Here is a 229,141-nt window from a genome sequence, read left to right on the forward strand (position 1 = left end):
TCCTCATAATTCCTAGACTCATCTATGGACAATGCCGAATACGCTTGCTGAGCCTTCCCCCTGAGTACGCTCTGTACCAGAACAGCCCATTTTCTCTCAGGCCAGTTCTGATTCACAGCCACTTTCTCAAACTGGAGGAAGAACTTATCGACATCCATCTCCTCGAATGGAGGTACCAACTGGATCTCCCGACTAATCTTGAACCCCTCATTTGGGTCTGCCGCCTGGCTGTACCTTTAACTTCTCTGTTTCCAGCACATGCTGCCTCTCTTTCTCCCTTTCCTCCATCTGCCTTTCAGCTTCCTCTTTCCTCCTTTCAGCTTTCCTTTCTTCCTCCTCTCTCCTCCTTTCTTTCTCCTCCTTTCTTCTTCCTTTTCTTCCTCCTCTCTCCTCCTTTCTTCTTTCCTTTCTTCCTCTCTTCGCCCAGCAGCTTCTTTCTCTGCTTCCAGCTGCCTTATCCGAAGTTCCTGCTGCCTCTTCTCCTTTTCCTCGGCCAACCTTAGTTTTTCCATCTCTAACTGAACCTCCCTCTCGGTTGGTTTCCTCTCAGGGAACAGGTCCAATACATCTGGTGTGAACACACCCTTGCATACATTATGCATAGCTATTTCTCTCTGTATATCCACCTTTCTCATCAATGATTTCACCTCTGGGAGATCTAATCGTTTCGCAACATTCCCCAATTCAGCCTTCCTGGCAACCTCTAATGCCCCTGCAATCGGGTCTTTTAAAAATTTGACAATGTCCATCTCTGCTGGTTTCCCGTCTGGTTAATCTCACAACCAGATCAGATAAGGGACTTTTATCCCGATTCGCTGGCCCCCTAATGGGGAATCAAATCCCGGATGAGCCCCCAATTGGTTACGTACCCCGTAACTGGGTGTCTAACCAGCAGAGAAAGAAGAATCCGTTGGAGTCTGGTGGCACCAAACTAAAGGTGCTTATTAATAAAAATAGGTAAGCACCATATCAATAATGCAAATATACATATAAAACAAGTTAGCAGTAATAAACCTAAAAGTGTAGGAATAGTAATAAGCAACAATAAATAAGCTCTATCGATGCCTAGGGGTAAATAAATTGTCATAGAAAAGTATAAAGTTCAGTTCAGTTCATAAGTGCTGATGTAGTTATGGTTGTTGTAATTGTTGGAGAGAGAGAGAGAGAGAGCGAACGAGATGTAACAGCTACAGTCAGGCAAACCTTCCTTTGCTTTCTTAATCTGTCGTATCTTTGTGGTCATTCAGTTATGACCCCTCTGGTCTTTAGCCAGACCATTCTTCTGTGGTGGACTTGTCACTCTGGCATGAGTGGACACACACACACACACACACACACACACACACACGCACACTCAAGACCCCAGCGGCCCTGCTTTAACACTGTGAGCTTTACTGACGGATCTGCTGGTTCGGTCTCTGAAGCCCCCACCTTTCTTGTGGGTTCCAACACTCAATGTGTCCACTGGAGGGTGTCACTCCAAACCTCTCTTTTTATCCCTACTCACGGGGACTCAGCTATCCATCACTCCTGAATGACTGTGTATATCAAATAAGGCCACTCCTTCAGTCCACTGAGGAATGTTTATGAGCAAACTATTGTCCTTGCAGCGAAACAGTAAATAATTCAAAAAGGAGTCACAATACGGTTAACCAGCGATTAATTTCTGAAGTAAGTACATGTTTGGCACGGCATTGTGGGCCAAAGGGCCTGTATTGTTCTGTAGGTTTTCTATGTTTCTAATCTTTGGAACTTGTAGGATTATGCTCTGAGATTAGGAAGCTACTATAAATTGCTTCTTCATAATTTAGCCCGCTGACAAATAGCACATTCCACATAAAGAAACTCATTTTTGTTCTGATTATTAAAGTATAGTGTTCTAGTTAAAATTTTTACTGCTGTGCTGAGAGGTATTTTACTTTAGCAGCTTTCTGTAAAGTCATTTCACGATTTGTCTTGTTTTATCTCCTTTTCATTATTTTTGTAACCCTCTTATCAGAGCTTGTATACAAACTTAGCTCATTAGCAAACTCTGCTAATAGCCAGGTGACTCAGTGATGGGAAGCCCACTTTTCATAAGCAACACACGTTTTCGGATTCGTATGATTTGGGGTACAACCAAATAGGATAGTTCGGATGTTCATAATTAAGGGGCATAGGTTGTCGTGAATGCTGTGTTAAATACTGCCCAGACACAAATTTTGGTAGCCAAGAAATGTCAGATCATGGACATCATAAAATTAGAAATAAAGTATATTTACCACATTGTCAACATTAACAAACAGTTACTGAAAGAATTAAAAGAAAAATAAAAGGGCACATTACAATTAAACCAGTCCAATGTGCACTTAAGCGTTGGACCTCATTTCTGGAGTAGTCAGAGTTGTCTCAGTTTACAAATGCACTGGGCCCATGGTCTGCATCAAAAGCCCCTTCCACATTCTGAAAGTGCTTCAAAGACTATTTTCCAGATATGGAGACCGAGAGATCGAGAAAGGGGAGAGAAGTGTCCGAGATGGACCAAGTGAATTTAAGGGCTGGGTGAAAGTTAGAAGCAAAGTTGATGAAATTGACGAGCTCAGCAAAGGTGCAGGAAGCAGCACCAATGTAGTCGTCGATGTAGCGGAGGAAATGTTGGGGAGTGGTGCCAGTATAGATTTGGAGCATAGACTGTTCCACATAACCCACAAAGAGGCAGGCATAGCTGGGGCCCATGCGAGTGCCCATGGCTACACCCTTGATGTGGAGAAAGTGGGAAGAACCAAAGGAGAAGTTATTGAGAGTTAGAACAAGCTCCGCCAACCGGAGGAGTGTGGTGGTGCTGGGGAACTGGTGGGGTCTGTTATCCAAAAAGTAGCGGAGGACCTTGAGGCCTTCTTGATGGGGGATGGAGGTGTTATAAGGATTGAACATCCATGGTAAAAATGAACGGTTGGGGCCGGGGAAGTGGAAGTTATTGAAGAGGTGAAGGGCATGGGATGTATCCTGGATGTAGGTGGGGAGAGTCTGAACTGTGGGGGATAAAATGGAGTCCAGGTAGGCAGACACAAGTTCGGTGGGGCAGGAGCAGGCTGAAACTATGGGTCTGCGGGACAGTCAGGCTTGTGGATCTTGGGGAGGAGGTAAAACCGAGCTGTGCCCGGTGTGGGAATTATGAGTTTTTTGGCTGAGAGAGGAAGGTGTCCGGAGTTGATGACGGTGGAGATGGTGCGGGAGACAGTGGATTGATGTTTTTTGGTGGGGTCCTGTGTATTGGTAAGGGTGTTGGGAAAGATACCAGTAATGTTGGGGGGAGATATTTAGTATTGGTGGCGGGAGAGTTATCCAATAATAATGGCGGGAAAGATATCTGGAAATGATGATAGGAGAAGAGCTGAGTTGGAAGGAAAGGAGGGAGTAAGAGAGAGAGGCTGTGGGGTGGAGATTGAAGATAGACACAGGAGATAAGGGTTCCTTGAAAGTGGAAAAAGTCAACTTTCACACCATTACTCGGGCAGAAGATGAAGTATTATTTTTCTAGTTTGATGTTCCTGGGTGTCAAGATCTCTAAGGACCTCCCAACATATTGATACTGTTATAAAGAAGGCAAGACAATGTCTATACTTCACTAGAAGTTTGAAGAGATTTGGTATGCCAACAAATACACTCAAAGACTTCTATAGATGTACAGTGGAGATGATTCTGACAGGCTGCATCACTGTTATTGGGGGGTGGGATAGGGGCTACTGCACAGGACCGAAAGAAGGTACCCTTGTCATGTGTCTGGGGTTGAAGCTATACTGGACTTGAGGTAATGGTCTTGTGATGATGGAGTGACGTCATTTCATTTGTCCATCTCCGTAAATTGTTCGTGGGAAAAGTTTGATTTGGGAACCGAAGCAACACGACGTGAAAGAGAATTTAAATCGTCTTAAAAAGTTTCTCCCTTAAATGGACTGTGAGCATTTTAAACTTTTGCAATACTACTTTGAAGAACTGTTTTTGCAACATCGCTTTAAGAACTGTTTAAGCTTCATTGCATTAAGAACTATTTAAGCTGCCACACAGCAGCGAATTTCCAGTTACGTTAGTGATTTGAGTACCTTTGGGGGGTTTGTTTTTCAGTGTTTAATACACGTGTTATTGGTTATAAAAACCCCTGCCTAACTCATATATTTCTTGTTGCTTGAATCCGTAACATGAATATGGGGGCTCGTCCGGGATTGGATCATTTGAGTTTAAATGCTTGTTAAAATTTGAATCGGTGTTTTGGAAAAGGGGAATACTTGATTCTTTTGTTTGATTGGCTTGTGAGTGGTATTCAGCAACAATGAATATTGATGAGATTCTGGCTTCGCCAGATGCGGAAGTGTCTCAGATAGATAGTAGATTGCAACTTAAAGGTATTTTGAAGACTACATCAAAGGCTGTACTACAGAGAAAAATTGTGTCACACTATGTGGATTCGGGTGATTTTGATGAATCGATTTTAGAGTCGTTTCCAATAAGTAATATAGTGATGTAGTTGCAAATCGAACAAATGAAGTTGGTACAAAGTAAAGCAGAGTTGGAGCATTGTAGGTTAGAAGCTGATCAGAAAAAAAGGGATTTTGAATATGGAATGACGGAATTAAGGTCTGGGAATCAGTCTTCTGGTTCTAGAAAACCGTTTATTGCTAGTCAAGAAATTAAATTGGTCCCACCATTTAGTGAAACAGAAGTGGAAAGATATTTCCAACACTTTGAAATGATTGCTCAGATTTCAAAGTGGCAGAAAGATAAATGGTCAGTGTTGTTACAGAGTGTAATTAAAGGCAAAGCACAGCAAGTTTATACAGCTTTAACTGCTGCGCAAGCACTTGATTATGATATTGTGAAAAAGCATATTTTAAAAGCATACGAATTAGTCCCAGAAGCGTATAGAGAAATATTCAGAAGTTTGAAGAAGTCTGTGGAAAAACCTTAGGTGGAATTTGCCTATGATAAAGCTGTGTGTTTTGAGAGATGGGTTTCTTCTAAAAATGTAAATGAGGATTATGATACATTGAAAGAGCTGATTTTAATGGAGGAATTTAAAAGAAGCATCCTTGTTGAAGTAAGGACCTACTTAAATGAGAGGGATACTGATAAATTGCAGGACTGTGCTAGATTAGCTGATGAGTATGTTTTAATCCATAAGAATAAATTTCCTCAGGGCAGAATTTTTAAAAGGAAAAATAACACGGAGACTCAATCTAAATCAGAAATTAAATCAGAAGTTAATGAGAAAGTTAAGGAGGAAGGAAAACCTGTGAAGGAAAGACAATTTGGTCTTATTTGTAACTATTGTAGGAAGCCTGGCCATGTAATAGCTAACTGTTTCAGATTGAAAAAGAAAGAGAAGGAAGCAGTTCCAGATGCTTGAGTGCAACATACTGAAGCACCTGTAAAATTACAAGGTTTGATAAACACAAATGAGGTTTTGTTAGAGTCTGAAAAGGGATGTGATCATTTTATAACTGAAGGGTTTGTATCCTTGAAGGAAGGATCTACTCTGGTGCCAATAAAAATCCTTAGGGATACTGGAGCTTCTCAATCACTGATATTAGACAGTGTATTGAAGTTTAATGAAGAGTCTGATGCTGGTGAGGTAAATTATAAAAGAGGTGTTGGGAGTGATTTTATGCCTGTAAATTTGCATAAAGTAAATTTAAAGTCAGGGTTAGTTACAGGATTCGTTAAAGTAGGATTACTGCCTAGCTTACCTGTGAAGGATATTTCTTTATTGTTAGGTAATGACTTGGCAGGTGGACAAGTTTTTCCTGAAGTGCATTTGACAATGGAGTCAGAGGAACCAGAGATGAATTCTAACACAGATTCTTCCTGTGTTGTGACTAGAGCTATGGCTAAAAAGATTGATGCGCAGAATGAGGTTGTTACTCATGACTGTTTAACTCAGGATTTGAGTTTTGAGGATGTGTCAGAGACTTTCTTACCTTCGTTGTTTGAACAAGATTCTTGGAGTAAGTCTGACTATGAAGATTTATCTCTGTCTCGGAAGGAGATGATAGCAGAGCAGAATAGAGACCCTGAGATTATAAAATTAAGAGAACAAGCTCTACTAGATAGTGAAATTGGGAAGGTGCCAGTAGGATATTACTTGGAAAAAGGAGTGTTGATGAGGAAGTGGAGATCACCTCCAATTCCTGCAAGTGAGGAATGGAATATTGTTTACCAGGTAGTTGTCCCTAAAGTTTATCAAAATGAGATGTTGACTTTAGCTCATAGTGTGCCTTTAGGTGGACATCAAGGGGTAAGGAAAACTGTGGACAAGATTTTAAAACATTTTTACTGGCCTGGTCTAAGAAAAGATGTGGCAATGTTTTGTAAAACGTACCATACTTGTCAAATTGTGGGTAAACCAAATCAAGTTACACCAGTGGCTCCGTTACAACCTATTCCAGCATTTGGTGAACCGTTTTCTAAAGTTATTGTAGATTGTGTTGGTCCATTACCAAAGACAAAAACTGGTTATCAGTACTTGTTGACTATCATGTGTACTTCATCTAGGTTTCCAGAGGCAGTACCACTTAGGAATATAAAAGCTAAAACTGTGACAAAGGCTCTTATAAAATTCTTTACTTATTTTGGATTACCTAAGGAAATACAAACTGATCAAGGCAGTAATTTTATGTCTGGATTGTTTCAACAGATAGTTTATAAATTGGGAGCTAAGCAAATCACTTCATCTGCATACCACCCAGAATCGCAAAGTGCCTTGGAGAGGTTTCATTCTACCCTCAAGAATATGATTAGGACATATTGTGTGGAAAATGAAAGTGATTGGGATGAGGGTATAAACTTACTTTTATTTGCAGTAAGGGAAATGGTACAAGAATCATTAGGTTTTAGTCCATTTGAACTTGTATTTGGGCCTAGAGTTAGAGGACCTTTAGCTTTATTAAAAGAACAGTGGATTAGTAAGGAAATACACACTAATTTGTTGGACTATGTGTTGAAATTTAAGGACAGGTTACATAAAGCTTGTAGCTTAGCCAAGGAAAATTTAAAATTGGTTCAGGAGAAAATGAAAATTTGGTATGATAAAGAAGCTAGGATGAGGATGTTTAAGCCTGGAGATAAGGTGTTGGTTCTTTTCCCAGTGCAAACGAATCCATTACAAGCTAGATTTCATGGTCCTTATGAAATTGTGTCTAAAATCAATTATGTGGATTACGTGATTAAAAACTCCAGATCGTAGAAGGTCAACACAACTTTGCCATATAAATAGGATTAAACCATATTTTGGGAAACAATCTGATACTGTGACTGTTGTGGTTAGTTAGAATGAGTTTGATTTAACTAGGAATATGATAGACGATTCATCTGAATTTCGTTCTAAATCCAACATTGTTTCTTTTAGGTTACCAAATTCAACCATTCTGGAAAATATTGATGAGAAACTAGCACATTTACAGCTAGAGCAGAAGCAGCAGATGAAGGAATTAATTTTTAAATATAAGGATTTGTTTCCAGATGTTCTGAGAAGGACTATTATAGCTTCACATGATGTAGATGTTGGAGATGCCAAACCTATCAAACAACACCCATATAGGATGAACATAGAAAAATGTGAACTTGCTGAGAAAGAAATTAAATATATGTTAGAGAATAATATTATTAGGCATCCGAACTCAAATTGGAGTTCACCCTGTGTTATGGTGCCAAAACCAGATGGTAGTATTAGGTTTTGTACGGACTATAGGAAGGTGAATGCTGTAACGAAAACAGATGCATATCCAATTCCTAGAGTAGATGATTGTGTAGATAAAGTTGGAAAAGCAAAGTTCCTTACAAAGATTGATTTATTGAAAGGGTATTGGTGTTTTCCATTAATGGCAGAGGTAGAGAGATTTCTGCATTTGTAACCCCATCTGGGTTGTATGAATATAATGTTCTTCCATTTGGGATGAAGAATGCCCCAGGTACTTTCCAGAGGATGATTAACTCTGTGATTCAGGGATTGAAGGATACTGATGCTTATATTGATGATTTTAGTGACAGGAAATGATACTTGGGAAGCACACATTATTGTGGTGGAGAAATTGTTTGAAAGGCTTTCAAAAGCTAACTTAACTATTAATTTAGCTAAGAGTGAATTTGGACATGCCACTTTGACTTACCTTGGTTATGTTGTGGGTCAGCGTAAGGTAGCTCCTGTTCAGGCAAAAGTTCGGGCAATTTTAGAGATTCCCACTCCAATGGGGAAAAAACTCTCAGAAGATTCTTGGGAATGGTAGGATATTATCGAAAATTTTGTAAGAATTTTGCTAATGTTGCCCTTCCATTAACTAACCTTTTACAGAAGAATGTGAAGTTTGTGTGGACAGTGCCTTGTCAAGAAGCATTTGAAAAATTGAAAACAATGATATGTCAACAACCTGTGCTTAAGGCACCTGACTTTGAAAAACCTCTTTCATTAGCTGTGGATGCTAGTGATGAGGCTGCAGAAGCAGTATTAATGCAAAGGAATGAGGGTGATGAGGTTGATCATCCAGTAGCTTACTTTTCTAAGAAATTTAATAAGCATCAAAGAAACTATTTGACAATAGAGAAGGAATGTTATCTCTTGTTTTAGCTTTAGAATATTTTGAGATATATGTTGGTACAACTCAAAAACCACTTATTGTTTACACTGATCATAATCCGTTAGTTTTTCTGAGTAAGATGAAAAACAAAAACAGAAGGTTATTAAATTGGAGTTTGATGTTACAAGAGAACAATATTGTGATAACTAATATTAAAGGTAAAGATAATGTGGTTGCTGATTGTCTATCTCGTTGTTGAATGTAGAATGTAATGTTTTTATGGAGTGCTTTTTTTACAATTGTAACACTCCTACTGTATTGTAAAATGTTATATGATGATACTGTGTTGTATATTGTGTATGTTATAAAATTTATACATTTGTTTTTCCTGTAAATAATTGTTAAAATTTTTGTTCTTGACAGACAATTTTTTTTGGAGGGAGGTGTTACATACCCGTGACATGTGACAGTGGTACCCTTGTCATGTGACTGGGGTTGAAGCTATACTGGACTTGAGGTAATGGTCTTGTGATGGTGGAGTGACGTCATTTTCCTGCCAGTAGAGGTTATGTGACAGGGTTTTTTTACAGGATATAAAAGAAGAACCCCTCCCTGTGAGGAGGGGCAGTTTGTGGCTGGATTTGCCATGTTGACTTCATGCCACTGCGTGATTTAATGTTGTGACACAGTTTAGTTGAAAGATAAAGTTTTATCTAATGCCTAAAGTTTAAAAGGTATTTGCCAGCAGTTTCTTTACAATACTGCTAGTTGAGAATCAGTGGACAGTGAAGATCGGAGTTCGGGAGTTAAAAGATCGAGGAGAATCGATTTTGATGGTGCAACAGGTTTGACCTTGTTTGATCCTTATTCGGAAGGAATTCGTTGACTGTTCTCGTGTTAATCCCTGTGAAATAGCAGAAAGGATTGGGAACAGTTCCGTAAAGGAAAGGTCAGTGCCTTTAAGCCGTTTCATTTGTCCATCTCTGTAAATTGTTCGTGGGAAAAGTTTGATTTGGGAGCCGAAGCAACACGATGTGAAAGAGAATTTAGGTCATCTTAAAAAGTCTCTCCCTTAAATGGACTGTGAGCATTTTGAACGTTTGCAATACTACTTTCAAGAACTGTTTTTGCAACATCGCTTTAAGAACTGTTTAAACTGCCACACAGCAGCGAATTTCCGGTTACGTTAGTGATTTGTTTACTTTTGGGGGGTTTGTTTTCAGTGTTTAATAAACGTGTTATTGGTTATAAAAACCCCTGCCTAACTCATATATTTATTGTTGCTTGAATCCGTAACATTCTACAGAACTAGTTTGCCATTGCCTTCTTCTGGGCAGTGTCTTTACAAGATGTTTGACCCCAGCTATTATCAATACTCTTCAGGGACTGTCTGTCTGGCGTCAGTGATCACATAACCAGGACGTGATATTTACCAGCTGCTCATATGACCATCCACCACCTGCTCCCGTGGCTTCACATGCCCCTGATCAGAGGCTGGGCAGGTGCTACGTTTTGCCCAAGGTTGATCTGTAAGCTAACAGTGGGATGAAGCACTTTACATCTCCTTTGGTAGAGGCGTATCTCCACCCTGCCACCATTTCACTCTTGCGCCTGCCATAACGTTGGCATGTTATTTGTAATTAATTTAACTGCAACAAATGTGAGTCATTAATTATTCAACATTTGCAGATGAACTTTTAATAGATTATTTATTGTGATATGTTTCAGTATATTTTAACCTGGTCAGCACGGGCATCATACAGTGAAATGCCTGCTTCTGTGTATCCAACTGGGCAGGGGTTAGTGCATCCCACCTGTCACCTCCCAGGCTCTGTCATTATTCCACCCTTCCCTTCTCCACCTGATTCCATTTGCCAATCAGCTCCTTCTCACCTGGAGTCAGGTGTGGATCCAGGTGCAGCTCTTGCCCCACCCCACCCCTCTCACCTGCCCTCTATGCTTCCAGTGCAAATGAAGGGTTTCAACCTGAATCACTGTACATCCCCCTCACCCACAGGTGCTGTCTGACCTTTTGAGCTCCTCTCGCTGTTTAAACCATAAGACCATAAGACCTGGAAGCAGACCTAGGCCAATTGGCCCGTCGTCTGCTCCACCATTCTATCATGGCTGACTCATTCTCGCTCTCAACTCCATTCTCCTTCTTTCTTCACGTAACCTTTGACACCCTGACTAATCAATACTCTATCAACCTCCACTTTAAATATATCCAATGAGTTGGCTTCCACAGCTGTCTATGGCAATCAATTTTGGAGATTCACTACCTCCCCACCCCTTCTGGTTGAAGAGATTTGCCTCATCTCTGTTCTAACGGGATGCCCTTTTATTCTGAGGCTGTGCCCTTTGATCCTAGACTCCCCCACTACTGGAAACATCTTATCTATATCCACTTTGCACAAGATTTTTGCACACACTGGTCATTACAAATCAGAAGGAATATATTTATGACTGTGCTCTGGTGTGAGTTTATGTTTTGTATCACTTACATGCAATGGATAATTTTAAAAATTGAATCAAATTATATCATCAAATTATCCCATGCAATCCTACTTAACCTAAAGACTACAAGGGGCACTCATCAGTATCATTTAATGCCTAGTGTAAAACAGTGTGTACTTCCTGGCATTGAAAGATACCGGACATGTACAGAATCTTTCTTATTTCTGGTAAGTTTATTGACATTCCAGCTGTGTTAACATAGAAAAAGCTTTCAGTTTTAGATATAGGATTAAAAGACCTGATAATCCTGTAATTATTTGATTTTAAAGAACATGTTTTTATTTGTGCTTTTAGTCAGGTGCCCAATATGTGTGAAATCATCCAAGTTTCTACATCCATGAAAGATCTGATAAATCACTCATAGCTAACAGCAAGTATTCTCTGTTACTTTACTTATTGATAACCAGCCAACCTAACCACAGTTGGGTATCGTTCTCGGTGTTTCAGGCATTTCTCACTGTCAATAAATATACTGTTTGCTTTTATTGCGATTTCCTTCTCGAGGGTCATCCGCGTATTCTCCATGTTCTCCAGTGACATCTGGGCTTCCTTGAGTTTCTCCTGAAGAAGTGCAATGGACTCCGAGATTTCCCCGACTTCACATATCAGGCTGTTGAAAATTGGAAAATCAAAGGAGTGGATGGTGAGACATTAGGTAATGATGTTTGATAGAAGAGGGATGGTAAAGAATTGAACGTAAAGTGTCAGCTCACACTCCACCATCTCTCAAACAGTCTGGGAACTTACTTCATTTGAGCAGGGTCCCTAGTGAGCTCCACATTCAGCCTGTAGGTCCTCTCATACAGTCTAGTTTGAGCCACTTTGAGTGGAGCTTCCTTGTCCTTTATGGCCTGTTTCAGATTGGCAATGCTTCTCTCCTGAGCTGCAATCTGCTCGAGTATCTGCTCAAGGCAAGTAAAACACAAGGTATTGATGTGCACCTTAACAAATTATTCACTCATTTATCTGACCGCAGTCTCCACAAATCTACGGGGGTGGGGGCGCGGTAAGAAATACTCTACAGAGTTTCCGTCCGCCACAAAAGTCAGGATTTTGCTGACCCATTTCAATTTGAATCCACATTGCACATTCCCAGTCCTAGGCCTCCTCTGCCGTCACAATGAGACCTCCCTCAGGCTGGAGGAGCAACTCCTCATATTCTGTCTGTGCATGAACAAGGTAACTTAAATGCTGTTTGAGTTGGAGTTGAGACATCATGTTGCAGTTGTTTAAGTCATTGGTGAGGCCGAACTTGTAGTGCTGTTAAACAACAAAGCAGGCTATTTGGTCCATCAACTCAGTGCTAGTTCCATGTAGAGCGATCCCTTCAGTCCCATTTTCCTACTCTTTCTGCATATCAGTGACCTAATCACTCAGGGCATTGAGTATGGGCATTGGGATATTGTATTGCAGTTGCATAACTCGTTGGTGAGGCTGCACTTGGAGAATTGCCCACAGTTTTGGTCACTCTATTGTAGAAAAGGTATGTTTCAACTGGAAAGAGTGTAGACGACATTTATGAGGATAGTCCCAGGATGAGAAGCCCTGAGTTTTAGGGAGAGGTTCACCAGACTAGGTCTATATTCCTTGGAGCACATTCTATACAGTCGGTGAATCTCACCAGCACCTCTACTCTCTGAGGACGCTGAAGGGATTTTTACTATGAACATCTACGTTTATATCATTCTACAGATGTGCAGTGAAGAGCATCCTAACATGCTGCATCACAGCTTTGTATGGAAGCTGCACTGTGGGAGACTGGAAGGCTCTACAATGGGTAATCAAAATTGCCAACACATCACTGGGATGTGGGCCAAATGCAAGAAATTGTGACCCAGTTGGGTCAGCATGGACTGGTTGGGTGGAAAGTCCTATATCTATGCTGTATTACCCCGTGACTCTAAGGCACATAACAACAAAACTACACTCAGTGGCCATTTTGTTAGCTACAACTGCATACTCACATTTTAAAGCAAATATCTAATCAGCTAATCATGTGACATCAACACAATGCATAAAAGCATGCAGACATGGTCAAGAGATTCAGTTGTTGTACAGACTAAGCATCAGAATGGGAAGAAATGTGATTGACGTGACTTTGACCATGGAATGATTGTTGGTGCCAGATGGGGTGATTGGAGTATCTCAGAAACTTCTGGGTTGTTCACGCACAACAGCCTCCAGAGTTTACAGAAAATAGTGTGGAAAACAAAACTCCTCCAGTGAATAGTATTTCTGCGGGAAAAAGATCTTGTAAGTAGGAGAGGTCAGAGAAGAATGGCCAGACTGGATCCAGCTGACAGAAGGGTGACACTAACTCAAATAATCACACATTACAACAATGATGTTCAGAAGAGTATCTCTGAGTGCGCAACATGTCAAACTTTGAAATACATGGACTACTGCAGCAGAAGACCACAAACGTACACTCAGTGGTCACTTTATTAGATAAAGGAGGTACCTAATGAAGTGGCCACTGAGTGTATAGTTATGTAGTTATATACAATGTAACCCTTTCATTCAACTATTTTAATTTGTTATTTCTGCTTGAGACTGTGCCAAAAAGATGATTCACATTTTCATTTACCTACATTGAGTTGAGCACACATTTAGGTTATCTCTTCCTCTATTTTTAGCAATTTGTGAAAAAGTGAAATTGAACCAATTTCTTGAGATAATAACCTTTCTCAGATGATGGTCTAACTTGGCCTTTGCATCAAAGAGCTCCTCCAAGCGCTTGTTAAAGACAGCGTTAACTCTGTCATACTGTTCATGCAGATCTTTGGAAGTCTCCTCCAACACGTTGTCAACCAGAGCACGGAGGTTAATAGAATTCATTCGCTCCTGTTCAGCTTTGTAGATGTTACAGTGGGTGAACTGGGCCCAGGACTCTGGTGTAGAAGAACTGAGAGATTGAAAAGAAACATCAGTATCAATAGTCAGCAGTACCACCATTAGTAGTATCTACAGAAGGCAACATCCATCATCAATAATCCCCACCATCGGCACCATGCCATCACCTCTCAGCTCCTCTGAGCAAGAGGTACAGAACATAGAACATAAATCAGTGCAGGCCCTTCAGCCCACAATGTTGTACCAACCCTTTAATCTATGCCAAGATCAATCTAACCATTCCCTCTCCCCTAGCCATCCATTTTCCTTTCTTTGATGTGCCTATCTAAGAGCCTCTTAAATGTCCCTAATGCTTCTGTCTCTACCAACACCCCTGGCAGCTCATTCCATGCACCATACACTCTCTGTTTAAAACACTTACCTCTGATATCCCACCCCCCCCCCCATATTTTCATCCAATCACCTTATGCCCTCTGGTATTAGTCATTGCCAGTCTGGGAAAAAGTCTCTGGCTATCCACTCCTTATCTATACCTCTTATCATCTTATACACTGCTATCAACTCACCTCTCCTCCTTTGCTCTAAAGCAGTGGTCCCCAACACCGGGCCACAGTCCGGTATCGGTCCGGAGCCCAGTGGTTGGGGACCAATGCTGTGAAGAGAAAAACCCCATCTCGTTCAAGATTTTCTCCTAAGTCATATTCTTCAAGCCATTTCCATAGATGCTGTGTAACCTGTTGAGAATTTCCAGCACTTCATTGCTTTGGATTTTCAGCATCTGCAGATTATCTTGGCTTCTCCAATCCAGGCAACATCCTGGTAAATCTCTTCTGCCCCCTCTCCAGAGATTCCAGATCCTTCCTTTAATGAGGTGACCAGAACTGAACACAATACTCCCAGTGTAGTCCAGCCTGAAATCCCACACTATCAAGATCAAGATCAGCTACTTCCCTTCCACTATTTGGTTCTCGATTCAACTGGGAAAAAACCTAATTGCTACAATACTGTGACCAGTTTTATCACTTTGAATTAATAATTGACTTGGTGTTTCCATTTATTATTATTGTGTCCTTTCATGTAAAAAAGTAGAAATAAACATTGCATCTGTGCATACATGCACTTGTACATATAGAAGAAAAATAGCTTTATTTGTCATGTGTACTTATATATATCATATTTATTCATCATATTTGTCATATATCAGATCATTGAGTATAAGAGTTAGGATGTAATGTTAAAATTGTACAAGACATTGGTAAGGCCAAATTTGGAGTATTGTGTACAGTTCTGGTCACCGAATTATAGGGAAGATGTCAACAAAATAGAGAGATTACAGAGGAGATTTACTAGAATGTTACCCTAGGTTTCAGCACCTAAGTTACAGGGAAAGGTTGAACAAGTTAGGCCTTTATTCTTTGGAGCGTAGAAGGTTGAGGGGGAACTTAATAGAGGTATCTAAGATTATGAGGGGGATAGATAGAGTTGATGTGAATAGGCTTTTTCCATTGAGAGTAGGGGAGATTTAAACAAGAGTACATGAGTTGAGAGTTAGGTTTTCAAAAGTTAGGGGTAACATGAGGGGGTATTTCTTTACTCAGAGAGTGGTAGCTCTGTGGAACGAGCTTCCAGTAGAAGTGGTAGAGGCAGGTTCGGTATTGTCATTTAAAGTAAAATTGGATAGGTATATGGGCAGTAAAGGAATGGAGGGTTATGGGCTGAGTGCCGGTCAGTGGGACAAGGCGAGAGTAAGCATTTGGCAGGGACTAGAAGGGCCAAGATGGCCTGTTTCCGTGCTGTAATTGTTATATGGTTACATGGTATTGTATACCAAAACATCAAAACATTCAGTGAAATGCATTGATTGCATCAACAACCAATGCAGTCCCAGGATGTGTGGGGGCCAACCCACAAGTGTCACCACACTTCTAATACCAAAGGTTTAAATGTTCAAAGGTCAAATGTAACATCAGAGAAATGTGTACAATATACATCCTGAAATGCTTTTTCTTCGCAAACATCCACAAAAACAGAGTAGTGCCCCAAAGAATGAACGACTGTTAAACATGAGAATACCAAAGTCCCCCCGCAGCTCCCCCCTCCCGCATGTAAGCAGCAGCGAGAAACAATCCCCCTCCCCCCACCAGCAAAAAAACACAGATCAATACTATCAGCAAGCCCAAGCATGTTTTTAAGCAATAGCAAAGACACAGACCAAAGTTAGCATCTTAGCATTCCCCACAACCGACCCTAAGCCCTACATCTTTTGAATGTGGGAGGAAGCCAGAGCACCAGGAGGAAACCTATGAAGGTCACAGGGTGAATGTACGGACAGCAGCGGGAATTAAACCCTGATCACTGACACGGTAAAGGATTATGCTAACTACTACACTGCTGTGCCACCCATTTCTGGCAAGGACCGGATGTTGTGACAAAGGATCTGTTTCCGTGTTGTAGAACTCATGACTCTACCACTTCCAGTTAAAACTTTCTTTTTATTTAGAGTTAATTAGAACCCAATTACCGCCCTATCAGCCTGCTCTCAATCACCAGCAACGTAATGGAACAGTGCTATCATGCAGCTCCTACTTGGCTTACGGATGCCCAGTTTGGTTTCCATCAAGGCCACAGCTCCTGACTTCATCACCTCCTTGGACTAAACATGGACCAAAGAGCTAAATACCAGAGGTGAGGTGAGAGTGAAAGCCCTCGACATCAAGGCAGCATTTAACCGAGTATGGCATCCAGGTGCCCTAGCTAAAATGGAGTCAATGGAAAGTAGGGGGAAAAACTCTCCACTGTTTGGAATCATACCTGATGCAAAGGAGGTTGGTTGGAGGTCAATCATCTCATCTTCAGTACATCACTACAGGAGTTCCCTAAGGAAGTGCCCTAGGACCAATCATCTTCAGATGCTTCATCAATGGCCTTTCTTCTGTCATAAGGTCAGAAGTGGGGATGTTCGCAGATGACTACACAATGTTGTACACCATTCGTGACTCCTCAGATAGTGAAGCAGCTCATACCCAAATGCAGCAGGCCCTGGACAATATCCAGGCTTGGAGTGACAACAGGCCAGTAAAATTTGAGCCACACAAGTGCCAGGCAATGACCATCTCCAACAAGACAGCTCTAACCATCGTCCCTTGACATTCAGTTGCATCACCATCACTACTATCAACATCCTGGGGGTTACCATTGACAGGAAACTGAACTGGTCTAGCCATATGAACACCGTGGCTACCAGAGCAGGTCAAAGGCTAGGAATCCTGTGGCGTGTAACTCACCTCCTAACTCCCCAAAGTCCATCCACAATCTACAAGGCTCAGGTCAGGAGTATACTGGAATACTCGCCACTTACCTGGATGAGTGCAGCTCCATCAACACTCAAGAAGCTTGACATCATCCCGTACAAAGCAGCCCATTTGACTGGTACCCCTTCCACCATCATCCAATCCCTCCACCATTGATGAACAGTGGCAACAGTGTGTACTATCTACAAGATGTACTGCAACAATACACCACAGTTTCTAAGGCAGCACTTTCCAGACCCATGATCACTACCATCTAGAAGGACAAGAAGAGCAGATACCTGGGAACACCACCATCCTGACTTGGAAACATATTCCTTCATTGTCGCTGGGTCAAAATCATGGCATTCCCTCCCTAATAGCACTGTGGGTGTACCTACACCTCAGGGACTGCAGCAGTTCAAGAAAGTATCACCTTCTCAAGGGCAACTAGGGATGGGCAATAAATGCTGGCTTAGCTTGCAATGTCCACATCCCATAAGTAAAAAAAAAGTTGCAATACTGTAACAGGTTCTTCCGAGCCAATGAGCCTGATTAACCTACTAACCAGTATGCCTTTGGAACCGGAGCATCGAGAGTTAACCCATGAGTTCATGGAGCGAAAATAGTAACTCCTTACAGACAGCAACTGGAATTGAATCCCAATTGTTGGCACTGTGAAACTTACTCTATGACAATAAACTCAACTGACTGTATAGTGTGAAAGTACCTGCTTTTTCATTTACTGAGCAATACACACTAAAAGGTTAAAAAAATAATAATATATATATATATATATTTATAATAGAGATCAATAGGAGTGGCATGAACAACTATCTATGTCTGTGTATCTTCTCATTCACTGGAATGTCAGCCGTGATTCAGTTATGAAAGGACACTGTTATTGCTTGGTGTGGAAGGGTGTGTTGCAATTATGACGGGGTCCTGAATCACCCCTATGAACTGTGTTTTTGAAAAGAGAGAGGGAGTTGTTGTTCAACACTGGACACCTTGTTATTAAGGGAGAGAGAGAGGCAAAGACTGCTTGGAGATGGTATTATGGTTTCTCTGCAAGCTTGTTTTGAATATACAAGGACACTGCCTGCTTGTGAGTTCTTACAGAGAGAGAGCAATGAGCATTTCGTGGGCCGCCATGGTGACCAAGGGCAGCGTTATTTGATGGACGGCTGGTGTTCAACATACTGAGATAAATAATGGGTCAGCTGATTGACCTATAGACACAGACACATGGTTTTGGACACTGAATGAGCTTTGCTGTGCCCACAGAAAAGGTGGGTTTTGGAGGATCGATCAATAGCTCTCGCAGTGTGAAAAGGGTGTGACCAGTGGGGAGTTACTCATGTGTCCAACCCTGGCCTGGGTTAATAATTGCACCACAGAAGAACGATCCCCTTTATTATGGTCAGAGTCGGTGACTTCCAAAGGATTTCAGAGGACAACAGGTTGATCGACGGCGTCAGCTTACCTGAAGACTCAAAACTCTCTCTCTCTCTCCAGCACTACTTGACTCAATACCACAAACTGAACTGAACTTCACTCATCATCGTAAGACTGATTTACCCCTAGGCTTGAAGAAGCTTGGTTTTTCTATTTATATATATATATAAAATCATTGCTGACCTATTTGATATATCTGCATTTATTTTACTGTATTGTGTAGTTACTAATGGATAGCATTAGTTTATGGCAATACCAGGCTCCAAAGTGTTTTCTATTTCTGCTGGTTCTTTAACCCATCACGGGGTACGTGACGCAATCCAGAGATGTTTTTCTATATACCAAAGTTCAAAGTAATTTTTAATTATCAAAGTACATATGTCACCAAATATTACCCTGACATTCAATTTTACATTAGAAGTACAGTAAAATCAAAGAAAAAGCAGTAACAGGATCAGTCCGAGTCAGCATGGATTTATGAAGGGAAAATCATGCTTGACTAATCTGGAGTTTTTTGAGGATGTAACTATGAAAATGGACAAGGGAGAGCCAGTGGATGTTGTGTACCTGGACTTCCAGAAAGCTTTTGATAAAGTCCCACATAGGAGATTAGTGGGCAAAATTAGGGCACATTGTATTGGGGGCAGAATACTGATATGGATTGAAAATTGGCTGGCTGACAGGAAACAAAGAGTAGTGATTAACGGGTCCCTTTTGGAATGGCAGGCTGTGACCAGTGGGGTACCGCAAGGTTTGGTGCTGGGACCGCAGCTTTTTACAATATGATTTAGATGAAGGGATTAAAAGTAACATTGGCAAATTTGCTGATGCCACAAAGCTGGGTGGCAATGTGAAATGTCAGGAGGATGTTATGAGAATGCAGGGTGACTTGGACAGGTTGGGTGAGTGGGCAAATGTATGGCAGATGCTGTTTAATGTGGATAAATGTGAGGTTATCCACTTTGGTGGCAAGAACAGGAAGGCAGATTACTATCTAAATGGAGTCAAGTTAGGAAAAGGGGAAGTACAACGAGATCTAGGTGTTCTTGTACATCAGTCGATGAAAGCAAGCATGCAGGTACAGCAGGCAGTGAAGAAAGCTAATAGCATGCTGGCTTTTATAACAAGAGGAATTGAGTATAGGAGTAAAGAGGTCCTTCTGCAGCTGTACAGGGCCCTGGTGAGACCCCACCTGTATTGTGTGCAGTATTGGTCTCCAAATTTGAGGAAGGACACTCTTGCTATTGAGGAAGTGCAGCGTAGGTTCACAAGGTTAATTCCCGGAATGGCAGGACTGTCATATGTTGAAAGATTGGAGTGACTGGGCTTGTATACACTGGAATTTAGAAGGATGAGAGGGTATCTGATTGAAACATATAAGATTATTAAGGGATTGGACACACTGGAGGCAGGAAGCATGTTCCAGCTGATGGGTAAGTCCAGAACTAGAGGCCACTGTTTAAGAATAAGGGGTAGGCCATTTAGAACAGAGATGCGGAAAAACTTTTTCACCCAGAGAGTGGTGGATATGTGGAATGTTCTGCCCCAGAAGGCAGTGGAGGCCAAGTCTCTGGATGCATTCAAGAGAGAGTTAGATAGAGCTCTTATAGATAGTGGGGTCAAGGGATATGGGGAGAGGGCAGGAACGGGGTACTGATCGTGTATGATCAGCCATGATCACAGTGAATGGCGGTGCTGGCTAGAAGGGCCGAATGGCCTACTCCTGCACCTACTGTCTATTGTCTATAAAAACCACTCGCAAAGACTAACAAATTGTGCAAATATACAAAGAAATAAATAATAATAATAATGATAAATAAATATTATTAAATTTAAGTAAGAGACCGTTGGGACAAGCAATTTATTGATATCAGCTCTGATAGTTTCCTGAGTAAACATGGCAAGTGATGTTAAGGCTCCATCTAGTGGAGATTAAAACACCATTTGTCATATTGTTTGTTACCATGGACCTAGGAACTACAGACAACGCTCACAAGAGGAACTCAGCAATTCAGGCTGCAAGTATGAATGACATTTCCGCCCGGTACCCCTCACCATACGAGCAAGCGTTTGAGAGATCGGCGGCTTAAATGGGGGCGTTTCTGCCTGCTTTCTCACCCCGACCTGCGGCATTCAGGGGCTGGTTGGAGCCGAGCAGAGCCGGAAGCGCTGAACGGACTCACTGAAACCGGTTGACTACTCCGGTCACGCCCGTTGATCATCGCCCACACGCTGTTGCTGTTTGTTTTCGGGGAAAAAAATCCGGAAAAGTTCTCAGCTGCGGATCTGAAACATACGAGATTCTGCGGATGCTGGAAAACCGGAGTCTCCACAGACACTATGTGGCCTGCTGACTTCTTCCAGTATTCTGTGTGTGTTTCTCAGGAACAGAATCCCTTTGTAAAATTCTTCTCCGTCTTTCAAAGTTTTCTCCATGCTAAGCTATTTCCTGAACAGCATGCCATTTAATTGCAAAACGAAGTATTTCACGTCGTGTTTTGATATTTCGATGTAAATGTGTCAAATAAAGGTAATCTTTTCATCTTATCTTTTAAGATTGGACAATGATTCGGAACAAGAAGGCAGTGGGAGAGTACCTAAGGATTTCCAGTGAGAAGACATTTTGAGTTCTCGGGATAAAAGAGAGGCCAGACTGCGTAGGCGCGTGTCGTCAGCCAGTTGAGCGCGAACGGTTTGAAAAGAAGGCCACGTTGGGAGCGGGCAGCGGAGTGAGAGGCATTGGTTCAACGGGCTTCGGCGGTAACAGGACGAGGCGAGGCAGTTGTTGATTGCAAAAGGAAGTAGTATGTGTGTGAGGCCGGTTTTCTGTGGTCGGTGTCAGATGTGGGAGGTCCTGGAGTCTCCCGGCATCCCAGATGGCCACATCTGCACCCGGTGCATCAAGATGCACCTCCTAAGGGAACTGGAGATGCAGCTTGATGACCTTCGTCTGGTCAGGGAGAGGGAGGAGGTGATAGAGAGGAGTTACAGGCAAGTGGTCACTCCGGAGCCACGGGGAGGGGGGGGGGACAGAGAAATGGGTCACAGTCAGGAGAGGGAAGGGGAAGAGTCAGGTACTGGAGAGTACCCCTGTGGCTGTACCCCTTGACAATAAGTACTCCTGTTTGAGTACTGTTGTGGGGGGACAGCCTACCTGGGGGGAGGGACAGTGGACAGAGTCTGGCCCTGTGGCTCAGAAGGGTAGGGAAAGGAAGAGGAAGGCCGTAGCGATAGGGGGCTCTATAGTCAGGGGGTCTGACAGGCAATTCTGTGGATGCAGGAAAGAAACTCGGATGGTAGTTTGCCTCCCAGGTGCCAAGGTCCAGGATGTTTCTGATCGCGTCCAAGATATCCTGCAGTGGGAGGGAGAACAGCCAGAGGTCGTGGTACATACTGGTACCAATGACATAGGTAGGAAAAGGGAAGAGGTCCTGAAAGAAGACTACAGGGAGTGAGGGAGGAAGTTGAAAAGCAGGACCTCAGAGGTAGTAATCTCCAGATTACTGCCTGTGGAATACGACACTGAGAATAGGAATAGAATGAGGTGGAGGATAAATGTGTGGCTGAGGGAATGGAGCAGAGGGCAGGGATTCAGATTTCTGGATCATTGGGACCTCTTTTGGGGCGGTTGTGACCTGTACAAAAAGGACAGGTTGCACTTGAATCGCAGGGGGACCAATATCCTGGCGGGCAGGTTTGATAGAGCTGTTGGGGAGGGTTTTAACTAGTTTGGCAGGGGGGTGGAAATCAGAATGTGAATGCAGGGATTAAGGTAGAAGGACAAGGGCATGATGCTAAGAGTTCTGAGTTGATGAGGAAGGACAGGCAGGGGACAGAACATAATTGTAGCCCGCTAAAGGGGTTGAAATATGTCTATTTCAATGCCAGGAATATTAGGAACAAGGAGGATGAACTTAAAGCGTGGATTAGTACGTGGAACTACGATGTTGTGGCTATTACTGAAACTTGGTTGGAGGAAGGGCAGAATTGGATGATGCAGGTCCCAGGGTTCAGGTGTTTTAAAAGGAATAGGATAGGAGGTAGAAAAGGGGGGGAGTGCCATTGCTGGTCAGGGATGGTATCATGGCTATAGAAAGGGAGAGCGCTGCAGAGGGAGTGTCCACTGAGTCGGTCTGGGTGGAAGTCAGAAATAGGAAGGGATCAATCACTGTGCTGGGAGTAGTCTATAGGCTCCCAAATAGCCCTTGGGACACTGAAGAGCAGTTAAGTTTTTTTGATCCAAGATGGCGGCACGACACAATTTGCAGCGGCCACTCCAGAGATGATTATCTGTTATTTGTGAAGCGGGGTGCTGTGCACAATCCTAATCTGATGAAAAATGGATGTGGGAGCACGAAGGAACACCTGGAAATCTCCAGAAAGGCTTTCTTCATTGCTGCTGCTGCTGCTGTGAGGTCCGGGTCTCTGCTGAGAAGAACAGGCCCCCAGTCCTCAGGGTCGCGTTACCGGTGGCCGTTGGCAGGGGCGTCCTAGTGCACTCGGCAGAGGATGGTGCTCAGAGAGGCTGTGCCGGAGGGGATAGTCGGAGACTTGGAGGTTCGACGGGCTCAGAGTCTACTGTGGTTGGGGTGTTTTCACTGTGTGCTGCATCTGCGAGGCTGGTTTCGACGGAGCTTCCATTGTGTGCTGCGTCTGTGAGGCTGAGTCCGGAGGCGCCTTGGAAATCCATAGCGGAGGTATTCCCTTCTGCCGCCAGCATGGGATGATGAGTCTATCGGGACCCTGAGGACTTGTGGAAACTGTGTGGTGGCTTCTTTCGAACTTACAGTCTTTTAACATCTTTGGACTATTTTTTACTGTGACCATGGTCTGAGATTTACTAGGATGTTGCCTGGTTTGGAGAACAAGTCATATGAAGCAAGGTTAGCAGAGCTGGGACTTTTCTCTTTGGAGCGTAGAAGAATGAAAAGGGACTTGATAAAGGTCTACAAGATTATGAGAGGCATAGATAGTCAGTATCTGTTTCCCAGGGCACCAATAGCAAACACCAGAGGGCATATGTACAAAATTAAGGGAGGGAAGTTTAGGGGAGACATCAGGGGTAAATGTTTTACACAGAGGGTTGTGAGTGCCTGCAATGACTTGCCAGGGATAGTGGTGGAGGCGAAAACATTAGGGGTCAGGCACAGGCACATGGAGAAGTGTGGAGAAGTTACACCATAAAAGTTGTTACCCCTCAGGCACCAGGCTCTTGAACCAGAGGAACTAACTTCTCTCAATTTCACTTGCCCCATTACTGAAATGTTCTGACAACCTATGGACTCACTTTCAATGACTCGGTTCATCTCATATTCTTGATATCTATTGGTTTATTATTATTATTTCTTCTTTCTCTTTGCATTTGCCTTCAGAGGATGTTTCTGAATAAGAAGAACACTATAGCACAGTTTGGATCAGTTACTCAAGAGTCCCAGGAATAAACGAAGATGGGCCTCTCAAGTTGACTTCCACGGATGGTTTGAAACAAGATATAACCATATAACAATTGCAGCACAGAAACAGGCCATCTCGGCCCTTCTAGTCTGTGCCGAACGCTTACTCTCTCCTAGTCCCACCTACCTGCACTCAGCACATAACTCTCCATTCCTTTCCTGTCCATATACCTATCCAATTTTTTATGACAAAATCAAATCTGCCTCTACCACTTCTACTGGAATCTCGTTCCACAGATACCACTCTCTGAGTAAAGATGTTCCCCCTCCTGTTACCCCTAAACTCTTGCCCCTTAACTAATGTCCTCTTGTTTGAATCTCCCCTATTCTCAATGGAAAAAGCCTAGCCACATCAACTCTATCTATCCCCCTCATAATTTAAATACCTCTATCAAGTCCCCCCTCAACCTTCTATGCTCCAAAGAATAAAGACCTAACTTGTTCAACCTTTCCCTGTAAATTAGGTGCTGAAACCCAGGTAACATTCTAGTAAATCTCCTCTGTACTCTTTCTATCTTGTTGACATATTTCCTATAATTCAGTGACCAGAACTGTACACAATACTCCAAATTTGGCCTCACCAATGCCTTGTACAATTTTAACATTACATCCCAACTCCTATACTCAATGCTCTGATTTATAAGGGCCAGCATACCAAAAGCTTTCTTCACCGCCCTATCCACGTGAGATTCCACCTTCAGGGAACTATGCACCATTATTCCTAGATCACTCTGTTCTACTGCATTCCTCAATGCCCTACCATTTACCATGTACATCCTATTTTGATTATTCCTACCAAAGTGTAGCACCTCACACTTATCAGCATTAAACTCCATCTGCCATCTTTCAGCCCACTCTTCTAACTGGCCTAAATCTCTCTGCAAGCTTTGAAAACCTACTTCATTATCCACAACACCACCTACCTTAGTATCATCTGCTTACTTACTAATCCAATTTACCACCCCATCATCCAGATCATTAAGGTATATGACATACAACATTGGACCCAGTACAGACCCCTGAGACACACCACTAGTCACTGGCCTCCAACCTGACAAACAGTTATCCACCACTACTCTCTGGCATCTCCCATCCAGCCATTGTTGAATCCATTTCACTACTTCAATATTAATACCTAACGATTGAACCTTCCTAACTAACCTTCCGTGTGGAAACTTGTCAAAGGCCTTACTGAAGTCCATATAGACAACATCCACTGCTTCACCCTCGTCAACTTTCCTCGTAACCTCTTCAAAAAATTCAATAAGATTTGTCAAACATGATCTTCCATGCACAAATACATGTTGACTGCTTCTAATCAGACCCTGTCTATCCAGATAATTATATATACCATCTCTAAGAATACTTTCCATTAATTTACCCACCACTAACATCAAACTTACGGGCCAATAATTGCTAGGTTTACTCTTAGAACCCTTACTCTTAGATGTTGTCAAAATGGTGAAACTAACAAGAGCAAATTAGAGTGAAGATGACATTGGGCTAGATCTTGATGGCATAAGAAAACAACTTCACCACAAGGTCAACAACAACCTCAACAGCAAGCTCAACACCATACCTCTCAATGGAGGGAAAACATTGATTGAACAGCACAACTTCAGGCTGCAATTACATATGTAATGGAGACAGTGTCAACGTTGCAAAAATGACTAGGCTTGGTCTGGCAGCTTTTATCTACAGTGGTAGAGCAAAATTCGGATGGCTTGACTACACTGTGGACCTGGAAGACCATGATGATGACTGTGCAAGAACAATAACATGCCAAGAAGTTGCAAATTATCATAAAGTAGTGCCTTTATTGAACCCAGACAGGCTCTGTACACTGTCTCCTCAACTACTGAGGAAGGAACTCGAATGGTTGGTTGGGCTGTTGTCACAGAAAATGGAGTGATAGCCACAGGAAGCATGGCTCCTGGTACCTCTGCACAACAGGCAGAAATGAAAGCAAGCAGAAGCAAGATCAGCTAATATCTACTTGGATTCTTGATATACCTTCAGAGCTGTTCATGACTTTATGGAGACAGAGTGTTTCTTACAATGGAACTCCAATCAAGAATGATGAACTATTATACGAACTTATGGAAGTCATGCAACTATCATCAGAAGTTGCAGTATAAAAATGGAAAGATAATCCAAAATGAACACAGTTGAAAGCTGTTGAATTGATTTTGTAGATGAAGCTGCAAAAAGGGCAGCAAGAGAAGGAATAAAGAAAGTCAAAGAAATGGATGAAAACCCAGTAACAGAAACAAAGTTAAACACCATGTCACAGATGAACATGCTAGATATTCAAGAAATCCAAGATCAGTTTTCAGATGAATAAACATAGTACTGGATGGAAAATGATGGGTTATTAAATGACAATGGAGTACAGCAATATGGCGCTAGTCTTAGACTGGTAGGGTCAGCTGAGCTGCTTCCCTACCTGGCACAGCAGATACAATCCTTAGGACACATTCAAGTGCAACTTTGCTCAACATAATCTCCCAATGGTGGTGGAATCTAAAGTACAGGATACAAGCTCAACAAATGGTTGAAAGATGCATGACATGCTAGAAAACAAACTCTGGATCAATGGAGAAGCTATGCACCTCAACTAAGTATTCCTGCCCCACCTAGTCTGTTTTTACATCTACAAGTGGACTACATTACTTCATCAAAGTGCCAAGGATACTTAGATGTGTTAGTAATAGTGAAAAATTTTCAAGATAGGTGGAAGCCATTCCAGCAAGAGAAGCTACTACATCATTCACAGTAAGAACTCTGGTTAAGGACTATATTGCTAGATGTGGACTGCCATGCCACATTGACTCTGACCAGGGAACACATTTCGCTGGAAATGTTTGTCAAGAATTATGTTGACTGATGAACATGTCTTTTCGTTGCCCACCACCCAGAGTCATCAGGATAAACTGAAACAATGAACAACATTATCAATCAGCTAACTAAGTATCATGGCCTACAGCTCTTTGGTTTTATGCAGCATCAGGGCAACCCCAAACATAACAACAAAATAGAGTTCACTTGAAGTGATGACGGGGCAACCTGTGTCACTTCCAGGAACTCTCAATCTCAGAAGCTGGCATACATGCTATGTCAGATAGCTTACTTCAGTGTATCTGTGGAATTCATTGCAATGGATGCTGTGGCGGCCAATTTACAGGGTATATTTAAAGCAGAGATTGATTGGTTCTTAGTATTAGTCAGGGTGTCAAAAGTTATGGGGAGAAGGAAGGAGAATGGTGTTGAGAGGGAAAAGAAATCAGCCATGATGGAAAGGGGGAGCAGATTCATTGGGCTAAATAGCCTAATTCTATTCCTATATCTTATGGTCCCAAGGGGGCAGTAGGGAAATAGAAGTCGTTGGGGGCATTCAAGATTCTTGGTGGGGGGGGGCAGTAAGCAGCACCCTAACTTGACGCATGAGACTTGACTGACCTTTAGTAGATCAGGCACTTACAAAAAACAATCTGAGGCTGGAACACAGGAAGAACAACGGCTGTGCAGGCAGTCAGCACTGTCGTCACAAAGCATCTGAAACTTAGCAATCTCATCCAACCTTACTGTGGTGAACTATGTATACCTGTCTGGACACGCACCCCCCCCCCTCCCCCCCCCGCTGACTGCTCCTGTGGCTCCTCTCACGGATCCCGGTATAAAAGCAATTGGAGACACAGCCCCGGTCTCAGTCTCCAGGATGTTGTGTGGTGGTCAATTGCTGCTTGTTCTTTCTTCCAGCCAATAAAAGCCTATATCTCACCTCACGTCTCCAAGAGTTATTGATGGTGCATCACTTACCAACCAAACACACCTTATTGGGGATGCATAAATCAGCAACCAGGGTGCCCAACAGTTCCCCCTTCAGCTATGACAGGTTGCTGAGCTGGTTCACTGGGACTTATGAGAAAAGAAAGTCCAAATCTGTTTGCAATCCATTGTGTATTTCATTGTCAAGATCTCACAGCCGAAAACCTCACCAGTGACATTTTTTTTCAAGCTTGACTCTTCTAATATCTGCTATCAACAAAACTAAAGCTCCTCCATTAAATAGCAGAATATTTTGACAGCTATGCCAAGATAACAATGAAAAGTTTGGACACTTGCTTCTTCACGCCGAAGTTCATTGGCTGCCAGAAGGCTGCTGTTGAAAATGTTTCTTTGATCTTTTTGACACTGTGATTGAGTTTTTGGTCAAAGTCAACAAGAGTTTGGGAAACAAGATTGAACTTCTATGTGGAGATGTGGCATACCTCGTCGATCTGTATGACAAAATGAACATTCTAAATAAGAAATTGCAGGGTGAGAATTTCAATTTAATCCAGGCAAAAAGTGCAGTGTTCACTTTTAACAGAAAATTGGAAGTATATAAGCAAAACATTGGGAGAAGAATGTTCTCACAGTTTCCCTGCATGGAAGGTATGGCACTCTCTTTCACAGATGGTCATTTGCAAGAGTACTGCTTACACCTGAAGTCACTGAAGAAAGATTTACAGAATCGATTCAATGATTTGAACAATCTGGAAATTCTGGACTGGGTAATTGACCCATTTCTTTGTAAGAAGAAATTCTCGAAATTCAGAATGATGAAGAATCAAAAATGCTTTTCAAAAATATTTGTCATGGTCCGGATTGGGTTCCCTTTAAATTTACCTAGTTTGTGTTACAATCCGGACCATTGACTCTTTGTTTCCCTTTAATTCCCTGCTTTCCCATGTCCCTCGGGCTTGGTGATTAAAGACAATTTACTCTCGACTGAACAGGCAGTTTATAAGTCTCCGGCTTCAGCCGTTTGGGGGAAGAGCGTTATGAGCATTAACACAGTCACCGAAGCTAGTGCAAACCAAAGTCATCTAGCCGGAACCAACTAAGTTTCTTGCTGGACCAAGCCAAGTCTACTCCAGAAGCAAGTGCTAGCAAGCCGCCTTCCCTTTCCAGAGTTTGTCCGTCAAAGTTAAACCACCAGGGTGAGTCAAGAGCTCACTGACGCTTGGAGCGAAATTGTGCCCAGTTATAGTACTGTCTATCATTATGTGGTCTCCATATCCATGTTGTGTGTCTAAAAGGGGTCCTGGCCCTTTACCCTGGAAGGGTCCTAACCCTGTGTCAAAAAGAGTCCCGACTCCGTCCTGTGTCTAAGGAGGATTCCTGGCTCAGTGTTTCATGTCCTGTGTCTGAGTCTGTCCCATGAAGAAGAAGAGACCCGGCTCCAAGCCCTGTGTCAAAGGAGGAGTCCCAGCTCAGTGTTCTATGTCCAGTGTTTGAGTTTCAATTCCTGGCTCTGGTGTTCCAAGTATCAATTCCTGGCTCTGGTGTTCCAAGTATCAAGTCCACATTCCGGGGTTCAAGTATCAAGTCCAAGCTCCAAGGTCCATGTTCCAAGTCTAGGCTCTGATCCCCGAGCTCCAAGTCCTAGCCCCCAGACCCTGAGTCCCAGCCTAGTCCTGGGCCTGAGTCCTCATCCATTACGCCTGTTCCCACTTCCTCTTTGCTCTCCTTGATTTCTCTCTGTTTTATCCTTGCGTCACGGCTCTCCTTGTAAATAGTAATAAAGTCTATTTAGTTAACCTTACAAAACGTGTTTGTGTCCTGCATATGGGTCCTCCCCCAGCACCCTTGCCCCCCTCCCACCTTGTGACAATGTTGGCTTGTGTGGTATGTGGCTACACTGCCCTTCAAAATTTCCTGGTCTTTGGAGAAGAGCCAAACTGCTCTTCATTGCATTTCCATCCTCCCACCTTGTTGAAAGAGGCTTCAGTGCAGTGAACCACATACTCACAAAAAACAGAAACAGCATGGACATTGTGCCTGGGGACTTAAGGCTTGGAGCAGATATCTCAACTTTTCCTAAAAACCATCAAACTCAAGGATCATATTGACATCAAAGCACATAGGCAATGTGTAAGCTAGTTTTAAAGACAAATAAAAATTTTATGCAGAATCATTGTTCTCCTGTTAGCATATGGTAGATATGTTTTTACACTATGGGGGTGCGAGAAAGTATACTGTGCCTAAGGGGGGCACTGGAAAGTATGAAGATGCTTGGGAAGGATGTTGGCAAGTGTGAAAGTGCTTTAGAGGGGGGTGTTGGACTAAAAAATGTTGGGAAACATTGGATTAGTTAATTATTGTGTAAAGCTAACACAAGCTGTTCAGTCTGCTTCTCAACAGATTTCTGATGCTTGGAGTGGTCCATTAAAAGGAGGACACAGCTTGACTCCTGGCAAGTGGGTCCAGGTCAAGAAGTCACATAAAGAGTCTTGGGAGCTTGGTGGGAATATCCGTACCATTAATTACAGATTCAGCAGTTAACATAGAGGGTAAAAGTAAGTGAATAAACACTAGCCACTGCAAGTGAGCAAAAGCAACTTTAGATTAAGACAAGTAATGCAGGAAGACTTCAAGCATGAATATAATTATTGGACATTATTTTCATAATCTGCACTTTTTGTGTTTGATTAAAAGTGAATACTCTGAATTTTCAAAAGCAAACACGAGGAAATCTGCAGATGCTGGAAATTCAAGTAACACACACAAAATGCTGGTGGAACGCAGCAGGCCAGGCAGCATCTATATGGAGAAGCGCTGTCGACATCGGGTCTCAGCCCGAAACATTGATAGTGCTTCTCCTTACAGATGCTGCCTGGCCTGCTGTGTTTTTTCAGATGTGATTCTTCCAGGGTCCCTTTTAGAACCAAAAGGGTGGACTGTTAGAAGCCACCGCTTTTTTAAAAAAACTTTTAATAAGATTTGTACTTTTTAACAAACTGAAGTATTTTTCAAACTCACTGGCAAAAAGTGGTATAGCACCTAAACTAACGGTTTATCACCTTTTTCTTTTTCCATTGGCTAAGTATTAGCGCATTAACTATATGATATAATTGTTTGAATTAGGTAGCCTCTTAACTAATTTATCAGTATCTAAGTAATGTCCTATCTATAAAAGCGACAGATTTTTCGAAGGTGCTATCTTGGCTTATTTTATTCCTTTGCATCCATCACTGTGTGGTTTGGAGCCGCCACCAAGCAGGATAGAACCAGACTACAGCGCACAGTGAGGACTGCCGAGCGCATCATTGGAGCCTCCCTGCCCTCTATTGTGGACCTGTACTCTTCCAGGTTGAAGAAGAGGGCGGGGAACATCATAAAGGACTCCTTCCATCCTGCGCATGGACTGTTTGAACTGCTTCCGTCTGGTAGGCGCTTCAGATCCCTCCAGACTAAGACTAATAGGCACTGGAGAAGTTTTTTCCCTACTGCGGTCACTTTGCTGAACAGTTAACTGCCAGTTAACTGTCAGCTAACTATTACTTGGATTGCACTACTTGTATGTATAATCTATATCTTAATTTATATTTATCATTATTATTGTTATGAGCAGAGAGACAACATCTGCCGGAAGTAAATTCCTTGTATGTGCACAGGTACTTGGCGATTAAAGTCTGATTCTGATTCTGATACATCTCTTACTATCGATTCTCAGCTCTTTGTTTAGTTTGTTTCATATTTCTCTGTTTGTTTGTACTGTAAAATAAGCTGAAATCTGGGAATGAAGAACCCTGAGGATCAGAAATTAAACAGAGATCCAACAACTTCTAAAGCTGAACTTGAATTTGACTTACTTGTCCTCGAACTTGGAAGAGTTTGGATGCATCTGAACGTTGGTGCTCCGGTTATTGAGACCACCGGCCTTCACGTCAATTTTGTAGGCTTCATATTTGTCAGACCAGTCCATCTCCAGGAGTTCCTTGATATCTCTGTTCTTCCTGAAACACACCAAATGAAGCCTATTTCAACTAAGAGTTATCTTTATTAAATACAGGTGGCAAAAGATAATATGCAGCAACCTTCCCTGGTGACAACCCTTGGACAGCAATGACAAACACACTTCCAATCACTGTCTATAGTCACTAGGTCTCTGGTCACTAGAGCAAACAGTGTATTGGCTGTGCATTGTGCTGCCCTGGTTGTGACTTAATCAATACAAACAGGACAAAATGAATCCACAACATAATTGGGATTGGTTTATTATTGTCATATGGATCAAGATACATTTAAAATCTTCTCTTGCATACTGTTCATAAAGATCAAATCATTACACAGTGCATTGAGGTAGGGCAAGGTAACGCAGGCTGTGTGGTAACATGGTAGTTAGCACAATCATTTCACAGTGCTAGCAATTGGGTGTGATTTCTGCCAATGCCCGTAACAAGTTTGTATATTCTTTCCATGAACACATGGGTTTCCTCCCCGTGCTCTGGTTTCCTCCCACATTCCAGGGTTAGTAAATTGTGCGCATGCGGCGTTGATACTGGAAGCATGACATCACATGTGGGCTAGCCCCGGCATACTCTCAGACCGTGTTGGTATTTGACGCAAACAGCACATTTCACTGTAAGTTTTGATATTTTGATGTACATGTGGCAAAGAAAGGTAATCTTATTTTATCTGATCTTTTGAAAAAAGTGTAACAGTTCCAGAGAACATACAGTACAGATAAATAATAAGATGAAAAATCATGGCATAAATTTTCCCTCCCCTCCACCCTTCTATTGTTTCCCACTCTGGCCTCTTAACTCTTCTCACCTCACCCTGGATCTCCTTCTCCTTCCCTTTCTGCTATTGTCCACTCTCCTCTCCCATCGGATTCCTTCTTCTCCAGTTGTTTACCTTTCCTACCCACCTGGCTTCACATATCACCTTCTAGCTATTCTGCTTCCGCCTTCCTCCACCCTTTCATTCTGGTATATTTCCACCTTTCTTTCCAGTTCTAATGAAGGGTTTCAGCAGGAAACTTCAACTGTTTGTTCACTTTCGTGGCCTGCTGAGTCCCTCCAGTACTTTGTGTGCATCGATAGGTAGAAATTGCTTGCCAGGCACCACTAAAGCCTTGATCATGTCGAATAATTGTAGGGTGAGTAAATATGTAAATAATCCAAATGATGGGAGAATAATGAACAACTGATAATTCAGTGAGACTTCATCTCATTTGCTTACCTGATTTGAGTAATGACTTGATCCAAAGTTCGCTTCAAAACACCTCGTACATTCTGAATTAGATCAGCCTCCTAAAATAAAAAAAACAGAAGCCATTTGGTAACTTAGTTCCATATTGATGGACCTGCCATTGAGATATGGAGTCCTCCCCACCACTGAGCACATCTACTAAGAGCAATGCCATGAGAAAGCAGCATCCATCAACAAAACCCTTCACCATCCAGGCCAGACTCTCTTCTCACTGCTGCCATTAGGAAGGAGGTACAGGAGCTTTAGATCCCACACCAGCAGGTTCAGGAACACTTATTACCCTTCAACCATTAGACTCCTGAACCATTGCAACTAACTTCACTCATCTCAACACAGAACTAATTGTACAACCTATGGACTCACTTTCAAGGACTGTACAACTCATATTCTCAGTATTTATTTACTTTTTTTTTGTATTTACAGTTTGTCTTCTTTACACAGTCATTGTTTTGGTGTGTAGTTTTTCATTGATTCTATTATGTTTCTTTGTTTCACTGTGAATGAATCTCCGGGTAGTTCAAGAGCCTTAGATTGCACATCAACAGTTTCAGGGACAGCTATTACCCTGTAACCATCCGGCTCCTGAACCAGAATGAATAACTTCATTCACTTTAACACTGAACAGGTTCCACAAGCAGTGGACTCACTTTCAAGGACTCTACAACTCATGTTCTTGGTATTATTTTTTACTGTTATTATTATTATCATTTTGTATTTACAGACTTTGCCTTTTTTGCACATTGGTTGTTAGTGTGTAGTATTTCATTGATTCTATAGTATTTCTTTGCTTTACTGTGAATGCCCTCAAGAAAATGAATTTCAATGGGGTATGAGATAACATACACGTACTTTGATAATGAATTAACTTTGAACTTTGGACTTTTTGAACTTTGAGTATACTGGCCATTGCCAGGCCACACATACAAGGAACCAATCAAAGTGCTGTGTTCTGGAGGGTCCAGCTTCCTACCTGTCTCATTCATCTGCAGTACATTCTCTGTTTGCTGTGCAGTTGACACATTGGGCCAAGATCCTGATGGAGGCTCTCAGCATGAAACGTCGACTGTCTATTCTTCTCCCTGGAATGCTTCCTCATCTTTTGAGTTCTTCCAGCATTGTGTGTGTGTAGCTCAAGATTTCCAGCATCTGCGGAATCACCTAGGCATAGCAGTGTGCGCAAGACCCTTCATCAGGACTGGGAAGGAGTGGGAAAGAAGCGAGAATAAAAGTGGGGAGAGAGGAGAAGGATAACAATCTGGTAGGTGATAGGTGAAGCCAAGGGAGGGGGAAAGTGGAATTTAATTTTCGGGTGCTCTTTGTCTGCATTAAAATATGCCCTCTTGACAAACATAATGTTGGATGAATGGAACACATGGTACTAGTGATAAATGTACAACACAGTACATAATGACATTGTCGCTCATTGTGACATACAGAGAATGAAGGAACAGGAGCAGTATTTCAAGCTTACCATCAGCTGAAAAAAAATTGCTGTGAAAACCCAGCAAAAGGCAGTGAGGCAGAATGTCAAAAACCAGATGTACCTGTCATTTTAGTTATTGTCTTGAACTAAACGGGATAATTTGCCTCATCATTAAGAGTCCTGACGAAGGGTCTCGGCCCGAAACGTCGACAGCGCTTTTCCCTATAGATGCTGCGTGGCCTGCTGTGTTCCACCAGCATTTTGTGTGTCTTGTTTGAATTTCCAGCACCTGCAGATTTCCTCGTGTTTGATCAAGAATTAAATGGAACTAACCAGACCCTGAGCGCGAAGCCCGGCACCCAAAGACACCCCATAATTGTGCCATTCCATTATGGCTGATTATTTTCCTTCTCAAGAGCACGCACCGTGTCCCAAAATCAGAAGGGGAATAGATGATTCAGCTCCCGTGGGACCTCGTGCTGAATCTAACTGTGAGATGGGTGCTAACCCCGGGGATGGCTGGGACGGGCACAGTCCCCGTCACCTCACCTTGAGGAGCTCGTCCTCCACGGCATCCTTGACCAGGTCGGGACCCTGCCTCCTTTCCCTGTTCTGCAGGTTGTCGGTGGAGATAAACATTGCTATCTCGGTGGCATCCAGGGCGACCTCCAGGCGCCTCTGTTTCTCCAACAGCAGCTCAGTTTCGGCCAGGAGGTCCTCGATCTCCCTCTTGAGCTCCGATTTCCAAAAGAAGATATCTTGCAGCCTCTCGCCCAGCCTCTTGGTGGAATTCGCCTGGGTATCTTGGGTCAGCTTCTCCCTCTCCGAGATCAGAGACTTGGCCTCGTTGCGCACGTTCTCCGCCGTGTCCCGGTCGGCAAAGGACTGGTAGTACTTGGAATAGTTGTTCTGCATCCATTCCTCGGGGATGTACTTGGCTGTGCGGAACCCGGCTGTGGCCAGACCTGACGACGAGTGCAGCCCCGTGTTCTTGACCATGCAATAGGGTTTGCAGGGCAGTTCCTCCTCGGGAATACACTGCGCAACCTGCGGATGGGTCACCAAAACTTCTGTGGCAGACATGGCTTCTTGGCCTTCTCTCTCTCTCCCCTTCTTGTAGTTTTTTTTTACCAAAAAGTATTATATTGGAGTATAAATGTATTGGAGTGCACCAAGTTGGGTTCGAACCCTTGCCACGTCGAGCCCGCAGCTTCTCGGGCAAGTTGCGCGGCTTCCCCAACGTGCTTGGGTTTGTTGTGGACGTTGCTAGGTGACTCGAAGCTGTTACCATGGGGAGAACGCGTTGCTACGAGGCGCACGGAGCTGGCGAATCTGTTCGCCTTTTGTAAGTCTCTCCCCCTTGCGTTTCAGCGCGGCCTGTCAAGTTATTGCAAAAAATCACCACCCCAGGACGGCTCAGGTTGGCGGGCAAAAGAAACGAGTGGCCCTGAGAACAACTTATCTTTGCAGAGGGTTTAAAAGGATGTTGGAAAATGGGTCAACTTGGATCTGGATAGACATTAAGACATTAATCAGGAGATTATTTGTACTACACCACCCCGGAAGGGCCACGTGAGTGGCGGCCGTTCTATTGATGTTTGGGAATGTAATAGTACTGAAAGAATTGATCGTAAATGTAAAAGATGTATAATTTATTCTTGAAAATCAGAAACGCAAGAGATTCTGCCGATGCTGGAAATCCAGAGTAACACACACAAAATGCTGGAGGAACTCGGCAGGTCGATACCCTCTAAAGGAAGGTCTTGGCCCAGAACGTCAACTGTTTACTCATTTCCTGAATTGCTGAGTTCAAACGATTCAAAGTACATTTATTTTCAAAGCATGCATGCAGTATACACCCCTGAGGTTCATCTTACACACAGACAGCCATGAAACGAAGAAAACCATGGAACTCGTTCAAAGAAAAACGTCAAAAACCCCCAGCGCAAAAAAAATAGTGGAAGTGGCAACAAGAAAGAACAAGCGAAAGCACATAATGTAAAACACAAAATTGAAAGAGTCCATATTCACTTCGGCTTAGTAACACGGACAACACACTGGAGGAACTCGGCAGGTCGGGCAGCACCCGTGGAAACGAGCAGTCAACGTTTCGGGCCGAGGCCCTTCATCAGGACTGAAGAGGGAGGGAGCAGGGGCCCTATAAAGAGGGTGGGAAGGAGAAGGCTGGTAGGTGCCAGGTTAAAAATCAATCAGAGGAAAGATCAAGCGGTGGGGGAGGGGATAGGCAGGAAAGGTGAAGAAGGAATGTAAGGGGTAAGCACCGTGTAGCAGAAAAAGGCAGAATCATAAGAGAGGTGATAAGCAGCTGGAAGAGGAGGCAGAGTGAAATTGCCTATCACCTCTCTTATGATTCTGCCTTCTACTACACGGTGCTTTCCCCTTATATTCCTTCTTCACCTTTCCTGCCTATCCCCCCCCCCCCGCTTCCCCTCCCCCACCCCTTGATCCCCCTCGTTTCCACGGATGCTGCCTGACCTGCTGAGTTCCTCCAGCGTGTTGTACGTGTTGCTTTGACCCCAGCATCTGCAGTTTACAGTTCAGCTTAGCGGTCGTTATCTGCAGCCCGCCCCCAATTCAAAGTCGCCCAAAACAGCAACGGAACAAGGAGTGACTGGGAACACGTCTTTATGCGAACAGAAAGTCCACAACCCACAGGCCGAGAACTTCACCACCATCCTCTGACAACATCGAGGGAGAGACAAGCGGGACGCAGGAGCGAGCGAGAGGGAGAGAGAGACATCTGGCGCAGACATCTTCCTCTGAGGCCAGCCGACGGCACTGAGCACTTGTCGTTCTTCTGCATTCACCTCGAAGATCTCAGTCTTCCTCGATGCTTTAATCGGTGAGAAATTGTGTCAGTCGTGGTAGTTTCTCGGCCTCGAGGCCGCTCACCGCTTGGAACCCTCTCAGAGAGAGAGCAAACCAGCAGATCACTCAACTGCCTGAAAAAAAACACCACCACACCGTAGATCACCATTCCACCAGAAATTTGTGTGTGTTATTCTTGTAAGTATTTTGTTATGAATAAAGCTTATTTATTTTGATAAAAAGAGATACCATTTAGCCAATTGTGGCGGTGCCATGGAGTCATAAACTCATAAACAGGTCCCTCAGTCCAACCAGTCCACATGGACCAAGCTGTCCATGTAAGTCAGTCCCATTTGTCTGCATTTGGTCAAAATCCCTCTATATTGTTTCCTATCTTTGTAACTGCCTAAATGCCTATTAGATGTTAACGTTCCTGCCTTGACTACTTCCTCTGGCAGTTCTTCCCATATACAGAGCACCGTCCAGGTGAAAAGGCTGCCCCTCAGGTTCTGATCAAATCTCTCACCTCTAACTTATACCTATACCCTCCAGATCTTGGTTCCACAACTCATTACCCCATGATGGCATGAACATCGATTTCTCAAACTTCCGGTAATGCCCACCAACTCCCTCCCCCAGCTTCTCCATTTCCCATCCCCTTTTCCCTCTCTCACCTCATCTCACCAATCAGCTTCCCAGCTATTTACTTCAACCGCCCCCCCCCTCCAGGTTTCACCTATCACCTGGCTGTTCTCTCTCCCCTCCCCCCACTGTTACTCCTCGGGGGTTTCTCCAGTCCTGCTGATGGGTTTCGGCCTGAAATGTCGACTGCACTTTCCCCCATAGACGCTGCCTGGCCTGCTGAGTTCCTCCAGCATTTTGTGTGTCAAGATCATGTTGAATGGAATTGCTGTGTCTTCTGCAAACCTGTAGATGGACCTAGAGCAGAATTTAGGGAAAAAGTTGTGTAGAGGGAGCAATGAATCTGAATCCAAAGCTACTTAATTATCACTGACATATGTTGTGATGTTTTAAATTTTGCGGCAGCAGTACAGTGCAATCCATAATAGGAACTATAAGTAACAATACACAATATTAAAAAAATAAATACCGAAAATAGAGAACAAAATAGTGAGGAAATGTTGAAAAGCAAACAGCATTGTGAAGGACCACACGCACCCTCATATAAACTCTTCTCCCTCCTGCCGTCTGGGAAAAGGCACCAAAGCATTCGGGCTCTCACGACCAGGCTATGTAACAGTTTCTTCCCCCAAGTCATCAGACTCCTCGATACCTAGAGCCTGGACTGACACCAACTTACTGCCCTCTGCTGTGCCTATTGTCTTGTTTATTATTTATTGTAATGCCTGCACTGTTCTGTGTACTTTATGCAGTCCTGGGTAGGTCTAATACTAGTGTAGTTTTTGTGTTGTTTTACATAGTTCGGTGTAGATTTGTATTGTTTCATGTAGCACCATGGTCCTGAAAAATGTCTCGTTTTTACTGTGTAATGCCTGCACTGTTTTGTGTACTTTATGCAGTCCTGGGTAGGTCTGTAGTCCAGTGTAGTTTTTTTTTCTGTGTTGTTTTTATGTAGTTCAGTGTAGTTTTAGTACCGTTTCATGTAGCACCATGGTCCTGAAAAACATTGTCTCATTTTTACTGTGTACTGTACCAGCAGTTATGGTCAAAATGACAATAAAAAGTGACTTGACTTGACTTGATTGACCATTCAGAAATATGATAACGATGAAGCTGTGTATCTCCTCCCTGATAGTAGTAAAGAGAAGGGGGTATGCCCTGGACACCTTTTGAAGGTATTCTTGATGGTGAGGAGGCTAGTGCTCATGATGGAGCTGGCTGAGTTTACGTACCTCTACAGATTTCTACGATCCCGTGCACTGGTGCCTCCATACCAGACGACAATGCAACCTGTCAGGATTCTCTCCATAGAACATCTGTAGAAATTTGCTAGTCTTTGATGGCATACCAAATCTCCTCAAACTCATAACAATTTCCCACTCAGGATCAATTTTTTTATTATTAATGAAATATAGCTGCAGGCATGCCATCTTCACCATTGCACCAATAAACTGGGCTCAAGATAGATCTTCAGAGATGCTGATGCACATGGATTTGAAACTGCTCACTCTTTCCATTGCTGACTCCCTCAATGAAGACTGTTGTGTGTTTTTCCAATTTCAAAGGAAAAGTACATATATGTACTGTACAACCCTGAGATTCATTTTCTTTCCGGCATACTCAGTAAATATATAGAATAATAACCATAACAGAATGAAAGGTTGCCCAACTTGCATGTTCAATCAGAGTGCAGAAGGCAAAAAAAAAACTGCACTCATAAAAAAAGAAAGAAATAGTGGTTGAATGGTTAAATTTAATATCAGAAAATGTATACAGTATCCAACCTGAAATTCTTACACTTTGCAGACATCCACAAAGCAGAAGAAAAATACCAAAGAACAAATGACAGAAGATCAAGACATACAAAAAAACTGGATGAACTCAGCAGGTTGGGCAGCATCCGTGGAAAGAAGCAGTCAATGTTTCGGGTCGAAACCCTTTGTCAGGACTAAAGAAAGAGGGGGCAGGGGCCCTATAAAGAAGGTGGGGGGAACGTGGAAAACCAATCAAAGGATAGACCAAGGGGTGGGGGAGGGGAAGCAGGGAGGGGATAGGCCGGAGAGGTGAAGAAGGAATCTAAGGGGAAATCACTATGGGTAGTAGAAGAAGGCAGAGTCGTGAGAGAGGTGATAGGCAGCTGGAAGAGGAGACAGGGTGAAACTGGGATGGGGAAGGGAGAGGGAGGGAATTACCAGAAGTTGGAGAATTCGATGTTCATACCAAGGGACTGGAGACTACCCAGATGGTATATGAGATGTAGTTCCTCCAACTGAAGTTTGGCCTCATCATAGCAGTAGAGGGGGCCATGTATGGACATATCCGAATGGGAATGAGAGGGAGAGTTGAAGTGAGTGGCAACTGGGAGATCCTGTCTGTTGTGGTGGTTGGAGTGTAGGTGCTCGACGAAGCGGTCCCCCAATCTGCGTCGGGTCTCGCCGATGTAGAGGAGGCCACACCGGGAGCACCGGATGCAATAGATTACCCCAACAGACTCACAAGTGAAGTGTTGCCTCACCAGGAAGGACTGTTTGGGGCCCTGAATGGTGGTACGAAATGAGGTGTGGGGACAGGTGTAGCACTTACGCCTGCAGGGATCAGTGCCAGGTGGGAGTTCTGTGGGGAGGGACGTGTGGACCAGGCAGTTGCGGAGGGAATGATCCCTGCGAAAAGCAGAGAAGGGAAGATGTCCTTAGTGGTGGGGTCCTGTTGAAGGTGGCAGAAGTTGCGGAGGATAATATGCTGGATCTGGAGGCTGGTGGGGTGATAGGTGAGGACAAATGACAGAAGATGTTAGAACCCCAAAGCCCCCTCCCCCTCCCATGCACAAGCAGCAACAAAAAGCGTCAACCCTCCCTTCGCCCCCAATTGCTTACTAAATAGTAATAATAAATAAGTAAGCAATGGGTATTGTGAACATGAAGGGGAGGTGGGGTAGTAACTATTCCTGAATTGGTGGTGTGAGTCCTGAGGCTCCTGGACCTTTGCCAGGCAGGATATGAATGTTGAGGGATTCCCACTGCCCTTTTGCAAAACGTGGATATTCCTGAGGTAGAAGGAGACACATTACTGATAGTGAGGTGGTGAGGAATTGACAATCAGATCAACCAACATCATACTGAAAGGAAGTTTATGATGGAGATGTTCTCCAGCAGGGGCAGTGCAAGCTCAAGAAAGGGTTCCTCTTGCACGTTCTGAAATGAGGACTACTTCCTGTGTTTAAAGAACAAATCCCAACTCAGAAATGTGCTTCAGTATTTCATAAACAGAACTATGATAATTTTTTTCAGATGGTCATTCAAACAATAAATGGAAGAATTAGGAAACTGGCTAGAGAAACGGCAAAATAAATTATTTAAATCCTACTTCCCATTCCAATGTGTCAGTCCATGGTCTCCTCTTCTCCACAATGAGGCCACTCTCAGTTTGGAGAAGCAACACCTCATATTCAGTCTGGATAGCCACCAACTTGATGGCACATATATTGATTTCTCTAACTTTAAGTAATTCCTCTCCCCTCCTCCCGCTCTCTTTTTCCATTCCCAATTCAGATTCCCCTCACCCGTCCATCACCTCCCTCAGCTGCCTTTCTTCCTTCCCTTTCTCCCATAGTATATGTAGTAAACTATGTTTACCTGTCTGGACATGCCCCTCTGCTGACTGCTGCTGTGCCTCCTCCCACAGACCCCTGTATAAAGGCAATTGGGGCACTGCTCCTCCCTCAGTCTTCGACATGTCGTGCTCCCTTTTCACTGTTAATAAAAGCCTATCATTCACTTCCAGTCTCCTAGAGCTATTGATGGTGCATCAATACTATCAAATTCCTTCTTCTTCAGACCTTTACCTTTTGCAGCTATCACCTCACAGCTTCTCACTTGATTCCCCTCCCCCATTCACCCACCTTTTCCCTCACCTGGTCTCACCGATCACCCTCTAGTTTGTACCCGCCCCCACCCTCTTATTCTGGCTTCTTGCCCACTCCTTTCCAGTCCTGATAAGGGGTCTTGGCACAAAATGTTGATTGTTTATTCCACTTTGACCTGCTGAATTCTTCCAGCATTCTGGATGTGTTGCTCTGGATTTTCAGCATTGCAGCATCTCTTGTGCTTAAAAGAAAAGATTTTTGTATTTTGTTGCAAAAACAAACAGAAATTAAAATCTGAAGAATTAAGACTCTACATTGTATTAGTTAATCAACAAGGCCTTGAAAATTAAGTAATGAAAAGTGAATACAATTTCTAAAACAGCACACAAAAAATGCTGGAGGGACTCAGTAGGTCAGGTAGCATCCACTGAGAGAAGCAAACAGCCGATGCTTCAGGCCAAGCTGACTTTAAGTATCAGTTCTGTCAGATGGAGGAGGGTGATGGTGGAAGGGAACTGGTTAGATATGTTTTCAAGAACAAAGCAGAGAGCTTTAAGGACTTCTTGATAGCTGATGGTATTATGTTTCGTAACTCCAAAGCATACAAATAGTTCAAAGAAAAACACAGAGCCAGGAATAACGTGTCTACTTCATTCTTATTTCAGTGCGGCGTGCACTTATGATGTGGTGCTGTAATGGCATATGCCATTCACATACTTTTACATATGTTCCGTAAGAAATAATGTAAGCAACAAAGAATGCTTAATCAAACAATGTGTTTATAATATTACTCAAATATTATTGAAATATTAAATACACAACAGTTAACAAATACATAACAGTTAACAAAGTGCACGTCACACGCCGGTGATAATAAACCTGATTCTGAGATGCAAGTGTACAGGGACTGGACATCCATAGGTTGTTGAGCCGATGGAGAGACTAAAGATGGGTTAGAGGTCTGGGTCAAAGCCTGAAGGCAGAGTGTAAGTCCAGTCGAAGCCCAACAGTCACAGCCCCAAATCCATGAATCTTAATTATTTATAATTTATTTAGAGAAGCAGTGCAGGACAGGCCCTTCCTTCCCAACAAGCTGCACAGCCCAGCAACCAACCCATTTAAATTTGCAAGTCCTCCAGGAAGTCGAGGCCCAGAGTCAAAAGTTCAAAGTTTAAAATTAAATATATTGTCTAAGTAAGTATACATTTCCACATACTACCCTGAAATTCATATTACTGCAGGCACTTCACAGGAAAATGTGGAAATACAAAATAATTTATGAATACCTATATGAGGGGTGATTGATAAGTTCTGAGGTAGAAGATGATTTACGCAGCTCTCGTTACATGCACATGTAAGTCAACTCTTTGAGTGATTATGCAGCAAGTTTGAAGTTAATAACACATCAGGGGTGATTGATAAGTTTATGGCCTAAGGGAGAAGGAGATGAGTTATTAACTTCAAACTTGCTGCCTAATCACTCAAAGAGTTGAACTGCACGTGCATGTAACGAGAGCTGTATAACTCATCTCCGTTTACCTTAGGCCACAAACTTATCAATCACTCCTGATGAGTAATTAATTTCAAACTTCCTGCTTAATCACTCAAAGAGCTGAACTGCACGTGCATGTAACGAGAGCTGTATAACTCATCTCCTTCTACCTTAGGCCATGAACTTATCAATCACCCCTGCTGTGGACACTTTCTGGAAGTCCAAGGTCCGTATGCTCCACGACTGCTGGACTAAGTGTGTAAATGTAGGAGGGGACTATGTTGAAAAACAAATGTGCTAAGTTTTTTTAAATTGACTCCTTCTACCTTAGGCCACAAACTATCAGTCACCCCTCGTATAATAAAAAAAATTCACAACATATGCCATTTATACTAAACCTGATTCTGATTCTGATGTACTTGTGAGAAGTAAATCTGTAGAACTAATAACTGAGCATGTGAAGTTTCATGGTTGTAGGTGGGAAGGGACTGAACCAAGAGGGAGAAACTGGAGTTGAGATATACGGACACAAGTTCTGTGTGGAACACTTGAACATCTTGCAAACTTTTGGAAAAATAATGAAAGAAAAAGTATCATATCTGTCCCAATGAATTAATACTGGTGCCATTATTAATCACCAATCAGGTTGAGTCCAAGGCCCTTTTTATTCCAATGATGTCAAAATATTATGTCACTTCCTAATAAGATCAAAGAAGGAATCAATGTAATCTTTAGTTCACTGTGGAATAGAATGCTCCTTGCATTGGGTTTGTGGTTTCAAAGTATTACACAATGCAAGTCATTAAAATTGTAATTGCAACAACAAGCCAGGAGAAATTGAATTCGGGTAGTCATTCATAGATCAAATTTTCAATATGCCAGGCATTATAACAATTTTGTCCCACAGATTAAATATTAATATGTCTTGGGAAATTTGAGTACATTGACATAAATAATACAGTGGCTAGAATATTACATCATGTGCTTTATTAAATATTCTTCATATCACGTTGCTACAACTTACACACACAGCAGAATTCAAAGTGAAAGCCTAGGACTCTTTTTGTGTTAAGTTAGGATCCCTGAAATCCTCATTTACAAAGTGAAAAGTCGCTTACTGATTGTCTTTTAAATGTAGATGATTCAATAACAATTGCACATTCTCAAAGATTTATTCCATCAGTGAATCATATAACATGTAACAATTACAGCATGGAAACAGGCCATTTCGGCCCTTCTAGTCTGTGCCAAAAGCATCCTGTATTAATTGTTGGTCTGTGCACTTCTCAACAAAGAGGGTGTTGGATGTAAAGAAACCTATTACAGAGGAGGCTACTTAGCCGACTGTGTCCAAGAATGATCTCTGTCGCTGCGAATGACTAAACTAGAGGTTTCATCCTTTGGCCAGAAGCATCTGTGGAAAAGAGTACAGTTCATGTCTCGGGCTGAGACCCTTTATCATGACCGGAGAAAAAGAGATGAGGAGTGAGGGGAGAAGAAGGTGAGGGGAGAGGAGGGGAGGAAGAAAGATAAGGTGATAGGAGAAACCAGGAATTGGGGAAGGGGAGAAGTAAAGAGCTGGGAAGTTGATTTGTAAAAGAGATACAGGGCTGAAGAAGAGGGAATTTGATAGGAGAGGACAGAGGACATGGAAGAAAGAGAAAGGGGAGGAGCACCAGAGGTAAGGAGATAGCATGAGAGAGGGTAACAGTAATGGGGAATGGTGAAGGGGGGGGGGGGCAATACAAGAAGATTAAGAAATCGATATTCATGCTGTCAGGTTGGAGGCTACCCAGAGGGAATATAAGGTGTTGTTTCTCCAACCTGAGTGTGGCCTCAATGTGACTGACATGTTGGAGTGGGAATAGGAAGTGGAATTAAAATGGGTGGCCAATAGGAGATCCCACTTCCTCTGGCAGAAGAAGCATAGGTGCTTGGTAAAGTGGTCTCCCAATCTACGTCAGTTCTCACCGATATGCAGCGGGCCATACCAGGAGCTCCTGATACAGCAGATGACCCCAACAGACACACAGGTGAGGTGTCGCCTCACCTAGAAGGACTGTTCGGGGCCCTGAATGGTAGTGATGGAGGAGGCATAAGGACAGGTGTAGCACTTGCAAGGATAAGTGCCAGGAGGGAGATCAGTAGGGATGGACGAATGCACAAGGAAGTCGCGTAGGGAGTGATCCCTGCGGAAAGCAGAAAGTGGGGGGGAAGGGAAAGATGTGCTTGTTGGTGGGATCCCACTGGAGATGGTGGAAGTTCCCAAGAATTATGAGCTGGACACGGAGGCTGGTGGCTAGGTAGGTGAGAACAAGAGGAACCCTATCCCTGATGGGGTGGCAGGAGGATGGGGTGAGGACAGACGGGCACAAAATGTTGGGGGAGCAACACCTTAAACTCCATTTGGGTAGCCTCCAACCTGATGGCATGAACATTGATTACTCCAACTTCTGGTCATGCCCACCCCACCCTTCACCATTCCCCATTCCCTTTTCCCTCTCTTAACTTATCTCCTTACCCACCCATCAGCTCCCTCTGGTTCTCCTCCCTCTTTTCTTTCTTCCATGGTCTTTTGTCCTTTCCTGTAAGATTGCCTCTTCTCCAGCCCCGTAACTCTTTCTCGATCAACTTCCCAGCTCTTTACTTTGCCCTCCCCCACCTCTCCTGGTTTCACCAGCACTTTGTGTTTCTTCCTCACCTTCTTACTCTGACTCCTCATCTTTTTTTCCTCCAGTCCTGCTGAAGGGTCTCGGCTGGAAACATCGAATGTACTCTTTTCCATAGATGCTGCCTGGCCTGCTGAGTTCCTCCCGCATTTTGTGTGTATTGCTACTAGTATTGCCTAATTTGCTAAACTACCCCAGCACTGTGTGTTGCTCAAGATTTCCAGCACCTGCAGAATCTCTTGTGTTAATACAGTTTAATGGCTATAATCTCCTACTTAACTTTAACATTTGAATATAGTCAACTAATTTGCAGAATTACAACACTTTGCAACTTGCAGAATATCTGTGGTATCTCTTCTGAAAGCACCTGAGCACAAATTCCTAACACCCAAATACTTTACAGTGTTGAGAGATGACTCCTTGAATATGCAATTAGCCAGAGTATTAAGCGCCAAGCTTCGTAAATTTCTGCACATGTACCGCAGGGAGCATTCTGAATGGGGTTGTATCACTGTCTGATATGGTGGCACCAATGCACAGGAACAGAAAAGGCTGTGGAGGATTGTAAACTCAGCTCCATCATGGGCACTGGCCTCCCTACCGCAGCACAGCATCAGTAGGTGATATCTCAAAATGGCTTTATGCATCACTAATTTATTTATTTATTGAGATAAAGCACAGACTAGGTCCTTCGAGCCACACTGCCCAGCAACTCCTGATCTAAGCGCAGCATAATCACAGGACAACTTACAGTGATCAATTAACCTACCATCTGGTTCATCTTTGCACTGTGGGAGGAAACCAGAGCACCTGGAGGAAATCCGTGGGGTCGTGGGGAGAATGTACACACTCCTTACAGAAATGCCTTCTTCCCATTGCTACTTGATGATGGGTGTTGGGGTGGGCTTTTCGTGTGATGGCCACTACTTTTTGTAGGATTTTCTGTTCAAGAACATTGGTGTTTCCATACCAGGCTGTGATGCAACCAGTCAATGTGCTCTCCCTACAGAAGATTGTCTCCCTACACCTACAGAAGATTGTCAAAGTTTTAGATGTCATGCTGAATGTTCACAAACTTCTAAGGAAGCAGAGATCCTGACGTGCATTTTCATAATTGCGCTTATGTGCTGGTCCAGGACAAGTTCACTGAAATGATAATGGTGAGGAATTTAAAGTTGCTGACCCTCTGATCCCCCGATGAGGACTGGCTCATGGACCTTCAGTTTTCTCCTCCTGAAGTCAATAATCAACTCTTGTTGGCAGTGAGTGAGAGGTTGTTGTTGTGGCACCACTCAGCCAGATTTTAAATCTCCCTCCTATATGCTGATTTGTCACCACCTTTGAGTTGACAAACCACAGTGGTGTCGTCAGCAGACTTACGTGGGATTGGAGCTGTGCTTTTCCTCATGGTTATGTATAAAGCGAGTTGAGTGGGGGTGTACAGTCTCGTAGTGCACCTGTGCTGATGGAGATTGTGGAGGAGATGCTTTGCAAATCTGAACTGATCAGGGTCTGCAAATGAGGAAATCAGGGAACCAATTGCACAAGGAGATATTGAGGCCAAGGCCTTGAAGTTTATGGATTAGCTTTGAGGGGATGATATTATTGAATGCAGAGCTATAGTTGATAACAAGCATCCTGATGTATGCACATTTGCTGTTCAGATACTCCAGGGTTGAGAGAGGTGCCAATTAAATGGCATTTGCTGTGGACCTGTCTTGTGGGAAGGCAAAGTGGAGATTGTACCTGGACTTCTTGTAGCTTACTTGGTTGCAGTACTGAATACCACTGATCATGCCAGCAGCACATAGCAGATCTCCAGGGCTTTTGGTTGGAGACGACTCGGTGATTTTGTGGGGAGCACACACATCCATGTCTGTTTTTATAAAGTCTGTGACAAATGTGATGTACTGAGAAGGAACTTCTTCACCTGAGGGTGTTGTATGGGTGGACCGAACTGTCTGTTGAAGTGGTGGATGTGGGCTTGATTTCAACATTTAAAAAAAGTTCAGATAAGTATATGGATGGGAGGGTACAGTACTATGATCCAGGCTTGGGTTGACGGGACGAGGCAGAGTAACAGGTTGGCATGGACTAGATGGGCTGAAGGGTCTGTTTCTATTGTAGTGATCTGTGAAGTTAAATTGCAAGCAGATTTTATTTCCTGAAGACTGGCTTATTCTCCTCCATTCATGATACCTGACTTGCTGCGTTCCACCAGCTTTGTGTATGTATTGATTTCTGTTTGAATCAATGTCTGCTATATTTACATAATTCCAAAACTCCCGAATCCCTAACCTTCATTCTGGAAATTTAAACCATCACTCTGTACAGCACTTTTCCTACAGCCCTTCCTTGTAATCTGCTTCACTGATTACCCGACCAGCCTCTCTCATTCTGCACCAAATGGATCTCCATTGTTCATGTCTTAACCGTGTTACCACTATTGCATCTATCATCAGCTTTGAGAGCCCCAAACTCTAACAGTAATGTACCTCCTCCCGGATAATCCCAATGTACCTCCTCCCCGATGGTCCCAATGTACCTCCCCGATGATCCCAATGTACCTCCTCCCCGATGGTCCCACTGTACCTCCTCCCCGATCTCCTCCGCAATGGTCCCAATGTACCTCCCTGATGATCCCAATGTATCTCCTCCAAGATGGTCCCAATGTACTTCCTCCCCAATGGTCCCAATGTACCTCCTCCCCGACGGTCGTAATGTGCCTCCTCCCCGACAGTGCCAATGTGCCTCCTCCCCAATGGTCGTAATGTGCCTCCTCCCCGACAGTGCCAATGTGCCTCCTCCCCAATGGTCGTAATGTGCCTCCTCCCCGACAGTGCCAATGTGCCTCCTCCCCGATGGTCCCAATGTACCTCCTCCCCGATGGTCCCAATGTGCCTCCTCCACAATAGTCCCGATGTACCTCCTCTATGATTGTCCCAATGTACCTCCTCTGTGATGGTGTTGTTGGATCTCTGCTTAATTTCTGATCCTTAGGGTTCCTCGGGGAGTCAAAATGGCAAGCAGTCTTAATTGTTTATTTTAGAGTACAAACAAATAGATGAATACTAACAAGCTAAATAAAGAGAAGTGATGCTAAGAGGGGAGCTAATGCTGAGGGGGTAGGTAAGACAAATAAATAAAAGATGGGGCTTCTGAAAAATCTGTCACTTTTATAGATAAAATAAAGAAAATTACATACATAGGGTTAATAAGCTATTCAAACAATTACATCAAATGGGTAATGTGCTAATACTTAGCCATTGAAAAATGAGGAAGGTGAATAATCATTGGTTTAGCTGCTATACTGCTTTCTGCCAGTGAGTGTGAAAAATACCTGAATTTGTTAAGAAGTACAAATCTTATAAAATGTATTACTTTAAAAAAAACTGGTTTCCAACAGTGTTCGCTGCTCTCTACAGTCTCCTGTAATCGTGCGCAGAGTAGTTGCTGTACCAAACCATTATGCAAGTTGTTGCTATGTGGTTACCAGTGTCTTTTTTATTTTATACTTTATGGACAAAATCAACTTGAGGATATCTGTAAAAGTGAAATCCTTTAATTACCTGAGTGAGGCCTGGCCTGCTCATACAAAAATGTCTTCCTTCCATTAGATTTAACTGATGTATAATTATTACAAGCACTGGAAATTCTGCTGATGCTGGAAATCCAGAGAAATACACACAAAATAGGAAGAGCTGATGAAGGGTCTCGGCCTGAAACAACAACACTTTATTCCTTTCAATAGATGCAGCCGACATGCTGAGTTCCTCCAGTATTTTGTAAGTGCAATTATTTGCTTCTTTAGAATGATGACCAGCTTAGAATGTGAATGCAAAGCTCTTATTTTTTTTGAAAAAGATGTTTGTTCTTCAAGTGCTCACAGTTGGATGACAATCAATGCACTGAGAAACATAAAAACAAAGTGGTAATGATTTAAGGAGATATACAGAGATATAATGATTTAAAAATCATTCCAAACAATATAAATGCTTCCCTGTGAATTACCACAAGATGATTGCATCATTTTATTTAATTCAATGCATGATTAAATGCTTCAATGTTGTCAGATATTTGAGTATTCCCGAGAGGTTTCTAAAACAATGGTCGTGCTATATAAAACCCAGCCTGCTGTTAAATATGGAGGACAGCCCAGGGCATTTTTCTCAGTTTCCTGACCTATCTTCTAGGCTAGAGATTAAATCATTAAATCTGTGCCACACTTTCCTCCTCCCATTGTCTCTCATGCTGTCACTGCTGCTCTTGGTTCCGACGCAGGCTTGGTTAAAGCATTCAGCCAAAGCCCAGTATTATTCAGTAGGATGTGCCTCTGGAATCCCACTGGGCATCCACTGATCACCGTACACAAGACAAGGTCCATCTGACATTCATCTGCCTGAACTTGCTGTACCATCACATTGGGGGCAGATTGGTCTCTCCAGAATCATAGTCCATTAAATTAGAAGGGATCAACATCGAAGAATTGAGAATTCAGGATGACCTACAGTATCAAGAGTTGGAAAGCATAGTGAGGAACGATTAAATATTTATTTTTTTTATTTATTAATGTACTGTGTGGAATAGGCCTGTCCGGACCTTTGTGACACATGCACTCAGCAATCCCTGGATTTAATGACAACTTAAGCTCGGGACAATTTACAACCACCAATTAACCTACCAACCGGTACATATTTGGACTGTGGGAAGAAACCGGAGGACCCAGAGGAAACCCACATGATCACAGGGAAAATGTACCAACTCCCTACAGACAGTGGTGGGAACTGAATCTGGGTAACCTGTACTGTAAAGTGTTGTGCTAACCACTACACTAGTGTTCTGCCCTCAATACTTGAATGACAGTGCCATTTCCTTTATTTGCGGGGGATGATCTCAAATGGAATCCTTTTCAGGACTGCTAAATTAATACTTTGCAAATTAAAATATAGGTGGCTGTTCAGCCCTTTGGACTAGTGCTAGCTCTTGGAAAGAGCCAACAAACATTTTCAATCCTATATGCTCTCTGTGTAACAAGGAGATGCATGGATGGGATTTATTAATTATTTATTAAGAGATCCAGCGCAGTAACCAGCATAAACTGACACCGTCCAATTACACCCAGATAAGTAATTCACCAACTAATGCAACACACTAAATGCTGGAAGAACCTAGCAGATCAGGCAGCATCAATGGAAATGAATGAACAGTCTGAGACCCTTCCTTCTTCAGGATTGGAAAGGAAGGGGGAAGATGCCTGAATAAAATGGTAGGGGGAATGGAAGGAGGATAGCTGGAAAGTGATAGGTGAAGCAAGTGTGGGTGGGAAAGGTAAAGGGCTGGAGAAGAAGGAACCTGATAGGAGAGTGGACCACAGGAGAAAGGGGAGGAGGAGAGGCAGCAAGGGGAGGTAATAGGCAGGTGAGGAGTGGTAAATGGCCAGACTGGTCAATAAAAGAGGAGGGGAAAGGAAGGGAAATACCTCCTAACCCATATCATTGGACTGTGAGAGGAAACCCATGCTGTCACAGGAAGAACATACAAATTCCTTGCAGTCCATGCCAGAATTGAACCTGGATCGCTATGTTACCGCACTGCCCCTAACTGTTAAGCATCTTAAGGGCACATGCAAGCAGGCATCTGCAAGTTGTATATGGGGCCCTCAAAAGCAGTCACGTCTAAATGTTTGCAAATCCCATTTTCTCCTGCCTGCAGCACCATCAGATTTCATTGTTCAAGGATCTGTGCAATCCTCTTATGAAAATCACTTTTATATCTGGTTCAGCCGCCTTTCCTGGCAACGTATTACAGGTACTAACAACTCACTCTGTAAAAATAGAACACCTTATCCCTGCTTGGCATGTTAATTATCAATAAATTGATAACAATAAATCAAAAATGATTTACCTTCTAGCTAGTCCTCCTTCCCCTCATTCCACATTTTATTCAGATGTCATTCTCCTTCTTTTCCAGTCCTGAAGAAAGGTCTTAGCCCAAAACTTTATATCGTTTCCACAGATGCTGCCTCAACCCCTCCAGCGTTTTGTGTGTTGCTCTTGTGTTTAAAATTAAAGAATATAAACCTGTAATACTAGCAAGCTCCCAAATTGATCACAATTTAAAATGACTTACGTAGAGTACTGAACATCACAGCACAGTACAGGCCCTTTGGCCCACAATGTTGTGCCAAGCCTATAACCTATTGTAAGATCAGTCTAACCCTTCGCACCCACTTAGACCTCCATTTTTCTTTTATCTATGTGAATTACAGTTTATTAAATGCCTCTAATGTATCTGCTTGTGTACTGTCAGGGACAGTATCTACCAATGTCCCTGGCAGCACATTCCACATACCCAACACTCACCGTGTAAAAAACCCAACTCTAGCATCCCCCTATACTTTCCAGCAAACATCTTAAAGTTATGCCCCCTCATATTAGACGTTTCCACCCTGGGAAAGGTCTCCTGCTTTTCTACCGCCAGAAAGAGCAGGATGTCCCAGTGGCCACCAATTCAATTCCCATTCCCATTCCAACATGTCATTCCATGGCCTCTACTACCGTGATGAGACCACCCTCAGTTTGAGGAGCAACACCTTATATCGCATCAGGGTAGCCTCCAACTTGATGGCATTAACATCGACTTCTCAAGTTTCCGGTATTTGCTTCCTCCACCCTTTCACCATTCCCCTATTCCATTTTCCCTCTCTCAACCTGCCCATCCGGCTTCCATTTCTTCCATGGTCTTCTACGCTCTCCTATCAGATTCCCCCTCCTCCAGCCCTTTATCTCTTTCACCAATTAACTTACCAGCTCTTTACTTCAACTTTCCCCCTCTCGCGGTTTCACCTATCACCTACCACCTATCACCTTGTACTTCTTCCTCCCTCCCCCCACCTTCTTGCTCTAGCTTCTCATCTTTTTCCCAGTCCTGATGAAGGGTCTCAGCCAGAAACATTGACTGTTCACTCTTTTCCATAGATGCTGCCTTGCCTGCTGAGTTCCTCCAGCATTTTGTGTGTGTGATGCTTACAAAAGTAAATCTTCAAGGATACTTTCACAAGGGAGTTTCAGTGACTTGTTCAAATTTCTGTTACAGCAAGAGTCCATTCAGTCCAGAAAGCCAGATCTTGTCTCATCTGTATTCTTAATATTTATTTACTCACCTTAGCTGTATAACACTTAATCCTTCTAAACTAGGCCATTATTCATATTGAATAACTGTAGACGCCACTGCTTTTAATGTAGGGACAATGGGATGTTCATGTGATCTGTGTGTTTATGCGATATAACACTGTGCTGGTTGCTGCCTGCACATAATACTCTTCTGCATATTTCAATCGGTTTATTATTGTCACACTCAAAGTTCACAGTAAGCTTATTAACAAAGTACACATATGTCACCACGTACAAACCTCAGATCCATTTTCTTGTAGACATTCACATTAAATACAAAGAAACACCATAAAATCAGTGAAAACCCACACAAAATATGGACCCAAAAAAAAGCAATCTGCAAAAGGCAACAAATGGTGCAAATAAAAAAAGAGAACAAAAATAAATAAGCAATAAATATTGAGAACATGAGTTGAAGAGCCCTTAAGAATGAGTCGATAGATTGGGCAATCAGTGTTGGGGCAAGTGAAGTTGAGTGAATTTCCCCCCTCTAGTTCAAGAGCTTGATGGTTGAGGGGGAACGTGTACTGAGTTATAGTGCAAAATTTTGTTTTGCGTTTCATCTGTACAGATCATTTAATCAAATCAGCATTGTTTTTAGGTAGTACAAGGGAAAACAGTAACAGAATGCAGAATAAAGTGTTTCAGTTACAGAAAAAATGCAGTGCAAAGTTCGATTAAAATTTAGATTTATTTATCACATGGACAGTACTGTGCAAAAGTCTTTGCCATATATGTATATACACACACATACACACAGCTAGGGCGCCTAAGACTTTTGCACAGTACTGTATTTGTCGATGTGGAGCGGGTGCGAGTTTATAAATCTGGTGGGAGCTGAGGATGTTGGCAAAGGCAAGGGTGGAGTGCCGTGGGAGCAGTGTGGGACAGCTGGTAGCGAAGGAGTGCCAGAGGGGGGGTAGGGGGTGGGTGGTGTGGATGCAGACATACCCTGCCCTGAGACATCAGGCAAGATAATTTGATTATAAGCAATTGGTTTATTGCTCATTCCGGAATGTCTCTCTCGTGCTTCCCGCCCCCTCCGCTCTCCCTTCATCTTTTCCCAGCAGTTATTCCCCTTTCCCTGCCCAGTCCACAAGAGAGACCCATATCAGAATCATGTACATCATCATTCACATATGTCATGAAATTTATCTTTTCTTGCAGCAGCAGTACAGTACATAAAATCACTACAGTACTGTACAAAATTCATAGGCACCTTATCTATAAAATGTGCCTAAGACTGTTACACAGTACAGTATAGTGAAATGCATCAAATTGGTTAACAGCTAGCACAACCTAAAAATGTGCTGGGCACAGACTGCAAGTGTTGCCTCATATTCAGGGATCAACACAGTATTCCCACAGTGCTCAGAAAAATAACAACAAGCAACAAAACAACAACATCAAAACAAGCCCCCTTCCACTCCCAATACACCCACGCTAGGACAGCCCTCCAGGCTTTGGCCATTAGGCTGTGAATTCCGATCAACTTTCAGGCTATCAACCCCAGGACTAGCCGATCATGGGACCCATTGGCTTGGGAGTTGGGGAGGGTCAACATACAATAAGGTGCAATGCCATAACGAGCTCAAGAGTCCATTTTATTGTAGTAGAGGATGATTTAATAGTCTTATAACAGTGGGGGTAGAATCTGTTCCGGAGCCTGTGATTGGTGGTTTCGGGCTTTTGTATCCACTACCCAATGGGAGAGGAAGATGTCATGCCCTTGATTATGTTGCTTCTTTACCCAGGCAGCAAGAAATGTAGACAAGATATACAATGCAACACACACAAAATTGCTGGAAGATCTCAGCAGGTCAGGCAGCAGCTGTGAAATGAATAAACAGTCAGTGTTTAAGGCCAAGACCCTTACTCAAGACTGAGAAGGAAGGGGGAAGATGCCAGAGTAAAAAGGTGGGGGGAAGGGAAGGAGACGTGATAGTTGAAGTGAGGTGGGTGGGGAAGGTCAAGAATCTGAGAGGACAGGAAAGTGGACCACAGGAGAAAGGGAAGGGGGAGGGGACACAGGGGGAAGTAACAAGCAGGTGAGAAGAGGTAAAAGGTCAGAGGGTAACGAGGGGGGGGTGGAATTTGTTTACTGGAAGGAGAAATCAATATTCATACCATCAGGTTGGAGGCTACCCAGACAGAATATATGTAGCCAATGACACATTTAGCCCAATGTTTCATGTTTTTTGTTATGGTATGTCATACACATGGTAAATTGATTACTTAAGTTGATTACTTAAATCATCAACTGCAAGAGCACACAAGAGATACATTTTAGGACCAAACACAAAGTAAATTTGTTACCCAAGTACATATACACTCAGTGGCCACTTTATTAGGCCTACCTGCTTGTTAATGCAAACATCTAATCAATCAATCAAGAGGCAGCGATTCAATGCATAATAACATGCAGACATGGTCAATTGTTCAGACCAGACATCAGAGCAGGGACAAAATGTGATCTAAGTGATTTTGACTGTGGAATGATTGTTGGTGCCAGATGGGGTGGTTTGAGTATCTCAGAAACTACTGATCTCCTGGGATTTTCAGAGAATGGTGCGAGAAGCAGAGAAAAAGCATCCAGTGAACAACAGTTCTGTGGCTGAAAACACCTTGTTAATGGAAGAGGTCAGAGGAGAACGGCCAGACTGGTTCAAACTGACAGGAAGGCAACAGTAACTCAAATAATCACACATTACAACAGTGCTGTGCAGAAGAGAATCTCTGAACACAAAACACTTCAAACTTTGAAGTGGATGGGCCACAGCAGCAGAACATCACAAGCATAATGGTCACTTTATTAGGTACCTAATAAAGTGATCACTGAATATATCATGTGAATTTCAATATGCCATTCTTGTGTTTAGCTCATTTACATCTACTAAATAATGCATGTACTACTAATTGAATTGGCTTGGCTGGGGAGGAGGGAAACCTGTTGCTGTTATATTTGGTCTATGGTAACCACGAGAGAGGAGACTGGTAACTTCATTACAATTTAGATTGAAGGTTCAGTAACAAGAAAAGTGTTGAGGTTTTACAAATGAAATTAATGTATTGACAAAGTTATTCAATAGATTGTTGAGAAATCTCATTCCTATTCAATATTGCGGGTCTAAACAAAATACTTATTACATTTGTAGATTTTCAGTAGTAAATTAACACAAGCCTTTCAGATTAACACTCAGCAGGAGGATGATCTAGTCAGACTGAGCCAGTCTGACTAGAACAGATTATGTATTATAAATCTACAGTACTGAGCAAAATTCTTAGGCACATATAGATAGCCAGGGTGCCTAAGACTTTTGCACAGTACTGTAGTAATTTTATGTATTGCACTGTACAGCTTACGCAAAAAAAACAAATTTCATGACATATGTGAATGATGATAAACCTGATTCTGATATGGCTTTCTATTGTGGACTGAGAGTAGGAAAGGGGCAGGGAGAGGGGAATCAAGGTTGGGAAAAGGGGACGGGAGAGGGGAGAGAGCGGAGAGAGCGGGAAGCACCAAAGACATATCTTGTAATGATCAATAAACCAATTGTTTGGAATTAATTTACCTTGCCTGGTGTCTCAGGGATGGGTGTGGCTGCACCCAGACCTCCCACCACCCCCTTGCCCCAGCACTCCTACTCTGTCACCCATCCTACACCCCTCCTGCGACACTTCAATCTTGTCACTCCCAATATCCTTTGCTCTTGCCAGATTTACAAACTTGCTCTCTGATCCTCATTGACTAATACAGTGCTGTGCAAAAGTTGTGATTATATATTGTACAGGCCAGGATGCCTAAGACTTTTGCACAGTACAGTACAATCACTGGCCACTTTGCCACTTTATTAGATACATAATGCACCTAGTAATCCCAGGAGATCAGCAGTTTTTGAAATAATCAAACCACCTTTTCTGGCATCAACAATCATTCCACAGTCAAAGTCACTTGGATCTCCAAAGAGTAGGGGTTCCCAACTGGGGGTCCATGGACCTCTTGCTTAATGGTATTGGTCCATGGCATAAAAATGGTTGGAAATTCTTGTCATAGAAGCTGCCTGTTGTACTAGGTTTCTCCAGCATTTTGTTTGTGTTATAAACCCTCAATTGGGCTTGGCTTTTCAGAAACACTCCAATTTCCAGTCCTAGTGTAGAATCTAGTCACCTAACCTGATATAGAAGGACCCTATTGGGTGTACCAGGTTCAGGTCAGGTATATTCACGAGCTGGCGTTTTGGACTTGCCACAATTTTACATCCAAGCAAATAATACTTCAAAGTTCAAAATTCAAAGTCAATTTACAATCAAAGTACATATACGTCACCATGTACAACCCTGATACTCACTTTCATGCACTAATGCTCAGTAAGTCCATTAATCATAACAGAAGCAATGAAAGACCCCATCCAACAGAGCGGACAACCAATGTGCAAAAGACAACAACCTGTGGAAGTACAAAAAGAAAAATAATAATAATGAATAAATAAGCAATAAATATTGAGAGCATGAGATGAAGAGTCATTGAAAGGAAGTCCATAGTTTGTAGGAACCATTCAGAGATTTGGCGAGTGAAGTTTACCCCTCTGGTTCAAGAGTCTGATGGTTGGGGGGTATTGATTGTTCCCAAACCTGATGGTGTGGGTCCTGAGGCTCCGGTACCTTCTTCCTGATGGCAGCAGTGGGAAGAGAGCATGACCTGTGTGTTGAGGGTCTCCGTTGATGGATGGTGCTTTCCTGCAACAATGCTCTGTGTAGATATGGTCAATGGTGAGGAGGGCTTTGCCCATAATGGACTGTGTCATAACCACTACTTCTTGTAGGATTTTCCATTCAAGGGCACTGGTGTTTCTACACTGGGATATAATGCAGCCAGTCAATATGTTCTCTACCCCACATCTATAGAAGTTTCTCAAAGTTTCAAATGCCAGGCCAAATCTTCACAGACTTCTGAGGAAATAGAAGTGCTGCCGTGCTTTCTTTGTAATTGCACTTATGTGCTGGGCCCAGGACAGATCCTCTGAAATGATAATACAGAACAATTTAAAGCTGATGACCCTGTCCACCTCTGATCCCCTGATGAGGACTGGCTTATGGACATCCGGTTTCTTCTGCCTGAAGTCAACAATCAGCCCCTTGGTTTTGCTGACGTTGAGTAAGAGATTGTTGGGGCACCACTCAGCTAGAATTTCAATCTCTTTCCTAAATGTTGATTCGTCACCACCTTTGATTCAGCCAATGCCAGTGGTGTCATCAGCAAACTTAAATATGGCCTTGGAGCTGTGCTTAGACACAAAGTCATACGTGTAAAGCGAGCAGAGCAGGAAGCAATGCACACAGCCTTGTGGTGCACCCGTGCTGATGGAGATTGTGGAGGGGATGCTATTGCTAATCCGAACTGACTGGGGTCTGCAAGTTAGGAAACCGAGGATCAAGTTGCACGAGGAGGTCCAAGTCTTCCTTGCAGCAGATGGCAGCACTGAGCAAACTTTGCAATCATTTGAATCACTTTTTTTCTTTAAAATGAAATATAATTCTGTCACAATTGATGCTTGGGTTTGACTCTTGGCAGAAAAGAACGTTAAAGAAAAAAAACTAGCTTCATTTCTCACACCTGCTTTGAAACCTATAGTGAAACGCATCATTTTACTTCAACGACCAGCACAGTCCGAGGATGTGCTGGGGGCAGCCCACAAGTATCACCACACTTCCAGCACCAACATCGCATGCCCACAACTAACTAATCCTAACCTTTAAGCCTTTGGAATATAGGACGAAACCCGTGGTCATGAGGAGAGCGCACAGGGAACCTATCCGTGATTGCTGGCACTGTAAAGTGATTGCACTAACCACTATGCTACTGTGCACTGCACAGTTAACCAAGGTTTCTTAAAACAAAAATTCCCCATGGAAAATGGACTAGAATTCTTTTTTGAAAAGCAATTAAGATGGCCTTATTTTTCATTATTCCTGTTGATTACAAATGAGAAATTGGATATGTCAACAGAATCCACCTTAAGCCATTGGATACATGTTATGTAGCTACTTTTAAAATGAGGCATACTTCATGCAAGACACTGTTTCCCTTGAATATTAAAATAAATTACAACGGTCCTGCAGTTCTCTTAACAACAGGGTTCAAATTGCACAATAGTTGTTAGCATTTATAAGACCATAAGACATAGGAGGAAATTAGGCCATTCAGCCCATCGAGTTTTCTCTGGTGTTCCTTCATGGCTGGTTTATTATCCCTCTCAACCCCATTCGCCAACCTTCTGCCTGTAAACCTGTAAACCTATTAACTTCTGCTTTAAATATACATACAGACTTGGCCTCCACAGCCATCAGTAGCAATGAATTCCACAGATTCACCATCCTCTGGCTAAAGAAATTCCTCTTCATCTCTGTTCTAGACGAGTGGCCTTCTATTCTGAGGCTATGCCCTCTGCTCCTAGACTCCCCTACTAAAGGGAACATCCTATCCACATCTACTTTATCTAGGCCTTTCAATATTCGATAGGTTACAATGAGATTTCCACCCCCCCCCATTCTTATAAACTCCAATGAGTACAGGCCCAGAACCATCAAAAGCTGCTCATAAGTGAACCCTTTCTTTAACTCTTGTAAACCTCCTCTGGACCCTTTCCGTATCGACCTGCGATTTATAACAGCAGATCACAGTTTGATAACACTGTGGAAGGTATGCCTACAAACAAATCCAAAATGCAGACATTGCTGCTTAGAACAATCATCCTGTTAAATGCATTTCTATTTTATATTGATTTTTCCTGTTTAGATATTGGCAAAACGCATATATTTGCAACCAATGTAGTCAGCCTGGCAGCAATGACTGTGTTTTAATTAAACACAACTGCAAAATGATATACTGAAAAATATGTAGTCCCCACCCTTGAGTTAAGAACAATTAACTTGTTATAGTCCATCCATCAGATCATAGAACATTACAGCACAGCACAAGTCCCTTCGGCCTACATTGTTGTGTCGACTTTCTGACCTACCCCAAGATCAATCTAACCCTTCCATGTTACATAGCTATCACTATGATTGGATCTCCCCAGTTCTCATGAGGAATAGAACCTAGAATGCTACAGCATTAAGACACACCTTTCAGCCCACAATTATGTGCCAGCCTTTTAACAGACCCTATGATCAATCTAACCTGTCCCTCCTACAGTACATAAAATATCACTATGATTGGATCTCCCCAATTCTCATGAGGAATAGAACATAGAACATTACTGCATTAAAAACAGGCCTTTCGGCCCACAATTTTATGCCAACCTTTTAATTAAAATGTTGGCACCTTTCCTCCTACACAATCCCCTTTGCTTCTATCATATGTGTACCTATCTAAGAGTTTCTTGAATACCCTTAATATATCTGCCTCTACCACCACCCCTGACATGGCATTCCATGCACCCACCACTCTCTGTGTAAAGAACTTACCTCTGAAACCTTTAAGATTTAGGAATATCCCCTGCTTTACACACACAGGCAGGGTAGCCAAATCCTGCACCATGCTTTTAGAGTCTTTGTTCCTCTTGTGAAATTGGCTTGCAAATAGTATCTACAGTCATGAGGTTTAGATTCACTTGAAGGCAACTGTCTCAAAGTTTAAGAGCAGAATTGGTGAACCAGTCATCTGGTCCTGCCTGTGTTTGCTGCAGGGGATGACAGAAGGGCCATTACCTTTAATGAGTTTGATTGAAAGGTAAGTGGATAAGAATTGGCTGACACTGCCCTGTACTTAAACAGGTCCAATTTCACAGCTCCTGGCTACCAGAGGAACTACAGAGCACATATGCTGGATGTGACCTGTGCTGGCTCATTAGAAAGAAAGCCGTGAGTTTCTGTGGTGACTTTCATGTCTACGGATTTCCCAGACAATGAAATAATTTTACAAAGAGTAGTTGCTCTGGTAATGTGATAAGGAACCAGAAAATTGCAGGGCCCATCGGAATGAAGAGACTAGTCGGAGGTATTTTTCCTTCAAACTATATTTTTATTTAGAGTAACAGGCCCTTCTGGCCCACATGCCTTTGCTATCCAGTTACACCCAGGTGACCAATTCACTCACAGAGCACTCAGAGGAAACCCATGCTGTCACAGGGATCTTCCCGCCATTGAGGACATCCTCAAAAGGCAGTGTCTAGTAAAGAAAGCATCAATCACTAAGGAAACTCACCGTTTAGGATCTGCCTTCTTCTCATTACTACCATCAGGGAGGAGCTACAGGAGCCTGGAGATGCACACTCAAAATTTTAAGAACAGCTTCTTCTTTTCCTCCACCATCAGGTTTCTGAATGGCCCATGAACACTACCTCACTATTTTGCTCTCTTCTAGCACTATTTACTTCTGACTATAACTTATAATATTCTTTTTATGTATTACACTGTTGCTAAACAACAAATTTCATGACATACTGTATGTCAGTGACAGTAAACCTGATACTGTACATGCAACAAGCTACCAGAGGGGGCAGTAGAATTGAGCACAATTACAAGGTTTAAAAGATACTTATTTTATTGAGATGCAGCGTGGAATAAGCCCTTCCAGCCCTTTGAGCCATGCCTCCCCAGGAACCTTATTTAACCTTAGCCTAATCATAGGGCAATTTATGATAACCAATTAACCTACCAACTGGTACATCTTTGGAATGTGGGAGGAAACCCACAAGGTCACACAGAGGGTGCTTCCTTTGCTGAGAACCAGGGAATAACAGTCACAGAGTTCGAGACAAGCCAATTAAAGTTCAAAGTTAAGAAATAAATGTACTCTTAAAGAATGCATGGTGATGTAATAGGCCTCCATCTGTCAGGGTCAACAATGCATATTGTGTGCCAGCTCTCTAGATACACAGGCCAGGGCAGTACAATATGGAGAGCAAGTTGCTGGCCATGTAGCATGCCCCCCTCCCCATGCATCTGATGAACCCAAAGGAACGGCAGAGGCCGATAATACAGTTTGGCATCAGCAATGTCACAGAAGTTGTCAGTCTGCATTGAACCAATCGTAAGATTGCCTTAAGGACTCCAACTCCAAATCTTCCCATCGCGATTTACTCCCAAAGCCTTCCCCATGAGTGGGTATAGCCACAAAGTGGCGGAAATTTGGAACCACAGTTTTCCTTCTCCTTGATGAACTTTCAACCATGTCTGATGAGTCCCGTCTGCCCAAAACGACTGGTTTTAAGGTGCCAGTAACCCATCTTAGTAGCTATGCCACAAGTGAAGGCCAGGAGTTGGACTTGGTAGCCAGAGACTATTTGAAGTGTATGTCATTGGGAGCATTTAATAGGTAGTGAGAGCTTATCCCATTACCATCCCTGATAAAACTATTTCAATGAACCAATCAAAGTATGTGTATGTCACCATATATTACCTTAAAATTTGTTTTCTTTCAGACATCTACAGGAAAATAAAGAAATGCAATGGAATCAATGAAAACTATACACAAACACATAGACTGATGAACAACCAATGTACAAAAGAAGACAAGTCAGGCAAATGATAAGAAAAGTAAATAAATAATGCTGAGCTGTAGAGTCTTTGAAAATGAATCTATTGGCTGTGGAGTCAGCTCAGTGTTGAGCTGAGTGATGTTGTCCACGCTGGTTTGGGAGCCTGATGGTTGTAGGATAATAATTGTTCCTGAATCTGGTGGTATGAAGGAGATGAGATAAATTTCATCAAGTCTTGGAATTTCTCTAGCCCAGTGGGCTGAGGAGACTTTGGGACTGACTGTACTCAAAACAGTGATCAATTAATGGGTCCTTGTCCATTCGTCCCTCCCCAATAATCTCCTTCCTGGCACTTATCCCACAAGTGGTATCTGCCCATTCACCTCCTCCCTCACCTTCACTGGGGGCTGCAAACAGTCGTTCCAGGTGAGATCGCACCTCACCTGCAAACCTTTTGGGATCGTCCGCTGTATCTGGTGCTCCCAGTGCAGCTTCCTCTACATTGGTTAGACCCAACGTAAATTGTCGAGCACCTTTGCTCCATCCACAGAAAGCAGGATTTCCCAGTGGCCACCCATTTTAATTCCAATTCCAAATCCCATTCTGACATGTCAGTCCATGGGCTGCTCTACTGTTGTGATGAGGCCATTCTCAGGTTGTGGGAGCAACACTTCACATTCCATTTGGGTAACCTCCAACCTGATGCATAAACATCAATTTCTCTAACTTCCAGTAATTTTTCTCCCTCCACCTTCCCTCTTTGTCCATCCCCTTGTCTTCTATCCTCCTCACTTGCCTTTCCCCTCTCCTGGTGCCCCTACTCTTTCCCTCTCTTTCTCCTCCAGCCCTTTGTATCTTCTACCTATCACCTCCCTGCTAATTACTTCCTCCCCCACCCACCTGGCTTCACCTATCATCTGCCAGCTTTTACTCCCTTCCCTCCCCCCACCTTCTTACTGAGTCATCTTCCCCCTTCCTTTCCAGTCCTGGTAAGGACCTTGGCTCAAATAGTCACCTGTTCATTCATTTCCACAGATGCTGCCTGACCTGCTGAGTTCCTCCAGTATTTTGTGTGAACACGAGGAGATCTGCAGATACTGGAAATTCAAGCATCTGCTGGTGGAACGCAGCAGGCCAGGCAGCATCTCTAGGAAGAAGCACTGTTGACGTTTCGGGTCGAGACCCTTTGTCAGGACTAACTGAATGTAGTCCAGTTAGTCCTGACGAAGGGTCTCAGCCAGAAACGTCGACAGTGCTTCTTCCTAGAGTATTTTGTGTGAGTTGCCTTGGATTTTCAGTATCTGCAGAGTCTCTTGTGTAGGTGATAGGCAAAGCCAGAGGTGGGTGGGGGTGGCGGAGGGGGGAAGTGAAGTGAGAAGCTGGGAATCTATAGGTGGAAAAAGTGAAGGCCTGAAGAAGAAGGAATCTGATAAGTGAGGAGGGTGGACCAGTGGAGTTCTGGATTTCCAGCATATGCTAAATGTCTGGTATTTATGAAGTGTTTTGTTGTGATGCTTATAATCAGCACCCTCACATTTAAACCACCTAAAAGTCAAAGTAAACTAATTATCAGCATATTTGAACTTGTATGTGTCATTTTGAGATTCATCTTCTTACTAGAAAATAAATAAATATAATAGAACTTACAAAAATCTATACATGCAAATAAAAATAAGTACTAAGAATGTGGGATTGTAAGGAGTCCCTGAACTGAAATGTCTTCCACAAGAGCGGGCAGGGCGAGGCTGCAGCAGAAGGAACATTTCGCGGATTCACTTCAGCGATACACAGACGAGGTGGGCCGAGTGGCCTGCTGGACAGCTCTAACAAGTCCAGCCGGAAAAGGGGGGGGGGAAGCTGGCGAATCTGATGCATACACTGGGCGTTCGGTAGGTGGCAGTCAACTAAAGCCCAGGGGCTTAATAACAAAACTTGCACCAGAGACCAGTGTCATTGTTTATAGCGTCGGCCTCAATGCTCTCAGTACGTGCGAGTTAGTCTTATAGAACAGATGAACTTACTTTAAATCTTTTTTTTTGAGTATATATTTGGAAGGACAGAAGACTGGTTTCTACGGATTGGTTTGATTCTACTTGTCTGGAAGTGGAAGTTTCAAGGAAATTTAAACGAATTGTGCTTCGGTACGACGCCAGCGATGGGAATTTAACTCCGGGTTTTGGTGGGCGCAGTACAGGCGCACAGACTCGCCCCCGGCGCCAGTGCAGACACAACCAAAGTTTAACTCGTCCGGACGCACGGAGGCAATAATTTGCCCCGAGTGCAATTCGCCAGAGGTAGCGAGAGATCAGAGCCGCGGGGATGGCAAAGGATCACTTGAAACCACGCCTGTGCCATATGATAAAAGAGGAAAGCGGTTATGGTTTTCACCTGCACGGGGAGAGGGGGAAACCCGGACAGTACATCCGCAAAGTGGAGCCTGGCTCTCCGGCAGAGGCTGCGGGTCTGTCTGCTGGAGACCGGGTCATTGAAGTTAACGGGCACAATGTGGAGAAGGAAACTCACCATCAGGTAATACAGCCACGTCTCTTCGGTCATAAAGTTTGGTGTATTGGATGGGAAAGAGCGAGAGAAAGAGGAGGTGACAGGCGATTGATAGAGAAATGGAGGGGTAGAGAAAAAAAAACGGAAAGAGGAATGGAAACAGGGAGAGAAAGCGGGGATCGAAAGTGTAGGCATAAGTCTTGAATAATCGATTCTCTCTCCCTGTGAACTCAATACAGCTTAATGCAAATCAGATGTGTGTAAGGCTATCAGTGTCTTAAACCCTAGCAGCTATTAACTTTACTGTTGCTCAATAACAACAAGACGTTTGTTTAGGTACAGAGATAGGAAGGGTTTATGGGGAGGAATATGGGCAAATAAATCTAGTTTAACGGGCTTTTACCCTCTTCCGTTCCAGCCCTGATGAAGGGTCTCGCCTGAAGCAACTCTTCAGTCGCCTTCATAGATGCTGCCCGGCCTGCTGGGTTCGCTCAGCATTTTGTGTGTGGCTCGCTCAAGATTTCCAACATCTGTTGAATCCCTTGTGTCTCAATTTGGCCTGTTTGCACACTGTATTGCTTAGTAACAGACATGCATTGCTGTAGCCTCTTTCCCATCCTTACAGGGTTCCAGATGTACAGGGCGGGCTATTGCATTGTGGTCAGTAATCTAACGCTGATCAGAGGGTCAGTCTGTGTTATGTATGGTGCTTCACAGAAACATTTTATGGAGCTTCTAAGCTCTGTGCACCACAACATGCAAGATTTTCTGGTGACCACCCATGTCAAGTTGACTTCCCATTCCCATTCTGACATATAGGTCCATGCCTCCTCTACTGCCACAATGAGGCCACTCTCAGGTTGGAGGAGCAACACCTCATATTCCACACGGACCACCTCCAACCTGACAGCATTAACATCAATTTCTTCAGCCTCTGGTATTTTCTCTTCCCCCACTCCCTTTTTCTTCCTTTCCACATTCTGGTTGCCTTCCCACCTCTCCTCTCTTCCTGCTTGCCTGCCCAAGAGGATAACTTCCCTCTGGCTACCCTCCTTCCCTTTCTGTTCACTGTCAAATTCCTTCAGACCTTTACATTTTCCACCTATCACTTCCCAGTTTCCTACTTCGTCCTCCCTCCCCCACCCACACCTACCTATCTTCCCTCTCACCTGGCTTCACCTGGCCCTTGCCCTCTTATACTCCTTAACTATCCCTCCTTATACTGGCTTCTGGCCCTTCCCTTTTTGTTCTTGATGAAGAGTCTCTGCCTAAAACATCACATTGACATTTTATTACCCCCCCCCCAATAGATCCTGCCTGACCTGCTGAGTTCCTCCAGCATTTTTTCTGTGTGGTACTCAGGATTTCCAGCATCTGCGGAATCTCTTGTGTTTATCAATAGTGGTTTATTGCAGTAGGGTTTTGAGTACAGCTGTAGGAGGTCTTGGGGCACATCCTGTAGAGTGTTGGTGAGATCCATGTGGAGCAGTTTGGTTTCTGTTCCGACAGTGAATACGATCATCCCTCAGCTTCCCTTGCTCCAGGGAAAAATAAACCCCAGTCTTTCCAGTCTCTCCGTAGAGTTCAAGCCTTCCCAGTCCCAGTAATTTTCTGGCAAAACTTGAGCAAAAGTTCATTGCTGATAACAACTTTTGTCTTCAAAATGATCCTTTATTAACCTAGGAGATTTAGCCGAAGAAAATTGCCATTCCAATGTAATCTTATTACTGCCCTTTAAACAGAATGTCACTATTTTTAAATCTGGATGTGAACCCAGAGTGTGATTTAGAAAGATACAAGAGAAGGATTAGTATCGCTCACAAAATGCTGGAGGAACGCAGCAGGCCAGGCAGCGTCATATGGAGAGGATTAATGCGTTGACAGCTTGCTCTTAGACCCTTTTGAGTCCCGGTGAAGGGTCTCAGCTTGAACCTGGGAAACTTCTTCACTCAGAGGGTCATGGAAGTGTGGAACGAGCTGCCAGGCCAAGTTCTGCATGTGAGCTCGATTTCAATATTTAAGAGAAGTTTGGATACATGGATGGTAGGGGTCTGGAGGGCTATGGTCCAGGTGCAGGTCGATGGGAGTAGGCATTTTAAATTGTCCAGCATGGACTATATGGGCTGAAAGGCCTGTTTCTGTGCTGTACTTTCCTATGACTCTATGCCTCTAAATCAAATGAAGTATTTTGACTATATATTAGAATTAAATTCCTCCATGTCAAAAATACTCTGTAGTCGTATCATGAGTCCCAAATGATCAAGACATCTTTCTCCATACTAAGTTTATCGCAATGCAGTAAGATTTCTCTTGGAATTGATGCAATTTTTGGATTCGTACTGTGAAATGTATTGAAATACAGTGTACTGCAGTAAATCCCTAGGACTGGTGTTTCTTAGTACATTTTAGTTTCGTTCATAGGACTGCCCAGTTGTCTGAACTTTTAGCCCTGTCATCAGGGCTTTTAACATGCTGTGATTTAGTGTAGAGGTGGTTGAGTAGGTAGGATTAGGATTGTCTTTATATTCAATCATATTTTCTTAAAACAAAATGTGTTCTACAATAACATAGTGGGCTGTCTGCTGAAAAGAGTCTTTGGGAGGTTTGGTGAATTAGAGCATGAGATGCTTTGTCGTGTGATTCCCATATACAAGGATTCTCTCAAGATATTTTTCAATTCCATTTTATTTAAACTTTTAACCACATGAAAGTACAATAGCATAAATAACCTACAGATTGCTTGCTGATGTTAGAAAGGCACTTCTGGGCCCACATGTTCAGATACATTTATTTATCAAAGTTTCAAAATATATTTATTATCAAAGTATGTATGCAGTATACAGCCCTGAGATTTGTCTTCCCACAGACAGCCAGGAAGCAAAGAAATACCATGGAACCTGTTCAAAGAAAATATCAAATGCCCAGCATGCAAAAAAAAGAACAAACTGTGTGAACAGGGAAAAAAATTAAGACTTTATCCACTGAGGCTAGGGGAGAAAAAAAACAAGAGGACACGGGTTAAGGGTGAAGGGGGAAAAATTTAAAGGGAACATTTTTGTGGGAGTGTGGAATGAGCTGCCAGATGAAGTGGTAAATGCGGGCTCACTTTTAACATTTAAGAAAAACTTGGACAGGTACATGGATGAGAGGTGTCTGGAGGGATATGGGCCAGGTGCAGGTCAGTGACACTAGGCAGAAAAATCGTTCGGCACAGCCAAGAAGGCCTGTTTCTGTGCTGTAATGTTCTATGGAATAACACACAGAATATTAACCATCAACCTGCTGCGTCCTTGAAACAGTCTAGCAATGTTTAGCTTAGTTCAGTTCAATTTAGTGTTGTTCATTGACTGCAGGCCACAGAGCCAGTACTCCCTGATCAATATCGCACTAAATAATAATAAAGGAGTATCACATGTACGTTGCAAATTACGGTAAAATACATGCATTAATGACCAAAGCACCCTAAGGATGAGCTGAGGGCAGCATGCAACTGCTGCCACACATTCCAGCACCAACTTAGCATGTCCGTAGTGCTTGCCAGACCAACACAGAACACAACAAGCAAAAGAACAACATCAAAATAAGCCCCATTCCTTCCTCCCACCCACCCACGTACACTCTTACATAGTTCTCCAACCCTGGGACCTGCTGCTTTGGGCCTCCAGCTGACTCCCGAAAGGTTAACATCCAGGTTGAATCAGTGGTATGGAAGGCAAATGCAGTGTTAGAATTCATTTTGAGAAGACTAGAATATTAGAGCAAGGCTGTGATGCGGAGGCTTTTTAGGCATTAGTCAGACTGCGGTCGGCGTACTGTGAGCAGTTTTGGGCCCATTATTTAAAAGATGTGCTGGTATTGGAGAGCTGTTCAGAGGAGGTTTGCCAGAATGATCCCAGGAATGAAAGAGTTAACATATTAGGTGCATTTGATGAATCTGGATCTGTACTCGCTAGAGGGGCAATCTCATTGAATTATTGAAAGGCCTTGATGGAGTGGAGATGGAGAGGATGTTGCGTACAGTGGGAGAGTCGAGCCTCAGAATAGAGGAGTGCCCATTTACAGCAGAGATGAGGCGGGATTTCTTCACCCAGAGTATGGTGAATCTGTAGCATTCATTGCCACAGATGCTGTGGAGGCCAGGACATTTAAAGCAGAGGTTGATAGGTTCTTGATTAGTCAGGGCATCAAAGGTTATGGTGGTGGGATTAGGCAGGTGAATGGGGTTGAGAGGAATAATCAGCCATGATGGAATGGCAGAGCAGACTCAATAGGCAGAAGTGCCTAATTCTGCTCCTATGTCTTATGGAGAGCCTACTGACTACCTGCCAATGTTAAAAGGATCTTTCTGGACCCAAGTGTTCAGATTCAGATTCATTTAATTATCACATACTTAGAAATGCATTGTTTATGTTAACAACCCACACAATGTAACAGTACGATGGGGCAGCCCGCAAATGCCATCACACATTCCAGTGCCAATGTGCTGTAGCTTGTCTACCATGCTCAGCAGAGTAACACAGAGCAACCGCAACAACCTCAGATCTCAAATCACATCCACACCCTCCAACCTGAGGACAGGCTGCTCTTGGCCTCCAGTAGACTCACAGAGACCGCAGGGTTCTGCAGGTTTATAACTAGAAACTGTTGCAGTTCTATTGGTACCAACCTCTGAGTCTGGGTGATACAGTTGGTCAGTGTCACTAAGTCACTATGTGAGAAGAAGCATTGGTTATAGGTGCAACAATCCTAATCTTGATTCTGTTTAATCTGCTGACTACTTCCCTCCCATTTTGAGAGTCAATAATTCTTCTCCATTAGCCTGTTGGAATGTTCAGTTCTGGTCTCATCATTATGGGAACAATATGGCTGCCTTAGAGATGGTGCAGAGGAGATTTACCAGGATGCTGCCTGTATTAGAGAGCACTTCTAATGATGAAAATTTGACTGAACTAGGGATTTTTCCTTTGGAGTGAAGGATGATGAGAGGTAACTTGATAGCGGTAAACAAGATGATAAAAGGAATAGACTGAGTGGATAGCCAGATAAATTTTTCCCAGGGCGGAAGTTATTAATACCAGGAGATGTAATTTTAAGATGATTGGAGGAAAGTACAGGGGAGATGTCAGAGGTAGTTTTTATTTTACAGAGTGGTGAGTGTCTCAAACACTGTACCGGGGTGATGGTACAAGCATATATATTAGGGGCATTTAAGAACTCTTCCATAGGCACGTGGATGATTGAAAAATTGAGCGCAAATATAGGAATAAAGGGATAGTTTGATCTTAGAGTAGGTTAAAAAGTTGGCACAGCATCATGGGCCAAAGGGCCTGTACTGTGCTCTAGTGTTCTGTGTTCTATTACTCAGGAGAATTGGGAAGAGCTGATCACAGTGATGACCCACACCTCTGAAATAATTCTGTACGTTCACCCAAGAGATTCAATGTCTTCAAAAACTTATTGTCTCACATGCCGTGCAGTGATCCGTCATTACTGCTGCTCTAGTTGTCCATTCTAGTCCTGGTGGCGATGAACCTTCCAGTTCTGGAACCTTCTGCCGTGCCTTGTCACAGCTAATATTGAGCGTTTATTGCATTCACCTTCACCAGGTCGTGCAGCGGATCAAAGCGATGGAGCACGAGACGCGGCTGCTGGTGGTGGACAAGGAGACGGATGAGTATTTGCGCAGTCAGCAACTTGCTGGTACAGGGGGCTACGACCAGAATCTCGCTCCAGAAAACTCCAAGGACAACGGGCAGGTGTGGAAGCTGCAAGAAGTGATAAGCTGTGGAGAGCCCACTAGGTTATCCAACAGGTCCATCGATGGAAACAAGAAGGTAGGGCATTCACTGAAAAATCACTGTGATACTGTGTAATTATGGTTATTGTGTTTATCAATACCCTGGTGATGTTGAACCTCTGGTTGGCTTTGGGATATATTTAAAGAAATTTTTCATTATTAAATGCTCATGCTGTAAATGTGATGTCAAAAACCCAAGGACTAACGAAACAAGTGTTATTGTACTGTATTGATGCAATGAATGCTGGGTAGAAAGGGGTGCCCTGGTAACGTGGTGACACGATTGCAACTTGGGGCACTCCAGAGCTTTGAGTTCAATCCTGGCTCCCTCTATAAGAAGTTTGTGTGTTCTCCCTGTGACCATTCGGGTTTACAGTTTTCTTCTACGATCCAAAGACTTTGTTTGTAGGGTTAATTGATAATTGTACATTGGCTAGGGTTAAAGGGGTGGGTTGCTGAGCAATGTGGCTCCCTGGGGTAGGAGGGCCGGTCCAGCACTCTGTCCCTATATAAATAAATTGCAGCTATCAAAGTGAATGGTTTGCATTGTGTAGTCAAAGTAAAATGGGGCAATTTTCATGACTGTGATCTAAGTTGCTGGAGAGACACTGATGCTGGCGATATAAAGGTCTTTAATCATCACGCTAAGCAGTCATTCTCAAGAAGACACTCTTGGTAGAGGCTCACAAACCCAAATGTACATCACATTTTAAAACCAGAAGACCCAATGCAATTTCAGTAATTACAGTGACATCATTTACTTCCAATATTTTGGGTTGATAATGCTTCCTATGAATTACACATTGACAGAGGGAGACTTCTTTGTGTGTTGCTGAGACAAAGTAATTCATGGAGATAGGCTAAATGTTTCTGGGGACAGAGATCCCAGATACCCAACATGAATGTTGTTGAGGCTGACTGAATACACAAATATTCCAAGTATTATCATTCCTAGTATATATTGTTTATTACTTTTTAATTTTATGCATGATTTGTCTTTTGTACATTGGTTGTCAGTCTTTGTTATTTATAGTTGTTCATAAAGTTGATTGTAGTTCTGTATTTTCCTGTAAATGCCTGCAAGAAAATGAATCTCAGTGTTGTATATGGTGACATATATGTACTTTGATAATAAATTTACTTTGAATTTTGACCTATATACCTGCCCATGCTTGATTGCTAAATAAGAAAATCAGACTGGTCTGCAAGCTTCCTTGAACTCATTCACAATGGTGCAAATCACTTAGCTTTGATGCAGGCCTCTCAATTCTGCCCCTTCTCCTGCTGATCACTAAAGGAAGTAATCCTGTATGTTAGGGTGGATTCCCTTAATGGAGAGCAGCTGGTGAACAGGGAGTCAGTTTCACCAATGAGTTCTTGGTTAAGTTGCTATTTGTCTGGAACCTCCCCCTTGACCTTATCATCATGGGTGACCAGTCCAGGAGCTAAGCACAGGCAGCTACGCTTCTGACAACATTGCTCTCAGGATCTTAGCAGCTCACAAGCCCCGCCACTGCGGCAAGGTGATGATGCACAGAGAAGCTAAGGGTGAAAAGTGAAAAGTGGAACGTGAGAGGGATTTCCTTCACTCAGAGGGTGGAATGAGCTGCCAGTGGAAATGGTGGACGTGGGTTCTATCTCAACATTTAAGAGAAGCTTGGATGAGTTAATGGAAGAGAGGGGTTAGAAGGGTTACAGTCCAGCTGCGGGTTGGTGGGACTAGGCAGAATAATAATTTGGCATGGACTAGAAAGGCCTCAGAAGTAATTTCTCCAAATATAGAGCAAGTTGGAGTGAAAAGGGCAGTCTTATCAGGGAGAGCATCTATGCAACGAGAGAAATGCATGTACTATATAATTAATCCTTGCTTTTGTAAAATCGATGCCCAGAGTCAATAATCCACCGGTGTACTTCCTTGGTGATATAATGTGAGCTCCTTTCACTGATTTGTAGCTCTAGGTGACTGAGGTATGTTCAGAACAACAGTGACCTTGAGTTGCAGGTGTCATGTGGCACAAGTGCAAGAATTTGTTAAGTTTGTGCCATGTTGACAGCCAGACAAGCCTAGAGAGCAGTGAGGTGTGTGCCTACATGTACCTGTCTCTTGTACGGATACCATGATATCTACCTTCAGGAACCCGGGTGGGTGTGCAACCACTGTTGGTGCCATCCATGGCCGTACTGTTTATAATATAAAGGGTGAACTTGAAGATGTCCTTATCTTATGAAATTTATACTTCAATTGAGAAAAATAGGGTGTGCCCCCATGATGGATACATAATTGACACAAGCTGTTTTACCAGATTTTCAATGGACATGGAAAGTGGGTGAGGGATCTGGTATAATAGATAAGAAGCTTTGGCAAGGAAGGATAAGTTACAAACCAGACATGACTTGCACATCCCCCTACTTTTGGCATTGCCCCTTTTGAAACGGAACATCTTGTGTTTTAAGACCGTAACACTCAGGAGTAGAATTAAGCCATTGAGCCTATCAAATCTGCTATGCCATAAATCATGACTGATTTATTATCCCTCTCAACCCCATTCTCTTGCCTTCAACCCTGTTCCTTTTGACATTCTTATTAATAAAGAACCTATCAACTTCTGTTTGAAATGTATCCTTTGATTTGGCCTCCAAAGCAGTCCGTGATAATAAATTTCACAGGTTCACCACTCCTTGCCTGTAGAAATTTCTCCTCATGTCAGTTCTAAAGGGATGTCCTTGTATCCTGAGTCTGTGCCCTTTGGTCTAAGACTTCCCCTCCCCACACTATATGAAATATCCTCTTCACATCCATTCTGTCTAGGTGTTTCAATAACGAATAGGTTTCAGTGAGACCCCGCCCCCCACCCCCATTGTTCTAAACTCCACCAAGTACAGACCCAGAGTCATCAAACGCTCTTCGTACGTTAACATAACACTTTCAGTCTTGGAATCATTCTCGTGAACTTCTTCTGGACCCTCTCCAATGCCAGCACGTCCTTTCCTAGATAAGCAGCCATAATCTTCTGTTTTTCATTTATGAATGTTGGAACTGGACTTCATATTTTAATTACATTTTTATCATGACATACAGTGAAGTAAGAATCACATTCTCTGGCACATTCACAAGACTGGAATTTAAAGATTCTAAGTGCTTTCAAGTTCCTTCAGCCTTAACCCCACAAAGTCTGGCTCAGTAGAAAAATGGAGGGCTTTGTAGGAGGGGAAGGGTTAGATTGAACTTGGAATAGGTTAGAAAATTGGCACACTATCGTGGACTGAAGGGTCAGCTCTGTCCTGTAATATTCTATGTTCAATCACCCTGGAAGTTAATTGCATTAATTGTTAATTTTCATCTGCCCAAGGACCAGTCTCTGGAATTCACCAATTCTACATTCTACCTTTCTTCGTTAAGATAGAGCCAACATTTTGGGCTTCCACTCTTTCCTAGAACTCCCTGATCTTTTAGATAAAAACATGGATGTAGAGGGATATAGATCATGTACAGGCAGGAGAGTTTTAGTTTAGTTTGGCCTAATGTATGGCAGGGATATTATGGGCCGAAGGGTTTGTAGCTGTGTTATCCTGTACTACTTTCTATGTAACCAGCTCTCTACTGTGGATGGCACAGAGGGATAGCGGGTAATGTGGCACTATTACAGCTTTGGGCACCAGAGTTCAAGAGTTTAATCCAGGCGTCCTCTGTAAGGAGTCTACACATCCTCCCCGTGGAGTGCATTAGTTTTCCCCTCTGTGCTCCGGTTTCCTTCCACAGTCCAAAGGTGACCCAGGTAGGTTAATTGGTCATTGTAAATTGCCCCGTGATTAATTTGGGGTGAAATCAGGGTTGTTGGGGGTTATGGGGTGGGGGGGAAGGCCATGGCTCGAAGCCCCTACTCTGCGCTGTATCAGTAACTAAAGGGTTAACTGTTTCTGCCCAGCTCTGAACATTTTCAGCTATTTTATTTAATATTCAAGTGTCAGCTGTTTTTTTTCCCCCCTCCATGTTCATTCTTTACCCAAGTTATTGAAGGTAAATAATAGCTTCATTAGTCACATATATACCGAAACATTAATTGAGAAGCGTTGCTTAGCATCTACGGCTGAAACGGTCAACGGGGCAGCCCACAATTGTCACCATGCTTCCAGCGCAAACGCAGAATATCCACAACTCCCTAAGCCTAAACGTGTGTCTTTGGAATGTAGGAGGAAACCAGAGCATCCAGAGGAAAGCCAAGTAATCTTGAGGAGAACGTACAAACTCCTTACAGACCGTGCCAGGAGTCAAACCTCAGTCCGTGATTACTGACACTGTGGAGATTGCACGAACCTGCGCCAGCAAGCATCTGTTCTAAAATTAGTCAGTGACCGATATTAAGGGTGCCGTCCCCTGTCCTGGGATAATAAGTATCGGCTTAAAAATTCACAGCGTGCAAATCTCAAGGTTTTTGTTCTTCTTAAACCCATTGGCCCTACTGAGGCATAGGCTGCCAAAAGCAGATCACCAGCATCCTCTGTCCTGGGCTGATTAGAAGGCTAACCAGTCCTGTGGCTTCTGCTTTCACCACACGACTACACACATCTTCTAGGTGAAGATCCTTTCTTTCCCTCTGGGATGAAGTCTTTGGAGCTTCTGTTGGCATTTCTGTAGCTGTGGATTTTTTGCAGGATGGGGTTGCTAGCCCATGCTCAACCCTCCTCCTCTCTCAGCCAGGCTTGGGGGCTGTGCATGGCAGAATTAACTCTCAAGGTTATTTCTATTTAATTTTCCTTTGCACAGACGTATGGTAAGCATCACTGTTACTAATCATTCTGGCAGTGTCTTCAGGACATTGCAAATCTGGGACTGAAGGCTTTTTTTTGTGGAATTCTGAATTTTAGTTGGAGCAGGCCCAGAGGAAATTTACGCTTTCCAAGTTTCCAGTACTGTGTGTTTTGATCCATTTGCGTTTGTATTGTGTTTCACAAGCCGATTATTGTTAAAGAAAGTTGTCACGTGGTCTCTGAGCTTCTGAAACACATTTACAAAAGAGAGAGAGAGGACCGAGACGTTATCGGTAACAAGAGGATTTTTGCATTGTGGATCTTTAATCTTGTATAATTGCAACATAATGGCTTTTAAACATCCAGAAGAGAACCGAGCTGGCTTCTTCGCTTGGTATTTTTAAAAGTTTTTCTGCATTTATTCATTGTTCTGCTGTGCACCATTTATGTTGTCAAGGGCGGCATGGTAGTGTTGTGGTTAGCACGATGCTTTACAGTACCAACGACCCAGGTTCAATGCCTCTGCTGCCTGTAAGGAGTTTGTACGTTCTCCCCATGACCATGTGGATTTCCTCCGGGTGCTTGGTTTTCTCCCACAGATGTACTGGTTGGTAGGCTAATTGGTCATTGCAAATTGTCCCCATGATTAGGCAAGGGTTAAGTTGGTGGTTGCTGGGTGGCGGGGCTAGAAGAGTGCTATATCTCAATAAAAGAAAAAGGACAAACTGTTGGAGAAACTCAGTGGGTCAGGCAGCATCTGTGGAGTGAAGTTTTGTTCCTCTCCATAGATACTGCCTGATCTGCTGAGTTCTTGCAACACACACAAAATGCTGGTGGAACGCAGCAGGCCAGGCAGCATCTTTAGGGAGAAGCTCTGTCGACGTTTTGGGCCGAGACCCTTCGTCAGGACTAACTGAAAGAAATGATAGTAAGAGATTTGAAAGTAGGAAGGGGAGGGGGAAATGCGAAATGATAGGAGAAGACCGGAGGGGGTGGGGTGAAGCCAAGAGCTGGAAAGGTGATTGGCAAAAGAGATACAGAGCTGGAGAAGGGAAAGGATCATGGGACGGGAGGCCTAGGGAGAAAGAAAGGAGGAGGAGAAAGGAGTCTTTGTGGGAGAAGCCAGAGAGTGGTAGTAGAGGTTTGCCTTTCTGACTGGAGTGCTGCAGGGTTTGTTGTTCTTTGCCATCTATATTAATGATTTGGATAATAATGCAGTAAACTGGATCAGCAAACTTGTGGATGAGACCAAAACTGGTGGTGGGGGTGACGTGGTTCGAAGTGGACAAGGAGGAAGGCTATTAAAGCTTCCAGTGAGGTCAAGTCACTTTTTATGTCATTTCGACCATATCTGCTGGTATAACAAGATGTTTTTCAGGACCATGGTGGTACATGAAACAATACAGAAACTACACTGAACTACGTAAAGCAACACTGGACTACAGTGCAGGCATTACAATAAATAATAAACAAGACAATAGGCACAGTAGAGGGCAATAAGTTGGTTTCAGTCTAGACTCTGGGTATTGAGGAGTCTGATGGCTTGGGGGAAGAAACTGTTACATATTCTGATATGGACAAACTGGGAAAAATGGGCTAAAAAATAGCAGATAGAATTTAATGTAGCCACGTGTAAGGTGATGCACTTTGGGAAGGTACACCAGGGTTAGATATAGGGCATGGAGGGGTGGGGTAGAACAGAGGGATCTGGGATCTCCTTCGAAGTGGCGTCACAGGTAGATAAGGTCACAAAGAGAAATTTTGGCATATTGGCTTTCATAAGTTAGAATATTGAGTATGGGGGCTGGGATGTTATTTGTTATCGTATAAGACATTGGTGAGGCCAAGTTTGGAGAGAGATCACCAAGATTGAAAAAGTACATGGAACATTTCTAAGAGTGCTACAACAACTTGAGGACCTGAGTTATAGGGAAAGATTGAATAGATTAGGACTGTATTCACTGGAGTATAGGAAAATGCAAAATTTGAGAGAGGCAGACAATATTATGAGGGGCGTAGATGGAATAAACGCAAGCAGGCTTTTTCCACTGAGGTCGGGTGAGTTGTCAGTGGGAGTGGTGGTTGCAGGTTTGATTGCAACATTTAAGGGAGTTGGATAGGAGCAGTGTGGAGGGCTATGGCCCAGGTCTACATGGGACTAGACAGAATAATAGCTTGGCACTTTGGGCCATAGGACCTGCTTTTGTGCTCTTATGACTCTAAGTAAGTCACGGAGCGCAAAGTAAAGATTATGATGAATTTATTGAAATAGAGTTTAATTTTCACAACCCCACCTGGTTTACTAATATCCTACAGGGAAGGAAGTCCGTTGTCCTTGCCCAGTCTGGTCTCTGTGTGGCATGTGTGTTGGCTCCTCGCTGTCTTCTCAGCCCAGTGGTCATGAGGGAGGGGCAGTAAATTTTCAACAATGCTGATGATGACAGCATCCTGTGAGAGAACCCTTTTTAAAACAATCTACTTAAAAGCAGTCACTATACTTCAGCATCCTCCCATGGCAGAGGAGTGCTTTGGGGTGAACGACATTGTCGAAATGCGCGTCCTTTCGGTAAGTCATATCTTTTGATTTGTTAATGTTTTGTTGAGTCCAGCAATGTTCTGACCTACTAACTGGTGTTTGGGTTCCTGAAGAGTGAGGAATGCTCTGCTCCTATGTCTCATCTTCAACTTGGATAATTTCTATAAGATTGGAACAAGCTGGGGATTAGCTTGCTTCTCATCTACTCAACTGAATTATTTGACTTGCTGTCTATCACGTTCAAAGTTCAAAGTAAATTTATTATCATAGTACATATATAACACCATATGCAACCTTAAGATTTGTTTTCTTGTGGCGTACTGAATAAGTCCAATCAACTTAATAGATTTTATGGAAAGACCACATCAACAGGTTGGACAACCACTGTGCAACGAAACCTTGAAGGGAAATTAGACGCTGCAGATTATAGTGAGAGTAGTTCAAAAGAGGTATATTTGGAAGTATTGTATGTAACCTGCAGAACGTCACCATGGTTCACAGGTGCCATCTTTGTTGCAATGATCAAATGTGTTGTTATGTCATAGCATAATCATTTCAGTCTCCCCCATGTGACTTGTCCATGATGTGACGTCAAGGACCACTGTGATTTTGATTCGAAAGAGACTAGTCAAGTGCTCTACTTTTTCGGGCACGTTTCCTTATCTGTGGCATTGGTGCAACAAACACAAGGAAATTTGCAGATGCTGGAAGTCCAAGCAACACACACAAAATGCTGGAGGGACTGACCAGGCCAGGCAGAATCTATGGAGAAGAGTAAACAGTTGATGTTTTGGGCCGAGACTCCTCATTGATGATGGGTCATGACTGTTCACTCTTTTCCACTGGCCTGCTCAGTCCCTCCAGCATCACATCCAACAATTTGTTTTCCACCTCAATATAATTTGCCAATTCTCCAATAATGAGCCCAGCCATTGTGAATCAAATCAAGTAGCTCTGTGGTGTGTGATTCTCCCTGAAACACGGAACCATCCTTATGGGACTAGAATCCTTTTTGTATTTTTGCATATTGATACTGTATGTGTGTACCATGCTGAAACAGCTCATGACCTAATTGTTTGCAATGTTACGGTAGAATTCCAAACTAGCGTTTGCTGTTTGAAATGAAATCTGGGTAGCCTCCAACCTGATGGCATGAATATCAATGTCTCCTTATGGTAAAAAAATCCCTCCCCCTCCCCCTCCCCCTTCTTTCATTCCCCAGTCTGGCCTCTTATCTCCTCATCTGGCTGGGTCCCATCCTCCTTCCCTTTCTCACTCTCCTGTCCTATCAGATTCCCTCCTCTGCATCCCTTTATCTTTCCTACCCATCTGGTTTCACCTATCACCTTCTAGCTAGCCTCCTTTCCCTTCCCCCTTCCTTTCTAGTTCTGAAGAACGGTCTCAGCTCGAAACGTCGACTGTTCATTCACTTCCAGAGGTGCTGCCTGACCTGCTGAGCTCCTCCAGTATTTTGAGTCTGCAGAATTTCTCATGTTTATCATTTCCTGGTTATGGTCTACACCCAGAAGGCAGCATGAAGCGGTTAGTGCTTTGCGGCACCAGTGATCAGACTTTAATCCCTGCCCTGTCTGAAAGGAGTTTGTATGCTCTTCTTGTGACTGTATGGCTTTCGATTGTGCGTTCTGATTTCCTCCCACATTCCAAAGACGTATGAATCAGTAAGGGTCAGTGAGTTGTGGGCACTAGTATTGGCGCCAGAGGCATGGCGACACTCACAGGTTGCCCCCAGCACATGTCAGACTGTCGATTGCTGACGCAAATTAACAAATCATTTCAGTGTATGTTTCAGATAAAGACAATCTTTTTAAAAGCTTGTTTTGCATACTGTTCACAGCTCAAGTTACAACAATGCAGTGTAGGTTAATACTTAAATGAACCTTGTTTCTTTTATTTTAGTATTTATTCAGGTGCAACACATAACAGGCCTTCCCAGCCCTTTGAGCCAATCCGGCCCCCCCCCACACCCCCAGTTTAACCCACGCCTTACAATGACCAGTTAACCTCCTAACTGGTACATCTTTGGACTGTGGGAGGAAACTGGAGCACTTGCAGGAGATCTACATGGTCACAGGGAGAATGTTCAAACTCCTGACAGGCAGCAGCGGGAATTAAACCCAGGTCGCTGGTTCTGTAAAGCGTTGTGTTAACCATTACGCCACCATGCTGCCCCTTGTGCTCATTATGTTCTTTCTTGTAAAATTGCATATAATTTATGCTTACTGCTAGTGGTTTACTATTATCACATGTACCAAGATACAGTGAGAAGCTTGCATAAATATTGTTCATACAGATCAATTCATCACACAGTGCATCGAGCTAGGATAAAGTAAAATAATAACCATGCGGAAGAAAATGTAAAAGCTATCGAAAGTGTGTAGTGCAGGTAAATGATAAAAGTGGAAGATTATAACGAGGTAGATTTTGAGGCTGAGTCCATCTTATCGTACAAGAATCTGATAACAGTGGGATAGAAACTGCCCTTGAGCCTGGTACCTTTTTGTATCTCTGCCGCAGAGCAATTCCACTGCCTCTCTCAATTTCACTGAACCCTTGCAAGCTTGCTCTCCTCCCTCATTTCTCCATAGTGTGGATGTTGAAGGAGGTGGAGATGGGGGCTTGACTCTGTACACAGAAAGGATCTGTTTCTCTCAGTGGAACATAGTGGGGTAGGGAGGCTGCAGAGGCTGGAACTTTTAGAGACATGTAAGAGACTCTTAGAGGGCTTTGTGGGAGGGAAGTGTTAGATTGATCTTGGAGTAGTTAAAAGGTCAGCACAACATTGTGGGCCGAAGGGCCTGTACTCTGCTGTATTGTTCCGTGGAATGGCAGAGAATACTCAGTGGGCCAAATGGCATAATTCTGCTCCTGTCTTCTGCACTGCAGGCGGTAATTGAGATGAGCTCTCACCCTTGCCTTATCTAAATGGGAATAGCATTCCCACTTTTGCCTCCAATTCCATGATAACACTTTGTCAGCTTTCCTAATTACTTGCTGTACGTCTGTACTGGCCTTTATTGAGTGAAGAAGAAGGGGGCTGTCTCTGATACCATAAGCTGATAACCATACCTTATTCCAGACCACAGGGATATTTGCCACAATGATGTACTGTACATGGCAGCTTTCTGCACACACGAGTGCTGCATTTTCCATTTTACTACGGTGATTGCATTTCTGAAGTGCTCCATTGGCACTAAAGTGTTGTGTGTGGAGTAAGACTTGCTATGTAAACGCAGGTCTCTTATTCTGTCTCGTTATCATGTCTGAGGTCTGGAGGCCCAGAGACGACCTCCGCTGGGATTGAAGGGCCTGCCTGTGTGTGAGAGTGGTTCGGAAGGTGGGGGACAGGGTTGGGATAGGGGCTCGTTTTGCTGCTGTTTACTCTTTTCCGTCGATGCTGTCTGGCCTGCTGAGCTGCTCCAGCATTTCTTGTGTGTTGCTTGGATTTCCAGCATCTGTAGATTTTATCACTTGGGTGAAGATGAGAACTGTGTAGCAACCTTGACCTTGTTTGCTCCCTGCTATTCTCTACACGGATATGATAGGCCTGATCATCACTTGCCTCTGGTTTCCTTCCTCCTTCCCTGTCTCCCGTGGTTCTTTCTCCTATCCTATCAGATTCCTCCTCCTTCAGCCCTTTACCTTTTCTGCCTACCAACTCCCAGCTTCTCACTTCGTCCCTTGGCACCCACCCACCCATCTTCCCCTTTACCTGGCTTCACCAATCACCTTCCAGCTTGTATTTCTTCCACTGCCTTCACCTTATTCTGGCTTCTACCCCCTTCCTTTCCAGTCCTGATGATGTATCTCAGCCCAAAGCTCTTTTATCCTTTCCAAGGATGCTACCTGAACTGCTGTGTTCCTACAACATTTTTGGACTTCCAGCATCTGTAGAATTTCTTGTGTTGCAGATGCAATGGGCCCTGGCTCTGGCCCCAACCCAGCTGTGGTTCCAACTATCTCATGGCCCAGGCTACTGTCCTTTCTCTATCCTCGTTACATCCTGCCTGTACTAACATCAATCGCCCCTGGTCTGACCCAGCTAAAGGGCCAGGTTTTGTTTTTTCCCCAACACGTACATGCACACACAGCCAGTCTTACTTCATCCATCATTATCTGGGACATGTCCACTTCTCAATACTCCCACTGTGGAGGAGGTACAGAAGCCTGAGGACCCACACTCAATGATTCAGGAACAGCTGCTTCCCTCCCACCATCAGGTTTTTGAACAATCAATGAACACGACTTTACTATTCACCTTTTGTGCTATTGTAAATTTTTTGGAAGATGTTAATTTTTGTCTTGCACTGGGCAGTGCAGGCTCATTATGCTGGTAGGGCCTGTTGCTGCTGTAACTCTAAATAAAACTAATTGATTAATTTAAATAAAATATATAAAACAACTTTAAAAAAAAGTTAAAGTTAGTTAAGTGCTGTGTCGTGTGACGTAGGCAATTATGGTCTTTCCATGACTATGATTGTTCTTGGCAAATTATTCTGCAGAGGTGGCTTGCCATTGCCTTCTAGTCAGTGTCTTTACAAGCTGGGTGAGCCCAGTTATTATCAATACTCTTCAGAGATTGTCTGCCTGGCATCAGTGGTCGCATTACCTGGACTTGTGATATGCACCAGCTGCTCGTATGGCCACCCACTACCTGTTCCCACGGCTTCATGTGACCCTGACTGGTGCTTAGGGTGAACTACAGACTAGTGGAGCGAAGGAGTGCCTTACACCTCCTTTAATAGAGATATATTTCAACATACCCCCTCCAAAAAAATTAAATATTATGTGTATATACCCATTCACTCACTCACTCAACCTTTGCCAGTGATTTTAAAAACTTTATCTGATTCTCAGATGTGGAGCTCTTTCAGATGGTTAAGGTTGAAGATTGATCATCTCTGCCATAGAGTATGAATTATTTGGGGTATGGTGTGGTGGGGAGGAGAAGAGGCAGATCATGCAACAACTTTATTCCATGTATTAGGAATTTGCTGTGGTGTGTTGGTCAGGGCACGGCATGGAGCAAAAAGCAACATTCAACAATTATAAAGAATTAAAAATAATAAGAAGCTCAAAGTTTGAGGTTAAAGGATGGATAGGGAATAAAATGTATATAAATAATTTGAAATCATAAATATAAAATATAAATCATTTGAAAAAGTACATTAAAGTGATGGTGTTTGGTCAAAAGTAGTCAATGCTATGTTTCCTGGTGCACAATACCAGTTAAGAGATTTACAGGGGTATACCAAGAAGAAATTTGTGTGCAGAATGTTTTTCAAGATAAACCAAGTATAGTTTATGGAAGAGACCAGTCTTTTAGTGAGGTAATTAGCTTTAGGTAATAATGAGCCAATTGGGATAAATGGCCTTTTCTCCCACGCTTGTGTTTACAATGCTTATTGTGTTCACATGCATCTGCTTCTAAATGCAGATGTTTCTGTGCAAGTTATGTAATTTTTTGGTCTAAAGGGCATTTTCACAGATGTAGCTTCTGCTTGGCCTTTGATTGAGTGATCTGTTTTCCATAATGTTGTTGGACAAGATTTTTTTGTTTTAAATGATTCCTTCATGGGATGTGGGTGTTGTTGGCAAGGCTGACATTTTTTTCTTATGGAGCATTTGGAGTCATTTGTAGGGCAGACTGGCTTAAGGTAATATTTTTATTAGTTGGACATTAGGTAAGTCATTGATATTAGCTTTTTAATTTCCTGTTCAATTAATGATTGAAATTCTACAATTGCCTTGGGAGGATTGAACTCCTGGAGCAACTTTATTAAGACTGTCATTCAAGGGAGCAGAATTAGGCCATTCAGTTCATCTGGCTGTTGAACCAAAGGGGATAACTTCTCTCACCTCATCATTAAAATGTTTCCACAGCCAGTGGACTCGCTTTCAAGGACTCTTCATCTCATGTTCTCAATATTTTTTGTATACCTAATTATTAGTTATTATTACAGCACAGTTTGTTGTCTTCTGCACTCTGGTTGAACAGCCTGGTCGGACGGTCTTTCATGATTCTGTTATGGTTGTTATTCTATAGATTTGAATATGTCCACAAGAAAATGAACCTCAGGATTGTACAGGGTGATAATAAATTTACTTAGAACTTTGACGTTTTGAGCTTTGAGCCCACTCTGTCATTCTATCATAGCTGATTTATTAGCTGAATTCTACAGCTGCCTTGGTAGGATTAAACTCGTAGAATGACCTTACAAGGGTTTATAGAATAATAGTTTTTATTGATGGCCCATCTCTAATTCCCTCAGTCCAAATTTTTACTATTGGTTATTACATTTGTCGTGTGTGTGTGTGTGTGTGTGTGTGTGTGTGTGTGTGTGTGTGTGTGTGCGCGTGCACTCAAAGGAAATGCCTTTAAGCATTTCCATCAGGGAGAAGGCTCCGTAGTGTTGATGCCAGGACTACTAGACTCAAAAACCATTACTTTCCCCAAGCAGTAAGGTTGATCAACACCTCCACCCACTTATCTCCCCACCACCATTACTTCATCATTTCATGCCAGTTACCTTATGTTCAGACTCTCCTGTGCTCAGCATCACATTCACCATTATCATCATTATGTGCTGTGTCTTTTGGTCTTCACGAGCATGATTGTTCTCGGCAAATGTTTTTACAGAAGAGGTTTGCCATTGCTTTCTTCTGGACAGTGTCTTTACAAGCTGGGTGACCCCAGCCATTATCAATACTCTTCAGAGATTGCCTGGCGTCACTGGCTGCATAACTAGGACTTGTGATAGGCACCACCTGCACGTATGACCATCCACCACCGGTTCCCGTAGCTTCACGTGACTCTGATTGGGTGGGGGGGGAGGGGAAGGTGGCTAAGCAGGGGCTTCACATTGCCCAAGGGCGACCTGCAGCCTGCTTGTATTTACCCTATCTACACCCCTCAATTTTGAGTACTTCTATCAAATTTCCCGTCATTCTCCTCTGCTCCATTTTCTATCCTTGCATAGTCAAGCCTCTGGTGTAACTAAAGGCCCATTGATATGGCGTCAGAGAGAGCTGCTGAATAGAAATGGGCCCTTTGGCTCATAAAGACCATGATGATCATCAAAAACCCACTTACACTCGTCCCAGTATACTCTCGCTACATTCCCATGAACACCCTCAGGCAGTGCCACTCTTCTGCACTCCAGCGGCCAATTAACCTACCAACCTACACATATTTGGGTTGTGGGGAAGCAACCAGAGCACCAGGGGGAAAAAAACCACAACGTCACAGGGGGAACACGCAAACTCGACATGGATGTCACCCAAAGTTGGGATTGAACCCCGATCTGTGGAGCCGGGAGGCAGTGGTATACATCCTTTTGATGTTGGATCTGACCACTGTTCCTTAGGATCTTCAAATGCCAAAGCGTGAGTGGTTGGCCAAGCCAACCAATGACTTGAGTCTTCACTGGCATGTGAACGGATTACTTTGGATGCAGGAGCAAGGCTGAGAAAGATAAGCTACAGCAGGTTTGCATTTGGGTAATGAAATAGAATCACAGGGCTTGGAGATTGGGAATAAAGCTTCACTCCACTGGAAACCTTTGCTGCCATCTGCACAGGAAATGGGACTCATTTGAGCGATTAATACAGAAATCGTTCCAGATTCTCTTGTGAGAGTGCGAAACATGTTCAATTTTTTTCTCTTGCCAAATGTGCTTCTTGTCTCTTCATAATAAAATACTTTAAAGTCTTATTTGTAAATGAACATTCTTATTGGCCAACAGTGTTTGCAAACAATCTATTTATTTTCCTTGTTTAAAAAATGCTTGGTATTTCTATCTAATTTCTGTCCATTTCTGTGATCTTGTCAGTGTTTTCCTTACTGTGCGCTTGGAATATTTAATTTGTAGTTCAGAGGGGGTGGGGGGAGTGTAACAATTGTCTTTTTGCTGGGAAAGGTCAGTTGAGTGGGGGGGGATTGTTTTTTTTTGGTGTGGGGGTTAAACTGTGTGGCTGAGCTGTGAGAGTATTGCTTTGTGGTTCTGTCTGAAATTCCCATTTGTTGCTTCAGATAAATAGGTTTAATACCTCCTTCTGACATAACTACTCTGACACTGGGGCTTCAAAATCTGGTTCATCTTTGTTTCCTTACAGACTAACCTGTCTTCATTTATTCTTCCTTTTGAGTTGGCGAAAGGCTTGTTTGTGTACAAGGCTATAAGTAATGTTTTGCATTTTGCTTTTTAAAAAAAAACCATTATGGGATGATGTCATCTCTGGTGATAGCAGCGAGATGATCCTAGAAACTGCATAGAAACAGGCCCTTTGGCCCATCTAGTCCATGCTGAACTGTTATTCTGCCAAGTCACATCGGCCTGTAGCTAGAACATAGCCCTCAGAATTTCACCCTTCACCCTTAACCTGTGACCTCTAGTTCTAGGCTCACCCAACCTCAGTGGAAAAAGCCTGTTTGCATTTACCCTGTCTAACAATCTATCAACATTATTTGCCTTGTCATATGATGTAGATGATCATGGTTCCATGCGCATGATTATTCTTGGCAAATTTTTCTGCAGAAGTCGTTTGCCATTGCTTTTTTCTGGGCAGTGTCTTTCCAAGACAAATGACCCCAGCCACTATCAATCAGAGATTGTCTGCCTGGCGTCAGTGGTCGCATAACCAGGACGTGATATGCACCTGCTGCTCACACGACCATTCACCTCGTGCGCCCGTGGCTTCATGTGACCACCCCCCCCAACCCCCCCGATCCAGTGGGGGGGAGGGGCGGGGCTTGGCAGGTGCTACGGGGTGACCTGCAGGCTTGTGAAGGGAAGGATTGCCTTACACCTCCTTTGCAGAGATGAATCTGTTCCCCACCATCCGAACCCTATATATACCCCTCATAATTTTGGAAACATAGGAGAAAGAGGGGAGGTTGCATAGAAGTATACACAATTGAGGGCATAGAAATGGTTAACGAATCTCTGCCGCCCAACTACACCCACAAAACCAGTCAACTCACCCGTACATCTTTGGAGTGTGAGAGGAAACTGGAGCACCCAGAGGAACCCCCTGCCTTCACGGGGAAAACGCACCAACTCCGATCCTACAGGTGGCTGACGTGAAGCATTGTGCTAACTGCTACACTTGGAATTCGCCAGGCAAAATTTGACCCCAGAATGGATTGTCTTAAACACCTAAGATGTGGAATTGAGGGTAGCTTGTCCTGGGACTGAAGTGTAGCCCAAGTGGATGATCAAGAGGTTAGTTCTGGCTAGTATCCCGAAGGAGAAGAGTGTGTCAGCTGGAGGGGTTAGTGGGAGCTTGGCATCTGAGAGTAAGGTTGCTAAGGCAGAGGAAATATATTGGAAGTTTGTAGGGTATAAAGGTCTCGGATACTTGTCAGACAGAAGTAAGAATATAAACAGGAAATTTTGCTGATGCTGGAAATCCAGAGTAACATACAAAATGCTGGAGGAGCTCAGCAGGTTATGCCGTATTCATGGAGCAGAATAAACTGTCGACATTTCAGGCTGAGACATTCAGGACTGGAAAGGAAGGGGGAAGAAACCGGAATAAGAAGGTAGGGAGAGGGGAAGGAGTACAAGGTGAAGCGGGGCGGAGAGGAAGGAATGAAGTGAGAGGCTGGGAGGTGATAACTGGAAAAGGGTTGAAGAAGGAAGAATTTGATAGGAGAGGAGAGTGGAAGGGAATTTTAATTTATAGATACTTGATCTTCTTCCTTCTGGGTTGAAGATCCACTTTCTGCTGTCACGTTTTTTAAATCTTGTGGAATGTGTTGGGATGTAATCTAGTGTAGAGCGAAGAAAGGCAGTGGTTAAGGGAGGCAGGGTGGCATCGTGGTCAGCATAATGTTTTACAGGAAACACACATAAAAAATGCTGGTGGAACGCAGCAGGCCAGGCAGCATCTATAGGGTGAAGCACTGTCGACGTTTCAGGCCAAGACCCTTCATCAGGAGTCCTGACGACTGGAGAAGAGGAGGGCATTACTGGAAGTTCGAGAAATCAATGGTCGTGCCATCAGGTTGGAGGCTACCAGGCAGAATGTAAGGTGTTGTTCCTCCAACCTGAGTGTGGCCTCGTTGTGACAGTAGATGAGGCCATGGATTGACTTATCGGAATGGGAATGGGAAGTGGAATTAAAATGGATGGCCATTGGGAGATCCTGCTTCTTCAGGCGGACTGAGTGTAGGTGGTCAGTGAAACGGTCTCCAGGTCTATTCAGAGCCCCACCGATATACAGGAGGCCACACTACCATCCTCCCTCACTACCATTCAGGACCCCAAACAGTCCTCCAAGGTGAGGCAACACTTCACCTATGTATCTTTTGGGGCCATATACTGTGTCCGGTGCTCCTAGTGTGGCCTGTACATCGGTGAGACCCGACATAGATTGGGAGACCATTTCGCCAAGCACCTATGCTCCATCCACCAGAAGAAGTTGGATCTCCTAGCAGCCACCCATTTTAATTCCGCTTCCCATTCTCATTCTGATATTATCAATCCATGGCCTCCGCTACTTTCACGATGAGGCCACAATTTCAGTAATGCCCTCCCCTTCACCATTTCCCATCCCCTTTTCCCTCTCTCATCTTATCTCCTTGCCTACCTATAATTTTCCTCCGGTGCTCCTCCCCCCTTTTCTTTCTTTCATGGGCTTCTGTTCTGTTCAATCAGACTCCCCCTTTTCCAACCCTGTATCTCTTTCACCAATCAACTTTCCAGCTCTTTACTTCATTCCTCCCCCTCCCAGTTTCACCTATCACCTTGTGTTTCTCTCTCCCCTCCCCCATCTTTCAAATCTACCCCTTATCTTTTTTCTCACCTGTCCTGTACTTTTTTTCCAGTGGTGCTGCCTGGCCTGCTGAGTTCCTCCAGCATTTTGTGTGTGTTTCTCAGCTTTCATATATCTTTTGTACTGCTGTTATAAAGAGCTGTACTATCTGGGAAAAGGGGAACTGGAAGATGGAGAGCTACAAGCAGTTCATTGTGGCCTTCTGAAGGAAAGTGGGTGTGCACAGTTGTGTTGAGAATAACCCGTCATTGTCATCGCTTGAATTTTCTATTCAAACACTTCAGAAGGCAGCACAGAGAAAACCCGCTGAAACTACAGGGACGGGGGTGGAAGAGATGTGATCTGTGTAAGAGACGGAGTTTAGTTACTGCAGCACTATGAATTAAACCAACGTCAGAGTGGTTCTGACTTGACTGTTATATTAGAGTTGCTGCGCCTGTATTTAAAACCATAAAACATGGGAACAGCATTAATCCATTCAGTCCATTGAGTCTGCACCGCCATTTGATCATGGCTGATTTATCATCCTTCTTCCTTCCTTCTCCTCATAGCCTTTGACATCCTTACTAATCAAGAATCTGTCAACCTCTGCTTTAAACATACCCGGAGATTTGTCCTCCATGGCCGTCTGTGACAATGAATTCCGCAGGCTCACCGCTCGCTGGCTGGAGATCTTGTAGCGAGTCTGTTGTAGCGAGTGCAATCTTCTTTGCTGCTATTTTTTGGGGGGAGCTACATTGATGCTGGTGACGTAAGAAGGCTAAATAAACTCATAAAGGTTGGATCTATCCTCAGTTACAATTCGGACTCTCTTGAGTTAGTGGTGGAGAGGAGGTCTCTAATCAAACTGTTATCCATTATGGACAATCTGACACATCCTCTCCATGACCTACTGAGTAAGCAGCGGAGCCCCCTTTCAAACAGACCCATTCAGCTCCACTGTCACAAGCATCGTTACAGAAAATCTGTCCTTCCAAATGCAGTGAGCATGCACAACAGTTCATCTCTGTGTGACAGGGGAACACACATCATATTGCAATAGTCTCTGCTTTATTATTTTGTATATTATTATTGCATATCAGTACATTATTATTGGGCATATTGTTACTTTGTATGTTTTATTAGTTTAGTTTGCACACTGCTAAGTGTGTTTTTAAATGTTGCTGCTGTAGCGAAATAATTTCTTGCTCAGGACCAATAAAGTATTATTATTAGTCGTAGTAGTAAAGTTCCTCCCATCTTTGCCCTTAAGGACTGTCCTTCTATTCTGACACTGTGGCCTCTGGTCATAGACTCTCCCACTTCGGAAACATCCTCTCCATGTCCACTCTAAATAGGCCTGTCAGTATCCGATAGGTTTTCATGAATACTCCTCATTCTTCTAAACTCCAGCCCAGAGTCGTCAGACATCCTGTCCACATCTATGTTATCCTGGCCTTTAAAAGCCAATTGGTATTGTTGCCATTCCTTTGGGAGGGTGAGCTGGAATATTTCCAGTTTGGTTCTGATGTTAATCTTTAGGGGACATTCTAATTTACCAAAGTTTCCAATGCTCCTGAAATTCTACTGCTCAAAGGGGAGCTTGTATACTGAAAAATGTTTGTGTATTTTATACATTGTTGTGCAAATGAAATCTTCCAATGATGAGCTTTTAGTAGCCACTTTATTAGGTACCTCTGTACACCTCGTTAGTCTAATATCAGCCAATCATGTGGAGGCAACTGAATGCATAAGAGCATGCAGACATGGTCAAGGGGTTCAGTTATTGTTCAGACCAAACACCAGAATGGGGAAGAAGTGTGATCTGAATGACTTTGAACCTGGATCGATAGTTGATGCCAAATGGCAAGTTGCCGGACTACAGCAGCCAAAGACCACACAGATACCCTCAGTGTCCACTTTATTACGTACAAGAGGAATCTAATAAAGTGGTCACTGAGTGTACAAAGGAACTAAGTATTTTATACACTGCTGCTCAAATTAAATTGGGGCTCCACGATAATGTAGCAGTTAGTGGCATTGTTACAGCTTGGGGCGTTCCAGAGTTCAGATTTCAATTCTGGCACCGGTCTTCCTGTGGAACGCGTGAGTTTTGTCTCGGTCCTCTGGTTTCCTCCCACAGTCCAACGACGGATTGGGTAGGTTAATTGGTCATTGTAGGTTGTCCTGTGTAGGTTAGGGTTAATCGGGTTTTGTCGTTGGTTGTTAAGCTGGCATGACTCACGGCCAGAAAGGCCTACTCTGCAGAGCATCACTAAAGAAATAGATAGATAAGTCCCCCAATGATATAAGATGGACTGTGTGGGCACATTATTCTACCACAAGTCCTGTGGAACCTAAATTTTCAACTGTGAAATGAGAACGAGCTAATACATTGATTCGTTATAACAGTCAAGTCTAATTACTGCCCCTTACTTTAGCAATCTCAGTGGATATAGAAGGTGAGGGCTTCTGTATAAATTTATTCAGACTTAATTACCGGCAAAAGCTGCTACAGTTAAATATACATTAAGTGTGTGTGTGTGGTTTCTGACCAAAGTTCACCTCTCCCTCCCATTCCTGACCACCCACAATTTCCTTCCTACTGAATATAATTTTAAAAAATCAAAGTTTTGAGTGCTTTGTTCTGAGACACAAATGAATATTTCAAAACCATCCTAGCCTCTACAAACATCAAGAGCAATACAGCCCTTTAGTTCATTTTGTCCACTCTGGAAAAAGTTGCCGAACAGAATAAGTCTCACTTGCCTTCATTATCCCTCTAAACCAGGGGTTCCCAACCTATTTTATGCCATGGACTAATATCATTAACCAGGGGATCTGTAGACTCCAGGTTGGGAACCCTGGTCTAGACCTTTCCTATCCATGTAACAATCCAAATGCCCTATATTAAAAAAAAACAGCATCCATTGTCAGGGACCCCCACCACCCAAGTCATGCTCTCTTCTCGCTGCTGCCTTCAGGAAGAAGGTACAGGACCCTCACGACTCACACCACCAGCTTCAGTAACAGTTATTACCCCTTAATCATCAGGCTCTTGAACCAGAGAGGATAAGTTCACTCGCCCCAATACTGAACTGTTCTCACAACCTATGAACTCACTTTCATGGACTCTTCCTCTCATCTTCTTGATATTTGTTTATTCATTTATTATTGTTATGTCCTTTCTGTATTTGCACAGTTTGTTTTCCCTTGCACTCAGGTTGTTTGCCCAGTTGATGCAAACTTTCAATGGTTCTATTAAGGTTTTTGGAGTTACTGAGTATTCCTGCAAGAAAATGAATCTTACGATTGTATATCTTAACATGTATGTACTTTGATAATAAATTTACTTTGAAATTTGTAATTTTTACTCACTCCTACTTTCTCTGGCAGCTCGTTCTTTCTACCAACCAACCATTCTGTGGAAAATGTTGCCCCCCCCCCCCCCCCGGGTCCCCTTTAAAATTTTCCCCTCACTTTTAAACCAATGTCCTCTAGTTTTGGACTCCCCCACTCAGGGGGAAAACCTCATCTCTCCCTTGCATGACTTTCTTACCTCTACAAGGTCTCCCCTCAGCTTCCTACGCACCAGGGAAAGTGATTGTCAGAATGTCTGTCATTCAGTTAGACTCTCACCGTCCCATTCTCCCAACACTTCAATCCCTCCGTATGTTAGCTCTACCTCCTGCCTCTTAGTTTCATTCATTACTTTCATTCAAGGCCAAAGTCGTTTATTGTCATATGTGTCTTGCCTGCACAGGCATTAAATTATTTGCAGGGGCATCACAAGCTGTCTCATTGGGCTGACTGGCCTAATTCTGCTCTGTCTCAAGGCGCACAGCATCGGATGCTCAACAATCACAAGAAAAATATAAGCATAAATTATGTGCAAATTTTTAAAAAGAAAAACACAATTAAATGAAAAATAAAGTTCTTTTTAATGTGAAAAGGTCATGGTGGTGTTATACCGATGTAGTGATTAGAGTTTTGCCAGTTCATTCAAGAATTTAGTTGAAGAAGGGAAGCAGCTGTTCTTGAACCCAGTGGTGTGGGACTTCAGGCCTTTGAACCTCCTGTCCTATAATATTGAGATTCCTGTTGGTTTTTAAAAAAATCAACTGAGGAACCACAGTAGTGTCGCATTTAGTGTAATGCTATTACAGCTCAGGACATCCTGGAGCTCAAGAGTTCAATTCCAGTGCCATCTGTAAGGGATTTGTACCTTCTCCCCGTGAACCAAGTGGGTTTCCTCCCACAGTCCAAAGACATAGCAGTTGGCAGATCATTGTAACTTGTGCTGTGATGAGGATAATGTTAAATATATAAGATGCTGGGTGGTGTGTCTCGTTGGGCCATGAGAGTCTGCTCGGTACTGTCTCTGTAAGTAAATAAGCTCCTGCCCCAAGCTCTGGAATTTCCTCCCTCAGTTCATCTTGTTGTCAACCAGCCTTGCCCCATCTAAGGGGCTCCATTAAAGCTACTCCTTTGAACAGTAATTTTTTTCTCTTCCCTTGTCCATAATGTCTCTTTCAGAGTTTCACCAGAATCTGAATCAGAGCCAGGTTTAATATCACTGGCATATGTAGTGAAAATTGTTAACTTTGTGGCACCAATACATTATAAAAACTATAAGTTACATTATATGTGTGTATTAATATGTATGTATATTTTAACAAGTAGTGTAAAAAGAGAGGGGGAAAATTACTGAGGAAGTGTTCATGGGTTTATTGACTGTTCAGGAGTCTGATGGCAGAGGGGAAGAAATATAGAAATATAGAAAATAGGTGCAGGAGTAGGCCATTCGGCCCTTCGAGCCTGCACCGCCATTCAGTATCATCATGGCTGATCATCCAACTCAGAACCCTGTACCTGCTTTCTCAAGAAGCTGTCCCTGAAACATTGAGTTTGTGTCTTCAGGCTCCTGTACCTCCTCCCTGATGGCCGCAATGAGGAGGGCATGTGCTGAGTTATGGGGGTCCTTAATAAAGAAGGTCGTCTTTTTGAGACATCACCCTTTGAAGATGTCGTGGATGGTGGGGAACCTGATGCCCACGATGGAGCTGGCTGAGTTTACATCTTTCTGGAGCTTTTTCTGCACTATTTATTCCACGTCCCTGTGAAGGTATTGAGGTGTTGTGTAATAATATAGATGTATTGTGGAGAGCATCTGACTGGTTGCATTACAGTCTGGTGAGGAGGCTCCAAAGCTACAGATCGCAAGAGGCTGTGGAGTGTTGTAGACTCAGCTCACTCCATCACAGGTACAGCCCTCCCCACCATCGAGGATACATCTTCAGAAGGTGGTTCCTCAAGAAGCTAATCTTCATTACTAAGGACCCTCACCATCCAAGATGTACCCTCTCCTTGTTACTACCATTGGGAAGGAGGTACAGGACCCAATACTCGCATTCAACAGCCTCCTTCCCTCTGCTATTAGATTTCTGACTTGCAAACACTATCTCGTTATTTCTTTTGCATAACTTATTTTGCAATTTGTAGTAATTTTATATCCTTGTGTTGTATTGCTGCTCCAAAATGTCAAATTTCATTTTGTAGAAGTTAGTGTTAATAAATCTGATTCTACTTGGTGCTGTATTAATAGCTAATTGGCACATGGATAATAGAAAAATGGAGGGTTTCACATCACATGCCCATGATAATAAACCTGATTTTGATTTTGGGTTATGAGGGAGAGAAGAGTCAGATTGATCTCAGAGCATGTTTAAAGGTCGGCACAACATTGTGGGCTGAAGGGCCTGTATTGTGCAGTAGTGTTCTATTTGTAAATCTCTCACCTTGTGTGACCAGCTAATATTGGATGGATAGTGGGTTTTGGTGCCAGGAGCTAAAGCAGAGGAGGAAATTTTGTCCATGTTCTAATTCCTGTTGGGTATAGCGGAAAATGAAATCCCACCCAGCCATTTGGGACCAGGGTACAATTGAATTTCATTAAAATGTGTCCTCATTGTTGGTTAGCTCAAGATCTGGTTCCCAAAGGATCAAGGCTGTTTGTTTAAAAGCTGGTCTATGCCGAGCCATTGGCTCTCGAACATAAAGATACAGGCTCTTTGTCAGTTTTCCTGTGCTTGTTACCCTCCCTCACTCCTGTCATTCCATAATGATATTCATATCAATGTTCTAAGGTGAAAGTTCAACGTAAATTTATAATCAAAGTACATATGTGTCACCATACACAGCCATGAGATTCATTTTCTTGTGGGCATTCACAGTAAATAAAAAGAAACACAATAGAATTGCTGAGCAATGTCAGTCAGGCTTTAGATGATCTGAGCAATGGGATCAGCATGCACAAAGCAGCGCGCCCTAACGCCTTCACCATCGTTTTGGGATATTTTAGTCAGGCCAGTCGGAAAAATTCACTAAGCAATTACCATCAGCAGATCACTGGCAATACCAGATGAAGCAACACACTGGACCATTGCTACACCACCATCAAGAATGCCTACCATGCTATTCCACGCCCTCACTTTGGGAAGTCTGATCTCCGGGCTGTACTTCTACTCCCTGAGTACAGGCAGAGACTGAAGACTGCAGCACCAGCAGTGAGGACCAAGAAGATATGGACAAGGGAAGCACAGCAATGCCTACAGGAGTGCTTTGAATCAGTGGACTGGAATGTATTCAGGGATTCATCTTTGAAACTGGATGAGTATGCTGCAGATGTTATCCTGTGTGGATGAGTGTGTGCCCACAAAGACTTGCCGTACATTCACAAACCAAAAGCCATGGATGAACCAGGAGGTACGTCGTCTGCTGAAGGCTGGATCTGTGGCATTCAAGTCTGGCGACCCAGGCCTGCCCCAGAAAACAAGGTATGATTTGCAGAGGGCTATTTCAAGAGCAAAGAGACAATTTTGAACAAGGTTGGAGGTGAGACTGGATGCACGGCAACTCTGGCAGGGTTTGCAAGACATTACTTCCTACAAAGCGAAATTCCATAGCATGAATGGCAACGATGCTTCACCAGTAGATGAACTCAACACCTTCTATGCCCGCTTTAAAGGGAGAACATAACTACGTCTGTGAAGATCCCTGCTGTACCTGATGACCCTGTGATCTCTGTCTCAGAGGCTGATGTTAGGCTGTCTTTAAAGAGAATGAACCCTCGCAAGGCAGAAGGTCCAGATGGAGTACCTGGTAAGGCTCTGAAAACCTGTGCCAACCAACTAGTGGGAATATTCAAGGACATTTTCAACCTCTCACTGCTACGGGTGGAAGTTCCCACTTGCTTCAAAAAGGCAACAATTATGCCAGTGCCCAAGAAGAATAATGTGAGCTGCCTTAATGACTCTCACCCGGTAGCACTCACATCAACAGTGATGAAATGCTTTGAGAGGTTGGTCGTGACTAGACTGAACTCCTGCCTCAGCAAGGACCTGGACCCATTGCAATTTGCCGATTGCTACAATAGGTCAACGGCAGATGCAATCTCAATGGCTCTCCACACAACTTTAGACCTCCCGGACAACACAAACGCTTATGTCAGGTTGCTGTTCGTCGACTATTGCTCCACGTTTAATAACATAATTCCCACAATCCTGATTGAGAAGTTGCAGTATCTGGGCCTCTGTACATCCCTCTGCAATTGGATCCTTGACTTCCTAACCGGAAGACCACAATCTGTGCGGATTGGTGATAACATATCCTCCTCACTGACGATCAACACTGGTGCACCTCAGGGGTGTGTGCTTAGCCCACTGCTCTACTCTCTATATACACATGACTGTATGGCTAAGTAGGCATTGCTCAAGTACCATCTATAAATTTGCTGACGATACAGCCATTGTTGATAGAATCTCAGGTGGTGACGGAAAGGTGTACAGGAGCAAGATATGCCAACTAGTGGAGTGGTGCCGCAGCAACAACCTGGCACTCAACATCAGTTAGAAGAAAGAGCTGATTGTGGACTTCAGGAAGGGTAAGATGAAGGAGCACATACCAATCGTCAGAGAGGGATCAGAAGTGGAGGGAGTGAGCTGTTTCAAGTTCCTGGGTGTCAAGATCTCTGAGGATCTAACCTGGTCCCAACATATCGATGTAGTTATAAAGAAGGCAAGACAGCAGCTATACTTCATTAGGAGTTTAAAGAGATTTGGCATGTCAAAAAATACCCTCAAAAACTTCTATAGATGTATCATGGAGAGCATTCTGACAGGCTGCATCACTGTCTGGTGTGGAGGGGCTACTGCACAGGACTGAAAGTAGCTGCAGAAGGTTGTAAATCTAGTCAGCTCCATCTTGGGTACTAGCCTACAAAGTACCCACGACATCTTCAGGGAGCGGTGTCTCAGAAAGGCAATAAGGACCTCCAGTACCCAGGGCATGCCCGTTTCTCACTGTTACCATCAGGAAGGAGGTACTGAAGCCTGAAGGCACACACTCAGTGATTCAGGAACAGCTTCTTCCCCTCTACCATCTGATTCCAAAATGGACATTGAACCTTTGAACACTACCTCACTTTTTAAATATATATTATTTCTGGTTTTTGTCAGATTTTTAAGATATTCAATATATGTACACTGTCATTTATTTATTTATTACTATTTTCCCCTTCTATATTATGTATTACATTGAATTGCTAAGTTAAATTTCACGTCATATACAGTTGATGATAAACCTGATTCTGAACAATCTCACAGGCCCCTCCCAGGCCTGACTGTCCTCTGAACCCTGGAGTCTTCTACTGCTTCGTCCTGCCTGTTAACTAAGTAATGCTGCAGCTCTATAAATCTCTGATTAGACCAGACTTGGACTATTGTGTTTTGTTCCACTCTGGTCACTTCATTACAGGAAGGATGTGGAAGATTTAGAGAGGCTACAGAGGAGATTTACCAGGATGCTGCCTGGATTAGAGACCATGTCTGATTAAGGATAGGCAGAGCAAGCTGGGGCTTTTCTTTTTGGAGTGAGGGATGATAAAAAATGACTTGATGGAGGTGTACAAGATGGTAAGAGGCAGAGATCGAGTGGATAGCCAGAGCCTTTTACTCAGGGCAGAAATGGCTAATACAATGGGGCATCATTGGAGGAAAGTATAGGGAAGATACCAGATCTAAGTTTTTTTTACACACAGAGTGGTGGATGTGTGGGAGATCTCAAGCATACACTCAATGACTATGTTAATGCTGCATGATGGGGATTAAGCTGGAGGTGCAGGGGGATGGGAGCCAGGCTGCCAGAGAGGTTGTAGGGGCAGGTGTTGGTGAGCCCTCAGGCAAAGTCAGGTATCAAAAGGTTGGGCATGATGCAACTAGTGTCCTGAGCTGCCTATATTTCAATGCAAGATGTGTAGTAGGAAGGGTGAATGAATCAACACCTGGAATTATGATGTAGCCTTTAGTGAGATTTGGTTGCAGCTGAACATTCTGGGGTACTGTTGTTTTAGATGTGACAGAGCAGGAGGGATTAAAGGAGGAAGGGTGGCGTTACTAGGGAAAATATCAAGGCAGTCCACCAGGACAGACTGGAGAACTCGACTAGTGAGACATTATGGTAGAGCTGAGAAATAAGAAAGGTATGATCACATTAAAGAGGCTATATTACAGACCACCCAGCAGTCCTAGGGATTTATAAAGAGATCACAGACTGTTGCAAGAAACGTAAAGTTGTACTAGTAGGTGATTTTAACTTTCCACATATTGACTGGGTATCTCGTACTGTTAAAAGCACTAGATGGGATAGAGTTTGTTAAATGTGTTCAGGAAAGTTTCTTCATCAGTACGTAAAAGTCCTAATGATGCTGGATGTGCTATTATGGAAGAAGTTTGTTTAGGGGAATGCTTTGCATCCAGTGACCACAATGCTATTACTTTTAAAGTAAATATGCAAGAAGCAAGGTCTGGTTTGCAGGTTGAGATTCTAAATTGGAGAATGGCCAGCTTTGATGGTATCAGAAATAATCTGGCAAGTTTGGATTGGGATGGGCTGTTTTCTGGCAAAGGTCTACTTGGCAAGTGGGAAGCCTTCAAAAATAAAATTTTGAGAGTACAAAGTTTGTATGTGCCAGTCAGAATAAAAAGTAAAGATAACAAGTGTATGGAACCTTGGTGTGCAAGAGATTTTGAGGCTCGGGTTAAGAGGAAAAAAGAGGTGCATAACAGGTACAGGCAAATAGGAACAAATGCGATGGTTATGGACTAGAGGAAATGCAAGAGAACACTTAAGAAATAAATCAGGAAGGCAGAAAGACAGCATGAATTTGCTCCAGCAGAGAAGGTAAAGGAGAACCCGATGGATTCTACAGATAAGTTAATAGAAAGAGGATTGCAAGGGACAAAATTGGTCCTCTGGAAGACAAGAATGTTAATCTATGTGTGGAGCTAAAAGAGATGGGGAAAATCTTAAAAGCATTCTTTGCATCTGTATTTAATCAGAAGATGGATATAGAGTCTATAAAATTGAGGAAGAGTGGCATCATCTTCATCGACCCTGTACAGATTACAGAGGATGAGGTGTTTGTTATCCTGAGGCAAATCAAGGTAGATAAGTCCCCAGGTCCTGACGAAGTGTCCCCTTAGACCCTACAGGAGGCAAGTGCAGAGATTGCTGGGGCCTTGGTAAAGATATTTAAAACATTAAAGAGGATACCAGAGTGTTGGAGCATAGCCAATGTTGTTCCGCTGTTTAAAAAAGGCACTAAAAATAAACCAGGAAATTATGGGCTGGTGAATCTGACATCAGTTGTGGGAAAGTCATTGGAAGGTATTCTGAGGGACAGGATATATAAGTATTTGGTTAGACATGGACCATTTAAGAACAGTCAGCATGGCTTTGTGTGTGGTAGGTTATGTCTAACCAATCTTAAAGAGTTTTTTGAGGAAGTTACCATGAAAGTTGATGAAGGCAAGGCTGTGGATGTTGTCTACATGGACTTTAGTCTTGCATGGGATGCTGGTCAAGAAGGTTCAGTTGCTCAGTATTCAGGAGCTAGTAAATTGGATTAGAATATTGGCTTTGTGGGAGAAGCCAGAGAGTGTAGTAGATTAATGCCTCTCTGACTGGAGGCCTGTGACTAGTGGTGTGCTGCAGGGATTGATGCTAGGCCCTTTGTCGTTCGTCATCTATATCAATGACCTGACTGATAATTGTATGTGAAGGATGTAAGAAATAAAGTCAATTCAATAATGTGGTTAACTGGATCAGCAAATTTGTGGATGACACCAAGATTGGGGGTGTAGTGGACAGCGAGGAAGGGTATCATGGCTTGCAGAGGGATCTGCATCAGCTGGAAAAATAGGGTGAAAAATGGCAGATGGAATTTAATGCAGACAAGTTTGAGGAGTTGCACTTCGGTAGGACCAACCAGGTTGGGTCTTGCACAGTGAATGGTAGGGCACAGAAGAGTGTGGTAGAACAAAGGGATCTGGGAATACAGATTCATAATTCATTGAAAGTGGCGTCACAGGTAGATTGGGTCGTAAAGAAAGCTTTGGGCCTTCTTAAATCAATGTATTGAGCACAGAAGGTGGGATGTTATGTTGAAGTTGTATAAGATTCGGTGAGGCCTAATTTAGGGTATTGTGTACAGTTTTCGTCACCTACTTACAGGAAAGATGTAAGCAAGGTTGAAAGGGTGCAGAGAAAATCTACAAAGATGTTGCTGGGTCTGGAGGACCTGAGTTCTAAGTATTCATTAGAACATAGAAGACTGGGAGGAGATTTGAATTATAAGCGGTATTGATAGGGTACATAAATGCAAGCTTTTTCCACTGAGGTTGGACGCGACTATAATCATTGGTCATGGGTTAAGGGCGAAAGGAAAGAAGTTTAAGGGGAACATGATAGGAATCTTCAGAGGGTTGTGAGAGTGTGGAATGAACTGCCAGCACAAGTGGTGCATGTGAGCTTGATTTCAACGTTTAAGAGAAGTTTGGATATTTACATGAATATTAGGAATATGGAGGGCTGTGGTCCGGGAGCAGGTCATTGGGACCAGACAGATTAAATAGTTTCAGCATGGAGTAGATGGGCCAATGGGCCTGCTTTTGTGTTGTACTTTTCTATGATTCTATGGCTACTATGTTAGGTACGAAGGTACCTACTTAATAAGCCACTGAGTGTAAGAAACTTTTCCAACTGATTGCTGCTCGAGACTGCAGATGCTGGAATCTAGTGTGTATTTTCTCTCAAGAATTGTGTTTGTTTTTAAATCCTTCTGCGCACCTTGGGATAGCTCTTAACAATAACTTGTATCTTTAACAGAGTGAAACATTCTCAGATGCTTTACTTTGGTGCCTTCCAACAGACATAGAAAGGAAATAACAGTGTGTCATTGAACCAGCTGCCCCTGAACCATGTGGTGGCACGGTACTGTAGTAGTTAGCACAGCATCTTAGAGTACCAGCAACCCAGGTTCAATTCCCACCACTGCCAAATGAGTTTGTACATTTTTCTCTGTCTCTGCATGGGTTTCCTCTGAGTGCTCCAGATTCCTCCCACAGTCCAAAGATGTATCAGTTGGTAGGTTAATTGGTCATTGTAAATTGTCCAGTGATAAAGTGATAAACCGGGGGTTACTGGGCAGTGCAGCTCGAAGTGCCAGGAAAGCCTACTCTGCCCTGTATTGCAATAAATAAATATATAAATAACTCAGAGGTTCCCAACCCTCCTTATGCCATGAACCAATACCAGTTAGCAAAGGGTCCGTAGACCCCAGGTTAGGAATCCCTGCTCTAAACCTTCGTGAAATGCGTCAAGTTCAAATTCAAGTTTATTGTCATTGGCATTCATACATTCATTCATCATGTGACATGAGAGACCTTGGTCTTGACCATTGGCATACATAGCCAGAGTATAAATGCCATAAAAAGTAGCTTTTAGCAGACACAGCGCATTACAACTAGGACAAGCGTAGGTTGAAATTAAACTAAATTAGCATAAATTACACATGCACTTGCACAAAAATAAAATAAACACATGCTAGTGTAAGTTCAGGGAGATAAAAATAAATATATTCTAATACAGGTTTCCCCCGCTATCCGAAGGTAGAGTGTTCCTATGAAACCGCTCGTAAACCGAAATGTCTTAAAGCGAAGAAGCAATTACCATTAATTTATATGGGAAAAATTTTTGAGTGTTCCTAGACCCAAAAAATACCTACCAAATCATACCAAATAACACACAAAACCTAAAATAACACTAACATATAGTAAAAGCAGGAATGATATGATAAATACACAGCCTATATAAAGTAGAAATAATGTATGTACAGTGTAGTTTCACTTAGCAGGATCTGAAAGATTGAGTCAAAACCAATCTGTAGAAAATAAAAATCGGCACGTACACGCATGTGCGCACACACCGGCCCGCACAAGGCTTCATGATTGTCCTTGAATGGATGTAAGTTTCTCTCCCCAGAGGGACCCCCTTCTGAACCATCCAGTCAATTGCTGGCCCAACTGCTGAAAGGACCCAGCTCATTTGTATTCGCTCTGCATTCAGGCTGTGGTGACTGACTTCAGATGCCGTGTACAATTTCTTCTCTTTCTCAGTCTGCCATGTCATTGAAGTTACGGAACCTGATGTCTCTGCTATAACTTAAATCCCTTCCCATCTATTTCTCGGGGTAAACACGTGTAAAGCAGGTGTCTTTTTTCGTAAAAGCGAAAATCCTCTTTCAGTTAGAGAAAACAGGTACTAATGTAGGTCTTTTGTAAAAGCCAAATGTCGTAAAGCGAACGTTCGGAAAGCGGGGGGGGGGGGGGGCGCACACACCTGTATAGTGTTAGGGAAATGTCATTCGAATGATACTTCAACCACCTTCTCTGTCTGCTCATTCCATCACACAGATCACCCTCTAGGTCAGAGGTTTCCACCCATTTTTAGCCTTGGACCAATACCATTAAGCAAGGGATCCATGGATCCCAAGTTGGGAAACCCTTTTCTAGGTGGAAAACTTGCCCCAAGTTTTATTAACTATTCCCCATTTCACCTTTAACCTGTACTTCTAGTTCTTGATTTTTCCCCCAGTGCTGGTGGAAAAACAAACATATAATGACCCTATCTTTGCCTCTCTATAATATAGTTCACCCATCAATATAGCACTAGCTGCTCTACCTCTTGCCATGGCTCAGTCCCTCAACTTTTGGCAATGTCCTCACAAGGTTGCTGTAATGTTTCATGCAAAAAAAACTAGAGATATTCCAGCAAAGTTTCATGCAGGATCTTGTTTATCTCCTTTAATTGGCTGGTATTTTAAGCAGGTTATGATGGTTTGTAATAACTCTGCTTGTTTGGCTGACTAAAGAAGAGGTGTTATTATTGTGGCCATTGTTAACGTGTAGTGCTTTAGTAAATGGAAGAGTGCAGAAGCAAAGTGGTTTCACTTGGCTCCGTGTGAAAGTTCGCTGCACAACCCTTGGGATGGTAGCTTTCCTTCACGTCCGCCAGCTTCTCTGAATTTTGGCATCTGAGTAGATTGCCTTTTCATTATCGCTGTATTTTATCCCAGAATTTGCTCCCTTTTGCGTGGTTTCAGAGGGATATTTAAAAATTTCAGTATTCGGATTAATAAGTCATAGGAGCAAAATGGGCCATTTGGTCCCTCGAGTCTGCTGTACCATTCCATCATGGTTGGATCATTATCTCTCGCAACCCCATTCTCCTGCCTTCTCACTGTAACCTTTGACATCCTTACTAATCAAAAACCTCTCTTATGTTTAAAAACTCCAAAACATAAAAATTAATTGAAAGACACCACAGAGCTGGGAACACGTGCACTCTAGTTTCGTTTTTACTTTAGTGAGGTGCTCACGCATGGCGTGGTGGCGTATTGATATATGCCATTCACGTCCTTTTACATGTAACCCATATTGAATTACTTAAACAGCAAGGAAGTTAATTGAACAATATAATTAAAATATTACCCAATTATTACTGAATTATTAAATACACAACGCTATTAATCCCCACTTTAAATATTCTCAATGAATTGGCCTCCAGCCATCTGTGGCTGTGAATTCCACAGATTTACTATCCTCTGGCTAAAGGAATTCTTCCTTATCTCTTTTCTCAAGGGATATCCCATTCTGAGGCTGTGGCTGTCTGGTCCTTGACTTCCCCATTAAATGAAGCTGTTAGACAGATTATTTTAATACTTCACATTGAATTATTAAAAATCATAACTAAGTGGGTTATGCCCATGGTGAATAAGTCTGCAAGTGCTATAAGTTAATCTCTGAAGAAAATTAAGACCAGCAGTTTATTGAGTTTCGAACTGGCAAGTTTTCATAAAGGTTATAATTTGGACTGCATTAGGAAAGCCGCTGTTAATTGAATGCTGAGAGAAGTGATCCTTTCTAAGGCATTGCAAGTTCAGATTCATGTTTGTTATTACCAATGTTGTGAAAATGTGTATGTTTGGTGGCAGTGGTGCAGTGTAATTCATAAAACAGTTCAGATCAAGTCATTACACGGTGCATTGAGGTCAAACAATAACAATTCAGAACAAAACGTAACAGCTACAAGGAAAGTGCAGTGCTGGTAAACAAAGTGGAAGATCATAACGAGGTAGACGGTGAGGTCAAGAGTCCATCTTATTGACTAAGAGTTCTGTTCAATAACTGCAGGATAGAAGCTGATCTGGAGCCTGAATGTACATGCGTTCAGGGTTTTGTATCTTCTGCCTGATGGGAGGGGGGAGGAGAGAAAATGTCTGGGGTGGGTGGGGTCTTTGATAATGCAGGTTGCTTTAACAAGCCAGTGAGAAGTGCAGACCTGCTCAGCTCCTCCAGCAGCTTTATCTGATCTTCTGCATCTGCAGTCTCCTCAGATTCAAGTTTATTCTCAATTCAACTGTATACATTATACCACCAAACAAAACAATGTCTTCCAGACCAAGGTGCACAAGGTACACTTTAATAAGACAAGGTATTATTAAAGTTCAAAGTAAATTTTATTATCGAAGTATATATGTGTCACCATGAATGTCAGAAATAAATACCACAAATAATAACGTGTATTTATGATACAAGTTGAAAATGGAAACAGTATAACGCTACTGGCACTTCATTACGTGATGAGACCTGGGTGGTGGCAGTGAGTTCCAGTAGTTTCATGGCCTGGGGGAGGAAGTTTCTTCCCATCCTAACACTCCCTGTCCTAATGCTGTGGTACCCCTTGGGAGTGAGAAGGATTGTTGGACAGACGGGAGGGATTATTGATGATGCTAAGGGCCCTGCGTATGCACCACTCCTGATGAACAGACGGGAGATTGCAATGATCGTCTCTGCAGTTCTTACAATCCTTTGTAGGGTCCTGGCCATAAAGGATTGTTTCTGAGCTCTATCTGAAGTGTTAGCTTTACTGAACCAGGTGTGGTGTTTACTTTTTTTCTGCCTACTATCGTGGGCCTTCAGAAATGGTGCATTTTGTTAATCTTGCTCTTAGCTTCATCTGAATTGTTGGCCGCTGATTGGTGTCCGTCACAGTATAGTAGTAATTTTATGTATTGTGTTGTACTGTTGCTGTAACAAAGAACAAATTCCATGACGTGTGTGATGATAAACCTGATTCTGATATGGGTCTCTATTGTGGACTGAGTGGGAAGGGGGCAGGGAGAGGGCAATCATGGTCGGGAAAAGGGGAAGGCAGAGGGCAGGGAGGAGGAAGCACCAGAGAGACATTGTGTAATGATCTATAAACCAATTATTTGGAATCAAATGACTTTGCCAAGTGACTCAATGCTGGGTGTGTCTGCATCTGCACCACCCCCACCCCCCAAGCTTCTGGCACTCATTCTCTGCCATCTGTCCCACACCCCTTCTGCCGCACTCCACCCTCACCGTTCCCAACATCCTTTGTTCCCACCAGATTTACAAATTAGCTCTCCGCTCCACATTAACAAATAAGGTACTGTGCAAAAGTCTTAGGCACCCTAGCTAGATATGTATGCTTAAGACTTTTGCTCAATATGGTAGTTAACACCAATTTACTGAGGAGTCTGAAAGACGTGGGCTTCAGTTCCTTGTTGGAGATTCAGCCTGGACTGACAATCCCGACATTCTTCTTCACTCCTACCCACTCAAACTCAATCCTGATGTTCCTTCTTCACTCCTACCCACTCGAACTCAATCCTGACGTTCCTTCTTCACTCCTACCCACTCGAACTCAATCCTGACGTTCCTTCTTCACTCCTACCCACTCGAACTCAATTCTGATGTTCCTTCTTCACTCCTATCTGCTCAAATTCAATTCTGACGTTCCTTCTTCACTCCTACCCGCTCAAACTCAATTCTGACGTTCCTTCTTCACTCCTATCTGCTCAAACTCAATTCTGACGTTCCTTCTTCACTCCTACCCGCTCAAACTCAATTCTGACGTTCCTTCTTCACTCCTATCTGCTCAAACTCAATTCTGACGTTCCTTCTTCACTCCTATCTGCTCAAACTCAATCCTGACGTTCCTTCTTCACTCCTACCCACTCAAACTCAATCCTGATGTTCCTTTTTCACTGTTCAAACTCAGAGACTGGGCTTTAAATCAACCGGTGGCATCTGGGGAACTGGAATAAGTCTGCAACGCTTGAAATCTAGGGATGAAGCTAGTTTTAGTGTTTGAACCATGATATTTAGAATGTAGATCAGAGATTACAGTGCAGTGTAGCCCTTTGGCCCACGATTTGTCCCAACCCTACACCCTACTCTGAGATCAATCTAACCCTTCGATCCCACATAAGTCTCTATCTTTATATTATCTATGTGCCTATTTGAGTTTCATAAATGCCCCAAATGCATCTAACTCTACCCCCACCTTGGCAGGATGTTCTACACACCCAACACTCTGTGTACAAAAGACATACCTTTGAAATCTCCCTATACTTTCATCCAATCAGTTTAAAATTATGCCGTCTTGTATTAGCTATGTCTGCCGTGGGGAGGGGAAAATCTCTGGCTGTCCACTCAGTCTATGCCTCCTATCATCTTATGAAGTGACCTGTCATCCTCCTTCACTCTAAAGAGAAAAGCCGTAGCTTGCTCAACCTGTCCTCATAAGACGTGCTCTCTAATCCAGGCAGCATCCTGGTGAATCTTCTCTGCACTGTTTCTAAAGCTAAGTGTTTACTGGATTGTCAGAAGGAACCTAACCTGGTTTACAAATGTCAGGCAAAGGAATTTCTCATCCAGATCCAATTGGGATACTGAGCGGTGCCGGAATTTCTTCTTGTACCGGTTCATGGATCTCTGGAATTCCCTCCAGAAGGTGATGGAAGCTGGATTGTTTGACTTAAGGTGGAGGTGGATATGTTACTGAGGGCAGGCACAGAGAGATGTGGCCTGGTGTAGTTCAAACAGAATCAGTTTAAATGGCAGGGTAACCCGTACCAAATGCTGGAGGAACTCAGCAGGTCAAGCAGCATCTATGGAGAGCGATGAGGAATCATGTTTTGGGTTGAGACCCTGCATCAGGTCTGTAATCCAGGTAGTTCTTGCTTGGAGGGGAATACTGATGTGAAATTGCAGTCAGGAAGGCTCCATCTGCTGCAGATCCAGTGACCTCACTTCAACAGATTGTACAGTGATTAGAGTGGAATTTTACTGTGTACATGTTGGCCACCGAGCACTGTACTGCATCAAAAGTGCTCCACTTGGAATGTTCTGAAGTTGCGAAATGCCCTGTGGAATGTTGTCCCTCACCTGGTCTCACCTGTTACCTGCCAGCCTGTACTCCTACCCTTCCCCCTGCACCTCCTTATTCTGCCTCCTGCCCTCATTCCTTTCCAGTCTTAAGAAAGGGTCTTGGCCTGAAATGTCAGCTGTTTATTCATTTCTATAGATGCTGGTGGCCTGCTGAGTTCCTCCAGCATTTTGTGTGTGTTAGTGTGAAACTTCCTCAGTTTTGTGGAAGTGTATTTTCGGTGTTAGTCTCCTCTGCCCATGAGAAAATCTCTTCTAGTTTTTCTGCTTTTCTACCCAGTTTATTGCTCTACCTCCTTCTCTCCTCCCCTTTCCTTGGTCGCAGCTTACTTGTGCGGAGACCCATCTAAAAGCTGCCAAAAATTCATCAGTTAGCTGATTGGATTTGTTGTTCCATGAGGCTATTTCCTCTAAGAAACCAAAATCGCCCTCCTGCGGGCTAATTAAACGTGATCTCCTCTTCCTGAACCCATGCATGCCTCACTTTGCTGCTTTAAGCTACTCCGCGCTTGCACATAAAGTCCCCGAAGTTAATTTTCAGAGGCTTTCCCTTACAACACTCGTAAGACCTGCATTTAACTGCCTCCCAGTTCTTGCAAGTTGTTGTGGATTTTAACTAACTTACCAAAAGAAATCTCAATCAGAAAGGCTCTTCTCCAGTGTAATTTATCTGCTTCACACACTTTCTCTATGTGTATCCAGCCTCTTCACATCCTGTGTCTGAGTCTTCTATCCTTGATGGAAATCTGATATCTCTACCCACTCCCCCCCCCAACCCAACCCCCTGGTAAGTAGGAACAGATGTGAGGTAACTATTTAATAAAGCAAAATTTTTTTTGCTCTGAATAAGAGTTCCCAGTGAGCTTGGCTACATTTGTAAAATTTCACTGGGACAGATTATGACTTGAGCATCAATGAGTTTATCAGCCTGTTCTTCAAGCTCTCAGCATTCTAAATGTTAAGCTTACATGAAATGAATGGAATTTAAAATAAAGATGAATCTTTTAGTTCAAAATGTGTATCATTTTTTATATAGCAGAAATTGGCCCATCGAATCTGCTCCACCATTTCATCATGGCTGGTCCATTTTTCCCCTCAGCCCCAATGTCCTGCCTCTCCCTGTATCCCTTCGTGCCCTGACTGATCAAGAATCTATCAATTTCTGCCTTAAATATATATAAAGGCTTGGCCTCCACAGCTGCCTATGGCAACGATTTCCACAGATTCACAACTCTGGCTAAAGAAATTCCTCTTCGTCTCCATTCTAAATGGATGTTCTATTCTGAGGCTCTGTCCTCTGGTCTTGTTGCCTTCTCCGTTGCCTTGGGGTTATAGGTGTGAGCCAGAATGTGAACAGCAAGGTATAAGACAAAACAAAATCCTGTACAGCGACAATTCAAGTATGATGTTCTCATAAAGGGTTGTCTATTGGTGTGTCTTTAGTTGGCTGTGGAGGCCAATCAAGATCCACATAGCCGGGATGTTGGGTGAATTCCCTTAATGGAAAGGCTGATACATGGGCAGGCACCACATGGTCCTTTTACATATCGGAGTCAGGGTCCAGTGGTGTGTAATGCAAGATGACTGGGGACCCTTCACTGCTGCAGCCTTCCTCCGCCTTCACTACAGTTGTGATGTGTCATCAGCTCCTGCCAGCTTCGCTGATGAGGTCTTGGTTGGATCACCCTTTGTCTGGATCCTCCCCCTTGACATTATCACCATGTGTGGCCCCAGCAGGAGCTACATGTCAGGTAAATGAACTTCAGACAGTGTCACCCTCAAGATCTCAGGCACTCACAAGCCTCTCCAGCATGGCAAGATGGCAATCCTCAGAGAAGGAAACAAGATTCAGTTCTGCCATCCTCTGTAAGGAGTTTGTACGTCTTCCCGTGCATGTGTGGGTTTAGAATTCAAGATTTATTTAAATATTGCATCCACCCCACAACATGAGGGAGTAAAAATCTTTGTGTTATGACTCCGTTGCAATGTCCAGACATGTGAATTTAAAAGTCTAATGGCTTGTAGAAAGAAGCTGCCCCGTAGCCTGTGATCCTGGCTTTAATGTTGCGGTACTATTGCCATACGGAAGGAGCTGAAAGAGTTTATGGTTGGGGTGACTGGTGTCTCCGGTGATCTTCCAGGCCTTCTTTCTACACCTGCTGCTATAAGTGTCCTCAATGGAGGGAAGTTCACATCCATAGACGTGCTGGGCTGCCCTTACCACTGTTCTGGTTTCCTGATTGTTCGGTCATTATAAATTGTCCTGTGATTAGTTTAGCGTTAAAGAGGTGAGTTGCTGGGAGTTGTGGCTCATTGGGCTGGAAGGGTCTGTTTCATGCTGTATCTCTAAATAAGTAAATGAAAATTGGAGAGCGCCACGCATGTTTGGGTCTGCAGCATCTGCTGAGAGAGGAAAAACTAGGCCAGTGTTTCAGCCCATCAGAAATAATCCGGAAATGAGAGAAGGGTGAAATGTTAATTCTTGTTCATTCTTCACAGATGTTGCCTGACCTTTTAAATGTTTCCAGAATTTTCTGGGTTTTCTTCAACTACACCTTTTTTTTTATTTTTGCTGGGATGAGCTCATTCTGATGCCTCGTTCAGGGAGGGGCATTTTTTAACATTTTGATGACAGTATAAAATTTGGAAGTAGCTGGTTGGCTGCCCTTTATACAACCCCCTCCGTATCTCCATTTGAAGTCAGTGCATTGAGGGCTTCAAACCTGGGTCCTTGCTGTTTCACTTGTGACCTCACTTCAGTAACGGTTTTGCCTAGCGTTGCCCCGTTGCTTTGAAGAAGTTTGCAAGGAAAATTGCTTGGATTACTAATTTAAGCAGGAAGGAATTTGCTGATACCTTTTTCCTACTGAAATATATTTTTTTTGAATTTCTTTTGCATCAGTTCAATAGTTGATTGGCCGCACCCAAGAGCTTGCATGGACAGATAAGATAAGCTTGTGTCTGGTTGGCCGCCTACGTGCTGACTGGCTTGGACAAAGATGATGTCGCAGGTCCGATGTGATTTTGTATCCGAATCCCACTGGCGGCTGTTGGAGTGGCCAGAAAGAATTCCTTTCCAAGTGCAGCGGTTTGATTGGACACCTAAAGAGATATTAAAAGATCAGTTTTATTTGTCACTTGTACATTGAAACATACAGTGAATGGCATCATTTACATCACATCAAATCAAATCAGCGAGGATTATATTGGGTAGCCTGCAAGTGTCACCATGTGGTAATCTGAGTTGTTTCTTTATTTTTCAAAGCAAATTTATTTACTGTTAGTTGACTTGGTATGTACAAAGATCAAAATAGTTACAGAATATTTACAGTATCAACAGATCATGAACATTGATTTCTTGAAATTCCAGTATTTGCCCCCCACTCCTCTTCACCATTCCCCATTCCTGTTTCCCTCTCTCACCTTCTCTTCTTACCTGCCCATCACCTCCATCTGGTGCTCCTCCCTCTTCCCTTTCTTCCACGGTCTTCTGTCCTCTCCTATCAGATTCCCCCTTCTCCAGCCCTTTCTCTCTTTCACCAATCAACTTCCCAGCTCTTTACTTCACCCTACCCCCTCTCCTGGTTTCACCTATCACCTACGACCTTCTACTACTTTCTCTCCTCTCCCCACCTTCTTTGTCTGACTCCTTCTCCCCTTCCTTTCCAGTCCTGATGAAGGGTCTCGCCCAAAACGTCAACATTACTCTATCATAGACGCTGCCTGACCTGCTGAGTTCCTCCAGCGCTCTGTGTGTCTTTCTTTGCATTTCCAGAATCTGCAGAGTTTCTCGTGCCATTGAATCTTCCTGCTGTTTAATATGTAATATCTTGCCATCTTTTGCCTCTGAGCAGAATGCATCTTATTCTCTTACTTGGTTTTCTGTTTTCTCATTAAGTTGAAATCTGGTATTTGTCTTGACCAGTCTCTTGCAGTGCAGTGACAAGGGGTCATTGCTCTATGTTGGGAATTTTTTTCCTGAGCGCCCTCCTGGATTAATTAGTGACCTCTATGACCCCTTGTATTAGTTTCCCCCACCAACCCCCCCCCCCTTTACACAAGTGATAATATCTTCTCTACATCTGGGCTATTGAAGCTTTTGGAATGCCCTCAACTTTAACCTTGCCTTTCACGTAGATAAGAATCCCGTCTAAGTAGACTTCACAAGGAAACCAATTCCTACAGAGTAAATACGTGGAATCCTTTGCCTAGAGTATCTTAGCTCTGTGTTACATCAGAACTGTTGCATTTCTTTGCCTTCCATCTCCAATCAATATTTGCTTTTGAGTATCCCCTGAATTAACTAAGTAGTTGAATGATCTTGAACAGACCCCTGAATCAATTAAACTCTTGGGTCCCACAGCTTTGTGGTCAGGAACAGTATTGGCCCTAGAACCATCAGATACCTGAACCAACACATAACTTCACTCACCTCAACACTGAAGCAACTCTTAAGTAAAAGAGGGATAACCACACTCACTTACCCCTTCATTGAAATGTTCCTACAATCAATTATCTCACTTTAAGGATTCTTTATCTCATTATCTCATGTTCTTGTTGCTTATTGCTACTTGCATTTGCGCAGTTTGTTGTCTTCTGCACTCTGGTTGATCTTTTATTGATCCTGTTATAGTTACTGTTCTATAGATTTGCAGTGTGTGCCCACAAGAAGATGAATGTCAGGGTCGTATGGGGAGATTTCTTTGTGGTTTGATAATAGATTTACTTTGAGCTTTGTCGGTATGAGCTCATTGGGTCAGAAGAGCCTGTATCTCTAAATTTAAAAAATTTTTTGCGATTTCTTATTTTGCACATTGGTTGTCTGTCTTTGTTTATGTATAGTTTTTTCAGAATTTTCTTGTATTTCTTTATTTTCTTGTAAATGCCCACAAGAAAATGAATGTCAAGGTAGTAAATAATGACATGCACGTACTTTGATAATGAACTTATTTTGAACTTTGGATGGAAGCTCAGGATGCCTGATGCTAGGTGTGTCTGCACTTCACCCCATGTGGCTGTGGATGTTTATGTCGGAGGAAATAAACAGAAATTGCCCTAAAGGAGGTGCCGGATTTCATTTCCCGATTTATGTGTGTGTGTTGTTTCCTGGATTCCTGCGGTCTGTGGGAGACTGGATGTTGACCCGTCATAAGGCTTGGTTCTTGAAGGAGTATTTAGCTGGGGAATTGACAGAGGCTACAACTAAACATTAGTTCAGACTCTTACCACTCTTTATCGAGGCACTGAGGAAAGCATTCTGTCTGGATGCATGACAGATTGGCTCGGCAGTTCATTAACACACGAGATTCTTCAGATGCTGAAAATCCAGGATATACACGTTCTTGTATCGATGATCTTGTTTACCTACACTGCACCTTTTCACTTTTTATTCTGCACTGTTATTGTTTTACCTTATTCTACTCGGGCTCCCAACCTTTTTAACCAAGCACTAAACAAGGAGTCCGTGGATCCTGGGTTGGGAACCCCTAGCTCAAAGCATTGTGTCATGACTTGAGCTGTCTGAACACTACACAAGATGAGTTTTCCACTGTATCTTTGTACATCTGACCATAATAAACCAATACTATTGTATTTCTTCCACAGCTGGAGCCATTGGTGGAGCCTCAATAAGGGAGCAGTGCAGTACTGTGCAAAAGTCTTTTTCATATATATATGTCATATAACAGTGTAAGAACTGTTTTCGTACCACCCATGCAGATCATTGCATTACAACTGTGCATTGAGGTAGTACAAGGGAAAACAATAACAGAACACAGATTAAAGTATTACAATTACAGGGAGAGTTCAGTGCAGGTAGACAATAAGGTGTAAGGTTATAACAATGACCTTGTTATGGACCTTCACATACCTTGACCTCCAACAAGTTGTAGTCAAGAGTACTTAAAGGGGCTTTTGAGTGGTCTTACAACAGCAGGATAGAATCTGTCCTTGACACTGTGGTACATTCTTTTAGGCTTTTTGCATCTTGGTCCTACTGTGTGTATGAATCTATTTGTCTATCTATCCATCCATCCTTCACTCAGTAACTCCATCCGTCCCTGGTCCTTCCAGCCCACTGAGACTAACCCGGATTCAATTCAGCCTCTGATTGTAAGGAGTTTGTACATTCTTAGTAGCAGATGGAATATATTGTAGGGAAGTGCATGGAAATGCTCTTTGATCGAAGGAATAAAAGTGTGGACTATTTTGTAAATGGAAGAAAATTTAAAACTTCAGAGATTCAAAGGTTCTTGAGAGTCTTAGAGCAGAATTTCATGAAGGTTAATTTGCAGTTTCAGTCAGTGGTAAGGAAGGCAAATGCAATGCTAGCATTCATTTCTAGAGAACTAGAATACAAAAGCAAAGGTGTAGTGCTGAGGCTTTATAATGCATTGGCCAGACCACACCTGGAGTATTGTGAGCAGTTTTGGGCCCCTTATGTAAGAAAAGATGTGCTGTGATTGGAGACGGTCCAGAGGCGGTTCACAAGGATGATCACAAGATTGAAAGTGTTAAGAAACACACATAAAATGTTGGAGGAATTCAGGAGGCCAGGCAGCATCTATGAAAAAGAGTATAGTTGATGTTTCAGGCCGAAACTCTTCACCAGGACAACATATGAGGAGCATTGAATGGGTCTGGGCCTGTACTTGCTGGAGATTAGAAGTTTAGACTTGATTAATTAGGGTGTCAAAGGTAACGAGGAGAATGGGGATGAGAGAGATAATGTCAGCCATGATGGAATGGCAGAGCAGCCTCGATGGGTTGAATGGCCTAATTCTGCTCCTGTGTCTTATGGTCTTGTGAGGTACGATGAAATGCTTTTGTTTGCTTGCTGTGCATACGAATCATTTTACGTAGGCACCCACTGACTGAATACAGAGGAGAGAAAATATAAAAATATTACTGCTAAGTTATTGAGAAAGGGCAGTGCATTTAGAGAATATTCAAAGGCCATTGTGAGGTAATTTGAGGGTTCATTTTTATCATACAAGAAGTTGGTTCAGGAGTACTATAACAGCAAGGTGGAATCCATCCTTGAACTTGGTACGTGTTGTCAGGCTTCTGTGTTTTCTGCCCAGTGGGAGAGAAGAGAGAATGTCCGGCGTGGGAGGGGTCCTTGATTATGATGGCTGCATTCCTAAGGCAGTGGGAAGTAAGAGGGCATAGATGGAGAGGAAGCTGGCTTGCGTGATGGATTGTACGAACATGCAACTCTTTTAGTTTTGTGTTGATGACTACGTGAAATAGCACCACTGAATTACCAATCCCAGAATGGTGTATACACATTGGGTAATCGCGCAGGTTATTAATTTGGCACAAGAGACAATTAGAGGGAGCAGAGGAGATTTGCCAGGATGCTGCCTGGATTAAAGAGAATGCCTTATGAGGGAAGGTTGAGCGGGCTAGGGCTTTTCTCTTTGGAGCAAAGGAGGATGAGAGGTGCAAAAGACAATGAAATTCGTAGAGTGGCCAGCCAGCGGGGCAGTAACCAATAACAGAGGGCATCTGTTGAAGGTGAGTGGAGGGAAGTTAAGCAGAGATATGTTGAGGTCAACACGTACAAAGGTTTGAGGGTTTTTTTATGCCGCGGAGGGAGTGATGGGTGCTTGGACCACACTGCTGGAGATGGTGGTAAAGGTTGATACAATGGGGACATTCAGGAGACTTTATCACGAGAGATACCACCGATGCTGGAAATCCAGAACAGTGCGCACAAGATGCTGGAGGAGCTCAGCAGGTCGGGTGGCATCTATGGATGGGAATAAAAGGTCGATGTTTCGGGCTGAGACCTTTTTTCAGGACAAGAGACTTAGGCACGTGAATGTAAGAAAAATGGCAGGATATGGGCAACACAGAATTAGATTGATGGTGGAGTAGGTTCACATAGCTCATTGCAACATTGGGCCAAAGGGCTTGTAGTGTGCTGCATTTAAGATTCAGGGTCGTTTATTGTCATTCTTCCGTATACCAGTGTCAAAGAGAATAAAATCATTGTAACTCCAAATCCAATGCTGCATAAAAACACACAATAAACATAAAGAACACAATAAACATAAAGAACACAATAAAAAAAAGCCCACAATAAATATAAATATCAAAGCAATCCTGTAAAGCACAATGTACAAGTAGCTGTTATACTAGACTGTAAGGTGAGGCTGGGTGATGTGTTAACGGTGATGGTGTTGGTATGGAGGGGTGGCTTACTGAATGGAGGACTGATTAGCCTGATTGCTTGGGACAGTAACTGGTTTTGGGTCTAGTGGTCCTGGCGTGGATGCTACGTACCCTCTTCCCTGATGGATGTAAAACAGTCCAAGAGACCCTTCATGATATTGCTGGCCCCTTTCCTGGCACCTTTCTGTACATCTGTACTTGATGGAGGGTAGGCTGGTGCCAGTGGTGCATTGGGCAGTTTTAACAACTCATTATAGAGCCCTCCTGTCCGCCCCAGAGCAGTTTTCATTCCATGCGGTGATGCAGCCTGTTAGGATGCTGTCTGCTGTCGATGTGCCAGGTTTTATTTATTTATTTTTATTTCAAGATACAGCGCGCTAACAGGCTCTTCTGGCCCAATGAGCCACACGTCCTTGGACTGTGGGAGGAAACTGGAGCATCTCGTGGAAACTCACACGGTCACCGGGAGAACGTAGAAACACCTGATAGTGTCAGAATTGAACTCCAAACTCCAATGTGCCGAGCTGTAATAGCGTCACGCTAACCGTGGCGCTGTGTGGCAGCAGATTTCCAGCTTTGCTGCTGAGAAATTTAACAGGAAAATGCCTCTGGAAGACTCTGTTCTCTCCGTAAAACACTGCGCGTGTAGACAGTTCGCTGTGCTCTCTTGGATTCCGATGCTGTTTTGTGATTCTGTGCGGTTACTTTCTGAAGCACACAGTGCCAAGTATTATCCGACAGCCAAGCTGTTGTATGACATAATGTGAATGCTGGAATAAAGCCCAAGTGGGTGTCACTGACAGCCTGAAATGTGGCCATTGGCTTGGTTGGTGACCGTGACCTCTGACTCATTGTTGTTATGATATTTTATGGGGTGGTTGCTATAGTAAACGAAAGGGTTGTTGCTGTGAAGGGCCATTGTTCAATCTGCTGTGTGCTAAGGAAAGCAAAAGGGAGAAAGTGAATAGAGCTCATTGGTGATTCACTCCTTGAACTTTGTCGCCCTCTGTCCACTTCAAAGGAAGGCAAGGACATTTGAAAATCAAAGACCCTGCAGATGCTGCAAATCTGAAATAAAATCTAGTACATAAAAGCAAGGATGTAATGTTGAGGCACTGGTGAGGCCTCACTTGGAATTTTGTGAGTGGTTTGGGGCCCCTTATGTAAGAAAAGAAGTGTTGACATTGGAGAGGGCTCCACGAAAATGATTCTGGGATTGAACAGCTTGTCGCATAAAGATTGTTTGATGGCTCTGGACATTTACCCACTGGAATTCAGCAGAATGAGGGGCCACCTCAATGAAACGTATTGAATGTTGAAAGGCCTCAATGGAGTGGATGTGGAGAGAATGTTTTACTGTGGATTTCCATTTCAAATGGAGATGAGGAATTTCTTTGGCAGAGACTGGTGAATCTGTGGAATTCATTGCCACAGGTGGCTATGGAGGGCCATTCATTGGGTATATTTAAGGCAAATGTTGATGGATTCTTGATTAGTTGAGTCATGAAGGGGTATGGGAGGGGGAGGCAGGAGATTAGGGCTGAGAGGGAAAATGGATCTGCCATGATGAAATGGTAGAACAGACTTGATGGGCCAAATGGCCTAATTTTGCTCCTATATGTTATGGTCTATAAAGCAATAAGGCAGGAAACACTGATATAGGGTCTTGGCCCAAAATGTCGACTGTTTATTCTTTCCCATTGATGCTACCTGACCTGCTGAGTTCCTCCAGCATTTTGTGTGGGTTACTCTGGATTTCCAGCATCTGCAGAACTTTTTGAGTTTATGAAATATTCATCGGGTGAGGCAGCACCTGTGGGGAAGAGGAACAGTTCCTCGTTTTGGGTCTGGGACCTTCTGTCAGAAGTAGGAAAGAGAAAACAAATGAGTTGTTGGTAGCAGAGACGATGGAGAAGGAAGAAGGGGAGAGTGATCTCATTGAAACCTACCAAATATTGAAAGGACTAGATAGAGTGGACGTGGAGAGGATGTTTCCTATAGTGGGGAGTCGAGGACCAGAGGGCACAGCCTCAGAATACAAGGACGTCCCTTTGGAGCAGAGATAAGGAGGAATCTCTTCAGCCAGAGGGTGGTGAATCTGTGGAATTCTTTGCCATGGAGTAGGCGGGAGAAGTTGGGATGGAAAATAAATCAGCCATGATCAAATGGTGGAGCAGAATCGATGGGCTGAATGCCCCAGCTCTGCTTCAGTGTTTTACGGAAGTATAAAGGAAATATCTCTTGGCACAAAACCAAAGAGCTAATGTGGCAGTGAGAATTAGATTCTTTGTCCATGTGGTGTGCTGAAGGGCTGGGGCTGCTGAGGGAAAGGCTGATTTGAAATCACAGGTAGGTAACAGAAAGGAGTTTGTACGTTCTCCCCGTGACTGCGTGGGTTTCCTCGGGGTGCTGTTGTTTGCACCCACAGTGGAAATCTCTACAAGTTAGTAGGTTAATTGGTCATTGTAAATCGTCCTGTGATTAGACTAGTGCCAAGTAGTTTGGTTGTTGGCTGGCACAGCTCGCTGGGCTGGAAAAGCCTGTTCTCCACTGCATTTCTAAATAAATAAAGGATTAACCACTCCTGATACAGATGGGAAGAAACAACGAGCTACCTAAAATTTGGGAAATTCAATAGTGAGTCTGAGATGCCGTAGAGGGCCAAGGGAGGTAAGGGTGTTCCTTTGGCTTGTGTTGGACTTGTTTGTAACAGACAAGGAAGCCATGGAGAGGGAGGTTGAAGTGGGGTTGTGACTTCACACCCCAGCCTCAGGATCACCTCTGTGACCTGCGCTACTCTGTGACAGAGTGGGATGAAGGCTTCATGCACTAGCCTCATGATCACTTGAGCTGCTCTGAAAGGTGATCACCCGATCTGCATTTTGTTCCGCCAGTAGAGAGGAGACTGCATTGTGAAGGACCTCGATGTGCTGAATGGCCTAATTCTGCCCCTAGGTCTTATTCAAGATTATTTAGTCATTTCTAGTGTAAGGAGAGCAAAATAATTGTTACTCTGAATCTGATGCAGCACAAAAAGAAGCATAATAAGATAAAGAACAGAAAAATAATTTAAAAAACCAGTAAATATAAATGCATAAGATCGCTTACATACATACATTGATTGTATGTCCATATAGTGATGCCAGACATGCGAGTGTCTGTACATAAGGTGACTGACAGGAAATGATAAAGTAGTGGTGCTTGGGGGTGTGGAGGAGTGGTCTTGCTGCTTGGGGGTAGTAGCTGTTTTTGTGTCTAATAGTCCTGGCGTGGATGCTACACAGCCTCCTCCCTGATGGAAGTGGGACAAATAGTCCATGAGCAGAGTGGGTGGGATCCTTCATGATGTTACTGGGCCTTTTCCGGTACCTTTCTGTTATATATGTCCTTGATGTGGGATAGGCTGGTGCCAATGATGTGTGGGGCAGTTTTGACAACCCATTGTTAGAACCCTCCTGTCTATCGCAGTGGAGTTGCCACACCATGAAACATGTTAGAATGCTCTCTACTGTAGAATGATGTGAGTACTGGTGTGCAAAGTCCAGATCTCATCAACCTCCTCAGAAAGCAGAGATGTTGGTGAGCCTCCTTGACTGTGTATGCTATGTTCAGGCGGCGATAAGAGGTTGTATGTGATGTGCACTCCCAGGAGTTTGAAACTGCTCGTAGTTTCTGCTGCTGTGCCGCCAGTGTAAATGGGGGTGTGAGTGGTGCGAGTTCTCCTTATGGTCTTAAGGTGAACAGCAAATGCAGTGCATTGGACTGGAGGAGGTGCAGGTGAATCACCACAGTATATGTTTGCATCACAGAACGTAAAACAGTACAGGCCCTTTGCCACATCACATGGTGACCTTTCAACCCACTCTGCGATCACTCCATCCCTTACACACAAGATACTGCAGATGTCGGGTATCCAGAGTAACACACACAAAAAGCTGGAGGAACCAGAAGGCCAAGCAGCATCTATGGAGAAGAAATGACAGTGAAATGTTTATTCCCTCTGTAGATGCTGCCTGATCTGCTGGGTTCCTCTAGCATTTTGTGTGTTCATCTAACCCTTCCCTCCTACACAGCCTATGACCTTCCATTTATCTACCAACTTTATTTGTCATGTACACCAAAACATACGATGAAATGCATCATTTGTGTCAACAACCAACACAGTTTGAGGAGGTGCAGGTGGCCAGCCAGCAAGTGCTGCCATGCTTCCGGCACTAACGTAGCACGTCCCCAACCTACTCACCTGAAAACCTATGGGACGTAGGAGGAGAGTGGAGCCCTGGGAAGAATACCCTGCACTCACAGGAAGAACGTGCAAACTCCTCACAGATAGGAAATGAGCCCCGATCTCTGAGTCGGTGCTGTAAGGCATTACGCTAACCGCTATGCCACAGCGCCATAGCACGCTAGGATCTTGGGAGATAACAGGAACCCTGGAGAATCTGCAAGGGTGATTGTTTAATGAGCTGGCTAGATAGACTGAATGGCCGATGTCATTGGCAAGTTCTAGACTTCACATTAGCCATGATGACAACATACTAGTTATCACTCTCTGTGTTCAATGCGCAAGTTCCAAGGTTGGTGTTGGTAATTCAAATGTCAGAGAAAAGTATACAATATATATCCTGAAATGTTTTTTCTTCACAAACATCCACGAAAACAGAAGACACGAAATCCAAAGAATGAATGACAGTTAAATGTTGGAACCCCAAAGTCTGCCCCAGCACCCCTCCTTCCCATGCATAAGTGGCAGCAAGTACCAATCCCCCCCTCCCCCCCACCAGCACAACAAAGCATCGGCACCTGCCACCAAGCACTCAGGCGTGAGCAAAGCAACAGCAAAGACAGAGACTTGCAGTTACCCCAAGTGCTACTTGTTCACCCAGTATTTGACATACCACAGGCTCTCTCTCTCCCTAATAAGGGAGAAAGGGGTGTCTCCACTTCACAGTGAGCAGGGAGACATAACAAAGAACTCACTGCTTTACGATGTTAAAGTCCATTGCATTGTTTTTTCTGAGCTCTGTGTCCATAGATCTCGGGTCTGTGGACACACAGCCAGAGATTTTCTGTCTCCAACAACAGACCGATCTCCTGCAGAGGCAGTGACCTCTGATTCCCCCGTCTCCAGAGCCACGAGATCTCGGTCCTCCGAAGGCGAGCGAAGCTCTTGGACCGAGCCCTCAGCGTGCTAAACAACGGCCATTCATGAAACCCCAAGAGTGGGTCCCATTCCCGCAAAGAACCATAGTCAGCGTGTAATTCTAGGTCAATGTCTACAAAAGAACCCTGAAAGAAAAAAATAGGAATAGTACAGATGGAAGTAGAGCTGTTTCCAAAGATGCAAGCAAAGGAGTTGCCGTTTGGCACCATTAATCCTTTAAGCTCCTCCCACTATGAGTTCCCTTCTGCAAACTCAGTACCACCATCACTGGCATATGTCATGAAATTTGTTGCTTTGCAGAAGCAGTACATTGCAATACCCAAAAATTTAATAAAACTATAAATTACAGCAGGAAGTGAGTGTGTGCGCGCGAGTGTGTGTACTTTTTTTTTAAGTTAAATTAAGTAAATAGAGCAAAAAGAGAAGAAGTTGTGAAGTCTGATGGTGGAGGCGAAGCTGTTCCTGAATCACTGAGTATGTGCCTTCAGGCTCCTGTACCTCCTTGATAGTAGTAATGAGAAGAGGATGTGTCCTGGGTAATGGGGGTACTTATTGATGGATGCCACCTTTTTAAGGTATCACTCCTTGAATGATGTCCTGAATGCTGGGGAGGCTAGTGTCCATGACGGAGCTGACTGAGTTTACAACTGAAAGTAGCTTATTTCAACCCTGTACAGTGGAACCCCCCCCCCACAATACCAGACAGTGATGCAGCCAGCGAGAATGCTCTCCATGGTACATCTGTAGAAATTTGCAAGTCTCTTTGGTGACATATCAAATCTCTTCAGACTCCTGGGTGTCAACAGCTCCTGAAAGAAGGGTGTCTTACCTTCTTTGTTGCTGCATCAATATGTTGGGCCCAGGATAGATCCTCAAGAGATGTTGACACCCAGGAACATGAAATTTCTCACCCTTTCCACTTCTGATCCCTCGACGAGGACTAGTGTGTGTTCCTTCGTCTTGCTTTTTCTGACGTCCACAGTCAGTTTTTTGGTCTTGCTGACGTTGAGTTACTCAGTGTGTGCATCACCCCAATCAAGAAGAACCAGTAGAATTCACAAGAAGTGCAGGTAGTTGATTATCAGGTTTGCTGTCTAATGGCTTAAATATCTGGGAATGAAATTTAACTTAATTTTTAATCATACATTGGTAGAGTAGCGGTTAGTGTGGTGGTATTACAACTCAAAGCTTTGGAATTCTGAGATCAGTTCTGAAGCCATCAATAAGGAGCTTGTAAATCCTTCCCATCGTGCAGGTGATTCCTCCAGGTGCTCTGGTTTCTTCCCACAGCCCAAAGACGTGCCGGTTAATTGGTCATTGTAAATTGCCCTCGGATTAGGCGAAGGTTAACTCCGTGGGTTGCTGGGTGGCGCGGCCTGGTGGGCTAGAATTTCCTGTTCCACACGGTATCTCCAAATAAATAAAAAACTTCAATCACAGCTTGGCAAGCTCTGCAGAGCTAATTTTAAAACCGTAAGGTATAGGAGCAGGATTAGGGCATTTGGTCCATCATGCCATTCCATCATGGCTGTTTATTATCCCTCTCAACAACTTCTCTCCGTGACCTTTGAATGCCTTTACTAATCGAGAACCCATTAACCTCCACTTTAAATATCCCCAATGTCTTGGCCTCCAAAGCCATCTTTAGCAGTGAATTGCTAAGATTTACCACCCCCAGCTAAAGAAATTCCTCCTCATCCCTCTTTTAAAGAGATGATTGTATTCTGAGGCTGTGCCCCCTTGTCCTGGACTCCTCAACTACCAGAAACATCCTCTCCACGTCCACTTTGTCTAGATCTTTCAATATTTGATGGGTTTCAATGAGATCCCCTCTCATTCTTCTAAACTCCAGCGGGAGCAGGACCAGAGCCATCTCACACTCTCAATTTGACAGTAATATCAATGTTTTCAAAAGAAAACATAAAGTTTGAGTATCTTGGCTTCTTCCATAAATTTAGCACTCTTCTAATGCTGAAGAAATTAATTGAAGCTTGCGTTCTGGTTTCTTAACTGTGAGAGTTCTTTAATATGATTGGTTGCTTAGCTAGCTTGATGAAACGCAGCTGTGGGACTCCAGAGATCTCTCGAACTGATATTGGACATCTGGTGTGGGTAAGTGGGGAGAGTCTTGGTGTAGCAGCTCTTGGGTCTTAGCGGGAGCTTTCTTTGAGACTGGGGGCAAGCCTTTCTGCTTTGCTGACTGCATGTTCCGGTCCACATTGATTTCTCCTCTACTTGATGAATCAGGCAAAGCAGCTGCAGGGACCCATGACTTGGAAATGATTACCAAGCCAAATGTACAGTGCAGAAGTAGGTCATTCGATGCAACCAGCCCTTTCTGGGCATTCATGCTCCACTACAACTTCCTCCTGTGCTTTGTTAGCCAAATTTGTTGTCATGACCTCATATTCTCTCCCCTCTCCCCCCGCCCCCTCCTCCTTGTGTGAATTTACTTTATTTAGCTATTCCCTTTGCTATTTGCCTCGACCATTCCCTGTGGGAGTGACAACTTTGTAAAAATCAGCTTCCTTCCTGTTGGGTTTCTTAAACCAGAAGACCTCGGAGCAGAATTAGGCCATTCAGCCCATTGAGTCTGCTCCGCCATTTCATCGCGGCTGATCCATTTCCCTCTCAACCCAGTTCTCCTGCCTTGTCCCAGTAACCTTCCATGCCCTGACCAATCAAGAAACTACCAACCTCTGCCTTAAATATACCCAATGGCCTGGCCTCCACAGCAGCCTGTGGAAACGAATTCCACAGATTCACCACCCTCTGGATAAAGAAGTTCCTCATCATCTCTATTTTAAATGGACATGGCTCTATTCTGAGGCTGTGGCCTCTGTTCCTAGATTTGCTCACTATGGGAAACATCCTCTCCACATCCACTCCATTCAAGCCTTTCAACATTCTATAGGTTTTAGTGAGATCCTCCCTCATTCTTCTAAATTTGAGAGTAATGGCACAGAACCATCAAATGTTCCTCATACGATAACCCTTCTATTCCTGGAATCTTTCTTGTGAACTTCCTCTGAAACTTCTCCGATGTCAGCACATCCTTCCGCAAATGCACACAATATTCCAAGTGGGGCCTCACCAGTGCTGTATAAACCCTTAGCATTGCATCCTTGCTTTTGTATTCTAGTTCTTTTGACATAAATGCTAACATGGCATTTGCCCTCCTCACTACCAACTCAACATGCAAATGATCCTTTAGGGATCCTGCACAAGGACTCCAAGTCGCTTTGCACCTTGGACTTTTGAATTTTCTCCCCGTTTAGAAAATAATCTACACTTTTATTCCTAATACCAAAGTGCATGACCATACACTTCCTGACACTGTATTCCATTTGCCTCTTCTTTGCCCATTCTCCTAATGTGTCCAACTCTTTCTGCAGTCTCCCTGCTTTCTTAACACTTGATGATCCTGTATCGATGGCCTCTCATTACACTGTTCCACCCTGGGAACGTTCTCTCTCTATCAACGGTTTGGCGATCTCTTGACTCATCTCTTGGGTTTCTCTTAAGACTGAGACAGAAGTTCTCAAATGTAGGATTGACTCTGTCTTACCACAGTTGGTCCCTGGCCCTTTGGACATTTCCAGCAGTCTTTCCTTTTTACAGTTCTGATCTGCATTTCAGTTTTTATCACTCCCTCTCATCCTTCAACTGTACTCATTCATTTATCGACTAATCATCTCTGGACATCAGGGTCACCTCAGCAGCTCTGAGCTCATCAGAAAGATTCCCCTGTCTATTTACTCCTCCCCCACCAACCCTGAAGCTCAAAACCATTTTCCTCTCTGTTCCGTTCTGAAGGCCCTTGTCCAGAAATGTTACAATTTCGCTTGCATCTTTGATCTACCAGCACTGCTAATGGAGGTTGGAGCCTCAACTTGTCTTGGGAGGAGGGAGAGAGGGAGAAAGAGGGAGAGAGAGGGAGAGAGAGAGAGAGAGAGAGAGAGGAAAAGCAAGGTGGTTGTTTTGTTGTTGTTGTTCTGCTGAATATTATTTACTGCCTGTTGCACCACTGACGTTCAGGGCAACAATGAAGGCCCTCCATCTCTACCTGTCCAGACGATGCTTAACTGCTGTTTCCATAACAGTTTCGTTTTGCCTGTCAGGGCTGTTAGCCCTGAGCTGAACCCCCAATCCTGGAGGACCTCTGAGCCACTCTTAATATGGCCTCTGACCTTTGACCCGTTTAGCATGGGTGTCCCTAACCTGAGCCAAAGCACGAAGCTCTGACTCCAGCCAGCACAGCTATTCTGAGGTCTGCTGAACATTGGGGGCAAGCTGTGATGGCGCTGGAATATGTGGCAACAATTGCGGGCTGCCCCCAGCACATCCTTGGATTGTGTTGGTCGTTAATGCGAACGACACATTTCACTGTGTGTATCAACGTGCGCGTGAGAAATAAATGAATCTAAACCTGACTTCTTCTGGAGCTAACAAACACACAAAATGCTGGTGGGACTCAGCAGGCCAGGCAGCATCTATAAGGAGAAGCACTCTCGACGTTTCGGGCCGAGACTCTTCGTCAGGACTAACTAAGTTAAAGGAGTAATCAAGAAAGTTTCTGAAATCTAATCTGATTCACTGCCTTTGTGCTTTGGTCTGTTCTGTTTTGCAAAATCTATTCAAATTGAGTGTAATCAACTTTGGCAAATTGCAGTTCATTTTTACCAACGATATTGAGCATTTACACATTTAGTCTGTATACATAAAGAATGAAATATGTGGCCTTGCCCATTTTATGTTCATGAGAATTTGGATTGGACCACTAATGTGGAGGATGTTGCCTGATTTTATGCCTCAAATGAAGATAGGTAGGGTGAGTATGACACTATTATGTTCCAGCTTTATACTTAACTAGAATAACATGTGCAAGGTGCTGCAAGAACTCAGCAAGCCAACAGTGTTAACTTTTGTGACTTCAAAACATCAAACTTACTCAAAGGAAGACACAGGAATCCGAAATGTGAGTCAAACTTCGTGTTTACTTTAAGTGAGCCACATGTATTGTGTGGTAGCATGATGACATATGCAATTCAAGTATTTATCCATATATAGGAGCGGAATCAGGCCATTTGGCCCATTGAGTCTGCTCCACCATTGCATGACTGATCCATTTTACCTCACAGCCCTTATAACCCATAATTAATTATTTAAACAAACCAGAATGCTTATCAAGCAATATATGCACAAGATTGCTCAAATATTATTGAAATATTCAATACACAACAAGCAGCATCTATGGAAGGGAATAAACAGTTAATGTTTCAGTCCGAGATCCTTCAGTGGGTTAATCTGTTTCTTACAGGAATTTTTATGTCTTGTACTGTTCAGCTGCTGCAAAGCAAATTTCACGACACAGGCCGGTGCCAATAAACCAGATTCTCATTCTTTGTAACTGATTTAATTTCTCCGAATTGGCATGCAGAGTGCTGAAGCTAAAATGCGTGGCAATCCTGTTTGCAGTTCACTATCTAAAAGTTAAATATTTGCTATTCTATTCCATTTATTGAAAACATAGCACAAGTGTGCATGCTTCGAAGCAATGATAAGGACTGTATTGACTTGGCATTCCAACATCAAGGACCCCTACCATCTGAGCCATTCTCTTTTCTCGCTACCACAATTGAACAGAAGATACAGGAGCCGTAGACCACACACCATCAGTTTCAGGAACAGTAATCACCCTACAGCCATCAGGCTCCTGAGCCGGTATGGAGAACTTCACTCACCACAACTCTGAACTGATTCCACAACCTACAGACTCATTTTCGAGGACTCATGCTCTCGGTATTTTTTTTTAATTTGCACAATTTGTTTTTTTGGTATTTTGGTGGTTTGTCAGTCTTCATTGTTTTTCATAAATTCTACCTGATTTCTTTATTTTCCTGTAAATGTCTGCGAGGAAATGAATCTCAAGGTATTAAATAGTGACATACACGTACTTTGATAATAAATTTACCAAGACTTTGTAAAACCTGAGGTCAAGTTCTTAGATCAACTAGCCCTTTCTATGAACAAACCCATGAACACAACCTCACTATTTTTAGCAATACTTATTGAATATAACTTTTATATATCTATCGGTATACTAATTGTAATTTATGTTTTTTTTATTGTACTGCAATGTCCTGCTGTCACAAAACAACAAATATTACAACATGTGCAACCATATTCTGATTCAGTGTCTCCTTTTCCTCAGCAACATTACATTTTGATAGGGGCTTGCTGTTTGGAATATCACCGTCTGTTGGTGACTCTTTAGCGTTGAAGCTTGTGATATGAATTTCGGAGGTGTAGTGTACTATGTTGGTGACTGCAGAGTTACCAACCAGTCTAGGCAAGTGACTCGTTGGCAAGCTCGTTGCTCTGAACGTTCTGTTCCAGCTCATTCTACAGGTGCTGTGAACGCACTTGCATTGGCAGGCAAGGGGGTGACAGATCGCAGCAGGTGGTGGGAATGCAGTGTGAGATTACAGTTCATGATCTTCATGATACCCGCCTTGCCGTGGCCGTTCTACTTTGTTTGTTTACCTGCTCTGCACCTTTTCATGTACTCGCGCACAGTTTATTCTGAGTAGGTGGTATGCAAACTACAGCTTTTTGATGCCAGCTCACTTACTGTCAAAGTCAAGGTTATTGTCATGTGCACCAATACCTATGCGCAAAATTCAACTTAAGTTTATTATTCAAGTGCAGAACTGTGCAAAGGTCTTGGGCACATATATTGGAATTGGGTTTACTATCACTGGCATATGTGAAATTTATTGTGTTTGTGTGACAGCAGCACAATCTGATACATTATAATAGAAAAAAATCAGTGAATTACAGTAAGTATATTAAATAGTTGAATAAGTAGTGCAAAAATAAAAATAAAGTAGTGGGGTAGTGTTAATGGGTTCAATGTTCATTCAGATGGCGGAGGGGAAGAAGCTGTTCCTGAATCGCTGAGTGAGTCCCTGATGGTAGCAATGAGAAGAGGGCATGTCCTGGGTGACGGGGGTCCTTAATGATGGAAGCCACCTTTTTAAGGCAACACTCCTTGAGATGTCCTAGATACTGCAGAAGCTAGTGCCCATAATATAGTTGATTTAAACTTACAACTTTCTGCAGCTTCTTTCGATCCTTTATAGCAAAGACGTTTGCACAGTACTGAACTTGTGGAGCAGAGAGTGAGCTTATAAATCTGGTGGGTGCAGATGACAGAGAAGGAGAGCTAGGAACAAGGGGATGGCACAGTGGGGGGGGGGGCGCAGACTCAGCCAGCCCTTAAATCATTTCATTCCGAACAATTAGTTTATTGATCCTTACGGAATGCCTTTCTGGTGCATCCTAGTCCCTCCCCTCTCCCTTCCCCTTTTCCGAACCATGATTCCCCTCTCCCTGCCCCCTTCCCACTCTCAGTCTACAATAGAGACCCATATCAGAATCAGGTTTATCACTACTCACATACAGTGCCGATAAAAAGGATTCACGTCCTTGGAAGTTTGCATGTTTGATTGCTGTACAATATTGAATCATGGTGGATTTAATTTGGCTTTTTTTTTGACACTGATCAACAGAAAAAGACTCTTTTGTGTCAGTGAAAATATATATCCCTAAGACTTTTGCACAGTACTGAACATTTACACTCGGTGAATGCTTTATTCGGTACACCTAATTCTCCCTTAATTCAGTTTTCTAATCCAGCAGTCAGGTGGCAACAATGCACACAGGCATGGTCAAGAGGTTCAGTTGTTTCGACCAAGCATCTGAATGGGGAAGAAATGTGATCTATGTGACTTTGACTGCGGTATGATTGTTGGTGCCAGACGGGGTGGCTTGAGCATCTCCAAAACTGCTGATCTCCTGGCATTTTCACACACAACAGTCTCTAGAGTTTATAAAGAATGGTGTGAGAAACAAAAACCTCCAATGAGGGTCAGTTCTGTGGGCAAAAACGTATTGTTAATGAGAGAGGTCAGTGGAAAATGGCCAGACAGGTTGAAGCTGACAAGCATTGATCGTGTGGATAGCCAGAGGCTTTTTCCCAGGGCAGAAATGCTTAACAGAGAAGGCATTGTTTTAAGGTGCTTGGAATTAGGTACAAGGGGGATGTCAGAGTTAAGTTTTTCACACTGAGTGGTGGGTGCATGGAATGCACTGCTAGCGACGGTGGTGGAGGTAAATACAATAGGGTCTTTTAAGAGACTCTTAGATAGATACATGGAGCTTAGAAAAATGGAGGGCTATGTGGAAGAGAAATTCTAGGCAAACTCTAGAATAGGTTACATATCGGCACAACATTGTGTGCCAAAGTGCCTGTAATGTGCTGTAGATTTCTATGTTTCTATCTTTCTATGGAAGCGGATAAATAATCAAATAACCACCCATTACAACAGTGCCATGCAGATGAGTGTCTCTAAACACACAGCACATTGGGCCTTGAAATAGAGAGCTACTTCAGTAAAAGACCACGAACACACACCCAGTGGCCACTTTATTAGGTAAGAGGCTTTTAAGGTGTTTAAGTCTCTACCTGGGCCCATACTTCAACTGGGAGGCAAACTGTTCAGAACTGAAACCATTGGGATGACTTTCAGCCAATCATACCCATGGTAGCTCTTTAGAATGGATTTCCAATTACTGCAATTTTCTCTCTCTTTCTCCACAGCCCTTCACACTTCAAGTCAAGTCAACTTTTATTGTCATTTCGACCATAACTGCTGGTACCGTGCATAGTGAAAATGAGACAATGTTTTTCAGGACCATGGTGTTACATGACACAGTACAAAAAACTAGACTGAACTACGTAATAAAAAAGAACACAGAGAAAGCTACACTAGACTACAGACCTACGCTGGACTGCATAAAGTGCACAAAAACAGTACAGGCATTACAATAAATAATAAACAGGACAGTAGGGCAAGGTGTCAGTCCAGGCTTCGGGTATTGAGGAGTCGGATAGCTTGGGGGAAGAAACTGTTACATAGTCTGGTCGTGAGAGCCCGAATGCTTCGGAGCCTTTTCCCAGACAGCAGGAGGGAGAAGAGATCGTATGAGGGGTGCATGGGGTCCTTCATAATGCTGTTTCCTTTGAGGATGCAGCGTGTAGTGTAAATGTCCGTGATGGCAGGGAGAGAGGCCCCAATGATCTTCTCAGCTGATCTCACTATCCGCTGCAGGGTCTTGCGATCCAAGGTGGAGCAATTTCCGAACCAGGCAGTGATGCGGCTGCTCAGGATGATCTCAATACAACCCCTGTAGAATGTGATGAGGATGGGGGGTGGGAGATGGACTTCCCTCAGCCTTCGCAAAAAGTAGAGATGCTGCTGGGCTTTCTTTGCTATGTAGCTGGTGTTGAGGGACCAGGTGAGATTCTCCGTCAGGTGAACACCAAGAAATTTGGTGCTCTTTACAATCTCTACCGAGGAGCCGTCTTCTTTTCTTCTTCCTTTCTATTCTCTGCCTGGTACGTTATGGTTTTGGAATTAGTTTATTGTTGTCACATGTACAAAGATAGAATGAAACTCTTGTCTTGCATACTGTTTATACAGATCAAATCATTATAGAGTGCATTAATCTGGAATAGGGTAATACCAATGCAGAATACATTGTAAAGGTACTGAAAATGTGGAGTAGAGTATGAATGATGTAGTGCAAGATCATAACGAGGTAGATGGTAAGGTCAAGAGTCTGTCTTATAAGAGATCTGATAAGTGGGATAGAAGTTCTCCTTGAGCCTGGCCATGTGCACTTTCAGGCTTCTGTAACCTCTGCCTGATAGATGGGAGAAGAGAATTTCCTGGGTGGTTGGGGTCTTTGATCGTGCTGGTTGCTGTACCGAGGCAGCAAGAAGTATCAGAGTCCAGAGTCAAAAGAGGGATATCTGTTCTATGTGATATGACGTCCAGGTGGACTGCTTTCTATGGTGCATAGATAAAAATTGTTAACAGCGGCTTGCCGAATTTCTTTAGTCTCCTGAGGTAATAGAGGCGTTGGTGGGCTTTCTTAGCCGTGACATCAAAGTTGCTGGACAAGGACCAGCTATTGGTGATGTTGACTCTGAGGAACTTGAAGTTCTCAACCTCAACATCGTTGATATAGACAGAAGCATGTGCACCACCCCTCTCTTTCCGAAGCCAATGACCAGCTCTTTTGTTGACATGAGGGAAAAGGTTGTTGTCATGACACCATGTCACTAAGTTCTCCATTTCTTTCCTGTGCTCTGACTGATCGTTATTTGAGATGCAGCCCACTGAATTGAAGCCACAATTGACTATTTGTCCAAAATAAAAGGGTTTCATTCTCCGATATTTACACCACATCATTGATTGACAAAATGGTAGTGCTGTCTACCACTCTACCTGTGATGTGTTTTTTTTAGTTTTGTCAATTTTAAAAGAAATGTGGTTCTGTTTAAACAACGGTGTGTGTGTATCATCTGGAATTTACAATATGGACCAGTTTGGCCTCTGAAAGCTTTTTTAAAAAACCACAACATATTTACAGAGAATGTTTGTAGATGCTGGAAATCCAAAGCAACACACGCAAAAAAAAACTGGAGGAACTCGGCAGGTCAGGCCGCATCAATGAAAATGAATAAACAGTCAATGTTTTGAGCCAAGAACTTTCTTCAGGACTGGAAAGGAAGGGGGAAAAATGCCAGAATAAAAACATGGGGGGGGGGGGGGGGAGAGTCGAGCTAGAAGGTGATCGTGAAGCCAGGTGGGTAGGAAAGGTAAAGGGCTGGAGAGGAAGGAACCTAATGAGAGAGGAAAGTGGACCTTAGGAGAAAGGGAAGGAGGAGGAAATCCAGGGGAGGTGAGAGGAGGCCAGAGGCTAGAGTGGGAAATGGTAGAAGAGTGGAGGGGAAGGGAAATTATTTACAATCGATTTTCCCCTAGAGTAATTTCCAGTGCAAAGTTCTCCACTGTGCCTTTCTGATATTTATTCAGCCCCTTCTTTCACCTTTTTAACTCTCTTCATCTCTTTTGACACAAATACTCATGGTATGGAACAGCTGTCTTCGTTGAATCCTGCTGGGCCTCTGGAATAACAGGACACTATTACAGCACGGGGCATTCCGGAGTTCAGAGTTCAAATCTGGCACTGTTCTGTAAGGAGTCTCTGTACATCCTCCCCGTGGAATGTGCGTGTTTTCCCCAGATGCACCGATTTCCTCCCACAGTCCATAGGGTAATTGGCCGTTGTAAGTCATCCCATGATTAGGTTAGAGTTGATTGGGGTTGTGGGTCTGCTGGGCAGTGTGGCTCAAAGGGCCAGAAGTAAATAAATAAATACTTCCTTGTATAAAGAAAAGGGCTGGCTGGTGGTTTAGTGGCATCAGCTCCGGGCCTCGAGGCACAAGGTCCTGATTTCAAATCCGGCCGAGTCCCAACCTGGGCAGCATCTGCGCAGAAGGAAGGCTGGGCATTCTTCTGTATCCCTGGGCTGTAATAGCGTTGCATTAACCGCTGCACTACCCTGGCCCACGGTCGTGCAGTGGTTGGAAGCTGGAGCTGATGGAAAAGTGAGGAGAATTAATATTTGAAAAGAGCTAAGGGCAGAGTAAACTCAGTGTGCCAAAGGGCCTCTTTCTATGGTCTTTAATAACCTCCACTCTGTTGTCTTTTAAGTCCCAGTACTCGAGCTGATTCTCAACCATATAAACCATAAACAGATGGCTTAAATGACAGCCTTCTTGCTCTTGACTATAATTAAGTACGTAGATCTCTGCAAGCACAACATGGAGTGCAGGTGAGATCCTTTTTTTTAAAAAAAAACATTTTAAGACTGGACCACCCTGTCAGTCCATAACAACCGTTATATCTGCGGCTCTGTTTAGGATCATTTTAAAGCCTCAGAATGTGCAGCAGCTGCGCATTTGATGTTGCCCTAACGTATAAACAGGTACTGGAGTGTTTGGATTACACTCTTAAGTTTTGTTATATTTTTCCCCCTCTCAGTTTCCTGCAATAAAACTTAAAATTAATCCAACAGGCAGGGTCAGAGACTTCAGTCTGCGGTATGCACTTCCCTGGAGTACGTGGAGACTCTGGGAAGTGTGTGGGAGAAATTGGAGAAGAGCAAACTTGTGCGGTTAACTTGTATTTAATGTGGGTCAGCGGTGTAGGGGGAAGTGGCAGATGATCGGGGCAGATCATGGGAGTTTGACTGGACTGAGAGTAGCAGGGACAGTCAGGTCAGGGGTGGCGTTTATTAGGGAGGCATTTCATGACATATTGGGTCTCATTTGGGTTTGGAAAAGCACACTGTGACTGTGGGGAGAGATCTGCCTGATATGGTGAGAAATGGTGATTTGTCAAGAAAGCAACGTCCATTATCAGCGAACCCCACCATCCAGGCCATTCTCCCTTCTCACTGCAGCTATTGGGCAGGAAGTACAGGAGCCTTGGGTCCTACAGCATTAGGTTTAGGAAAAGTTGTTGTCCTACAACCATCAAGCTCCTAAACTGGCATGGATAATTTCACTCACTACAGCTCCGAGTTAATTCTACGACTTACAGACTCACTTTCAAGGACTCCTTACAACCTCACGAGCTCAGTATTTTTTTTCCATTTGCATAGTTTGTCTTCCTTGGTTATTTATGATTTTTTTTTGTAAATTCTAAGATATTTCTATACTTCCTGTAAATGCCTGCAAGAAAATGAATCTTTTGGAAGTATATGGTGACATGTACATACTTTGAAATTAAATTGACTTTGACTTTGAGTGGTGAAGGGGAAAATTAGATAAGTAATTTGCAGGGTTGAATGTGGATGGTGACAAGGGGAGGGGAAGATATATTTGGATCAATGATTTGGTTAAGATGAGGGATATTGGGCAAATTGTCACTGGTGGATGGGGAGGTCATCAATGCTGAAGAGATTAAAGAGGGGTGTCTTGATATTCTGGGGCATTTTGACATTAGGAAGCAGGAGGTGTTGGGCTTTATGGAAAATATTAAGACGAATAGGCCCCCTGAGCATGATAGCATCAAACCCAGGATACTAAGGGGAGGGTGGAGATGGCTTAGGCCTTGATAGGGATCTTCGTCTCTCCTTTTAACCAAGGGTGTGGTAGGCAAGGACTGGAGAATAACCAGCCCTGTTCCTTTGTTTAAAAAAGGGCAGGAAGCTAGGAAAATATAGACCCATGAGCCTTGTATGAGTGGCAGGGAAATTATTGAAATACTTGGAGAGGACTGTCAGGAAACATATTAGGGATAGTCAACATGTTTTTGTGCTGTAGAGGTCCTACCTCTCAAATTTAGTTGAGGTTTTTGAAGAAGTGAAGAAAATGATTAAAGGTAGAGCAGAAGATATTGTCTCTATGGACTTCAGTAAAGAATTTGACAAGGGCCCTCATAGCAGGCTGAGCCGGAGGATTAAGTCACATTTTAGTACATTTGCCTTCATAAAGCAGTACTGACAGGAGTGGGATGTTGTGTTGAAGTTGTAGAAGATGTTGGTGAGCCCTAATTTGGGGTACTGTGTGCAGTTTTTGTCCGCTACTTATAGGAAAGGCAGTTAGTAAGATTGAAGGAATACAGAGAAAATTTGCAAGCATATTGTCGGGACACGTTAGGTAAAACAAGCCGTTTTTTTTTCTACTGAGGTAGTGTGAGACTTGAACCAGAGATCATAGGTTAAGGGTGAAAGAAGAAAAATTGAAAGGGAAACTGAAAGGTAACCACTCAATGTGTAGTGTGAGTATGGAACAAGCTGCCAGTGGAAATGGTAGCTGCAAGTTTGGAGAAGTACATGGATGGGAGGGGTATGGGGGCTGCGGTACAGCTGCAGGTTGATTGGACGAGGCAGAATAACAAATCAGCATGGACTAGGTGGGGTGAAGGGCCTGTTTCTGAGCATTAGTGCTCTACAGTGAGTTGGTAGATTGGATTAAAGTTGGCTTCGGCACAAAAGAGTGGAGGAGTGTATTTGTCACTCTGGGTCACTGACCCGTGGGGATTTGCAATGATCTGTGTAGGAGTCTCTGGATGAAATGTAAGGGGACTAATTAGTAAATTTTCAGATGACACAGAAAGTGGAGCTGGGGATAGCAAGGCAGGTTGTCAAAGGATTCAGCAAGATATAAACCAGTTGAAAACTTGAGCAGAGAAATGGCAGATGAGGTGCAATCTGGACAAGTGTGAGGTGTTGCATCATTTCAATTACCAGAGGACATAAAGTTAAGGTGAGAGGGGGAAAGTTTAAGAGATTAATTTTTTTTTAACACAGAGTGATATGTGCTGTTGGGAAAGCAGATGTGAAAGCAGTGACTGAGATATTTCGGCAGAACTGTGAACAGGCAGAGTTTATTGACCATATGAAGGCAGATGGCATCAATTTCCATCATAGTCAGCACAGACATGGTGGGACGAACACCCTGTTCCTGTACTGTACTGGCCAAAAGCAGGCACCTGTCATAGAAAAGACCTTGTCACTGACCCCACAGAAACAGCTCCAACTGGGCAAGTTAGAGTGGTTAACAATGTGTATGGTGTACTGGCCTTCGTTATTCAAGAGCCACGAGGTAATGTTACAGTTCTATAAAATCCTTGTAGAGCACACTTGGAAGGAAAATTGTGTTCAGTTCTGTTCCCCTTATAGAAAGGATGTGGAAACTTTAGAGATGGTGCAGAGGAGGTTTACCAGGATGCTGCTTGGTTAGACAGCATGTCTTTTGAGGAAAGGTTGAGCGAGCTAGGCCTTTTCATTTGGAGTGAAGAGGGATGAAAAGTGACTTGATAGAGTTGTACAAGATGATAAGAGGCATAGATCAAGTGGAGAGCCCGAGACTTTTTCCCAGGGTAGAAATGGCTAATCCCGTGGGTTATAATTTTAAGGTAATCAGAGGAAAGTACAGGGGGATGTCAGAGGCAGGTTGTTTACACAGAGAGTGGTGGGTGCATGGAACGCCCTGCCAGGGGTGGTGGTAGAGGCGGACACACATTAGGGGCATCTAAGAATAATAGAATAGGGGCACTTGAATAATAGAGAAATGGAGGGTTGTATTGGAATGACGGGTTTGATTGATCTTAGTGTAGGTTAAATGTCAGCATAACATCGTGGGCCGAAGGGCCTGTATGATGTAGTATTTAAGGTTCTAAAGCTGTGGCAATTCTTAAAGCAATGGATTCTGTCCTGGTTATGACTATAGTAAAGAAGGTTGAGCAACGGATCCTAGTGTAGAAATCTGCCGCCTTCCCCCACACTATAATTTGCCTCCAGTATCTGGATTTTGATGAAGACATTGCTTCCAGCATATACAGTAAGATAATTCCTGCCATACGTTGTTGTAACATTTAAGTATTGAATGCGCATTTGCATTGCCAAGGATTGGTAAATGAGATTAGTATGATAGGTGCTTGATAATCAGTATGGAGTTTGTGAGCTGAAGGGCCTCTTTCTGGGCTATATCAATCTATGACTCTATTTTCTGGCTCTTTTTGCCACTTCTCTTGATCTGACTAATACAGACGACCATCATATTACAGGGCAGTTCTGTTCCTAAAACACAAAAGTATCTTCCCACCCCCCCCCCCCCACCATGTCCTCTGCTGCTCTCCGATTTTTCACTTGCCCTTAGAACTTGTCCATCTTCCCCTGCCCCATCACTTTATTGTGGCTTCTTCCCCCTCGTCCTCTGGCCCTGATAAAGGATCTTGCCCTGAAACGACAACTTTATTCCTCTCCACAGATGCTGCCTGTCCAGCTGAGTTCCTCCAGCATTTTGTGTGTGTTGCTCTGGATTTCCAACATCTGCAGAATCTCGTCTTTTTCTTCTTTATTTTCTGCCCCACCACTGTCCCCAACCCTGGGTCGTCTGTACACACGTGTAGAAGTACGAGTGAGGAAAATATTGATTATTTATTGTGTGAAGTATTGGTTGATTATTGTCACATGTTCCAAGATACAGTGAAAAATCTAACGTACACACGGTACATACACAGTACATTGAGCAAGAATGATGTAAAACAATAATGATGCAGAATAAAGTGGAACAGCTACCAAAGTTCAAAGTAAATTTATTATCAAAGTACATATGTGAACACGGTGGATTTCTCTGTGGATTGTCATCTTGTCGTGGAGGAGAAGCTTGTGTGGTCCTGAGATCCCGAGAGCGATGCTGTCTGGAGCTGTGCTCCTGGTAGGGTCACCCCGGCGGTGAGGTCGAGGGTGAGGTCCCTGACAAAGAACAATCCAACCAAGACCTCAGCAGTGGAACAAGCGGACGAAATTACTCTAAACTCAATGGCTGTGAAGGCGGATGAAGGCTGCAACAAATCTATCAGCTCCAATTGTCGTGGTTTCCATGCCATTGGAATCAGCTGGTTGATTTGTAAAGTATCGTGTGCTTCTTGGAGTGCAACATCAAGTACACGTTAAGCAAATACACACACAGGCATCTTTGCTCTGTGATAGATCAACGTAACGAAGACCATCATCCTCGACCTCGAGGGATAGCCACGATGGTGTCACCATATTGAGATTCATTTTCTTGCATTCATACTCAATAAATCCAATAACCATGATAGAATCAATGAAAGACTGCACTAAGAGGGTGGACAACCAGTGTGCAAAAGACAACAAACTGTGCAAATATAAAAAGAAAGAAAAAAATAACAATTAATAGTAAATAGTGCAGAGGAGGTAAACGAATAAAGTGCAAGATCATAATGAGGTAGTTTGTGAGGCCAGGAGTCATCATACAAGCGGTCTGTTCTAGGGTCTGATAACAGTGAGATAGAAGCTGGTAGTGATTTATTTCACAAATTCAGTGAGAGCAAATGTTTCTTATCTTAAGTTTGTGAGTAGTGATTTGTGAATACTGCAAGGACAATTTCTAATACCCAGATGACCGTAGTCCGGGGTTGGCCTGTACCAGGTCATGCTCACCATGAGAAAAACCATCCAGATTCTCTGAGGAACAAACTTGACAGAGGCTGAAGACTTAAGTTCAGATTGAACAGATGGAGCCTGTCATCCTTTTGGAAGATTTTGAGAGGTGATTGATGAGATGTTTAAAGGTTCATTGAAATAGATTTTTAAAAATTCTTTCCCTGGACAATCCACAGCGAGGGAGAGGGCCTTCACATTAGGACTTCAGATAAAGCCATATGACATAGGAGCAGAATTAGGCCATTTCAGCCCATTGAGTCGTCTCTGCCATTCAATCATGGCTGATTTATTTTCCCTCTCAACCTCCATTCTTGTGCCTTCTCTCTATAACCTTTGACACTCTGCCTAATCAGAATCTTATCATGTCTGCTTTAAATATACCTAATAACTTGGCTTCCACAGCTGTCTGTGGCAATGAATTCCACAGATTCCCCCACATCTCTGGCTAAAGACATTCCTCTTATCTCTGTCCTTCTGTTCTGAGGCTGTGCCCTCTGGTTCCAGCTTCTCCCACGACTGGAAACATCCTCTCTGTGGCTATTCTACCTTTCAATATCCAATACTTTTCATTAGGATTCCTCCTCCCCCACCGCCCCCATTCTTCTAAACTGCCCCGAGTATAGCTCAGCGCCATTAAACATTCCTCATGCATGAACTCTTTCATATGATGCGATATTGGGAACACTTCTTCACAAAGCAGTGAATATTAATGTTACTCCAACAAAAAATCTGAATCGGGAATCTGGAACTAGAATTGGTTACTTTATTGGTTTGCAGGTCACAGCTGTAGAACAGAGACCGGCTTTGAATAAAGCTGCAAGTCAGTGTTTTAATTGGTAGAATCGGTTCAAGGAGCTCTGTGTGTTACTCCTGCACACTTGAGTTCAACGATTAACTCAAGGATCAACTTTATTCACCATATCCATTTACATGGATTAGGAACTTGATGTGGTCTGTTAGTCAGGGTATAACTTGCAACAAAAAAAAAAGTTCAACAAATATAAAGTGTAAAGAATTACATAAAAATAAAGTTAGTGGTTAATATACAAATATGGAATAAAATGTACATAAATACATCAAAAGCAGCAGGTTTTTACAATGTAAACAGCATTATAAAAAGTGGTTTAAAGTATTTACAGTGCAGGGACAGTGGTTATAGATAGAGAGGGATGCGGGGGCTAACGAGAATGGTTGATCAGGTTAACTACTGGGGGAAGAAACTTTTAATTTGGTGTGAAGTTTTTGTTTTTTATAGCCTTAAAGCATTTTACAGAAGGGTGTTTTTGGAAAGGGCAGTTTTCTGGGTGGGTAGTACTTGCAGGAAAAACCATTGCCTGCTTCTTTTTCCTGCACACATACAAGCCCTGCAGTGATGGTAGACTGCAGCCAGTGACCCTTTCTGCTGACCTGACAGCTTGCTGGGCATTTTGTACATTGTGAGAAGATGCTGCAGCAAACCAGACGGTAATGGCTGATGTGAGGATGCTCTCTGTGATGCCACTGTAGAATTGCACTGATATGCTCGTGGGAAGATGGAATTTTACCAACTGTCACCAAAGGTACATTGGCATCTGAGCCTGTTTTGTTAATGAAGAAGATGTGGTTCTCCCACATGAGTAATTGTAATATTGCCACTTTCAATGGACTCTTGCCCAAATAATCTCAGTGGCTACTTTATTAGCTACCTCCAATACCTCATAAAGTGGCCACTGAGTGTATAGAAACATAGAAAACCTACAGCACAATACAGGCCCTTAGGCCCGCAAAGTTGTGCCGAACATGTCCCTACCGTAGAAATTACTAGGCTTACCTATAGCCCTCTATTTTACTAAGCTCCATGTACCTATCTAGAAGTCTCTTAAAAAGCCCTAGCGCATCCACCGCCACCACCATTGCAGGCAGCCCATTCCACACACTCACCACTCCCTGAGTAAAAAATTTACCCCTGACATCTCCTCTGTACCTACTCCCCAGCACCTTAAACCTGTATCCTCTTGTGGCAACCATATTAGCCCTGGGGAAAAAGTCTCTGGCTATCCACACGATCAATGCCTCTCATCATCTTATACACCTCTATCAGGTCACCTCTTTTCCTCCGTTGCTGCAAGGAGAAAAGGCCAAGTTCACTCAACCTATTCTCATAAGGCATGCTCCCCAATCCAGGCAACATCCTTGTAAATTTCTGCTGCACCCTCTCTATGGCTTCCACATCCTTCCTGTAGTGAGGTGACCAGAACTGAGCACAGTACTCCAAGTGAGGTCTGACCTGGGTCCGATATAACTGCAACATTACCTCTTGGCTTCTAAATTCAATTCCACGATTGATGAAGGCCAATACACCATACGCCGCCTTAACCACAGAGTAAACCTGCGCAGCTGCTTTGAATGTCCTATGGACTCGGACCCCAAGATCCCTCTGATCCTCCACACTGCCAGGAGTCTTACCATTAATACTATATTCTGCCATCATATTTCATCTATGTTCATGGTCATCTGCTGCTGTAGCCCATCCACTTCAATGTTCGATGTGTTGTGTTCAGAGATGCTCTTCCACACAGCACTGTTGTAATGTGTGATTATTTGAGTTACTGTCGCCTTTTTAACAGTTTGAACCAGTCTGGCCATTCTCCTCTGATCTCTCATTAACAAGGAGTTTTTGCCCACAGAGCTGCCACTCACTGGATGTCTTTTTGCACCATTCTGTAAACTCCAGAGACTGACCACATCTGCATGCTTTTATGTATTGAGTTACTGCCACGTGGTTGGCTGATTAGATATTTGCATTAATGAGCAGGTGTACAGGTATACCTAATAAAATGGCCCCCCCATTATATGTACTTTAATCATAAATTTTACTTTGAACTTTGACGCAAAACACTGAACCATGCAAACACAGTCATTTAAGATGTTATCAAAATCTTCTGAAACCCACTATTGTTAGACTTCAGCTTCCAACTGGATTCCTTCAAAGGAGTACTGATCAGTTGTTCACCTCCAGGAGGGCCACAACCTTGTCATAGGGCTTGGAGGATTGAGTGCCTCAATGACCTGGAGAGCTGTGTTGGCTGGAGTCAGAGCTTTGTGTTTTGGCTCTTGGTAGGGTCACCAATGCCAGACCAAGAGTGGTCCACCCTTTGTATTCGGGGGTTCAGCTCAGGGATAACAACCCTGGTTGGTAAAACAAACCAGCAACAAAGAATCCTTCTACATCTGAATGTGACGGTGTTCCCGAGACTCCACCCAGAACTCACATGACTGTCAGTAGCTCTGTTTTCGCTACTGACACAATGAAGGAAGCCCTGAACACTGCCAGAGATGGAGAGCGTTCTGGTCGGATGCCTGGAGCCTCTGATGCACAGGATGGCAAGAGGCTGCAGAGGGTTGTGGACTTTGCCACAACCCCCCTCACCATCAAGGACATCTTTAAGAGGTGATGCCTGAAGCCTCATTAGAGTTGGTTTTGCTGGAGTAAGATGCAATCTTAATCAGGGCTATGCAATAATCAATGCAGCTTTCACCCGCATCTTTTCCGTTTCACACTGTTCTGCTCTCACCCCATCCTCTTGCCATCCCTCCAGGGATAGGGTTCCTCTTGTCCTCATCTTCTACCCTAGTAGCCTTCGTGTCTGGAATTTCCACCATCTCCCATGGGACCCCACCACCAAGCACACCTTTCCCTCCCTCTCACTTTCCACTCTCCCCAGGGAGCACTCTCAATGCAACCCCCTTGTCCACTCATCCCTCCTCCCTCCTCCGTCACTACCAGTCAGGCATCAAACAGTCCTTCCAGGTGAGCTGACACTTCACTTGTGAACTTTTGGGGTCATCTGAATCCGGTGCTCCAAGTGTGGACTCCTGTTTATCTGTGAGACCTGATGTAGATGGGGAGACTGCTTCACCAAACACCTACATTCTGTCTGCCCGAAAAAGCGGAATCTCCCAGTGCCCACCCACTTCAGTTCCACTTCCCATTCCCATTCCGACATCAGTCCATGACCTCCTCAATCATTGCGATGAGGTCACACTCCGGTTGGAGGAGCAGCATTTTATATTCCGTCTGGGTAGCCTCCAGCCTGATGGCATGAACATTGATTTCTCAATCTTCTTTCAACTGCCCCACCTTCACCATTTCCATTCCCATTTATCTTATCTCCTTACCTGTCCATCACCTTCTCCTGGTGCTCCTCCCCATTCCTTTTCTTCCAAGGTCTTCTACCTTCTCCTATCAGATTCCCCCTTTCCCTCACCATTTATCTATTTCACCCATCAGCTTCCCAGCTCTTTACCTCACCCCCTCCCTCTCCCAGTTTCACCTATCAACTCCCATCTTATACTTCTCTCTCCCCTCCCCCCACTTTCTTGTTCCAAAATTTCATCTCTTTTTTCCAGTCCTGATGAAGGGTTTCGGCCTGAAAAGTTGACTGTTTACTCCTTTCCGTTGATGCTGCCTGGCTTGCTGAGTTCCTCCAGCATTTTGTGTGGGTTGTTGAGGGCTATGCCTGATGTTTTGAGAACTAAATGATTGAAGGGAAGTAGCTGTTCTTGAACCTGGATGAGTGGAGCTTCAGGCTACTGTACATCCTGCCCAATGGTAGCTGTGAGAAGATGGCGCGGGCTGGAAGCTGCCCTTGTTGGATAGATGTTGCCACCTTGAAGCAGTGCTTTGGGTTGATAATTCTGATAGTGGGGAGAGATGTGACTTTGATGCCTTGGGTCAAGTTCACTCTCTAGAACCTCTTGCTCTCCTGTGCTTTGGAACTGTTGCACTGGAGCAGGTCTACTCCCCTTTCACAGCACAAAATGTTCTCCTGAAAACATGTGTGCCTTATAACAATAAAGTGCGTGATATTACCACGTCCCTGAATCAAAACATTATCCATGCAGCCTGCCCAGGCAACAATTCAAAAGCTGCTGTTCTTAAACCAATAAACTTATAAATGTTTCAGCTGCAAAGCGATGTTGGTCAAAATAAACCTTTCAATTGTTCCTTAACAAGTTTAGCCTTTTATGACTGATCCTTCACCTTACCCAGCAGTTTCCCATTTGACCTACCCCACCAGCAGACCCATTGTTGTGTTTTGACAGAGAACATTCAACGTATAGCTCATTCTTTCAAAGTTCAAAGGGCAAACTCTGAACCATCTGGAATGTTCTGCACCCCCCACGGGATACAGCAGGCAGGGAATGTCGAACAACACTGGAAGTACTATGGGAGGCCAAGCCTGTGTGAAAAGTACTACAGAAATGCAAGTTTATTTTTCTTCGTTGTGCTTCTTCCTCTCTTCCGCAGAACCACCAGGCGATAAAATTTTATTGCCATATATTAAACAGGGTGATTTGGATTAAAATTCCCTGGTCTGATTATTCCTCTATCCATACCGTGCTACCAACAACACACTTTTTATTTCCAAAAATAGCCCAGCAAGCTGCAGGAAATCTAAAACCTTACAATTTTTATGACTGGTGTAATGTGGACAAATTCAAAAACAAATCTGAAGTGCTTTTCAAACACACGCTCCTAGTGGCCACTTTATTAGGTACACCTGCTCGTTAATGCAAATATCTAATAATCATATGGCAGCAACTCAATGCATAAAAGCATGCAGACATGGTCAAGAGGTTCAGTTGTTGTTCAGACCAAACATCAGAATGGAGAAGAAATGCCATCTAAGAGGCATTAACCATGAAAGGGTGGCTTGAGTATCTTGGAAACCACTGATCTCCTGGGATTTTCACGCACACAGCAGTCTCTGGTTTACAGAAAATGATACAAGAAGCAAAATGAGCTAGTGAGCAGCAGTTCAGTGGTTAAAAATGCCTTGTTAATGAGCGAGGTCGGGGAGAACGAACGGACTGGTTTAAGCTGACAGGAAGGGAACAGTAACTCAGATAACCACATGTTACAACAGCGATGTGCAGAGGAGCATCTCTGAACACAACATGGTGACCCATGCAGCAGCAATTTCTGTATCTCATAAAGTTGACACTGATGTTGCCACAGATAGGTTTGCCTGCAGGCATTTACAGAAAAATAAATACAACAGAATTTATGAAAAATAATACGTAAGCAGAGACTGACAAACAACCAAAGTGCAAAACACAAATTGTGCAAATAAAAAAAACAGAGAACATGATTAATTTCAAAAACTCCTTGAGAAGGGAGTCTGCAGGTTGAGTATGGTCCAGTCCTTTTTCTGTGAAGATTAAACATCTTAATCCAATTTAAATTCTGAGTGTTACCAAACTGATGAACATCTCTGATTTAAGTTCAGTTAAGTGGATTATTGCACTTTCAGTGTTCTTACATATGCCAAGCTAAACTAATCCAGCTGGTCTGGCCCCGGTAAAGGCTCCGGCTTTGGAAAAGTGTTGCTGATGCTGTGCAGACGAACTAATGTGTCCCATGGAATTGCTTTGTGTGGTTTCAAATGGTGCTGAGTTGTATACGTGCATAATTCATGAAGGTGTCGGGGAATTTAGACTGACTGGAGATCACTGTCCATTTTTGTTCTCAAATTGTGCAGCATAAAGAGAGAGGGACGGTCTCCCCTGCACTGTCTCACAGACTCGCACACTCACACAGATCACACTCTGACACGCTGTCTCTCGTGCACCTGCGCTCTTAACATGTAGATCACACACACTCACTCGTGTGCGTGTGTTGGTGTTGGAGGGGGACCAGGGAGATCGCACACGCACACGTAGATTGTCCATTTCTGTCCTCAAGTTCATGCACGATAGAGGGATAGGGCCTGTCTCCTTTGCACTATCTCACACTCACACAGATCACACTCTCACACACTCACTTCTAGCATGTAGATCACACACATTCATATGCACACACACGCACTGTTGTCCATGTGCAGGCGTTGGAGGGGTCTAGGGGAGGTCCAGGGTCCAGGATTGAAAGGATTGGTATATGAAGAGTGTTTACTGACCCTGTGCTCAGGTGTGAGGGGAGGGGAGGGTAGTAGAAGTTGTGGTTGTGGTGGAGGTGGCAAGAATGTTTTAAATAGTTGGAAGATCTGGAACCAGATGACACAGTATTGGAAATGAAAGAACACCCCTTGTGGATAGGGAGTGATTTCTTTGGTGAGAGAGTGGTGAATCTGTGGAATTTAGTGCCACAGCCACCATGGAGACCAAGTCACTGGGTGTATTTAAAGCTAAGGTTGATAAGTTCTTGATCAGTAAGGGCATCAAAGGTTACAGGGAGAAGGCAGGAGAATTGGGTTGGGGGGGATGGAATTAAATCAGCCATTGTGAAATGGCAGAATAGATTCAATGGGTTAAACACAGAAGAGTACAGCAGAGGGAAAGACCATTCAGCCCACATTGTTGTGCCAAACCAATTTAAAAGCACATCAAAAACACCCAAACACTGATCCTTCCTGACTACACCATGTCCATTATCCCTCCATCCTCTTTACGTCCGTGTGCCTATCCAGACGTCTCTTAAAATCCTCTAATGTATTTCCCTCTCCTAACATACCAGGCATCCACAACTCTGTGAGTAAAAAAACTTACCCCTCACATTCCCCCTGAACCTACACCCTCTCACCTTCAACGTGTGCTCTCTGCTATTAGCATTTCAACCCTGGGAAACAGATACTCTCCCTCCACTCAACCAGTGCCTCTCATAATCTTGTAAACTTCGACAAGAAGTAAAATATTGCCCTGATTCTGATCCTACATCTTACGATCCTCCTCGCTCCCCCCGCTCCCCCTCACTCACCCCACTCCCCCCGCTCCCCCTCGCTCACCCCGCTCCCCCTCACTCACCCCGCTCCCCCTCACTCACCCCGCTCCCCCTCACTCACCCCGCTCCCCCTCACTCCCCCCGCTCCCCCTCACTCCCCCCGCTCCCCCTCACTCCCCCCGCTCCCCCTCACTCACCCCGCTCCCCCTCACTCCCCTGCTCTAGCACTTGTGCGCTTGAAGATGGAGAGTCGCAACGGACATTAAAGATGAATTTTTTTTGATTGAAGCACGTTTTTATTGTGTGTGTGTGTCTGGGATGTTATTACCAAAGGGACAATTGACTGGCAGTGACTGGGTTAAGTTGAGTTGAATCGGTTTGCTCCTTAGCAGTTGTAGAGTTTGAAACTCTGGTCCTGATTGGCATGCAACTGTGACTTTTAATTCTAATATCCCTGGAGGCTGGTGTTGAGATTTACAATCTCTTCCAGTCCTTGTGGTTTCTGCCTTCTCCTGAAATGTAGTAGGTGAAATCTGAACGGGTTGTTTCTTTTTAGCTCATACTTGCACTGCATTTATATTGAATTGAAATGCAATATCATGACTGCATCCAGTTGACTAATTCATGTGCTTGTGCAATTCTCTCACGGGCTTCAATGTCTTGGTCACTTCATGGACTTTGGCTGCAAACCAGCAGCCAACAAACAGTATTGTGTACCATGGCCTGTAATAAATCTAGGTTATCCTCAGCAGGCCTCCCTTCATGATTCCCTTGTGATGAAGTGGCAGTTCTTTTACTGAACCTGCTACCTTGTTTTATAGCACAAAACATACCCTGAATAAACGATCCATTCTGATCTCCTGATCTGTTTTGAGCATTAATAATGCTGTCTTCTCAATTACCAAAGCAGTATTGAATAGACCCAGCACCTTTCACAAAAGGAAAGAAATAGCTTCATAACCAGGAAGATATCCCTGATGAAGTCACCCACTGCAATCCTCAAACATGTGGGTTAAGGGTGAAAGATGAAATGTTTAAGGGGAACATAAGGGGGAACTTGATCACTGGAACAAGTTGCCAACACAAGGGCTGGATGTGGGCTTGATTTCAATATTTAAGAGACATTTTGATAAGTACATGATTGGGAGGGGTATGGAAGGCTATAGTCTGGGAGTGGGTCAGTGGTGGAGCTAGGCAGGCTAATAGTTTGGCATGGAATAGATGGGCCGAAAGGCCTGTTTCTGTGTTCTAGTGTTCTGTGACCTTCTGTGTGGGAGAGGCCTCTGGGCAGATTGGAATTCATGCTGGGTTGAGGCCAGGGACTTCCTATCTGTGCTGCCCCCTGGTGTTCATCTGGAGGAAGAACAAGCTGGACCAGGACTATGTATAGCCATGCCACTCAGGAATTGGGGTTACATTATATCATTTTTTACTTCTTTGTGACTATGTTTCGTCTGACATCATAACCATATGTGCTATGTGCTGTTGGTAGTGTGAGTCGCACCTTGGCCTCAGGAACATTGCTTCGTTTGGCTATATTCATGTATGGTGGAATGATGACTTGAACTTACTGGTAATCTATTTCAGTGGCTGAGATCAGGGAAAAAGTTTGACTCCAGGACACTAGGTGTCAGCTGCAGCACCCCTCAGCTGGTGATTCTGTGTCTTGTCGGGTCCACTTGAGCAAGGAAATGTGACCATGATTTAATGTCACATTGGAGAGCCAATAAGATACTCCCTCAGACAGATAGTGTCAAATTGAGTTATGTTCTCATGTCAGTACAGTTGGGCTTGAACCTAATCTTCCCTTGACCTGTAGCGCTATTCGATCGGTAATTGCGTTAATTGGAAAGCTAATTTAGCTTAACTACTAATTACGTCTAGTATTAGTTATATCGCTAAATAGAACACTTAGTTACGCTGCTTTGAATGCTAAGACCGCTATATCGATAATTTAGTTTTGTTAGTTTTTTATCACTATAAGATCATTTGTCTTTGCTGGTTTTGTGATAAGGGACTGAATGTAAGATTTTTAGATTTGAAAATTTGTTGTTTAGTAGAGCATCATACAGGGCTGAGTACCCTGGTTTAGTCTCTCAGCGGTTTTGGTTTGCTTTCAAGTAACTGCCACATTTTGTCAACAAAAAGATCATCATTCCTGTGGCTCGTCCTCTCACCATTAACAACCAAACTAAACAACCAAGCGATAATATTTCTTTTCCCTTCCTCCCTGAATTAGAATCATAAAAATTTGCTGTACGGGGAGGCCATTTGGCCCGTCTTGTCCATGTTGGCCAAGGCATTGAACTGAAAAGCTTCAATGCTTTGTGCTGTATGACCATAAGAGGTAGGAGCAGGAGTAGGCCATTCAGCCCATCGAGTGTTCCGCCATTCCATTATGACTGCTCTACTTTCCCTCTGAACTCCATTCTCCTGCCTTCTCCATGTAACCTTTGACACCGTTACTAACCACGAACCTATCAACCTCCACTTTAAATATACCCAATAACTGGCCCTCCACAGCCATGTGCGGCACAATGAATACCACAGATTCACCAGTGCATGTCCATAATTCAATAGCTACAATTCTTTCAGCCTGCAGGAAAATGAATTTCAGAGTTGTTTACGGTGATAAATATGTACTTAGATAAATTTAATTTGAACTTTGGTAATAAGTCAAGTTTTCACAGTATTTTACCTGTTTCTTGTCAATACACAATCAATGGCAAGTTCTGGGGTGTCTTTTTTTCAATTTAAGATTATATTCAGCGATAATGAGAAGCAAAAAGAGGATTTTTCTCAAGCAGGACATTTAGATTTGCGTGATTGGAAAGGATGATGCAAGCACAAGTAAGAAGTACTTTAAAAAGGCACTCGAGCAATCTATAAATTGAAGCAGACATGAGATTCTGTCGTTAGTGGAAGTCCAAAGTGCAACACACAAAATGCTGGAGGAACTCAGCAGGTCAGGTAGAATCTAAGGAGAAAAATAATGTTTCTAGCCGAGACCTTTCATCAGGACTGAAGGGTTTGCTGGGTCATAGTGCATATTGATCTGGGCCATAACTTCCTCAGGGGGCTGTCATGCAAGTGACCAACCAAATGGCTTCTTGTTCCAGTGATTTCTGATCCTTACTCTTTCCTATCCATGTGATGCCTGCATCTGGCTATTTGGAAAACCTTCTTTATAGACGCACATATAGACTAGGGGATAAAAACTGCAATCCGGTCAATTATGAAATCAATTGTGTTTACTTGAAAATTGAATATGTAAAGATTTAAATTCCACACATGTTTTTGTTGCGCTTGGAACAAATAAAATTTTCCCCTTCAAAGATAACGTTGTGATTCACTTTTGAGTTTACTTAACCTTGGAATAAGTGGATTAACCATTCCATATTTTATGGAGAGGCACGTACTCTGTTTATGATGGCAACATATCTGTAAAATGTCTCTGAGTCCCAGTCCTCATTTCTCTGAGCTGTGAACTCACAACAACTTTTTCAGTGCATTGCAATTCCCATCTTATTGTTCATCTGTTTGTTATGTGCTGTGTCGTATGACATTGGCAATAATGGTCTTTTCACCATGACTATTCTTGGCAAGTTCTGCAGAAGTAGTTTGCCGTTGCCTTCTTCTAGGCAGTTCCTTTACAAGATGGGTGACCCCAGCCATTATCAATACTCTTCAGAGATTGTCTGCCTGGCGTCAGTGGCTGCATAACCAGGCCTTGTGATGGCATGGTGGTGTAGTGGCTAGCACAGTGCTTTGTAGTTTCTGCGACCCAGCTTTAATTCCCGCCGCTGTCTATGAAGAGTTTGTACATTCCCTCTGTGACCACGTGGGTTTCTTGCTACAGTCCCAAGTCGTATCAGTTGATAGATTAACTGGTGATTGTAAATTGTCCCGAGATTAAGCAACGGTTAAATCAGGGGATTCCTGGGCAGTGCAGCTCGAAGAGCCTGGAGGACTATATCTCAATAAATATACGTGCACCGGCTGTTCATGTGACCATCCACCACCTGCTCCCATGGGTTCACATGACCCTGATCCCAGGGGGCTAAGCAAGTTCTACACCTTGCCCAACAGTGACCTACAGGAGGGAAGGGGGGGTGCCTCACACCTCTAGCCTTTGGTAGAGATGAATCTCCACTTCGTCTCCCCATCTTATTGTAGATCTGCTTATGGTTAAGCTGTTTTAACTTGTAAATATTGCCTTTGCTTTGTACAATCTCAATGAACTGTATGGACAGCATGCAAAGCCAGCTTTTTCACTGTACCTCTGTGTATATGACAATATAAACCAAATACCAATTTGGCTACATACAAGTGATTGTTTGATGACAGGAAGTGAAAACAAATTTCACTTAGTCTGTTCACTTGTTAACCTTCAACTAAGTTTTAGTTGAAGAGAATTTGCATGTCTTTTTCCTCCCTGGAAGTTCCATAGATACGGCCTCTGCAGCATGTCAGTGACATTTGTGGTTTGTAGCCTTCGCAAATCTATTGACATCATAGCCAATTGGATAATAGACTCAACTCCACTTCATGTAGATCCCCATTATCTTTGTACTCCCCCTCACAGTCTGAATCAATTTGCCTATCTGGGCCTTGAACCTGTCCAATGAGTTTTTCTCCACAGCTCTCTGAGGAGGAGGGTTACAACCCTCTGGGGAGGGATTTTTGGGTGAGAGTGTGAGAGAGGAGAGGACAACAAGGCAGTATCCTGGATGAGGAAAGTTCTGTGGCCACTGTAGTAGAGCATAGTGACTGACAGGAGTCAAGAACAAAATGCTGGAAGAACTCAGCAAGTCAGTCTGTAGAGAGAAATTGACAGTTGATGTTTTGGGTAGAGACCTTTTATTTGCACAGAGAGAGAGAGAGAGAGTGGAGGGGAAATGGCCAAAGGAAGGAGGGATGGGATTTGCACTGGCAAGTGTTAGTTGAGTCCAGCTGAGCAGGGCTGATTGGTCGATGGAGCTGGTTGGAGAGGGATGGGGATTAGAGGTTGGCAGGTGATAGGTGGAGGCACCAGATAGCTGCAGATGATGGAAAAGGAAGGTGGAGCCTAGAACCAAATAAGGGAGGCAGTGTAGGTTGACATGTGAAATGGCTGTGCTGGATGACCAGATGGCTGATAAAACTTCATCCCAGTTTTAAATGATAAGATTGCCCCAATTAGTGAATGATCCTCATGGAATGTAACTTCATTCTTGAAAAGATCACCCCTCATATCATTGAACTCTAGAAATAATCCTAGATGATCCTTGAATCTTCCATTTCAAGACACCCATTTTTTTTGTAAAGCAACTCAAAGTTCAAAGTAAATTTATTATTAAAGTACGTTTATGTCACAATATACAAGTTTGAAACTCATTTTCTTACTAACATACTCAATAAATCCATAATAGAATTAGAATTATAATAGATTCAATGAAAGACCACACCATCTTGGGTGTTCAACCAGTGTGCAAAAGACAACAAACTGCGCAAGTACAAAAAACAAAGAAATAACAATGATAAACAAGCAATACATATCAAGAACATGAGAGGAAGAGTCCTTGAAAGTGAGTACTTTGGTTGTGGGAACATTTCGATAGTGGGGCGAGTTATCCCCTTTGGTTCAAGAGACTGATGGTTGAGGGGTAATAATTGTTCCTGAATCTGGTGGTGTGAGTCGTGAAGCTTTTGTACCTTCTTCCTGATGGCAGCAGCGAGAAGAGAGCATGACTTTGATTGTGGGGTCCCACTGGGCAGTATCCGCCACCTTTTGTATGAGTTTCCATTCAAGGGCATTGGTGTTTCCATACCAGGCTGTGATGCAACCGGTCAATATACACTCCATCACACATCTGTAGATGTTTGGCAAAGTTTTACGTATCATGCAGAATCTTTGAAAACTCCTAAGGAAGCAGAGGTGCTTCCGTTCTTTCTTCATAATTGCACTTACGTGCTGGGCCCGGGGCAGGTCCTCTGAAATGATAACACTGAGGAATTCAACTCAAAGAAAATTTATTATCAAAGTACATGTACTGTATGTCACCATATACTACCTTGAAATCCATTTCCTTGCTGGCATTTACAGGAAAATAAAGAAACACAATAGAATTTATGAAATACTATAATTAACAAAGACTGGCAAACAACAAATGTGCGAAAGAGCACAAATCATGGCAGTAAAATAAATGATCCTGAGAATGCATTGTAGAGTCCTTGAAAATCACGCCTCTGATAATTCTAAATATTTATTTTTCTTCTTCCTGTTCTTTCCCTTGCCCTTTAATTCCTTTTCCCCTCTACTTCCTCAGCCAAAACCCTCCCCACCCACCAGCTCACCTTTCCTTCCTTCTGCAGCCCCTCCCTATTTACGGAACCATGACATTGGATTCAAGTGACATTCAAAACCTCACTAAGTGTCCCTATGGAAATCTGAAGTGCATTGTTTGATTAAGTCCATCCCAAATTTGCATTTGCAATGTTTGAATCCTGCATCTCTAAGAAGATGTGGAATTATTCTCTGACATCTGTGCTCTATGTAAATGATATTGTCGGTCATGGTGAGCTGATTGGGTTGGCTGTACAGATGCGCAGAGAGGTTTCTGCCAACAAAGACCATTTTGAGGAAGCTTATATCAACAATAGAAAATTGCTTGTGGAATGTCTATTGTAGCAAGCACACATCACTATTAACAAAGCACAGTACAGCGCAGCAAAAGGTCTGTGGGCCCACAATAGAAACAGAAACATAGAAAACCTACAGCACAATACAGGCCCTTCAGCCCACAATGCCGTGCCAAATATGTACTTACTTGAGAAATTCCCTAGGGTTACCCATAGCCCTCTATTTTTCTAAGCTCCATGTACCTATCCAGGAGTCTCTTTAAAGATCCTATCGTATCCGCCTCCACTACCGTCACTGGCAGCCCATTCCACGCACTCAGAGTAAAAAAAAAACTTACCCCAGATATCTGCTCTGTACCTACTTCCAAGCACCTTAAAACTGTGCTCTCTCGTGCTACACCTGCCTTCTCGCCAGATCCTTTGATGCCCTGGCAGGTGAGGAAACGATCAACTTCCACCTTAAATATACACAAGGCCATGTCATCCACCACGGTCTGTGGCAGAGCATCCTTACCGCATCCTTACCTCTGTTCTTAAAGGTCGCCTCTCAATTCTGAGGCTGTGTCCTCCAATTCTGGATACCCCCACCATAGGGAACATCCTCTCCACATCCACAATATCTAGTCCTTTCAACATTCGGTAGGTTTCAATGAGATCCCCCCCACGTTCTTCTAAATTCCAGTGAGTACAGGCCCAAAGCTGCCAAACGCTCCTTGTATGTTAACCCTTTCATTCCCGGAATCATTTTCACAAACCTTCTCTGGACTCGCTCCAATGACAACACATCCTGTCTGAGATATGGGGCCCAAAACTGTTGACAATACTCCAGCCGGCCTCATGCACAGCCCCTCATCTTGCAAAGTAAGCCTCGCTTAAGGAAGGACATGGAGGCACAAGCCGGTCCTCAAATGTTTTGAGGTGCCAAACTAATATTGGCAAGGAAGCGTAGCAGTAGCGCGAAACTATTACAGTGCGGAGCGTCAGAGTTCAAAGTTAAATTCCTCTGTATGTCCTCCCTGTGAACGTGTGGGTTTCCTCAGGATGGCCCAGATTCCTGTCACATTTCATACGTACTCGTTAGTAGATTAATTGGTCATTGTAAATTGTCCCGTGATTAGGCTCGGTTAAGTTGGTGGGTTGCTGGGCAGTGCGGGTCCTTGGGCCGGAAGGGCCTATCCTGCGGTATTAAGTAAATAAATACCACCAAACTAAGTGGTAGAAATACTTGTTGGAGTTTATTTTTGTGGAGGAAGTGCAAGTCGAGGGAGGTCAGAGGGCAAAAGAGAAAGATATATAAAGGTTAGCTTTATTTGTCATATTGAAATATCAAAACATACAGTGAAAAGCATCGTTCGTATCAAATCAGAGTAGCAAGGACTGTGTTAGCCCACAAGTATTGCCAACATATCATGCCCGCAGTTTGCCAACCATAACCGAATGTCCTTGGCATGTGGGGGGGAACCCACGCGGTCCCGGGGAGAACATACAACTATTTGTGGACAGCAGCAGGAAATGAACTCAGGGCGCTGGCAATGTAAAGCCCTAGGCCAACTGCGACACCACCGTGCTGGTTAGTGGACAGAGGGCCTCTTGTATGGCTTCAAGCAAGGTAGCTTCGGTATCTGCAAGGAGACTTGAGGACAAAGGAGAGAAGAAGTGAACCATTGCGCTGCTGTGAGCTAGCCGTAAACACACCTGCAAGGAACTCTGCCACAAGAAAGCAGCATCCATCAACAGGGATCCCAGCATCCAGGCCATGCTCTCTTCTTGCTGCTGCCATTAGCTGGGAGGTACAGGAGCCTTGGGTGCCACACCATCAGGTTCAGGAACAGTTTTTATCCTTCGACCATCAGGCTCCTGGACCAGCATTACTAATCTCACACACCTCAACTCTGATCTGATTCCGCAACCTACAGACGCGCTTTCAAGAACTCTGCAATATTTATTTATTTATTTATTTGGTTTTTAATTTGCATAGCTGGGATTCTTTTGCACATTGGTTGTTCATCAATCTTTGTGTGTGTGTGTGTGTGTAGTTTTTCATTGATTCTATTGTGTTTCTCCATTCTACTATAAATACCTGAAATAAAATGAATCTCAGGGTTGCATCTGGTGTCACATACGTACCTTAATAATAAATTTACTTTGAACTTTTCCGTGTTTGCTGGAAAGCCAAAATGAAATTGAATGCTGAAAATACCCAGCAGTCGATTTGACCATGTATTGGAAGTGGCTAATTCTGGTAAGCTGGAAAGCCTTGCTTTATAAAATTATTGAATTGTGTGTTTGTAATGCTTTGGAAGAAGATTAGCGTGGTGTCGGGGGGTGGGGGGGGAAGGAGAGAGTTGACAGTTCTGTTGAGGCGTGACCAGAATCAAGTTTATTATCACTGTACTAGAGATTTCTTACTTTGTGGCAGCAGTACAGTGCAATCCATAAAATATTGTCATTATGTTTCAATAAGAAATATATACAATGGATTCTGGAAAATTGGGACAGCCGCCTATTTGGGACAACTCTGAAAGAACAAAAGTTAATCAAGAAAATAGCTGGGATTCCCTTTATTTGGGACACCGTGCTGTTCTGTTGGGACAGGAGTCAGTGGTGGAACAATTTCAGTCTTGTGCCATTACACATACACTTTGCTCAGACTGAACAGTGTTTGAATACACAAGGGAATCTGCAGATGCTGGAAATTCAAACAACACACACAAAATGCTGGTGGAACGCAGATGGAGAACAGGTAAAGTGATGGACAGAAAGAGAGAAGAAAACAATTAAATATGACGCAGACTGGGAGACAGTTTCGCTGAACGCCTACGCTCTGTCTGCCAGAGAAAGCAGGATCTCCCAGTAGCCACACATTTTAATTCCACGTCCCATTCCCATTCTGATATGTCTATCCATGGCCTCCTCTACCGTCAAGATGAAGCCACACTCAGGTTGGAGGAACAACATCTTATATACTGGCTGGGTAGCCTCCAACCTGATGGCATAAACATTGACTTCTCTAACTTCTGTTAATGCCCCTCCTCCCCTTTTTACCCCATCCCTGACATATTTAGTTGTTTGTTTCTTTCTCTCTCTCTGCCCATCACTCTGCCTGTTCTCCATCTCCCTCTGGTGCTCCCCTCCCCCTTTCTTTCTCCCGAGGCCTCCCGTCCCATGATCCTTTCCCTTCTCCAGCTCTGTATCACTTTTGCCAATCACCTTTCCAGCTCTTAGCTTCACCTCACCCCCTCCAGTCTTCTCCTATCATTTCGCATTTCCCCCTCCCCCTCCTGCTTTCAAATCTCTTAGTATCTTTCCTTTCGGTTAGTCCTGACGAAGGGTCTCGGCCGGATACGTCGACAGTGTTTCTCCCTATAGATGCTGCCTGGCCTGCTGCGTTCCACCAGCATTTTGTGTGTCGTGTTTGAATACCACCAGTTTGTTTATTTATTGAGATACAGCGCGGAATAAGTTGGAGGCCCTGCTAGCCCCATGACCCACGCCACTCAGCAACCCCTGATTTAATGCAAGCCTAATTATGGGACAACTTACGATCACCAGTTAACCTCCCAATCAGAGGAAACTCACATCGTGACAGGAAGACCACACAAACTCCTTACAGGCAGCGACGTGAATTGAACCCTGTTCGCCTGTACTGTAAAGCGTTGTGCTAACCACCTTGCCACTCAGCTTGTGTTATGTTATTCAGTTGGTCCAACAGACGAACATTCAAAAAGCAGAGATATTTGATAATTTTGCTTTTTATATTTTGAGCTTATAAAATTTTGGACCCTTGCCAAGATGTCATGAAAAAATTTGACGCTAGTCAAAAAATTGACCCTACTGGACCAAATTAAAAGCCATCCATCCAATACCACTCATTGTCAGCTGGCAGAGATAACTGGAGTGCCCAAATCTGCAATTCCATGTTTGACACGTCAGTAGATGATCTGTGAGAAGAATGGGCATAATGCGTGGACAACGGGGAACTGGTGAGAATCAAGCAGTAAGATAATTCAGAACGGTTTTGATCAGGCTTGGAAATGCCACAAACAGCTGCGAGTGAAAATGAAACAATTTCACTGCTTCATCAAGAGAGGAGCTTTGAGGAATTTGAAGGTATTAGCCATCATTTTGAATGTTTCAATGAAAGTAAAGATTTGCAGGATGCAACAAGCGATGGGCAGGCAAAAGTTTTGAGGAGTTTATTAGAACTTCTCAGATTAAAGGCAGATAGAAGATCATGATCGCCCACGTCATACAACAGAGCACATAATGATAACACTGATGAATCGTCAAAAGCATTGTATCAAAACACCAAGGCAGAAAATATGAAATATGAAGACAAAGAAAGTGATAAAAATATTATTCTACTGAACATGACTGCACGTGGTGCCAGAAATTTTATTGTTAGATTATAATACTTACTTCATACAGCAAGAATGAAGGCAGTGCATTAGGCATCTGTACTGATTTCATTTATTTGTAGTGAATCACAAGGACATGGCAGAGTTTCCATCAATAACTATTAGGAACTAACACAGAGTTTTATAGTACTGTAGTAGTATTGTTAGTGTTCTAATTTGTCCTATATTTCATTTAAATAGTAATTTGTTACTCAGTTAAATGGTAATTTGAACTTTTTTTTTATACCTTTTTAATTATTTCCATGAAGCTTCAGCTAAATGAGGCAAGCTGCTTAACTGGGCCAAAATGTACTGGTCCTGATGTGTCCCAAGTAACAGGAGTTCTCTGTATATTTTGCTTATTGTGTTTACTTGTGTGCTACATCAGATCCGAAGTAACAATTATTTTGTTTCCCTTTACTGTTGTGTTCTGGAGAATTGGGGCAACTGTTTAATTGAGCCAAAATGTACTGGACCCAACCCATTGTGTCCCAGTTAACCGGAATAGTGTGCGTGTGTGTGTTCACTTTATTTGTTTATGATTTTCTGAAAAGCTATGTAGTGCAAAAAGAGAGCAAAAATACTGAGGTATTGTCCATTCAGAAAACTGATGGCTGAGGGGGAGAAGCTGTTCCTGAACCATTGTGCCAGAGACCTGGATCGCAGGCAAGGTTTAATTGTTGCAGTTTGTGGGCTGGACTCTGTTGTTCACGTTATGACGTGTCTCTGATTTCTGGTGGCTCCTTTTTTTTTGCTATTTTGTGCACATCATGAACAACAGAGTGCTAGATCGAACTGAACTGAATATGCCTGGACTCGTTTGATGATTTAATGAGTTGGTGTTTTATATTCTGTATTTTTTTTCCTTTTTTGCATGTGGGGGGAAGGGGTGTTTGACATTTTTCTTTAAACGGGTCCCGTGGTTTTCTTTGTTTTGTGGCTGTCTGCGGGGAGACAAATCTCAGGGTTGTATACTGCCTGCATACTTCGATGATAAGTGTACTTTGAATGTTTGTCTTCAGGCTCCTATATGTCCTCCCTGATTGTAGTAATAAGAGAGCACGTGGAGGGTGATGGGGGTCCTTAATACTGGATGCCATGCTTTTGAGGCATCGCCTCTTGAAAGTGAGATGTTAACTGTTCCTCTCCATTCATTTGCTGCTCGGTTTGTAGAGAGTTTTTAGCACGTTGTGTTTTCACATTTACCATCGTTCACAGGAATGTGCCTTTGTTTCATTCGGGTATATTTAGAAAGACTCAAAATTATCGGTTTGTTTAAGTAAATGGCTAGGTTGGGTTTTGCGGGAGCATAGCTGAAAGTATCTTACTATATTTGTGAAGATGTTTCTATTCTGCTCAAGCAGCTACTTGCGGGATCAACAGTACATAGTGTTTCGTACAGCAAGGACGCGTACTCAAGGCTTGAGACAGCTCCCTAACTGGCTGATACTCTTTATCCAGTCTCTGAACTTGGAGAAGTTACATTGGACGCTGGTCAGATGTCACTGGAGTACATCTGACCAATCCACATCAAAAGGGATGTGAAGGTCCTGGAGAGGGAGCTGGTTGAGTTGTGGAATCAGGGATTTTCAATGGAGAAGCTGAACGTGTTTTCCTGGCGTAGAGAGGAGTTGATATTGGATGGAGTCGTGTCTGGCTTGGCTCGAGTTAGCAGATGGAAGTTGTATCCATTTGTGGATAGTTCAACAGCCAGGCGACACAGATTTAAAATTCTGGTGAAGGTAAGGAAAATGGTGGAGCACCCAGCCAAGTTCCTGCGATGGCTTCAGTGACCCAGGTCCAATCCTGACTCTGTGTGTGTGTGTGTGCGCGCGTGTGCGTGTGGTTTATACCTTCTCCCTGATGTCCCTTTGGGAAGTTATTAAATTAAATTGATTTTAATGCCATCCATACAGATCAATTCAGTGCTTTAAAGTGCAAGATGATAAAGTGTTACTGTTGCAGAGAGTGCATTTAGGCAGGTGATAAGGTGCAAGGTCATACAAGAGCTGAATTGGACTGTATAATTGATACTTGCAGTTTAACTTTTTTATGCTGGTCTGTATTTTTATGTAATGACATATATGGTTGTAATACATACTTGTGATTTTTTGTAGTGGTTGCAGTTGAGGCCGTTGCATGAGGGGCTATCTCATTGGTTAACTGTTATCCATATAAATGGAATGGAATTAGCAAACTAGTATATGAGGACCGGATCAGATTGGATCAGTCTAGAAACATAGAAATGTAGAAAAACTACAGCACGATATAGGCCCTTAGGCCCACAATGCTGTGCCGAACATGTACTTACTTTAGAAATTACCTAGGGTTACCCAGAGCCCTCACTTTTGCTCTTCATCACTTTGTTCTCTTCCCTGCCACGATGGTCTTTCTCTCCCTCACTCTCTCCTTCTGTCACCTGCCTGCCTCATCTCCTTCCCTCGTTCTTTGTTCCTGTCACGCTTGATAACCAAGTGAGCAGCAATCTTCACGCCTCATTCTTAACTTCTGAAGAACCTTGGATCGAAACCCACTAGAATCCATCACAAGGCTAGATTGTGAGGTCAGGAGTCCATCTTATCGTGAAAGGGGGCCGTTCAATGTTATGACAGTGGGATAGAAACTGTCCTTGCCGGGTATGGGTGACATAGCAGTGTAGTGATTAGCTACACTTTACAGTGTCGGCGACCCAGGTTCAATTCCTGCCACTCCCTGTAGCACTTTGTACATTCTGCCCGTGACTGTGTGGGCTTCCAGAGCCATACGGGTTAGGGTTAGTATGTTTTCAGCATGCTGTGTTGGTGCCAGAGGCATGGCAACACTTGCGGGCTGCCCCCAGCACGTCCTCGGACTGTGTTGCTCGTTGACACAAACAATGCATGTTTTGTACATGTGACAACTAAAGCTGATCTTTAAGTTTTTAGAGCTTGATGCTACTTACTCTCAGGGTTTTGAAACTTCTGCCTTATGGGAGGGAGGAGACAACACGTCCCACAGTCTCTTTGACCCACCACTGTCAGGAAGGAGGTACAGGAGCATCAGGATTAGGACTGCCAGACTGGGTCACAACTTCTTCCCTCAGGCTGTGAGACTGATGAATACCCTGCCACCACTGAGGTCTTGTTGCTAGGAGAGCAAACTGTTTACTGTTTTTCTATTCTGCACACTACATGCATTTTTGGATTTTAATTTAACTGATTTATGATAATATTTTTTATGTGTAGTGTGTGATATGTTTTGTGGGCAGTGGCGTATCTAAGGTATGGCACATGCCCGGGGCGCCACTGAACAGTTTCTATTAAAGTCAGACAAGCCATCCTTGGGTCATGAAAAAAGAATTTTCTTCAGATGTATGATCTGTCTTTGATTTTCGTGGGTGAGAAGCACTAGGGTGGCCTTATTTCAGAGCATTGTGTAAGAAGACCATGAAACGTTTCTTCACGAAGAAGGAAAGTGGAGCTGAAGGGCAGAAGAGACGAAAGTTGGAGGTGGAGGAAGCCAAGGAGTCGAGCAAGTTCATCATGCCCTTCTCTGAAAAGCCCGGAACAAGTAGTTCAGCACGTTCCATGGAGTCGCCTGCACCTGCTACGTTTGTTAGAATCTGAAGGTGGATCAAGTACAAATGCATCACCATCCGAGGAGGAAGTCAGGTCAGATAAATCCGAGTATGACCAGATTAAGAGCGAGGCTGCCACAGTGAACATGGACATGACAGGAGGGAAAGACAATGGTGGTGGTGGTGATGTTGAGTTTATTGACGAGATTTTACCTGATGAGATTGAACCTGACAACACTGAACCTAGTGAACTGGATGGTGTCAAAGAGCCTCGAACTGTCATACCAGAACTGATTGAACGGCATGACATTGGACTTCTGAAGTTCGACAGGGACACTGGAAAAGCAATTCTGCCTGACGTGTTGAGAACAGAAATGATAAAGCTGGGTTCAAAGTATTTCCAGAACAGTGAGGGGCCTTTCCTACCAACAAATAACCGCTCAATGAACAAAACTTGGTTCAAGAGGAAATTGGGAAATGGTCGTGGTGAGGAAGTGCCTTGTTCATGGCTGGTCTATTCCCCTTCTAAAAAGTCTGCATTTTATGGCTGTTGTCTTCTCTATTCCTGGTCAGGCCATCAATCCTCATTGGAGCAGGAAAGTGGATTCAACCAGTAGAAAGTACCTGAAAGGATTAGTGTTCATGAAAATGCCAAGAATCATCGGGAATGCTTCACACAGCGGAAAGAAATGGAAAGACATTTAGCTGGAGACAGAGGAGTTATTGATGTGGTATTTCAGTCACAGATTGAGAAGGAAAAGCAGAAGTGTCATGATATCTTGATGAGAATCCTTCACTGCATAAAATTCCTTGCCACTCAGAACCTGGCTTTGCGAGGACACAGGGAGTCACTTCAGACGATGACTCCAATGTGGGAAATTTACTTGGCTTACTGAAACTACTGGCCATCTTTGACCCTGTCATAAAAGAACAACTCACTCATTGGGAAAGTCATCCTGGATCCATGTCTTATCTTTCACCGGGTGTCCAGAACAAATTCATCCACATGATGGCATCCACTGTTCGCCAGAGTTTACTGAGAAGCATTCGTAAAGCCAAGTACTATGGTCTCATGTTCGACTTGACTCCTGATCAGGCACACCGTGAGCAGATGTCAGAAGCAGTGAGGTATGTGGAAGTTGACTTTGAAAGGAAAACAGCCCATGTTAGAGAGTCCTTCCTTGGTTTTATCCAGATAAGCGAGAAGGATGCTGAGAGCTTGGTTGAAGACATCTTGAAACAGATAGAGAAGGATGAAATGGAGCTACAAGATTGTCGGTCATAGTGCTACGACAACGCTGCTGTGATGGCTGGACACAGATGTGGTGTTCATCAAAGATTAAGTGAGAAAATCAACCTGGCAGTGTTTGTGAATTGCAACAGTCACTCACTCAACTTGGTGGGTGTACATGCAGCCAAGCAGGATGCAACGATGGTCACGTTTTTTGGAACCATCAGAGCTCTCTGTGTTTTTCCCTTGTTCAACATAGTGCTGGGAAAAACTCAAAAACGTAGTGCCTGTGGTTGTTAAGTCAGATTCCGAAACCAGGTGGAGTGCAAGGACAGAAGCAGTGAAGCCCGTCAACAAGTACCTTGAGGAGATACTTCAAGTTCTCCAGGACATGACAGACAATGAAAACGAGACCAGTGAAACAAGAAGTGACACAAGGAAGCAGTACAACCGCATGTTGAGTTACGATTTTCTGATTTTGCTAGGATTTTGGAACAAAGTACTCATTTGCATTGATCGTATTCAAAAGAGATTGCAGGATTCTAGCATGAACTTCCATGATGCTGCCCTGGATTCGAAAGCCCTCTGAGATTATTTTTATGATGAAAGAGAAGTGTTGGTCAGTGAGTCACTCAAAGAAGGAGCTGGTCTCTGTCAAGAATGGAATATTGAAGTTGAAAGACGTCAAAGACGAAAGAAACGAATGGTTGATGAGAACTCGAGAGACCCTGGGTTAACAGCTAAGGAGGAAATGGAAAGAGTCATGAAGGGAGCACTCGACCATCTTCACAGAAAAGTGGATGAAAGGTTCGCTCGTTTGCATGATACAGACGCCAAGTTTGGGTTCCTTCTTGACGTCGAGGGACTGTATTACGGCACCGACAGTAATGACCTAAAGAAGAATTGCGAAAATTTGGGCGAATTGTACAGCTCTGATGTTGATGGACATATGAAGAAATTTTGGATTGCAGAATGTTGCTATCAAGGTGGATCAACATGAAAATATCAAGATCTGAAGAGCTTCTTGAATTTATTGTTCAGTATGGAGATGAGAGCGTCTTCCCCAGTGGTCACATTGCTATTCAGGTAATGCTAACCATCGCAGTTTCCATTGCCAGCTGTGAGAGATCATTCAGCAAGTTACAATTAATACTTTCGTATTTGAGAGCCTCCATGGGTCAAGGCAGACTCTGTGATCTTGCTCTGCTGAGTGTAGAAAGAGAATAAACTGAAAAAAACTGACTTGGATCACATCATAGAACAATTTGCATCAGTGAAAGCAAGGAAGGTGCAGTTATAATTTTTATGTCATGCCATAATTTGTTAATTAAAAGATCAAGGAGCTTGACTTTGTATTTTTGAGCAGATATTATGGTAAAGTTATCTAAAAGATGGGTGTCAGATGTTTGGACAGGGGTGCAATTTCAGTGCTTGCCATAGGTGCTATTTTCTGTAGATATGCCCCTGCTTGTGGGTGCACTGAGGTCTGGAGGAACACTGTTTTGTCTGGTTGTATCTATGTATAATCAGATGATAATGAATTTGAGCTTGAGAAGTGGTATGTGAGGACAATAAAATGGGTTTGGGTAGGACTAGTCTAAGTAGGTGGTTGATGGCGAGTATGGATTCAGTGGGCTGAATGTCCTGTTTCCTTGCTGTATCTCTGAGCTGGATGAGGAACCCACTGCATGGTAATGATAGAAACGGGGCTGGCATGGTCACATAACAGTTAGCACAACAGTTTACAGCACCAGCGACCTGAGTTCAATTCCCGCCACTGTCTGCAAGGAGTTTGTATGTTCTCCTTGTGATCGTGTCGCTTTCTTCCAGGTGTTCTGCTTTCCTCCCACATTCCAAAGACATACAGGTTAGTAGGTATAATTGGGAGGCGTTAGCTTGTTGGGTTCGAAGGGCCTGTTACTGTGCTGTATCTCTTTTTATTGATTATTTTTTAAATGCATTTCTACAACACTGCCACAAAAATAATCCACGACCAAAATAAGAGATTAATACAGTGCAAGATAACCACACAATGATAATGATTCAAAATAATGATAAAAAAGCACCCAAACTAAAGTCATGTAAAATTAGTAGACCCACCCCCCGCAAGAAAAAAAAGCTCCAGACCAACCACAGCAAAATGTAGGAAATATAAATCAGAACATTCAAACCCTCAAAACTGTACATGAAAATAACCAATAAACCTGAAAATAAGAGCAAAAGATAATGATGCCTACTACCAAGAAAAAAAAGCTGAATGTAAGGGACTGAAAAAAAAACTTAGTCTAAGGAGAAGTTATGAAAATATTCAAGAAAAGGTCCCCACACCTTATGAAACTTTATGTCCGAATTAAGAAGTGAGTAGTGAATTCTTTCAAGGTCTAAACAGGACATAATATCATTAAGCCATTGAGCATGCGTGTGTGGGGCAACATCTAAAAAAAGAATTGCATTACAGCAGGTAATCAGAACTGCCCAGTGCATCACTGGCACCAGCCTACCTGCCATCAAGGGCATGTGTATACAGAAAGGGCCAGTAACATCAGGAAGGATCCATCCTACCACCCTGCTCATGAATTGTTCATCCCCTACCATCAAGGAGGAGGCTACATAGCATCCACAACTCAAAAATTGTTCACCACTAGACTCAAAAACAGTTACCTTCTCCACCCACTGACCCACCCCTCCACTCTCGCCATGACCACGACTTTATCAGCGCCACCTTATGCACACACACTCATGTGCCCAGCATCACTTTATGAACCTATTCATATGGGCGACCTTATGTATTCCTATTTATTGTTGTTCCTTTCCGTGCCTTATGGCACATTGGGCGGCAAGCTTGCCGTTTCTTTAGCATTTTTGTCTTTCCTTTTTAATGAGGCCGAGTTGCTAGCTCAACACTCAACCCATCACGGATGGAAAGCGTGCAAGGAGCCAGCCGGATTCGAACACGAGACCACCCGCCTCGTATCTGGTACCCATTCCACTACACCGACGGCTGGCTTTTTATTTATAGTGTTTTGCACTGCAGCAGATCCGGGGTAACAATATTTCATTCTCCTTCACACTCACATACTGGAAGTGGCACTAAGCAATCCTGAATCTAAGAAGATACTGCGTGGTTATTTGGGGGAGAATTTGTGGGACCATGGGACTGAAAGAGTTGGCATTGGTCCACAAGTTGAGCAGATTCCTTCCTTGGAACTATTCTGAGTGAAGCTGCTGTTGGCTCCTATAAATGTCAGGGTTCTTGCCACAGATTGGTTGCAGTGACTCACATCCCAGTGTGCTTCTGTGTTAGCAGAGAGCAGTCAGTGTGATGAAATCACAGCCCTCGATTAGGAATTAGGACCAACACGCAGGAAATGCATCCACATATGGGCTCTGAAGGCTTGAAATAAACATGTTATATGTGTCCAAAAGAGAGCACTAATTAAATCCATTCTCGTATATTGGCTAATTACTCATTACAAAAGCCTGTGCTCGCTGGAGTTTACAAGAGTGAGGGGGGGATCTCACTGAAACATCTCAAATATTGAAAGATCTAGATAGAGTGGACAGAAAAGAGGATGTTTCCCATAGTGGGGCAGTCTAGGATCAGAGGGTACTGCCTCAAAATAGGGGGACATCCATTTAGAACAGAGATGAGGAGGAATTTCTTTACCCGGAGGGTGGTGAATCTATGGAATTCAATGCCACACACAGCTGTGGAGGGCGAGTCATTTGGAATATCTAAAGTGGATGTTAATATGTTCTTGATTAGTGAGGGTGGCAAAGGTTACAGGGAGAAGCTAGGAGAATGGAGTTGAGGGGGATAATAAATCAGCCATGATAGGATAGTGGGGCAGACTTGATGGGCTGAATAGACTAATTCTGCCCCTATGTCTTTATAGTCTTTCTTTTATAATATATAGGTGGGCAAAAATTCCCTTCCCAATCCGTAGAGCATGACGCTGTCCAGTACGTCATTACAGATTAGGTACGTGGAGAGGTTGAGATTTGTAGAATCACAGCCCAATACAGCATGGAATCATGCCCTTTGGCCCATCCAGTCAGTGCCGAACTATTTTTCTAGCTACTCTCATCGACCCGAACCTGGGCCATAGCCTTCCTATCGATGTACTTGTCCAGATTTCTCTTAAGTGCTGAAATTGACCCCACAGCCACCAGCTGTGCTGGCAGCTCGATACACACTCCCAACACCCTCTGAGTGAAGAAGTTTGTGTGATGGATTCCAGGTTAAAACATCATACATGTATGAGTGAGAAAATCTGCAGATGCTGGAAATCCAAGCAACACCCACGCATAGTGAATGCTGGAGGAACTCAGCAGGCCAGGCAGCATCTAGAGAAAAGAGTACAGTCAATGTTTCGGGCTGAGCTCCTTCATCAGGTGCTGCCTGGCCTGCTGAGTTCCTCCGGCATCTTGTGTCATATATGTATGTACGTTTTGAGGGGAGTAATCTGTGACAGAGTGTGTAACAGTGTGGGCTTCCTGTTGCCCCTTACTCTGTGTCTGCCTTTCCGTCTGGTTGTGCAGGAAATGGCCTGGGGAAACTCACAATTGCAGGTCAGGGAATATATCACATGCCAAAAGTCATTTTAGTGTAATGAAGTGTCATTTTTCTTATGTGAAATATATAGTGATTTTGCAAAGTGGTAAGGGCTGTTTGTTACATTAGTTTGAAAATTAGCTTACATAGAACATTACCGCACAGTAGAGGCCCTTCGGTCCACAATGCTGTGCTGACCTTTTAACTATTTTATGATATTTGCCAGGACTGTTGTAGATGAAGGGCTCAAAGCATTATTGATGATCCCTAATGCCCGTCCCACAATCTCGTTGACCAACTACTGTCAGGAAGGAACGTACAGGAGAGTCAGGACTGGGACCGCCGGACCGGGTAACAGCTTCTTCCCTCAGACTGTGTAGCTAGTGAATACCCTGCCACTACGGAGGTCTCGTCACCAAGACAGCGAGCTGTTTACTGTACTGTTTACCTGTGCTGCACACTGCATGCATTTAGAATTATATTTGTTAATTTATTTATTGTAATATTTTGGTTTATGTATGAGTGATATATGTTGTGTAGATGCACTGCGGTCTGGAGGAATGTTGTTTTGTTTGGTTGTATATACGTACAGTCAAATGACATCAAACTTGAGCTATTTCGGAGGGAGAGGTGAAGATCAGTTTAACCCTTCCCTTCTACAGAGTCCTTCGTTTTTCTTTCATCTATTTGTCTCTTAAATTTCCCTAAAGTATCTGCCTCCACCCCCCCCCCCCCCAGTAGAGCGTTCCATGCACCCGCCACTCTCTGCGTGACAGGAAAACGTGCTGTGCTTACTTAATCCTTAATGCTGCCTTAGTGTACATTTTTCTTTATCTTATCTTAGACCAGTATCTTTATTATGTTGTGCAAGTTCTGAATAATTAATTAAGTTTGTTAACTTGTGTTTGTAATGTACTACGCTGCTGATTTGAAAAGCTGATTTTGTACCGTGGACATGTATGCCCGTGACAATAAGTGTAAAGCTTAAAAATTCTTAATTTATCAAGCATTGTGCATCTTTCAATGCATTATTGACACTTTACAGCTCCGGGCATTCCGGAGTTTGGAGTTCACTTCCAGTGTCATTCTGTAAGAAGTCACTACACGTTCTCCCCAGGGAGTGCATGGGTTTTCCCTGGGTGTTCCGGTGTTCTCCCTTGGTCCACAGTTGTAAACTGTCCCATGGATAGGTAAGGGTTAATGAGGTTTTGTCGGGGGGGTTTCTGGGGCGTTGTGGTTGGAGGGCCGGAAGGGTATGTACTCCGCGCTGTATTGCTAAATAAATGAATGCGTTAATTAATTATCACTTGCTCCTTGCGTTAATTCTCCACCTTTTTGAACTAAACTGTTTTATTCAACTGTGGGGAACAGAAGATTAGCTTTTTCTGTCACATGTACATTGAAACATTCATTGAACTGTGTCCTTTGCGTCACGTCGTCAAGGTTGTACTGGGCTGCCCAAAAGTGTTGCCACACTTGTGCGTGCCCACGTGCCCAGAGCTACCACCTTGGGTCCCTCACCACTTTGAACAATTATTACACTTCAACCATCAGGCTCCTGAACCACACACACCTACTGTACTCTTTTCCATAGATGCTGCCGACTTCCTCCTGCACTTTGTGTGTGTGTGTTGCTCAGATTTCCAGCATCTGCAGAATTTCTCTCGTTTGTGATTGGAGGCTCCTGAACTGAGGTGGATAACTTGATGTAGAAGCAGAATTAGACAATTCAGCTCATCGAGTCCACTCTGCCATTTCATCATTTTCCCTCTCAGCCCCAATCTTCTACCCATCTTCTTTAATGCCCTGACTAATCAAGAATCTATCAACCGCTGCCTTAAATATACATAAAAACTTAGCCTCCACAGCTGCTTGTGTACTGAATTCCACAGATTCACCACTCTCTGGTGAAGAAAATTCCTCCTCATCTTCATTCTCTGTTTAATTTTTCATAAATTCTATTGTTTACTGTAATTGCCAGAAGAAAATGAATCTCAAGGTAAAATATGGTGATATATAGTCCAAGAAAATCACTTCCAAGTCCCAGACAGAGTATTGGCTTAGATAATGCAAGAGAGCAGCTGAACATCCAGTCCAGGCATTGAACTTCAATGCGTACTTTTTATAATAAATTTGCTTTGAGTGACACAACTCAGTAATCCTAACTGTACATCTTTAGAACATGACAGGAAACTGGAGCACTTGGAGGAAACCCACTTGGTGACATGGTAGCATCGCTATTAGCAGAACACTTTACAGTACCAGTGACCGGGTTCAATTCCTGCTGCTGCCTGTCAGGAGTTAGTGCATTCCCCCTGTGACCGCGTGAGTTTCCTCCCATGGTCCAAAGACGTACCAGTTGGTGGGTTATTTGGTCATTGTAAATTGCCCCATGATTAGGCCAGGTTTAAATCGGGTTTCTGCGAGTTGTGGCTTAAAGGGCCGGAAAGACCTACTCCACAGTCCATCTCCATAAATAAATAAACCTACACAGTCATGGCGAGAGTGGACAATCACCTCACAGACTGCAGTTGCAATCAAACCCAGATCTTACAGCTGGTGAAGATGAAAAGTTGAATGACCTGTTGTTTTCCTCTGTTGTACAAGTTCTTATTTACTGCAATGTTTGTGCCCGGGCCTTTTTCAGGCCACAGGATGGTATTTCATTGAACTGAAGATGTGTAGCACACGGCCCTTGCTGGACCATTGACCTTTTCGGACTGGAATCCTGGAGCACGTCCAGAGTTTCGACCAAACAAGATGAATGGCTGAAGGCCGCTGTTGAAAGAACAACAACAGTCTTTGAGTGTAACATTTAACTTTCTGCGGAAGACCAGATTGTTTCCGTTCTCTGTTTTCTCATGTATTGACATTTTTAGCACTTAATCTTTCTCCCTAACCGCCTTGAATCACTTTTGCCAGATGTGATGTTCCAAGTACTTTGGACAATCATTGATGCATTCCAATTTGATGATTGGAGCCATTGTGTGTGTCTTTTAGCACATGAAGAGCCAAGCCATCTTCCCACAGCTGCCATCGGGTGGGATGGGAGGGTAGCAGTTTGCTTAACATTTTACAGTGCGAGCAACCCAGGTTCAATTCCCACAGCTGTCTTTAAGGAGTTTGTATCTTCTCTCTGTGACTTTATGGGTTTCCTTCGGGTACTCCAAAGACATATTGTATGGTGTAGTAGGTTAATTGGTCATGTGGGTGTAATTGGGCATCACTGGCTTGTTAGGCTGGGGTAGCTTCTTCCCTTCAGCCATTTGCTTCTTGAACCAGGTAACACAACCTTGACCACTACAGTTTGGCAAAATTATCATCACTTTCATTGCTTTGCATAAAATTAACTTCTTATGATTTTCTGCTTTTCTTTTGAGCACTGCTTAGCTGATGCTACGCATTTGCAATGATGCTGCAGCTAAGCTTTTGCATGTATGGGTGGTGCTGTAACGTAGCAGTTAGCGTAACGGTGTACACTGCCAGTTGTACGATTGAGGTTCAATTCCCGCCTCTACCTGTAAGGAACTTGGACATTCTCTCAGTGACAGGGTGGGTTTCTACCAGGTGCTCCGGTTTCCCACACCCCCATATTCCAAAGATGTGCAAGTTAGGGCTAGCAAGTTATGGACATACTCTGCCGTCGACGGAAGCATGGCAACAATTGTGGGCGCGTCCACTGTGCGTTGGGTGTTGACACGAGCGACGAATTTCACTATGTTTCGCTTCACGTGTAAAAAATAATACTCACTTTATTTATTTCATTGCACTTTTGCATTTGATAATAAACTCAATTTTGGTGGGAATTGGTTGCTTAGCTTTAAAGAAGGTGTCATTAAGCTGGAAAGGGTACAGAAAGGATTCGTGAGGATGTCATTGGGACAAGGGTTTGAATGCAGAGGAGATTTACAAGGATGTTGCCTGGATTGGGGAGCATGCCTTATGAGAATAGGTTGAGTGAACTCGTCCTTTTCTCCTTGGAGCGACGGAGGATGAGAGGTGACCTGATGGAAGTGTAGAAGATGATGAGAGGCATTGATCATGTGGATAGTCAGAGGCTTTTTCCCAGGGCTGAAATGGCTAACATGAGAGGGCATATTTTTAAGGTGCTTGGAAGTAGGTACAGAGATGTCAGGGGTGAGTTTTTTACACAGAAAGTGCTCAATGCATGGAATGGGTTGCTGGTGGTGGTGGTGGAGGTGAAAACAATAGGGTCTTTTAAGAGACTCCTGGATGGGAACATGGAGCTTAGAAAAATAGAGGGCTATGGGTAAGCCTAGGTAGTTCTAAGGTAGGGACATGTTCTGCACAGCTTTGAAGGGCTGAGGGCCTGTATTATGCTGTAGGTTTTCTATGTTTCTATGAGACTGGGTAGGCTGGGGCTCTTTTCCCTGGAGTGCAGGAGCCTGTGGGATTGACCTTACAGAGGTAAACAAGATCATGAGGGGCATGGACGAGGTGATTGATCTGTCTTTTTCCCGGTGGGGTGGGTTGTCTAAAACCTGAGGGCGGGGGTTCAAGGAGAGATGAGAAAAATTTACAGAGAACCTGAAGGGCAACTTTACCCAGACAGAGGGTGGGGGACATGTGGAACAAGGTGGTAGGGACGGGTACAATTTCAAGATTTAAATATGCACCTGGAAAAATACATGGCGAGGAAAGGTTTAAGAGTGGAATGGGTCAAAAACCAGCAAATGGGTCTAACTCAGGTAGATAAGTCTTACAGCTCTCCATCAAACAGGCCTTGCTCTGTTCTCATCAGGAAGGAGGTACAGGAGCCTGAGGTTCACACCAACAGGTTCAGAAACAATTATTATCCTACCACCATCAGGGTGTTGAACCAGTGCGGATAGCAACACTCATCTCAACACTGAACTGATCACATGATCTATGGACTCACTTTCAAGAACTCCACAACTCACGTTCTCAGTATTGTTTATTTATCTGTTTGCTTGTATTTACATAATTTACCTTCTTTTGCATGTTAGTCGTCAGTCTTCATGTGTAGTTTTTTATTGATTCTATTGAATTTCTTTATTGTGAATGACTACAAGGGAATGAATCTCAAGGTAGTAAATGGTCAAATCTACGTATTTTGATAAATTTACTTTGAACTTGGTCGGCACAGACAAGTTGGGCTGAAGGGCCTGTTTCTTTGCTGTGTAGTTCTCCTTCTAAATGAAGGAGACACTGTAATCAATCGTTGCACAACAAGCTCCTGCAACCAGCAATAAGGTACTGACCAGATAAGTGCCCTGAGATAGTGATTTCTGGATGACAGCCCTTCATACCCCTGCCATCCATGTAGTGATCAAAACTTATCCTAAATATTAAAATTGCACCCGCCTCCACCACTTCCACTGGCAGCTCGTTCCATACTCTCAACACCCTCTGAGTGAAGAAGCTGCCCCTCATGTTCCCATTAAACATTTCACATTTTAACCTTCAACCTCTGACCTTTAGTCGAATTCTCCAACTTCCAGTAATTCCCTCCCTCCCCCTTCCCCATCCCACTTTCACCTGCCTCCTCTTCCAGCTTCCTATCACCTCTCTCATGATTCTGCCTCCTACTACTACCCATTAGTGCTTTCCCCTTAGATTCTTTCTTCACCTCTCCTGCCTATCCCCTCCCTGCTTCCCCTCCCCCACCCCCCGATCTTTCCTCTGATTGGTTTTTCAACTGGCACCTTCCATCCTCCCCCCACCTTCTTTATAGGGCCCCTGCCCCCTCCTCCTTTAGTTCTGACAAAGGGTCTTGGTCCAAAACGTTGACTGTTCCTTTCAATGGATGCTGCCTGACCTGCTGAGTTCGTCCAGCTTGTTTGTATGTCTTGATATGACCTCTAGTTCTAGTCTCACCCAACCTCAGTGGAAAAAAGCCTGCGCGCATTTACCCTATCTATACCCCTCCTAATTTTGTAAACTTTATCGGAAATCTGCTCAATCTTCTTTGTTCTGGGGAATTAAATCCTGACCTATTCAACATTTCCCCATAACTCGGGTCCTGGCAACATCCTTGTAAATTTTTCTATACTCTTTCACCCTTTCAGTCTTATTGATATCTTCCCTGTAGGTAGGTGACCAGAACCGTATACAATACTCCAAATTAGGCCTCACCAACGTCTTACACAATTTTAACATAACATCCCAATACCTGAACTCAATACTTTGATTTATGAAAGCCAGTGTGTGAAGTACAGCTCCAATGCAACATCCCAGTATGTCTCCTGTACTCAATACTTTGATTTATGAAGGCCAGTGTGCCAAAACCTCTCTTTACGACCCCATCTACCTGTGATGCCACTTTACTTCATGGTCACCAAACAATTGATACTAGAGCGTACAATCATCACAGTGATATTTGATTCTGCGCTTCGTGCTCCCTGAAGTACAAATCAAAGTAAATATAATAAAAATTTAAATCATAAATCATAATTAAGGGAAAATAAGGTAGTGCAAGTCAGGTCCGGATACTTGGAAGGTATGGCCCAGATCTGGGTCAGGATCCGTTCAGCAGTCTTATCACAGTTGGAAAGAAGCTGTTCCCAAATCTGGCCGTACGAATCTTCAAGCTCCTGAACCTTCTCCCAGAGAGAAGAGGGACTAAAAGTGTGTTGGCTGGGTGGGTCGTGTCCTTGACTATCCTGGCAGCACTGCTCTGACAGCGTGCGGTGTAAAGTGAGTCCAAGGATGGAAGATTGGTTTGTGTGATGTGCTGGGCTATGTTCACGATCTTCTGCAGCTTCTTCTGGTCCATTATGGATCCATTCATTCTGCCACACTTCTCAGTGCCCTACCGTTCACTGTGTAAGACCAACCTAGTTTGTTCTCCCAGTGTGCATCACCTCACACTTCTCTGCGGTACTAGAAACTCTGAGTCAGATGCAATATGTAAAACAAAAATTCCCATTTGAAAAACTTTTATTCACTGTTAATTAATTCTGCCTTTCAATAGTAAATATAACATTCATTCACTCCAGATGGATCAGTACTCAATCCTCTTGAGTTCCTCCAGCACACCGTTGCTTCAGATTGCAGTATCTGCAATCCCTTGACTCGATAGATCTCCGCTGTCAGTTGATGAGTACAGCGTTATGGTAATGATATTGGAACATGAACTGTTGCAGTTTTTTGTTCTTCCCGAAGTCTTGTGTCCTTGGCTGTCACAGCTTTGTTGCTATGTTTCATGAGTTAACCCTTTCTATATCTAAAAAAACATGTTTGTCTTGACACAGAGCCACAGAGAAAGCAAACAGTCAGAGTGCAGGGAGAAAAGCCAGATGCTGGAAAGATGAAATAAAATTCGAAAGCGCTCAGCAGGACAGTCTGTGGAGAGGGAAACATTTATTGTTTCAGGCTGATGTTAGAGAAGGGAAGTAATTTGTCTCAAAAGTGCAATGGATGCATACACCTTTTGCTTGTCAACTTGACCTCCATCCTCCTACTTGGGAAAGATACTTTAACTTGAGTTACAGATGTTGCTGGGACTAGGGGACCTGAGTTATAGGGAAAGGTTGAATAGGTTATGACTTTATTCAGTGGAGCGTAAGGGAATGAGGGGAGATTTGACAGAGGCAGAGCTGTACAAAATTATGAGGGATACAGACAGAGTGGATGTTTGTATACTTCCCCACTCCTTCCCCGGTTGGGCATGCCTGAACAAGAGGTCATGGGTTTTGGAAGTTTAAGGGGAACCTAAGAGGGAAATTCATCACTCAGAAGGTGGTGTGAGTGTGGAACAAATTGCCAGTGGAAGTGGATGATGTGGGTTCAATTCAAACATTTAAGAGAAGTTTGAATAGGTAGATGGCTGAGGGCGGTATGAGAGCTATGGTCCGGGGTGGGGGTTGTGTGTCTAGGCAGAAAAACAGGCTGACTTGCACTGGATGGGCCAAAGGGGCTGTTTTAGTACTAGTTCTGTATGATTCTATGTACTGAGGTATGGTGAAGAGCTGGTCTTGCATACTGTTTCTACAGATCAAATCCAAGGTAGGTATCAATGTACCTATGAAGGTGCATTGGCCTTTGTAAATCAAAGTATCGAATTCAGAAGATGTTGAAGTTGTATAAGACACTCATGAGGTCTAACTTGGAGTACTGTGCAGAGTTCTGGTCACCTACCTACACGAAAGATGTAAGTTTAAAAGAGTACAGAGATCATTTACAAGGATGTTGCCAGGACTGGAGGACCTGAGTTATATGGAATTATTCAATAGTTTAGGACTTTATTCCTTGGAACGTGAAGACTGAAGGGAGATTTGATAGAGGTACCAAAATTATGAGGGGTATAGATTGGGTAAATGCAAGCAGGCTTTTTCCACTGAGGTTGGGTGAGAATGCAGCTAGTGGTCATGGGTTAAGGGTGAAAGGTGAACTATTTAAGGGGGAACAGGAGGGGGAAAACCTTCACTCTGGGGGTGGTAAGAGTGTGGAACAAGCTGCTTGAGCATGTGGCAGATGTGATTTTGATTTCAAAGTTTAAGAGGAGTTTGGATAGGTACATGGATGAGCGGGGTGTGGAGGGCTGTGGCCCAGGTGCAGGTCGAGGCAGTTTAAACGGTTCAGCATGGACTAGATGGGTTGAAGGGCCTGCTATTTTCTATGACACTAAGTCATTAGATAGTGCATTCAGGTAGAATAAGGTGAAACAATAACAATGCAGTGTAGTGTTACATCTACAGAGAAAGTGCAGTGCATATAGACAGTAAGGTGCAAGATTGCAATGAGGTTGAATGTGAGGTTGAAGGTCATCTAGTGAATCCTGTTTCCCAACTCTTGGCCTATTGCTTTAGAATGGTGACACATTTGGGGGGGGGGGGTGGTTGTTGCCATATTAAGGGTTTCCGCCTCCACCATGCTTCCAGACAATGAGTTCTTGGGTGAAAATTTCTTCCCTCAGTTGGCCTCTCCATTTCTCCAACCATTTCCCTTAAGATTAAACATAGAAACATAGAAAGCCTACAGCACAATACAGACCCTTCAGCCCGCAATGCTGTGCTGAACATGCACTTACTTTAGAAATTACCTAGGATTACCTATAGCCCTCTATTTTTCTAAGCTCCATATACCTATCTGGGAGTTTCTTAAAAGACCTGATCGTATCTGCCTCCACCACCATCGCCAGCAGCCCATTCCACGCACTCACCGCTCTTCTTCATAAAAAAGACTTACCCCTGACATCTCCTCTGTACCTACTTCCAAGCACCTTAAAACTGTGCCTGCTCGTGTTAGCCATTTCAGCCCTGGGGAAAAAGCCTCTGACTATCCACATGATTATCAGTTGCACTGGCAGCTTGTTCCGTCCTCTCACCAACCCCTGAGTGACGAAGTTTTTAAGAATTTATTTACTGAGATTTAGTGCAGAATAGACCTTTTCGGCCCTTCGAGTCACGCTGCCTGGCAGTCTTCAGATTTAATCGTAGCCTAATCACGGGAAAACTTACAATGACCAATTAACCTACCAACTGATGGCTACTGACCTCTCTGTTTGGGGTAGCTAGATCATTTTGTTCACCCTATTTAGGCCTCTGGGCACCTTGTACCTCTGGATTACGTCTCTTGTTGGCCTGCTTCCTTCCAAAAGTAAACATCATGAGCCAAGCCAACATCTTGTCAGAACTGCTCTGATCCTGGCAACATACTTAAGAATCTCCTCTGAAAATTGTCAAACTCTGTTACATCCTTCCTGTAATGTGAAAACGGTGATTAAATTGGCAAAGCCAACAGTGGTGCATAGGACTGATACTTTCTGATTTCAACTGTTTTCAGAATCTGTAAGTTCTCCAATCTTGGTGGTACACAAGATAGGACCAATATTGAATGAATGAATGAAATGAATGAAATTAATTTATTTCAGTCAGTACAGACATAACAAAAAACATCATTTACAATGATGATTTCATAGGACAATATTACAACAAAAAAACATAGGTATTCTTTAAAACAGACTGAAAGAGTGTAGGCTGAAGCTACAGTTTATTACGCCCACCCGTCTTACTTATACAACAACATATTTGGCATCAATCATAACATCAGAAACAGAAAATTTCATAATCTTTTAACACAAAGTCCAATTCCAAATATCATTTATTTAAATTACTCCAATTCATATTAAATTAATTTGTTCATTAAATTATTTTCAAATAATTTTTTTAACTTGTTAAGTGTGGTGTATGTTTTTAAATTCTCACTACAACTGTTCCATAGATTCACCCCACTGACTGAAATACAATGATTTTTTACTTTTGTTCTTATCCTTTGTTTTTGAAATATACATGTTCCTGTCAAATCACGTTGACTTTCTCTCATTTTAAATAACCTTTGGATACCTTGTGGTAACTGTTCATTTTTTACTTTATACATAATTTGTATTATTTTAAGATCTATGAAATCTACAAAATGTTAAAGTGTTTAGTTGAATAAATAGTGGATTGATTGGCTCATAATAATTTGTCTTATTTACAATTCGTAAAACTTTTGGAGTAGAAAAATTGAATTTGTATTTGTTTTGTATGTATTTACCCATACCTCTCCACAGTAAGACATGTATGGGACTGTAAGTGAACAGTATAATGTATGCAAAGATTCCTGATTTAAGAAATCTTGCACTTTGTACAGTATTGCAATAGATTTTGACATTTTTGCTTTGACTTGATTTATTTGTGGTTTCCAGCTTAATTTATTATCTATTACCACTCCTAAAAATTTTTGTTTCAGATACCTTATCAATTTCAACATCACTTATTCTAAGTTTACTATATGGGTTTGGTACATAGTTTCCAAATATTATGAATTTAGTTTTACTTAGATTCAGTGATAATTTGTTAGTATCAAACCGTTTTTTTATCATTTTTAGTTCTTTCTCCACTGTATCCAAAAGTTGTTTCAGATGTTCCCCACTACAAAATATTGAAATGTACATCAGGAATACAGGAGAGTGCTCTCAATTTTCCATTCTAACCGGTTATTTAAGATTGTGTTTTTCTACTGCAGTGAAGAAGCAAGGTTAATGATAACAGCCAAACTAGCACATGTTCATAGAGCACTACAGTACAAAATGGCCCTTTGGCCCATCTGACCCCTGCCAGTCTAGTTTTCTGAACAGTCACATCTTCTTGAATCCGGACCATAGACCGCCCATTCATGTACTTATCCAAACTTTTCTTAAATGTTATAAATGAATCTGCATCCATCAACTTTCACTGGCAGCTCGTTCCATACTCTCGCCAACCTCTGAGTGAAAAAATTTTGAAAAATTTATTTACTGAGATTTAGCGCAGAATAGACCTTTCCAACCCTTCAAGCCAATTTAACCCTAGCCTAATCACAGGACAATTTACAATGACCAATTAACCTACCAACTGGTCCATCTTTGGACTGTGGGAAGTAACCGGAGCATCGGAGGAAACCCACACGGTTGCGGAGACAACGTACAAACTCCCTACAGGCAGCGGCGGGAATGGAACCCATGTCGCCTGTATTCTAAACCGTTATGCTACTGTGCTGCCCTGCCATTCTCTCTCAGACTCCCCTTAAATATCTCACCTTTTACCTTAAACCTATGACCTCTTGTTTAAGACTCACACAGCCTGAGGGGAGAAAGCTTGCTTGCACCCACTCTGTCAGTACCCCTGATAATTCTGTATACCTCCACCAAATCTCCACTCATTCTGCTGTGCTCCAAGGGATGAAGTCCTAACCTAGTCAACCTTCCCCTATAGCTCAGGGCTAGGAGTCACGTGAAGGAATTATGAGGTGAAGCTAAGTCCATTGACTGATCATGTTGAAATTCCAGAACATTTCTAGTTTTCTTATTTAGAGGTACAGCATGGTAATTGGCCTTTCCAGCCCAAAGAGCCTGCACTCCCCTATTACACCCATGTGACCTAACTTGTACGTTCTTTAGAATGTGGAAGGAAACACAGACATGGGAGAACGCAAAAACTATTCAAAGACAGTCGCAGAATTGAACCCAGCTCGATCGGGCTGTAATCACGTTCCGCTAACAGCTACACTACCGTGTCAGAGGACCTGGGCAGATCAGAAGGAAAAGGAGAGGGACAGGGGAGGAGAGGGTTAACTGAAAATGGAGAATTCAATGTTTGTGCCATTGGATTGTTGACTGGAAGGTTTCCTCACCTTGGTGTGGATTTTGGAAGCCTGTTGTAGGGCTGATAACTATATGGATTTAGCAATGGGGTAGGTTATGCTTGAAGCTGACCACTCCTTGTTCTCCTCCTCTTCCTGCAACCACACTAAGCTGGGTGAAACTGAGCTCCAGGCCTTGTTGCTAAGATCTTTCCACAATGTGGAGACCTCAGTAATCTCAGGTCTCGGGTAGTGGATCCTCAGTATGAACAGTCACCGGTACCAAGATGCAACCAATGAGAGGCTCATGGCTGGTAAATTCCACCAAGTGGATCACCGGGGTCTCCTTCCCCCCTATTTGTGCCTTTTACCAGGAGTGTTGCAGACAAAGAAGATCACTACCACCTGTCTCAGAATCTCTTTGACCCACTACCATCAGGACTTGGACTGTCACACTGGGTAACAGCTTCTTCCCTCAGGCTGTGAGACAAATGAATACCCTGCCACCACCGAGGTGGCATCTCTACAACAACGAGCAGTTTGCTGTTTACCTGTCCTACATGCATTTTCAATGATATTTTATTGACTTATTTATAGTATGATATTTTGGTTTATGTTCCATGTGTGATGTATGTTGTGTGGATGGTCCAGAGGAACGTTGTTCTGTTTGATCGCATATATGTACAGTCTGATGACAACATTCATGGAGCTGATGTAGTGAAAAGTTTGTCTTGCATATTGTTCACACAGATCCAGTAAATGGAGATAGAGCAAGGCAAAATAATGCAGAAAAAAATGTAAATACAGATTTTAAAAAAGATGATTATAATAGAAGTAATGGGTAGTGGTGCGGGGTGGACTTTTCAGTGAGTCACCACACTCTAATGTCCAACCACTGCAGAGTTCAGGAAGAACCAGGCTTATTATCAGTAACATATGTTGTGAAATTTATTGATAAGTGGCAGCAGAACAGTGCAATACATTAAAAAAATACTGTAAGTTACAATAAGGTGTGTGTATATATATATGTATGTGTGTGTGTGTGTGTGTGTGTATGTATGTTTATTTGTGTGTGTGTGTGTGTGTGTATATATATAAAAAAATATGAGCTATAGCATCCATGTCGCACTTGTAGGCGAGTGGTCCCAGGTTCGAATCCAGCCAGCTCCTTGCACACTTCCCACCTGTGCAGGGTTGAGTGTTAAGTTAGCAACTTGGCCTCTTTTTAAAAAACAAAATCAAAAACACTAAAGAAACGGCAAGGCTGCCACCCGATGCGCCACGAGGTGCAGAAAGGAACAAAAAGAAGTACAGTAGTGTGAAAAGAGAGTGAGAAGTGACAGTGTTTATGACAGCTAATGGTCTCAAAGTAGCTCCTTGCAGCTAATGATCACGAAGTATCATCCAAGTGAACCTCTTCTGCACTTTCTACAAAGCCTCCATGTCCTTCCTGAAATGGGGTGAACAGAACTGCATATTAATGCTCCAAGTGAAGTCAAACCAACGTTTTTTACAGCTGCATCATGACTTCCTGTCTCTTCCTGTAAACCCTTCTGGTTTTTGACAGCTTACTCCTGCTGAAGGTAATCTGCCTATTGCTACATGCCTCTTGTAATCAGAGACATATAAAGTTAAGTAGATTTAAATAGTCTTAAAAATATAAGTGAACTGTAAGCTATGGAATGCAGGATAGTAATTGATTTTTTGCATGTTGCATATTACAAAGTCAGTTTTCCAGTCTGCCCTTCCCCTGATTGAGATACAGCGGGAAATGCTTGGCAGAACTAGCTATGGAAAGATAGAAATTATTGCCTCCTTAATATTCATAGTTGAGTAGAAGTACATGTTAAGCTTGACTCTGGTCAGGATGACCCTGCTTTGAAGGCAGCTTAAGGAGCTGCTGAAGGCTGCAGTCATTTTGTCATCAGAGTGGTGTTTGCCACCAAAATCTTCTGCAATCCAGCGTTACTGCAGCTCTGGTCATTCGAGCATCTCCCACGTCCTACTCTCCTTCAATAATGGCCCTGGCATTAACCCTAACTTTCCTGAGCTCTGGAATTCCTTCTGAAACCTTCTGTATCTTTGCTTGAAGTTGAGTTTATTCTCATATGCACAAGTACATGCGTACATTTTTATATATATTTATTGAGATACAGTGCGGAATAGGCCCTTCAAGCCATTCGAGCCACGTTGCCTAGCAACCCCCCCCCCCCCAATTTAACCCTAGCCTAATTACGGGACAATTTGCAATGACCAATTAACCTACCAGCTGGTATGTTCTTGGATGGTGGGAGGAAACTGGAACATCCGGAGGAAACCCACGCGGTCACGGAGAGAACGTACAAACTCCTTACAAGCAGTGGCGGGAATTTTTAATGTATTGTAGTCCTGCGGCTTTATGGCACAAAGTTTGTCTTTTTTACATTACTAAGCGATATTTAAGAACCAAAACAGAACTAAAATCATGAGAGCTTCATTGTCCTCTCCTGAACTTGCTCTCTCTGTTACTAAGGACCTGGTGTCTGGCAGAACGAGCACTTCTGCCTAACTGATTGCGATAATAGGAAATTATGCAAATCCAGTATTTGAAAAGCGGTTTCAATTGCAGCAATTTCAGTCAGAGGCTTGGCTGATTTGTATGAAAACTGCACAGTAATTGTGCACAGTGTGAATAAAGCGACTTGTCTGTTGTTGAGACCAGAAGACACAGGAGCAGAATTAGGCCATTCGGCCCTATGAATGTTCTGATTTAATATCCCTCTAAACCCCATTCTACTGCCTTCTCCCTGTAATCTTTGACACCCTGACTGATCTGTTAAACTCTGCTTTAAGTATACCCAATCACTTGGCCTCCACAGATTCACCAACTAATGGCTAAAGAAATTGCTCCCCATCTCTATTCTAAAGGGATATCCTTCTATTCTGAGGATGTGCCCTCTGCTCCTAGGCTGCCCCGCTACAGGAAACATGCTCTCCATATCCCTCTATCTGGGTCATTCGGTATTTGATAGGTTTCAATTAGATCACCCCTCTACCCGGCATTGAAGTTAAGGTTTATTGTTATCTGACTGCACATACACAAACCAAACGGAACAACGTTCCTCGGGACCGTTGTGCACCCACGCAACGTGTATCGCACACAGAACATAAACCAAAATATTACCATCAAAAAGTTAATACAATATCGTTCAAAATGCATGCAGCACAGATTAAGAGTAAACAGCTCACTGCTCTAGTAACGAGACCTTGGTGGCGGCAGGGTATTCGTCAGTCCCACAGCCTGAGAGAAGAAACTGCTACCCATTCTGGCAGTCATAATCCTGATGGCTCAGTACCTCCGTCCTGATGGTAGTGGATCTGTGATTGTGGGAGGGGTGGTAGGGATCCTCTTTGTCTGCAACGCTCCTGGTAAATGTCGCAAATAGTGGGGAGAGAGACCCCAGTGATCCTCTCGGTGCTTTTAACTATCGTCTGTAGGTTCTTACAGTCAAATGCCTTGCGGCTTCTGTCCCACACAACGATGCAGCCAGACAGGTCTCTCTCGACGGTGCTCCAGTAGAAAGTTGTTAGAATGGGGACAGGGAGCCTTGTGCACCTCAATCTTCTTAGAACGTGTAGACGCTGCTATGCCTTTTTGCCTAGTGAAGAGGTATTGCGGGTCCCGGTTAGATTATCTGTTATGTGCACGCCAAGGAACTTTGCGCTCTTCACTCTTTCCATGGCAAAGCCATTGATGTGCAATGGAGGGTGATCAGCTTTTGTCTTCCTGAAGTCCATGATCATCTGTTTTGTCCACGTTGAGACTCAGGTTGTTGTTCTCACGCCATTTGGCAAGTCTCTCTACCTTCTCTCTGTAAGACGACTCTTTGCTGCTGACGAGGCCACCCACTGTGGTATCATCAGCGAACTGCAGTTTGAGTTGAATCTGGTAGTGCATTCTCGAAACTCTAGCGAGTTCAGGAGGCTTAACTTCCCTCCATTCCCCAAAAGCAAATAATACAACAAGCTAGACCGACAAGCTTGCTGGACGAATGTTACTGTGGTAATTCATGTAAGTAGCTTTAACTTGCTCTGTCAGTAATTCATTAGACCAGTCAATGATACGCAAGATATGTACATCTGTTTTTTTGACTGGGTTGGTGAAGGGAGCAATCTCTAGTCAAAGAAATAGTTGCTGAACCTGTTACTGTGGCTATTACTTCATTGTTGTTTCTTTCGAGTCAAAGACAAGGCAAAATCAAAGTCACTTTATTATCAAAGTACATATCTTTCCATAAAGGCATTCCAAAAGGTGGCATCCATCATTAAGGACCCCCATCACCCAGGACGTGTCCTCTTCTCATTGCTACCATCAGATAGGAGGTGCAGGAGCATGAAGGCACACGCTCACTGATTCACACTTCTTCCCCTCTGCCATCACATATCTGAATGGACATTGGACCCATGAACACTACCTCACTTTTCTTTTCTCTTTGCACTACTTATTTAAGCTAACTTTTTAAATATATATACCAACTATAATTTACAGTTTTGCAATGTACTGCTGCCGTAAGACAACAAATATCACAACATAGGCCAGTGATATTAAAATTGATTTTGATTCATGTTCTTTAGTCGCCTCCGGTACGTGATGGAGTGGCCATGGAGTGGATGTGCGAGGTCCTCTGCTGCTGCTGCTGCCCGTCTACTTCAATGATCAACGTGTTGTGTGTTCTTCTGCACACCGCTGTTGTTAAGCGTGGTTATCTGAGTTATTGTCGCCTTCCTGTCAGCTTGAACCAGTTTGGCCATTCTCCCCTGACCTCTCTCATTAACAAGGCATTTTTGTCCGTCGAACTGCCAATCACTGAATTTTTTTTTTTGTTTATCGCACCATCCTCTGTAAATCCTAGAGACTGTTGTGTGTTAAAATTGCGGAAGATCAGCAATTTCTGAGATACTTAAACCACCCTACCTGGCCCCAACATTCCACGGTCAAAGTCACTTAGATCACACTTCTTTCCCATTCTGATGTTTGATCTGAACAACAACTGAACCTCTTGACCAAGTGCTTTTATGCACTAAGTTGCTGCCACATATTGGTTGATTTTTTAAAACTCATTTACAGGATGTAGATATCGTCAGCCAAACAAGCATTTATTGCCCATTCGTAGTTGCCCTTGAGAAGGTGGCGATGAGCTGCTTTCTTGAACCGCTGCAGTCCCTGAGGTGTAACTACACCCACAGTGCCGTTAGGGAGGGAATTCCATGATTTTGACCCAGCGACAATGAAGGAACGGTGATATGTTTCCAAGTCCGGATGGTGAGTGACTTGGAGGGGGATTTCCAAGTGCTGGTGTTCCCAGGTATCAGCTGTTCTCGTCCTTCTAGATGGTAGTGGTCGTGGGTCTGGAAGGTGCTGCCTCAGGAACGTTGGTGTGTTGTTGCAGTGCATCTTGTAGATAGTACACATTGCGGCAACTGTTTGTCGATGGTGGAGAGATTGGATGCTTGTGGAAGGGGTACCAATCAAGTGGGCTGCCTTGTACTAGATGGAGTCGAGCTTCTTGAGTGTTGATGGAGTTGCACTCATCCAGGAGAGTGGCGAGTATTCCATTACACTCCTGACCTGAGCTTTGTAGATGGTGGACTGGCTTTGGGGAGTTAGGAGGTGAGTTACACGCCACAGGATTCCTAGCCTTTGACCTGCTGTGGTAGCCACAGTGTTTATATGGCTAGACCAGTTCAGTTTCCTGTAAATGGTAACCCCCAGGATGTTGATAGTAGTGATGGAGAGGCCACTGAATGTCGAGGGACGATGGTTAGAGCCTGGATGTTGTCCAGGGCCTGCTGCATTTGGGTATGAACTGCTTCACTATCTGAGGAGTCACGAATGGTGCAGATCATTGTGCAATCATCTGTGAACATCCCCACTTCTGACCTTATGACAGAAGGAAGGTCATTGATGAAGCAGCTGAAGATGGTTGGTCCCAGGACACTTCCTTGAGGAACTCCAGCTATGATGTACTGAAGATGAGATGATTAGCCTCCAAGCACCATCACCGACCTCCTTTGTGTCAGGTGGGAGTTCCCCCTACTTCCCATTGACTATATTTTAGCTAGGGCACCTGGATGCCATACTCGGTTAAATGCTGCCTTGATCTCGAGGGCTTTCACTCTCACCTCACCTCTGGTATTTAGCTCTTTGGTCCATGTTTAGTCCAAGGAGGTGATGAATTCAGGAGCTGAGTGGCCTTGACAGAACCCAAACTGGGCATCCGTAGGCAGGTCATTGCTGAGTAGGTGCTGCGTGGTAGTGCTGTTGATGGCCCCTTCCATTAATTTGCTGATGTTTGAGAGTAGGCTGATAGGGTGATAATTGGCTGGTTTGGACTTGTCCTGTTTCGGACGTCCTCTTTCCTACGTACGGGACATACCTGGGCAATTTTCCACATTGCCAGGTAGACGCCGGTGGTGTAGCTGTACTGGAACAGCTTGGCTAGTGGCACAATGAGTTCTGGAGCACAAGTCTTCAGGACTGTTGCCAGGATTTTTTTCTGGGCCCATAGCCTTTGCAGTACCTAGTCCTTTCAGCTGTTTCTTGATATCAGATGGAGTGAATTGGATTTGCTGTGTACTGATATCTGGGATGCCAGGGCACTTCTGGCTGAAGATTGTTGCAAATGCCTCAGCTTTACCTTTTGCACAGTTGTGCTAGGCTCCGCTATCACTGAGGATGGGATGTTTGTGGAGCGGCCTCCTCCAGTGAGCTGTTGGTTATTTGCGTTAATGAACACGTGTACAGGTATACCTAATAAAGTGGCCACTGAGTGTCTGTCGCCATATACTATGCTGAGGTTCATTTTCTTACGGTCATTTACAGAAAAATAAAGCAATACAATAGAATGTATGAGAAATAATATCTAAATAAAGACTGCCAATCAATGTGCAAGAGATGACAAACTGGGCAAATATTAAAAGCATAGATAATACTGAAGACGTGAGTTGTAAAGTCCTTGAAAGTGAGTCTGTAGTGTGTGCAGTCAGTTCAGAGTTGAGTAAAGTTCAGTTCAGTTTAGTTTCGGTTTATTGTCATTTAGAAACCACAAATGCAGTACAGTTAAAAAATGTGACAACGTTCCTCCAGAATGATATCACAAAAGCACATGACAAAACAAACTACACCAGAAAATCCACATAACGTTTGGCAATCCCCAATCCAGAGTCCGGAGAGGCTGCTGCGTATTAATATCACGCTACCGTCTTAGCGCGTTCCCCGGAAAGGAGCTCCAATCCCACCAGACACACCAAGTCAGGGGACCAACTCTGGCACCCAACAAACCAAAAACTAAAGCTATAAGACCTGCACAAAACCACATAGTTACAACATGTAGTTACAACAGTGCAAACAACAGCATAATTGATTTAAAAAAAACAGACCATGGGCACAGTAAAAATAGCTATCCACACTGGTTCAGGGGACTGATGGTTGTAGGATAATAACTGTTCCTGAACCGGGTGGTAATAACAGTTTCTGGGATCTTTCATTAGCCTCTTTCTCTCTCTAAGCTAATTGCTTCGAAATGGGATTCATACAACTTTACCAGAGAGGAAGTACAGGAGACTAAGGATGCACATGTTTAGTAACAGCTTTTCCCCCTCCACCACCATATTTCTAAATGGTTCATGAACCCTGTCTCACTAATCTTCCTTTGCTCTATCTATTTTATTTTTAGGCTGAAAGTTCAAAGTAAATTTATTATCGAAGTACATACATGTCACTGTATTACAACGCTGAGATTCATTGTCTTGTGGCCATACTCAATAAATCTATAGAATAATAACCATAACAGAATCAGTGCCACACTACCCAACCAGAGTGCAGAACGAAACAGACTGTGCAAATACAAAAGAAGAAATAATAATGATGATAAATAAATAATCAAGAAATATCAAGAACTTGAGATGAAGAGTCCTTGAAAGTGAGTCTGTAGGCTGTGGGAACATTTCAATGATGGAGCAAATGAAGTTGTCCCCTTTGGTTCAAAAACCTGATGGTTAATGAAACTTAATAGCATTTTTTTTTATAGATCTTGTACTGTACTGCCTGCACAAAACAGAAAATTTCATGACATACGTCAATGATAATTCTGATCGTGCTCTTTCCTTCAGGCCTCTCCTACCCTTTAGTAATGCCGTGTCTGCACTGCTATAAAACTAACTTCAAAACTGATCTTTGGTTTGTTTTGAAAGCTCCCACTGTTCCCCACAATACTCTCAGAATGTTGACTCTATCATTTTGCTTTGTGGTGGAAACTTTTGGCCGCATTGTCATTGGCTGGAACGGGAGTTGTTTGCAGCTGGTTGGTAGTCTGATCCCATTCGCATCCTGGTGAGAAATGCAGCGCATTTCTGTGCGCAGCAAGACCTTTAAAATTGGTGCAAGTGGTTTATTTAGCGATACAGTGCGGAGTAGGCACTTCTGGCCCTTCGAACCTCGCCGCCCCAGCAACCACCAACAAACCCGGTTAACCCTCGCCTAATCGCGGGACAATTTGCTATGACCAGTTGACCAATCTGGTATGTTTTCGGACTGTGGGAAGAAACTGGAAGACCTGGAGAGGGAGGACATACACAGACTCCTTAGAGAATGACGCCGGAATTGAACTCTGAACTCTAGGATACCCTGAGCTACAGTGGTGTCATGTTGACCACTGCACTACTGCGGCTGTAAGAACGTTAAGAAATAAGAGCAGGAGGTGATGTAGCCCTTTTGGCCTGTTCCACCATTCATCCAGAAATGTTCCGCCATTCATCCAGAAATGTTCCACCATTCATGGTTGATCTGAAGATCATAAGAGATAGGAGCAGAATTAAGCCATTCAGTCCATCGAGTCTGCTCTGCCATTCAATCGTAGCTGATTCATTTTCTCTCCAGACCCCAGTCCTGCCTTTCCCCCATGACCTGCTGGATGCTGGAATCTGGAGCAAGAATAAGCGAACTGCAGGCAGAATTTCGTGGGTCAGTTAGCATCTGTAGAGGAGGCATGGATAGGTTTTGGATTGAGACTTGTCGTCTAGACTGAAAGAGTAGACCAGTGTAACGAGATGAGGAGAAGAGGTGGTATCAGATCAAATCTGTCTACTGAAATAGCTCAGAATGTTAGTTACTTTAGAAGGTGAGATTTATTTGTCACATGTATGTCGAAACGTAACAGTGAAATGCATCAAATCAAATCAGTGAGGATTGTTCTAGAGGCTTCAGGCACCCAACAGAGCACGCCCTCAACTCACTAACCCTAACCTGTATGCCTTTGGGAAGTGGGAGGAAAGGGGAACCGTGGAGAAACCCCGCACGGTCACGGGGAGAACATGCAAACTCCTCACGGACAGTGGCATGAACTGCACACTCCAGTCTTATAGCTGGCACTGTGAAGTGTTAAGCTAACTGCTGCACTTCCATGAGAACTGTTAAGGGCAGGTAGTAAATGCTGGTCTTAACAGCCTGTAAATAAACAGATCTGCAAACACAAGGAAACCTGCTGATGCTGGAAATTCAAGCAACACACACAAAATGCTGGTGGAAATCAGCAGGCTAAGCAGCATCTATAGGGAGAAGTACAGTCGACGTTTTGGGCCGAGAAGGCCTGAAACGTCGACTGTTCTTCCTGTAGATGCTGCCTGGCCTGATGCATTCCACCAGCATTTTGTGTGCGTTACACAACAGATCTGAATGGTCTTCATCTGTCTATTGTTTATTCTGAAAATTCTTTGTACTTTATTCCAGCATCTGCAGATTTTCTCGTTTGTCCTTTATTTGTTCCCTCTGCAGCCCGGAGCAGAATGCAAGCTGATGTACGCTGGCTTAACTGAAGCTCAATGGTCAGATATGTGAAACTCAGTCAGATTTATTATCACTGACATACTGTATGTCAGATCCAGAATCAGCTTTAATATCACTGGCTCCTTTACTATCAGATTCCTTCCTCTCTCGTCCTTTATCTTTCCTACCCACCTGGCTTCACCTATCACCTTGCATCTAGTCTCCTTCTCCTTTCCCCAACTCTTTATGCTGGCAAACTCCCCCTTCCTTTTCAGACCTGAAGAATGGTCTTGGCCAGAAGCATCAACTGATTTTTTCATAAAAATAAATAAATTACAATGAGAAAGTGCGAGAGAGTGTGTGTGTGTGAGTGTGTGTGTCTCCTCCCTGATGGTAGGTAGGAAGGAAAACAGGCCAAGTCCTGGGTGATGGAGGTCCTTAATGATAGATGCTTCCTTCTTGAGGAATCGCCTTTTTGAAATTTGTTGTGGCTGCAATACAGTGCAAGAAATTATAAGTAGCAAAAGATTGTACAAAAGAGAAATTGTGAGGAGGCACTCATGAACTATTCAGAAACCCGATAGCTGAGGGGAAGAGTGGCATTGAGAAGGAGAATAAAAGTTTATTCAAACTCTTATGGTTGATACTGTCAAATCCAGGCAACATCCTAGTGAACCTCTTCTACACCCTCTCCAATTGTTTTGTGTTTTTTAAATAAAATATGCAAGAGGCATTTTATGTGCTTAACAAAGGTGCAGCCCTTTACTTCCATTACGAACAAACCAAAAGCAGTCACCTTACACTGTCGTCATTACGTCAGTTGCCGTCTCTTAAAGTGAGCACAACAATTCAATGACAGTATTTATGAATTATGTAGAACAGTTTCTATTATGAACAGTATGTGTCATCTGTCACCCATTACATTACCCTACAGACGAGGTACTTTTTAAAAAGTTTTTGTTTGCCTGTTACGCTGCTGGTGTTCCGGACAGCTGTGAAGATCCTCAGTTTCTGATGGTGTTCCATGGCTTCCTTCCTCATGTCAGTAGCTTCTTCTCGGACATACGTCAGTCATGCAAGTCCCAAGTGGAGACTCAGGAATACTGTCACACGCGGATGTAGACATGACAATTGCTGTTTCCGTAACAATTTTGTTTTACTAATCAGGGTTATCAGCCCTGAGCTGAACCCCAAACCTGGAGGACTGGTGGACGACTCAGTCTGTCCTCTACCCTTTCAGTTGTTTGGCGTGGGTGACACTACCAAGAACCATAGCATAAAGCCCTGACCATTGTTCCCCTTAAGGTAGGCGCGCACACACACGCACACACGCCCACACACACGCACACACACACGCACACACACACACACACGCACACACACACGCACACACACACACACACACACACACACACACACACACACACACACACACACACACACACGCATCTTTTGCTGCTAGTGCACGAAGGAATTTAAACTGCACAGAAAAGGTTGTCACCTTCTATCTGTGTTGGCATGTTAAGTATATTTGATGATTGTACACAATTACATTTCCTTTTCCGGTTTCAGTTGCAGATGGTGTTGATAACATGGAGTTTGCAATGATTTTCCGCAGATTTTAGAACGGGCTTATTTATCCTGTTTTTACTGAAGAAATTATTCAGCGCACACATATTGTTGCCACTGGGCAAAAAACTGCACAACACAAGATTTTTGCACACATGGGTCATTACAAATTAGAGGGAACATTGGCCCTGACTCCAACCAACATTGCTCTCCAGTTCATTGAGGCACGCAAGCCTCCAAACCACAACAAGTTTGTGGTCCTCTTGGAGGATCGAGAGCTAAAAATAAATACCATTGGTTACAATAAAAAAAAGAAAAGTAAAAAAAGAATATTTGGACTGAAAGAGCTGTTTCTATGTTGTATATCTCTGACTCTGTGACTGCATTTACAGATGGACAATGGACTGAGTGCAGAGAACATGAGGGTTATAATGCCACATCGGAAGGTTTGAAAGCATAGGAATGTTAAAATCAAGTCTTTGCTTAGCCTGGTGTGCTTCAGGACTGATGGATTCTTAGAGATTCCGGTGCAAATCCGTGGGCTGTTCTGCCAGAGTTACGGGTGCAGTGCAAGTGGAACTTGCTGCTAGAAATATCGGCATTATTTACACAAAGGGGTTTCTGGTAACGAATTGAGTGAAGAGAAGCACGTTCACCCGTTAGAGAGGACTGAAAGAGATTAGGTCAGCTGTCAGAAAACAAAATAAAATCTCCCTGTTTTTTTTTAAAAAAAACAGGTCATTTTGCAATGAACCTTCATTTTCCCTGTCTTCTTCGTGCACACACCCCCCTTCACGGTCTTCCCTCCCCCGTCTAACCCACCATCTTCTCCATCTTCTTCCTCTCCAGTCTACCCCCTTCCCTTCTTCCCCCATCCCCCACCTGCTCTATTTCCCTGTCTTTTCCCCCCTGCCCCCTTCAACGCCTCAACATCTTTCCCCTCTATATTTCCTTTTTTTCCTTTGCCCTTTCCAAACCCTCGCAATCCGTGGTGACCTCACACGGTGAGGGAGTAGAGGGAGCTCAGACTTCATCCTGGCTCTTTTGCCTACCCTCCCAGTTGAAGTGAAACTCTGTGCTTTGTTGAGCGTCGCAAATGCAAATCAAAATAATAAATAATGCATCCTGCGACCAAAAAAAAACAGCACTGAGTGCCAACTTTATTGAGAAAAAGGAAAGAAAGGGAACGGAATTGGGGTCAGTCCAGTTAACTCAGCAATGTTTTGTGTGTGGGTAGGATGGTACCATAAATCACTGTCAGAAATACTCAAAGGTTCCAGTCCAGAATCATCAAACAGTGAGGGCAGCGATGACAGTATAGCCCTGGGCACACTCTCCGTTTCAATAAAGAGTTGTCACTAATAATAAGCAGCCCAGATTTATATTTCAGCCACAGAATAGTACACTGTCGAAGACCAAATTAAGTTCTTTAGGAAGAGGAAAAACACAAACAGATACAACTCCCAAAATTTTAAGTAAATTTCTATTTTGTACTAACTTCATCAGTTAGAAAAGGTGGAGTGAGACAGTTTGGAGGTGGGCCCTTTGGCCCACTGAATCCATGCCAACTATCAACCATCCACTTGAAACCCATCGAATGGCCTTGATAGAGGGATGTGGAGAAGATATATTCTACGGTGGGGGAGTCTAAGGGATTAATATATGAGGAGTGTTTGGAAGCTTTGGGCCTGTCCTCACTGGAATTTAGAAGATTGTGGAGGGATCTCATTGAAACCTGCCAAAATGTCAGAAGGAGTAGGTTAGGTGGATGTGGAGAGGATGTTTCCTATGGTGGGGGTATCCAGAACTAGAGGGCATATCCTCAGAATTGAGGGCTGACCTTTTAGAACAGAGGTAAGGAGGATTTTTTGTTTTAGCCGGAGAGTAGTATATCCGTAGAATGTCTGCCACAGTTTGCAGTGGAGGCCAAGTCTGTGGGTATGTTTAAGGTGGAAGTTGATGGTTTCCTGATCAGTCAGGGCATCAAAGGATATGGCGAGAAGGCAGCTGTATGGACTTGAGTGGGGTCTGGGGTCAGCCATGATGGAATGGTGGAGCAGACTTGATGGACTGAATGGCCTAGTTCTGCTCCTGTCATATGGTCTCCACTTTAAATCTATCCACTGACAGAATGGCCTAATTCTGCTATGTGTCTTGTGGTCTTATGGTCTAGGACTAGAGGGCACAGCCTCAGGATGGATAGACACCCATCTAAAATGGGGTTGAGGGGGAATTTCAGTAGTTTGAGGGTGGTGAATCTATGGAATTTGTTGCCACAGGTGACTGTGGAGTTCAAGTCATTGGATATATTTAAGGCAGAGGATGATAGATCCCTGATTTTTTAAAATTCATTTACGGGATGTGGGCATTGCCAGCTAAGCCAGCATTTATTGCCCATCCCTAGTTGCCCTTGAGAGGGTGGTGATGAGCTGCCTTCATGAACCGCTGCAGTCCCTGAGGTGTAGGTACACCCAGAGTGCTGTTAGGGAGGGAATGCCATGATTTTGACCCAGCAGCAATAAAGGGACGGCGATATGTTTCCAAGTCAGGATGGTGAGTGACTTGGAGGGGGATTTCCAAGTGCTGGTGTTCCCAGGTATCTGCTGTTCTCGTCCTTCTAGATGGTAGTGGTCGTGGATGGTGCTGCCTCAGGAGCTTTGGTGTGTTGTTGCAGTGCATCTTGTAGAGAGTACACACTGCTGCAACTGCTCATCGATGGTGGAGGGATTGGGTGCTTGTGGAAGGGGTACCAATCAAGTGGGCTGCCTTGTACTGGATGGTGTCAAGCTTCTTGAGTGTTGATGGAGCTGTACTCATCCAGGAGAGTGGCAAGTATTCCAATACAGTCCTGACCTGAACCCTGTAGATAGTGGTCAGGCTTTGGGGAGTCGGGAACGTGAGTTACACGTTGCAGGATTTCAAGCCTTTGACCAGCTCTGGTAGCCACGGTGTCTATATGGCTAGACCAGTTCAGTTTCCTGTCAATGGTAACCTGCAGGATGTTCATAGTAGGGGATTCAGTGATGGTGATGCCACTGAATGTCGAGGGATGATGGTTAGAGCCTGTCTTGTTGGAGATGGTCATTGCCTGGCACTTGTGTGGCTCGAATGTTACTTGCCACTTGTAACCGCCTGGATATTGTCCAGGTCCTGCTGCATTTGGGTATGAACTGCTTCATTATCTGAGGAGTCACGAATCGTGCAGAACATTGAGCAGTCATCTGCAAACATCCCCACTTCGGACCTTATGATGGAAGGAAGGCCATTGATGAAGCAGCTGAAGATGGTTGGTCCTAGGACGCTTCCTTGAGGAACTCCTGCAGTGATAAACTGAGGATGAGATGATAGACCTTCAACCTACACAACCACCTTCCAGGATATGAAGGGATGCGGAGAGAAGGCAGGAGATTGAGGCTGAGAGAGAAATTGATCAGCCATGATGAAATGGTGGAGCAGACTCGGTCGGCCAAATGGCCTAATTCTGCTTCTTTATCTTATGCTCTTATTTCTTTTGCTACCCTACACTAACTCATTTTTTAAAATTCTGGAGCACTGAGAGAGGCCATTTGGTTCATTCTGTCTGCCCGGGCTCTTTGAGAGAAGGCAGTCTCCTTGTGCTTATTTACCTTTGATTATTGGTAAAGATTGGAACATAAATTAAACTGCTGGAGTAGCATCTATGAAGGAAAACAGACAGTTGACTTTTCTGGTGGAGGCCCTTCATCTCGTCTAGAATTGTAGGAAAGCATTTTCAAGTTCAGTTCATTTTATTGACATTCAACCATACATATGTATACCACCAAACGAAGCAACGTTCCTCCAAACCAAGGTGAACAACATAGTACAGAAAACTCACACACATAACACATACAGTAATATTAGCACAAATAAATTAACGATGATGAGGTGCATTTGCGGATTCATACATGATGAGACCTGAGTGGTGGCAGGGAGCTCAATAGTCTCAGGACTTGGGAGAAGAAGCTGTTTTGCATCCTTACAGTCTTTGTTCTAATGCTACAGTACATCCTGCCTGATAGTAGGGGGGGTCAAGGAATCATTTACGACGCAAATCGAGGAACCAAAGACAAAAAGTAAGCGGTATAACACTTCAGGCGCTTTGTATGTGATGAGACCAGAGTGGCGGCAGGGAGCTCGGTAGTCACGTGATTTGGAGGAAGAAGTTGTTTCCCATCTCAAGAGTTCCTGTCCTAATGCCACAGTATGTACACTGGGGTCAAAGGGATTGTTGACTGGATGGGAGGGATCATTGACAATGCTAAGGGTGCTGTGATGGGTGGAAGAGAGACCTTAATGATCCTCTCAGCAGGCTTGACAATCCTTTGTGGTGACAAAGAATTTTTCCCCCACAGATGCTGCCTGACACACCGAGTCCTTCCAGTATAAACACTAGATGTTGGAAGTTCCTTCCAGCAGACTGTGAGTAATTGCAGATTCCAGCATCTGCGGTCTGTTAGGTGTCCGTCATCCAGAGAGCAGCCCTGTGGGAAAGGATGGCCTCTTTGCACCGCAATAGCAATTTTGTCGAGGTCTTTTTGTTTTTATTGTAAGTTGAACTTTCCAGTACTGAATGTTTCCAACCTTGCACAATTCTCCAGGAAATGAAGATGGGCGTGGAGAAGGTTCTTGACTACCAGTCAGTTAGTTACCGGAGGCCAGCTGATGGAGGGAGATGGTATCTGTTAAGGGTTGGAAAGTTAAGCCTCAGAGGGGGAGAAGGGATAATTTTTTGTTTTATTTGTTTGCAGGACATTAAAGTCAGAATCGTTTATTATCATTCGAATAGACTTAGAGGCCACATTATTAGCTACACCTGTACACCTTGTTACTGCAAATATCTAATCAGCCAATCATGTGGCAGCAGCTCAATGCATAAAAGCATGCGATCTTGGTCAAGAGGTTCAGTTGTTGTTCAGACCAAATAACAGAATGGGGAAGAAATGTGATCTAAGTGACTTTGACTGTGGAATGATCGTTGGTGCCAGACAGAGTGGTTTGAGTATCTCGGAAACTGTTGATCTCCTGGCATTTTTGCGCACAACAGTCTCTGAAGTTTGCAAAAAATGGTGTGCACAGTAAAAGCTTCCAGTGAGTTTTGCGCATGAAAGCACCTTGTAATGAGAGAGGTCAAAGGAGAATGACCAAACTGGTTCAAGCTGACAGGAAGGTGACAGTAACTTAAACAACCAGATGTTACAACAGTGGTGTGCAGAAGAGCATCTCTGAATGCACAACATGTCGACCCTTGAAGTGGTTGGGCTACAGCAGCAGAAGACCAGGAATGTACACTCAATGGCCACTTTATTAGGTACAGGAGGTACAGTTGCAAGAAAAAGTTTGTGAATCCTTTGCAGTTACCTGGTTTTCTGTATTAATTACTCATAAAATGTGGTCTGATCTTCATCTAAGTCACAATAATATACAAACATAACCTGCCTAAACTAATAACAGAAAACCTTTGGACTGTGAGAGAGAACCAGAGGAAACCAGTGGTTAGGGGGAGAATGTGTAAGCAAAATGATTTGGCTGTGTACAAGAGGATGTAGGCAGGTTGAATAAATGCACAAGAACATGACAGAGTGCTGTACACAGAGGGGCCACTTTATTAGATACCTCCCATCCCTAATTAGGGTGATGGGGTGGAGATACATCTCCAGCAAAGGAGGTGTAAGGCACTTCTTCCCTCTGCTAGCCTTTAGGTCACTCTTGGGCAAGGTGTAGCACCTGCTTAGCCCCCCGATCAGGGTCACATGAAGCCATAAATGGTCATACGGGCAGCTGGGGCATATCATGAGTCCTGGTTATGCGTCCGCTGACACCAGGCAGACAGTCTCTGAAAAGTATTACTAATGGCTGGGGTCACCCGTCTTGTAAAGACACTGCCCAGGAGAAGGCAATGGCAAACCACTTCTGGAGAAGAGTTTGCCAAGAACTATCACGGTCATGGAAAGACCGTGACTGCCAATGTCATATGACACAACACATGAGGAACGAACAAACCCAATACAGTGGCCACTGAGTGTATCTGTGTGGTCTTCTGCTGCTGTGGCCCATCCACTTCAAGGTTCAACATGTTGTGTGTTCAGAGATAATGTCTGTTAAGAAATCTGATGGCAGATGGGGATGTGTGTTGTACGTTGAGTGTGAAGTCTTCAGGCTCCTGTATGTCCCTGATGATAGCAGTGAGAAGAGGGCATGTCCTGGGTGATGTTTGAGTAAATTGAACTTCAGTGAAGACTAGTGTGTGTGTGGGGGGGGGGGGGGGTGTGAAAGTAAACCTATCTTTTAGATGATGCCACTGGAACACATTGCTGTCGTGATCCAGATCGGAATTAGATTGGGTATTATTTGTGAAAGTAGTTTATTTTAATCTACTGCGATTACGTAAGGTGCTATACAGCTAAGCTCTGCGTGGCCTAGAAGTGTAGTCACCCGGCTGGTCGCTTCCCTGCCAGCCTGTCTCTGTAGCGTTTGGTGATTTTGGTCACATCCTCTGCTGCAGAATGTTGATGCTGCCTTACTTTAGTTTAACAGATACATTACTCTGTGTATTCTTTCTGAAGATTCTACCATTAAATTAAAAAATTACAATATTTAAAAAAAGAATTTTATAAACAGGAAGGCATGCTCATATTTGGAAGTATTCTCAGAACAGAGTGTTAAAATGAGAAATCCTCAGGCTGGTTAAGTGAATTATTTCTGAAGTAGAATCTTAATTTTAAAAAAATTTTTTAGTTAGAGATAGAACATCGTAACAATCCCTTCTAGCTTAATGAGCCCATGCCACCCAACTACAACCATGTGACTAATTAACCCACTAACTGGTACGTCCTTGGACTGTGGGAGGAAACCGGAGCACCCGGAGGAAACCCACACAGTCACAAACTCCTGTGCATTGACAGGAAACTATCCTGGGTCACTGGCACTGTAAGGTGTTATACTAACCAATACACTACCATACCGTTTCTAGCTTTTCAATGATCACATCTAATTGTGCTCTGTGCTAGGTTTAACGGCATCTAGTCACCTTTACAATTTACTTTTCTGTGAATGTATGTCAAATTACATCAGTTTCATTCAGTGAAAGCTAACCGTGATTCAAAAATATGCATATTTAAAACAAAGTATGATTATGTTTGCTAACGTAGTGGGCCATATCTCAAATAATAATGAGTAGGAGTACAGGAAGGAGATGAGTTGCTTGGTGACATGGTGTCATGGCAACGACCTTTTCCACAGCAAAACAAAAGAGCTGGTCATTGGCTTCAGGAAGAGGAGGGGCTGGTGCACATAGTACTGTTTACATCAACGATGCTGAGATCAAGAGTGCTAAGAGCTTCAAGCTCGTAGTAGTGAACATCACCAATGGCTTGTACTTATCTAACCATGGCCAAAAAAGCTCATCAGTCCCTCCACATCTTCTGGAGGCTAAAGAAATTTGGCATGTTCCCTTTGACCCTCACCAATTCTTTTCGATGCACCAAAGAAAGCTTCCTTCCTGGAGGCAGCGCGGATTGGACTGGCAACTGCTCTACCTGTGACCATTGGAAATCCTGAGCAACATCTACAGAGGAAGTTGAGCGGTCAGCATCTTGTGCCGAAACCCTTCATCTTAGATGTTACGCTCCTTTCCCTCCAAATGCTGCCTCTCTGCTGAGATAGAACATAGAACACTACAGCACACTAGAGTCCCTTCAGCCCATGATAATGTGCCGATCTTTTACCTACTCAATTTAACCTTTCCCTCCCACAGAGCTCTCCATTTTCCTATCATCCATGTGCCTACCTAAGACTGTCTGGTATGTCCCTAATGTTTCTGCATCTACTACCTCTTCTGGCATGGTGTTCCACGCAACTGCCGTTCTCTGTGTTTTAAAAAAAACTCGCCTCAGTCACGTTTTAATTATGCCCCCACATATCAGTCATAATTAAATTAGAGCCAAAAATAGTGAGATAGTGTACATGGGTTCATTGTCCATTCAGATATCTGATGGTGGAGGGAAAGAAGCTGTTCCTAAAATGTTGAGTGTGTATCCTCAGGCTCCTGTACCACCTCCTTGATAGGGGTAAGGAGAAGGCAGCATGTCCTGGGTGATGGGGGTCCTTAATGATGGATACTGCCTTTTAGGGGCATCAACTTTTTGAAGGTGCCCTTGATGCTGGGGAGGCTATTAGCCATGATGGAGCTTGCAACTATCTGCAGCTTTTCCTGATCCTGTTCCAGAAAACGGAAGCTATGTACCTGTCCTGTGCTGTACAAATCCATGACTCATTTTACCCGACTGTCACTGTGACCCTTTCAAATGCAAGAGATTAAGTTCCAGTGAGAGCAATTCTCTTCCTTGACCACTAGTTGAACAGCAAGGTGCTGATCAAGTGTGATATTAATAAAGCATCGTCTGAGTTTTTTGGAAGCTTGTCTTATCTAATTTGCGCTGAGATTTTTCTCAAATGTTTAAAAGCATAATCAAGAAAGATTCTGAGGCCGGGACCTCCGACTGCAGCTGAAAGAGATTGGAGATATCCTTGAACACTCCCACCAGTTGGTTGGCACAGGTTTTTAGGGCCTGATGCTTTGCAAAGGGTTCATGCTCTTGAAAGGTGGTCTGACCAGCTTCTAAGACCAATATCACAGGGTGGCCAGGAACTCACACGGCTATAGTTTAATTCTCCCTTTTGAAGTGTGCATAAAAAGCATTCAGCTCATCAGGGAGTGAAGCCTCACAGCCACTTATGATGCCCACATAGCATGCCCACAACTTGCCTGTACATCTTTAGAATGTATGTGGGAGGAAACCTACGTGGTCACTGGCGGGGGTGGGGGGGGGGGAAATGTATAAACTCCTTACAAACAGCAGAAGGAATTGAACCCTGACTGATGGTACTTTAAGCGTTATGCTCACTACTAAGCTACTGTTCCTCCTTAGATGTGATAATAAAATGGAGGAACTTAGCCAGACAGGCAGCATCTATGGAGAAGAATAAGCAGTCAATGTTTCAGGACTTACTGGCCCAAAATGTTTACTGTTTACTCCTCTCCGTAGATGGTCCCTGACCTATTGGGTTCCTCCAGCATTTTGTGTGTGTTCCTCTGGATGGCCAGCGTCTGTAGAATCTCTTGTGTTAATAGTAAACCAACTCCAGACATTTACTCTGACTGGGAGTTGCCACTAAAGGCATCTGCTTGTGTTTCATTCTGTTGCAGGAACTCAACGGACAAGCCAAGGAGCTGTGCCCTCGCCTCTGCTGCATGAAGAAGAGTCCGAATGGCTATGGCTTTAACCTACACAGCGAGAAAGCAAAGCCCGGCCAGTACATCCGGTCTGTAGACCCGGACTCCTGTGCAGCTAAAGCTGGCCTTCGTCCTCAGGATAGAGTTGTGGAGGTAACAAAACCACTTCCCAGGCAATGAATGCGCTGTGACTCTTTCAATGGAAAAATTTAATTGTTGGCATTCCTACCTTTTCCTACCAGACTAATTTGAATCATTCAGATAATACTGTCCTGCTATGTCAACAGTGCTTCAATGGGCCAAATGGCCTAATTCTGCTTTTACATCTTATACAAAAAAAATGCGGAAGGCATTTTTTTTGGTTAATCATCCCTTTATTAACTTGTTTCCTTCGGGTATTGTATTTGTTCAGAGATACAATGCAGAACAGGCCTGTCCAGCCCACTGAACCACACATTATTTAACCTAGCCTAATAACAGGACAATTTACAATGACCAATTAACCTACTATCTGGTACATCTTTGGAAGATGGGAGGAGACCAGAGCACCTGGAATAAATCGATGCGGTCACAGGAAGCACGTCCACATATGGGCTGTGAAAGCTTGAAATAAACATATATTAATTGTGCCTAAATGAGAGCGCTAATTAAATTCATTCTTGTATTACTCATTCATTAATCATTAATAATTACTCATTACAAAAGTCCGTACTTACTGGAGTTCAGAAGAATAGAGGGTGGGGGGGGGGGGAATCTCATTGAAAGCTTGAAATTTGAAAGGCCTAGATAGAGTGGACATGGAGAGGGGGTTTCCTATAGTGGGGGAATCTAGGGCCAAAGGACCGTGAACAAACATTTAGAACAGAGATGAGGAGGAATTTCTTTCGCCAGCAGATGGTGAGTCGGTGGAATTCATTGTCACAGGTAGCTAAGTCATTGGGTATATTTAAAGTAGAGGTTAATAGGTTCTTGATTAGTCAGGTGGAGGTCAAAGGTTATGGGGAGAAGGCAGGAGGATGGGGTTAAAAGAGGATAATAAATCAGCCATGACAGAATGGCGGAGTAGACTGATGGGCTGAATGGCTTAATTCTGCTCCTATATTGATGGTCTTATGAAAACACAAAATTTTTTACAGATGACATCAGAATTTGAGACAGCACAGTAGAGTCATGGTTAGCACAACAGTTTACCATACCAGCAACCTTGGTTCAATTCTTACCATTGTCTGCGAGGAGTTTGCTTGCTCTCCCTGTCACCGAGTGGGTTTCCTCTGGGTACTCTGGTTTCCTCTCACAGCCCAGTGACGTCAGTTAATTGGTCTTTGCAAAATTGTCTTGTGGTTAGGCTAGGATTAAGTCAGGGGTGGCTGGGCCATGCTGTTCCTTTTGTGAGCTTCCTTTTCTTCCAGTGATCTTTCATAAAACCACAAGATGCAAGGTCATAATTAGGCCATTTAGCCCATCGAGTCTGTTCCCTCAGTCCATCATGGCTGATTTACTTTCCCTCTCAATCCCATACCCCTGCCTTCTCCCCCTAACCTTTGACACCCTTACGAATCAAGAACCTATCAACTTCCCATTAAACATACCCAATGACTTTGCTTCCACAGCCATCTGTGGGAATGAATTCCACTGATTCATCACCCTCTGGTTAAAGAAATTCATCATACTGATTTAATTAAAATATTTTCTTTCACACTTAATGTTATGTGTAACATTAAACTTTTATCTACTCTCTGTTATATTCTTTCTGGATCAAGTTTATTATCACTGACATACAGTACTGTGCAAAAGTCTTAGGCACATACATATAAAAACGCCTTTACCTGTGCTCGTAGGACAGTCCAGAATAAACTGCATAAAATGCAAGATGCCTGGCTGAGCGCCAAGGCAGATGAAATACAGGGATACGCTGACAGAAGTGACTTTAAATGATTCTATGAAGCCCTCAACACTCTCTATGGACGTCATTCTCTCGGAAATCCCCCCTCTTGAGTACAGATGGTACAACTCTCATTACAGAGAAGGCTCAGATCCTACAGAGATGGGCTGAACTTTTTGAAGCCGTCCTCAACTGACTGTCATCCATTAACAATGAGGTGATAGATGGGATTCCCCAGGTTGACATCAACAGTGCCATGGTGACCCACCGGTAGTAGCCGCAGTCACGAAAGCTGTCAGCCAGCTATCCAGTGGCAAAGCCCCAGGGGCAGACGCCATACCTGCAGAGATCTACAAAGCCAGTGGTCCTGTACTTATAGAGAAGGTCACCAAGTTGTTCCAGTCTTTTTGGAAGCAAGGATCCATTCTTCGGGAACTTAAAGATGTATCTATCGTACACCTCCATAAGAGGAAGGGCCATCGACAAGTATGTGACAAACACTGAGGAATCTCGCTGCTCTCCATCGCGGGAAAAACCCTTGCAAGAGTCCTGCTAAATCATCTGGTCACTCATCTGGAGCTGGGCCTGCTGCCAGAGTCACAGTGTGGCTTTCGCTAAGGCTGTGGGACTGTTAACGTGGTTCTTGCTGCACGACAACTTCAGGAGGAGTGTCAGGAGCAGAATCGCAAACTCTACACAACTTCTGTTGACCTTACGAAAGCCTCTGACACTGTCTGCCCACAAGGCCTGTGGAGGATCGTGTCAAAGTTTGGCTGCCCCGCCAAATTCATTCCGATGGTATGCCAGTTCTGTGGTGGCACGATGGCCAGAGTGCTGGAGAGCGGAGAATCCTCTGAGGCATTCCCAGTCGCCAATGGCGTCAAACAGGGCTGGGTGCTCACACCCACACTGTTCAGCATGATGTTCACTGCCATGCTGAATGATGCCTTCCAGGACAGTGATACTGGAATCAGCCTCAAGTACTGAGTGGATGGGAAACTCTTCAACCTGAGAAGACTTCAAGCTATTACCAAAGTGAAGGAGACTGTTCTGAGAGACTCCCTCTTTGCCGATGACTGTGCCCTGTATGCAGGCTCAGGGCCAGAGATCCAAGTCAATATGGACAAATTCACTACGGCTTGTGACAACTTTCGACTCACCATCAACATCAAAAAGACTGAAGTCATGCACCAGCCTGCCCCTCATACACCGTACACAGACCCGAAAATCACAATCAAAGGACAGAAACTACAGGCCGTGTACCAGTTTACTTACCTTAGCAGCATCCTGTCCCGAGCAGTGACTACTGATACAGAAGTTACTTGCAGAATAGCAAAGGCAAGTTCTGCTTTCGGTAGACTGCGCTCCGCTCTATGGGGACGTCGAGGAGTCAGCCCAGCAACAAAACTGAAGGTCTACAGTGCCGGGGTACTCACTACCCTCCTGTATGCCTGTGAAATGTGGACTGTGTATCGAAGGCATGCAAGACAGCTCAACCATTTCCACATGTCTTGTCTTCACAGAATATTAGGCATCAGATGACAAGACAAAGTAGCAGACACTGAAGTTCTCTCCAGAGCAAGTCCACCATCAGTCCACACACTGCTGATGAGAGCACAGACCCGGTGGGCAGGTCATGTCATCCGCATGCTGGACCGGCCCATACCCAAGCAGCTCCTTTTTGGGGAACTCTCTGCCTAAAGACGCTCGCACTGAGGGCAGAAGAAACTTTACGAAGACACACTAAAGGCCTCCCTGAAGTTGCTTGACACACACACGACCTCCTGGGAAAAGCTGGCACAAAGCCGCCCTACCTGGCATAGTCTCATCCACAAGGGCTGTCAAGCTTATGAAGCAAGGCGTACCACTAAAGCACAACATCAGCCGAGCTGCGCAAGTCCAGAGCCACTAGCGCCACAACTGCAGTGCCTTCACACATCCGCCCAACACGTGCCAGGACATTCCGTGCCCGGATTGGCCTGACCAGTCATCTTCGGGCACACTGCATCCAGTCTCAAAGTGACTAACGGTGTCCAGGTCTTCATTGATGGCAATGGATGAACCACAGGATAGTTAAGGTGCCTAAGACTTCTGCACAGTACTTCAGTAATTTTATTTATTGCACTGTACTGCTGCCGCAAAAAAAAAACAAATTTCATGACATACGTGAGTGATGATAAACCTGATTCTGATATGGGTCTCTACTGTAGACTGAGAGTGGGAAGGGGGCAGGGAGAGGGGAATCATGGTTCGGAAAAGGGGAAGGGAGAGTGCAGGGAGTAGGATGCACCAGAAAGGCTTTCTGTAAGGATCAATAAATAATTGGTTGAGAGAAGGGAGAGGGGAGGGAGTGAGAAAGACCAGAGAGATATTCTGTAATGATCAGTAAACCACTTGTTTGGAATCAAACTTACCTGGTATCTCAGAGCTGGCTGTGTCTGCACACCCCCCAACCTGACACTCCTTCTCTGCCAACTGTCCCACAACCCTCGCCATTCCCAACATGCTTTCATCCTGCCAGATTTACAGATTTGCTTTCTGCTCCATGCTGACAAATACATGTTGCAAAACACTTAGGCACATAACTATTTATATGTGCCAAAGACTTTTGCACAGTACTGTATGTCATGAATTTTTTAATTTTGTGCCAGCAGTACAGTGCAAGACAGTAAAAGTTATAAAAATATAAGGAATACTAAGATGGTGTTAATGGACTGTTTCAGAAGTCTGATTGCAGAGGGGAAGATGGGATTGAGAGGGAAACTAAAAGTTTATTCAAAATTTCCTTATTGTCTGATACTCTCAAATCCTCGTCTACACCCTCTTCATGGTATTCTGTAATGCAGCAACCAGAAGCGCACACAATACTCCAAATGTGGCCTAACTAAAGATTTCTACAGTTGCAACATGATATCCTGACGTTTATAGAGTCATAGAGCATCGCAGCACAGAAACAGGGCCTTTGACCCATCTAGTCTGTACTGAAATATAATTCTACCTAGACCCATCAACCTACACCTGGACTATAGACCCCCATCCGTGTACCAATCTAAATGTCTCTTAAATGCTGAAATCTCAAGGTTGAAGATGAATCTCAAGCTTGTATATGCCATACATACTTTGATAATAAATATACTTTGAACTTTGTAATCAAATCCATATCTGTCACTTGCACTGGCAACTCATTCCACTCTCTCACCACTCTCTAAGTGAAGAAGTGCCCCTTCATATTCCCCTTAAACATTTCAACTTTCACCCTTAACCCTTGTCCTACTCTCACCCAACCTCAGTGGGGGGAAAAAAACCAGCCTGCGTTTACCCTATCTATACCCCCTCATTATTTTGTACATCGCTATCAAATCTTCCCTCATACCTACACTCCGGGGAAAACATCCCAACCTAGCTTACCTTTTCCTAGAGCTCGGGTCCTCACGTCCTGATGACGTGCTTGTAAGTTGTCTCCAAGCCCTCCCTACTGATGAAGACAATCATACCATACAACGTCTTTACCATCCTGTCTGGTTGTGCTGTCACGTTCAGAGACCTATGGATTTGGACCCCAGATTCCCTCTGTGCATCCATACTCCTACGGGTAAATTAGTCTATCATTATTATGTGTCATGAGATGCAGTGAAGGACACTATTTTGCATGCCGACTATACAGGTCGCTTCATTACAACAAAGCATTACATTAGCACAGGGGAAAAGCAATAACATGCAGGATAAGTTTGCATCAAAAACAGGAGGGCGTCTGCAGATGCTGGAAATCCAGAGCAACCCACACAAAATGCTACAGGAACTCAGCGGGCCAGGCAGCGTATATGGAAATGAATAAGGAGTTGACGTTTCAGGCCGAGACCCTCCTTCAGGACTGAGAAGGAAGGGGGAAGATGCAGGATAAAAAGGTGGGGGAGGGGGAGAAGGCTAGCCGGAAGTGGGTAGGTGATGCCAGGTGGGTGGGAAAGGTAAAGGGCTGGAGAAGAAGGTATCGGATAGGAGAGGGGAGTGGAGCATGGGAGAAAGGGAAGGAGGAGAGGACCCGGGGGAAGTAGGAGGTAGGTGAGAGGAGGTAAAAGATTGGAGTGGAGAATACAAGAAGTGGGGGGGGGGGGGTGGTGAGGAGAGATGTGTGTTTACCAGAAGCAGAAATCGATATTCATGCCATCTGTTTGTTTTCACTGATGTTCACCATGAAATGTGTTGTTTTGTGAGAGCAGTGCAGTGCAGACACAACACATTACTGCATGGGCCCCAGCTATGCCTGCCGCTTCGTGGGTTATGTGGAACAGTCTATGCTCCAAATCTATACTGGTACTGCTCCCCAACTTTTCCTTCGATACATCAACGACTACATTGGTGCTGCTTCCTGCACCCATGCTGAGCTCGTCAATTTCATCGACTTTGCCTCTAACTTTCACCCAGCCCTCAAGTTCACTTGGTCCATCTCGAACACTTCTCTCCCATTTCTCGATCTCTCGGTCTCCATCGCAGTAGACAGACTGTCTATAAGCCCACTGACTCCCATAACCAGCTCGATTAACCTCTTCCCACACTGCCAAAAAGTAAAAATGCTATTCCCTATTCCCAGTTCCTCCGTCTCCGCCGCATTTGCTCCCAGGATGAGGCTTTCCATTCCAGGACATCTCAAATGTCCTCTTTCTTTAAGAATCGTGGTCTCCCTTCCACCGTCATCAATGATGCCCTCACCCCATCCTCCCGTCACCACAACAGGGATCATGTTCCACTTGTCCTCACTTACCACCCACCATGCTCCAGATCCAGCATATTATCCTTCGCAACTTACGCCACCTTCAACAGGACCCCACCTCTAAGCACATCTTTCCCTCTCTACCAGTCTCTACTTTTCGCAGGGATCATTCCCTCTGTGACTGCCTGGTCCACACGTCCCTCCCCACAGATCTCACACCTGGCACTTATCCCTGCAAGCATAAGTGCTACACCTATCCCTACACCTCCTCTCTTACCACCATTCAGGGCCCCAAACAGTCGTCCCAGGTGAGGCAACACTTCACTTGTGAGTCTGTTGGGGTAATCTGTTGCATCCGGTGTTCCCGGTGCGGCCTCCTCTACATCGGCGAAACTTGACGCAGATTGGGGGACCGCTTCGTCGAGCACCTCCGCTCTGTCCACCACAACAGACAGGATCTCCCGGTTGCCACCCACTTCAACTCTGCTTCACATTCCCATTTGGATACGTCCATACATGGCCTCCTCTACTGCCATGATGAGGCCAAACTCAGGTTGGAGGAGCAACACCTCATCTACCGTCTGGATAGCCTCCAGCCCCTTGGTATGAAAATCGAATTCTCCAACTTCCAGTAATTCCTTCCCTCTCCCTTCCTCCATCCCACTTACACTCTGCCTCCTCTTCTAGCTGCCTATCACCTCTCTCATGATTCTGCCTTCTTCTACTACCCATAGTGCTTTCCCCTTTCATTCTTTCTTCACCTCTCCGGCCTATCCCCTCCCTGCTTCTGCTCCCCCGCCCCTTGATCTTTCCTCTGATTGGTTTTTCACCATCCACCCTCCCCCCACCTTCTTTATAGGGCCCCTGCCCCCTCCTCCTTCAGTCCTGACGAAGGGTCTCGGCCCGAAACATTGACTGCTCATTTCCACGGATGCTGCCCGACCTGCTGAGTTCATCCAGCTTGTTTGAACGTCTTCATTTGACCACAGCATCTGCAGTGCACTTTGTGTTTACATTACTACAGTAATTGGTTTAAAATATAGTCCAAAGGAGGAAGTGTTCACAGGTTGATGGACCATCCAGAAATCTGATGGTGAAGGGCAAGACACTGTTCTTAAAACACTGAGGGTGCGTCTCCGAGTTCCTGTGCCTCATCCTTGAGAAGAGGTCGTGTCCCAGATGGGGGAGGGTCCTTAATGATAGATGCCGCCTTCTTGAAGCATCTTTTGAAGATGTTCTTGAGGGTGGGAGGCTTGTGCCGATGATAGAGCTGCTGCATCTACAGCCTTGAAGCCTCTTACGATCCTGCCTATTGGAGCCTCCATGCCAGACTGAGATGTAGTTATCACGGGGTATGGAGTTATATGGTACACGGGACAGGGAGACAGACTGTAAGATGCAAGAGGTGCCAGGAGTCCAACTTAACATAGCACCTATTGGACCATTCAATAGTCTTAAAACAAATTAGCTGTCCTTGACCCTTGTGGTACAAACTTTCAGGGGGAGAAGAGATAACGTACAGGGTTGGTGAGGTCTTTAATTATTGGGCACTTTACTGAGGCTGCCTGAAGTTGTCTGTACCATGGAGGAGGAAGCTGGTTTCTGTGATGTGCTATAACACTCCGTGTTTTCCTGCAGTCTTGGGCAAAGCAGTTGCCATTCTGAGCTGTGAGGCATCAGAACAGGATACTTTCTAGATTCTGCCTCACATTTACTTATCACATGTGCAGTGAAATGCGTCATCTGCATTAACAACCAACACTCTCAAGGATGTGCTGGGGGCAGCCCGCCAATGTCACCACACGTTCTGATGCCAGCATTGCCTGTCCGCAGTGCTCAGCAGAATGACGCAAGCAAGAATAAAACAAAACAACAGGAAAGCAAGCCATTCTCCTCCCACTCAGCCCCTTAGACGGATCTCCTGTACCAGGATAGGCTGCCTCGGGGTGTCTGGTCCCTGGCCCTGGACTCCAAGTGCTTCAGTAGAACTCGGTGAGGGTCAAAGAGAACATGCCAGATTTCTTTAGCCTCATGCCAATGTGAAGAAAAGTTGCCAAAAATCATTCTCTGCTAATCCCACCATTCACTCCCCAGAGCACGAAGCCCTTTGGTGTTCGGGGAAGATAATACATCCATCTTCTCGTTGTTTGCAGGTGAATGGGGTCAACATTGAAGGGAAGAAACACAGTGAGGTTGTGGCCTGTATCAAAGCCAGTGAAGAGGAGGCCAGACTTCTGGTGGTGGACCCGGAGACAGATCAGTACTTCAAGAAACTAGGAATAACTCCAACCGAATCGCATCTGAGAGGTGGGAATTGGTATTGATGTGGTTTGGTGTAGTGGGTGACAAACAGGCAATGCCCCCCCACCCCCAAGTCTCCTAATATATTCGTGGCCTATTCCTCCACCTCTGACTCAACTTTAGTTCTCCAAGCTCCTATCTTTGGCCCGTGGCGAGTTAGGGTTCCAAAGTGAAACATTTGGAGATGCAACACAGTAACAGGCCATTATGGGTCAACGAACCCACGCTGCTCAATTACACCCACATGACCAATTAGCTTACTAACCCGTACATCTTTGGATTGTGGGAGAAAACCGGAGCACCCGGAGGAAACAACGCGGTCAAGGGGGAGAATGTACAGACTTCTTACAGACAGCGGCAGGAATTGAAACTGAGTCGCTGGCGCTGTAACAGTGTTACGCCAACCATTACGCTACTGTGCCGCCCCAATCTTTTTTAGTAGGTTGCTGGAGTTCCAATGAGAAGAGTCTTTCGTGGTTCTGAGCACAGATCGTAAAGTAACTGAGTACAGCACAGGAGCAGGCCCTTGGTCCACAATTCTGTGCCAAGCTAATTAAGGATTTGACCCACAATCCTTCTGCCAGCATGGTCAATTTCCCTCCGTCCTCTGCACAGTTTTGTGCCCATCCAAATGCCTCTATTGTATCTGCCACCATCCCTGCCTTGGGCCACGCATTCCAGGCAACCACCGCTCTGTGGTTAAAATAAGAACCTGCCCTCACTGGGATCTGCCCGTCGCCCACCTCACCCGGATCTGCCCATCACTCCTCTCACTTGGATCCCACCTATCACTCCCACCCCTCCATTCCTCCAACCCAACTTCTCTTGGCCCCTTTCTTTCCAGTCTAGGTGAAAGCCAATCCACAACGTCCGTTGTCCATTTCCCCCTATGGATGTGGAGTTCCTCCAGCACCTTCTGTGCTCTGCCAGCCCTGTAACGGCAGGCTGAATCTGTTTCAACCCTGTGGCCATGGGAGCGGCGTGGCAGTGTGACCGTTAGATCCGCTGCCTCATGGCGTCAACGACCTGTGTTAGATTCTGACTTCCGGTGGTGTCTACGTGGAGTTTGCATGTTCTCCCTGTGATGCTATGGGTTTTCGAGCAGGTCCCATGCTCGAGGACGTGGAGATAGGTTAATCAACCACTGTAAATTGACCCTCGTGTACAGGGGTGTGCTAGAACCTGGGGGAAGAGGGTGGTTTGGGATTTGATTGGAATACAGGGAGAATGAAATGGGATGAGTGTAAGTGGCGGGATGGAGATGCATCTCTACCAAAGGAGGCGAGAGGCACCATTTCCTTCCCTCCCTCCTTTGGTTATCTCCCTTCTACTCTCTGTGAGGATAAAGGGTCTTGACCCAAATTGCAACTGTCATAGAGTCATAGAAAAGTACACCACAGAAGCAGGCCCCTTGGCCCATCTAGTCTCTGCTGAACCATTTAAACTGCATATTCCCATGAACATGCACCAGAAAAATAGCCCTCCATACCGCCAGCATCCATGTACCTAACCAAACTTCTCTTAAACATTCAAATTGAGCTTACGTGCTCTATTTGTGCTGGCAGCTTGTTCCACATTCTCATGGCCCTCTGAGTGAAGAAGTTTCCCCTCATGTTCCAATTAAAATTTTCACCTTTCACCCTTAACCAATGACTTCTGGTTATAGTCCCACCCAGCCTCAGTGGAAAAACCCTGCTTGCATTTACCCTATCTGTACCCTTCAAATCTCCTCTCAATCTTCTACATTTCAGGGAATAAGGTCCTAACCTATTCAATCTTTCCTCATAACTCAGGTCCTCCAGACCCAGCAACATCCTTGCAAATTTTCTCTGGGCTCTTTCAATCATATTTACATCTTTCCTGTCGGCAGATGGCCATTTCCCTCTACAGATGCTGCCTGATCTGCTGAGTTCTTCCAGCATTTTGTCTTTGGCTCATGTCATTCATTATGGTCTACTTCAGTGGCCACAGAACTTTATTCATCCACCAGTTTGCCTCGCTGTCCTTTCCTCTCTCATATGCTCACCTAGGTTCCCCTAACCCAAGAATCCCTCCCAGAGGATTGGAACTCTTTTCCTCAGAGAGCTGTGGAGACAAATTCATGGAACAGGTTCAAGGCCCAGATAGGCAAATTGACTTGGACTGTGAGGGGGGGGGGGGGGATACAAAGATCGTGGGGATCTACAGGAAGTGGAGTTGAGTCTACTTTGCAATTCGCTATGATTTAATTAATTTTGTGAAGGATACAAACCATAATCATCACTGATGTGCTGCAGAGGCCACATCAATGGAACTTCAAGGAGAAAACCAACCGGCAAGTCCTCTTCAAAAAACTTAGTTGATGTTAACAAGCAATACACACTAAGTGAAATTTGTTATCATTTCCTGTCATCAAACAATCACTTGTATATAGCCAAATTGGTAAATTGGTTTATTATTATCACATGGACATGGATACAGTGAGAAAGCTTACTTTGCATGCCGTCCATACAGTTCGTTGAGGTTGTACAAGGCAAAGGCAATATTTACAAGATATCATAAGCAGATCTACATTTAGATATGGTGGTGGAGTGGAGATGTGTCTCTACCAAAAGAGGTGTAAGGTGCTCCTTCCTTCTGCTAGCCTGCAGGTCACCCTTGGGCAAGGTGCGGCATCTGTGTAGCCCCTGATCAGGGTCACGTGAAGCCGGAGATGATACATACCACGAGTCCTGGTTTTGCGACTACTGGTGCCAGTAAGACAATCTCTGAAGAGCGATAAGGGATGGGGTCACCTGTCTTGTAAAGACACTGCCCAGAAAAAGGCAATGGCAAACCACTTCTGTAGAAAAATTTGCCAAGAACAATTATGATGATGGAGAGACCATTATCGACCACGCCATAGGACAAGGCACATAATGATGATGAGTGTACACGTGTGCTTGATTGTGAGCATGGACTTGAGGAGCCTAAGAGCCTTATTCCATGTTCTATAACTTACCAGAATGGAGTCTTGTTAGTTTTCCTGTTAAAGATATGAGATGAGAGATGAATTTTGATCTTCTGACCTCCAGGTTGCTGATTGAACACTATAATTACTCATGTGTGCTATAGAACCACTGTAATTATTCTGCCGAGAGTTCACTGAGCTTTCTGCACTTGTTTAGAAACATTTTCATTTCCCTTTCTATGTATCAGCATCTCAACAGCAAAATAGTGATTCAGGAACACTTAGGGCAAGCTTCCGAAAATCATTGAAGTGATTAAAACTTTACTATGCATCCATTTTACTTTGCCTTTTTTTAATTTTAGGGCCCTTGCCACTGCCACTTGCAAATGGATCTCCGCGGACACAGGTGAGCGGCTGAAAGCGTTTACACTGAATAATGCCTTAACACCTTAATGGCATCACTTTCGGGAAAACTTCTGACTGGAAACTGCTCTTCTGGTTCTGGATCTCCCAGCTTCCTTTGTAATTATCTCCAGTCCTGATCTTAATCTGTACATTTCTGACCTTTGATGGTCATGCCCAGGACTTCCTAGCACCAATCATTTGGTTACAGGAAGTTGGATGCACTTTTGCCCATAGTGGGACATCCTTTGCAATTGAACACCTTTGCTCTGTCAGCCAATATAGTCAGGATCTCCCAGCAGCCACACACCTTGATTCAGCTTCCCATTGCCACACCAAAATATCAGAGTATGGCTTCCTCTATTGCCACAGGGAGGTCAAACTCAGGTTGGAGGAGTAACAGCTCATATATTCGGTCAGGACAGTCTGCAATCTGATGGCATGAACATTGATTTCTTTAAATTTTGGTAACCACTCCATCCTGTTTTTCCACAATTCGTCCAGCACCACTTTGTTGTTCCCCCATTCTGGTGGCCCTCTCACCCCCCCCCCCCCCACACCGTCTGACACTTTTCCTTCCTCTATTTGTAATATCAATGCTATTGCCACAATACAGCTGATTTTCACAGCATTTTTGCTGTGTGCATGCATGCCTATGATAAGAAATTTGAACTTAAAAATTCTTAATCATTCCAGCATTGTGTACATCCCTTAATTTTGATGCATTGGATTAACTTTTATCATTCCCCTTTCTCTTCCCCTTCCCCCCTCCTCACCAGCCCTTCACTTCCCTCTAGTTCCTTCCTTCTTTCCCTTTCTCCCATGGGCCACTGTCCACACCTGTCAGACTCTGTCTTCTTCAACTCTTTACCTTTTCCACCTACCACCTCCCGACTTCATCCCCCTCCCCCTACCACCCACCTTCCCCCCTCACCTGGTCTCACATCACCTTCCAGTTTATACTTCTGTTGTGTATTTAATATTTCAATAATATCTGAGTAATCTTGTGTATGGATATTTGACTAAACATTATTATTTGTTTCAATAATTTATTACATGAATTGCATACGTCATCATATTACCACATGATACATGCACGACTCAATTAAAGTAAACACAAAAGTTAGACTCATGTTACGGCCTCCTGTGTCTTCCTTTGAATTAGTTTAATGTTTTGAAGTTACAAAACCTAACACTGTCCCCTGTCCCCCATTTTCTTATTCTGGTTTCTGCCCCCTTCCTTTATACTCCTGAAGAAGGGTCTTGGCCTGAACGTCAACTGTTTATTCATCTCCATGGACACTGCCTGGCCGGCTGAGTTCCTCCAGCATTTTGTGCGTTTTGCTCTGGATTTCCAGCATCTGTAGCATCTCTTGCCTTTGCCTTGTGATCAGTTTGCAGATATTTGGATGATGGAGGGAGTTGAGCTCCCAGGACGCTTGACATTGACCCCCGCCCCATGTTTTGGATACCTATAGGTTGCATTTGCCTCAAGCTAATTTGCAAATGGTTTGGGATCTGGCACGATTTGGAAAGGTGCCACTCAAATGTGAATTACTGGACCACATCAGGGGTGTTCATGGCTCAGAAAGAGGCCATTTGGCCCCCAGTCAGAGAGAAATTGAATTTAGCTTAATCTCACAATGGAGCTTTTAAACCTTGGCCCTGTAGCTAACAGCTGTTTAAATGTTTATATGGGTGATGACCATCATTCTTCCTGCTCCATGATACTGCGCAGACAACACAAGCATTCTCGAGACTGCAAATCAAACTTTATTTACATTTTAGATTGCTGACTAATTGCATAGAGTGGATTACTTTTTCCTGTTTGTTTTATTGAGTATCACCAGTTCCAAGTTGCTACACAGGTTCATTATTGTCAATGTTATTCAGGCAATTGATTTCTAAGGAAAGGGACTGGGCCTACGTTTGTATATTTTGAGCAGGGGTTCCCAACCTTTTTTATGCCATTGACCAATACCATTAAGTAAGGGTTCTGTGGACCCCAGGTTGCAATACAGTAACAGGTCCTTGCAGCTCAAACGAACCCACCCCATCCAACTACAACCTTGTGACCAGTTAACCTACCAGCTTTGGAATGTGGGAGGAAACTGGAGCACCCGGAAGAAAGCCGTGCAATCACAAGGAGAACGTACAAACTCTTTACAGAGAGTGGCAAGAATTGAATCTGGGTCACTGACACTGTAATAACATTATGCTAAACTCTGCGCTGCCGTGCTGCCCCATCGTATTTTGATTTGGGAACTTTAGAGAAAATAGACAAGTTTATCCATTTCATTCAGTCAAGAATATTCTAGTTTTTTTTTTCCTCCCCTTCCTTTCCAGTCCTGAGGAAGGGGTTTGCCAGAAATGTCAACAGTTTACTCCCCTCTATGAATGTTGCCTGACCTGCTGAATTCCTGCTCTATTTTGTGTGTGCTATTCAAGTTTCTTCTCTCTCTCTCCCTCCCTCTCCATCTCTCTGTCTCTCCTCCACCCCCCCCACCCCCAATGAACATTTGTTTACTGCCTTCTCTGGAAGGGAATAAGGAGATAAAAGAGTGGTGTTCCCTGCTCCACCATGGTTGTGACCAAGATGCTTCGGCAGTCCACCAGTTAGCTTGCCCACCCAGCCCCTCCTTGTCTATAGATAAATGTGATTAGAGTGAGTTTCTCAGATTGGCTGACTGCTGGTCCATCAATACTTCTGAGGAAAAATAGAATTAAAATAAATTCTTTCCGCATACCCAATGGGATCAGTTAGATCCTGGTGCTTTTGCAGTCCAGAGGTTCGTCGGAAGCCAAGAATGAGACATAAAGCTTAGACCATGAGATATAGGAGCAGTATTGGGACATTTGGCCCATCAAGTTTGCTCCACCATTTCATCGTACTGATCCATTTCCCTCTCAATCTCCTGTCTCCGCCTTTCATGCCCTAACCAATCAAGAACCTACTAACTTGTTGCTTATGGTCATTTTGTTAAGTGTTACAGGAACAAAGAGCAAAGAAAGAAAGACTAAGATAAAGTTGTGGTCGTCTGATACTCAGACTAGAGATAAACCAAATTCCAGTGATAGTGATTAATCAATAAAATATCCAGATTCATGACACCTGCTCCAGAAAAACTGAGAAGCTTCTAGAAAATAACAGAAGCAACTCCCATAATTACTGAAAAATTCACTGAACAGTTACATGTGTCTAGATGATTATATAAAAATACAAATAAACAAAGGAATGTTAAACTACAAGAAAAGTACGAGAAAAATAATAATTCTACACCCTAATCTAACAGGTCTGAATGTTGATGTGGAGGATATTGGTCCGGAATGAGGTGCTTGAAGCAAGATGTCTGATGTCTCTTGGACAATTCATTCAAATGACACCTGTGGCACATATATTTGCAAGAAAAAGTTTGTGAACCTTTTGCAATTACATAGTTTTCTGCATTAATTACTCATAAAATGTGATCTGATCTTCATCTAAGTCACAATAATAGAGATGTAGTCTGCCTAAACTAATAACAGAAACAATAGTACTTGTCTTTATTGAACATATTGTTCAATCATTCACAATCCAGGGTGGAAAATGTATGTGAATCCTTGTATTTAGTAACTGGTAAACAATATGGTAAACAACTGGTAAACAGTTAGCAGCAGTAACCTCCACCAAATGTTTCCTGTAGCAGCTGATCAGACTTGCACAATGGCGAGGAGGTATTTCAAAGCATTCCTCCATACAAAACCGTTTCATTTCATCAGTATTTCTGGGATACCTTGCATGATCAGCCCTCTTCATGTCATGCCACAACTTCTCAATTGGATTAAGGTCTGGACTCTGACTTGGTCATTCTAAAACATTTTTTTCAGATTCAGATCATTGTCTCATCGCATCATCCAACTTCAATCAAATTTAATGTGACAGACTGCTACCTTGACATTCCCCTGTAAAATATCTTGATACAATTTTGAATTTATTGTTCCCTCAATGATTGCAAGCTGCCCAGGCCCTGAGGCAGCAAAGCAGCGCCAAACCATGATGCTCCATCCACCATGCTTCACAGTTGGGATGAGGTTTCGGTGCTGGTGTGCAGTGCCCTTTTCCTCCAAACATAGCAGTATGCTTTTCTGCTACAAAGTTTAATTTTGGTCTTATCTGTCCACAGGACATTGTGAAGCATCCAGGTGGTCTTTTGCAAACTTGAGACATGCAGCAATGTGTACTTTGGGGAGCAGAGGATTCCTTCGTGGTGTCCTTCCATGAACACCATTCTTCTTCAGTGTTTTTCTTATAGCAGATACATGAACAGACGCTTGAGCAAGTTCTAGAGATTTCCAGAGGTCTTTTGCTGTTACCCTTGGGTTCTTTCTCACCTCCTTCAGTGTTGTACGTTGTGCTCTTGGTGTGATCTTTGCAGGACTCCCACCCCTAGGGAGAGTAGCAAGGGTACTTAATTTTCTCTATTTGTAGACAATTTCTCTTACTGTGAACAGATGAGCACTAGGGTTTTTAGAAATGTTTTTGTAGCCTTTTCCAGCTTTGTATCTCTACAAAGGTCCTCTGAAAGTAATTTTGATCAAGGTATGGTGCACATAAACAGATCTTTCTTGAGAAGAGCAGGCTCTCTCAGTAACCTGACTTTGTGTGTCTTTTTTCTAGGGCAGGACACGTCTACAACCCACACCTCCAATCTTATTCCATTGATTGGAACACCTGACTTCAATTAGCTTTTGTAGAAGGCATTACCCCAGAGGTTCACCTAGACTGTGATTGTTTAAAAGGTGTAGTTAGTATTGACAAGAAGTAGTACAATTGTTTGGGTGTTATTCGTTCAGCCAAGATTGTGTTTGTCTATTATTGTGACTTAGATGAAGATCAGACTAGATTTTATGAGCAATTAATGCAAAAAATCAGGTAATTGAAAAAAGATTCACAAACTTTTTCTTGCAACTGTATATCTGTCTGTACAAAAATTAGCAGCGTCAGAAGCAGGCCACCTCTTTAAAGGATAAAACTAGCACACCGCATGTATAAATTGATTTTATTTATTCATCAGCAGATTAATGGAGAATCCCTCACATCCCTTAACCCATCGCCTAACTTCGAGGTGCGGAGAAATTACTTTAGTCAGAGAGTGGTAGATCTGTGGAATTTGTTGCCATGGGCAACTGTGGAGGCCAAGTCTGGGTGCATTTAAGGAAGAGATAGATAGGTTCTTGATTAGCCAGAGCATCAAAGAGTATGGGGAGAAGGCAGAGGAGTGGGGACGACTGAAAGAATTGGATCAGCCCATGATTGAATGGTGGAGCAGACTCAATGGGCCGACTGGCCTACTTCTGCTCCTATATCTTATGGTCTTGTGTCTACTACAGCCCTAATGAGGGAACAGAGATAAACACTTGATCTTCTCTCCTGTGAGCAAGGAGTGGTTTCCTTTTGATGAAAGAAATGATTTATTGTAAACCTTCCTTTGCAGTTAATGCTGGTCTTGCACAATGACCTTTTAGTGTCTCTTCTCTCTTCATTGGAGAGAGACGAGATCAAAGGCGGGCCTCCCATTATCAAAGCAAGATGTTACAAGTTGTTGGATTGGTCGCCCTGACATCAATCATTTGAAGGCAGGAGCAATTACCTGGATGGATATTTCTGTGTGTCTTTGTATTTGGAACATTTTAAAGTTAATTTATTGATTTTGAAATACAGTGCGGAATCGGCCCTTCTGGACCTGGAGCCTTGCCACCAGGAACATTGACAACCTCAAATTTAACATTGTAAGAAGACACTTACAATGACCAATTAACCTACTAACGGATATTTTTAAAATCTTGTTCTCTGTATCTGAGAACATAAGATATAGGAGGGGAGTTGGGCTCCAGCCAACTTAGCTCACTGGGTCATGGAGGCAAGCATTCAAACCTTACAACAAGGTTGTGGTCCTCTTAGAGGGTGCAGACTCCAGTGCTACAGTTGCACAGTGAGTGCAATGCAGGTGGACAATGAGATGCAAGGTAGATTGTGAAATGAAGAGTCCATCTTGTACAAGAGTTCAATAAATGTTGTCCTTTTATTTTAATAAAAACCTGTCCTTGAGGCTGGTGGTCCACATTTTTAAGCTTCGGTCCAAAGGAGTGGGTGGTGATGTGGAGAGAGAGTGACCAGGATGGACATGTTGATAAGGGCATGGGTGTGGGCAACTGTTTTCCAGAGTGGTTGGCATGATTTGGAGATCATCTTGGAAATGAGGAGGTTGGTATTGCTTCTTGTGTTTTATTTCCTCCCATCTCTGACTAATTCTTCCTCTTTATCCTCCCTATAATGAGAGGAACAGCCTGATTGACTTGAGTGCTCCTTGAGTTTTCCTGCATTTTCCCAATTAGACACAGTTGTCACCAGCAACACACACAAGATGCTGAAGGTTCTCAGCAGATCAGGAAGCATCTACTATTAGGCCCTCCTTTGGTAGGGGTCGACGATGGACATCGTGTCCTAGCTGTCAATGTGATACACAAACTAGAGCAATATAATATCGAGAGCAAGCTGTTGCCCGTGCAGTAGGCTCCACACAGAGACTGATACACTTTGGCACTGGGAGTTGCCAGTCAGCATTGAAGTCGATGTAGGGATGACTTAAGGATTCCAGCTCCAGATTTTTTGCTCAGGGTTTTACTCCCGAAGCCTTCCCTATGAGTCAGTAGAGACACAGGGAAGCAAAGGTTTGAGCTCAGCGCTTTTTTCTCCTGGATGAGCTGCCAACCACGGCTGACAAGCTCCGTCTGCCCGAAGCAACTGGTTTTAAGTCACCAGTAAGCCACACGTAAAGGCCAGGAGCTGGGCTTGGTTGTCAGAGGCTATTTGAGATGCATGCAATTGGGAGCATTTAATAGGTAGAGAGAGCTTATCCCATTACCAATCCTGGCTCTAACAACTTTAAGGAATCAGGCAGTGTCCACGGAGTGGAATAAACAGTCGATGTTTCAAGCCAAGACCCTCCATCAAGACTGGAAAGGAATGGGACAGAAGCCAGAATAAGAAATTGGGGGGGGCTAACAAATTAGCTGGCATAAGTTCGATACATAAGCTGGAGTACATCTCATTCGGATCGGATGAGATGTACCCCCAGGTTACTGTGGGAGGTGAGGGAGGAGATTGCTGAGCCTCGGGCAATGATCTTTGCATCATCAATGGGGATGAGAGTGGTTCCAGAGGATTGGAGGATTGCAGATGTCATTTTGTTATTCAAGAAAGAGAGTAGAGATAACCTAGGAAATTATAGACCGGTGAGTCTTACTTCGGTGGTTGGTAAGTTGTTGGAAAAGATCCTGAGAGGCAGCATTTATGAACATTTGGAGAGGCGTAATATGATTAGGAGTTTTTTACGCAGAGTGGTGATTGCATGGAATGATGTGTAGGCATTGCCAGCAACGGTGGTGGAGGCGCATACAATAAGGTATTTTAAGAGTCTCTTGGATAGGTACATGGAGCTTAGAAACATAGAGTCCAATGGGTAGTTCCTAAGGACATGTTTGGCACAGCATTGTCGGCCAAGGGCCTGTATTGTGCTATAGGTTTTTTATGTTTCTAAGTGGTAAATCAACTCGAGTGATATCTGGATGCTTTCAGAGGTTCTTCCAGAGCACAGAAGCAGCTCACTGCATCCATGGCAACCGTTTTGCCCATCAATAGTACCGTGCAAAAGTCTTAGGCCACGTGTATATATAGCTAGGGAGCTCGGACTTTTGCACAGTACTGTAGTAATTTTATGTATTGCACTGTACTGCTCCCACAAAAAAAAACATGACGTGTGTGAGTGATGATGAACCTGATTCTGATTTGGGTCTCTATTGTGGACTGAGAGTGGGAGGGGGGCCAGGAGAGGGGAATCATGGTGGCAAAAATGGGAAGGGAGAGTGGAGGGAGCAGGAAGCACCAGAGAGACATTTTGTAATGATCATTTGGAATCAAATGAGCTTGCCTGGTGTCTCAGGGCTGGGTGTGTCTGCACCTGCACCACCCCCAGCCCCTGGCACTCTTTCTCTGCCACCTGTCCCCACTCTCCTCCTGCAGTGCTCCACCCCCACCATTCCCAACATCTTTTGATCCTGCCAGATCTACAAACTCACTCTCCCATTCACATTAACAAATACTGCATTATGCATAGACAGCACGGTAGTGTAGTGGTTAGCACAACACTTTGCAGTAAGGAGACCTGGATTCAATTCCTGCCGCTGCTTGTAAGGAGTATGTTTGTTCTTCCTATGACCATATGGGTTTCCTCCCATGGTCCAAAAGACGTACTGATTGGTAGATTAAATTGGTCATTGTAAATTGTCCTGTGATTAGGATAGAGTTAAACTGTGGGATTGCTGGGTGGCATGGCTCAAAGGGCCTATTCTATTTTATTCTGTATCTCAGTAAAGTAAAATATAAAATCTTAGGCCTAATTAAGATCTTAATCCTAAGTATATCTACCTGTACCTAAGACCTTTGCACAGTACTGTGCACCAATCCAGTTTCTCCATAATAGAACCCTATATCCTTCTATGTCTTGTCTGTTTAAGTATGTAAATGTCTCTTAAATGTATTATTTCACCCTGTGTGGCAGTGAGAAGAAGAGATGGGTAAAACAGTTAACTTGCCCCTCTGATTCCCAGTAAAACTTATTCCTCTTGTTTCTGATATCCCTACCATGGGGGAAAAAAAGACTGGCTACACCGTCAATGCTTCTCATAATCTTGTATACATCTTACTGATCACCCCACCTCCCTTTACTCCAGGGAAAGCAAACTCAATCTATCCATTCTCTCCCCATAACTGAAGTCCTCCATTCCAGGGCAACAATCAGCTAAATCTTCTCTGTCCTCTCGCCAGTACAATTGCATCCTTCATATAAACTCACTGGCCACTTATCAGTCACAGGAGCGGATCCTAGTGTGGTCCTCTTCTGTAGTAATCCAAGGTTTGATATCTTGTGCATTCAGAGATGTCCTTCTGCACACCATTGTTGTAACATGATGTTATTTCAGTTGCTGTCGCCTTTCTGCCAGCTTGAACCAGTCTGGAAATTCTCCTCTGACCTCTATCGTTAACAAGGCAAACACGAGGAAATCTGCAGATGCTGGAAATTCAAGCAACACGCACAAAATGCTGGTGGAACATTAACAAGGTGTTTTTCCCCTCCGAAATGCCACTCACTAGATTTTTTTTTTGTTTTTTGCACTATTCTCTATAAGCTCTCTAGAGGCTGCTGTGCATGAAAATCTTAAGAGATGAGCAGTTTCTGAGATACTCAAACCACCCCGTCTGGCACCAACAATCATTCCACAGTCAAAAGTCACTCAGATCACATTTCTTCCCCATTCTGATGTTTGCTCTGGACAACAACTGAACCTCTTGACCATGTCTGAGTGCTTTTATGCATTGAATAAAATTATTGGCTGATTAGATATTTGCATTAATAAGGAGGAGCACGGGTGTACCTAATAAAGTGGCCACTGAGTGTGTTATTTTAAAGATATCAGAAAGTATCTCATGAGAAGGAACATCCTGTCAAGAGCAGGTCAATGTAAAATTAGGCCATTTTATAAAGCAGAAATCTGCACTGAAGAAAAAAAATGAAAGACTGATAGTTTCTGAAAGGAGGTTCTGTTCCAGTGGAAGCAATCTTGATCTAATTTGCATAACTGTGTGAACATTTGGTCAGCAGTTTTACACGATCCCCTCTATCAGTAATTTTTGTTTGACATTCTAGAATTCACGAATGGCAATTGTTTTGAGATACTCAAAAGTCACCTTAAGTTTATTATCAGTTACAAATATGTCACCATGTGATACCTTGAGGTTCATTTTCTTGCAGGCATTCACAGGAAAATAGAGAAGTACAATAGGATTCTAAAAGCTTATCATAAATAGACTGATAAAAAGAATGTGCAAAGGAAGGCATTGTTCAAATATATATAAATTGTGTAAATATAACTATATAAAAAAACACAAGTATATACGAGTCATACCACCCAGCAATCTTCCCATTTAACCCCAGCCTAATCCCAGGACAATTCACAATGACCAATCAGCCTACCAACAGGTACATCTTTGGACTCCGGAGCACCCGGAGGAAACTCATGTGGTGACAGGGAGAACTCCTTACAGGCAGCGTCAGGAACTGAACCAGAGTCGTCTGTACTTTAAAGTGTTGTGCTAATGGGCTGCCCTATATATATACATACACACAAATATTTGATATATAGGGCAGCCCATTAGCATAGTGGTCAGTACAACACATACGATAATATGTATATATGTGTGTGTCTGTATATATAATGTCTATAGGTCGTGGAATCAGTATTATGGAACATTTTAATGAAGTTTAGCGAGTAGGAAAGATCCCAAGTTTTATCATAAGATGAGGTGCAAGGATGGGTGTTTGTTGGCAGAAACAAGACTATAATTAAAAGCCCTGTTCTCTTTGAATCAGAACATATATAATTGCAACCCTCGACACCTTCCTGCTCCTTGAAGGCGTTCTATATTGTATGGGGAACGCTGGTTGTTTTTGAGTGTATTTTTATTTTCTTCATATAGCTGCTGGAAAAGATCTAATCAGATGGTTAAATGAAACTTATTTGGTTCAATTATAGCAATTATAACGTAAAGAAATGTTAATAATATGAATTGGATTGTCGAAGTGCCTTAATTACAAATATAATACACTTGCGATCTGAATACAAATGCAGCAGTGTCCTAATTATAGCTGCAAAGCCAGCTTCTGTTTTAAGGCAGTTTGTTCTATGAATAGTGCCACAACTGGAAACTTTGATCTTTGAACATTTCAAATTCTAATTTGCAAATATGCTTGGAATGGAGCCTTTTTTTTTATAAACTGCACAGCAGAGAATTTTCAACACTCAATGCAGACAAAATTAGGAGGAATTTAGAGTTAGTAGGAGAGCTGCACCGTGGATAACGTTATTAAAGTGCCTGCGACCTGGCTTTAGTTATGGCTGCCATCCTATCGTACCCAGTCCATCACTGGAAAAGCCCTCCCCATCATTGACCATACATGAATATTTGCTGCAGGAAAGCAGCATCCATCATCATGATCATCATGGACCCCCATCACCCAGGACAGTGTCTCTTCTCACTGATGCCATGAGGAAGAGACCACAGGAGCCTCAGGACTCACACCACTAGGTTCAAGAACAGTCACTACCCTCAGCCATCAGTCTCTTGAACCAAAGGGGAAAACTTCACTCATTTTCCCTTGCACCATTACTGATAATTTCCCACAACCGAGGGACTCCCTTCATGTTATGCTCTCAATATTTATTGCTTATTTATTTATTAATATTGTTTATTTCTTTTGGTATTTTCACAGTTTGCTGTCTTTTGCACTCTGGTTGAACGCCCAAGTAGGTGTGGTCTTTCAGTTGATTCTGTTATGGTTATTACTGTATAGATTTGTTGAGTATGCCCACAAGAAAATGAATCTCAGGGTTGTATGTGGTGACATATATGTACTTTGATAATAAATTTACTTTGAACTTTATTGCCCGTAAGGAGTTTGTACGTTCCCCTGTGATTGTGTGGATATCCTCCAGTGCTCTAGTTTCAGCCCACATTCTGAAGACGTACGGGTTAGTAGGTTAATTGGTTGCACGGCTCGTTGGGCCGGAAGGGCCTGTTACCAAGCTATTATCTCTAAATAGAATAAAATAAATAAAATATTTCCCTTGGCAGTGAGGTCAATAGGCAGAGGGGAGAAATGTAAATTGATTTATTATTGCCCAGTGTGCTGGAGTGCAATGAAAAACTTCTGTACGCCATCCATACAGATCATTTCATTGCATCAGTGCACTGAGGGAATAGCAACAACGAAGTGTTACAGTTGCAGAGAAATTGCAGTGCAGATAGACAATAAGGTGCAAGGCCATAACAAAGTAGAGTGAGACGTCAAGAGTCCATCCTTATCATCCTGACTTAAGAGTATCATTCACTGGTCTTATAACAACAGATTAGAAGCCAACCTTGAGCCTAGTGATACGTGCTTTCAGAACTTTGTATTCTCTGCCCGATGGGAGGGGGGCAAAGAGAGAATGTTGGGGGGTACGGTTTTTGATTATGTTGGCTGTTTTACTGAGGCTGAGAAAAGTGTATATGGAGTTCTTGGTGTGGGGGATGGAAGCTGGTTTCTATGATGTGCTATGCTTCTGAAAGGATTAGCAGGGAGATCAGGGAGTTGTTTTTCACCTAAGTGGCAGTGGGGATGTGGAAACTGCTGTCTAAATGGATGATAGCTGCAGAGACCATCTCTGTATTTTAGCAGTGTTTGGATATGGACTTTAAGAGCTATGACCAGCAAAATTACTGACCAAACTCGGGATACTGGGATTGGGTGGAGTGGCTCTCTTTTGATTGGCACACTCTCAACAAGATCATAAGACATAGGAGCAGAATTAGGCCCATTGAGTCTACTCTTCCATCATTGCTGACACATTATCTCTCACAACTCCATTCTCCTGCCTTCTCCCCTTGGCCTTTGACATTCTTAACAAATCAAGAACCTAAAATCCTCTGCTTTAAATATACCCAACAACTTGGCCTCCATCGCCGTCTATAGTGATGAATTCCAATGATTCACCACCCTCTAGCTAAAGAAATTTCTCCTTCTGAGTCCTAAGCTTGTTAAGATTCTCTCAAACAATCTGGTCGCTGCCCCACACGAGTCCCTCCCACCCAATTCATGGAGTCAGACAAATTCCAGCATGGAAGGTGGCCAGTTCGGCCCATCAAGATCATACTGGTTTAACCCATGAGCAGTGCAGCTCATCCCATTCTCCTGCCTTTTCTTGCGAGTATTTGTGCAGCTTCCTTCTGAATGGCAAAATTGAAACTGCCTTCTCCACCACACACCTTGGCCATTCAACCCATCAAGTCTGCTCCACCTATCTGTGGTGGCTCATTGAACATCTCTCTCAACCCCATTCTCTGCCTCCTTCTCATAACCATTGACATTCTTAATAATTAAGAACCTTTCAACTTCTGCTTTAAATATATTCAATGATTTGGCCCTTACAGCCATCTGCAGAGGTGAATTCTACAGTTTCACAACCCCCTGGATAAAGAAATTTCATCTCATCTCTGTTCAAAAGGGGTGTCCTTCTATTCTGAGGCTATGCCCTCTGGTTCTAGACTCCCCCACTATTTAGAAATATGCTCTCCAAATCCACTCTATCTAGAACTTCCAATATTTGATAAGTTTCAATGAGATCCCACCCCCCCAAACTTCTAAGCTCCACCAAGTACAGGCCCAGAGCCATCAAAAGCTGTTCATACATTAATCCCTTCATTCCTGGGATTGCTTTTTTAAACCTCCTCTGGACCCTCTCCAATTCTAAGTGTTCCACCATTTCTCACAAAGTCAGTGTTTTGGGCGGGACCCTTCATTGGGACTGAAATATAGGATGGAGATATGTATAACGAGGTGAAGGTTAGAGGCAAGTTATGGATGAATCTGGGGGAGGAGGGTGACTGAGAATGCTGGGAGGTGACAGGTGGATGCAACTGTATGAAGACAATGGAGAGGAAACTGGAGTGTGGAATCAAGTGAGGGGGGTTGACAGGGCAGATGGGAGCATCAGAGAGGGGAACCACTGGGGAGGGGTGCATGGCTGATAGGCAGAGGAGGGAAAAGAAATGGGTGGGGGGGGATTGGGGAGGGTGTCAGAAGAGCCGGGTAGATCAGGAAGAGCCTGGGACAGAGCAGATTACTGGAAGTTGAAGAATTAAGTTGGTACAGTCAGATTGAATACTACCCTGGTAGGATTATGATGCACTGTTCCTCTGGTAATACAGTCACAAGTCCACCCTATCATCACATACTCTGAGTAGTTGAAGCATCGTCCTTGCAGTCACCTTGCTGAGCTATGTCACCAACTTGTCTTATACACTGAATGGCCGCTCTATTATGTATCTCCTGTACCTAATAAAGTGGCCACCTAGTGCATGTTTATGGTCTTCTGCTGCTGTAGCCCATCCATTTCAAAGGTCGATAGGTTGTGCATTCAGAGATGCTTTTCTGAACACTGCTGTTGTAACACGTGGTTATTTGAGTTACTGTTGTCTTCCTGTCAGTTTGAACCATTCTCCTCTGACCTCTCTCATTAACAAGGCATTTTCACTCACTAGATCCTGTTTTTTGTTTCTCACACCATTCTCTGTAAACTCTAGAGACTGTTGTGCGTGAAAGCCCCAGGAGATCAACAGTTTCTGAAACACTCAAGCCACACCGGTTGGCACCATTATTCATTCCATGGCCAAAGTCACTTAGATCACATTTTTTCCCTATTCTGATGTTTGGTCTGAACAATCACGACCACGTCAGCATGTTTTTTTTGCGTTGAGTGGCTGCCACGCAACTGGCTGATTAAATATATACATTAATGAGTAGGTGTACCTAATAAAATGTCCACTGAGTGTATAACACGACTCAACCTTCTTTCCTGTTACTGATGGATTTTTTTTGTTTTATTTTCATTCTTGTAGGTGAAAGGAGACATGGACAGTGATCCATTTGTAGAGAGTGGATTGAATTTGAGTCCCACAGCGGCGGAAACCCGAGAGAAGATGCAGGCTAACCGCAAGAACAAGAGGGCACCTCAGATGGATTGGAACAAGAAGCATGAAATCTTCAGCAACTTTTAACGGACTGTCCCGTTGAACTCTTCACTGAGCCTGACCTTTGGCATCTTCAGTTAATTAATCTTCACTTATCTACTTGCTGTCATGGCAGAGTAAAAAAAAAAATCGCCTGTTAACGTGATTGTTAGAAGACCGTGACCAAAGCTTTCCTTTCTTTTTTCAAGCTAGCTACTTGCTTTTAGCTTAGTATATACCTTGAACAGATCTACGGTGGTGTGGTTCTAACCCTGCTCGTGATCTGACGTATGTCTTTCACCGACTGGTTTCCCATTTGTGCTTGTGACCCAAATTTTTTATACTCCAAATGGGCTAGAATGATTGGGGCCACAGTCATTTTGTGAAGCAGAATTAGTCTTTTATGCTATCCCCTGTGCAAAGTTCTTGTTTGATGTCATTAACCTGCAGGCGATAAAACCACTCACTAAAGTCGTCTGTGACTACTTCTTCAGTGTTTTCAGAGCTGCCTGGCTAGAAATGTCTCTCCATACCTGGTCTTTTATATTGTCACAGTTCCATTTCACCGGACAGTGGTTTAATTGCAAAGTCTTACTAAGTTTAATGACAACTTAGATAACGTGAGATTGGTGGAAGGAGAGATGAGCGTTCCTAAGCATTACAGCCTTAATGTAATACACTATATAAAGGGACCAGATTACTGCGCATAAGACATGTATTAACTCTTTTTGTATGCTAACTGCTGTTTTAAGCAGCACTGAAAATATTTTTTACATTTTTCCCTTCAGAATATTTTCATGAGGTTTTTAATTGATAGTAATCCGTTATGAAGTGAACTGTGTTATTTCAAGGGAGTGCACATTAGGGAGTCTATGGAGATGAAATATTGGCAGAGTACCATTTCAGATTTGTAACATGCATTTAATTCTTTCAGTCATTATCTCATAATCGACAGACACATTTCATAATGAATCGGGATCATTAGAAAATTCAGAAATATGCTTAATTTGACCACACTTTAATTGAACGTAGTAACTCAAATTGTAAAGTCATTGGTACTAACTAGATATAACATTCATGGATGTGCAAGCTGCTCCCTATTGAATAGAATAGTGACATTTATTTTCGCTGTATTCTAAGAATCCCTGTGGGTCTGTGGTCATTTGAGATGGGTAGAATGTAGAGGGAAAAAACAAGTTTGGGGTCGATGATGATGGATTTGCTGCAATTGTTGAAAATTGTAAAGAGAATAGTTTTGGTAAGAGAGAGGATACTTTAGCGACTAACCAGCACCTGCTTTCTGGTAATTTCTAATGATCCATGTTTAAATTTCATTAACTTTATTCTGTGCCTGTACATTTCTGCTGAAAATGAGTCTCTTTTGCAGCAGTCTGCATCATCTGGACTAACAATTTCTCACTGTTTCAGAGCTTCATTCTTAATTTTTGTCTTTTATCCAATCCCAAGCCGATATTTTGAACCCAAGGTGGACAGACTTGGGTGCCACTTTAGGAATAGTATGTATGCGCTCCTGCTATTGATTACCGAGAAACATTTCACAAGAGGCTTGGGTAATCAAGTTTAATGTGACCTTTGATATTTCATGCTGGAAAAAAGTGAAAGAACTTTCAAAAGCTCTTTTGACAAATTGGTGGGGATACTCGGCAGGACAGAAACAGTTAAATTCCCGGTCAATAATCTTTCATCTGAACCTCTCTGATAAGCTAACCCTGACGTATCAACTCTATCTCTCCACAGATGATGCTGACTGATTGAGTATTCACAGTTATTTTTTTGTGTATTTTCTATTTTGAGAATCTGCTAGTTTTTTTTTATTATTTGCTTTAGTTTTAATACTTATTTGAAAATACTGAAAATCCACTCCTGGAAAGTACAGCAGGTTAGGGAAGGGTGGAGAATTGAGGAGAGTGGTGGTGTTGAAATGTTTAAATTGATGTCTCAGCCAACTCTGCTGAATTATCTTTGCTTCATTGCTGAATACTTTGCAGTTAATAATACGAGTCGGACATCTATTTAAATGAAGTTAGTACAAACACGCAGACTTCTGATTCCATTGATTTGTGCCCTCATTATGCCTTAGTTTGGAAAACTCAAATAAGCACATTTCCGTAACTTGTATTATAGACTGTGCTATGTGCATACTGTATATGGTTAATAAATATATTTCAGCATGACAGAGCTTTTGATTCATTGAACCATAGTCCTTTTTAATTGTCCGTTGTCAAGGGGGGAGGGAGGCATGGCATGGCAGTATACACAGAGTATAAATTCTTCAAAGTGCCAGCAATCACCGTTCAGGGGTTAATTCCCGCCGCTGTCTGTGAGGAGTTTGTACATCCTCCATGTGAACATGTGGGATTCCCTCCACATTCCAAAGGTAGAGGAATTCTGTGGAAGTGTTAGATGCAGGTCCAATTGCAATGTTTAAGAGAAGTTTGGATAGGTGCGTGGATGAGAGCGGTATGGAAGGCCATGGTATGGGTGCAGTTAGGTGGGACTAGGCAGAAGACCAGGCCAGGATGGATTAGATGGGCTGAATGGCCTGTTTCTGTACATACAGGTGAGTGTTAGTAAGTTGTGGGCATTTCATGTTGGCGACAATTGTGAGCTGTCCCCAGCACATCCTTGGACAGTGTTGACGGTTGACAGAAGCAATGGACTTCATTGTGTGTTTCGATGCATGTGTGTCAAATAAAACTCATCCTTCACCTTAAGCTACCCGAGTTAAAGCTGCCAATCACTCTGATAGGTTTTGAACCCACAGTGCATCAGCAAGTTAACCTCTGTGGAGAAGAAGGAGACACTGAAAGGGAAGTTTTGGGATGTAATTCCAGTGTTTAGGACTAAAGGCATGGCTGACAACAAACCAACCTGTTGAGGAGGCCAAGATGTGAGTGCAGTGAGGATCTCTGAGGGTTCCATTCAAGAACTCTACAGACCATATGTCCTCAGTACTATTTTATCACTTATTGACTTTTTTTTTTATCTATTATTGGCACAATGTACCCTCTTCTGCACACTGGATATTTGCCAGCCTTTGTTATGTATAACTTTTCAAAAGCTCTATTGTATTTCTTTCTTTTGTTCATTTGTTGCTGCCCGTTATGCTGCTGGTGCTTAGGGCAGCAATGAAGGTCCTCCATCTCTATCTGTCCTTGGCCAATACCATCTCACACACACATAGAAGGACCTTTCATTGCAGTTTCCACAGCAAGTTTTTTTCGACCAGTCAGGGTTGTTAGCCCTGAGCTGAAGCCCCAAAACTGGAGGACCAATGGACCTCCTAGTATGGCCTCTACCCTTTGACCTGTTTAGCATGGATGACCCTACCAAGAATCAGAGCGCAAGGCCCTGACTCCAGCTCACATAGCTCTCCAAGTCATGGAATCACGCAAGCCTCCACACCTCTTGGAGGACTATATTTCTTTATTTTTTCTATAAATGCCTGGAAGAAAATGAATTTAATGTGCTGATATAAACTCAGTGGCCAC

At 43.5% G+C, this 229,141-nt stretch overlaps 2 protein-coding genes across 3 annotated transcripts; one reads left to right on the plus strand and one right to left on the minus strand.

Moving 5' to 3' along the window:
• Nucleotides 1-10,266: 10,266 nt before the first annotated feature.
• tekt4 (tektin 4) lies at nucleotides 10,267-35,833 on the minus strand. Its single transcript, XM_059979043.1, has 6 exons — nucleotides 35,132-35,833; nucleotides 33,130-33,200; nucleotides 31,755-31,898; nucleotides 13,746-13,968; nucleotides 11,811-11,965; nucleotides 10,267-11,673 (listed from the first exon to the last, which is right to left on the minus strand). The coding sequence occupies exons 1-6, from the start codon at nucleotides 35,663-35,665 to the stop codon at nucleotides 11,457-11,459; spliced, it is 1,344 nt and encodes a 447-aa protein (XP_059835026.1). The 5' UTR covers nucleotides 35,666-35,833; the 3' UTR covers nucleotides 10,267-11,456.
• A 28,855-nt stretch (nucleotides 35,834-64,688) lies between these two features.
• On the plus strand, nucleotides 64,689-227,824 carry LOC132399089 (Na(+)/H(+) exchange regulatory cofactor NHE-RF2). Of its 2 annotated transcripts, none has more exons than XM_059979044.1 (6): nucleotides 64,689-65,262; nucleotides 70,842-71,069; nucleotides 198,734-198,913; nucleotides 207,504-207,657; nucleotides 210,943-210,986; nucleotides 225,519-227,824. In XM_059979044.1, the coding sequence occupies exons 1-6, from the start codon at nucleotides 65,053-65,055 to the stop codon at nucleotides 225,675-225,677; spliced, it is 975 nt and encodes a 324-aa protein (XP_059835027.1). In that variant the 5' UTR covers nucleotides 64,689-65,052; the 3' UTR covers nucleotides 225,678-227,824. The 2 variants fall into 2 exon arrangements, with proteins under 2 accessions (XP_059835027.1, XP_059835028.1); XM_059979045.1 differs by lacking the exon at nucleotides 225,519-227,824 and adding an exon at nucleotides 214,276-214,368.
• Nucleotides 227,825-229,141: the final 1,317 nt, after the last annotated feature.

This window comes from Hypanus sabinus, chromosome 9, assembly GCF_030144855.1.
Source record: "Hypanus sabinus isolate sHypSab1 chromosome 9, sHypSab1.hap1, whole genome shotgun sequence".
Taxonomy (NCBI): Eukaryota; Metazoa; Chordata; class Chondrichthyes; order Myliobatiformes; family Dasyatidae; genus Hypanus; species Hypanus sabinus.

Excerpts from the sequence above, each read along its gene's own strand:
- tekt4 (XM_059979043.1), bottom strand. The coding sequence starts at position 35,665 with ATGTCTGCCACAGAAGTTTTGGTGACCCATCCGCAGGTTGCGCAGTGT. Across the intron at positions 33,201-35,131 it reads TGGAGGACGAGCTCCTCAAG|GAGGCTGATCTAATTCAGAA; the intron begins GTGAGGTGACGG and ends TTTTTATTTTAG. Across the intron at positions 13,969-31,754 it reads TCTTCCAAGTTCGAGGACAA|TTCTTCTACACCAGAGTCCT; the intron begins GTAAGTCAAATT and ends TCAATCTCTCAG.
- LOC132399089 (XM_059979044.1), top strand. The coding sequence starts at position 65,053 with ATGGCAAAGGATCACTTGAAACCACGCCTGTGCCATATGATAAAAGAG. Across the intron at positions 71,070-198,733 it reads CCATCGATGGAAACAAGAAG|GAACTCAACGGACAAGCCAA; the intron begins GTAGGGCATTCA and ends ATTCTGTTGCAG. Across the intron at positions 198,914-207,503 it reads CTCAGGATAGAGTTGTGGAG|GTGAATGGGGTCAACATTGA; the intron begins GTAACAAAACCA and ends CGTTGTTTGCAG.